Here is a 288,358-nt window from a genome sequence, read left to right on the forward strand (position 1 = left end):
GTACATCCCCAGCACGCTTCTAGATCCTCCCTACCATCCTTAGGGTGAATGAAAAGACCCTGCTGTCCCCCTCTTTCCCCCAAGGTTTTAGCAAATTAACATAGTAAATTTGTTTCCTTTTGTCTGGGCAATGCATCTCGTACTCCACAGGTCCAAACCACTGCAGCACTTCCTATGGGCCCTGACGCTTAGCTAGGAGTTTGGTCTCCAAGCTGGGACAGGAACACCTGACCCCCAAGGCTGAAACTCCCTGGGCCTAACTCCTTTATTGTACTGTTGGGTCAGGGACAGGTTACTTCTAGCAAAGCAGATTATGCGCTCCAACTGCTCTCTCATCTGGAGGACACATGGCACCATGTCGTTAGTGTGTGTAGGCTGGGCTTCCCAGGATTCCTTAAACAGATCAAGAATACCCTGGGGCTGTCCCCCGGAAAGGAGGTCAAAGGAGGAGAAGCAGGTGGAGTCCTCTGACACCTCCCACACTGCAAACAGCAGTGTCAGTCAGTCAGGGCACTGTACTCCAAGGTGAGAGTTTGGTCTGGGATTGGGATGCCTCTGTGAGATACCCAAAGTACAATCCATACTAAAGAGTAGCGGTGTCACCCCTCTTCTCTAACCTGGGGTACCCTTTACACTGCCCTGCTTCTGTAGGCTCCAGTCTGGACTGCTCACAAACAGTCTCCAGCATGTAAGTTACTCCCAACTGTGTCTGTGTGTGTGCTGCAGCTAGCCAGCCACACCGTGGCTCTTACTAGCCTCGGAGGATGACCCCAACACACCCCCAGTCCTAGATTTCCCCCTAGACAATATATGTCCTGTACTTCCTTCTTGTGGACAATACAAGCTGTGATAAAGTTCCTGCTCTACCTTGGTGGGTCTTGCGCTTCCACCTTTCCTAAGTGGGTTCCCCAGTCGGTGGTGTGAATAATCACATCATCCAGGTATGCCGCTGTATAACTGGTATGGGGCTGTAGGAGCTTGTCCATAAGACACTGGAAGGTGGCAGATGCCCCACGCAGTCCAAAAGGAAGAACAGTATATTGAAACAGACCCTCTGGTGTAGAGAATGCCGTCTTTTCTTTCGCATCTTTGGCAAGGGGAATCTGCCAGTATCCCTTTGTTAAATCAAGGGTGGTCAAAAATCAGGCATTGCCCAGGTGGTCAACTAACTCATCGATATGGGGTATGCATCGAATTTGGATATCTCATTCAGCCGGCAAAAGTCATTACAAAACCTAGTGGTGCCATTGGGTTTGGGCACCAACACTATCGGGCTTGACCACTGACTGTGGGACTCTTCGATGACTCCCAGCTCCAACATCCTTTTTACCTCTGCCTTGATCTCCTCCCTTTTCGCTGCTGGGACCCAATAGAGCCTTAAAGTTACCTTTGCCCCAGGGTCTGTGACAATGTGGTGATATGCTTCGGTGGTCTGGCCTGGTTTGGTTGAAAACACATCCTGGTATCGGCTGATCATCTCAGTTACCTCCTTCTTCTGGTTTGGTGTCAGATCAGTGGATATCCTGATCTGCTCCTGCATATTATTTCCCTGGATCGGAATCTCTTGGGCCACTACACACACCTCTCGTTGGTGCCAAGGCTTTAAGAGGTTAATGTGATAAATTTGTTCTTGTTTCCGGCGTCCTGGCTGCCACACCTTGTAGGTTACTTCCCCCACGGGTTCAACCACCTCATAGGGCCCCTGCCATTGGGCCAAAAGCTTGCTTTCTGCCGTGGGTACCAACACCATCACCCAATCCCCTGGTTGGAATGTCGGACTTTTGCCTGGGGATTGTAATGGGTTCGCTGGGCCTCCTGCGCCTTTTCCAAATGTTCCCATACAATAGGGGTGATCCGGGCTATCCATTCTTGCAGCTGCAACACATCGTCAATTATATTTGTCCCCTCATTGGCTCCTCTTCCCAGATTTCTTTTGCAATATCTAGTATGCCAAGGGGGTGGCGTCCATGTAATAATTCAAAGGGGGAAAACCCAGTTGAGGCCTGAGGTACCTCCCGGATTGCAAACATAAGGTAAGGTAGTAGGGTGTCCCAATCTTTCCCGTCTCGACTTACCACTTTCCTTATCATTGCCTTGAGCGTCCGGTTAAACCCTTCTACCAGCCCATCGGTCTGCGGATGATAGACTGAAGTTCTCAGGGTATGTATATGGAGCAGCGTACAGAGGTCCTTCATTAGCTTCGACATAAATGGGGTACCTTGGTCTGTTAATATTTCCTTTGGTAGCCCCACTCGGGCAAAGATCCCCACCAACTCTTTAGCTATCGTTTTAGAGGCCGTGTTCTGCGGGGGACGGCTTCTGGGTAGCGAGTAGCATAATCCAGAATGACAAGTATATATTGGTGGCCCCGGGCTGTCTTATCCAGGGGTCCCACTAGATCCATGGCTATTCGCTCGAAGAGGACCTCTATGATGGAAAGGGGTACTAAAGGTGCCCTCAAGTGGGGACGGGGACTGTGCAGCTGACACTCCGGGCAGGACGCACAGTACCTCCGCACTTCTTCATATACTCCGGGCCAGAAGAATTGTCGCAGGACCCATGCCAGGGTCTTCTCTACCCACAAATGCCCCCCAAAAAGATGACTATGGGCCAGACTTAATACAGCATTCTGGTGTTTTTGAGGTACTAGGATCTGCTGTACCTTCTGCCCCTGGACTGGTGCAACCCGGTATAAGAGATTCTTCTTTATTCTGAAGTAGGGTCCTGGTCCCTGGGTTTTCCCTTCCACGGGGACCCCATTTATTTCGGTCACCTCCTTCCTAATTTTGTCGTACCTTCGGTCTTCAGCCTGGTCCCGTCCAAAATTTCCTCTCCCGGGGCTAATCTGCCCGAGATCTAGGGGGCCAGTCTCTGTTGCCTCTACTGGTTCAGAGGCGTTAGGGTGTGGGTCAGACTCGGGTGCTTCTCCCTCCTGGGTGGCCTCCTTTTCAGCTGCTCGGGTCTGCCTACCTACGAGAGCGACCCTCTGGCTTTGGGCCAGTATTCGGGTTCCCAAGGCCTTAGCTGCCCTTCTTTCCCTTTTCATCTTTCTACGCTGTCTGGGAGTGGAGAACAAATCTGGGGATATTTCAGAGAAGGTTGGGGGTTGACAGTCTACTGTGGATGCCTCACTGCTTTCAGGGCTTCCCCCTTTCTCCAATTCCCCTACCAGGAGTAAGTCTCCAAACCCTGGGAGTCCCTCCCTATGAGCACTGGGTATGGGAGTTTAGGAACTACACCTGCTTCTACCTCAGTAGTGTTCCCCTGAATCTCGATTTTTTACTGGGATGGTGGGGTAATAACCAACTGTCCCATGGACGCATGTTATCCCCATATGCTTAGCCCACAGCAGCTGACTACGCTTCATGAGCTTCCCCGAGACAAGCGTGATAGCACTCCCCGAATCAACCAGTGCTGTGATCTCTACCCCATTTAGCTTCACTGGTCTAGTGTACATATGTGGGGTTAGTGAGACCCCCACAAGGTGGATTAAGGAGCATGGGTCTGCCCAGTTCCCCAGTTACACTGCATAGGCTCCTCGGCATTGGGACACTGTGCAGCTAGGTGTCCCCACTCCCCGCAGGCATAACATCTGTGTGGAGCCCTAGGCATTCCCCGGTCTCTTGGTTTGGGTAGTCTAACATCGCGATCCTCTTCCCCCTCAGTGCTCCGACTCTTTGTGGCTTCTGGTGAGCCTTCAGCCACTCTCTTTTTCCACCTGGGTTCTCCTGGTGGTCCAGTCACCCGAGCTCTAGGGCTTGGTGCTGATAGTTTAACCCGGGGTGCTTCTTCCTTAACTGGTCGAGTCAGCTCCCTCGCCGTCGTTCGCCTTTCTACCAGCGCGACAACCTCGTCGTAGGTGGAGGGTTCGTTCTGCCTTACCCAGGTGCGAAGGTCTGGCGGTAGTCCTCTCATGTACCGGTCGATGACCAGAACCTCTAGTATCTCCTTTGGACTCCGGGACTCAGTTCGTAACCACTTCCGTGTGAGATGGATGAGGTCATATAATTGGGACCATGAGGTTTTGTTTTCCTGGTACCTCCACTCATGATATCGCTGGGCCCGCACTGTGGTCATTACGCCAGATCTGGCCAGGATCTCTGCTTTCAGCTGGGGGTAGTCTGCTGCAGCCTCTTCAGGCAAATCATAGTAGGCCTTCTGGGCCTCCCCACACAGGAATGGAGCGAGGATGCCAGACCACTGTTCTCGGGGCCAAGCCTCCCACAGGGCTGTCCTCCCAAAGGCCAGGAGGTATGCCTCCACATCATCCTCCCGCGTCATTTTCTGCAGCCAATTGCTGACCCGCATGATCTGCGTCCCAGCGTTCATGGCCGCGGTTCAGCTCTGTAAGGGCCTTTACCTGGTTTACCAGTTCCCGCAACATAGCCCGATCTTGAGCAGCCTGGTCCGTCAGCAGGCGATTAGTCTCTTGCTGCAGCTGCACTGCCTCCTGTTGGACGGCTGCCTGGACACGAGTAGCCTCCTGCTGGGCAGCCATGGCTTGTATCAGTGCCCGCACTACCTCCTCCATTGTGGTGAAAAAAATAAAAATAGGCCCTCTTCCCTTTTTTTTTTTTTTCCTTCCAAACACCCGCCTTCTTCCACCGCGCTGTGGACACCAGATTCCACTGCCGACACCAGCTGTGACAAACTTCCTGCTCTACCTTGGTGGGTCTTGCGCTTATTGGCGGATTTGCTCGCCTTTGCGCTTCATGGCAGACCTCAGCTTGGCCGTTTTTCTGAACCCACAGTCCAGGTCGACTCCTCCTGTGTCTGACCAGGAGTAGGGAGGATTTGGGGGGAACCCGGGCCCGCCCTCTACTCCGGGTTCCAGCCCAGGGCCCTGTGGAATGCAGCTGTCTAGAGTGCCTCCTGGAACAGCTGTGCGACAGCTGCAACTCCCTGGGCTACTTCCCCATGGTCTCCTCCCAACACCTTCTTTATCCTCACCATAGGACCTTCCTCCTGGTGTCTGATAATGCTTGTACACCTCAGTCCTCCAACAGTCTGCGTTCTCACTCTCAGCTCCTAGTGCCTCTTGCTCCCAGCTCCTCACACGCACACCACAAACTGAAGTGAGCTCCTTTTTTTAAAACCCAGGTGCCCTGATTAGCCTGCCTTAATGGATTCTAGCAGCTTCTTGATTGGCTGCAGGTGTTCTAATCAGCCTGTCTTAATTGTCTCCAGAAGGTTCCTGATTGTTCTGGAACCTTCCCTGTTACCTTACCCAGAGAAAAGGGACCTACTGAGCCCGGGGCTAATATATCTGCCTTCTATTACTCTCCTATAGCCACCTGGCCTGACCCTGTCACAAAGCTTATACTAGTCTGTGTTTTATTAATAGAAATGGTATGCACGCATCTTGTTACCCCAAATGGAATGGACCAAACACTTCAATTTAAACACACTGGATTATATAAAACAGTAAAACAAGTTTATTAGCTACAAAGAGGGATTTTAAGCGAGTACAAGTAGTAAGGCATAAAACTCAGAAATGGTTACAAGAAAAATAAGGATAAAATGCAACTAGTGCCTAACTTAACAAACTATGTTAAATTCAAAGCAAAGTTTTTCTCACCACATGCTCTCAACGGTCTTACTGGCCAAACTTCTTAGGCCAAGACCCCTTCTTCGGGTCAATGGCTGCTTCCTTTGTCCCTTCTCATGCATTGAATTGATGGATAGAGGGAGATGGAGAAGGGAGTGCCTTGGGACGTCTGTCCATTCTTTTTATTGTCCTGTCCCCCCTTTGAGAAGCATTTCCAGCTGGGAGCAAGGCAAGAGGCAGTCTATGCGGAAAGGAACTCCATGCTGTTTTTTTGCTAAGATGTAGATATTTTGCCCCTTTCCTGCCAAAGAATGGTCCATCAGCCTTGTTTACACCCGTCTGAGGGGTCAGCTTGCTCTTTGTCTCTGAGGAACTGGTTTGGCCACTCCCCAGACTTCTCTTAAAACCATATTTTTAGTCATGTTCTCAGCTTATGTTTATAAGGTCACATATAACGCTGCTATGTACATTTTCCCATGACATTAATGGTCAGCAAATTATGAGGTTTTTAAATGACATTTCACAAGGCATACTTTGCACAAAGATTATTGGACTAGTGGGTAGCATGTGGACACAGCGGTACATTTTGGCACAGCCCCTTTCAACTCCAGGGTGTCTGGGCTGCTGGGAGGTTCCCTTGCCAAAATCCAAACCCTGAGAAGGCCTTCCCTCAGACTCCATGGTGCTGTTACTGACACATGCCCAAACAGACCAAGGGTCGTTGTTGAGTCTCCATCATTGACCATTTTAAAATAAAGACTGGCGGTTTTTCTAAAAGATCTGCTCCAGGAATTATTTAGGGAATGTTCTATGGCCTGTGTTATACAGGAGGTCAGACTGCATGGTCCCTTCTGGTCTTTGAATCTACTAAATCTTCCCAGGTCGCGAACCAGGAGGGCTGATTCCAGGTGGGAGCTGCAGATTGCCTATCCTGGCCAGTGATACTGGGGCGAGACTAGAAATATTTTCCAGTGCTCCTGGGAGGAGAATCCATTCCCTCAACCCTGAACCCTCAGAGGGGCAAAAAGGGAACCCACTTGGAAGATGCCTGGAATCTATTCCCCACTGACCAGTCATACATTTTTGCGATTCCCAGCAAGTTCTGAAACTCATGGAGCCAGTGACTGAGGTCAGTGGTTCTCACATGAGTACAGGCTTCAGGATCTGGCTATAAGTGTGGTGGTATATTTACAGGGAGCTCTGAATTTTTAGGGGCAATTAAGTAGTTGAGCTGAGAAATACATTACTGTCCTAGTCTGATTCCAAAGGACTAATTATACATAAAAACTTTATAAGCAAAATAATAAAACATGGGTGTGCCATCATCGTGTCTTCTGTTCATATCCAGGGAACTAGAAAAACTTGTCCTTCAACTTGTCATGCTTGGCCTTATTGTAGCTCCTCACGTGTGCCAGTATAAAAGCATAGCACGTGTGCTGACGTGTTCATTTAAATCAGTATTATTATTGCCTATGTTTTGAATTGTCAGTTGCTTGTATATTATTTATGTTTAGTTTTGTCAATTAAAACTTTATAATAAATATTGCCAAGGCACTTTGCATTTTGAATAGATGTAGATGTATGAACAAATTACCTTTCCCCGGTATAACTCAAAAGTCAGGAAAAAAGTGATTGGGTTTTCCCAGAATAGAAAATGAAATCATTCTATCATGTGTATATTAATCATCATCTAGGATTCAATTTGTTTATAAACAATACACATTGTTATCAGAATGTGGTGAAATCTGTCTGGTAAGGAAATCTTCCAGCTACTACAGGAAAAGGGTGGAATGCTCAGAAACTCCTTTGTATTGTACAGATCAGTCCAATTTGAAGGCAAGTGTCTGGGAAAGTTAATTTGCTGGAGAGAATAAATATGATAGAATCGGGTGGTGTCTGTTGAACCCATACAAATTTGTGTGTGGACTAGCGTGTAAACCCATTGTACAGGAACAGAACAGGGATATGGATATGAAGTTAAGAGAGAGCATGTGAGAAAAAGTGAGGAGGAAATCTGTAAAATCTTGTGGCTCACTAGATTTAACATGCATATTTCTTAATGCATTGTTTAATTTTAATATATGTGCAAATTCTTAAGTCATTAGAGCTATGCTAAAAAGTTTTATTTAGTGTGCAAAATGCTGACAACGAGTAGTTTTTTGTAAGACCTCTTCCTAATAACACACACAACCAGAATTGGGCACATAGTGTTTGCAGTGAAAGAGCAGTGGTATCATTTTTATGACTGTTGCATACCCAGTAAATCAGCTCAAGATAGTACATGTAGGAGACAGAGCATGAGTCAGTCAGACTTCTGTGCAAGTTGATTTTTGTCTCTTACCCCATCTCCCAGTCACTTGGGCTGAGTTCAACCTGGGGTACAAGAGTCTGCTCCTAGCTATGACCCCAGTGATGCTGGAACAGTTTTTATAGTGGGGGTTCTGATGGCAGAAACCATGTATTTGGGTTGTTATTACAACTTCAAGCCAGTACCCCTTGTTCCAGCACCTCTGTATGACCCCCATGGTATATTGAACAACTGCCGCTTCTCTTAGTGGGCTCTTCCCCATAGTACTTGAATAATGGGAGAATTGTTGATGGCTTATTTAACAGATTTTGCTCAGTGCAGGAGACACTATGCCACATGTAGGCATCAGTACGGTCAAAATAAAAGCCAGCCTGAAACTTCAACCAAAACTTGAAATGAACCTGTTTTATGGCTTAAAAATGCCAACTGTGTTTTTTTAATCCCACATCTGGAAGCAGTAATGCTGGAAATAGCATGAGAGTTCTTGTGTACTTGTTCGATTTTCTGCCCAGCTTTGCATACCCATAAAATTTCAATAAGTATTAGGGATGTGAAAAATCCATTATTTCTGGATTATTCTGGATACCAATTACAGTTCTTTTCTGTCACCGAATGAATACTAATTGGGAAAATCAATGACATCTATGTCAAGAACAGCACAAAGATTGACTGGTTCTAAGTAATAATGATTCCAACATACAATGTAACATAAACAGCAGCCTATAAGTGGTTATATATTGTCAACTACTCCTGGATGTCAGTGTAGCAAGTGATTGTAGTATTTTATTGGGGTAGTTTTACAACAGCCAGATTGCCAACTCCAAAGGTTCAAAGATCATGAGCCAAACCCCAAAAGTCATGACATTCTTTTAAAAAGATTATATTGTGTGTTTGGTCTGTCATTTCATTTTTGAACTCCCTCTGTCCATCCCCAGTGTGTGTGTGTGAGACAGTTAGTGTTGCAATCACTCCTAAAAGTAGTAAAAAGATTATGGCCTTGCTGCCAGAGTTCTTATCTCCACATCTGCCCATCCCCTAACCCCATCAATTCTTCCCCCCACCTCCTATCAATTCTTCCTTGCCCCCCAACTTCCTATTATTCTGCCCCACCCCTGCCTCACCTTGGCTCCTCCTGGGGTTCTTCAGCCTCTCTCCCAGGCCCAGCAGGACAGCACAGAGGAATCCCCTCTTCACCTTCCAGGCTGAGGGGACAGCTCCAGGGGCTCTTCACCTCCTTCTGCCCCATCCCAGGCCATGTGCTGAAGAGAGGGAAGGGGAGGAGCAGAGGAACTGTCCCCATTGCTCACAGGAGGGGAGAGGGGAAGGTGGGAGCAGAGACACCCTGAGCTGGTGGGCTCTTTAGCTCCCTCTAGGGTTGCCAAGCCTCCAGGATTGTCCTGGAGTCTCCAGAAATTAAAGATGAATCTTTAATGAAAGGTTATGTCATAGGATGAAACCTCCAGGAATATGTCCAACCAGAAATGGCAACCCTAGCTTCCTCCTCCCCCTGACCCTTCTGTGAGAATGACCACCCCACATGTTCACAGACAGAATGGGGTCTGTACTGCAGCAGGGAGCCAGGACGGTAGGAGAAGGCTCAGGAGAAAAGCAGCAAGGAATAGGAGTGCAGACCGTGGCTGCTGATTAGAGGGTCCCTGAGCTGGAACTCAGAGTACAGGGTGGGCCCTGGTTCCACTACCAGACTGGGGATGTGGCATAGGCCAGGCAGAGGACAGTGGACTGCCTGGGACAATTTGTCCTGGAAAGATTTTGATACCCCAGAAGGGGAAGCCATATAGTGACCTGGCCGGAGGGCTAAGTCACAAAGAGGAGACTGCAGTTCCTGGAGTGAGAGGGGTGCTGTAGGGTGAGAGGATGATGGGAAAGACATGGCCGGGGGTGGGGAGGCAAAGCATCTGGCAGAGCTAATCCCAGGATGGCCAGAAGAGGGTGCCACTAGCAGTGAGGGGACCCCGTGACACACAGCTACTTCATATCTTGGCCACGAGGGCCTAGAGAAGCTCCCATTTTCCACCAATTGCACTGTAGCATGGAATCAAATATTGCTCACAGCATTGCCATAGTGGCTCGCTGCTTCTGGTGAGCCACAACAAAGAATTAAAGCAGTAAAAACTCTCTCACTATGTTAAGCTCTCCATGTAACAAGCTGTACAGAAAACATTTGCAGTGCACCACAAGTAGGTTGGTCCTACTAGTCCTAGGAACAATGTTGCATATTCCTGAGTGCCATCAATGGCACCTTAACTATTTTCAGAGCTCTCTTTTATGGAGCACTCCTTTGGCAACAGATGTCTCATCTCCCAGTGGATCTCTCTGGGATGACTGGCCCTTTGAGCACTAGCTTCTGGCCAGCCTCCTCTTTGTGATCTTCACAGGAGAACTTGGAGATTATCCTTTCACCAGACCTCTATCTCAGGAGGAGGAGAGGATCTTCTTGTCACAGTTCAAGGTACCCACTCTAGGCTTCCAGTTCCACAGCTGTTTCCTCTCTTGGAGGGAGACCCTCATCTTTCCCCCTTCTGACAGAGAAATTTCCAGGCTGAACGGTTCCCTGTCTTTACTGTGTTATTCCTAGAAAAAGACAGTCTGCCTAGCCAGGCCTGCTTCACTTCTCTCCTCGCCTCAGAGACAGTACATAGTGTAATTGCCACAGGTATACATTACCACACAAGCTCTTTCTAAGGAAGCACATTTCATTCTTAAGGTAAAAGCATTACAGAAAAAACATATTAAAAACAATACAAGAACTTACATGCATGCTAATAAGCTTACCAGTGATCACTCCAACTGCAGCATGTGCTCTGGCAGGAACAGTCTTTCAGCTTTCACCCGGGGGTTTTCCTTTGGTTTCTAATTCATCACTTTTTCTCAGAACAAAAATCCAGTCTTATGAGCTAAACTGCTTCCAACCCTTCCCTAAGGTTTGGGGCCTCCGTGGACCAGAGGTCCCGTCTGTTTGCTGGATCAGGAAGAAGGCCCTGAGCCCATTTAAACTCAAGCTATGTAACCAAAAGTCCTTCCTTTGTCTGTTGTCCCTGAGGGCGGGGTGGGGGTTGGAATCTCAGGAGGAGTAACAACCTGAGTGAATATGCCTTAATATCTCCTGCTGTTTTTAGTTCCTGGAGGCCCCCCTTAAAATTACATACAATCCCTGGCCCATAAGGATACATACATCATTCATTTACTACAATGGACTCCAAAGATATTGAACTTAATTCAGTTGGGTTCATCCAGGATATTGCTGGAAATTGTCATAATTGTTACACTTCTCTCCCAGGCTGGCTGTCTCTGGGGTGAGCTGTCCTTTTAAGAATAAAGCCTGCAGGAACAGGTGCTCTGTTTTGGATGCTTTGATTGCAAGGCTGATGCTGCCATTTTAATGCATGGTGCTGGTTTTCCTTTGCTTTTCCTGAGACAGCCAATGTGATTACTAGGCACATTCCCACACAGCTCTGAAGCCCTGGACCAGCTTGGAGTGAGTACCACCTCCATACTACAAGTCACATTTCCTTGGCAAAGGCTTTATGGAAACCACTGGACTCAGAGGATCATGTGATGGATTCTTTGTGTTCCAAGCTCCTCATCCAGCTAGAGGATTGAAATGGCGAAGTGGCAGGGATGTGGCTCTGGGAGACAATCCCTTATCCCATTTTGTGCTTTGCTCCCTGCACACACTCTAAAGCCACAGGAGTCAGAGGCCACTCAGGGAGCACTTGTATGTGTTCCCTTTATATGCCTCTGAGTTTTTACTCCCTCTCTTGAAGGGCTGATATTGCCCTTTAAAGAATGGGTACCTCTACTGACCCTTTCTTGGTGTAGGTCCTTCCTGCTATCTTGCTAACTCTCGATCTCACGGGGAACTCCAGTGGAGCTCTTTGAGTTGAACATGCCCCTCTGTGATACTTTTTCAACCTCCTCATGACTTTGAGTGGATCTTGGGGGATACTTTCTTTCCTCTGATTAGCCCTTTATCCTGAGAGACGGAAAGGATGTTCTCTCATGCTGGGTTTCTCTGAGGGATAACCTACTATCCTAGACTCAGCACATCCTGGATTCAGGACAGGACATGGGATGAAAATGGCTTTACTGGTGCTGATGGATGATGATCTGCTGTGAATGGATAGAGGGCAGATATTCATTCTCATCCTCCTGGACCTCTGCAGCATTCAATGTTGTTGACTATGAGATACTGCTGTCCCACCTGGGAGAGAGGCAGAGGTCCAGGGGACTATGCCAGAATGGTTTAAGTCCTTCCTGGAAGGACACATTCAATGACTAGTGATGGGAAACTGTACCACTACTAGAGCCCTCATTTGTGGAGTTCCACAAGGATCAATTCTCTCTCCAGTCCTATTTAACTTCTACAAGCAGGTGAACTGGTCAGATGATTTACAGGGAGCAATATTCAGATGATACACAGATTTACCTGACCTTCACCATGTATGTCCACACCGCTACTACCACCATGACCCAGTGCTTGCATGAGATCAGCTCTTGGATGAAGAACAGCTGGGTGAAAGTGAGCCCAATGAAGACAGAGATACATCTGGTGCGTAGAGGAAAGTACTTTGAAGAGCTTGCAGCTGTTGCTTGAAGATACACCCTCACAATTGGTCAATTCACTCCAGAGTTTAGGAGTGCTCCTGGGTTCCTCACTGATGCTAAGCTCTCACATAGTAGCATGCAGAAGTAATGCTTTCTACCCTTTCCGTTTGGCTAGGAAACTCCATCCCAAACAAGGACCTTGCCTTGATTATTCACACCTTTTGGCTGGACTACGGCAATGCAATATACCTGGGCATGAAGCCACCAGCCTTTAGGAAACTCCAGCTAGTACAGCATGCAGTAGTGCTTCTCCACAGCAACACAGACTACTGCAAGAACTTCAGACCTGTCCTTCATTCTCTACACTGGCTTCCCTGAGAATATTGAGTCAAGGCAGTTTTTATCTTCAAGACACTCAAAGGCCTGGGCCCAAGGTATTTAAACAATCGCCTGAAGCTCCAGATAGAGACCATGGTCAACAGCACCGCTCCTCAGGCACAATGGAGCTTTCTACCATAAGAATAAAGCGTGTCTGTGCATGAGGCAGAGCTTTCTCAGAGGCTGTAGAAAGAACTCCCACAGGAAGTAAGGATTATTACAGACCTCCCCACCTTCTCCTCAAGTGTGAGGCACACTTTTTCAACCTTGCCTTCCCTATCAGACCCAGAACCGTGTGTACATTAAAGAACAAAACAAACCTAAAACCCAACCCTACCAAACCACAACACTATGCTACACATACAATTCTTCCCCTGGGATTAGAGAGAGAGAACAGCCCACTTGTGACAGTTGTTAGTCATGTTGCTTAATGCAGTACTTGAAGGTGTTTAGATACTAAAGTGAGGAGGGCAGTACAAAAACCAGTATAGGCTAGAACAGAGCTGCTGTGTAAGAAGGGAGAGTCCCACTTCACTGTGACTGCAGAGCTCCTCAGCAAGCTACAAAGCTCTGGAAAACAAAAGGTCAAGTTGATGCTACTCCCTTAGGCCTAGTGATTACTTTATCTTATGAATGAGTGACCTGCCCTCCTCCTCCCCCTCTTTGGTTCTCTCCTCTAAGGGCTTGTCTACACTTGAAACACTACAGTGGCATAGCTGCAGCACTTCAGTGTAGACTGTGACAAGAAGGGTTCTCCCATCAGTGTAGTTAAGCCACCTTCCTGGGAGACAGTAGCTAGGTCAACAGAGGACTTATTCTATCAACCTAGTGCTGTGTACACTGGGGATTAGGACGGTTTAACAATGTCACTCAGGGGTGTGGATTTTTCATATCACTGAGCGACGTTGCTGGGTCGACTTGACTTTTGAGTGTAGACCTGGCCTGAGTCCATCAGCTCTAGTACAGTGCCTCAGTGCACAGAATACTTTAATTACCAGAACTAGGCCAAGTCAAATGTTAACTATCAAAGTCAATTTATTTGCTTATATGATGTAGCAACAGTAACTGCCGTCAATGGATATTGACCCCTGCCATCTCCAGCTCTCTTTTACCAAGTCTGGCTACTTGAAAGAACATTGTCCCAATAATGACACAGAGGAGTAACCCTATGTCAAGGTTCCTTCCCCACTCTGAACTCTAGGATACAGATGTGGGGACCTGCATGAAAACCCCCTAAGCTTATTTTTACCAGCTTAGGTGAAAACTTCCCCAAGGTACAAACTATTTTACCTTTTGCCCTTGGACTTTATTGCTGCCACCACCAAGCGTCTAACAAATATATAACAGGGAAAGAGCCCGCTTGGAAACGTCTTTCTCCCCAAAATCCTCCCCAAACCCTACCCCCCCTTTCCTGGGGAAGGCTTGATAAAAATCCTCACCAATTTGCATAGGTGAACACAGACCCAAACCCTTGGATTTTAAGAACAAATGAAAAAGCAATCAGGTTCTTAAAAGAAGAATTTTAATTGAAGAAAAAAAGTAAAAGAATCACCTCTTTAAAATCAGGATGGTAAATACCTTACAGGGTAATCAGATTCAAAACATAGAGAATCCCTCTAGGCAAAACCTTAAGATACAAAAAGACACAAAAACAGGAATATCCATTCCATTCAGCACAACTTATTTTATCAGCCATTTAAAGAAAACAGAATCTAACGCATCTCTAGCTAGATTACTTACAAAGTTCTAAGACTCCATTCCTGTTCTGAACCCAGCAAAAGCCTCACCCAGACAGACATAGACCCTTTGATGTTCTCCCTCTTCCCAGCTTTTGAAAGTATCTTGTCTCCTCATTGGTCATTTTGGTCAGGTGCCAGCGAGGTTATCCTAGCTTCTTAACCCTTTACAGGTGAAAGGATTTTTCCTCTGGCCAGGAGGGATTTTAAAAGGTGTTTACCCTTCCCTTTATATTTATGACAGCGTGTTTGTGTAATTGTCTCCCCTGTGGTTGCTGGAGGGCTCTGGTCATCAATCTGTTTTCTAATACTGGAATGGGTAGGGCAAAAGCTGCACCAACCGCTCAGAGGCAAGCGTGAAAGGACCTTCAACTGATGGGCGCAATGAGCTCTAGCACTGATGGGTCCCAAAAAACAGTCCAACAACTACCTCCAAATACCTTCTCCCTTTGGCCCTCAAATACCCTTCCCCTTTGGCCCCTCTCCCTTTGGCTCCCTAAGAGCCAGAGGCACCTGCCGGGGGGGCGAGGTGGGGAGTCCTGGAGGTGCTTATCTGGGGCAGCTCCCAGGAAGCATCCGGCAGGTCCCTCTGGCTCCTAGGGGTGGGAGAGCGTAGCTGGGGGGGGAGCAGGGGGAGCGGCCGCTCCCCCACTGATCACATCAAAAGTAGCACCTTAGGCGCTGACTCCCTGGGTGCTCCGGGGCTGGAGCACCCACAGGGAAAATTTGGTGGGTGCAGAGCCCCCACCAGCAGCTCCCTGCCCGGCCCCAGCTCACCTCCGCTCCGCCTCTGCCTCCTCCCCTGAACACACCGCCTCGCTCTGCTTCTCCGTGCCCGCCCCCGCCCCCTGCTTCCCACGAATCAGCTGTTTCGTGGGCAGTCGAGGAGGACTGAGAAGCAGCCCGTGGCTTCACACTCAGGCCGAGGGTGGCGGTGGTGAGCTGGGGCGGGGAGCGGTTCCCCTGCACACACCCCCGGGTTACCTCCGCCTCCCTGGGCCTGAGCGGGAAGCCGCTGCTTGCTTCTCAGCCTGGCCCGGCTTCCCGCGCGAACAGCTGATTTGGGGGAAGCCCCGGGGTGGGGGTGGTGGGGCAGAGAAGCAGAGCAGGGCAGCACGTTCAGGAGAGGAGGCGGAGGCAGAGCGGAGGTGAGGTGAGCTGGGGCCGGGGCTGGGGTGGGGAGCTGCCGGTGGGTGCTCTGCATCCACCAAATTTTCCCCTTGGGTGCTCCAGGGCTGGACACCTGTGGAGTCGGCGCCTAAGGCGCCACTTTTGGCTGGTTAAATTTAGAAGCCCTTTTAGAACCAGTTGTCCCTCGTGGAACAACCGGTTCTAACAGGGCTTCTAAATTTAACAACCGGTTCTAACGAACCGGTGCAAACCAGCTCCAGCTCACCACTGCTCTCACCCATCTTTCTGCATTTTCTGTTTCTACTTTCCTTTCCCGAAATAAGCAAACAGAAAATAACAAACTGGTAACCTTCACTTTGACTGTTTTCAGCCACCACACTTAAAGTCTCACTTAAAATCTCTACACCACAATATGAAGTGCAAATCTCACTCAGATCAACAAGCTGTGCATTTCACCCTGCTCGCTGTGCCACTGTGATGGGGTGTGATGTTATTAATATGAACTGTGACCATATAGATGATTGTTGCAACCAAGGTCATATAGTGGCACCAAATCTTGTACAAAGGAGATCAGGTAAGGTGCCTATGAAAAGGTTATGATTTGCTGGTTATAATTATGCTGTCTGTATGTGTGTATCATTTTTGTATTTGAAGTTACGAATATTGGCTATGTACTTGTATCTTGGCATGTAGCCATTAAGTGGTGTGCCTCAGTTTCCCCGTCTACACAGCAGACCAGGTGTTTTATGGTTTCTCTGTTATGAGAAGCTTCAAGCCTGTTTACAGGTATTAGCTGAGAAGCAGCATTACCATAGGGCTTCTTAACACAGAGTATGCTCTTATTTGCCACTCCTAGCATGTCCAAAGTGTGGGCGAAGAGCTGTTCGGCGGCGGGGGAGGGGCAGGAACGTGGCATGCTCGGGGGAAGAGGCGGGGGAGGGAGGAGCTTGGCTGCCAGTGGAGCCTGCCCTGCTGCAGCAGGAGCTGGCAGAACCAAGCTTCTGCCCCCGCAGGAAAGAGCTTTGGGCAGGGGGCAGAGAAGAGCAGGCCGGGCAGGGCCCCTTTGAAGTGTGGGCCTGGCGCCATGGTGCCACTGGTACTGACTCCAGCTAGTTCCCCGCAGCTCCCCAGCCTTGCATCCCAGAACTATACAGAAGCCTGACCAGTGTAAGTTCACCACTCCCTCAGTGTGGAGTGGACACACACTAGCCTTTGTAAACTGAGCTGAGATTTTCCAAGCACTTCAACCAAACCAGAGTGTTTTAGGTAAAATATAAAACAGGTTTATTAACTATAGAAAAAGAGATTTTAACTGATTATAAGTCGCAAGCACAGAGATCAAAGTTGGTTACTAAAGAAATAAAAATAAATTCACAGTCTAAGTTCTACAAACAAAGCAGGATTTGAATCAAGCAGTGTCTCACCCTGACAGACAGAACAAACAGGTTACAGATCTCCAATATATGGGCTGGAACTTGACTTCCAGGCCTGGCCCACCCTTCCCCAGTTCAAAGTGTTTGTCCTCCAGACATTTCTTCCAGGTGCTGTGTTGGGGGGAAGAGAGGCCAAATAATGATGTCACTTCCCCTCTTTTATATTTTCTTCCAGCTTGTTGAAAAGATCTTTTGCTGTGATGTGGGGAACAGGCAGTCCCCACTGGTCAAGCAGTCTCTATTGTATACGTGCTCTCTCTGAGAAGTTTCTGGGATGGCTGTTGTTTTGAGAGTGGATTCCCTTTAATGGGCCATCAGCACCTCTGGCTGGTCCTTCGTTGCAGTTAGAAGGTTGGCTATGGGCGTCTCCCAACCTCAAAACATATTTCAGTAACACATACATAGCAAAACTTCATCACTTTACATACAATGATACAACATACAATCTAACAGGATATTAATGTTCAACAGATCAAGACTTCTAAAATTATACCTCATAAGGCAAACTTTGTATAAAACATCACATAATTATATGACAGTAGTGAATATGGGGATTCCAGGGTGCTACTCTGAGATACAGTGTGGTTACATATACCTAACACAAGCATTGCAAACCCCAGAAATTCACAGTCAAAGACTGTTTGGATGTCTTAACTATTGCATTTCCATATCTTATAGCAGTGGTTCTCAAATTGTGGGTTAGGACCCCAAAGTGGGTCACGACCCTTTTTTAATGGGGTTGCCAGGGCTGGCGTTAGACTTGCTGGGGCCCGGGGATGAAGTCAAAAGTCCAAGCCCCACTGCCCAGGACTGTAGCCAAAGCCTGACCGCTTCAGCCTGGGGCGGTGGGGCTCAGGTTACAGTCTCCACTTGCCCAGGGATGAAGCCCTCAAGCTTTGGGTTTGCCCCACCCCCGGGGGGCGGGGTTTGGGCTTCAGCTTTGGTCCCCCTTCCTGGGGTTGAGTAGTAATTTTTGTTGTCAGAAGGGGGTCGCAATGCAATGAAGTTTGAGCAACCCTGCCTTATAGCATGGAAACAGGACCATCAATCCTCCTAAACATTTCTTTTTAAAAACTACCCATTACACCACATCTATTAAAGAGTTGCTTCTTTGCCACTTTTCGCTTAGCTAGACAGTGTCTGAGACAAGATCATTCAGGACAAAAAAAGGTCTCACACAGCAGCATAATTTATTAAGGGACCCTTTTTAATTACTTTTAACTCAGACAGATTTACTTGTAAAATTTCAGAAAATCCATTCATAATTCAAAGAGTAAGTGGTGCAATGGGGAGGAAAATAAAGTGTTTTCTTCACGCACAATAAAATGGTTGAATCCTTGCTCTAAGTGCAAAACTCAAATCAGCTTTAACTATGGAGCCGTGATGGATGATAACTAACAAAATAGAAACGTTTCACTCAGATATACAGACATAAAGCATCTTTCTGTGTCCATCAACTCACTCTTTGATCCCCTTATAGCTCCTTGTCTTGATTCTGTCAGCTCCGTAACTTCCTGTTATTGAATGCTTCAAAAACTCACCAACTCCTCCTGAGTTCCTTTTTGTCCAATATTTCTACCTCCACTATTAATTGCTTTAACTCAGACATTTTTTGCAACCAAAGCCAGAAATCTTGAAGACATCCTGGACTTCTTTCCTCCCACAGCTTCTTCATCTGTAAATCTGCTTATCATGACCTCTGCAGTACTACCAGAATTCATCCTTACCTTGACCCTTGCTCTGTTGAAATACTTTGTCATTGCTTAATCGCTTGCTGATTAGTTTCCTGTTATTCCTTCTTTTATGGTTGTTCTAAATCCTTAGGGCCCGTTTGTGATCTCACTCATAGCAATTTAAATAGGAGTATCTCCATTGACATCACCAGTGTTACTCCGGAGAGGAGAATTCATGCCCTTTACTTCTTTTAAATTTGAAACTGTCCAGACTGCTGTAGCCAGATTTGCTCTAGCATGCAGGAACCTAGCTGTCCATTTCTAATGCACTTATCACCGTAGTGTCTGAGAGCCATATAACTCTCTTCTCACCCTTCTCTCCTCCATCAACTTGCCTTCCTATGAAGTCTCTGAATCAAATTTAACTTTGTCATCCTGATTTTTAAAACTCTCCACGGACTCTACTTCATCCTATATCTCTGACTTCATATCCCTCTGCTCACCTATACAGTCACTTTCTCCTTTGCCGTCTGTCTCCTCTTCCCCTAGAGATTTCTCAGTTTCAAATCTTACTTTAAAAAAAGTCCTGTTTGCTTTTGTGCTTGATGTACCCTGCACTACCCTCCCCATTGTTGGGTTCACCTGCTTTCCGTCATAGTGTGACAGGGCATTTAAACCCCCCACTAGTGACAAATTAGTTAAAGGGTTACTGTGGGCAAAGCTGGCCCCACTTCTCCACCCCTGTCAATCATGTCAGGGGTGGAGTAAGAGCTTAAAAGCCAGTTGTTCCAAACAGTTGTTGGGCAGTTCTGGGAGAAAGCAGACAGCAGCTCCTGAGAGGGGCTCCTGGAAAGCTTCAGAGAAACTGCCTTCGAGAAGCTCACCCACTGATCTCCCCTGTGCCTACAAGCAGAAAACAGACTCCGATATACTGGACAGGCAGCACAGGTTCAGCAAGCCTCAGGTGAGCAGTCGGTACCACTATCCTCTACCCCTTCCGAGAGCAGGGAATCTTGGATTGTACTGAAAGGACTTAGAGAGTGGGAGCCAGGAGCCCCATCCCCTTCAAACGCAGTCAGACTGTTTGCCTCAGTTTTACATCACAGAGACTCCTGTTTGTGCAGATTGGGGGGTGGGGGCTATGGGTTTTGCAGCACTCAGACAGCGGAAGGTGCTCGTCAGTAACCCAAGAACTATGACACACAGTAACTTGTATCTTTACTGCTTTTAAACATTTATCTTTTTAACTCTACTCCAACCCTTCTAATTTCCACTTTCTGCCACTGATAGCAGGGGTGAAAGTAACATTAAGCACTTACCGATATGGGGGCCCAGCTCTGGGACCCCGGAAGGGGCGGGGCCTCAGGTGGAAGAGGCGGGGCGGGGGGCTTCAGCCTCTCCCAGCCAGCCCATTCGCGCTGCCTGGCCTGCGCTGCCTGGGGTTCCGGCTGCTGCCACAATAGCAGCAGCGGCGGCCGGGAGCCCCGGGGCCTTTTAAATCGCTGGCCCTGGGGCAGCTGCCCCTTTTGCCCCACCCCCGCCCATCAATGGTGGCCCGCGGGGAGGCAATGACCTTAAAATGCTGCTGCAGCAGTGCTTTAACGTCGGCTGTGTACGGGCCAGTACCGGCAGCCACTTCTTACTGGTACGCCGTACCAGCCCATACCGGCCTACTTTCACCCCTGGCTGCTAGTCTCCTTACCGAGCTTCAGAAAAGTACTATGTCTCTGGAGCATTTTGTAACGCTCTGTATAAAGGAAGCTATATAAAAATAAATTGCATTGTATTATAACAGTGAAGTAGAGGCACTTTTAGAAATGTGCTTCTAAATTACAATAACAGAAGCTCTAAATAATTCCTTAAGATCACCTCCTTGATCTGGGGACTAGACATTAAATGTATTTTTTGAATAGGGGAGCTTAATCATAGCATCATAATGTATTCACTCCATGGCATGCAGCTGATATCGCAGTGTCTCTAGGAATGGTGAGAAACAAATTTGTAACTAGCATGGTGGTTGCTAAACTCTACTGTTGAATCAAACTAGTTGTCAGTACATGTCATTCACCCACTATCTGTATATAGGTTGTCTATTTAGATAGTAAGCTCTTAAAGCATGGGACCTTCACTTCCTATGTCTGTAAAATACCTGGATAAATGATGATAACCTACATCCTAAATGTAAAAATTGTAGAAGTTGGAGATGGGAAAAGAAATATCAGGTCATCAAGTTCTTCTCCTTGAAATGGAGAATGGAAATGCTGTTAGATGATAAAGGTGATCATAATTAATAGAAAAAATAATATAGATTAGCTCTTATACAGTCTTTTTCATCCTTACATCTTAAAATGCTGCAAAAAGTTTGTTAAATATTATTACTTTGTGTTCTGCTAGACTTCCTTTCCTCATTCCTTGCATGTACATTAATCATGAGGCAATACAGTGTCTCATTCTTACATGGTTTTTCACAACAAGAGGGAGCAGCCTCACTGAAGTGAAGCCTCAAAAAATTGGGTAGAAACTCATAAATGTTCCTCTCCACGGAAATCTTTAGTAAAAGGTGAAAGATTTATATGATCTGAAGAGAAACCAGAGTATGCATGTTAGGCAGCTCCACTAACCTGAGGAACTTTTGTTCTTCCTCCTCTCATGAAGCTGGGTGTCACTTGATCTGAGAGTGTGCTGCAGATTCTGACCAATCCCATGGCAGGTAGCATGCTGTGTTTGTTTGCATATGTTTCCTGATGTAGTGTATGAGATTCAGTTCAGTCTTTCACAGGGGAAGACTAGCTGCTAGGAAAGCGGAAATCTTTTTGAAGAAATGAACAGCTGAAATGAAAACCAATGATTTCATAAGAGTAAGTAAAACTAAAATAATCCCTTCCCCCTTGAGAACAAAAGTATAGTGTAACTAAATCAAAGACCTGGAATTATTTGAATATATACACCTCTACCCTGATATAACACGAATTCGGATATAACATGGTAAAGCTGTGCTCTGGGGGGCACGGCTGCGTGCTCTGGCAGAGCAGCGCATCAGCGTGTCTGGCTCTGACACGCTGCTCTGAGCGGCAGGTTCAGGGTGCTGGGCCGGGGCCGAGAGGTTGGATAAGGGGCAGAGGGTCTTGGGGGGCGGTCAGGGGACAGGGAGCAGGAGGGTTGGGTAGGGGGTGCGGTCCTGGGGGTGATTAGGGATGGGGGGTGGTCTCTGGAGGGGACGGTCAGGGGACAAAGAGCAGGGGGGCTTAGATAGGGGGTGGGGTCTTGAGAGGGGTGGTTATGTTATACCAATAAAATAAAAACCAGCAGGATCTTATTAAAGGGGAAAAGGCAAAATGCCACATTTATTGTGAATACAGAAAGAATCATAGTAAGCAGTTATAGCTATAACATTCCATTCAATTTCATATTTATTCACACATTCATTCATACACACACACACACACACACACACACACAGGTTCTGCAAGGTTGTTATCATAGTTACCAGCCTTAGAGTTGCTCATGCCAAGCCACTGGCCAGGTGGCCTGGACATGAGGAGGGAGCAGGGCCTTGTCAGATGCACATCTGATGCCCCTGGAAGTTGGTTTGCAGAATCAGACCCCAAAGTTCTCACTTTCTAGAGTCCATTTTTATAGGAATTTCTTCCTATGCCAGTTTATGGGAATTGCTTCATCATGCTGTTGCTGAATCAATCAGCAGATGGCACATTCCTGACGGCTCTGTGCTGCCAGATGTTATCTTGTTCTTTGGTTCTCCCATTCTTGAGGCTGTTGGGTGGATTCCAGTCTGCCCTCCGGGGGTCCTCTGGTTATTTCCACTTGACGCCTTCTTCAGCCGATGGACACTGGATTCTTAGGCTGGCACCTCCCTGATCATTCAGTTATTATCCACACCAAGCATCCATCCACATACATCCTCTATCTCTATTTTAATCACAATTGTTAACAAAGCGAGATGAATACAACAAAAGGGCGGGGAGTCTCTGGGTGCTGTTTCTGTTGGTACAGAGTATTGCTTTGAGTCTCTCTCTGTGTGAATAGCTGTTGTTACAAAGAATTGCTTTGAGAACAGACTCTGTCTTAGGATGTACTAACACAATTAGCAGCTTGCAAGTTTCTCACAGAGAGGGAGAGAAACAGTACCAAAAAATCAAGAGACCTCTTAATTAGTAATACCCTGGAATTTAAACTATGGGGAATCAAACTCATTTGTGATTTTAATACAGAACTTCTTTAATATGATCCAACAGTTAGGCGTGGGGTTCTGAGGGGTCAGTCAGGGGGCAGGAAGTGACTATTAATAACGGAAATGCTCGAGGCCAAAGCAAGTTCGATAGGTTTCACCTATAACGTGGTAAGATTTTTTGGCTCCCGAGGACTGCATTATATTGGGGTAGAGGTGTACTTCTTTTAAAAGCAATCTGTGAGTTGGATTCTGTATTATTTAGACTGTTTCTAGATGTGGATGCTTTTGCTTGAGTGTTCCAGAGACAATTTAATCTTAAGTGGCAGTTCACTTAGTTTATGTACACATATTTTCCCCAATCACTGCTGTATTAGTTTGTTCCTAAGAGGACTGGTGAATTCACTTTCATTGTTTCTTCAGGAATTCCACAGGTCGAAGCATACAATATATACTTCCAACATACGCTTCCCCGCACCAGTGGAATGCCACACCCTCTTTTTTGGCCTACTGAATTTAGAAGGCAATGAGCTAAAATTATAATACTCTGTATTATATTTTGGTAAGTTTACATTATTTATTAGGTTTTTGGAAATGTATCATGCCTATTACAGATATTTAATACAGATATTAAAATATTAATGAAACTGTCTATTATGTCTATGCAATTGTATACTACCTAGTCACTGGGTTTAATATTTATTATGGTAACATCCACAAAGTGCTTGGTACTGTCCACACCTAGCCTGTCTACTGTCAGACTAGAAATAAGACATTTTTTATCAGTGAGGATAACTAACCATTGGAACAACTTATCTAGCAGTGTGATGGATTCTCCATTGCTTTCTAGTCTTTAAGCAAGACTGGATCTCTTTCTAAAAGACATGCTCTAACTCAAACAGAGCATATGGGCTCAATGCAGAAATTACTGGGTTAGATTCTATGGTCTGTGTTATATAGGAGGGCAGACTAGATTATAATGTCCCTTCTGGCCTTAAAATCTACAGGAAGACATAATGTTTGCCTCAAAATTCCTACAACGGAGGAGGGCTCTGATTCTGCCTTGTGTTGCTCATGGACTGACAAGCTCCTGCACCTGTGCAGAGCTCCCCTGACTTCAGTGGGACTCTGTACTGCTAGACCAGGGATCGGCAACCTTTAGCCGACGGCCCACCAGGGTAAGCTCCCTGGCTGGCTGAGCTGGTTTGTTTACCTGCCGCATCCGCAGGTTCGGCCGATCGCAGCTCCCAATAGCCGCAGTTCGCCGCTCCAGGCCAATGGGGGCTGTGGGAAGTGGCAGTCAGCACATCCTTCAGCCCACGCTGCTTCCCGCAGCCCCCAGGGGGCTTACCCTGGTGGGCCGCATGCCAAAGGTTGCCGATCCCTGTGCTAGACCCTTATGCAGGAATGCAGAATTGGGGTATAAGAAGACAAGCAACAGAGGAAGGGGGGAAGCAAGAAAACATCTACTTAATATTTGTAGGTATTTTTAGGAGCAGAATTTCATTCCATTATTTATAGCAGCTGAATCTCAGTTTCCATCACAAGCCTGACTTTCACAGGCTTGAGAGAGAACTGCATCAAGTCCTCGCTGGCAGTAAGGAGAGTCATTGCCACACAAGGGGTAGCTCCTTAGCTCATGTAAATTGTCATAGCTCTGTTAACTTCCATGGAACTCTGACAATTTCCACCAGCTAAGGAGCTGCCCCTTGGAGTTTTAGCCCTGTGTCAGGGAGGAACACTGAGTGGTGATGTTACAGCATCCTCCTAAAGATCTTAAATGTAAATTGCACAGGCATATTTCATTAGTTTACCTAGCTAATGAGGTTCATTTGGAGGCTGGCCTCAAGTTCAGAGGCTGTGCTCCAACTCTGTGGCATGGCTTGTGTGTGGAAAAAACTTAGCTCAAGAAACGCCTATGAAAAGTGGTGTGGAATCCAAAACAAAGATTTTCAAAAATGGGTGCCTAAAGTTAGGCCCCATAATCATTATATAGGTACCTAAATAAGTGGCCTGATATTCAGGAGTGCTGCACACCTAGGAGCTTCCACTGGCTGTATAGAAAGGGAAAGAGAGAGACTATCCAGTTTCTTGCAAATGTTTAGCATTTAAAAATATTATTTTAAGCTTACATAGCACCTCTGTTCAATATACAGTACACACAGCACCACTGAAATGCAGGTACGCTGGGAAAAAGGGGACCAACCGACTGATGTACAGAACAATAGTGAAGGGGAAAGAAATGGGATCTTTAATTAGCATATCGAGCCTGTGCCCTTGCCTGAAAGGCCACACACAATAAGTTGCATAGTGCCTAGATTATTTACCTCAGAAGGAAAGACTGAGGTGACCCTGCTGGGTTATGAACATGTGGTTCCAAGGAAGATAACGATACCAAACTTAAACTTTAGAGACCATTAAGCCACCTCCTCCAGCTTAGTAGTAAATTGGCTCCTTTTCCAGAGTATAGGGGTCTCAGCCAAAGCTTACTGAAGTTAATGGGAGCCTTTCCACTGACTTCAGTGCGCTTGACATCAGGCCCTAGGACCACAGCTCATCAGGCAGACCAAATGTAAGTTATACAATAGGAGCACGGATCACTCAAACTATTTATAATGTACAAAATACTTCAACTCTTTTCAGAACATCCTGTGAGAACCCAATGTTGCAAATAATGGAAGCCACTTCGGAAAGGTCCATTCATCTGTGCCATGAAAATGGTGATTGGATGTCACATCTGCCAGAAAATCTCTGGGATGTTCCTCTCCATAACTTATCCCTTCCAGGTAAATATTAACTTTCTTCTGTAGATACTGATCTTGTTGTCAAAACATTTAAGCATCAGATGCTTGGAGTACCAACAGTGTGGTCAGCGCTTGTGCAATAGAAGAAAATACCATTTCTTTTCCAAGGAGCTAATAGTCTAAATAGATTGAGTGGGAGTAACTGAAGATGCTATCTGTTGGATCAGATGTAAACCAAGATCCTGATCACTTATGATTATTAATGATTGCATGACTCTTTTTACAAGAGTCACCAGGGTAGTCCTGCTGTGCTGGTGAATTAGTGGGAGTGATTACTCTCTGGGACAGATTTATTAGTCTGATTACGTAAGAACAGTTATACTGGGTCAGACCAAAGGTTCAACTAGCCCAGTATTGTGTCTTCTGACAGTGGCCAATGGCAGATGCTTCAAAAGGAATGAAAAGAACAGGTAATTATCAAGTGATCCATCCCCGGTTGTCCAGTCCTAACCTCTGGCAGTCAGAGGCGTAGGGACACCCAGAGAATGGGATTGCATCCCTGACAGTCTTGACTAATAGCCACTGATGGATATCCTCCATGAATTTATCTAATTCTTTTTTTTGAACCTAGTTATACTTTTCACAACATCCCCTGGCAATGAGTTCCACAGGTTGACTGTATGTTGTGTGAAGAAGTACTTCCTTTAGTTTGTTTTACACCTGCTGCCCATTCATTTCATTGGGTGACCCCTGGTTCTTGTATTATGTGAAGGAGTAAATAACACTTTCTTATTCACTTTCTTCATACCATTCACAATTTTATAAATCTCTATCATATCCCCTCTTAGTTGCCTCTTTTCCAAGCTGAATAGTCCCAGTTTTTTAACTCTCTCCTCATATGGAAGCTGTTCCAGACCCCTAATCATTTTTGTTGCCCTTCTCTGTATCTTTTCCAAGTCTAATCTCTTTTTTGAGATGGGGAGACCAGAACTGCACACAGTACTCAAGGTGTGGGTGTATGATGGATTTATACAGTAGCATTAGATATTTTAGGTCTTATTAGCTATCCCTTTTCTAATGGTTCCTAACATTCTGTTCACTTTTTTTACTGCTGCTGCACATTGAGCAGATGTTTTCAGAGAACTATCCACAGTGACTCCAAGATCTTTTTTGAGTGGGAACAATTAATTTAGAACCCATCATTTTGTATGTATAGTTGGGATTACGGTTCCCAGAATACATTACTTTGCATTTATCAACATTGAATTTCATCTGCCATTTTATTGCCCAGTCACCCAGTTTTATGAGATCCCTTTGATCTTTGCAGTCTGCTTTGGACTTAACTATCTTGAGTAGTTTGTATCATCTGCAACTTGCCACCTCATCCCTTTTTCCAGATAATTTATTAATTTGTTGAGCAGCACTTGTGTAACTACAGATCCCTCGGGGACACTGCTATTTATCTCTCTCCATTCTGAAAACGGACAATTTATTCCTACCACTACCCTTTGTTTTCTGTCTTTTAACCAGTTATTGATCCATGAGAGGACTTTCCCTTTTATCCTATGACTGCTTACTTTGCTTAAGAGTCTTTGGTAAGAGACCTTGTCAAAGGCTTTCTGATGATCAATTTACTGGTTTGGTGGATAGGGGGAATGCAGTGGACATAATATACCTGGACTTCAGCAAGACTTTTGACACAGTCCAACATGACATTCTGATAAGTAGGATGGAGAAATGTGGGCTCAGCGAAACTACCATTAAGTGGATACATAATTGATCAATAACTGCAATTGATCAATCAACTGCAATTGATCAATAACTGCAAACAATGAGTAACTATTAATGGAATGACGTCAGATTGGAAGGAGGTCTTGAGTGGAGTTCCACAGGATCAGGGATTGCAAACACTTTGGAGGATAGAGCTAAAATTCAGAGGGATCTTGATAAATTGGAGAACTGGGCTATAGACAACAAAATGAAATTTAACAAAGACAAATGTAAGGTGCTACATTTAGGAAAGAAAAACCAAAAGCACAAATACAGAATGGGGGATAGCTGGCTTGGCAGCAGCACTGCTGAGAATGATCTGTGTAGTTGTGGTGGATCACAACCTCAACATGAATCAACAGTGCGATGCTGTTGCAAAACATGCAAATGCAATTTTAGGTTGCTTTAACAGAGGTACAGCATGCAAATCATGAGAGGTGTTAGTACCGCTCTATTCAGCACAAGTTAGGCCTCAGCTGGAGTACTGTGTCCAATTTTGGTCACCAATGTATAGAAAGGATGTAGAGAAACTGGAAAGGATCCAGAGATGAGTGACAAAGATGATCAAAGGAATCAAGCCATATGGAATGCAAGCCATATGGGCAAAGGCTGAAGGAACTGGGTATGTTTAGTTTGGAATAGAGGAGATTAATGGGGGACATGATAACAGTCTTCAAATACTTGAAAGGCAGGCAAGGGGTTCAAACTACAGCATAGCAGATTCAGATTAAATGTCAGGAAAAACTTCCTAACTGTAAGAACAGTAGGACAATGGAACAGACTGCCTTGGGAGGTTGTGGAAGCTCCTTCACAGGAGGTTTTCAAAAGGAGGCTGGATAGCCATTTGTCTTGGACACAACAAATCCTGCATCTTGGCAGGGGGTTAGACTAGATGACCGTTGCAGTCCCTTCTAACCCTATGATTCCATGATTTTATGATTCTAAGTCCACATACCCTATATTCATTGGATCATCCTTGTCCACATGTTTATTGACCCCCTCAAAGAATTCTAGTAGATTGGTGAAGCATGATTTCCCTTTACTAAAACCATGTTGACTCTTCCCCAATATATTGTGTTCATCTACGTGTCTGATAATTCTTTACTTTATTATAGTTTCAACCAATTTGTCTTGTACTGAAGTTAGGCTTACTGGCCTGTAATTGCCAGGATTGCCTCTGTAGACTTTTTAAAAAATTGGTGTCACATTAGCTATCCTCCAGTTGTCTGAAGCTGATTTAAGTGATAGGTTATACACCACAGTTAGTAGTTCTGCAATTTCATATTTGAGTTCCTTCAGAACTCTTGGGCGAATACTACCTTGTCCTGGTGACTTATTACTCTTTAATTTATCAGTTTGTTCCAGTAATGATAAGCAGCTATTATATAACACTGTGACAGGTTTCAATCGGTCCACCGAGCCCCTAGGGGGCGATGGAGAGCTATGGTCCCACAGGCAGGCCTTAGTCACACCTTTTGGGCACTGGGGAATTAGCGGAAAAGGTGTGCCGGCATGAGTCTGCAGCGTGCCCCTCCGGCGGGGGGGGGGGGGGGGCGGCACGAGTCTGCAGCGCGCCCCTCCGGTGGGGGGTGGGGCACGAGTCTGCAGCACGCCCCTCGGGCAGGTTGGCCAGGGTAGGGGAACGCAGGCCCACCCAACTCCACTGCGTTCCAGCCCAGGGCCCTGACAGTGGCGGGAGGCGAAGGTCCCGCCGCGGGGTCAGCGGGGGGGGCCATCCGCGCCCGCTGACCAAACACACCCACCCCACGGTGCAGTTCTGCCCCTGGGCTACTTCCTACCCGGTCTCTCAAGCGGGCCTCTCCGGTCCCTCCAGCTCGTCCAGGTATTCAGCTGCTGGCAGCTCCAGCTCCCCCTCTGTGTCGGGCTCATGCTGCCCCGGGTTACAGCCTGGCCCCTCCAGGTCCTCCGGGTACTCAGCGGCTGGCAGTCCTGGTCGCCACAGGCTTCCTCCCGGTCAGGTTCCTCCTGGCCCAGGGCCTCCCCTGGGTCAGCAGCAGGGTCTGGAGGGAGCAGCCTGTGTCTGTCTCCCTCCCCGGTGCTCTCTTCACTGGGCAAAGGGCCCCGCCCTTTGTAATTCCTGTCCCACCCCTCCCCTTCCGGGGATTGGCATAAATTTGGTCTGGCCCTGCCCACTCAGGCTGAGAGGATGGCTCTTTACCCTGGCTCCCTACAAACACTTTTCAGTAGATTTCAAAGGAGATCAGTATAATCCCCATTTTACAGATGGGGAAACTGAGGCAGGTGAGGTGACTTGCCCAAGCTCACCCAGCAGGCCAGTGGCAGAGCTGGGAATAGAATTCAGCTTTCCTGAGTCCCAGTCCAGTGCTCTATCCATTAGGCCACACTGCTTCCCTTATTAGGATGTATTTTAAATGACTATATTGGTTTAGCCCACAGGCAATAGTTTGAAAAAATATGCAGGAAGGCAAAGAATGACTCAAGACAAGCTGCCTCTCAGCAAACACTGGAGGGCTGTTACGGAAGAATGCCAGAGCTATTAGCTTTGAAGATTTTGCCTCCTCTCCAGCTAATCTACAAAACTGGCTTGAGGCAAGACTGGAAAAGGCCTGTGAACACAGGAGCTCAAAAAAATTGTGGCAGGTTTAAAAAGAATGCTCTCTGTCTTTTGAGAAGAGGGACGTTGTTTGGGAGAACCAGACTGAGCCACACGATACCCTGATGGGGGTGTCTGAGACACACAATACCCTGCCAAGGTTACCCTTAGGGATAGAAAGCCATTAGGTAACATAGACATGCAGTAGTCTGTTTGTTTTCAAATCCTTTTTCTTTAAATCTTTTGTTCCTACTGTTAAAATAAACAATACATTGGTTTTAAGAAAGCTGTCTGATCACTGCATGGCACTGGTCACAGATGCTCAAAGTTCATCTGAGCAGGTGACAAACCCACTCAGACTTTCTGGGAAAGCAACGCTGATATACAGGGTCCTATATCCCAGACCTCAGTAAGACTGGAAGAATTGTGGAATTCCACCCCAGGAGAGGTAAATGCATAAGGCCAGACTCCTGAGGGGCTGCTCTCACAGAGACCATTAAGGGGACACAGGTTCAGTTAGCCTTGTAACCTTGACACATTCTCCCAGTATTGCCAATCCCCAGCATTTAAAAATCATAAATCAGGCCCCCAAATCATGAGATTTAAAAAATAATAAATTTGGGATATTTTTATTAGCCTTTTGGTTTTTGAGCTTTAAGGGTCACATTTTTCATGTTTTTCTCCATGACTGTGATGGCTAAAAACATTTTTTTTTTTTTTGTAAACAAAAGTTGAAATTCTCAAATAATCATGGAACTCCAGGAGCTGAGCCTCTAAGAAAAACACCAAATATCATGAGACTCATGATGAGAGTTGGCAACACAGTCCTTCTACATTTCATTTGGATATAGTATGCTTCACTGCCGCCATTAACTGCACTCAGCAACACTGCAGAACAGTTTAAGAGTTGCAACTTTTTACCAGAGAGGTGGTTAGGTGAAGAGATTTCAGTATATTTTGTATTGATGCTGGTTTGCCAGTGATAGTGTGAGAATGTTAAGGGGTGACTTGATTACAGTCTGTAAGTATCTACATGGGGAATAAATATTTAATAATGGGCTCTTCAGTCAAGCAGAAAAAGGTATAACACAATCCACTGGAAATAAGGCATACATTTTTAACTGTGAGAGTAATTCAGCATTGGAACAATTTACCCAAGGTGGTATTAGATTCTACATCACTGACAATTTTTAAATCAGGATGGGATGTTTTTCTAAAAGATCTGCTGTAGGAATTATTTTAGGGAAATTCTATGGCCTGTGTTAGAAAGGGGATCAGACTAGATAATCATAATGGTCCCTTCTGGCCTTGAAATCTATGAACTTGTACTGACAAAATATGACTACGTCCACACTAGGAGTTGCACTGATTTAACTATTTTGGTAATAGGGTTGGCCTTGACTAGCTACATCAAGACAAAAATGGCAGTGCCTTTTCTCCATTAGGATTTTACATTGAGATAGTGATCTCAAATTAACTATCTTGTGTAAAAACACATCTGTTTTGCAGTGAATACATATGCCTTTTGCCAATACACACTTATGTTTTGGGGGTAGGTTGGGAGTTGGAAGGTTAGGTGTGCATATGTAATATTATTTTCTATTGTGTAATACAAAGGAAAATGGTATTTGAGGTATTAACAAACAATTGAAACAAACTTAACCTTTGTTTTTATTCTACAGGGAGCCATGACACTATGACTTACTGTTTAGATAAAAACTCTGATATAAGTGTCAATGAATCAAAGCTGTTGCAGCTGATAGATAAATTTATGCCCTGCATCATACATCCTATTATTATGAAGTGGTCTATAACACAGGTAACCAATTATCTAATGTTCTCAAACTTGAATTAATTGTCTTGTCTGAAGTTTGTTACATAGTGTTGAATGTTTGTACTTTTTTCAATCCAATTAAGGAATACATTGGTGCCTAGATATGTGAATAACATTTTGGGGCAAATTCTAAATACCATAGGTAGAGATGTAAGATAAAAACATTCTGTAAATACCAAATTTCTGTTTATGGGGAAGATAATTTTGGTGGGAGAGCCTGATATTTTAGGGATAGAGGATTCATAAATAAAGATAATAGTTAAAGGGACACTGTTAACTAAAACCCCCCACATACTGCTTTCTAATCTGAATTAGTTAAGAACATAAGAATGACCATACTGTGTCAGAACAATGGCCCATCTAGCCCAGTATCCTGTATTCCAACAGTGGCCAATGCCAGGTGCTTCAGAGGGAGTGAACAGAACAGGCAGTCACCAAGTGATCCATCCCTGTAATCCAATCCTAGCTTCTGGCAATCAGAGCATACGGGGTTGCATCCCTGACCATCTTGCCTAATAGCCATTGATAGACCTATCCTCCAGGAATGTATCTAGTTCTTTTTAGAACCACATTATAGTTTGGCCTTCACAACATCCCCTAGCACTGAGGTCCACAGCTTCTGACAGTCTTGACTAATAGCCACTGATGGATATCCTCCATGAATTTATCTAATTCTTTTTTGAACCCAGTTATACTTTTTACAACATCCCCTGGCAATGAGTTCCACAGGTTGACTGTATGAAGAAGTACTTCCTTTTGTTTGTTTTAAACCTGCTGCCTATTAATTTCATCAGGTAACTCCTGGTTCTTGTGTTATGTGAAGGAGTAAATAACACTTCCTTATTCACTTTCTCCACACCAGTAATAATTTTATAGACTTATATCATATCCCCTCATAGTTGTCTCTTTTCCAAGCTGAACAGTCCCAGTCTTTTCAATCTCTCCTCATATGGAAGCTGTTCTACACTCCTAACCATTTTTGTTGCCCTTCTCTGTACCTTTTCTAATTTTAATATATCTTTTTTGAGATGGGGCAACCAGAATTGCATGCAGTATTCAAGGTGTGGGCATACAAGGGATTTATATAGTGGCATTATATTTTCTGTCTTATTAGCTATCCCTTTTCTAATGATTCCTAATATTCCGTTAGCTTTTTGACCGTGGCTGCACATTGAGCAGATATTTTCAGAGAACTATCCACAATATCTCCAAGATCTCTTTCTTGAGAGGGAACAGCTAATTTAGGCCCCATCATTTTGTATAATTGGGATAATGTTTTCCAATGTGCATTGCTTTGCATTGATCAACACGGAATTTCAGCTACCATTTTATTGCCCAGTCACCAAGTTTTGTGAGATCTCTTTGTAACTCTTTGCAATCCGCTCTGGACTTAACTATCTTGAATAATTTTGTACCATCTTCAAATTTTGCCACCTTCCTGTTTACCTGTTTTTCAAGCTCATTTATGAATATGTTGAATAGGACTGGTCCTAGCACAGACCCTTGGGGGACACCACTATTTACATTTCTCTGTTCTGAAAAATGACCCACCCTTTGTTTTCTGCCTTTTTACCATTTACTGATCCATGAGAAGACCTTCCTTCTTATCCCATGACTACTTAGTTAGATAGGTACAACTTTTATTATAGGTAAGGCCTCTATCTAGATCAAAATATATGTGTTTTTTTAGGACTTTCACCCCAGAAAGCCACATTCACCAACTGTCTTAGCAGAGTGATTAGGACAGGGCTATGGGAAAGAGTACACAAGGCCTCCGTTTGTAGGAATTCAGAAACTGATTCAGCCTTCTTAAAGACTTTAATATTATAAATAAATACATAAAATAAAAATCCAGTATCCATGGGATTATTATTTCTGTTGAGGGAACATGATCAGGGAGCTCCCTAAAGAAAATCTCTGTGAAGTCTTTGATCTGAGGAAAATGAATGCAGACATTTTAAGTTGCTGATCCTGCAACCTTTTCTCAAACAAGGAGTCCAGATGACTTCAATAGGAGTATTATTGAACTCAGAACTCAGTATGAATCAGAACTGCTCATGTGTAGGGGTTGAAGAGTTGGTTCCTAATCCTTTATTATGTAGACAATTTAAAGTCCTTTTTAAAAGATCTTAAACTAATCTGTGTTTAGTGTCCACTTCATAAGGAAATAAAAACCCTTAATGTCAGATATTTCTGTAACTTCAGAGCAAACAACCAGCACCACACACACAACTTTCAGCATCATTTTAAAGGTGAAAGACATAATAGATTTTGTAATCCTAAAAATATGATAAATAAGATCGGACAATTTTATAAGCTTCTTTAGATTTCCTAAAATAAAGGAACACATGTCCCTTGCAAAAATTTACGATTCTTTTGTTGTTTTTAACCATTCAGGTACTAAATGTGTCAGAACAACTGGATGCCGGGATTAGATATTTGGATTTTAGGATTGCTCACAAGCCTAATGACCCTTCTGTGAATTTGTACTTTGTGCACATGGTGTACACAACGGCTGTAGTAGAGGTACTGTTCTTAAATCTGGAACATTCAGAAAGGGGTGCTGCTAATTTTTTTTTAAAGAACCAACAACTACTTCTGAGTAAGAACTGCTTTGGGTGGGGAACACTGACCCTAAGATTTTCTCAACAGGTTATTCTTTCTTCAGTAACATGGGAACTTCAAAATAAGAAATTAAATACACTGCAGGGTTGATTGTTGGAGCTGAAATTCCTGTGAGTTGGAATTATCTTCCACCGTTCTCTGCAAACAAATGATTGCCATTTTCCAGGCTGTGTTTTGTGATGGTCCCAGTATCTCATCTTGAGCCAGCCCATCATTCTGTGATGTGGGCACAAAGTGACCACTTTGAGAAATAAGTGACAGAAAAATAAGATGGGATTTAAAGTGTAATATAGGTAAAATATTTTTCAGGAAAAATGTAGTTAATGAAAAGATAATGACTCAGTCTTTTGGTCTTAAAATGTCACATATTGATTGGTGTATTCCTTTATTGGCTCGCATAGGGCCTGGCCATGCTGTTAGTTGCATGTGACTTCAATGAGATGTAAGTGTCAGCAACTAATGGGAGGTCTGTCTTGTTATAGCAAGACTATGGGAGTTAGGGGACCTGGGTTCTATCCCTGATTTTACCACGGACTCACTCTTTGACCTTGAACTAGTCCAGAAAAATGGGGATTCTACTTTCCACCTTTGAGATCCTCGGATGAAAGACACTGAAGATGCAAAGCCACTATATACCTTATATACATTGGTGTATAAGGTGGAGAACCCCACAGGTGGCATAAATCAGCATAGCTCCACTGAAGAAAAATCCAAAGGATGGCTTTCCAGCCACTATGAAACTTCCTGCAGAATGTCCCATATTGTCATTCATGATAAAGCTATGCTGATTTGTACCAGCTGAGGGTCTGGCCTATCATAAAAATTAGTTTATGATTTATTTAATTCTCCCTTACCATCAGACAGGCTTTTCTAAGTTGATTTGACTTAATTTTTGTAGGATATTCTGTGGGAAATTTTGAAGTGGTTGCAGGCCCATCCTCAGGAGGTCGTTATCCTTGCCTACAGGAATTTTGTTGGATTGACCAAGGAACTTCATCATCATCTTATCTCCTGCATAAAAAAGATCTTTCATTCTAAACTGTGTCCAAAAGAGGTAAGTGCAGACATAATTTCTTTTAGAATGATACAGTAGTTGTTTGATTTGTTCCGAGTCCTTATATGGTTTACGTTATCATTATGTCCTTTAAAACTATGGAAACACGCACCTGTCCTATTATAAACAACATAAGTGGAGGTCAGTTATTAGAGAGTTATCACATAAGTGATGTCATAATGTGGAGTGGCCCTCTAAGGGAACTGACTCAGCTCCACCTGTGCTGTGTCATCCAATCCCAAGTAATGGGTTTGGACTTGGGCTTGTGATTGGGTCAGGTGACCAGGCATCACATGATGGTATCCCAGGAGCAGGGCTTCCTATAAGAATGAGCCTGCTCTGTCAGAGAGAGGAAGACCAGGGGAATATTCTAGAGAAGCCCAGAGTTTGAGTGGTCTTAACAGAGCTTCCCTGCCCAGAAAGGGCAAGCGGAGAGAGGGCTGTGGCTTTCAGCCCTGACACAAGGGTAACTGAAGAGAGAGACTGTGGGGAGGCTCCTGACCCATGGTCAGAGAGGACTGGGGAGGGCCTTTCCATATCATCCAGATGGAAAGACCTGGCTGGAGCTAACTGGCGGGAGAGTAGAAGCCTTAAGCAGAAGAGGCTTGGGGATACACTGGGCAGCAGGACCTGGGTTTGGGACAAAGAACTGTGGAGTCCAGCAAGGCACTGAAGAAACTACAGAGTTGGGGAAAGACTTATTTTGATTTAATTTGACATTTAAATGTGCTGTCTTAATAAACCAGAACCCAAGAAGGGGTGTTTATTTGACTTGCATGAGAGCTGGGGGGACAGTTACTGGAAAGCCGCAGAAGGGGAAACTGTGGCAAGAATTAGCTGAAGGTTTAGGGTGTTAGCCTAGGGGCTTGGGAGACCTGGGTTCAATTTCCTGCTGAGCTACAGATTTCTGGTGTGACCTTAGGCAAATCACTTAGGCCCAGAGCCACAAAAGTACTTAGGCACCTAACCCCCAGATTTAGGAGCTTAAGTCCCAGATTTAGGATCCACTGGGATCTACAAAACTCCCACTCAGGGCCAATCTAACCCTGTAGGTGCCTTAACTCAAGTCTCACTCCACACTGACATTTCCTCTGCAAAAATTCCCTTGGCACCTATGCTTCTGCCTGTGGGCATGGGGCTGCAATGCACATGCCAGGTGTCCAGATGCTTGTCTCCTGCCTAAGCCCCAAGATGATCCACAATCCAGGGCCCCATCTGGTAAGCATGCTCAGACCAGGGGTGCCATTTGAGGGTGGCAGAGGGGAGCGGGACTGGGAGCCCCCCGAATTTCGTACAGGAGATGTGGAAGTTCCTAGGTGGAGCTCTTAACTACAGCACAGCGTTAGTGTGAAATGTAAGTTCTGCAAAGGAGAGGTGCCCCTGAGGCAGGGAGTCAGTATTTTGTTTACAAACAGAGGCAGAGTGATTAAGATAAGAAAGGGCTGGTGATTAAATTAAGGTTTCAGAGTAACAGCCGTGTTAGTCTGTATTCGCAAAAAGAAAAGGAGTACTTGTGGCACCTTAGAGACTAACCAATTTATTTGAGCATAAGCTTTCGTGAGCTACAGCTCACTTCATCGGATGCCCACAGTATGAGGCGCAAGAATACCAAGATGAGAGCAGCCCTGACAGTTGAGAAGCGAGTGGCAATAGCCCTGTGGAAGCTTGCAATGCCAGACAGCTACCGGTCAGTCGGGAATCAATTTGGAGTGGGCAAATCTACTGTGGGGGCTGCTGTGATGCAAGTAGCCCACGCAATCAAAGATCTGCTAATATCAAGGGTAGTGACCCTGGCAAAAGTAGGACACATGCAGAAGCCCTGCCCCCTCAATGGCCCCACTCCTGTCCCTCCTCTTCCCCCAAGCCCCTGCCCCCCCCGCTCCTCCTCTTCCCCCCAAGACCCTGCTCCCTGGCTACGCCAGAAGCCATAGCCGGGCCATGGTAAGAGCCATTCAGGGAGCCTGGGCTGCTGTGAGGAGCCCCGGACCCTCCAGTTGTGCTGGGCTATGACATCCATCCCAACCTCCAGGGATTGTTTGCTGGAGTCTCAGAGAACTGGCCACCTTGGTTTTTTTCCCATCTATCAGAGTCCCCTTTTTTTTGCAGCATGTAGCAGAGAGAGGCTGGTCTGCTGGATAGGGAGTTAGCCCTGAGGGACCTGGGATCTACTCCCCCGCCCCCCATGGACTTCCTGTCTAACCTCAGGCCAGAGCCTTACGGACAGAATTTCAAAACCTTTTAGGGACCCAAAGATGCAGCTTGGCATCTAGTGGGGTTTACAAAGCCCCTAACCTTCTAGGCACTTTTGAAAATCCTACTAGATGACTAAATACCTTTGAAAATCTGGCCTTTGGTCTGTGTGCGCCTCATGGCCCCATCTGTACAATGGGGATAACAGCACTGCTCTACCTCACTGAGGGGCTGTGAGGAGAAATAGTTTAGTACCTTGTGAGGCGGATACTACAGTGACAGGACCACATAAGTACCACAGGTAGAGTGGGAACCTCTCTATATCACTGCTAGCCCTTCCCTTGGTTTTGGCCCCTTCTTTCACCTTCTTTTCATCTTTTCACCTCCCCCCCCAATCTCTCCCTTTTTCTGAATGTAACCTTGGCTAAGAGGGCTTGGCTGTACTTTTTCTGAGTCCCTTATGTTCCCTCTAAAACAACTCCCCCCCCCCCCCACCACCACCACCCGGATTCCTGTTTTACAGGCTAGACTTCCAGATACTTAATTTAATCAAAAAGAAAAGGAGTACTGAGGCGCAAGAGTTCTCAGGGCAGGGGAAAGCAAGTCACAAAGTTCCATGAAAGTGCCCTTACGCATGGGAAAATTTCGCAGCCACTAAGAATCGTCCCAGATCTGCAACACTATGCAGTCCCACCAGTCTGTGCTTGTTTCCCGAGCCCAGAATCGGTGTTCCACCGCATGAACCTGCCCCATTAGCACCATGATGCCCACATTGCCAGGGCCCATGCTTTGAGAGAAGTTTGTGTCCATGTCCTCATCACTCTCGTCACCGCGCTGAGGTTGCCTACTCGCCCGGTTTCGCTTTACCAGGTTCTGGTGCTGCATATACTGCTGGATAATGCGTGTGGTGTTTAATGTGCTCCTAATTGCCAAAGTGATCTGAGCGGGCTCCATGCTTGCCGTGGTATGGCGTCTGCACAGAAAAAAGGCGCAGAACGATTGTCTGCCGTTGCTCTGATGGAGGGAGGGGCGACTGACGACAAGGCTTACAGGGTTGGCTTACAGGGAATTAAGATCAACAAAGGGGGTGGCTTTGCGAGAAACAGAATGGCCCCCTCAAGGATAGAACTCAAAACTGGGTTTAGCAGGCCATTGATTTCACAGAGGGAGGGAGGAGCAAATGAATACAAAACAAATCTGGTCTATTTCTTGTTTTGATCCACTTCATCTATCTTTATACATCTTGCTGGCAGCAGACTGTGCAGTACGACCGCTAGCCATCGTCATCTCCTCAGCAGAAGACGGTGCAGTATGACTGATGGCCATCATCTTCTGCTGGCTGCAGATTAAAAGACAGTGCACTGCCGGTAGGACTGAATCGCCATGAAACGAAACTTAAAAGGGAAATGACTTGGCTGAATCACTCCCATGTTTGCCCAGGCGCCCTTGACCTCATTGAGGTCAGTTAAAAGAGCACCCTGGACTATGTTCGCGACGGCTACCAGTCATACTGCACTGTCTGCTGCCAAAAGGCAATAAACTGCTGCTGTGTAGCAATGCAGTACCGTGTCTGCCAGCACCCAGGAGACATATGGTGACGGTTAGCTGAGCGGGCTCCATGCTTGTCGTGGTATGGCGTCTGCACAGGTAACTCAGGAAAAAAGGCACGAAACAATTGTCTGCTCTTGCTTTCAAGGAGAGAGGGAGGGAAGGGGGGCCTGATGATATGTACCCAGAACCACTCGCGACAATGTTTTAGCCCCATCAGGCATTGGGATTTCTACCCAGAATTCAAATGGGCGGTGGAGACTGTGGGAACTGTGGGATAGCTACCCGCAGTGCAACGCCCCGGAAGTCAATGGTTGCCTCGGTACTGTGGACACACTCCGCCGACTACATGCACTTAGAGCATTTGTGTGGGGACACACACAATTGACTGTATAAAAACCTTTTCTACAAAACCGACTTATATAAATTCAACCTAATTTTATAGTGTAGACATACCCTTAGAAACACTATACCCTTAATTTCCCCAATATTAATTTCTCCCTACTGTTACTCGCACCTTCTTGTCAAGTGTCTGTAATGGGCCACTCTCATTACCACTTCAAAAGTTATGTTTCCTCCCTTGGTATCCTGCTGTTAATTGATTTATCTTATTAGACTGACCTCACACTTGGTAAAGCAACCCCCATCCTTTGATGTATTTATACCTGCTCCTGTATTTTCACTCCATGCATCTGATGAAGTGGGTTCTAACCAACGAAAGCTTATGCCCAAATAAATTTGTTTGTCTCTAAGGTGCCACAAGGACTCCTCGTTATTTTTATGAAGAGTGTATCATTTCTCTGTTACTTTCTGTAGGTTAGATAAATTTCTGGAGGACTCTTTTTTTGGTTTTCTCCTAGTTCAGTTCAATTTTTTGCAACATAGGCTGCATCTATACTAGCAAACTTTATAGCTGTAATTCTCCACCATTGCTACCACTAGCAGAACTGCATTTTGCTATGGCTAGAAGTTTGCAAATGTGGACAAGGCCATATAGTATATAAATACAGATTTTAAAATATACACTTTTCACTTTTCCTCTCCCCTCCCTTCATGCCTAAAATGGCCCCCTGTAAAATCTCTTGTACTGCAGTCCAGTAAAGGCTACCTAAAATGTTTGGTAATTAGGTGAACTTTGTAATTTTACCTGTGAATTATACTGGCACCTGATAGATTGATTCACACCTGGTTCCACTGATGTCATTCAGAACAATTCACTCCCCTAGCGTGCCTAGTCAGAGTGATGATGTTAAATGGACTTTTAAGGTAGTGCTGGGAACGTCTGTGGAGTGGTTTTTTTTAGTGTACTGTTAGTGCTAGTGCTCTCCTGACAACTCTGTGGCCTGAAAGCTCTCTGATAGAATTGATACATAAAGTGATCACTCTGCTTACAATGTGTATGATAAACACCCATTTTTTCATGGTCTATGTGTATATAAATCTCCTCACTGTATTTTCCACTTTATGCAGCCGATGAAGTGAGCTGTAGCTCACGAAAGCTTATGCTCAAATAGATTGGTTAGTCTCTAAGGTGCCACAAGTCCTCCTGTTCTTTTAGCAGCAATACAGGCTTCCTCACACTGCTCCACCAATGTATGTCAGCTGTGTTCCAGAGGGACAGTTAGGGGATGAGACAGTAGTCTGGTCTGTCTTTTTGATCCTGGACCTCTCTGCTGCAACTGCCAACAAGGCACTAATTAGTGCTAGTGTTTTTTGTGATGTGGGCTTCTCCACTAGGGAATGGACTGGGACCACCTACTGACTTCACACAACAGCCAGCAGATGGTAATGACTTTCTCTATTGAACTTAGGCTGGATTCGACCTGCTAACCTAGAGGTGAGAGAGGCTTGCCATCCTACTACCATTCCTTTGAACCCTCCAGCCCTCCCGAAAGGGCTTGATTTAATAATCAGAAATTGTTTAATGATTAAATTCTAAGAGTTAAAATTTTCAGGGTTTTTTTTAAACCAGCTACAAGGTACAAGAGCTTTGAGCAGTTAAACAATTAACATTTCAAAGAGGCACATGAACAGTGAGATTTCTCTGGGGCCATGAGGGCTACAGGATAATGATGACCCTGTTTACTATTTGAATTAAGTCTTTGAAGTTACTGTACGTAGTGGTAACCATTCAAGATTACCATTTCAAAGAGGTTTGTTCAGTAGAGTTAAAATAGAACAATTCTGGGGAAAATTAGATAATCCTGAATATTCAAGGTCTCAACTGAATAACTGAAGACCTGAGTGACATTGTTTTATTGTTTCCTCGAAGCACTCTTTGACATAAAGGTCTGGATTAACAGAACCAATATTAGAGGGGGTAATGGAATAGATTACTTGTGTTCAGAATGGTCAGCCAGAGTGGGATGAATTAAACTGCCCTCACCACAAAAGGAATTTTTGATACAAAAGAATAAAGGGACTAAGATCATGGTGGGGCTATCATACTGTGCTGTAGCTTTCAGTGCTAGATTCTTGCTTCTACCACTTATGCTGCTGAACCTGATATGTTGCCAGCCCTTAGTTCTGGTAAAATGGTATAAAACTCCTTTTAGTTCTATTGGAGGGGAAGATTTCAAAAATCTGGACTATGGTGCCAGGATTGGGATGAGTGACCAAGGTAATTATAGCAGGTGTGGCATTTGATCTCCACCTGGCTTTAAAATTACACATTTCTTTAGTCCCCCCATCCCCCCTCCAGCCCCCCAAAAAACAAAACCAAAAAAACCCACAACGGATTCTCTCCCCCTTCCCATTTCAGTGACGGAGCAACAGGGGAGGTATTCCCTTTCTTTGTGAAGAGCTGGAGAGAGAAGTATGGAGATGGGAAGGTGTTTTCCTTGCTCTGCCCACCTGCCCTACCACACTGAAGTTGCTTCAGGGAAGAGCAGGAATGGACTAAGTTGCAAACAGTGGCAGATCAGGGAGAGAGTAGAAGAATGACACTCTCTAAGCATTCAGGGCTCTTAGCATAGCAGTCTGACGTGCATGTGCAGTAGAGCCATGAAAACAGACACAGGCTAAATAGCCTTTGGGAATAAGAAATGAGGTAAACATTACTTAAAGAACATGGATGGTTCACATCTAGTCTATCAAGGAATCAGAGAGGGGGCCAATACATTGAAACTATCTCTAAGTAAATGTGACTTTTAGGTTTCAAATTACATCCCTTATTGCCTGAAGCATCTCACAAATCATCTTGTTCTTAAGGATAGGTGAACTGGTTCTGATTCATAGGCACTGGAGATTGAGATGATGGGGACTGAGAGAGAAGGGAAGAAGAGAGTCAGGCTGGTGACGGGGGTTGTCCCTTGACAGGTCCAGGTGGACTGTCTGGTGAAGGGGTGCTTCCTTCAGGGCTCTGGGAGGGGGATGTTTTCGTTGCTTGCCAACCCTTCTCCCCACTCTTGGAGTACTTCTAGCACCCTTGTCTAGAGCTGGTGTGTGTTTGTGGAAGGCATTAGGGGAACTGTAGGTGGTTTCCTGTTAGACAGGAAGAAGGAGAACTTGTAATGTGTGCCCTAACTAGAACTGCCCTAAAGACAGAGACTTCTCAAGTTATTATTACCATCACAGAGCTCTCTCAGACCGAAGCACCTTCTAATTCACCTGGTGCCTGCCCTCTATGTTGGCAGGTGTAGCAGCATTGTCAGAACTGAGCCTGCATCTATTTCATTTTAGAGCAAGTTCATGCCTTAGCATTTGAACTTTTAAAGAGTTGCCCAGGAGTTAGTCCTCCAGTTCCTGTTAACTTTAACAGCAGGACTGTCATTCCTTTCAGGTGGTTCCAACGTTACGGAACATGTGGACATGTGGTTACCAGGTTATCATCTCCTATGAGGATGTGACTGAAGTAATGAAGCACCATGAACTATGGCCTGCAATTCCATATTGGTGGGGAAACAAGACTACAGCTCAGGATCTTATCCAGTATCTGGAACAAATGAAACAGAATGGGCGCCCAGGTACCTACCACATCTCTCTTACAGGAACTAGGAACATACCCAGGAACAAGAAATGAGTAGAAACCCCAAACTACTTATTGCCAACCTATACATTTGGGCCTGATCCACAAAGGTACTTAAGTGCCTAAATTCCAGTTTTAGGCTTCATGGTGACCCACAAAACTCCTGCTGAACCTTGAAGGTGCCTTAATTTCAGCCTCTGGCCATGTGCCCTGCTGCCTCTCTCTAGGCATCTGGATGCTTATCTTGCATATGAGGCCCAATCTGGCAGGCGTGTTCTGAGGTTGCCTACCGGAGCAGGTCCCACTTAAAATCTTGCTGGTGGTGGGGCTTTATAACTTTTAGCCCAGTGGTCAGAACACTCACCTGGGATGTGGGAGATCCAGCTTTAATTTCCCCATTTCTGCCAGAGAGGGAGAAAGGGGACCCCTGTTCAAATCCTGTGTCTCAGCAGGGAGCTCTAATGACTGGGCTATGGGATATTCTGAAGAAGGGTGCCCTCAATCTCTCCTGTTGAAGCTGTTCCACTGTGGGTAAAGTGAGAGCGACGGGAGCAGGGGGATTGAACCCTGGGTCTCCCATGTGGGTGCCCTAACCACCAGGTCACAGAATCATTCTCACTCTTGCATTCGCTCTCTCTGGCCCAATGACTGTTCTAAACAGGGGATTTAGAGGGGGGTTCTGAACAGTCATTGGGCTAGACCAGAGAGAGTGAAAATGACTCTAGCCGGGTGCTTAGGATACTCATCTGGGAGACCCAGGATCAAGCTCCCCTGTTCTAATCACTCTTTTGTTATTCAGCAGCCCCACATCAGAATATCCCATAGCTCAGTGATTAGAGCCCTCTCCTGAAGTTTGGGATCTCCCTGTTCAAATTCTTTCACCCCCTCAGAGAGAAGGGGAATTGAATCTGGGACTCCCACATCTCAAGTGAGTACCCTAACCACTAGGCCAGAAGTTAAAAGGTGCCCCCTTCTCTTTGTGGAGAGAGGCAGATTCCTAACTCAGTCTCATCAGAAGCAACATAGACACCTAATCCCCCTGACTCCACGAGAGGGATTCCCATTCGTGGAAGGCTAGCAGAGATAGGCACTGAAATCCAGGCTGCAGGGAGGGACTGATATCTGTCAGAGCGAGGGGGCTTAGGATACACCCCTTTCATCAGCATCTCCTTTAGCTAGCTTAGATGGCTCCCTGCGTAGTGTGCTGGCTTTTTGGATCACATTGTAAGGTGCCTGTCTCTCCCCATGCATTGTATTGGGACGCTAGGTGCATAACTCAGGCTTTGTGGATCCCATTGCTATTTTCTAGGTGCCTAAAAGTTAGGTGTTGCTGGGCACAGCATCACAGTGCCTAAGTCCCTTATAGATCTGGGCCTTAATGTCCTACTTGTTACACTATATGCAGTAGCTGTTACCTTGCTTTAAATGTCCATGATACTGAATGGGTGTGATACTCCGTGGCTGGTTAGATCAGCGTGAAGTTCATTTTCCCTTATGATGATGTCTCCAAAAATGGATCAGCTCTCTGCTTCTTTTACATATCAGCTATTTGCTTAAAGTTGTGACATGAACCTTAATTCTGGGAAGGAAACTAAGGGTATGTCTATACTACCCACCAGATCGGCGGGCAGCGATCGATCCAGCAGGGGTCGATTTATCGCGTCTAGTCTAGATGTGATAAATCGACCCCTGAGCACTCTCCTGTCGACTCCTGTACTCCAGCGCCTTGAGAGGCGCAGGCAGAGTCGACGGGGGAGCGGCAGCAGTTGACTCACCACAGTGAAGACACCGCGGTGTGTAGGTCTAAGTACGTCGACTTCAGCTACGTTATTCACATAGCTGAAGTTGCGTAACTTAGATCGATTCCCCCAGCTAGTGTAGACCAGGCCTAAGGCGGGGAAAAAACTGAAACATGGGTGACTTGTATTAAAAGACAGGAGGGGTTTTCACTGACTTTTGAAACCCATTATAAAGTAAACTATCTTTTCTCAGACACAGCTCACATCTAAAACTAGCCCTGAGAAGTTGGTTTCACTTTGTAATTGTCCATGGCTACCCACATGTAAACATGATGGCGATCGGCTAACCACATCCCTGTTTCAGAGTAGCAGCTGTGTTAGTCTGTATCCGCAAAAAGAAAAGGAGTACTTGTGGCACCTTAGAGACTAACACATTTATTTGAGCATAAGCTTTCGTGAGCTACAGCTCACTTCATCGGATGCATCATCCAAAATGCACATCCCTGTGACATTGAAACTCCTCATCACTTTTCGCTGCAAACCCACAAGCCTCCACCAGCACCACTGACAGTAAAAAGTGAAACCTGTAAGCACTTGAACAGTTCTAACATTTTTCAAGAAGCAGGCAGCGATGCACTTGTGTGTGCAAGCCAGTGCATTACCACTAACAAAAAGAAAGAGGCCTTTCATGTTTGTAAGTGTAGCAGTGAGTAAATTAAGTGAATATATATTGAAGCTTAAACACTTCCTTTGATGTTAGTGAGAGTAGCATAAATGAGTGATTAACATACAGTGATGGAAGAATTGTGACAGCTTGACTTTATGCTTTGGCGTGTCACAGGAGTGCTGCGGCCTCAACAGAGATGTGTTTTATCTATCCAATTGATCTCTACACATTAAGATGTATCTAAAGCATTGGGGGGGGGGGTAAAGGGGAGAGAGAGCTATTGTATACCTGCCCCTCTTTCCCCCTCCCTACTGCCTTCCACATTCTTTCTTTTCTCATTTTTTGCATTCCACGTAATTAATGGGGTTTAAAAGCCTCAACCCCCCTTCTGCATCAATCTGCTTCTCCTCCCTGTTAGTGATGTACTACTTTCATGGAAATTGCCTCCAAATGGATACCTTTCCTTTAGAGTTGGGCATTATGCCATATATTATGGGGACAATTAACCATTAAAGAACAGTTACCACTTGTTATATGCCTCAACTTGTACACCCTCTGTACTGATACAGCTGTAAAAGGAGCCATGTCAGCCCTTCATTTTCTTCCTCGAATAGAGATGCAGGGATAGTGAGTGATGCCTGGGGGGAACAATGGGACATATTATGCAACTGATATTTACAGGGGACTCCTCAATGAAGCCATTGCTTGTTAGCCTATAGAAGTTGAGGCAACTCTTATGGGGAAACCAATGACTGGATCTTGCCACAGATATTGTGCAGTACTGTTCATAAAAAGAAATTGCCAAATCAAGGCACAGTATGGCCCTATATTGATATAGGGAACTCCAATTACTGTTAAGTGACCTAGGTTTCACCTTTATGAAAATTTTCCTTGATTGATGGAGACTAGCAAGCAGGGAACATTTTCTTACCGGATGAGTAAATTAAGTGACTATATATTGAAGCATGTGAGCCTGAGTTAGGTTAACTGGTTTTAATTGCTCCGTATCTGCATAGCGTAGCTTGCAACTCTAAGAGAAGGTGAGCTGTTGAGACAACTCCAGTTACTGGAAAGGTATCTAATTTTCTGGGGGAAGCTCCTCTGCTAATTATTCCAGAGAAAACACTAGATGTAGGGCTGAGTCAATGCTCAGTAATAACAGATACCAATTTAATGTTTCTTTTTTTTGTTTGTTTCAGACAGTTTCTTTGTTGCAGGGATTAACCTTACTGAAGACTTAGAGTACATTCTGGCACATCCATTTGGATCCTTGAAGAAAATGACCCTTTCTAGCTTTCCACACTTGAAACTCTGGATAAAGCAACAGTATCCAGGACCAAAGAGCAACTGTATCAACATCATTGCTGGAGACTTCATAGAAAATGATGATTTTGTGAATGATGTGATAGAACTTAACAAAAAAATCATCCCTCTATTACATTACCGTGGTAATGAGACTGAATTAAAGGATGTTTTGTAACTTTCAGCTTCATAACCTTGGTATTGAGTAGCTTTTAATCAGCTCTCACATGGAGGGCCTTTTTCCTGGTTCAGATACATCGTATGTGTATATAAATTGGGTTTCTTCCTCCCAGGGATGTTTTGAAGATTCATTAGTTGATGCTTTCTCACCAAAGTCAGATTTTAAAATACACAATGCTTATGGCAAGCAAAACTTCCTATAACTAGGGGAGGGAGAAGAGCAAGAAGGCCTCTCCTTAAGTTCTCTAGAACCCTTGCCACGTAGGTGTAATTTAGCTGGGAAGAGCATAAATATTGCAGTAACAAAACTTTTAGAAAATAAATTTGTTTACTGTTGATTTTTTCCTTTAAATATATTCTTAATGCAAATAATTTAGTTATTTCAATGAAAAATTTTTAGGTATGGATTTAAATATTTGTGTGTGTGTGTGTGTGTGTTTGCAACCTGAACATCTCGGTTTGTGCACCAGACAGTGCAACTGACTAGTTTGTTTTCATGGGCCAAGGTGAGTGAAATGTTAAAAGTACACAACATAATTAGCAAACAGAAAATTAGATTTTTAGAATACATTGTTTTGATAATCTAAGGCATTATTACTATGCCTATAAGTAAATTTATCAAAACTGACAAAAAGAAAAGCAATACTTGTAGCACCTTAGAGACTAACAAATTTATTTGAGCATAAGCTAGAGCTCACTTCATCAGATGTAGCTCACGAAAGCTTATGCTCAGATAAATTGGTTAGTCTCTAAGGTGCCACAAGTACTCCTTTTCTTTTTGAGAATACAGACTAACACGGCTGCTACTCCAAAAGTGACAGTGTTCTTAAAGAATCTTGGCATTATTCTGGAAAATGTCAAGTTGGTCATCAGGTGGGCATTTTGGCAGGAAATGGCAATACTGTACCCAAGAGGGTGCTGAATTGATCCTTTAGTGTCTGTCTTACAACCTGGTAAGTTTATTATCACACTGTTCATCAGCAGTCTCTATGCTAATACACTACTGTTTACTACATATTCCTCAGGCCTGATATTGCCCCCATTTTATAGTCATGCCAATTCTGACTTCAAGATAGCACAACTGGGCCCTCTGAGCAGATTTTTGCCCATTTAGCTTGAAATGTCTTCAATGAAGGGGCTGTTATGTAGCCCCCAGTAAAATACAAGCAAGATTTTTAAAAATGTTTTTCACACTTTAATTTAACTATAATACACTATGGACTAAAGTTTACTTTAATTTACACTGATATAAATCTAGATTATCTTCAGTAGAGTTCCAAGTTGGTAGGACCTGAAGTGACCATCTGGGACATCAAGTCAAGTCCCCTACTACTGTAGGCAACCCTTTCATAAATGTATCACACTCATTTTAAAACTAGTTGTTTCCCCCACTACCCCAGCGAAAGATTGTTCCAGAACCTCACTCCTTTGATGGTTAGAAATCTTCCAACTTAGATTATGCTTTAGATTAATATTTATATATCTGAAAACAGACTTCCCCCCTCTTACTTACCCAATATCTGCTTTAGTTGCTATTTTGTTATCTAGACTTACTTGTACATTGCAAGTCATGGGTTTTATGCCATGCACTGATTGTTAATACTATTTTTGTGTTTTAATTTTTGGATAAACTAGGTGCATTTTTATTGATCATGAAAGTGAGGACCAAGTATCATTGGCAAGAGCCAGGAACAGAGGAGGCAGGTTTGTATAAGCTTCACTGTGTAGCTCCATCAGTATACCTCACTCTTTAGATGCACAACACACTTTTTATGCCAGTGGTGGGTTCTTAAGATGAACAAACATCCACTAGGGCCAAGACTGATCTCAAATGTTATCTGACCCCAAATCATATTTGAGTTCCAGAAATAAATGGCAAGGAAATTGCTTCCTTGTGAAACTTCACACTGATTTATTGGTGGTGTTTTTGTCAATGGAAACCCAAACATTGTTTAGAAACAATTCTGCCAGTCTGTCATGGTATTTTCTATCCCTGTCCTTTCCCTGTTTACTGTTAATATATAGCAGTGATGTATTTTGTTGGATTTATAAAAGTGTATATAAAATTTGTGTCATTTGCATAAAATGCTGTATTACATGTATTTAGATATGTTTTTCTGCACAGTATTGCTATCTTTCCTAGTAAAACTTTTATTCACTTCTATGATACACAGATTTATTTGCCTCACAGTTCTCTCTAGTGTTGCTACATTTTCTGTTTCCTATTCATTCATAGTCTTTTTTCTCTTCTTTTTTGTAAATATTACATTCTTCTAAGTTTAAATTTGAGATATAATTTCCTTGTCTGCAGTACTGGAATCCTGTGGTTAGCTCATAATAGGCCTACAACATATTGTGCCATCAGTTCTGAAGCAGAAATCCCTATTGATTTTTACAGTCAGATGAGTTCTAGCAATAGCTCTGGCCCATGCTACAACATCATTCTTAAGCAGGAAAGATTTAACTTCACCCTTAACATTTTCTATAATAGTTAAAACACAGTATTCAAAGCTAGGTAGTAGTTCCTTATTTTATTTGGACATTTGTGTTGTACAAAAGTTTTCTTCTATTTCCCTGCTTAAAACTCTACATAGACATGCATTTTTTACCCTCATATAATTAACTAGATCCTTTGCACTAACCTTTTAGTAAGCAAACTGCTTAATGAACATAGCAATCTCTACCTTCTATTATTTATAAGATGCTTAAGCAATTGTGTGGTGGCCAGCAATCTCTCTTTTCCCTCTATAGTTTATAATTTCCAGTCATGAAATAAAAGTAGCCAGGACCAGCACTAACAAACAATATTTATTCTTAAACCTGTTACATAAAAACTAGCATACATGATTTAATAAACTTGGCAATGTGCTGAAACTGAATTTGGTTACCACACAGTGGTTCAGAAAATCTCCAGGGCCCGAGTTTAGAGCAGCTGTTGTGTTCATCACACACCGATGAAAGTTTCATAGTCTGAAATTAGTGCTTTCCTTGGTATGTGTTTGTCAATGGAAAGAGGCTGGAGGTCTGTAGTATTTCCATGAAGAGGCATTTAGGAAGCACTGACACTATTTTACATAGCTCCAACTTCAGCTCACTGTCAGGCTTCCAAAAAACTTATGCAATAGAGATTGTGTCAATCCTGCCCACCTATGAACACAGAGATTATTTTTTTCAAAAAGCCTTACTGCCAGCTGATTAGTTCTTTTTCCAAAGACTATTGCACAGAATAAATAACTTGTTATTGTGGGAAAAGTTTTTTGTATTTGCCCAAAGCAGAATTACTTATGATCACCTTCACATTGGCTGTGCCATCTTCAGGCATAACATCCACTTCCTGGACTGTTGCTTCTTTATACAGCCAACTGAAAAGAAAAACTCATCAGCACCTTACAGGCATTCAATAATGCACAAAACAAGGCCTTTATTTTACATCAAGTACAGGACATTTATATACATTTTAAATGCAAGTAATTCCAAACTTTGAAACAAATAAGCCTAACAAAGGGAAAAATCCTTATTTTTGCTCCCACAATAAGCTACTCCTGTTCTGAAAAGAGGTATAATACTTCACAAAATGTTTAAGATTTGTGGTCTTTTATTGGATTCAATGGTGGCTCTAGCTCCAAGAGGTTCTTTGTTTGAAAAAAATATTTTGTATGCATATACGCAGTAAATTACACAATGTAGAAGAATCACTTCTCATAAGTCCTCCTACAAAAGAACACTTAAAAAAAGCAGCATCTAGACTTCTTTGGGAGACTATATCATTTCATCGGAGATTGGTCAGACAAAACTTCAAAAGTTGTCTCCCCATTCTTATCACAGATTGAAACCAAAATTAATACAATTTGTCAACTTCTCAGAAAATAAAGTTTCACATTATATATCTATATCTATATCTCTATCTATCTCTCTATCTATCACACACACACCCCTGCCTTTCAAAAAGTCTGACTGTAGAAGTCGCAATTGTTTACCTTAGTTGAGGTCCAGCTAAGTTGACTTTAATTGTCAGAATATTTTTCCCAGTTGTTTTCAAAACTGTTCTCTCAATCTCCCCTTTCAGTTCTTCTAATCCATATCCAAGAAGAGCAGAAACAGCTACAGCATTTGTTTCAGGGCACTGATACCTGGAAGACAACAACTGTCAGGTAGAGATGTGTGCTTGCAAAGCAGGTGACTTAACTGAGATGCAGGAATTTAACAGCAGATGAGGGGTTGTACCTCTAAAAAGGCTGGATGTGTTCCAAACAGACTATTTGGCTGTACATTAGATTCTGGTGTCTGACTACACAGGCATCTTATCTGCAGATGATAATGAGCTCCGATCTTATTTTACTTCTAAAGACAAGGCTCTCCAGATCCTTATATAAGGAAAGGACTGAGGAACCAGTATCCTAGTAGTGTATACAAAAAGTGGCTGGAAGCTCCCTGCAGGACTGGAAAACTAGATTACCAGCAGGAGAGCGGGGTGGGGGGAGAGAAGACCTGGATATGTGCTGGAAATTATACACATTGTAAGGAGAGTGATCACTTTAGATAAGCTATTACCAGCAGGAGAGTGGGGTGGGGGGAGAAAACCTTCTGAAGTGATAAACACCCATTTTTTCATGGTCTGTGTGTATAAAAACATCCTCACTGCATTTTCCACTTTTATGCATCTGATGAAGTAAGCTGTAGCTCACGAAAGCTTATGCTCATATAAATTGGTTAGTCTCTAAGGTGCCACAAGTACTCCTTTTCTTTTTGCGAATACAGACTAACACGGCTGCTACTCTGAAACCTTTGCAAGTATGCGTGCGCAATGATACAAGTAAATACAGTACTTGTAAATGCTACAATACAACTAGAAAACATGAGTTAAAGTGCAATAACAGTTTTAGAACTGTACTTTTCCTCTTACCGTTCTATCAAATCCACTTTGTTATGAACTTCTACAACTGAATCCAGTAGATGGCTTGGAAGATTAAGATTCTTCAGAACAGACAAAACACTTGCTTTCTGGAGGACAGTTTCTGGATGACTAATGTCCCTCACATGAACTATTAAATCCTAGAAAATGTAAGTACACAATATGATTACTGGTGATAATGGCTGTTTTAAAATAATATTTGGCATTTCTGTTTCATGAGGGACATTCCTTTGTAGTGAAGAGTACATAGACAGGTTAACAAATTAAGCTGTATTTCTGGAACAGATTTCAAATCACGACCAAATGTTTACTCCAAAGTGAAAGGCTAGATGTGTAGCAGGTCTGTAGCTTGGTCCTTAGCTCCATAGAGGGGTGCAACTGCCTCATATGGCCTCAAAACAAACCCTCCCAACCAAGTTAGTTATTATTTTCTTAGGTTTCAGGGAGAAATTGGCTCATCTTTCCAAGCCAAGGTTGAGCAAAGACAAGGACTTGAAAAAAAACAGCAGAAAGAGCGGTAATAGCCCTGAAGAAATCCAACCCCACACACTGCTTGTGTAATTTTGGGGAGGTACAGAAAGAACAACTCAGACCCTTCAAAAAGCTTATAAGATGGGCAGTGATTTTTATCCTAGCCAACAGAAAGTGGGATATTAGGTAATACATGCTTTTTTGTAATGCTATAAAACACTCTAGAACTTTATTCTTCCCCATAGCCTTTAGTACACCTGCGTCAGTGATGGAGAACCTCTGGTACACAGTAAATCTGTTGGCACAAACTGTATACACACAGTTTAGGCCTTGGTGCACCTATGACCAGAGATTTGGGCAAGAAGCATATTGCAAGTGACACATTACAGGCATCCAAAATATAGCAACCTTTTATTTTTAGCACCTGACTCAAAATGGTTCAGCATCTCGGGCCTACATATTATTCTAAAAATTTCTAAAAACTGACATCCAAAAGTAACATCTTGCATAAACTGTAATAACTAGGCAGAAAAGGACAAATAAAGACAGTTGGAGTCTTAGCTTTCAAAATGTCATTTTTATGAGTTTTACATGTTAACTTGGTTTTTACATGTCTGTGGGTATGTATATGAACTGTATGGCTCTAATGCTGTTTGAAATTCATTTTAATAGCGAAGTCTTAGGAAAGTAGATTTAAATTAATTTCATGATTACTCATACCTCAGGCTATAATTTCATCACCTACTGGACTGTTATTTATGGTACTGAAATAAATTTAATTTTAAACAAATTTCTAAAAAAAGTTTCTCCCTACACCTTTCTTTCAAAAAAGGTATTCTCAAAGACCCATAAACCTCTATCTAGGTTTTTATACAATTATATTGGAACAGACATGGATACTTTGTATACATTTTATTTGTGAAATCTTGTCACACTTAAAAATACACAAAACATAAAAGTGGAATACTGGCTTAAAACAAGATATTATGCAATAGTGACGAAAGTATCCACCACCAACCAAATGTTGCAATAAAGCTAGTCAGATGTGCCACTATAAACAGCAAGCCAGTTAACTCCCACCCCTCTGCAAAGGTGAAGACTGTCCCAAAGACAATAGTCCAGACATTGATATGTTTTAGAATCAATTACTTACTGAGTAAGCCACATCATCTAATGTGGCTGAAAAGGACTCAATGAGATCATGAGGCAATTCAGAGAGAAACCCTATAGTGTCAACATAAATAACTGCCAGGTGTGAGGGTAGATAGCCAGCATGAGCTGTAATATCAAGAGTGGCAAACAGTCCATCTTGAGGCTGCAGTCCTTCATCTCCAGTCAATGCCTTGATCAAAGTGGTTTTCCCTAACAGAAATCAGAGCTGAATAAAACACAATTTAAACAGACTGCTTCAAGTAAAATTAACATACATGTCTCAAATGATTGAGTAATGGGATACAGGAACTTTTACCCCTAGATCACCAGTTTAAATCCAGCTCATGATGGTACTGATTGAAAATAATTACTATCTGCTGGCTGTCTACAGAAAGTTATAAAGTTAGAATGGCGTTTTAATGTAGTACCCATTTCGACCAGTGATAAGGATACACATTAAGAGGCATAATCTCCCCTTGTACAGTATGCAGAATGCCTACTGACAATAATAGGAATCAAGCAATTATCCAGGGCAAAACCTGGCTCTAGAAGTGCAGCAGATCTCACTAACAAACAGCAAGCTTTGTTTGCCTTTCTACCAAAATTCTCATTGACATGTATTCATCAGACAATCAGGGAACTAATTAAAATTTTGTAACACAAAGCCCATGCATGCTGAAATGAGATTTTAGCTAGTGCTTCTAATTAAATATTAGAAATGTAAGCTCTTCTGTGTTATAATTTCAGGAGTTTTTTCTTACCACAATTAGTGTAGCCCATTACTGAGATAACTGGAAACTCACGCCTTCTACGCTGAGTTCTGAGTACAGACCTCTTTCTTCTCAGCTTTTCCAGGGCATTCCTAATTTTAAATTCTTTTTCTTTCAAGAGACGATACTGCATTTCCATGAAAGTCTCACCTAAAGAATATAAACTAATAAGTGGCTGAACAACCAATAAGAGAGATGGAAATCAAGCTGTGTTATGAAACTACTTAAAACGGTGATAGAGAACTGACACTATAAATTCAAAGCAGTCTTAAGAATACATTAATTCAATTGCTTAACTAACACAGAACCAAGACAAAGTTACAATTGACTTTTAAAGACGAAGTTACAATTGTCATACCACAGCAACCATATAGGCTGCTCATTGTCCTTTCTGGCAACTAACACATCTTTAGGCATTTTAAAAATAATACTAATGTGGTCTGTGTATATGTATATGGTCATGTATGTCATCAGGATCGTTCACTGAGCCCACGGGTGGTCTCATACTCCTATTTTATAGCTTCTCTCTACCTGAGCTCTGATTGGCTCAATTCTCAAATCATGAGTATTTATGACTCCACCCACCTGGGCAACTTACTCTCCAGCTCATGGAAAAATACAGTAATTTATGTGTCCAAAATATTTAAGGTTGTTTTGTTAAATAAAAATACATTTTACAGGCTGTTTTGTATGTTTAATTAAATTCCTGTTACCAACCTAATGCAGCTTGACACAAGCCATGAGCAAACAGTTAAATTATCTAGTAAATAAGCGCTATATAATTTCACCATTTTTAAAATACTAAAAATATACAATAAGAATCTGAAAATATTAAGCTATATAATTGCTTAAATAAACTTATACAGTTATAGTCAGTGTACCCTACTAGGTAGCAAACAGATGTACCAAATCTAGTGTAAAGGCTCTATTTAGTTGTAAATCAACATGTTTGTATCAGCCAATGAGAACACAGCTTTCTTTAGAAAATAACTGAAGTACAAATGGACAAGCTGACTAAAATCAATAACTTAAATCAAGACTTTCCACTTGTTGATTTAAATAATTAAATTGATTTAAATAACCTTTTCTTAAATCAATCCACCCTGGTCACAACTACCATGACTTCCAAAAAGCAATTAAACCTGGTCGTAGATTATAGAGGATAATCCTACAGTTCACAAATATTTACACTTTACCTGAACCCATGATGTATCTTGATCCACCTCTTTGCTGATCTAACTGAGACATCTCATTTTTCAGATTTGTCCTGGCAATCGAAGAAGAGCAACATTTTTACCAAAGTAAATATAATGACTTTAATTAAAGGATCTTAAAATTACTCCACAAACATGGCTAAGTAGTAATAACCTAATATTACAGCTGGGAAAACTGGGACACAGAGAAGTTAAGCGACTAGCCCAAGGCCATATTAGGAATGGAATCCAAATTTCCTGGCTCCTCAACAGACAACACCGTTATCAAATAACTGCAGAAAAAATGACTGAGCCAAAATTTCAGGGAGCCAATCATACTGTCAGATGCACATACATAACTCCCACTGACTTCAGTCAGGTATAGGAATGGTAATTATACAAAATATACCATGTACTTAACTTGCCAGTATTTGATGTGGGATACACACAAATCAACCAGACTCTAATCTGGTATTCTCAACTCCTCTGCTGAGAGCTAAAATTCTAACCCTATATACTATAAATTTGTCATATATTTTCTAAGAAGAAAGTTGCTGCTGCTGTTCCTGGCAGGTTACTGGGATTGGGATGAACTAGCAATTCACAAGAGAAATTTATTTGGTAAGGATATCTTGTGAACATCTTTTTTTGGGGGGGGGGGGTGGCTAGTCAATGGTGAAAAGCTTAAAGCAATGCTATATTCTGATCTGTTCTGGACAGTTAATGGCATAAAATGCTATAAAGCATATTATACAAAAAAGAACCATTGACTCCTCCACCCCCAAGAACAGAACCACCATTTTAGTGATTGTGAAGAATATGCCTTTATGATATATCGAAATACTAACATCTGCTATTTGCACAATTGGAAGTACCTGAGAAGTGGGATTTCAGCCAACGCAATCTGAAGTTTTGCCTCCTTAGTCCGAGCATTGCAACGAAAAATATGAAGGACAACTGTATATCTGTCAAAAACCGTCAGTCCCCAAGCATCTTCCAGTTCTTTCTTTAAAAACATAAGATAAGATAACCTGAGGGTTTTTAAGGATGATGTATATAAGTCAATATGCATGCAGCAGGGTGAAGAAATTAAACTGTAGAGTGACGAGGTGGGTGAGGTATATCTTTTATTGGACCAACTTCTGTTGGTGAGAGAGAGAAGCTTGCGAGCTTACACAGAGCTCCTTTTCTGCTGGAAGCTGGTTCAACCCTGATTCAGTAAGGTGCTTAAGTATGAGTAGTCCCATTGAAGTTCATTGAACTGCTCATTCGCTTAAAGTTACACACATTCTTAAGTACCTTGTTGAATCGTGGCCACTATCATGTTAAATTATGTCCAAGATATAAGTTTGGTAAAACAAGCTTTTACAAAACCTAATATCAATAGAAAGATTTCCACAAATGAGAGAAGGATGAAAAACTGGTACACTTTTGAGAAAAATGTGTCTCTTATTTTTGTCAAAAAATGTGGAACTTAAAATCTTTTCACAAACTCTATCCATAATCATCTAAAAACTTTAAATAAAACCAACTAGTAAAGAATAACACAGATGATAATAATTGCAGAGATTGCAACCAAAACAGTGCAGGATGCTGCTTATGCATGAGAACTAGAAAGTGACACTGTCTATTTTCAGTGCTTTTCTAAAATTGCCTATCACTACAATGTCTAAGTGACAAGTACCAGTGGTTTCTATTTCCCTAAATGAAATACAAAAAATAAAAGCAGAGCATAAATAGTGAAGAGCATATTCATTTTTAATTTTTTCTAGTTTTAATCATCTAAGGAATCATTAGTAATGAAGTTAAGGTTTTTTAAAATGTATAAATTATAACCAGTGTCCCTTTAAAACATACTTAAAAAGTGTAAAAAAAAGTACATGAAAATTAAAATATATGCGTAGCTTGCATTTTTAACTAATTTCCTGTTAAATATTAATGCCTAGCATTTTAATATAGAGAATGTTTCATCCAAAAATCCTGAAGTGCTTTACCAAGAAGGCTAAGTTTCCCCCCATTTTACAGATGGAGATATTGAGGAACAAAAATGAAGTGACTTGTCCAAGATACCAATGAGCCAGCGGCAGAGCTGGGAGTAGAACCCAGATTAAAAGACCACCAGGATGTCAGTGTGCTGAATTCAGCCATGAAGAGGTATAATGCCCAATAAAGTCAATGGAACTAGCTTTGCTTACATCAGGCATAATTTGGCCAAATTGGCTTAAAAAAATGTCATGTGCAGCTTTTGAGTCAAAAGTTGGCCTTAACTTTTCAGAGCATCAGTACATTCCAAACAGCGCCTTTGGATGTAGAAGAGTGGTGGGCAACCTGTGGCCTGCATGTGGCCCAACAGGGTAATCCGCTGGTGGGTCGCCTGCAGCTCTCAGTGACTGGATTACCCTGATGGGATTGCCCACCACTAATGTAGAACATAAAAAAAAATACACTTAAATATTGTTTTTTAAATTACCTTTGTCAGTGGAGAGAGCCTTTCTATATTCAAGAAGACAGCCGTTATGTGTGGTAATCCTTTAATCTTTTCTAAATAAAGAGGATTGCATTGTGTAATTTTGTAATGGTTAATGCCAATCTAGAACAAAAAGGCTATTTTAATTATGTGTTAAAAAGTGAATGCAGTGTTCATGAAATAATAGACTGACAGCACACGAAAGTACACTCTTTGTTTACAGAACAGGCACAGCAGTACGTGCTTTCACATTGTGTGACTATGTGTTCCAAGTGTATTCTAAAAGGACTACCAAAAAGGATGAGGATAAAGTTCTGCTTCCAGGCCCATTCAGTCCATGGATTATGGGCTGCTGAGATTGCCAACAAACATGCTAGGATGCTTCTTGCTGACACATGGAGACTAGGAAGAGTACTAGGGCCCAGATCCACAAAAGGATTTAGGTGCCTAAGTGTAAAATTTATGTGGATATGAAATCCTCAGAATCACTGTTCAGCTGTCACCTAGGGGCCCAAACTCCCTCGCTGCCTACATTTTTGCTGTGGAAGTCCCCTATGTGCCTAAATTTCTGCCTCTAGGCATGCACATTGCTGCCTTAGGCAGTGCCTGGACATCTTTATCACACCTAAGCCCCAGTGCATTCCTCCAACCAGATGAAGATGGTGTTCCCCCTCCTACCTTGTTCATACAAAATGGCTGGGACGGGCTCTCTCTGATGCTTTAGCCAGTGGGCTAAAGGGTACTCACCCAGGATATGGGAGACCCTGGTTCAAGTCCTCCCTCTTCCTGAACAGATGTCTCCCACCTAACCACGGGGCTACGGGATAGTCTAACATTGGTCTCTCTCAATCTCTCCTAATGAGCAAGTCAATTTTGTAGAACTACTTAAATATGCATTGGTCCAGAGAGCATGAGAATGAGTCTATAGTCCAGTGGTTAGGGCATTCATGAGGTGTGAAACCCATGTTCACAGCCCTTAACTTCATCAGGTGGGGGTGGGAACTGAACTGGGGACTCCCACATCCCAGGTAAGTGCTCTACTCGCTGTGCTAAAGGTTATAAGGGAGATCCACTTGCACCAGCAATTTTGTGTGGCGTTAGGCATGTACAGCCACCATTCTTGCAAGAAACAGCTTAGGTGATGACTCCAAGAGAGGGTTCATGGCTGTGGATCCCAAGCAAAGATACGTGTCTCCACAGGTGCCAATTCCATCGGTGCTCCAGCCCTGGAGCACCCACGTAAAAAATTAGCATGTGCTTAGAACCCATCATGCGGGAGGCGCTGGGAGGGAGGGGGAAGAGTGGGGACAGGATGTTCTCAGGGCCAGGAAGAGGTGGGGGTGGGACCTTGGGGGAAGGAGTGGAGTGGGGGCGGGGTCTGTGGTGGGGGCTTAGAGGAAGGGATGGAGTGGGGGCAGGCTTGGGCAGAGGTCAAGCACTCCCCCAGACAGAGAGGAAGTCAGCGCTTATGCGTGTCGTCTCCTCCAGCCTAGATTGAGCTGCCTAACTCCCTGAGGGGCAGGGTTTAGGACGCATTCCTCTTGTTGGCATCTGCTATGGGCTAGTTTAAGCAGCTGCCCACCTAGACTTTTGTGGATCCCATTCTTAGGTGCCTCTCTCTCCCCATGCATTACACAGAAAGCCGAGGGTTTGTGGATTCTGCTGAGCAGCTGGGCCCCTAAAAGTTAGGCATTCCAATGCCTCAATCCCTTTGTGGATCTGGGCCTAAGAATATGAACTCACTTCACATAGTCTATTGAATAGTCATCAGGTTTTGATCACTACTGACCTGGGTCAAAGGCAGCTGTCACCTTTACTTAAGTCAGTCACTTAATTTTATTCAGAATCACCCTGTATATTGCATACCTTTACCTAAGGTATTTAGAATCATACTATATATCACACATTTAGGGCTTGTCTTCACTGCAGAGTTAGCTCAAGTTAAAACTTGAGTTTTGACCCATACCCAACTTCCATTCACACACAAAAATCTCTAGCTCAACCTAAGTGCTTTAGGCTTGAGCTAGCTGGACTGGCAGGCGGTGGGTTGGAAATCGAGTGCTACTGATACTCAAGCTAGCAATGCTGTGGGGATTCAACAGCTGGAGTTATAGCTCACCCAATCATTCTGTAGTGCAAACGTAGACTAGGTCGAGCAGAGTAACTCAAGTGTATTAACTCATGTTAACTGTTGCAATGAAAACAAGTCCTTACAGCAAGTATTGGTTATTTCCATCTTGCATGTTTTTAATTAACATCTCTGAAGTTTGTTTGTGAACCCGGCCATGAAGTAGACAAAACCTTAACTCTCCCCTGTGTCTGCAATAATCATTAATTAGCTTAAGAAGGGTAAAAATCTTTCACTTAGTATGATATACTGTATTAAGAAATCTTTTGTTTTCTTCTTACCTGTCAGAATCTGAAAATTTCCTTTGCCAAAAATAAACTTCTTGTCAGGAGTTTTTGTAGACATAATTATTTTATCTAAAACCGTCCAATTATGAAGAGTGTTTATTAGAGCAACAGCTTCAGCGATCTGTAATTCAGCTTTAGCATTGGAAAAAGAAAAAAGATTATAGTATACAGTCCTAACTCTGCACACATACTTCCAACATTTGCAATAAGAACATAAACAGTGAGGCCTGGTCTACACTTAAAAAAGTTTTGCCGGCATAGCTCTGTTGGTTAGGAATGTGAAAAAATTATAGCCCTCACCAACATAGATAGGACAGCAAAAGCCCTAGGTTAGATGTAGTTACATCAGCAAAAAAGTCATTTTCGTTTGAGGAACTGGTATTAACTATATTGGCAAAAAATCTGCACAAATTAACAAGGAAATTACATAGTTATTTGCATCAACATTGTACTTCAGTCCTAAAAGGGTTACTATCAAAATTTTTGTTTAAGCCTACTTACAGAAAGATGATGGGAAAACTGTGACAGCAAAACAATGTGTTAATAACTCCTTACTGTTTTGTAGAAATATTTAAAGAACTTCTAGAGTTGTGCACATTGTTCCTGACATCATCAGTGATGCTGGTTCATAGACAGAATAGCAATAGGCAGCGATACTGACTCCTGCTTTACTAGAAACACAGCAGAGCAGGGCCCCAGTCTTGCATTCTGAGTCACTTGGGTAGTCTCTTGAACTTGTACAGAGCCCCACTGAGTTTAAAGGGACCCCAGGCAGGTATAAAGGTTACCCAGGCAAATCAAATTGCAGAACTGGACCTAGGAAAATTGTTGGAGAAAGAAAATTTATCATCCATTCACTCTAAATGGAAAACAGTATATTTGATATTTTAAATTATATTTGCTGAAAAAAGTTTCTTCCTACTTAAAAAAGAGTCTTCTCTTTTGCCAAGATTACTGCAGATTGGTTAAGTGAGTTTTTCCTTGAGATAGCTGGGAATAATTTTGAAACATTCACCTAGTGAACAGGTTCTCCACTTGGGGGTCATAAATAGATTTCAATCGGTTCACAACCATCCTCTTTGCCTTTCTGGCTAGACAGGAGGAGAGTGCAAAACTTTTTTTTGTTTGTAACGTGAGACAATAGTACAGAAATGGTTGAGAACCACTGACCCAGTTTGTTTCATGTGTTGTAGTACATCTAGTAGTTTTGAAAACAGCACTTCCTAAAACAGTTTTCAACACAGGCTGTGGCCAGCAACATTGACAAACTAGAATGAAATTTAGACAAACTTCCTATGAATGAGATAAATTAAAATTAGGCTGAAGAACAGTCTCCCAAAGAAAGTGGTGGAAGTCTCATAATTTGTGCCTTAAAGTTATACTGGACAAAACAGTTGCCTCATCAAATTGGCTGCATTGGTTGAGGCACAAGTCTACTAAAGTGGCAGTGAAGGGATGATATCTGAAAATCACGAACAGTTGTTATGGACCATATTAGAAAGATTCCCATTAATAAGATTGGTAAAGAAGAGGACAAGGAATCAAATGCAAATGTAAAATACCCTAAACTATGTGATCTCCAGTGCTTTCCGTTACAGATTTCTGCAGGACAGGAGCATTTGGAGTGGTGTCACCCAAGGCAAAACTCCTTACCATCCCAGAGAGACTGACATGTCTATAACTAGCTGCAGTGGTGGAGAAATGAAACCAGAGACAACTCAGTATTCCTTACTAAGGCCCCCATCCTGGAAACATGCATTTGCTTAACTTTAAGCACATTAGCAGTCCCATAAGACTTCATTGAGGGGCTTATCTTCAGTGCCTTGTTAGCTTGAGGTATAATTTGGGAGTCAAGTTAGGGGCAACATTCATGCACGCACAAAAATCTATAGCATGAGTTAAGTGGTGCTTTAGACTTTAACTAACTGGCCTGTCAAAACGTTTGTCTTGAAGCTCAAGCGATGCCGATGCTTGAGCAGATTGCAGCATAGCCTAGCATGAGTTGGAGTGGTTATCTCAGTCAACTTGAGTGTAGATAACTAGAGCTAACACTGAAGTGAAGACAAGCCCTGAAAAAAGTTGATCATGTCCATAAGGGTTTGTAGAATCAAGATCTAAGTTTGCAACAAAACAGTGTCAATGTGGCATTCATTATTTAAAGGGGGAACATATGCTGATCTAGAACTGTTGGCCAATTAGACTTTGTATCTTGATAATGTGAAACAAATACATAGCAAACTTCTTAAAGAGATAAAATTGTTCTCTGGTTGTTTGCCAACCATTCCTGCTTGCCTCCCAATGTAAAGTTTATATTTAGAATGTAAGGCTAGAAGGGACCTTGAGAGGTCATCAAGCCTAGCCCCTTACCTCGAGGCAAGCCTAAGTAAACCTAGATCATTTCTGACAGGTGTTTGTCCAACCTGTTCTTAAAAACCTCCAGTGATGGAGATTCCACAGTCTCACTTGGGAAGCCCATGCCAGAGCTTAACTACCCTTATAGTTAGATTTTCCTAATATCTAACCTAAATCTCCCATGGTGCAGATTTAGGCCATTACTTCTTGTCCAACCGCCAGCAGAGACAAAGAACAATTGCTCATTGTTCTCCAACCGCCAGCAGAGACAAAGAACAATTGCTCATTGTTCTCTTTGTAACAACACTTAACATACTTGAAGATCTATTTAATTCATAAAGATCCTGAAGAAGCTTTAAGAGCAAAAAGGGCAACAACTGACAGGATAGGAGGGGGACAGACGCATTTTCGATTACACAGAGGCTAAGTCAGTAAGTCTACCGTGCTACAATCGGTCAGGTGTCAGTGTCTGAGTAGTTAGCTTGGGAAAGGCTCCCCTCTGCCTCCCCTGCAAAAAGAGACGTGTTTTGTATTTCAGGATAGCTATCTCGACGTCAAATCCTCACAAAGGCCAGGCACAGGCAGTTTTCACCTGGAGGAAACGACGCAAGGTACATCCCAGGTAGGGGGAGCAGGGTCCCATGTCAGCCAGCAACTACGTCAAGGTAAAAAAAAAAAAAAAAAAAAAAATCTGCCTGTGTCTTCCCTCCACTCGGATTTCGCCCTGAGGCAGACAAGCCACTGCCCCGCCCGGAACACGCCGCTGCAGGGAAAAGACAGACCCAGAGGATTCGGGGGCCGAGGCTGGTGCCCTGAGCACCGGGGCCCGGGGGAGGAGAGCCCCCCGCACCTCACCTGTGGTGAGTTGGGGCTTTTTCGCTCCCCACTTGACGGCCGGGTGCACCACGAGCAGCCGCTGGGCCCCGGGAGGCGGCCCTGGGGCCAGCAGCTCCTCCAGCTCCTCTTCCTCACCATCCTCCTCCTCCTCCTCCTCGCTGTGCGCCGCCCCCCGCCCGCGCCCCACGCTCCGGGGCGGCTTCCCCTGGCCCGGGGGCCCCAGCGCGGCGCGGAGGCACCAGCAGCCCCCGGTGCGGAGGAGCCGGGCGGGCGGCCGGGGCAGCAGCGGGCAGAGCCTCCCGGCCGCTGCGGCGCGGAGCCCCCGGGCGCACAGGGCGGCGGCCCCGCGCAGCAGGAGCCCGGGCCCCATCGCCCGCCCCGGTACCGCGGGAGGGGGGTGGGGGGGGGCCGAGGCCGGCGCCGTTAGAGCCTGCGCGAGGAGTACGTGCTCGTGCTCGTGCTCGCGCTCCGCGTCCCAACGAGGCTCCCCAGGAAACCGCCACCGCCGCCAGACCCGTTCCGCTGCGCGCCGCGCGGCCCGCCCCCTCCCTGCTGCCTTTGGGCGGGGTCCGTTTCCTGCGTGGGCGGGGTTTTGGCTGCCGGAGGCAGGCCTGCGGGAAGAGGAATTTATTAATTGTAGTGAGCGACTGGCACGGCTGCGTCACGCGGCCGCTCTCTGGTAGGCCGATTGGGCGGCGCACGCGCTCTCGGGGATCAATGGATCGGGGCCTCTCCACTGGTCGCCGCCGGGATTGAGGCGGGCTCGCGCAGTGTCTGGGTAGCGCGCGCGGGTGTCACGGGCTTGTGTCGCAGAGCGTCAGGGGGTGAGTCCTGTGCTTAATGCTCCCCGGGGGGGGGGTCCTGCCCATGTATTGCCTCGTCCCCCCTGGGCTGTGCTGCGCGGCGCCTCCCTCTTGTATGGCAATCCACTGCGCTATACGGCACTGCACCCCCCCCCCCCTTGCATGGGATTTCCCAGCGTTGCATCCCCTCTTGCATTACACCGGTGCTGCAGTGTGCTGCACTGAACCCCTTCTGCTCTGCAAACTCCCGCTACTTCCCCTCATACTGTACTATCCTGCACTACCGTGCACCCCTTCTACACTGCAACCCTTTACCGTAGCCGTCTTGCATTGCAAACCACCTGTGGTACAGGGAGCACTCTCTCCACTGCAGACTACTACTGCACCCTGTCATGCGTTTTGACCCCGGTTTTGTTATGCTGCATTGCACCCCTTTCACTGCACTGAGGTCCACCTTTACAGTCAGTTGTATTCCTTTCTTTGTATTATATCATTGCATCCCCCAAATGACTAATTGCTCATGTTATCTGCAATGCCCTAGGATCGCTTCTCATTCGGGGGGGAGTGGTACCTGCATATTTCCTGTGTTCTCTGTAATGGTGCAGTGATAAATATGAACCCACAGTATGCCCTCTAGTTACTTTTAAAACCCCACTTGCTCTGTGGGACTGTTCGTAGGCGCTAGATGCTTCTATCCCCACCTTACCCTCACAATCCATTATTCTTTTATTTTGAAGTCACTACCTTTAAAATGGCTTGCTTTTTTGGATTTCTTTTTTAACTTTATTATAGAAGATTTGTCTTGCTAACCTCTAGCCATTCTTTTTCTTGACAGGTTTCTCTTACAAGAACCAAGGAGGTGGAGTTTTGTTTCTGCTGCTCTTATTTAGGGTTACCATATGTCCTGTTTTCCCCAGACAAAGTCTGTTTTTTGAGCCTGCTTTCCCTGTCCCAGCGGGGTTTTCAAATAACAGCAAATGTCCCGGTTTTTGCAGAGTAGAGAAGCTGCAGTTCAGAAAGAGCCCCCGTTGATCAGCTTCCCAATTGGCCCCAGCCCTGTATCCACTGCTGATTGGGCCATTCCCCTGCATCCGCAGTTGAGTGATCCTTTCCCCTGCAAGTCACAGCTGCTGAATCCTGCCTACCCATGCCCCCTTGCCCCACTCAGCCCTGGGGAAGCGATCCCACAGGGAGGTGCTGACTGACTACTGTTGCTGTGTCCTGGGCTTGTGCCAGCTGCCCTGCCACTGTGACAGGGAGTGACACTGCCCCCCCCACCTCTCGTGAGTACCCCTGCTGCAGGTACGCCCCCTTCAGCTTCCCTTCCTTCCCATTGCCCCTGCCCCCTGCACTGTCTGCTTTTTGGGAACTTGAAATATGGTAACCCTACTCTTATTCCCATTCCTGGCGAAGTTTCCTGAAAGTGGTGTGGATCATGTTAACTTGCTTTTTACTCTGCTGAAATGATGTAACGGCAATGATAGCCAAGCCCAACACAGTCAGCAACCTCCCCAGCCAAAAGTAAGTCCTGACAATGAGGAGTTTCTAATATACATTTGTATTTTGGTGAATTGCCCTTGTTTAATGACTCCTGCAGTCAGTGGGTGGATCCATGATGCATGGCTTTAGGGGATTCTCGCTACTGATTATATGCTGTACTAACTCCTACTTTTGTTGCCTCATTGATTACATCCTCCCTTCCTTAAGCAGATCAAATTAGACTTTTAATTTTTCAAGTTCTTCTGTGACTTTTGGCCCTCATTGACTTAAAGAGGAGTCTTCCTGCCCTGAAAAATTTGCAGAATCTTGACCTAAATGATTTGTTCCCTTTATTGTTCCCTCATAAGGCAGGCTAAGAACGAATTTGAGAAGCAACTTGCTAAAGATGCACACAGTAACAGTAAGAATTTTTTAAAGTACATCAGAAGCAGGAAGCCTGTTAAACAGGGAGTGGAGCCACTATAAGACCAAGATGTTAAGGGAGTACTCAAGGAAGACAAGGTCATTGCAGAGAAGCTAAATAAATTCTGTGCCACAGTGTTTGCTGCAGAGGAGGTGGGAGAAATACCCACATCAAAGTTATGCTTTTTGAGTGACAGATCTGAAGTATTGTCCCACACTGATGTGTCAATAGAAGAGGTTTTAGAACAAATTGATAAATTAAACAGTAATAGATCACCAGGACCAGATGGTATTCACCAGAGAGTTCTGAAGGAATTCAAACATGAAATTGAAGAACTGTGTTGTTACTAACTGTAATATGTAACCTATTGCTGAAACAAGCCTCTGTGCCAGATGACTGGAAGGTAGCTAGTGTAATACTGATTTTTAAAAAGGGCTCCAGGTGCAATCCTGGCAATTACAGGCCTTTGGGTGTAACTTCAGCACTGGATGAAATAATTGGTAGGAACTATAGTGAGGAATAGAATTGTCAGAAACATAGATAAACACAATTTGTTGGGGGGAAGAGTCAGCATGGCTTTTGTAAAGGGAAGTCATGCATCACCAATCTGTTTGAATTCTTTGAGGGGTTAAAAAATGTGGACCTGGGTGATCTGGTGGATATAGTGTACTTGGATTTTCAGAAGGCCTTTGGCAGGGTCCTTTACCAAAGGCTCTTAAGGAAGCTAAGTAGCCATGGGGTAACAGGAGAGGTCCTTGTATGGATCAATAACTGATTAAAAGATAAGAAACAAAGGATAAGAATAAATGTTTAGTTTTCAGAATGGAGAAAGGGAAATAAGGATCTGCACTGGGACCTGTGCTGTTCAACATATTCCTTTTCCAGGTCATTAATGGACTGAACAGTGAAATGGCAAAGTCTGTAGATAATACAAAATTATTCAAGATAGTTAAGTTTGAAGAGCTAGGTTATGTCTACCCTACATAGTTAAGTCAACTTAAGTTACGTCGACAATCGTCTACTGCTGTAATTAAACTATTTTTGCACATCCACACAATGCTCCTTGTGATGGTGGAGTGTGTCCACAGTTGGTGCTCTTGCATTGACAGAGAGCAATGCACCATGAGTACCTATCCCACTTACCACTCGTCGCCATTTGCCCCTGGGTGCTCTGGCAAGGGATCACAGTGTCTTATGGGGGTGGGCTTACTGTCCCATGATGCAGTTTTCTCTGTCCCATCATTCCATGGGCTTCTGACTACGTTTTGTGCTGCTTTTCAACCACCCATGTAAACTGCATGCCCACCATCTGTCTCACACTGCTTTCCAGTCTTGTGATGAGCGTTAAGAACACAACACAGCTGATCCTGCGGTATTTCATGAACTGTGAATAAGATAATGACATCGTGGTGTCTGCCCTGCTGTGTGCCATGGAAAGAAACAATTCAAGATTGCTGTTTGCATTCATGGAGCCTCTGCACATGGTGAACCATCGGTACTGGGCTTGGGAAACACCCGACAAATGGTGGGATTGCATCGTGATGCAGGTATAGGGTGACAAGCAGTGGCTGCAGAACTTTCAGATGCACAAAGCTGCCTTCTTGGAACTGTGTGCGGAGCTTGCCCCTGTCCCTTGGCACAGGAACACTAAAATTAGAGCTGCCCACAGGGTGGAGAAGTGAGTGGTGATCGCTGTGTGGAAGCTGGCAACTCCAGTCTGCTACTGATCAGTCGCAAATCAATTTGGAGTTGGAAAGTCCACCATGGGGGTTGCAGTCATGCAAGTGTGCAGGGCCATTAATCGTCTCCTGTTACGAAGGACTGTGATTCTGGGAAATGTGTGGGAAATAGTGGATGGCTTTGCATCAATGGCATTCTCTAACCATGGTGGGGTGATAGATGGCACTCGTATCCCCATTTTGGCCTCGGACCACCTTGTGAAGGAGTACATGAACAGAAAGGCCTATTTTTCTATGGTATTGCAAAAGCTGGTGGACCACCTAGGTCATTTCACTGACATCAATGTGGGGGATCAGGGAAGGTGCATGTCACACGCATCTTCAGGAATGCTGGCCTATATAGAAAGCGGAAAGCAGGAACTTTCTTTCCAGACCAGAAGAGTCCAACTGGGGATGTGGAAATGCCAACTGTGATCCTGGGAGACCCAGCCTACCCCTTGTTCTCATGGCTCATGAAGCCTTACACTGGAAACCTTGACTGCAGCAAGGAGCACTTCAACAACATGCTCAGCAGGTGCAGAATAGCCGTTGAATGTGCCTTTGGCAGATTAAAGGGTTACTGGCGCTGCCTTTTTGGCAGTTTAGACCTCAGTGAGGAAAATATTCCCATGGTCATTGCTGCCTGCTGTGCTCTGCATAACATTTGTGACGCTAAAGGGGAAAAGTTTCCGCAGGGGTGGAGCGTTGAGATAGATCGGCTGGCAGCTGCTTTTGAGCAGCCAAGTACCAGGGCTGTTAGAGGGGTTCAATGCGGGGGCTGTTCAAATCAGGGAGACTTTGCAGGAGCATTTTGAGAAGGAGCCCCACTATTCTGTGTTTTTCTTTAATGCACTGAGCCAGGCACTGCTTTCTTTTACTGTAGTATAAGCCTTTTAATGATCGCCTTGTGTGCATTAATTATACTCTGCTAATGCACTGATTGCCACTGTGTATGAATTTCAGCAGCAACCACCTTGTGTTATAGGCAAATAAATATTCATTTTCTTTTTATACGTACATTTTTATTCATCAGCTATACAAATGTTTCTATTTTCTACAAGGGATGTGATACTGAAGAGCGCTTTTTGAAATGAAGCTCTCACAGCTGGGTGTATGTCCAGTTGTCATTGTGAAACATGTCCCAAGGGGTAGAATGCATGGGGTACTGCGATGACCTAGGAACATGCGAGGAATGTGTGTGTGGAGTTTAGGAAGGGAATGGAAGGAAGTTCTATATGGGCTGTTCTATATGGGCTGCAGGGGGAGGCGAGCACTGCAGGTGGGACCTCAGCATGTCTGTTTTGTCCTCCAGCAGCTGTATCATCCGCTCCTGCCCGTTTCCTCTCCTGGCTATCCATTTTCAGTTTTTCAGTCTCTCTCCATGCTCTCTGCTCGCTATAAGTAGCTTCAGATGATTGCAACATCTCCCTGAATGTTTTCCTTACTCCTCCTAGTTTGTCTCATCAGAGAGAGCTGCTCAGCCGGTGTGCAGGAGGAGATCCTCAAGGGAACATCTGCAGAAGCTAAAGAAATGATAGACAGAGGCACTATTGTGAGTGCACTCACAGCCTTGATTCATACAAGCTAGATATACCACTTTCTCACTTTCCCTTAGCAAGTACAGAGCACGGCAAGAGCCCTAATGATGAGTTCGGCCTGGGGTGGCGGGAAAGGGGCAAGATGGGAGAAAGGGTGGGGTTCACAGGGGTATCAATACAAGAGCCTAGGGCCACTATTATGGATACTGGCACCGTTTTATACAGTCGGGGTTGATAGCAGCTGACACCTCACTCTTGTGGGTAACCAAGGATGCAGCTCCTGCATGCATGCAACTGCAGACCGGGTTTGTATGCTGCTTGCTTATGTGCTGCTTTGATGCCTGCACAGGTAATTGATGATTGGTGCAGCAAGTTTCCTACTGTGGGGGAAAAAACAAGGAACCTTCAGCAGAGGATTGCAAAGTACCTCCAGGAAAGTTTCCTAGAGATTTCTATGGAGGATTCCCGGGAATGCCAGTGTGCATCAACAAACTTTTCCACAATGCACAGGGGAATGAAAAGCAGATGCAAACAGCGCTTGTGTTGGTTATTTCTATCCCCCTTCTACCCTGGGAAAAAAACAAAACAAAGGGCTACCTCATGTCTCCCTGCAGTATCAAAGCACAATGGATGCTTACCGGAGCTTCCCTCTTTTGTGTCATGCACACCAGAGCTGGAGTGCTGAGACTGGCTAGACCCCTCCAAAGTTAAAAAAGAGGTCCTGGCTCACCACCCCAATAGACATCCCATTTGCCTGTCCCATCTCCTCCTCCAACTCCACTTCATTCTTTGGGTTCAATCTGCTGGCTGCTGTCTCCAGCCCCCCTAAGTATGCATGGGGCTCTTGGCAGTGAAGGTGGGGTTGCCACCGAGGATGGCGTGCAGCTCTTTGTAAGGAAACGGCATGTCTTTGGCAACGCACCAGACCGACAATTGGCCTCCCTTGCCTTCTGGTACGCCTGCCTCAGTGCCTTGATCTTAGCACGGCACTGGTGAATGTCCCTTTCATGCCCCTTCTCCGTGCCACAAGCAATCTGCCCATAGGTATCAAAGTTCCTACAACTGGAGCAGAGCTGAAACTGCAAAGCCGCCTCTCCTCACAGACTCAGCAGATCCAATAACTCTGGTGTGCTCCAGGAGGGAGAGCCAGCATGGTCAGCTGGAAAGATGCTATGTGAGCTGTTTGGGCCGAACAAACAAGAAGAGGAATTAAAAAATTCCTGGGCCTTTAAAGAGAGAGGGGCGCATGCATATATACCTGGCTGCAGGGCAGCGGAGTTCAAATTGGTGACCAGAATGGCCACGATAGGCATTGTGGGACACACCCTGAAGGCCAGGTATGGTGACATAACACAGTGTCGACACTGACATTGCGTCGCTCTAACTTTGTTGCAAAAAGCTCTGTGCCTCACATCCTGGTGATTTTATTATGTTGGCATTGCAGTACAGTTAAATCAGCAGGAGGAGCATTGCAGTATAAACTCCTCCACTGTTTTGTTGACAAAAGCCGACTTTTGTCAACCAAACTGTGTTTTCACAGAGCTGGGTGACTGGGTAACAAAATGGCAGATGAAATCTAATGTTAGTAAGTGCAAAGTAATGCATGTTGGAAAAAGCAATCACAACTATACGTATAAAAGGAGAGGTTCTAAATTAGCTGTTACCATTAATGAAAGAGATTTTGGAGTTGTTATGCATAGTTCTCTGAAAACTTCGGCTCAGTGCATAGCAGTGGTCAAAAAGGCTATCAGAATGTTGGGAACTATTAGGAAAGGGGCAGAAAAAAGTCAATATCATAATGACACTATATAAAACGATGGTGCATCCACACCTTGAATACTGTGTCCAGTTCAGGTTGCCCCATCTCAAAAATGATATAGTGAAATTGGAGAAATTTCAGAGAAGGATAACTAAGATGATCAAGAATATGGAACAGCTTCCATATGAGGAAGGACTAAAAAGATTAGGGCTGTTCAGCTTGGAAAAGAGACAATCCAGGGTGGCTATAATCAACCTCTATGAAATCATGACTGGTGTGGAAAAAGTGAACAGAGAAGTGTTATTTACCCTTTCCCACAATACAAAAACAAAGGGTCACCCAATGAAATTAATAGACAGGGGGTTTAATACAAAGAAGAGGAAATACTTTTCCACACAGTGCACAGCTAACCTATGGAATTCATTGCTATAGAATGTTAAGATGGCCAAAAGTATAACTGGGTTCAAAAAAGAACTAGATAAGTTCATGGAGGATGGATCCATCAATGGCTTCATGCTCAGGATGGCCTAAATATGACTGCCAAAAGCTGGGAGGGGAAGACGGGAGGATCTTTCCAAAATTGCCCTGTTCTAGATACGCCACCTGAAGCTCTGGCACTGGCCACTGTTGGAGACAGTATATTGGGATACATAGGCACCAACTTCTGCTGGCGCTGGTGGGTGCTTGACTCCTCTTTACCCCTAGTCCCGCCCCAAATCCACCCCTGTCCCGCCCCCATTCCAACCCTTTCCCCAAAGTCCCTGCCCCAACTCTGCCCCTCCCTGCCCCTGTTCCAACCTCTTCCCCAAATCTCCGCCTCTTCCCCACCTCCTCCCCGAGCACACTGCGTTCCTGCTCCTTCCCCCTCCCTCCCGGAGCTTGTTACGCTGTGAAACAGCTGTTTTGTGGCAGCAAGTGCTGGGAGGAGAAGCGGGGACGCGGCGTGCTCGGGGGAGGAGGCGGAGGCAGAGGTGAGGTGGGGAGGGGAGCTTGGCTGCCAGTGGGTGCAGAGCACCCACCAATTTTTCCCCGTGGGTGCTCCAGCCCCGGAGCTCCCATGAAGTCGGTGCTTATGTTGGGATAGATTAACCACTGGTTTAACCCAGTATGGCAGTTCTTATGTTCTTTGTATTATAAGCAACACTATCACTGTGTAAGAGAAAATGCAGACTAGATTTATAGCAATATTTACAACCATTACAAACCTTAGTCAAGGAATATATAGATAATGGATAAATGAAACAAGATTAAAACAGGCAAAATTTAAATTCAGAAGAAAAACTTTTGTGCAGTTCTTATTTATATGTTTTTTGCATCTTCACTAAGCTGAACCTAAATTTTAATCAGTTACTTGCTGATCTCACCACCTCCAAAACACGTCTTCTCCAGGGTGCTCTCATCTCATTTGGGTTCCACAGGAGTTTGGAGATACACTCATCTCCACCTCTCCTTGTTAAGAATTTGCTTCGAGGTTTTGTTGCCTTCCAGTGCCTTTCCAGTAAATTCCTGGCTGAAGTAGAAACCTAGGTAGAAATGAATGATAGATGTTGTGGGCACTTTAAAAAGGTATGGCACATGTTATACTTTCATAGTATGTCATACCACAGTCTGCCCACAGTTACAGCTATGCAGCCTCATTGAAATCAACGGGGGTTGCACATGTGTATCTGAGAAGAGATAATCCATTTAGAAGTAATGAGCAAAAGACACAAAAACTAACAGCAAAATGTACCTATCTAATTGGGACCAGGACCAGATTGGAGAATCAAAAATTCAGATAATCAGGAGAATGGGCAAAGAGCTTTCAAGCCATTATTTTAAGATGCGGAGTTGCTTTTAAACCAGCTGGATCCCTCCCAGAAAAAGCATTAAAACATACCCCCCTTTTAATCTGTTTAACAGAATATACAAACCCTTAGTTCTTACAAACAATGTTCTGTTAATTTATTAACAGGAAAACCGACATGAGTTTTTAACAAGTTGTATTGATCATTTTTACACTCTTTAGTCATTAACCCCGAACATTATCGGGACCGTGTACAAAGTCTGTCTAATGTTACACAAGGCACCATCTCTGTTTAGCATGTTTACTCGTAACATGACAAACAGTACAATTTAAAAAAAATGCAAAAATTATCATTACAAAGCATTAAAACATAGCTACCTGCTTTATTTACTGCCTGCATGAACAGTTACTGCTAGTGAAGAGTACCAGTTTTTAAAAATGCAGAAATGATAAACTCAAGCCTTAAAACATAGCCCCCTTCTTTACAGTGTTTTTTAGGTGAGAGGTTCTCTTCTTCATTGTGTGATCACAAAGTCGCTTCATTAACCACAGTTCAGTGGGGTTGGTACCGGGCTGTTGCGTCAAGTACGGAAGGAAGAGGTTTCCTCCTGTTGCAGCATTGCAGTGAGAAATGTTTTCTGTCAATTCTTCCTTGGCAGAATCTTCAGCTTCATGATCACTGTCTGCATGATTTTGGCATCCTCCAGTAACTGATAGCCAGGGTCATTGGCTAGAAAATGATTGATGCTAATCTGCAACATCATCTTTGTCAACTTCTGTGCAGCCAGGAAGTCTGTGGAGGAGGTCAACAAATGCATTGGTCTCTTCTTCAGCTGCTAATGTTGCTGTTGCAGCTGCACGTTCACTGTCCTAAGTGTTAGCGATAACATCAGACCATAGATTTTTTCCATGATTTTTGTAAGCTTGACCTGGGGATGTCTTCCCAGGCTTCTGGAACCCCATATATAGCATTCTTGATACTGATTTTTTTCCAGTGCTGCAACATGTTGCCTTCGTTCTCAGATGCTTCATCAGACATCAGTGGTCGATTAAGAAGATGCCATTTATAGTGCCATATTAGACTCTTCAGCACGCCTTGCTCCATAGGCTGCACAAGAGATGTTCCGTTTGGAAGGAGAAAAAAACAGAAGATCGGGTCATCTTGGGAGGTAAGCCCTCTGTTGTCAGGGTGAGCGGGTGTGTTGTCCAGCAGTAAGATAGCTTTTGGTGGGATATTTTCTTCATTCAGATGAACCCACATGCTTGGTACACACGTTTTTAAAAAACAATCACGAAACAAAGCACTGTCCATCCGTGCTTTTCCCTGTGATTTGTAGATGACGGGCAAAGCATCCATGAGTGCACTTTTAAGCAGACAAGGATTCTTTGCTTTATCAATGACAGTTAATGGGAGCATGTATGTGCCACTAGCATTAGCACGGGCCAGGATTGCTAAACATTCTTTGCTTTGTTTGTAGCCAGGCACAGATCTTTACATTCTGGTATTAAGTGTTTTTGATGGCAATATCTTTCAATACAAGCCAGTCTCGTTACAGTTATAAACTTGTTCCGGTGACAAGTTGTGCTTGGCTAAGATACCTTGCAATTTTTTTTTATAGTCAGAAATAACTCCCAAATCGGCAGACAGCTTTTCCCCGGTGACTGGTAGTTGTCGATGTTGTGACGCTTTTTAAAGTGACTGATCCATCCCTGACTAGCAGAGAAACCTGCATCCCCTCCTAAAGCTTGATTAAGCTCTGAGCCTTCTCACATAGTAAAGGATCACTAATAGGTATGCCTTCTTCTCTCACCTTTGTAAACCACCAGTAAAGGGCTTCACCTAGATCAGCGTCCTTCGAGTTCTTCATGGTCTTCCAGGATGCAGAGTTCTTTATGCTGTACTTAAGAATTTGCTTGGCATTGTGTTTGATGTTTGATTCTGTGCTTTCTCCAGTGCTATACTCTTGGGCTATTTTTGTCAGCGACTCTCCTTTTTAATTTGATTAATCATCTCTATTTTAGCCTCCAATGACAGTAATACGTGTGTTTGCTTAGTAGTCGCAGTCCTTTTACAAGGCTAAAAAGTAGTGGTGTCATGGAGGTGACATCACTTTCCCATTTTCCTGTGTGTGTGCTAGATGTTCAGTTAATACGGAGAGATGGATACTGGGGGCTCGGTTAAACGGGCTTCCGTTATACATTAGAAGAAGGAAGCCTGCCAAACAGTTAGTGGGGCCGCTGGATGATCGAGGTGCTAAAGGAGCACTCAGGGAAGACCAGGCCATTGTGGAGAAGCTAAGTGAATTCTTTGCATCGGTCTTTGTTGCAGAGGATGACAGATTCCCACAACTGAGCCATTCATTTTAGGGGACAAATCTGAGGTATCAGATTGAGGTGTTGATAGAGGAAGTTTTGGAACAAATTCCTAAATTAAACAGTAATTAGTCACCAGGACCAGATGGTATTCACCCAAGAGTTCTGAAGGAACTCAAATATGAAATTACTTATCTGCTAACTGTGGTGGGTAACCTATCATGTAAATCAGTTTCTGTACTAATTGATTGGAGGATAATTAATGTGATGCCATTTTTAAAAAGGCTCCAGAGGTGATCCTGACAATTACAGGGGTCATCCAATGAAATTGCTAGGCAGCAGGTTTAAAGCAAACAAAAGGAAGTACTTCTTCACACAACACACAGTCAACCTGTAGAACTCATTGCTAGGGGTGGTTGTGCAGGCCAAAACTATAACTGTATTAAAAAAAGAATTAGATAAGTTTATGGAGAACAGGTCCATCAATGGCTGTTAGCTGAGATGGTCAGAGATGCGATGCCATGCTCTCAGTGTCCCTAAGTCTCTGACTGCATGATGCTGGGGTTGGGCAATGGGATGTATCGCTCAATAATTACTCTGTTCTGTTCATTCCCTTTGAAGCATCTGGCGCCAGCCACTGTTTTTTTTTTTTTTTTTTTTTTTTTTTGCGGAATGAAGAGACACCCATTTATTGTAACAAGGGGGCAGGACAGCCGCTGGTTGGAAGGCAGGATACTGGGCTAGATGGACCATTGGTCTGACCCAGTGTGGCCATTCTTATGTTCTATGTCAGGTTTCAGAGTAACAGCCGTGTTAGTCTGTATTCGCAGAAAGAAAAGGAGTACTTGTGGCACCTTAGAGACTAACCAATTTATTTGAGCATGAGCTTTCGTGAGCTACAGCTCACTTCATCGGATGAAGTGAGCTGTAGCTCACGAAAGCTCATGCTCAAATAAATTGGTTAGTCTCTAAGGTGCCACAAGTACTCCTTTTCTTTTTATGTTCTATGTGTCATTCTTCCTTGGTATCTCCAGGTATAATAGTTCTCAAGTTGCTCTGATACAGCTGTGGTGAGACAAGATAGAGGGACTTAATTCTGTTTATAAAATATGTTCAAAGAAAGTTAAAGATGTGCACATAAAATTAATGTAGGTAAATTTCATTTCAGTAATGTCTGCTCTGCTAAATGGCTCCATATGGTATAGTTTCCATCACTTTGGCTCACATACTGCGGACAGTTAAGCATATACATAACTTTTCTGCAAGACTGCTCAGAGATAGAGTTATGTATGTGCTTAAGAGTTTGTAGGATCTTGGCCTTAGCCTTAATTTGTAGTTTGGAAACTCTGTACCAAAATAAACAAAAACATTTGAAGAGAGAGAAACTTTGCAGTCCATCACAGAGAAAAACTATATAAAGATTAAAAAAGGTCAAATTTTTTTTTAAGGGATGCAAAATAAGAGAGCCAGAACAATTCAAGAAACTAAAAAGTAGGTTATGTGCTGCTCCCAACACAGACAAAGCTAGATAAGCACATCAATCAGGAAGAACCATAGCTTCATAAAACAATCCAAATGTTGGTTTAAAAAAACTTAAACTATGGTGGTTATTGATTGATATAGCTTTCTATCTTTATTGTGTGGGTGTACAGATCCCACATTGGACCAGGCAGAAAGAGGCTGCTGTGGCCTGCAGATATGTTGCTCTTTGCTGTGCCCTTGAAGACCATAACACTTGCCATAAATGTCAAGTTTTGAGTGGGGCATCCTATGGCTGAAGGGAATAAGTAGGATGGGTTCAAGATATAAAAGGGGAAAAAAACCAAAAAATCAGCTTTGAGAGATAGTTTAGGGAAGCTCTCTACTAGGGTTGAAAGGAACTGGATATCAGTCTGCCTGGAAGAGAGAGAAAGAGCAGTGAGGGAAAGGGGAAGCTTAGGCTACAGACTGCTTATCCACTTGGAGAGCAGTCAGAGTGGCCAAGTCTTTCTGAGGAAAAGGGAGAACTTGGAGACCAGCAGTATCTGAGACTGTATCCCTTATTAATGTGTGCAAACTGTTTGTTTGAAAATCTGGTGAATGGGAGAGACTTTCCAGGCCTCCTTGAAGGATAAAGAAAGGCAGGAAGCAGATTAGAGGAGCTTTGAACATAGGCTATCATCTTTCTGGAACTAGCACCAATCTGTACCTGGTGTGGGATGGTGAACACTTACTGATTCTATGGGTTGCTGTTTAAATGAGAGGCTGTTTTCCTACCTCATACTGAGGTGTATTCTTTCTGACTTCTGCTGTGGTCAGTTGGTACTTTCCTAATATGGCTCCTGTGTAAGACTCTCCTTGTGTGTTTTTTGGGTATGTTTTTAAAATTTATCATTTATATAATGTTTAGAGATCTGTAAGGTGCTTATTGCACATACAAGATCCTTGCCCCAAAGAATTTCTAATCTAAATAGAAACCCTACAGATAATAGAAAGGAGGAGAGAAGGAAAAGTATGCAACGTGTAATTTACTCTTGTCAAATTATTTTTTAAAAACCAGAGCAATATGCCCAAAGATATGTTACTGACTTTTTCTAGGTTGGTGGGGTTATGTTACAGCATGGTGCTTTCTGTGGCATCACAGTGCAGTGGGAACAGAGGCAACCCAATATTTCAAGTGACCTAAAAAGTTGGAGCTTCAGTATTTTTTGCATGGCGGCTCCTCATGGCCTAGTTAGTGGAAGGCCTATGGCCTTGTGACATAAACGCCACTGGCCAAATTCATCCCTTGTGTAACACTATTGAATTCAGAGATGATTTTCCCATATGAGCCTTATTTGTAGATCACCTCTCAGGCTTCCGTGAGGTGCCTGGGAAAGATCTGCATGATATAAAATTCTAGTTGAACTGAATACGAAACAGTTCTTAGAAGCAGTAATCTGCATGCTCAGACAAGACCTGGGCTGAGTTGTCCTGCAATGAGATCTTTACTTTTCCCATAATTTAAGAACTGTATTACTTCTGGATTTGATTATAGGAGCTGTGAAATATGCGGACCATGGAATGGTACAAATATATTGCTGTACATTAGATGGAAGAATTGGGGGGAAATAGTTAAAAATTATATTGAGCATTATAACAAGTATTTTAATTGTGACAGAATGGGTTGGGCAAGTAGTGAAGTGATTGGTACGCTCTGTGTTGGTGTATTAGTAAAACAGCACAAGTAAGAACGTGTTAGCCTAGCTATGTAATGTTACACCCAGCTTCAAAACTGAGGGAGAGAGAAATTAATTATGTAGAAGAACAAAACAAAGTACACTATCTTGAATCTTTTTAATTAGTTAGTGGGCTACAAAAGATTAATGTCTGGGAAGATCCATCTGGGATCAGGAAAAGAGTATGTGATGGAAGAACAAGCTAAATATATATTTAGGTTTTTAACGTCTCCAGTTTTGAACTAGAATGGTTTAAACAGCATTTGACTGAGCCACTTACTGTCTGCAGCTCAGAAAATAATAAATCAAAGAGAAACATTTGATAATTCCTGCATGTAGCAGCCTGACTTGGCTGCTACCTATAATCCGTCTCTCTCTACAGTCCAACTTTTTCTAAATTAGTAAAATTTTACCTAAGATCTTACTCAACCTGGATTATTGTTTTAGCACTCAATCCTTCAAACACATATGTACATTTTTAATTTTACTATGGTGAGAAGTCACATAAAACCAATGTAAGTACTCACTTAAGCCCGTGCATAAATTTTTGTAAGACATGGGTGTTATGCAGAATGATACTTAAACTATGTGACAGTCATTGAGGGCCTAATTCTGCTGATACTGAGCAGCCCAGTAGGTACAAAAAAGTAAATTTAAGTGTTTCAACAAAACCTGCCATTTATTATCACCAATAAAATACACTGGAGCCTCGAGTCTTCAGCTGTCTCTATGCAGTTGCAGGGGTCTGCTCTGCAGACTGCAGAGTTAGTTGAAGGAGCAGGGTGCAAATTTGTTCCACATAGGGGTTCTAAGGAAATTAACAAGTCAGTAAGCTTCACTGTTGTATTTTATTGCACTTAATACAGGAGTAACTGGATGAAAGTCTGTGGCCCATGTTATACAAGAAGTTAGACTAGATGATTTAATGGTCCCATCTGGCCTTAAAAATCCATGAATCTTTAAAATTTCAGATACTTTTGATGGGACTATTGTCACATATCATTGATAGTGACTGTGTCACTGATGTGATAATCTCCATGAATGTTGTTCCCCATTAAGTAGTCACTTTTCTGAGTTTACCTTTTTGTTGTGTAGATAGTTATGAAAAATAATTGAATTCCCTATTCTTTATGATTAAAAGTTAATTTCAAGTTAGGCATGATTGTAGAATGAAAAGAGGTTACTGTACCTATTACCTTTTCTCCCAACTTTCCTTGTCTGCTGGTAGGCAATGAGTTCATTTAAGACAGCTTAGAAATGGCCTTTGCTAAAGCATATTGTTCACTGTGGAAAATGCTGGGAAAAGATATAAATTCATTGCAGATTAATCAAACGGCTTCAAAACCCAGCATGCAGATTATGCAGAGGTATAATAGGCCATGCGTACACTTCATTTTCCTCCTAAATGTTGACACCTTAATATTTAACTTCCTGTGCTCTGAAAGCCACTTGGCCTGTTGTGGAGACATTGCAAATCTGTTATATGGGTGCAGATCAGTTTGTTCACAGGAGAAGTCCTATATACCCTTTGATATTTTCTGTTTATTATGGTCCAGAGAAAATGCTATCCATGATGAGACTGTGCCTGGGTCCACTGTACAGAGTGGCAGCTGTCTGAGGAATGGCAACTTGCAAACCCCAGTAAGTTCATGCTTTCATTATACAAATTAGTAGCCTTTTACACTGAATAAGAGAAAAGTGGGTGGGATATTGCATGGCATTGACAATGGGGATAAAGAGCCTCTCACCTCTCGTTCCCTGGCTAGTTTGATCCAAAATTCTGTTGGCATCAGGAGTCACAATCAAGTCACTTTGGGATTAGGTTTCAGAGTAACAGCCGTGTTAGTCTGTATTCGCAAAAAGAAAAGGAGTACTTGTGGCACTTTAGAGACTAACCAATTTATTTGAGCATAAGCTTTCGTGAGCTACAGCTCACTTCATCGGATGCATACTGTGGAAAGTACAGAAGATCTTTTTATACACACAAACCACGAAAAAATGGGTGTTTACCACTACAAAAGGTTTTCTCTCCCCCCCCCCACCCCACTCTCCTGCTGGTAATAGCTTATCTAAAGTGATCACTCTCCTTACTTTAGATAAGCTGTTACCAGCAGGAGAGTGGGTGGGGGGAGAGAAAACCTTTTGTAGTGGTAAACACCCATTTTTTCATGGTTTGTGTGTATAAAAAGATCTTCTGTACTTTCCACAGTATGCATCCGATGAAGTGAGCTGTAGCTCACGAAAGCTTATGCTCAAATAAATTGGTTAGTCTCTAAGGTGCCACAAGTACTCCTTTTCTTTTTGGGATTAGGGTTGCTAACTCTGGTTGGACATATTCCTGGAGGTTTCATCAGATGACATCATCTTTAATTGAAGATGAATCTTTAATTCCTCAAGAGTTCAGGACAATCCTGGAGGCTTGGAAACCCTCTCTGGGATATAAGCTTCCTTAAATACACAGTATGTGCAGCTGACATTAATGCCAATGCAGTGCTTATCTTGCAAGCAAATAGACTTGTTTGTTTGTTTACCAAATCCCCATTCAGAAATGACTATCATTGTTGCTACACTTGGCAGCTGCTCACCGGTTACACTCTCCTACTTAAGGATGTTCTTGCAAAAGGAAGCTTCACCTGGCATATCCTCTTCTTTATCCCTTCCCCATACTTGATAGTTCCTTGCCACTGGCAGTCAGACAGCATTTACAGATATCTTCTATCAAATCCTGGGGAAATGTTGTAATGGAAGTAACAGGCACATATTGCTAGAGGACAGAGCACTCTTCATCCAGGGAGCCTGCATTTGTCTGGCTGGCCATTAGTTGTCTTATGGTTACACATCTTCTCTTGAACGATTTTAGAGAGGAAAAAGGAAGGTCCAAGAACAGTGTGCACGCATACGAAGAAATTCTTCCAGGAGCAGAAGGCCAAGCCAGCCGCAGAATGGAGAAGTGGTTGAAGCAGTTACGTTGTTTGAAGTGGTCAGCATGGGCAAGAGGGCAATGCAGGTACTGTACCTTTAGTTCCTGGAATGAATTGACATTCTACCTGCTGGGAGGGGAAATGAGCACATAATGATTTCAGTTAGTTACATCTCAAGAATTTCTGGCTTAATTCTGAAATCTGTTGAGTCTTCGTGTAGTCGTCGTCATACTGTCAACTTGCAAAATAACACTTTGTCTGCAATTTTTTTTTTACTCCTATACTTACAAGTAACAAGGTTACTGTAACTGTGGAAGAAGTGAGTGAGACAACTTGGGCAGGGATTTCCAAACAAAAGGTGCCTAAAGCGAGGCTCCAAAATATTTAAGCACCTAGAAAGGCGTCTGATTTTTCAAAACCTAGTGGTTCCCATTGGCTTCAGTGGAAGCTATTAGGAGCTCAGGACTCTTGAAAACCAAGCTACTTAAGTGCCTGAATGTGGCTCTAAGAGACTAACTTTAGGCATCCCTTTTAGGAAATCCTGGCTATTATCTCCCCTGCCCTCCTAGTTTGACAGCATTTTGTAAGTAGTCAGTATACCCTGTTTCCCTGTATAGTCAGTAAGTTTCTTCTGTGCTGAAGAAATCCTTATGAAATCAAAGAAGTGCTTCCCCCACCCCCCCACTTAAAAATATTTTTAATTAATATATATTCTGGTCTGTAGGCCCCAGTCTTTCAAGGTGCTTTGTGCGGGTGAACCCCTGTTCCCATGAAGAGCCTCATTAACTTCAGTGGGGTTTCTTCAGGCACACAGATTAATCATCTTGCAGAATCAGGGCCTGGGGGTCACCACTCTTTAAATTTAGAGTTAGAGCTGGGCAAATAAATTATATTCCGTTCACTGGCCCTTAGAAAAAATTGGAAGAAATTTTTGGTTTGGATTTAACTAAATCTGAAAATTGTGAATTTTTTTGGTAAATCAAAAAAAAATAATCAATTTTGCATTGAAAGACATGTTTGCAGCTTTTTCCTAAAGGTCTAGATTCACAAAATGGGGTGGGAAGGTGGTGGTGCTGCTTTCCTTATAACTTTTAGCCCAATGTTTATGTCACCTACCTACGATGTAGGAGACCAGGGTTCAGTTTCCCCCTCTGTCTGATTTGGAGAATGGATTTGAACCTGGATCTCCCACCTCTCCGGTCAGGGCCCTACCCACAGAGCTGTAGGCTATTCTGGTGTGTAGAAGGGGGTCTCAGTCTCTTCTCTTGAAGCTGTTTCACTGAATGCAGTCGCTGGAATAGGGTTTGGACTTGAATCTTCCACATCCTAAGTGAGAGTCCTAACCACCAGGCTAAAGCATCATTCTCACTCTCCCTAGTCCAGTGACTGTTCATTGTCATTCATACCAGTGAGAATAATTTAACCATTGGAACAATTTAGCATGGGTGTTGGTGGATTCTCCATCACTGGCAATTTTAAAATCAAGATTGGATTTTTTTTTTTAAGGTAAGCTCTAGTTCAAAAGGAATTATAGTGGGGAAGTTCTATGGCCTGTGTTACACAGCAGGTCAGACTAGATGGTCACAATGGTCCCTTCTGGCTTGGAATATATGAATAATGAATGAAATTAAATGAAAGTAAAACTTTTTTTCCTCATCTCTTTCAGTTATAGTCATCTTAGGTGCTGCTGTAACAACAGCAGGTGACATACTTTAGATAGAAGTCTTTTTTTTTTTTTTTTTAAAGCTGATGGTTTTCTTTTCTTTCTAGTGTTTTTATAGTATACCCTGTCTCTAATGGTTGATACAATGTATGTAAACTTCTCAAATACATTTTTGTAACCATTTTTTGTATAATATGAGTCTGGTAAAATATTTATGATATTGATTAGTGATGGTGCCCGACTGCCTTTTTTATTTTCTTTCGTTTGTGAAACTCTAAGAAAGCATTTTGATATAAACATTGGGGTTTTTTTTGTTTTGAGAGCAGATGTTTTATTTTGTTCTCGCATAGCCTGAGTTTGTTCTAGCCCTGCATATAGGGGAGTGTGCAGTTCTGGGAATAGTGTTCTAACAGTTTACTTTGCTTCATAAGGAGTTGTGTGCACACATACTGTTGTGGCCATAACCAAATGGTGGACAACTTATTCTGGATATCTATTTTTTATAACTATTGGTGACAGAATAGTGTAAGACATACTATATTAAGAATTTCACAGGTTGGAGCATATCACACCTTGTTTAGCCTTTGATCACTGTTTTTTTTTCTTTTCTTTTCTTTTTTTTTCCTGTAATCTGTTTTAGTCTGTGGTAGATGACTGGGTTGAAGCTTATATCCAAGATCGAGATGTGGCACTTCTAGATCTGATCAACTTCTACATTCAGTGCTCAGGCTGTCAAGGTAATTCAGTATCATATAGGCATATCCATTTGCTGGACAGTTTCTTCTGGACAGAAATTACCTTTATAATAAGTCACTTATACAGAAGTGGATTGTTTGTTTTAATGGCTCTAGACATATCAAGATTAATGATGGAGGATGTCAATGGCCAAATTCTTCAGCCTTTGGGCACACAACTCCCCTTAACGTTACTGAGAGTTCTATGCATATGATGGCTTCAAGGTTCAACCTTCTTGTGTAACAAACACTCTGAAACATGCCCACACGTCTTTACAGAATCACTGACTTTTGAGAAGAATATTTTTCATGACTGTTCAAATTTGAAATCCTAATTTTTTGTTGATTTCAGAATGCTAGTTTGCACTGACCTAGTATTTTCATCTGAGGCTCTGAAGGTACTTTACAAGTACTAGCAAATTGAGTCTCACATTTCAGTTGTTTGAGGAACAATGTATCTCTCTCCCTTCTATCTACTTGCTACAGAGTGACTAGAAAAGGAGTACTTGTGGCACCTTAGAGACTAACAAATTTATTTGAGCATAAGCTTTCGTGAGCTACAGCTCACTTCATCGAATGCATTCAGAGTGACTGTGAGTCTAAGTAATAATTAATTATTTTCAAAGCAGGCATAGAGACACCAACTGCTATCTCATCTGAAATCTAGCACCTTCCGCAGCACAGTGTCCCCTTATACCATATTGAGGTGTTAGTTTGGCCGTGATTCCGAGGGAGTGGTGCCATCCATTGAAGCACCAATGTTACTTTCTGCAGCACCCACTTGTTCCTTAGTGATTTCCCTTTCAAGTACTGAATTGTGTACTCCATGCTTAGTTTCTGGTGATACAGCTACAGAATAAATGATTACTTAGTCTGTTTCCCAAATCCTCTGGATATACAGATTGGAATCTTGTAGACTTTATCTGCTTTAGCGAACAGAACAAAGCCTGTTCTGTTAAATGGCTTATTAGGCACCTCTATCATAAAATATTGCCAACGCAGGAATTTAAGGTATACAAGTGGATAAACAAATTGGTGTCAGTTTGATACCAAACTCAACGCTCCTTCTCTGAAGCTGAATGTTGGTGCACTGTTATCAGCTGCTAATAACCTATTTATTTGTCAACTTGCACTAATGCAAAAACAAGTAGAACAGTTTGGGTTACTTTTTTTGGCACCCATGGATTTAGGTCAAAGCCACTACTATAGTATGGACTTTATTATTTTTGAAATTTTAATATATGGTATGGCAAAATATTTCCATTTAATTCTCAAATATTTCAATTTCATCTGTCTAGGAATGGTGACAGCTGAGATGTTCCAAAGTTTGTGCAACAGTGATGTAATGCAAAAAATGACGGAGACATTTGATGAGGTAATTGCAACATGAAACTATGACTTCATATGGCTCATTTGAATAAGCAATCGCTATCAATATGAAAATTGGATAGTACTGTTCGTTGTCTAGTATCTCTCTCTCGCTCATTGAAGCCTGCATTCCCTCTTTCTTCCCCTGTAGGAAAGGTTTTATGCACATCTGGAATGCGAAGCAGTCAAGGTGCCTGAAACAGAGAGTATTCCTGTCTTCAATATTTTCATGATACTTCCCTGCATCCTTGCTAAGTCTTGCATCTAGCTCTTTTTCAATAAAATAAATAAATTGGGGGCATAATATTTTTCCTCTTAAGATCTTCTAATAATGATAAATACAGTCTAATGGCTGCAGGTAACATCATGCTTTGGGACCTTGTTGATAAGTGCCTTTAAAAATATATAGTGTGGATGGATGGGGAGCTGCTGTTGAAACTAGTTGTCAGTTGGCACGTAAACTTTTTTCCCTTCCCATTTTGTTGATTGTATGAATTTCCATTGCTGTCCTTTTGATGTGAGAGCAATAATAATGTGCATTACTAATGTCAGATCACGGTCCAGACAGGATATTTTATTCCCTGAAGTTTATTAGAAAAACTGTGTCTTTAAAGTGCCACCTCCACCCCTCAGTCTTGCCTGGCTAAGGAGGCCAGCCTCCACTGTCTTTTGCCAATTATCTCACAATCCTCTGAGTGCCTTTTTCCATGCTTGCCCTCTAAGTTAGTTTGCCACCCTCATCTTATTTGTATCCCTCCTTAAGCCCCTGCTCTGAGATACCAGTAAATTGAAAAGTCTGACTTTATCCAACTTGGATTTGAGACTTTTTACTGTCCTGGAGTGAATACTGTGCTTTACTTTATAGTGGCCCTGATTGGGCAAACACCTAGGCTATGCCTACAAGAGGAACACTTTACCAGTACAGGAATACCAGTGTTCTGTACTGTCAGAACACTCCTAGTTTGGTGCAGCTATACTAGCGCTTCGCACCAATATAGTAATCCCCAACCCCCCACGGGTGAAACAAGCTATACTAGTAAAAGCACAGCTTTGCATTATAGCAACATCTACGACAGAGGCTTCTGCTGGCACAGCTGTATTGGGGATCACACTGCTTCGTGCCCCTGACCGACATAGCTATGCCATGTGAAGTCTGTAGTGTACCCGCAGGGCTGTCCTTAGGATTTATGGGGCCCCACACAGTATTATTAAACTGGTGCCTCTATGCCTGATGGCAGCCCGGGCTCACAGCCCGAGGGGGTGGGGGGGAAATAAGGCAGCAAAGGATAGCAAGACGCCCGGCCCACCTCATGGTGGCGGAGAGTCACAGTTCCCTGAAAAGACCCCTATACCCTCTCCCTCACGCAGAATGAACATGCAGAGAAGGTACCTAATTAAAAGCACTAAATTTGGGAATAAAAAACGTCAGTCACAGGTTTTATGATATGCCCTGAAGTTTGTCAGACATTTATTTGCAAAAACTTTGTAGTAAGGGCGAGTCAGTTGTCTTGCTGAATACAACATTAAATGTTATGGAATATATGATGCAGCTCTTCTCTGTTTTACATTTTCTTAATCAGTATTTCTAAGCTGATTTTACATTTTAAATGTACTCATAAGTCTTCAGAAAGTAGTCATTCCAGATTACTACATATTTAACTCATTGAAACAAAGACATTATTTTAAATTAATCATGTCACAGAGGTTTAGTGTGTTCATAACAATGTTCATTGCTTTTAGAAAAAGGAAACACTAATTTACTTTGTGTGATCTCTGTAACAATAAACATGTTTATGAAATGTCACCAACTTTAAAAAATATGTTTCCAAAGATTTTAGGCATAACAAAAGGGGCTGAAGGGAGAAAGGGATGGACAGAAAGGACAGGAAGACTTTGGAAGCAAGTTTCTTTTACTATAGAAATTAAAATTAAAATGTGTATTTTAGCTACGGGTGGTCTTTTGAAGGATTTATTTAAAAAAGCTACATGTCTGAAGATCCAAGCATTTAAGACAAAAGAGATTGTGCATCTAAAAATCTATGCAAGGATTTTTTAGAGATGTGATTTTATAAGCTTCACTAACTCACTAATGAGATATTTTTAAAGCAAATTTTAAACTAAGGTCCTGTAGAGTAACATGTTCTGAGTAAATATTACAGTAATGCACAACTGTTTTTTTTTTCAGTAAATTCAGGGCATGGCTACACTGGAAACTTCAAAGCACTGTCGTGGGAGTGAGGTCCTGGTAATCCATCTCCATGAGGGGGGGCAGCTGGGAGCCTGTCCACACTAGCGCTTTAAAGTGCTCAGACTTGCTGTGCTTAGGGGGGTGACTTTTCACACCCCTGAGCCAGCAAGTTAGAGCGCTATAAAATGTAAGTGTAGACAAGCCCTCAGAAACTGGCAGTGTATACCTGGGGTTTGGCAAATGCCTGTTAAATGCCTTCATTACCATTTGCATGGCTCTTTAACAGTTTCAGTGTTGTGCTAATAGGTTTGGCAGGCTGGAAGTCTTTTTCAATTTTAAGGTTTCAGAGTAACAGCCGTGTTAGTCTGTATTCGTAAAAAGAAAAAAGAAAAGGAGTACTTGTGGCACCTTAGAGACTAACCAGTTTATTTGAGCATGAGCTTTCGTGAGCTACAGCTCACTTCATCGGATGCATAGCATATCGTGGAAACTGCAGAAGACATTATATACACACAGAGACCATGAAACAAAACTTCCTCCCACCCCACTGTCCTGCTGCTAACAGCTTATCTAAAGTGATCATCAAGTGATCATCAAGGAAGGCCATTTCCAGCACAAATCAAGGTTTTCTCACTCTTTCCCCCCCCCCCCCCCCACACACACACAGACACACATACAAACTCACTCTCCTGCTGGTAATAGCCCATCCCCCTCTGGAGTAAGAGTCACCAGGCTGCAGCAGCCAGCTGTGGGAACCTGCAGGAAGAGTCAGAACAGGGATAGGAAAGCCAGGAGGGTGGACACTAAGACCCAGTGATGCCCCATATTTTCAGGTGCCCTACGCAGCTGTGTATTCTGTGTATGCCTAAGGCCTTGTGTACCCTGGCGTTACACACATGTTCATCTTTACTACCTTGAGTAGTCCCGTTGAAATGGAGAAAAGATTTCAACTTGGTAACACTTCTGAGCAGGAGGACAAGATTAAGCAGTTTGTCAAATCACTGAAATGATGGGACTATTAATAGTAGTAAAGGTAAGCATGTGAGCAAGTGTTTGCAGGATTAGGGCCAAAATGCTCACTTTCTCTTGCCAGCAAAAGTGCTCAGGGGGCTGCCCAGCGACTTCAAAATATAATGGGATTGAAAACATTAAAACAAGTTTAAATCATTTCAGATCAACCATTTTCAGCGCAATTTGAAATGCACAATAATTAATGAGGGTTTTGTCTTGTCTAAAGGACGCTGGAATCCAGAGTGTGGTGAATTTTCAAAATATCATTTAGCTATTTTTTTAAGATGATAATCCCCAAAGAATGCCTAAATCCATGTGAAACTGGGATTGACTGATAAAGCTGTTAGGTTTTTGAAATACGGCTTGCCCTCACTTGCAAACGTGAGCATATTTGCCTACCCTTGAACTGGGACATTTCCTGGGGGTCAGCTGTTTCACAATAGCAAATAACTGAATGTTGCAGATTGATACATATTTAAATTTCTAAGGGAGAAGCAGATGCTGTCTCTCAGAATAAACAGTAAAGATTATAGTTTGCACACTTCAGTACCTGATGTTTAAATGAAACTTGGCACTGACTACTTGTTAGTACAAGAGTACCAGTTTTTAAATAAAAACTGCATTTGTCTTTTACTGAAGTACACATCGGTTTTAGCTAAAAACAAGCCAAATAAAAGGGGATTGTGTGCATGTGTGTGAGATGTATACAGTCTCAAGTTTAAATGACATAGAATCATAGAATATCAGGGTTGGAAGGGACCTCAGGAGGTCATCTAGTCCAACCCCCTGCTCAAAGCAGGACCAATCCCCACCATCTTAAAACACGATTCACAATTGGTACTTTTGTGTATGTAAAATCTTTCAGAATCACTTCTGCAGTTTCATCAAAAGCTTTTATAATTTTGTCTTTTGCATTCTAGGAAACAGGATTGCAATACAAGAAATTTATGGCCTATCCCTGGATTCTGACTGTTACTTGGCCAGTGGACATGGTAAATAGCTGCATTTCTTGAATATCCTTGAAGTAAAGATTTCAAATGCTGCATATATGTGAAAATTGTGCTTGCTTAATGGTGCAGTCCAGCGGTACAATGGTGAAAATCAAGTGCAGAGTTGTTGTCTGCGTGACTGCAGAATTGCTTTAAATAAACAAATGTTCTTGATGTATGATGGACCCCATTCAGCAAGAACCTGAGCACACAATGGCTTTACAGGAATTGAAAGTGCTCAGCACCTTGCAGGATTGAGCCCTGTGTGAGATGCAATAGGCATATGGTGTTCAAACATCTGTTTGAATGGAATGTGTCGATCTAGAACAGTATCCAACTGTGCTTTCTTCCATCACCCCGCTAGCCTACTTGGCTTTACTTATGTGTGTGTTCTCCTCATGCACACCCTTAAAAAAATTCTTGTTTTAGATAATATTTTGGAAGGGCCACTGTCAAGTGAAATTTGGCTCAAAGTTTAGGTTTCATTAAAATAATCTTTTACAAAATTGAAGACTAATAGAAATTTCTGCAACTTTAAAAAGAAAATGGCAATAGAATGTATAAAAACAAAAACTATTTCTCTTTGGTGTTTGATATCAGAAATAGCTTGCAGCATTGTGCTGTCTATGTTGTTGTAATGTGCCCATCGCCATAGTGATGTGTATACAGATAGCAGCAATTCCATCCCAAAGGACCAGGCCCTCCGTCACCTATGCCTCTTTCTTCGAATTAGTTTTCTTGTTATGTCTCCAGGAAAGATGCTGTGGTTGTTCAGTAAAGGCTTGCATGCACTGTATGCAGAGAGTCTTACATTGTTTTCTAACCGTGGCATGATTTGTGTTTCTCTGCTCTACGATGGTAGAGTTCCATAGTAGATTGCCACGCCCCTGAGAGTTTTACTCTCAATTAGCCATAGTGTCCCTCTTGACTGGAGCTATCTACTGGATTGTGGGAAGAAGTGAGTGTGACACGCTGTACCCCATGTGACGCTCTGTACCCCACATTCACCACTTTTATATGGTTATGATATATTGTGTACAAAGTATGCCCTAAGAGGTATAATTTGAAAACTTATAATCTGCTGAATATTCTTATCCTGTTGAAATGTGTGTAAAATTATGAGATTTTGCTGTATGATTGTTACTGAAATATGTTGTTCTGGGTAATGCCCAGAAACCATTTTCTCAGAGACAAAGATGCACTGGAATGGCAGCAAGCTGTTAAAAAGCTATGACCTACTTAACTGGCCATTCACCAGCTGGGGAGAAGGCATAAACAAGACACTTACATTTCATCCCAGTGATGGTACAAATCTCATATACACAGTCTATACCCCGACGGGGGGGAGGGGCAAATCCTCAAAGAGAAGAGGATAAAAAAATAAGAGGCAGTGACCTCCACGTCACCTCTTCCCCTCCATCTCTACTGGTGGTAGCTAGATCACTTGAAAGACAAAAGAAGCATCATTGAACTGTGGGAGTGGTTCTGGCCCCGAGGTTTTTTAGCCATTATAGACTGCTGTATGCTTTTGGTGAGAAAAATTCCTTTTTTTTGCTTTTAAACCTATTAGCCTTTGGTAAAGTTTAGGAATTTTCTTGTTTGTTTATCCGTTTATTTCTTTTGTAACCAATTCTGACTTCTAGGCCTTATCACTTATGATCGCTTAAAATCTCTCTTTCTCTAGTTAATACAATTGTTTTATTGTTTTATCTAAACCAGTGTGTTTTGGTTGAAGTGTTTTGAAACGTCTACTTAGGTCAACAAGATTGGTGCATAATCATTACCCAGTTTTGGAATGATGAAATATCTAAGAGCTTGTACTGCCCAGGAGGCTACTGAGCAGTACAAGACACACGTTTTGGGGGAGCAAGGCTGGGACTGGGCTTTCATGTATTCATCTGGGAGTGATTTTACATGTGAGTGGCTGTGTGTGAGCAGAGCCTGGAGGGGTTGCTGTTCACCAACAAAGCAGTGTAAAGGGCATCCCAGGCTGGAGAGCTAAATGGACACAGAAGTCCAGCAGTTCAGATTGCACCCTGGGGAATGTCACAGTGAGTTCTAAGACGGTCAGTCTGCAGCCCATTGATGGCTTTAAAGGTTAGCATCAGGACTTTCTAGAACATGAGTACCTCCATGTGGCACTGATGAGAATCTCACTTGACACCAAACTGAAATTGCATATTTCTTCACTGTTTCAGGTGGGAGAAATGCAGGTAGTAAACAAGCAGCACAAATGAAAAGTAAATGAGACTTTCAGTTTTTATAATTATTTTTTCCTTCTAATATAGGACAGTGGAGACTATCCACTCATCAAACCGGGACCCTACTGGAAGAAGTTCAAGGCCAATTTCTGTGAGTTCACTGCGGTGCTAATCCAGCAGTGTCAGTACAGCATCCTCTATGATGGTTACATGATGGACACAGTCATCTCACTGCTTACAGGGCTAGCAGACTCCAGTGTCAGAGCATTCAGGCACACCAGCACTTTAGCAGGTAAATACAATTCACGTTGCTGTTGCAGTTTTCATCAGAGACTGTAGGTTTTGGTGACTCGTGTGTTTACAAAACTGATCAAACGTAAAAAGGACTGTAAGCTTTCCGAGGCAGGAATGGTCTTCCTTTGTACATTAACAGTGCCTAGCACGTTATGGATGCTACCGTAGTATTAATAACCTCCTTCTGCATATATATGTTGTTAGAGGGCTTTCCCTTCACCCTTTGCCTTGGTTCTTGTCAGCAGACAGAAAGCAGAAGACCAGAAGTCCGAAGTGTAGGCAGTGTGATGTTTATTGGGGTTAGTTCCAAGCAAGCATGTCCATAGATCTACATGCCGGCAGAGTCTGTTTCCCAGTGTTCCGTTCCCAGCTCTGACACCGCAGAGCATTTACCCCACATCCCCCGTCCCAGCTCTGACACTGCAGAGCCTTGCCTGTGTCCCAGTCCGTATTCCCACCTCCTCCTCAGCCGGCCAAAATATACCTGCAATGCATGCCCACAGTCCCACCCCTTACAATTTGGTCTTTTAGTGTTATATACCTCACCCCCCAAAACCCTTTTGCCCCTCCCGACTGGTTGCTTAACCTTGCCTTAAAATAGGGGTTTAAACAATCTTAAAGTGTGTTCTCGAGTAACACTTTAACTGCTCTTATCTGTTCCCATTGTACTAACAAACCCATCTGACTAGGCAAAAGCAACATACACAATCTTTGTCCTTTGTTTACACATATTAGTATAAAATATAAAAGTATTAAAGGTCAAACACAAAATTCTATCCAAGGGATAGCTCAGTGGTTTGAGCGTTGGCCTGCTAAACCTAGGGTTGTGAGTTCAATCCTTGATGGGGCCATTTAGGGATCTGGGGCAAAAATTGGGGATTGGTCCTGCTTTGAGCAGGGGGTTGGACTAGATGACCTCCTGAGGTCCCTTCCAACCCTGATATTCTATGAAACAAGCCTATATACTAGCATGTGTGAAAGTAATTTGGAAGCATTGGACATGATAGGTATCCTGCTGGCTTTAAGAAAAGCACAGGTATTTAAAATATGTTCAAGAGTATCTCGGCACCCCAAAATTCTTGTTTGAAGAGGAAGCTTGGAATGTAGATTATCTGTAAAGTAGATCAGTTGCATTTTAATATTTAGCAAAATCTTTTGTAACAGCTGAGATAATTAACTTCAGAATTCTGCTATGTACTGGAAGTTATGCATAACTTAGTTTTCTGTCACTAATTTTCCTTCCATCCCCACTGAGTTAATATAATTAATATAAAAGGGAGGATCTTAAAACTTATGAGGCCTGTCCTAAGAAACTTGTCATTCAAGAGGTTTTTTATGATACCCCTACTAAAATGAATACCTTTGTAGCTTGCTTATCTTGCACAGCATGACAGTATCTAGGTGAGTTTATACTTTTAAAAAAGCCAACAATTGGTCACAGCACAGCCCCTTCCCTCCTGCTCCCTCCCCCCCCTTTTTTTTTTTGCCTTTGCCATCCGTGCCCACTGACAAATGGAAATCTAGCTGTTGGTCTGAATCAACAAAAGTAGACACACTTTATACGGTTTCATAAAGACCATCAGACTCTGGCTCATGTGGTCCTGAGCTCTTGCACTGATGTTACTACATTTCTTCACATCTGAGGAAGGCGCTTATCCTATAGCTCTAGATTGTTGTCCAAAATTAAGGAGGAAATCTGCAACATGCAACATCACCTGGACCAAAAGAAGTATTTCACCAGGAGTAGAATAAAATACCTCTGACAACCCTTTTGTTTCCAAGCCAAGTAGTAAATTTGAATGAAATATTACCCCAACATCTGTCTTTTTGCTGCTCCTACCTTGGATTGTGATCTTACAATTTAAGCAGGGTTGACGTTGACCAGTACACTTGTTTTAACATGTTGAATATACTTTATAATGTGTACCGCTGAGCTAAGGCTTACTTATTTGGTTTCTCTTCCTTTTCAGCGTTGAAGCTTCTGACAGCACTTGTAAGAGTAAATCTAAATCTTGATGTCAGCAAATGTAACGCTCAAAGGCTGTATCAAGTGGAGAAGAACAGGGTTTCTGTCAAGAGGACCAATCACAGACTGGACCAATTAGAGAGAAAAAGGAAAGAGGTGGGTCAGGTTTGTTATTTGGGATGGGTGAAGATGTAGTAATAGAGGTGGCTCTTTTCTGGCTGCTGACTTACACATGTTTTTCTCACGCTTGTGAAATACAGGGAGGTGATATTTGCTAAGCATCATCAGTGATAGATTGCAAAGCAGTTCTCACTTACCAGGTTCAGTGCTGTACTGACAAGCACTCCAGACATGTCGCACACAACTGATCTGTGTTTTACTACTTGCTGTAGCCATTATGCAGCAGTAGAGTGCGTAGTATTCTTTGAAGTCTCTGTTTTGATGATAGCCTCTCAAAATTGGGGATGTGACTAGCTGGTGAATTGGCATCTCTTCTGTGCGCATCTGGTAATTTTTTCATGTCTATTCATACACATGCATGCACACACAAAACTGGGCTCCCACAAACCATGAGCCAAATTGGTCTTTGCTCAGATTATACTCCTGAATTAGACCAACGATATTGGAATTTATCACTGTATGAAAAAAGGATTCTTAAAATGCCATGTGACCACAATTTAAACTATGGCTCATTTTTCTCCTGCTGCCCGGACTCCATTATTCCTTTCCTGTCACCCAGACAGCCTCTTGTGACTCTCCTACTGTCCATGCAGCATCCTGCACCATGGAAAATTGTCTTTTAGGTGCTGGCATAGTTTGTTGCTGCACAAATGTGAGAGAGAGTCCCTGCCCCGCTAAGCTCGCAACCAAGTACCTCCGATGTAATCTTTGAACTCCGTCATGGGTACAGTTGTTGTATTTGTAAGAAGAGGCAGCTTCTGTGGTGAAAGGTGGCTAGGTAGGACAGGAGAGACAGACTAGGGCAAGTGTTAGCTTCCTAATCCCAGTCTCTTGGGCAAATCAGAGGGAAGAGGTGTGGGGTGGGAAATTACTTGTCACCTTCATGGTACCTTCATTAAAGAGAAATGATAGATTATAACTAAATGATCTATTGTCTCTGAAGACGTCTACCGAGTTTTCAGGGCTTCGTCAAGGTGCCCACTGGACTACCTCATCCAAAAGTATTCTGGGGTTTTTCCAGCTTCTGACTTTTCTTCTACCATATGTCCAAGTGTATTACAAAGACAACTTAGACTTACACATGCAAACTAATTGTGTAATGGCATGTATCATTCCTTCTGTGTATTGCTAGAACAAGGTTCTTTTCCTCAACCAATATATTATATGAAGTGTCTTAGAACTAGGATTCATAGTTGAAATCCAATGACATTTCATTTTGATGTAGTTGCGCCAAATCAAATCCCTAATGTAGACAGGCTCATTTTTTTTGTACTGATGAATTGTGCAAACAGTAGGGTTTGCACCCAGTGTAACAACGTGAATGTGGTTACCTTGGTATGAATTTCCTGTCATATTCCCTACTTGGAACTTTCAATTTTTTTGGTATTTTCAGTATGAACAGAAACCGCTGGAAATAGAGAATATGATGAATGCTATTTTCAAAGGGACATTCTTACAGAGATATCGGTAAGAATATTTATCATTTATATGCTTTTGAAATAGCACCCACAGGCCTTAATCAAGACTGGACTCCATTGTGCTGCATATTGTACTAACACATAGGAGCCCACTGTCCCTTCCCTGATGAGTTGACAATCTAACTTCCCTCACTGAAAAAAAGAATAGGAAGGAATAAAAATAAGTCTGTACAGCATACATGCATCCCATAAGAAAATCTCACGCAAAGTGTCCCGGTTAAATCAAGATGAATATCCAAGGGACAGTAGAATTTTCTCTGAAAAAGCACATAATACTGAATTATTTGAAAGAACCCATTTAGGCTTAGAAAGTAACCCCTTCATTATGTACACTCATTCTCCACTCCTTTGCTTCTTCCTTCTGGCTACAGACTAATAAGTTTATGGTTGAAAGACCTTCCAAACCCTCAAAATAATTGCAACTTGTGTAGCTAACAGGGTTTTTTTCAAACACTACCAGATTCTTTGTAGGGGATTTGTAGATTAAAGACATGTTTAAAAGTTACTGAGTGGACACTTAAGATGCTACTCGGGATTGCATGTATATCTGCAACTCTTGATCTCCTGCTCGGAAAAGCAAATAATTAACCTGGTAACTTTTGGGTATTTATAAATGTGTTTATAACACAGTTTTGTAATTTTACAGTGATGTGATTCCTGAGATCCGGGCTATCTGCATTGAAGAAATTGGCAGCTGGATGAAAATGTATCCCGATACATTCTTAAATGATAGTTACTTGAAATATATTGGATGGATGCTGTATGATAAGGTGAGGATTTTCGCCTCCTCCTCCCTTTATCTCCCACAGAAGGAAAGTTGATTTTAAAAAAAATTGTTCTAAAAGTTAAAACAACTTAGAGTTATATATTCTTACATGGTCAAAAAGTCTCCCCTCCTCCAATACTATGTTTTGTTTTAAAACTCACCTTACACCACTAAGTAATAGAAAGCACTTACTTTTATCCATCCTATGCACAAAGCTGTGTGAAAGTATGCGGCACTGATCCATGGTGTGTGTATGTATAGCTTTGCTGGATGTATATGTATGTGACCTTGAGCAATGTTTCACTTTATTGGGTAAGTTGACTTTGAAACCTATCCTTGCTAAGTGGTGACATGGAATACATCCTCTGTATGTACAATTTTAGAGGTAGGGTAAACGTCTGTTTTAAGATTGACAGTTGTTACTTTGTTAAATTATATTATTTCATAGAGAGAGACAATAATACTCTTTATTTCTGAACTGGAAAACAAGTGGAGCTATAAGAACATTTGGAAAATATTATTTAAAATCTCTAAAGAGAGGTTTCAAAGAGGGATGGGCTATTACCAGCAGGAGAGTGAGTTTGTATGTGTGTCTGTGTGTGTGTGTGGGGGGGGGGAAGAGTGAGAAAACCTTGATTTGTGCTGGAAATGGCCTTCCTTGATGATCACTTGATGATCACTTTAGATAAGCTGTTAGCAGCAGGACAGTGGGGTGGGAGGAAGTTTTGTTTCATGGTCTCTGTGTGTATATGATGTCTTCTGCAGTTTCCACGATATGCTATGCATCCGATGAAGTGAGCTGTAGCTCACGAAAGCTCATGCTCAAATAAACTGGTTAGTCTCTAAGGTGCCACAAGTACTCCTTTTCTTTTTTCTTTTTACGAATACAGACTAACACGGCTGTTACTCTGAAAACTATTTTGTTATAGTTCAGTTTCTTTTAATTACCTCTTATATTCCTAAAATCTTCCAAATAATATTTTGCTTTCCCCTCACCCCCAAGGCTTTTGTCCTCTTCTGTTTAGCAGTTTTCCTGTTTTAGAGCAGAGGTGAACTTAGTATGTCTGTCTTTTTAGAAGTTAACCTGTAAACATATTTTTCTCAAATTTACCAGTGTGTGCTTAATAGCCTGGCAGAGGCAGTATTTGCTGTGAATGGTTAATTACTGAGTTTGGTACTTTACTTTTGTAGGGCATCTTTTAAAATAAATAAAATGAGTTTATATAGCTCCTGTATAAATGCCAGAATGTCTTTTCTTTTGCATCAGGATTATATATGATGACACATAGTTCTTTGAATAGAATATTAGTTAACTGCAAAGCCAGCAGAGGGTGCACAAATCACGTTGTTTGTGTTTCATGCTATAACTATATAAGCAGTGGTTAAACTTCTTTAAAAGGAAACTAACTTACCAATAACAGCCCCCTCTCCCACAAAGACTTTTAGGGCACATTTAAATAGCAGGATTCTTTTGGCAGCATGTACTGTACATACCCACGTAACCCCTCTTCCATGGGTATACACAGCAGAGTGAGTAAATGGTGAGACATGGATTAAGTCAGTAGAATAAAGACATGCTTGAAGGGTGTGGGTATGAAGCCGAGTACATTCCCTACACGTTTTCTACTAGCCCAAGCTTTGCCTTCCATTTACACTGCTTTTTTAGCAGAGTAGTATCCTGCTACTGCAGCCTTTCTCCTCCTCAGCAAAAGACTCTGGTAGTGGGGAAAGGTTATGTCAGCTCCTTGCTGCTGAAGCCCTGCTCCACAGAGAGGCTGGGGTCAGTGGGGAAAAGGCTCAACCGTTCCTCATTGCCTCCCCCCGCCAAGGCCTTTCCTCACCGGAGGGAAAGGCTTTGGCAGTGGGGAGCAGCTGAAGCCTTTCCCTGCTGCCTCCCCTCTGCTGGAGCCTTTCTTTGACATGTGTAGCAACACACTGCAGTGAGGACACTTTTCCCTGTGGTGTGTAGCTAGATGTGAGCTACAGGGCACTGAAGGTGGTATGTAGTGTAGATGTAGCCATAGAGTCTCGAGAAGTTTCTTAGATCAATCATAGCAACTTTTTAAGGTATGGCCGGTTGAGAGATCTTTCAGATTACAAACACAGAATTTCCATTTTTCCCTTAGAATATGTGACATTGCTGTCAGTGCAATACAATATGAAAATTCTAGAAATTTGGTGTCTTTGGCTAGAGCACAGAACCCCATCTGCTGTCTTTTACCGGAGACTGGAAACAGCTGCTTTTTTAAAAAAAGAAAAAATGTTTGTTAACTGGAAGCAATCACTCTAGCAAAAACTAAGTGAGATAAAATGAGAAGGCCTCTGGATTTCATCTCCATCCAGTTGACTGATTACAATACCAATCTTGCATTGCGGTACTGGCTTTAAAAAACATACTGCAAGCTATTCCTTCCCATTTTTGTGTGGGAGGGTGTACCCAGATCGTTGTCATTTGGGAATATAGTTCCAGAGACATTTGCCAAATAATTTTAGGGCCCAAATCTGAGTAACCACAAAATTGTTTTAAACTACAGGAAAATGTAGCCCAGATAACCTGTGGCATTCTAAGTATAGACTAAACTCAGTCAGTCACTGGGAGGCTTTAAAAAAAGGTTTAAACGCTTATTTGGTCTTCAAAGACTTATTTGCATGTTATGACTTATTTTACCCTTCTGATGCCATTTTGACATGACGTATATTTATAATGCAGACTTAATGCTGGCATAGAAGATATTTCCCACACCCAACTGGATGCCCCAAATCCGTTTCTCTTAGTGGTACTGAGTTCAAAATAAAAAAAATGAAAAGTCTGTCTGTGTCCCAGTAAGAATTGTGAAACAATGTCCCGAAGGTGTAATTTTCTGCTGGAACAACTTCAGTAGTTAATTATTTCTAGAAGACAGGAATAAATCTTGCTTTTTAATACTAAATACAAATAATGCAAAATCTGGCAACAGCATTCAGTAACAATAACTATACAGTTAACCCCCTTCCTAAATAACTGTCGTCCCATTTCTCAAACTTGGTCCCCTAGTTGTGCATTTTGACACTCAAAGTGGCATTTTGATACCTACAGTGAGTGTTTGGCTCCTACGTATTGATCTGAGCAATTAGATATGGAAGAAAAGAAAGGGGCAGGGAAAAAAATTCGTCTGGGAGGTGAGAGGGATGGAGGCTGAAAAATGGAGATGAGCAGAGGTGGGGTAGGCGAAAGGAGTAGAAAGGATGACTGATTTTCTAAGGAAAATAAAAGATGTACTACATACACACACGCTTGGGACATCCACATGTGTCAGCCTCGCTTTTGAGTTGTGTAGGGAGTTGTGTGATGCTTTTATTTCTAGAATGTAGCATTTTCATTAGAAAAAAAACATTACAAAAATCTAATCCCTCTTGGAACAAAATGTGCTTACGTTACAGAAGAAAAGATTCAAGAACAAAACCAGTCTTGTGAGCCTTGCAAACTAATTTGAGATCCTCTACTTTAAGGTGCTAGAGAAGTGCTAAGTAGGTAGATCCCCTTGTACTGAGGAGGAAGCTGAAGCACAGGGATGCAATGATTCTCTTGCTGCTTTGCATGGGAAATATGGCAGAAGTGGGAAAAGAGCTCAGATCTCCTCCTGACATCAAGTCCTGGGAGCTAACCACGAGATCATCCTTCTCCTGTCTAATTTCAAATTAGTTTGAGAAGTTGTCCATGACAGGACATCTGTGTGGTTTGACATTCCTTCTATGGAAACTTCTATGTCATGACATCCCCCCAGATGTCATGACAGTTCACATGTACATCCTGCAACAGTGTCTCTGTAAAACTGGCATCTTATTCAACAGATCTACTCTCTGGATGTATTCTCAGTCCTAGTCTCTGACTTCTCTGAACAAAAAAAGCGTTCACTATGTTTTAGTTTGGCAGTGCTGTGGGGAGAGTGAGCTGGGTTCTTTTCTCAGATCAGCAGTATTTTAAACTAAGTTCCTGTTGCAGAATCAGAGAGACAAGAATGGTGATTCTGGTGAGGGAAAAGAAAAGAAGGCTTTATCTGTAGCAAAAAGCTGCTGAGATCATTTGGGAAGAATTTTAACTAATGGAAAAAGCAGTGCGGGATGAGTAAACACTCACTCTAAGGAACAGGAAAATGGGGCAGGAAATGTGGCTTAAAACAAAGGAAAGAAATGTAAAAAAGATGATGAAAATAATGGTAGTGGAGGTAAATGGATTGTTCATTCTTAGTCCCTAGATGTAGTTTCCTTAACACATAAAATACATGTAGGGTTAAACTGAGAGATTTGAGGTGGGAAGGGAGATTAGGAAAGGCAAGTGATACGGTTTTAGGAATTAACTTTTCCTATGTTCCAATATTGTCTGACTGACAAATGCAAATGACAATGATTTTTCTCTGCTCCAGTCAATATCTGACCATCTGACACAACCAGCACAACTTAAATTTAGCACAGATGTAGTCTTTATTCAGGATTACAGCCCAGGAATGGAACAGTGTGGGGTGGGACTGGGATTGAGGTACAGTGGTTTTGCTGAGTGTGTTTATAAATTTGTACAGCTCTTGTCTGTGGTATGCCAGGTAGTAGTCAGTGGTAAGTAGCAAGTTTGGGCGCTCATCCTGCAAGAAGCTTCAACAGGTGCAGCAGTCCACCTGCGGAAATAGGGCCTTAAATTTTAAAGAGGTGAGCAAAGTTCAAGAAATGTGCCTGATGTATGTGAAGGTAGAGAAGGATAAATTAGACGACTTGAAAATCAGTGTCCATATTCTTTGGTGATCTTTCATTTTCTATTTCTAACTAAAAAGCATCTTACACAGACTCATTAGTCAACGCCTGCTGCTGCATGGCATCGTTTGTGTTCCGTCTTAAGCGTCTCTTAAGAAGAATGGGAAGTTTGCAGTAACGGATAGCCTCCTTGTAGGCGATCTGCACTGCTTGGGTTTCTTTTATTTTCCGGCCATGTTAGAGGGAGAAATGAAAAAAAAGAAATCTAGTATGAAGGAGATGATAGTGAATATAAGGCTGTAATTTATTGCAGGGGCTCTGCAGAAACCCTTTGCCATGAGAGTTCAGCAGAGCTCAGTGAGTTCTGCTTTAGAGCCCTAGAATGACTGTCTTTTAATATTCTTAAAGGTTTTGACCTTTTAAAGTTGCAGGATTACACTTGAGGCATTTCAAAGTCTAGGAAAAGGGCATTCTTTTTATAGAACCATTGTGAAGAGTAGTATTGACTTACAGAGAAACAAATGAGGTAAATCTTTATAAAACTCATAAATATTTTTGGTATAAACCAACTATATTTGTTAGCCAAACAAAGAAGGGAACCTGAGGACTTGTCTACACTGGAAAATTGTATCATGCTAGAACATATTTTAACCAACATGAGCTCAGACGTGTCTTAGCACTCAGGGTAGGTAAGGACTGTTGTATTTATCAACATTTCAGCAGGTTGTGGATAACCCTAGGAGGGAATAGAGGGGATTCTAGGATTAGTCACAGCCAGTCGATGTGATGTGTTAAACAGGACAGCTCTTGGCTACTCTGAGTGTTTTTATCTGAAGTAATTTATCAGTGTAGACTTGGCATGAGGGAGTCTAGATGGTGTAACATAAAACCTTTACTGGGTGCCCCAGCGTCAACGCGAACTCCGTCATACTGACTTAGACTAGTTTAGTATTGTGTAACATGCATACATTTTATCTCTGAGTTTGGCCCACTTAGTCTTGGGGCTGTAAGAGACTCTAAGTTGGTTTAACTCATATCTGAGGAAAGTGTTGCAAGAAAAACAAATAGCAGAAAGATATAAGTAGACCACCCCCAACTTTCACCTTCTGACACCCTGGGCATGGAATTATATGATCGTGGACTCCTTGCACTCCCATTGGTAATTGGTTATAATTTCTATGGGAGTGTAACATGAGCTTAGAGATCACCTCTCAGTTTGGCCCATTGTATGCTGTTAGGCATATGTGACATAACTATAGATCTGTCTGGTAATGGAGATTGAGGCAGTTTTTGCTTTGTCCATCGTAGGCGTTTATAGGGCTCCCATTCCCATAGGATGACCACCAAATCATCAGTAAATAACATCAGTGCCAAAGATTTGTCACTTAGCAGATTCTTCTTTGTCTAACAGCAACCTGAAGTGCGGTTGAAGTGTCTGCTGGGACTGCAAGGAATTTATAACAGAAAAGAGCTGGTATCCAAAATGGATCTCTTTACTAGCAGATTCAAGGTAAATGGAAATACCATTTTCTATTTTTAAAATCCGGTTTGGCTAGCTACACAGGATCTGATATTTTGAGCAGAGTTGGCTGTCAGTCCCTTAGACAGGCTAGGATTGTTGGGTGGGGGAGTTTGTGGGATGTTGCTCTTCATTCATGAGAACATTCTGGTTTTGCTTTGGCCAACGAACAAAGTGGGGTTGGCAGGCTCTGCAGACAGCCATGTCCAGTCTCTTGGCCAGGATTCTTTTGGCAAGGAGTATTTGGCATCCCAAAGTCCCCTGTGTTCCTTTATCCCCCTCAGAACTGGGTTTGTATGTTAGATGTTGGATTGGGTGATTCTGCATAGATTGCTATTGGAATGTATGATTCTGTGCTGATCCAGCATGACTCTGTGATCCTTGCAGAACGATTTCCTATCCCCAGTCTGAACAAGTCAAATGCTAGGCAGTAAATGGATAGCTTTTGAGCATCTGTTGGGTGAGCTGAGCAGAGGCCATTGTGTCCCTAGTACACTGCACTGATCAAGTTGCCACGTACAGGCTAGTTCAGGCAGTCAGCACTCTACTTTTTAATGTTACCTTGGTTGTGATTTCATCAGCTGTCACTAGCTAGCCTTGTCAGTACTTGGATAAGAAAACCCAAGGTGCTGCAGGAAGTGGTATTATGACTCCATAGGTGGCACTCTTCCTTCGGAGGACTGAACCAGTGCCCCAGCTAGTGCATACTCTTCTGCTAGGCCTGCAGGTACAGTCTTTTGGATGTCATGTAAAACCAAGGACTTGGCTCTTCGTAGTCACTAAAAATCCCATAGCACTTTCTGAAAGAGGAGGCTCATAATTCTCATGTTTTAGCCAAGTTTCAGTCTGAGTAAATAAACTCTGCCTATCTAAATTCAATCCATATTTTAAACACTTTTACAGCAGCCCTCTGTACTTCTGCCCCAATCTGTGTAGTATTGCTGTGCGTTGTTAAACAGCCATGTGATCCAAAATGTACTTACCTTTTTAGCAGGGTTATGGCTTCCAGAATTTTTTCACATTTGAGTAGAGAAATGATTTATGTAACATTGTAGGTTAGAATTTATCCTGATTTAGCATATTGTTACTAATTGTTCTTCATTTACAAATAAGTGGCCAATCATTCTTAATTTGTGAGCTGCAGTCAGTTTCTTGTGGAGACACACTTGCATCTACACAAATTTCGTATTGGTCAATTAACTCAAATAAAAACGTAACATAATGATGGAACAACTTGGTGGTAAGCAAATTGCCTTATGTCTCTTAGGAAATAGTCATTGCAATACAAATAAGCCTGTTTGTTACTAGTGGAGATGATCTAACTGTAGCAAAATAAATATTTGTCCAGAACAAAAAGTGTTACATCTTTTTATTGTCGTTTTACATCCATTAGGATCGAATTGTGTCCATGACTCTGGACAAGGACCATGAAGTAGCAGTTCAAGCCATGAAACTCTTGATGCTTATGTCACAGTAAATAATTTTTTTAATGTTCTATATTGTTTTAATGGCAACGAGACCCAGATGTAACCAGTTGAGGAATCCTCTTATTACTGATGATGTGCTCAGAAACAATTGTCCCCTGCAGGACGTGGGTTAAACAGGATAACTACAAGCTAAAAATCAGTTGTGAAGTGCGTGACTAAAGTTAGAATGGTACTTAAGAAGTATGGTTATCCATTATAACACATTCTGGAGAATCATGTTTATTTTATAAATGGTATTTTTTAAAATGTGGGACTAGTGAGATTTCTTTGTCCCTTTGTGTTTTGCACTTTTTAAAAATTTGTATAAAGACTCTGCATCCCATTGCAGATACTGGTCAGATTTTAAGATCCTGCAGGAGCCAAAGCCTCTGGTGATTCAAAGTATAAGCTGACTCCTGCATCTGGCCAGGGGGAGATGGCTTCCATACATGTACAACATTGCACAGTTGACCAGATGCATTGTGGGCTTTGCTTTTCCTCTGAAGCACAAGGTATTGGTCCCTGCTGGAGGAAGGATGTAGAACTTGATGGACCAATAATCTGACCTGGATATGGTAAATCTTACTCTTATTGAACCAGCGACATGGAACCCTGAGTGCTGACTGACTGACTGAATTGTGACTTGCTGAGGTCAGTCTTCAGAATGAGCAGTGCATGCAGAAGTTCGATAGGGATTGTCTGCACTGGGAAACTTACTGAAATAGCTATTCCAAAATAATTGTTTTGGTGTAAGGCCCTGTGTGTTATTGTCTTTCTGGAGTAGCTAGTTCAGTACATTTCCAAGTGTAAATGTGTCCTTATAAATCTGCTTTTCCTGTTTCTTCTCGTCTGCTCCCCCATTTGTTGTGTTTCTGATCACAGCAGTGTAAGTCTCACTGTAAAAGGAGTGCACTTTTTTCCCCTATAAAGTGAGCAAGGCTTTTTTGTATCTATATTCATTTAAGGTCAAAAGGGATTTTATTTGTTCATACTTAAAACCACTTCTGTATAGGCATATAAGTCCAATGATTAGGCAAATTTATATTAAACTGTACACCAGGCCCACTGTAAGTATTCCCCCCCCCCTTGCCCCCACTTGTCATTCTTGTGAAAGTAATTGTTTGAATCTGTGCAAGCAACAAAAGATGCAGGATGGTTTCTACCTATCTACAGACACTGGTACCTGCAAGCAGTTTTAGGGTATGCTGCATTTGGAGCTATGGGTTTGATTTGCAGCTTGTACAGACATACTTGCGCCAGCTCTGATTGAGCTAGCGTATTAAAAATAGTAGTGTGGCTGTGGTAGCACAGGCAGTGGGGAGCCCGGGGCATGGCTAGCCGCTCGAGTACATATGCTTGGGGTCCAGGCTGGTTTGTACTTGGGGCAGCTAGCCTCTGCTGCCCCTCGCCACTGCCCGTGCTTTCCTGCCTACGCTATTTTTAGCACGCTGACTCGATGAGAGCTAGCATGCGTGTGTCTGTGTGAGCTCGGAATCACACCCCTAGCTTCAAGGATAGACATACCCACGATTACATGAGGCCAGAGAGGTGAAATCTGCACAACTTGGATAGTAACTTTAATTTAGGACCTTTGTTTGCATTACAGTACCAGAATATCCTTTTGCACTGAAGTGCTGCTTTATAATCACAGGAAGTGATTATTATCTCCCTTGACACTCCGCCCATTTAGGTGGCATTACTCCAGGCTTACACCAGCCTATATATGGGAACAGAATGGGACCCATTGTATATGTTCATTGTTGACATAGCTTGCTTTTTTACAGGACGTATCATTGTTTAAATGACACTAATAGTAGGTAGGTTACCACTGCTAATATAAACACAACGACCACTTTGTATGACATTTGCTTCTCGATATTGCATTGTGCTTTGTTATAGCATCTATGTGCATAACATGTCCCTGTGCTAGGAAGAGTAGTGCACCATTGTTAAAATACAATGACTCTTTAAACCAGTTAAGGTTGCTCTTGTTCTATATCTGAACCAACAAGTGCTATATTGGCACTGCAGCTGTTTAGCTTCTCTGGCGTTATTGTTGGGTTCATGTTCTCACTAAACTCATGAATGCTAACTATAGTCAAAAAGTTTATTGATTGTCTGTGTTTTTAGGAAAGCCTTGTCTAAACAAAGTTTAAAATTAGATTTCCAGCACTGCGCAGTTCCTCCTAAGAAGTTTTCCAAACAACACTTGTCCGTTATAAAACATATTTCCTCGTAAATAAAATGAGTGCATGTTTTTGTTGATTAAGCCATGGCAGAGGTCCAGCAACCACATACTTGTTGTCTTTGTTTCTTCTCCATCTGTTGCAGAGCCAACAGCGCTCCTAGTCACTCTGAGCCCTGCTGATTTGGTTTAATTATTGGGAAGATGAAGATGGGAGTTGGGGACTGAAATGAATTATCCACAAAGCCAATCAAGAATCTTATCTCTTTTGCTTATAAAATTAGCACAGGACAGTCTAAATATTTTGGGTGAAGAATTGCGCTAAACTCTCTCTGATAAAGTTGCTTTAAGAGACTATATAAAGATGCCTTTCCAGCAGGGGAGACGTTTCAGAAGTGATTATTGTCATTCCAGGAGCAGAGAAGCACTCGCATGTGTGTCTACACTGCAAGTGAAGGTGTGATTTTAGCAAAGGTTGGCGTACCCCTGCTAGCCTGGGTAACAGTAGCAGTGTAGCTGTGGTGGCATGGGCTCAGCAAGGGCTAATAACCTGAGCCATACCTTTGCTGTGGACCCTGGGTACATACTTGGACACTAGCTTCTGCTGAAGCCCATGTCACCACATGTACACTATTCTTGTTATCCACGCTAGCTAGATTTAAGGTGGCATGAGTATGCCTACTCATGCTGCAGTCACACCTTCACTTGCAGTATAGACATAGACCCATGGTGTCGTACCTAAGATAGCACGGGAAGCATATCTTGGCTCATAGACAGTATCTGGTCTTAAGCACTGCAGCTTAATACATGCAGAAACGCAATAGGTGGGGTTGGGAATTGAGAAATTCCTCAAAATGAGTAATAACAAAAGGGTGACTGTAAATATTAGATTTGTTCAACCGATCTGCTTCCTGTACGTGTTCAGTCACAGTTGCTTGCTTACTTGGCAAAAAAATGTTCACCTCCTTTAGTCAGGCAGTTCCAACTTATCTGTGGGAGCTGGATTCTGCTCTAGTTTCGTCATCAGCAGAATTGTCAATTAAGTTCTAACTGGACATACTTCTGGTGAGGCCTAAAAAGTCTTTTCAGATACTAGTTTGAATTTTCAGTGCTGCCTGTAACCCCTTTCTGCATAACGTTTAAACTACATAAATTTAGTATAGAATTATTGAGTAAGTTAACATCAATCCTCACAATACCCTTTTTAGAGTATAATTTTAACTGGTCAGACACTAGTCTATGAGATGAGGTTTTTTACTGCTTCTTTTCTCTACTCTTATGCAGAACCCTCAAGCTGTGCACTTACCTGGCCTGGGTAAATGCACATTCTTATTATCCTCCTCCCTATTCCTTCATATGTATATATCCATTTTTGCATATTGTCTTAATTAAATGGTAAGCTCTCTGAGTGAGGGACTTCCTTTGCTGAGTGATACAGCACTTAGCATGATGGGAGCTTGATTGGACCTCTAGGTGCTATCGTAATATAAATGGTGCTACAAAATGCCATGGAATTGCCAGCATTAACGAGGACAGAGCAGTGATACCAAGTGCCTTACATTAGAAATAAGAAGGAAATAAAACGTGAGGAAAAATGTGAGCCACAAAGATTTGGTAGAAGGAAGAAGTGAGAAAACAGCAATTCTGAAAGATATTTGGGAACCCTAGTGGACGGCAAATAGACGTGAGGTTGCAATGCAAGATGTCAGTAAAAAGGGCTTTGGGGCACTCTGTTTCGAGGTATAGCGACAAAGGAACAGAATGCCATGCTCCCTCATTATAGTGCTTCAGTGAGAGTGAATTAATGTGCTCACTTCTGGACTCTTCACTGCCAGAAAGAGTAGAGAAAGTTCAGAAAAGAAGAACAAAAATGACTGTTGAGGAAATGACTGATTAGGAAAGGTTAGAAGGGGTGTACACAAGTCTACAAGTAGCTGGAGAATGTAAATAACAAGGGGGAAAATTATTTTGGCTCATACAAATCTGGTTATAATTAGAAATGATGAGACTAAGGCTATGTCTACAGTACAAAGTTAAGTCGACTTAAGTTACATTAAAAGAAAAGGAGGACTTGTAGCACCTTAGAGACTAACCAATTTATTTGAGCATAAGCTTTCGTGAGCTACAGCTCACTTCATCAGATGCATTCCTTTGCCTTCAGTCCTTTTGGTACAATGTCCATCTGTTTGCATTGGAAAGGAAGATGATGTCTGTCTGTATCTGTACGAGTTTTTTCATGAAGTTGATAGATTTCCACTCCATACGGCTAAATGCAGTGCCTTGCATAATGACAGGTTTCAGAGTAGCAGCCGTGTTAGTCTGTATTCGCAAAAAGAAAAGGAGTACTTGTGGCACCTTAGAGACTAACCAGTTTATTTGAGCATAAGCTTTCGTAAGCTACAGACTAACACAGCTGTTACTTTGATATCCAACCACCGCTGTAATTAAACTGCAGTTCCATGTCCCCACTACGCTCCTGGTGTTGGCGGAGCGCATCCACAGTAGCTGCTCTTGCATCGACACAGAGAGCAGTGCACTGTGGGTAGCTATCCCACTGTGCAACTGGCCGCAGGGTGATTTGGGAAGGGTTTGCAGTGCCACATGGGGCAGGCACAGCATCTCATGATGCTGGTTTCTCAATCTCAGCATTCCATGGGCATCCTACTAGGTTTCCAGCTGCTTTTCAACTGTCCTGGTAACCTGCGAGCCAGCCATCTGTGTCAGAAAGCATAGAGCCTTCACTGCTCTTTAGTATTGTGCTGTGCATTATGAACACAAAGCTATAAGAGGAGCTCAAGGCGGGGAGGAGAAGGCTATTCACCACCACCCTGACCTCAGCCTCCTCCTTGTAGAGTGGCAGGTCTGCAACTCTGCACCAGAGGCTAATATTTGCCTCCCTTGCCTCCTGCTATGCCTGCTGCAGCTCTTTGATTTTTACATGGCACTGCTGTGTGTGTCTATCACAGCCCTTCACCTCCATGCCCTGAGCAAGTTCCTGCTGCTGGAGTGGAGCTGTGACTGCAAAGCCTCCTCTCCCCACAGACCCAGGAGATCCAACAACTCTGGTGTACTCCAGGCAGGAGTGGGTTTGCTGCATGGAGCCGGCATGTTCAGCTAGGCAGTTGCTATGTGAGCTCTCCACGCCGAGAAAACTGGAAGAGACTGTGTACCTGGCTGCAGGGCAGTGGAGTTCAAAAGAGTGGCCAGGGTAGGCATTGAGGGACACCTCTTGGAGGCCACTTAGGGCAACGTAAGCAATACAGTGTCACTGCATCACTCTAACTATGTCGCCCTAAGCTCTGTGCCTCTCATTGAAGTGGTTTTATTATGTCAAAGTAGCAGGCGAGTTAAACTGGTGGGAGGAGCATTGCAGTGTGTACAACTTCATAGTTACGTCAACATAAGCTGCCTTGTGTCGACAAAACTGGGTAATGTAGACCCACCGCCCCCATCAGCTGTTTGGTGGGTGCACTGTGCTCCCCATCAGCTGATGAGCGGGGGCCGTGAACAGCTGTGGCTGGTGGGTGATGAGCACCCGTTGTTTTTTCCCTGAGGGCTCCAGCCCCGGAACACGCATGGAGTCAGCACCCATGACACCATTAATGTAGAGATATGAGAATGCTTTGAGATTTTTTGAAGGAAGAACCAAGCCTGTCTACACTGTAGTGTGGCCTAAGATCACAGAGAAAACTTAAGTTTGGCATCAGGAAAAGCTGCTTATCAGTGAGAACTATTAATACTTTGCATTCTTAGTGCCATCTAATTAAAATACCATACTGGCGTAAAAAATTAAGTAATTCTCACTACAGCCCTGTGAAATAGGTGAGTAGTGTTATCCTTATTTTACAGAGGAAAGCTGAGGCTGAGAAGTTAGGCATCTCTGGTTTCACACACAGTCTTTGGCAGGAGCCAGAAATTGGGTAGAGAGATCCTACGCTTGTGCTTTAAAAACATCCCTGCCCGTCCCGTTTCTCTGTTAGACTGTGAAACTGACTCTAACTGAAGTGGTAGAAGCCTCATTATTTAAGGCACTTCAAAATTAGAGCTGGCAAAACTCTAGTAAGTATACCATAGCAAATAATGCCACCTTGGCCAGGAACTGAACTAGATAATTCAGTAGGGCTTTTCCATATGTAACTCCTATGCTTGTCTCTGGAGAAGAAATTGAGATCTGATAGGTGAATGCATTATTTCTAAGATCAGGTAAGCCACCTGGGGTTAGCAAACCTGTGCATACCTATTAGATTATATCTGTTGTTTAAATGCTATTGTGAAAAACATTTTCATGTGACTTAAAGGAGATGGGGAGAGAAAGATATCTTGTATGCAAATAAGGAAATTATCTGTCTTCCTCTCTAAGTTAGTGGCCCTTAGACTGTTTCCTTTAGGGATATGTGAAACCAGAAGTTTATTTGATTTTTCTTAAAATTGCTAAAATTAGATGTAGAGGTTGTGCGTGTCTGTGTGGGTGTAAAACTTTCTTTCTACTATAAGTTAGTCCAATACATTCTGGATTCTTTCTAATGGATGATTTCTGAGGCTTACAGTTTGGTGGCAGATCCTGCACTAGTGAAAGGGGACAGAGGAGTAGCAGAGTACAATGCAAATTAATGGCTCCTCTGTGATTCTGTTGCGACTACATCATTCACAGGTGCCAACTTTTCCTTTTCCTTGGGGGTGCTCTACCCCGCTCTGCCCTGAGGCTCTGCTCCCACTCTGCCCCTTCCCCCAAGGTCCCGCCTTCGCTCTGCCTCTTCCTGCCTCTGCTCTGCTCTGCTCTGCTCCCCTCTCCTGAGGTGATGCCCTCATTCTGCCCCCTCCTCAAGGTCCCGCTCCCCGCTCCATCTCCTCCCCAAGGCCCCTGACCACCGCTCTCTGCTGTCTCCCAGGCCCCTTCCTGAGCCGCCAAACAGCTGTTTGGCGGTGCCACCACCCCCATCAGCTGTTTGGTGGGTGCACTGTGCTCCCCATCAGCTGATGAGTGGGGGCGGTGAACAGCTGTGGCTGGTGGGTGATGAGCACCCGCTGTTTTTCTCCCTGAGGGCTCCAGCCCCGGAACACGCATGGAGTCAGCACCCATGACACCATTAACGTAGAGATATGAGAATGCTTTGAGATTTTTTGAAGGAAGAACCAAGCCTGTCCCAAACAATGTAAAAGGGAAAGACCCCTCTCCTCCTTCATGATGGTGATGGCATAAGCTAATCACTCCTTCTGTTATCCCTTATCTCCTGCAGCCATCTTCCTGCCATCATGCACCTCTGCTAACCTCTGGCTTCAAAATGCCTGCCAGCCCTTGTCTCTTCCCCTTCTTGAGACCACTTAAAAAGAGAAAAGAGCTTTCTTTCCTCTCCAGTGTGTGCTCTGGAACTAAAACAAACCCATCCTTTTAGTGCTGAAGCCCTTGCCCTTTAGCACCTCTCTAATATTTGACACCTTCCCTTGTCCTGACAGATCATAGATCTTGGATGAAATCCTGGTCCTGTTTGAAGTCAATGGCAAAACTCCCACTGACTTAAGTGGGGCCAGGATTTCACCTCTTGTTTTGTGTATGCAGATGACACTTTACTGTCATGCCTGTATTGACACCAAGAGGGGAAACATGAAGAAAACAACCCCCCCCCCCCAATATCCTCAAAAATCAGTTTAATCTAATCTGGGACCACAAACCCTTAAATGCCTTAATCATGCTTATTGGATGGCGATGCTAAGGGGGAGCATTAAGGTTGTTCATATAACTCTGCATTTCCATTCTTGTTTGGATTTCTTAAGTGCGATGTTTTCTCTGAATTTTCTTAGCATGTAATGTTTGGGTGTGGGATAATTACAACATCCTTGTAAGGTGGGTTTTTTTTTGTTTGGTTGGGTTTTTTTACCCTTATGTTACGGATATTTTAATTCTGCTTAGATGTAGTGGTTTTTTTGTCTTGGAATATAAGTAAATTGCACATAACTGAGATGGTACAGGCAGCCCCTGTTCATTCTTCCCTCTCATGTTGAGAAGGCAGTGGGTCTTCTGCTTCCAAGGTCATCTCATGAAATGTAAAACAAAAGAGAAGACGTGAGATTTCCCAGCTAATGTTTGGCATCCAGAACAAATAGTCTCTTTGCTCTCTCCCTGGTGTACGTACCCCGTCTTCCTTCTTCCTTGCCTGTTCACACTGAAGCGAGATATATCATGGCATTGGTATGTGGAAAGCTGTGCTTATTTTTAGGCATCTAAATACTGGCAGGCACTTCTGGCTTAACCTTTATCTGTCACTTGGCATTTGAAGGGCTGTACATTTGCCCCAGTAGTATTGCACTACATAAAGTGTTCTTTGAATGTGTGATTATTGGCTTATGTGTACAAAAGAAGGCACCCCTTTTATTGAGGAAATACTTCTAAAATCGCCATTGTAGTAGGTGTAGCTAGGTATTGCCCTCTGTATAGGTAAGTAGTCTCTGAACTGGTCAGGTATCTTTCAAGTGGAAACCTTGACATCTTACAGTAAGCAACTGCTGAGCACTGTGTGAAAGACGAGAGAACAGATGCACATTCAGATCTTCTGTCTGCTTAATTAATGGATTTTTTAAAAAAGAATGTTATGCCCGTATGGCAGCTCATATCGGGTAGAGGTGGCTCATTTTTCCCTGCTGCACTCCTGTGCCACCAGAGAGCATTCTGTACAAGGAGCTGAGGTCACACCTTACCTAACACTTCCCTAATGAAGGGAAAACTGAGTACAGGGTAAAATACCTGGGGTGAAATTCTGGTCCCTTTGAAGAAAGTGACAAAACTGGATTTCACCCCATTTTTAGCCTTTCCCTCCCATGGCTAGAAATAGTTTGTATGAAATCTTATAACTTGTCCCCAGAGAGGCTTTTTATAACTATAGACATGTTGCCAAGCACTTCACCTATCAAACGGGTTTAGAAAAAGAAAGACTTGTTGCAGTGAATGTAATACCTGTCTCACTCTGTCACCTTGCAATATAGTGAAGAGAGAGAACTAATGTAAAGAACAAGAAATAGCCCCCTATCTCAAACACTGCACGTCCCTGGCCAAAGGTGTCCCAGACTACAACACCTTCACGTAGAACTGCCATTTCAGTTTGATCCCAGCTTTTAAAAAGAGGGTGAGAGAGAGTTGCAAATAGGTAGAGAATTTGCATTGGACAGCTTCCTAGAAAAGAAGTCCTTGTGGCACCTTAGAAACTAACGCCTGGTCTACACTACGAGTTTGTCTGATTTAGCAGCGTTAAATTGAATTATCCCTGCACCCGTCCACACAACAAAGCCATTTTTTTTTACATAAAGGGCTCTTAAAACCGATTTCTGTACTCCTCCCCAACGAGGGGATTAGCACTGAAATCGACATTGCCGTTTCGAATTAGGGTTAGTGTGGACTCAATTCTAAGGTATTGGCCTCCGGGAGCTATCCCACAGTGCACCATTGTGACCACTCTGGACAGCACTCTGAACTCGGATGCACTGGCCAGGTGTACAGGAAAAGTCCCGGGAACTTTTGAATCTCATTTCCTGTTTAGCCAGGCGAGCTCATCAGCACAGGTGACCATGCAGAGCTCATCAGCACAGGTGACCATGCAGTCCCAGAATCGAAAAAGAGCTCCAGCATGGACCGAATGGGAGGTACTGGATTTGATCACTGTATGGGGAGAGGAATCTGTGCTATCAGAACTATGTTCCAAAAGACAAAATGCCAAAACATTTCAAAAAATCTCCGAGGCCATGAGGGACAGAGGCTACAGCAGGGACGCAGTACAGTGCTGCGTGAAACTTAAGGAGCTCAGACAAGTGTACCAGAAAACCAAAGAATCAAACGGACGCTCCGGGGCAGAGCCCCAGACATATGCCGCTTCTCAGACATGCTGAGCTGCATGCAATTCTAGGGTGGGCTGCCACCATTACCCCACCCCTGTCTGTGGACTCCGATGATGGGGTCCTCTCCGCCATACCTGAGGATTTTGTGGACGGGGAAGATGAGGAGGAGGAGGACGAGCTTGAGGAGAGCACACAGCACACCGTTCTCCCTGACAGCCAGGATCTTTTTCTCACCCTGACTGAAATACCCTCCCAACCCACCAAGCTGGAGAAGGGACCTCTGGTGAGTGTAAGTTTTAAAATATAATACATGTTATAAAAGCAAGCGTTTTTTAATGATTAAGTAGCTCTGAGGACTTGGAATGCATTCGTGGTCAGTACAGCTACTGGAAAAGTCTGTTAATGTGTCTGGGGATGGAGCGGAAATCCTCCAGGGACATCTCCATGAAGCTCTCCTGAAGGTATTCTAAAAGCCTTTGCGGAAGGTTTCTGGGGAGAGCAGCCTTATTCCGTCCTCCATGGTAGGACACTTTACCACGCCATGCTAGTAGCAAGTAATCTGGTATCATTGCATGACAAAGCCTGGCAGTGTATGGTCCCGGTGTTTGCTGGCATTCAAGCAACATCCGTTCTTCTTCTCTCTGTGTTATCCTCAGGAGAGTGATATCATTCACGGTAACCTGGTTGAAATAGGGGAATTTAATTAAGGGGACATTCAAAAGTGGCCGTTCCTACTGGGCTGTTTGCCTGTGGCTAAAAAGAAATCCTCCCCGCAGTTAGCCACACGGGGGGTGGGGTGGGGGGGCATTGGCGCTGAGCTGTTTGCGTTTGGCTAGCAGGGATCTTCCCTGATACCAGCCACAAGGTGGGGTGAGGAGTAAAGCAATCATCCCAGAGAATTGGATGGGGGGTGGGGTTACTTTGGTTTCTGCTGCTGCACGTTAAGAGGAAAACCGCAACACTAAATGACCAACTCAATGTGCTTTGCTTGGTATGGGAGAGGAGGGCGCTGCTGTTATGAAGGTTGCAGAAGCTGAAAGACTATGGCTTACCATGGCTGCCTGCAAGCCGAATTCTGTTGCCCAGCACTGTGTGTGTGATCTCTAACACCAAAGCTGCAGGCACTCAATATAAGATGCAAAATGCGACCTTGTACCAAAATCACATGTGCTATGTAATGTGAATAGTGTTGTTCACCGTGAAAGAGTATAGCCATTGTTCTGTAAAATGTATCTTTTAAAATACTTCACTCCCTTTTTTTTCCTCCAGCAGCTGCAAATGTTTCAAGCCTCCCTCCTCCATCCCAAAGGCTATCTCAGATAAGGCAGCGAAAAAAACGCACACACGATGAAATGTTCTCTGAGCTCATGCAGTCGTCTGGCACTGACAGAGCTCAGCAGAATGTGTGGAGGGACACAATAGCAGAGTACAGGAAAGTGGCCGATGAACGTGAGGAGGGATGGCAGCAGGAAGATCAGAGAAGGCATGATGCAACGCTGGGGCTACTGCGGGATCAAACGGACATGCTCTGGCGTCTGGTGGAGGTTCATGAACGGCAGCAGGATCACAGACTGTCGCTGCAGCCCCTGTTTAACTGCCCTCCCTCCTCCCCAAGTTCCATAGCCTCCTCACCTAGACGCCCAAGAACGCCGGGGTGGGGGGGGGAGGCTCCGGGCACCCAACAACTCCACACCAGTGGACAGCCCAAGCAACAGAAAGCTGTCATTCAACAGGTTTTGAAGTGGCCTTTTCCTTCCCTCCTACCCTCCTCCCACACCCCACCCAGGCTACCTTGTGAGTTATCTCCCTATTTTTGTAATCAATTAATAAAGAATACATGTTTTTTAAACAATAGTGACTTTATTTCCTTTGCAAGCAAGCTGTGATCGAAGGGGGGAGGGCGGGTGGCTTACAGGGAATTTAGAGGCAACCAAGATGATTAGATGATTTAGTCGGGGATTGATCCTGCTTTGAGCAGGGGGTTGGACTAGATGACCTCCTGAGGTCCCTTCCAACCCCGATATTCTATGATTCTATGATTCAAGGGGGCGGGTTTTCATCAAGGAGAAACAAACAGAAGTGTCACACAGTACCCTGGCCAGTCATGAAACTGGTTTTCAAAGCTTCTCTGATGCGCAGTGCTTCCTGCTGTGCTCTTCTAACCACCCTGGTGTCTGGCTGCACGTATTCAGCGACCAGGCAATTTGCCTCAACCTCCCACCCCGCCATAAACGTCTCCCCCTTACTCTCACTGAGATTGTGGAGCACACAGCAAGCAGCAATAACAATGGGAATATTGGTTTCGCTGAGGTCTGAGCAAGTCAGTAAACTGCGCCAGCAACCCTTTAAATGTCCAAATGCGCACTCTAACAACATTCTGCACTTGCTCAGCCTACAGTTGAACAACTCCTTACTACTGTCCAGGGTGCCTGTGTATGATTTCATGAGCCAGGGCATTAAGGGGTAGGCTTGGTCCCCAGGGAAAACTATAGGCATTTCAACATCCCCAACAGTTATTTTCTGGTCTGGGAAGTAAATCCCTTCCTGCAGCTGTTTAAACTGACCAGAGTTCTTGAAGACACGAGCGTCATGAACCTTTCCTGGCCATCCCACATTGATGTTGGTAAAACATCCCTTGTAATTCACCAGTGCTTGCAGCACCATTGAAAAGTACCCCTTGCGGTTTATGTACTGGCTGCCCTGGTGGTCCGGTCCCAAGATAGGGATATGTGTTCTGAATATAGCCCCACCACAGTTAGGGAATCCCATTGCAGCAAAGCCATCTAGTATGACCTGCACATTTCCCAGAGTCACTGTGTTTGATAGCAGCAGCTCAATGATTGCATTGGCTACTTGCATCACAGCAACCCCCATGGTAGATTTGCCCACTCCAAATTGATTCCCGACTGACCGGTAGCTGTCTGGCGTTGCAAGCTTCCACAGGGCTGTTGCCACTCACTTGTGAACTGTGAGGGCTGCTCTCATTTTGGTATTTGGCACTTCAGGGCAGGGGAAAGCAAGTCACAAAGTTCCATGAAAGTACCCTTACGCATGCGAAAGTTTCGGAGCCACTGGGAATCATCCCAAACCTGCAACACTATGCGGTCCCACCACTCTGTGCTTGTTTCCCGGGCCCAGAATTGGCGTTCCATGGCATGAGCCTGCCCTAGTAACACCATGATCTCCAAATTGCCGGGGATCGCGGTTTTAGAGAAATCTGTGTTCATGTCCTCATCACCACACTGCCGTCGCCTCCTCGCCTGGTTTTTCAGGTGCTGGTTCTGCATATACTGCTGAATAATGTGCGAGGTGTTTACAGTGGTCATAACTGCTGCGGTGAGGTGAACGGACTCCATGCTTGCTGTGCTATGGCATCTGCTCGGGCAATCCAGGGAAAAGGGCGCAAAATGATTTTCTGCTGTTGCTTTCACGGAGGGAGAGAGGGTTGACTGATGACATTTACCCATAACCACCTGCGACAAATTTTTGGCTCCATCAGGGATTGGGAGCTCAGCCCAGAATTCCAATGGTCAGCGGGAACTGTGGGATAGCTATCCACAGTGCACCGCTCGGCATGTTGATGCTTGCCACGGTACTGTGGACGCACACCGCCGAATTAATGTGCTTAGTATGGACGCATGCACACTACTTTATACAATCGGTTCCCAAAAATCGACTTCTGTAAAATCGGAGTATTTTCATAGTGTAGACATGGCCTAACAAATAGCCTCTAAGGTGCCACAAGTACTCCTTGTTGTTTTTGCTGATACAGACTAACATGGCTACCACTCTGAAACCTAGAAAAGAAGTGTTTATAGAGGACTTATGCTGTATTGATATTACAGTGAATAAACATTATATTAAACAGTTGGCTTATTTCACTCAGTTCTCCATACTTTTACTGATACAAAGCTGGTTGGGCAACTCTTACTTCTGTAAATGCTATTTGGTATGGTGAGTTGACACCACTCAACATGATTATGGGATGCAAAAGTAAATAGAAGGTGAATACCACTCAACTACATCAGCCCTTGTAATTAAAATTTTAATCCAGGCTTCACAGGATACATAGCTGGATGCTCATATACTGTACAGAACTCCACACAGGAGCTGCTTGAATCATATTTGTATGTAGTAATTTTAAATGTTTCCAATCAAAATCACTGAGTAACTTATCCATAAATATATTTTTTCACTATTTCACCAGTCCTAAAGATGGCTGAATAATAATGTAATAGAGAACTGGAACCATAAACTCACTGAGCATTAAATCCCACCAAATGAGGGTAGATCCATCCCCATCATCGTATCCACTCATTATACTCCACACGTGAACGTAGCCATTATATGGACAACATACCCCCATATCTCAATGTCTGTACTTTGGCCGGTTAAACTTTTACCCCCAATCGGGGAGACTGCAGATTATGTATTCCTTACGCCACCTGTTCCTAAACCGAATTTCGCACCCTTTGATAATCTGTACCTTATTCCCTGATAACCAGAAACTTCTATGCCTAAACTCTGTACCGTTTTCTTTTTTACTTCAACATTATCTTAATAAAATTTATTTGCCATCCCCTCTGTGTCACCCCCCCCCCCACACACACGTGGCATGGCATTTATTTAGTGTATAATTACTATTAGACCAGTTCCAGTCAATATTTACTTGGCATATCATCATCATTTTCACTATAAAGACCTGTTTACTGTGCCAGTGATCATTATAAGCAAGTTTACTGAGTGCAAGCTAGCAGGAGAGAGAACTTTCATTAAAAATAGCAGGGAACTTTTCAGCAAAAATAAGCAAATAGTGCACAGGGAAATAAACCATAATGATCAACTTATGACTTTTGAGACCTTGTTGGCTCACAGAAGTGAAAAGCCAACAGACAGCATGCCCTCTGTTCGAGTACTCTGGGGCTTCCAACGCACTACTCTCCTACTGTTTTAAACCACAGCCAATGTTTGTAGATTAGTTTAAGAGCTGCTCTGTCTTCTTTATGTGTTATGATCTCCCACAAACCTTCACCCAGTGTTAGTTCAAGTAGTTGTCAGTGAGACGCCTCTGCTTAATATTTAACTGCTGGGGACTAGGATTTGAGGGTGCTAGAGGCTTTGTATTTTTAAATTTGGGACTTGTCAAAATGCTAAGAGGCAAGACAGTGCTGGTGACAAAAGAGCTGGTAGCCATTATAGAAGAGGAGCAATGTGCGACTAGGATGTCGGTTCTGGCAGCTGCAAAATTGAGAGCCTTGTTTTTAGAAGTTGTAGTAGGCCACATATATAGAGAGCTGTGCATTAAAAGATGTAACCTCTTGGGGCTGATAGCAATACTATTTAATAAATAAATAAAATAAAAACCCCTACAAGTATAATCTCTACCCCATCATAGTTAGCTCACCTTTCCCCTCCCATACTATCCCAGAAGTAGAAGGGTCTCATTGCTCTTTGTTCTGTTGACACTGTTATCCAATGGCATGCAAGCAGGAGTAGGAACCTCGAATTTCTAAATTATCATCTCAGCTTTGATCTTGACTCCATCTATAGCCTTGTACAAGTCACTCAACCTTCTCTGCTTCAGTTTTCTTCTCTGTAAAATGGAGATAATACTTTCTGACCTCACGGGGTGTGTGTTGGAGGATTGATTAATATTTACGTGGTGCTCTGAAGGTGTAAAGGGCTATGTAAATGAGAAATGTATACTTATTGCAAAAACTGTGACTTTTAGGTTTTTCAATAAATAGTTCTGGTCTTTGGCATGCTGGTCAGCTTCCTATTGAGCATGCTTCTGCTGTGATTTTTAAAATGGGTTTCTATATAGGCTCATTGGAATTGAATATCGGTTTTAACCTCTTGATTAAATAGCTTTAAACAATTTTATTTAGAAAAATACAGGATATTTGATCTGTATTATAATTTTCTGTGGCAAACAATCCAAGATTAAAAATACTGTGTTATGACTTTCCTTTTTTGTAACTAATTTTGGTTTTTTTTTGTTTTTTTTTTTGCCTTGAGAACCAAGCAGCCTTAACCATGCTTTTTTATGTGAATGTTTATGCCTGTACAAAGAGCCTAATTCTTCATTCCTTGTATGTTATGTAGACACTTCCATCTCTACAAGACGAGTACAAAAATGCTACTGCTCTGGTTAGGTAGCATATCAAGATTCAATTTGCAGAGGTGCAACTGACTATATGAACTGCAAGGCAGTAGAGAATCAGGTCCCAAGATTAGGTATAGAATCAGGTCCAAGATTAGGATACATATAATTCTTTCTAGTTAAATATGCATAATAACTTGTATTATATCTTTGCATAGAAACTGTGAGGATGCGTTATCATCTGAAGACTGTGAAACCTTATTCCAGTTTGTTTATACCACGCACAGACCTCTAGCAGTAGCAGCCGGGGAATTCCTTTACAAAAGGTATCTCTGCCTGGCTACTTTTTGCATATTCTCATTGTTTCAGAGTGAAAATGGGTTTGTTTAAGAGGGACATTAAACCTCTATCTTTCAATTGGTGGGTTGTCTCTGGCGGATACCAGATGTCCTTTCTTCTGCTGAATAAGTGGAGGGCTGCTATCTGGGGCTAACTGTTTGTTTCACTTCCCAGCCCCAGTATGTTAAACAAGCATGAGAAAGGTACAAGACTATAATAAAGTATAAAACAACTGACTAGTCCACTGGTATTGTATCATGCCAAGGACCATGCAGCCTTCTTTTCTACTTTTTCCCTGTTGCTTTGCTTCCTATGAGCCAGCTGATCACCTGGCATCTGTTGGATTTTTTTGTAGCTGTTTATGATTAATTGCAAAGGTGGCCTCTTCTCCCCTTGAAAGTTGCCTTATACATTGTAAAGTCTTTTGAATAATGAGAGAGCCCACAGATTAAAAAAATTCTCCCCATTTTCAATTAAGTTAATGAAATATACAATCTAACTTCCCAGGAGTAACTTTTGTAAATGGGCCTTTATGACAATGGATGTGGGAAATGAATGGAACTGCCATGCTACAAAGGGAATTAATAAATATTCTGTTTCTACAGCTTGATGAAATTCTGTATTTTGTTTAGCAAAAATTGGTGAAAATACTTTTGGCAAGGTTTTGGAGAGGCAATGTTAAAAAATGACCATGATTATTCATACTTCTTTGTCCCCTTCATCCGTTGCTGTTCATACCCACCCAGCAAAATTATATAAGGCCTAGGATTTGTGGATCCAGGCCCAAAATAAAGAAAAAAGAAAAATCCCTTCTCTGATGTGTCCCTCGTCATACCTCCTAGCCCTATGCTGCTTTGTTTTGTAGGTTCCCAACTCTCTGGGCTAATGTTGTCATAAATCAGTGATTTATCCCCAGAAAAATGCCACTCTTAGCTATTGGTGGTGCTGTCTTGATAAACTTGGGGCCTGTAGCATCAGCATCTCATTAATATTCCACTGGAATCCAAGCAAATAACTGACTGGGTCAGTGTGAAATGAGCTGCTGATCTTTATACTGTTATCAGTGCACAAGGATCTACATCACATAAACCACCACCACACATGGCACTAGTTGACAACTTTGTTGGCAGGTTTGGCAGAAAAAGAACAGGCTTAAATCTACACCAAGGTTAACCTGCCCTCATGCTGCTAGTGGCCTCTCCACTTCAGGTTTGAGAAACATAGGCAGGGAGTGTGGTAAACATTTCACTGCTGCATCCCATGCTTTACCTGTGTCTGTGGATAGACTTCCTTGACCACCTCTTCTTGGCACTGGCCAAGATGGCTGTCCATCAGTCCAGGAGGAGGAATCTCAATGGGAGAGACATCATAGAATACTCAAGGAGCTGACTGAGGAGATATCTGAGTCATTAATGATTATCTTTGAAAAGTCATGGAAAGCTGGGAGAAATTCCAGAGGACTGGAAAAGGGCAAATGTAGTGCCAATCTGTAAAAAGGGAAATAAGGACAACCTGGGGAATTACAGACCAGTCAACTTAACTTCAGTACCCAGAAAGATAATGGAGCAAATAATTAAGCAATCAGTTTGCAGATACCTAGAAGATAATAAGGTGATAAGTAACAGTCAGCGTGGATTTGTCAAGAACAAATCAAACAAACCTAATAGCTTTCTTTGACAGGGGTTACTTGAAACTGTGAGGGAAGCAGCAGATGGTATGTCTTGATATTAGTAAGGCTTTTGATACTGTCTTGCATGACTTCCTGATAAACTCAGGAAATACAACCTAGATAGCTACTATAACGTAGGTCAATGACTGGTTAGAAAACTGTTTCCAGAGAGTAGTTATCAGTGATTCACAGTCAAGCTGGAAGGGCATATCCAGTGGGGTCCCACAGGGATCAGTTCTGGGTCCAGTTCTATTCAATATCTTCATCAATGATTTAGATCAGTGGTTCTCAACCAGGAGTACATGTACCCCTTGGGGTATTCAAAGGTCTTCCAGGGGGTACATCAGCTCATCTAGATATTTGCCTAGTTTTACAATAGGCTACATAAAAAGCACTAACGAAGTCAGTACAAACTAAAATTTCATACAGACAATGACTTGTTTATACTGACCTATATACTGAAATGTAAGTACAATATTTATATTTCAATTGATTTATTTTATAATTATATGGTAAAAATAAGAAAGTAAGAAATTTTTCAGTAATAGTGATGTGACACTTTTGTATTTTTATGTCTGATTTTGTAAGCAAGTAATTTTTAAATGAGGTGAAACTTGGGGGGCAGGCAAGACAAATCAGACTCCTGAAAGGGGTACAGCAGTCTGGAAAGGTTGAGAGCCACTGATTTAAGTAGTGACATAGAGGGTACATTTATAAAGTTTGTGGACGATACCAAGTTGGGTGGGGTTGCAAGTGCTTTGGAGGATAGGATTAAAATTTAAAATGAGCTGGGCAAACTGGAGAAATGGTCTGAAGTAAACAGGATGAAATTCAATAAGGACAAATACAAAGTACTCCACTTAGGAAGGTACAATCAGTTGCACACATACAAAATGGGAAATGGCTGCCAAAGATGGAGTACTGCGGAAAGGAATCTGGAGATCATAGTGGATCACAAGCTAAACATGAATCACAGTGTAGCACTGTTGCAAAAAAAGCGAACATCATTCTGGGATGTATTAGCAGGGGTGTTATAAGCAAGACACAAGAAGTAATTCTTCCGCTCTGCTCCGCGCTGATTAGGCCTTAACTGGAGTATTGTGTCCAGTTCTGGGTTCCACATTCAGGAGAGATGTGGACAAATTGGAGAAAGTCCAGAGAAGAGCAACAAAAATGGTTTAGAAAACACGACCTATGATGGGAGATTGAAAAAATTGAGTTTATTTCATCTGGAGAAGAGAAGACTGAGATGGGACATGATAGTTTTCAAGTACATAAAGGATTATTATAAGAAGGAGGGAGAAAAATTGATCTCCTTGACCTCTGAGGATAGGACAAGAAGCAATGGGCTTGAATTGCAGCAAGGGTGGTTTAGGTTGGACATTAGGAAAAACTTCCTGTCAGGGTAGGTAAGTACTGGAATAAATTGCCTAGGGAGGTTGTGGAATATCCATCATTGGAGATTTTTAAGAGCAGGTTAGACAGACAACTGTCAGGGATGGTCTAGACAATACTTAGCCCTGCCATGAGTGCAGGGGACTGGACTAGATGACCTTGCGAAGTCGCTTCCAATCCTGCGATTCTATGATTCTTTGTTAGTTGGGGACCTTTTTCCATTCCCTTGCCCATGCACACATCGGGGCAGAGTTTATCTGAGTGGTTCTCCTGTCTCTTTAGACAGGAGAGCCACTGTTTGGTTCATTGTGCACTGTTTGGGATTCTCTGCTTGGTGTCTCCTTGGGTTTCCTTATTTTGACCCTATAACCCTCCTGTTCTTATTTGTCATTTTTTGTCCCCAGTGCTTAGGTCAGGTCTGCACTAGAAAGTTGTCGGTGTAGTGGTGTTGGTTGGTGGTGTGATGAATTTTCATTATTTTTGGGGGCTTGCGGGGGCAACATTTTTATACTGGCAAAGGTCCTTTTGCAGATTCAGTCTCACTGGCAAAAAAGTGCTTTTGCTGGTATAAGCTGTTTCTGTGCTCTGCTGGTATAGTTATGCTGGCAAACATTTCCTAGTGTAGAATCGGCCTTAATTAAATCCTAGTCCTATGGCTACTCCTTCAGCTGAGGGTCACCCATTCATTATTTCCATTGGATGGCTGCCTTTAAATAGGATTTAAATAGGCTAGTCCCTTTCGTGAGCAATAAGTTCACACTAAAATTTTTTTTGGAGTGGAGGGAGAAAGTGGAAATTGCAAAGAAATATGATATGCCTTGTACGTCAGGCAATGGAGGGAGAGCACTTCTTCCAATGTATGTTCCAAGTTGTATAAAACACGTATCGCAAGAGCATGATCCTATGCTTTCGCCAACATCATGTCTGTCTTATGAGAAGTTTGACCGGGTGCTGGGTACTGCACCCAGTTCAGATCCAACTGTGGTGCACAGTAACCTGGTCAGGTGCGATGGTGCCCAGCTGGCCCCAAAATCCAGCCTGAGGACTGAGGGAGCCACCAGTAGGCACTGAGTGAGGATGATGAAATCACTATGTTGCTGAAACTGGTCCAGGAGCGGGCTTTGGAAAAGGATCAGCAGAAAATTCTGGGTCCATGCTCAGAGGAGCTGTTTGATGTACCCCTCCAAGGAGCAGCCCACTGCCGAGCCTGCAGCAGACACGGAAGGGGCATAAGTCGCCCGAGCCTGGTAAGTTTTGGATCATGTTCCTGTGACTATGTTTTCTGCTCTGTAATCGCTCAATGGTCTATGGAGCCGTCTACTGTGAACTCTGTGTATGTGATTGGGGAAATCTGTTCATTTCCAAATCTAGTCCATTTCAGTTAGAGGCAACTCATGCGAGTTGATAGGTGACAAAAGCATTTCTCCCAAGAACGACTAGAGTTAGAATTTTTATCCAAAAATGTGCTGGGGGCAGGGAAGAGGCTGGTTGTGAAGTTCTGCATCTTTGCATGCAGCCATAACACAGCGCAAGCATGTGAAAACTAATGCAGTATCCTGTTGATTCTCTCATGAATTCTGACTCAATCCCGGGTGTGGATAGTTGCAGACGTTTCCTGAAGCAGGAGCTCCACGTAGGTAGTCACATTTTGGGGAAGAACTTATTTTCCAGGGCTCAGTAGCTGACTAGCCCACTCCATCAATAGATGTGTGTTCAGTCACTGTACGATTGAATACTATGGCTGAATACACTGCAGGTTTCCCACCAGCAGCTTGGGTTATGTCCTCCAAAGTGTGGAAAGCCTGAAATGGTAGAAAAAGCTTTTGTAGCAAGGCCACTGACCAACCCTTCCCCTCATGCCAAACCCAAGTAGTTATGCAATTTTGGTAAAACAAAAACATGGAATTTTTCATTTATCATTGTCTCTGCACTACTTTAGCTGGGATTAACCAGGCTTTGTCCAGGGAGATTCTGTGGACTGAGGCATCACTCTCACAATATGTTGCAGTTCATTTTTTAAATGTAACATTTTATGTCCTTGAAATTCCACAAGAATTATTTCTGCGCTCCTCCACTGAGCTATGTGAGACAGTAACCCTCTGTTTCTTGGCCTGTTGCAGACCCCTCGACCTCTGCCGGCTGCTGTACCTCCACAACTCGACCTTATTGCAGTAAGCTTGGCCCAGCGTACCTTCGCGGAAGTGGTTCCGTGATGAAGTCATGGTTGAAGTTCTTGAGAGGACCAACAAACAAGTCCAGTACCAGAAGCAGAGGGAAGTAAGACTGGAGAAGAGGCATACTGAGAGGCAGGAGGAAAGGCTGAGACTGGCCACACAGCTTGAGGACTGGGTTTCAGCATAGGAGCAGGTGCTTGTTAATGCAGTTCCTGGAACAGGAATGGTGGCTAAGGGAGGAGGAGGAGGACAGAGCTCAGCAGAAAACTGTTTGATCGGCTCATCTCAATCATGGTTGCAAGATTACCAGCTCCTGCGGCCTCTCCCACACCATGACCTGCAACATACCTTCAGGCCAGAAACAGTTTGGAAAACTCCATGTTGGGGTGGTCAATGCAATTGTGCCCCAGGAACAGCTGGGCAAGGCAACTAAACCCCATGCAGTCCTCCGTGTTTACCCCACTCTCCTGTGGTTACCTCCATCCCCCTCCCCTGGCACCAAGTGTACAGAAAATGGGGAAAGTAGGGAAAGGAGAACTGAGGGGCCAGGTGACATGCAGCAGTAGGGGTTTTTGTCATGGTTGCACTTCTTGCTACACTCTGTTTTTGTTTTGGAAAAGTTCTTTTGTAACTGGTGATTGGGTGTTGTAATAGCAGCTGGCCTGCCTGGCACTGGGTGATTGTTGTACTGTTTTTAACATGTTTACAAATAAAGCTTTTTATATCATCAAGAAAGGTTATTGTGGTCACTGCATCTCTTCATACAATCAGTTTTTGAAATAATAAAACTAAACACATGATCAGGAACAGTTAGGAAATAGTAAGCAAATGCTATTCCTCTCTACAGTTAGGTACAGCAATCCATACTTCAGTCATTTCCTTATGTGAATCCATGCTGTGAATCATCCCCCCATTTCATAAATCATGTTATTCATAAGTACATTGCAGGGCAATCAAGCCCTCACTCCTCCCCAACTGCTGAACACTCTCCTACACCCAAATCAGTGAGCCCCATCCCCACCCACCTCCCCCCAACCACATTCATAGAGGTACTGATTGCCTCAGAAACCTCTACCATCACTTTACCCGTGGTCGACTTTCCAACACCAATCTGGTTGGCAACGGACCTGAGCAGTCTGGGATACCCCGCTTACAGATGGCTATAGCAACCCACTTCTAGGTCTGCATGGGTGCCCTCGGATGAGTGTCTTTATGTTGGAAGGTCAGGGCAAGCCGCTCACAAAGCTCCAGGAATGTGCCTTTCTTCATATGAAACTTGTGGACCCACGGCTGGTTATCCCAGGTCTGCATGATGATGTGATCCCCTCAGTCTGTTCTTGTGGCCTTGCACCAGAAGTGCCGGTCTACACAGGGGACGTCAGCGGCTATTCTGAGCGTACTGAGCAGCGTCAGCCACTGTGAGTCTTCCATGTCTGGATAATCCTCCTCTGCCATCTTCTGCTCCATCTTAAGCTCTGTGAGGTTCCTTTGATGGGTTAAAAAATGCCACCGAAATGTCTACCAGCACCTCGGGGAAGCTGTGCCCGTTTTCTGACACAGGAGTGAAAGCGCAAGCAAAAGAGCCCATTGAAAAGGGGTCTCCTGGGTGTTGCTTTTCAGGCTGTGCTAGGGAATCTGTGATATGCTTGGTTTGACTTGGGTCTGTATGCTGCAGTGTGGATGCCAGAGCCCCAGGTTTGAGCAAGGGCTAGAAAATTTGTAACGTAGGGTTAAGAACCAGTGTGGATGCTCAAGCCCTGAGTTTTCTAACACAGGTCAGTTGACTCGAGTCCCACTAACCCTGGCCTTACGTTACAGTGTAGACATACCCTAAGAGCCTGGTTTGGTTTTCGAAGACTAGATGTACCATATTATGAAGTGTTGCTGGGCAGTAAGATTTTTATAGGAAGGATATTTCTCTTTTATGATTTTCTCTAAATTACAGTGGGCACCTTTACAGGATAAATAAATGCCTAACGCTTCGTGTACTCATTGCCACGGAATCTATATACGTTGCCCAGACAACTGGCAAGGCCCCAGTATCAGCTGCTGCAGGTAGTCCCTGCTTTCACAGAGAGAACTTGTAGCTAAAAATAATCTAGTGTCTCCCCTTCCAGCTGACAGTAGAATTTGATGTTTGCTGAATGGATGAATAGATTTTAAAAGAAAGAAGTAAAGCTGATTGAAATCCTGACAGAATCTGTGCTGCTTTGCTGAGTAATCTAAAGGTGCACAGCAGAATTGGACTGACTTCTTTTTTCCATTGGCAGGCTGCTTAGTTATCAGGGAACTGAAGAGAAAGTCCCACCTAAAAGAAGAGGGAAGTTTGGGGCTAATACCTGCTACATGAGAAAATTAATAACTTTTTTCTTGGAGAGTGAGGTAAGGAAAATGTAGATTGTGATAGACAGATGAGGGAGGAGCCCTTCCAAACCAGGGCAGCTGGCTGAGAATAGGTACTGAGGTGCTGCTGGAAGTTGGAGGGAGAAGTGGGGTGAGTGGGGAGGAGACTTCCTTTTGAAAGGTCTTTTTGGTTGCATGCTCAGAACTGTTGATCTTGGAACTTGATACTTTCTCAACTCTAGGATGAGCTTCAGTAAAGTAAAACTGTACATGTGCGTTCGGTTGTGCTACGCCTCTTATTCTACAGTTGTATCAATGCAGAGAGGTAGTGTGGGACTGGCTTTCTGAAAAAACTAGGACTGCTCAGCCAGGGCTAGCAACTGAAGTGGAACTCATTTCAAGCTCCTGAATGGGAGTGGGCATTTTAGGTGTTACCAACAGCAGTCAAATAGTGATATTCAGGACAGCTTTGGGGAGACTAGTCTTTTTAGGAAATCTTTTTTCTGTCCTTTAAGTAACTCTTTTTCTCTTATGCTGTTCCCCATGTATCAAACTGAAGAATTATTATTTAGTTTGGGTCTAGTAAAAAAATACACACATTGAAAAAAATACAGTTTTACAATGAGAGAAAGTGGGGGAAATAAGCTGTATTCACATTTCAGTAAACATTTGATCCTCTAGGCTTATGTTTTTAATCTCTAGCTACATAAACACGTCACGTACCTTGTAGACAGCCTGTGGGATTGGACAGGCAGTTTGCTGAAGGACTGGGAGTGTATGACCACTCTTTTATTGGAAGCTGCTGAAGAAGAAGGTAGGTGAGCTAAAACCTTAGTGTTGCCCAAATTGCTCTTGTTTTATTTACTAGAAGAAACTTCCTTCACCTTGAACTATAGCGGGGTCACTTGAAGAGCCTCTTGGTTGCATAGAGCCACGAAACAGTTTTGGCTCTGTGTCCTGCCATGACTCAGTGCCCTCAAATATTGATGCAGTATTCCTACGAAAACCTTGTGAAACACTATCCAACACTTATGCCCTGAATATTTATGCCTCTCAGTGACTCCTCCCTCCTATCTTCTTTCTCCCTCCTTTCTTGCTGCCTGCTGGGGGGCAGAGGGTGAAGAATGTTTCTTCTCTCTCTCGGCTACTCAGAGGGTGAAGAAGGGATTCCAAGGGTCGCAGTGTGTTTGTTCTGTACTATTTCCGCCTCAATAGTCAGGTGTGAACCTTGTGAAGGTTCAGGCAGCTTTGGGAGCACTGTGGTGAATGGCTCTCTACTTGTTGGAAGAGAGAATCTCCAGTCTGATCCCTGGATTGCAGAAGAGGCACATATAGGGCCCTGTGAAGCTATATGTGGTTCTAGAGTTACATTGAGCTAAAAGTTCATGAGAAGATGAGCCTCAGGTCTGGTGGAAGAGAATGAAATTTCATTGGAGTTAGGTCTGAATTTGGCCTGTTCTTTTCTGGGGAAAGTCATTTCTGCGACACTGAACCTGTTGCTTTATTTGGCAAATGCAGTGGGATCCACTTATAATAAACATAGTAAAATGTATTTTATTCTAAAGTAAATTAAAAATTCCAGATAGTTTCTGTGAATCACAGTGTATGTATTGTAGCTGTGGTTGTAGTGAATCACACAGAATAACTTCACTATAAGGTGAGAAGAAAAAAGACTTCGCTACATGAAGGTTCCTTTGTATTCAGAAATCTTAATTTACCTTTTACATTTCAAGGGGCATATTGGTTTTCATAGCTGAGTTAAGGAACCTAAATGCACTGATCTCATTGAAACAGAGTAGTGTGGAGCTGATGTTCACCACTGTAAAGGAAGAGGCTGAGTTGAATTTAATGCCATTTTCAGAAATCAGATATTTTAGAGGGTTTAGTTTTATGTAGAAAACGCCTTGAACACTGTTTATTGTGGCAGAATAAACTAGAGGCAGTTCTTTGCTGTGGGATCAAAGCATATAGATCTAGATTTTTAAAGGTATTTTTAGGTACCTAACTCCCAAAGGTGCCATAGAAGAAATAGAGCCATCCAACTTTTTTGCTTTTTTCATTCTGTATAGCAGAGAATAATTCAGTTCACAGTCAGGTTGGACTTAGCAAACTTTCAGCAGTTTTTCTCTCTCTCTCCCCCTCTCAAAGTTGTTTTGAGGAATGAGTAGACTTTCCTCATTAGCCATTCCTGCATCTTCACTTTTCTTTTGTGAGACACTGAAGAGACGATGATTTGCTTACAGCACTGAGTGATGCCCAGGAAAGTGCCCTCATTGAAATAATCTTAGCGACCGTTCGAGAAGCTGCTGAAGGTCACCCTCCTGTGGGCAGAGGAGCAGCCAAGAAGGTCAGTGGGTTTTATTCTGATATATTTATTATGTTGCAATCAAATTTGTCCTCCCTACGTGCTCTGCCAAAAGCCCTTTCCTAGCCACAGGTACATCAGCAGAAAGAGAGCAGCATTGTTTTTACAAGACAAGCGCAATGCCTTCTGACCATCAGACAAAACATCTTATCGGTGGATATTGAATGAGATGAGCTTTAGAGGAAGCTCAGCACCGTGGAAGCATGTTAATGACACACACTGATCATTTTATCCATCAGTAGATGTTGTTATAAAGCACCCTACATCCAAACAGCACTCTAGTTGTTCAACACTAGCTCAAGAATTTTATTAAAAAAAAGGGGGGGGGGGAATCCCATGGGGGAAAAAAATCTTTTCCTCAGCGAGGTGGTTTATGTTAGTTAAAGGTATATTAATACACAAAGTTAACCTTGGGGTAGGTGTAAAATTCCAATCAACTCCAAGAGTATTTTATAATTGAAGCAGAATGCTTTTGTCTGTAGATCCTGTCAGCAAAAGAGAAGAAAATACAATTGGAAGATTGTACCAAAATTACTGAGCACTTTATTGTGGTGCTTCCTCAGCTCTTGGCAAAGGTAACTAGCAGCTGTTCCATGAGCGCATGTTAAATATTTCATTAAAATTCCTGCAGCACACTCATATCCTGTTTTCCTCTGCAGTATTCAGCAGATGCTGAAAAAGTGGCGAACCTCCTGCAAATTCCCCAGTATTATGATTTAGATGTTTACAGTACTGGACGTCTGGAGAAGGTGAATAGGAATTGGGGCAGTTGGGTGTGCGTGAAATATAACAAATTTATGAGACAATTTACAGGAAGTAGTGAGACCTTGTTACAGCCAGGAGACTGTTGGGACATGAAGAAATACTTATACCCTGTTGAAACCCTTCATATTTGAACTGAGGCCACCAGGGAAATGCTTTAACATTTGTCTGTATGGATTTAGCAAGGTTGGCCTAAGGCCCTGGTGGATAATGATTTATGGCTTCGTGCAGGAGGCCCAGCTTTGGGAATAAACTAATTCTTCTTGCTTCTTGACCTCTTGTTGGGTGGAGAGGAGGGGGAGTTACAGCATGTATCCAAGTTGGCATCTCCCAGCAGCTTACTGCAGAATGAGATTGCATTCTCATTGGAGACTGTCTCCCTTATCAGCTGCTGAGGGAGGGTAGTAACTGCAAAGAGAAGAATGGGGATAGTATATCTGTATGTGGAAGAGGGGAATTCAGGAATGGAAGGATGAAATCCTTGAAATAGCAAAGCCCATACGTAAGTGGAGTGGATTGCTCAAATTAACCCCCTGTAAATATCCATAACAAGGCAAGGGAAAAATCACATCCATGTACTTCCACCACAGAAAATTAGCTGAGGGGGGGGCCATAAAGCAGTAGCAATATGGCAGAAATGTTTGTGTAACAAACAATACTGTCAGTGACCCACTCATGGGAATAAGCCTACCACAGAATGATGGGCGCTCTGAAACATGCTTCATCTTTGTTACTGCAGCAGGCAGCCTGGTGTCCAGAGGGCCCTTTCTTTGTCCTTTCCCCCCTCAGTCTCTTCTACTATTATTATTTAGAGTCGTGTATTGCTAGACTTGGGGCTGAAATAAATAATGAAGGTTTTAGGAAGATGTTAAGCTATACAAGTATACGTACATAATGATGGGGTCTAAATTAGCCGTTACCACTCAAGAAAGAGATCTTGGAGTCATTATGGATAGTTCTCTGAAAACATCTGCTCAGTGTGCAGCCACAGTCAACAAAGCTAATGGAATGTTAGGGGAATGAAAGGGATAGAAAATAAGACAGAAAATACCATAATTACACTATATAGATCCAGGACACACTCATATCTTTAATACTGTGTGCAGTTCTGGTCACCCCATCTCAAAAGAGATGTATTAGAATTGGAAAAAGTATAGAGAAAAGCAACAGAAATGATTAGGGGTATGGAACAGCTTCCATATGAGGAGAGATTAACAAGACTGGGACTGTCTAGCTTAGAAAAGATATGACGTGGGGAGGTGGGATATAATAATGGTCTATAAAATCTTGACTGGTGTGGAGAAAATGAATATGGAGTGTTGTTTACGCTTTCACATAACACAAGCACCGGGAGTTACTTCATGAAAGTACTAGGCCGCAGGTTTAAAACAAACATAAGGAAGTGCTTCTTCGTACAATACAGTCACCCTGTGGAACTTGTGGCCAGTGAATGTTGTGAAGGCCAAAAGTATAATTAGGTTAAAAAAAAAGACTTAGATGAGGTCAGGAAGGAATAGTCGATTGTTCACTGTTAGCCAAGATGGTCAGGGGCGCAACCCCATGCTCTGGGTGTCCCTAAACCTCTGACGGCCAGAAGCTGGACTGGATGACGGGATGGATTGCTGAATAATTGCTCTGTTCTGTTCATTCCCTCTGAAGCATCTGACACTGGCCACTGTTGGAAGACAGGACATTGGGCTAGATGGACCATTGGTCTGACTAAGGGCTTGTTGAACACTTGCATTTTATAGCGCTCTAACTTGCTGGCTCAGGGGTGTGAAAAATCACCCCCCTGAGCGCAGCAAATCTGAGTGCTTTAAAGCGCTAGTGTAGACAGGCTCCTAGCGCTCGGAGTTAATCCCCTCGTGGAGGTGGATTACCAGAAGCGCTGGGAGACCTCTCTCCCAGCGCTCTCGTGCGACCACACTCGCACTTCAAAGCGCTGCCGCGGGAGCGCAGCCATGCCCTCAGTATAACCATTCTTATGTGACAGTAAAAAAGGTCTGTTATGAGAACTACAGCAACAAACAAAATCTTGTCCTGTAATCCCTGCCTGTCCTCCCCCAACGGGCATTTATTTTGTTTTCAGTTGTGTAAAGTAAAAAGGCATAAACATAAATAGGCATAACTTTGACTTGACTGTATCATCATGATAACTTGCAGCACTTGGATGCTTTGCTGAGAGTGGTGAAAGATATTGTAGCTGAACACTCTGACATGGATGTCCTCGAGGCTTGCTCCAGGACGTATTATGTCTTCTGCAATGAAGAACTGGCCATCCACAGGAGGGCGGATCTTGCCAGAACTCAGCTGATAGACGAGTTGGTGGACAAACTTAATGAGCTGCTGGCTGACTCTTGGCACGAGGTGCGTGTGACTGGAAGTAGAAATACGTGAAACATTTCAGGATCAAAATGAAATAAATACAAGGGAGAGATGTTAAGACTGGTAATATACTGGTTTTTCTTTGCTTGGGGAGAGCAAAGCTTACAGAGGTAGTCTGAATACTCTGAAAGGGCTGTCTGTTTACATTTTAAAGGAGTGAAAATTGTATTCAGGCAGGAAGAAGGGGAAGAGAAGGGATGGTGTAGTTTTTATGGCACTAGGGAATGGGATTTCTGGGCATGCACTATCATGTGGATTCTTATGGCCAGAGCACCAATGGATATTCTAGCACTGAGCTGCAGAGGGTTAATGTTGCTATTTGAAAATGCCCGTCTAAGCACTAATGATCTGTTAGATATAGAGTATTTTAGAGGAGGTATAATTCTACATTTGTACATATTGGCAGTAATCAAAAAGATCTTTATAACTTTGCTGCTGTTTGAAGAGTTTTTTTTAAAGATAATTCTGTAGGTACTATTAGGTCACATTAAACTAGCTTTTGTGACTTGAAAGTAGCTTTTGCTTTTTGGAAGGAGGACTGCTGAATCTCTCTCCAAGTTTTTCAGTAGTTCTCAAAAGCAGAAACAGCCGGTGGAGATATGAATAGCTTGCTGGCTGATTTCAACAACAGGAGCCTGTAGCTGATGAACTGTGCCATCGCTAACAGGTGTCATGCCATAGTATGGGAGTTCAGACAAGTGGATTTTTATTGGGTGCTGGGATACTGTAAATGTGTCAGGCCAAAAAAATCACATTGGATTTATTTTGGTAGTTTAAATAGACCTCTATTCCAACGTGTGAGTATTTTTTAAATTAGAAATAAGCTTATAAGAGGTCAGCTGGGATTCTTGAACACTTGTGTAGTGTGGACCACAGCTAAATAAAGAGGTTGTCTCATGGAACCCTTCTCTTGTAATTCTTGATTGGAAGGAGTACCTCCTTTGCCATTTGCGATTCTGTTGTATCCTTGTGGAAACTACAGCAATTGCATATATGGGAAAGTAATATTAGGAAAGTATTTAATGTATTTTTAGCTGTCTTTGTGACTTGGCAGCTAAAAACAAGGAGAGCCAGCACCATGTGAGCAGCTAGCTCTCTGCAGACCACTAGCAGGTGCTTGATGGGTCAACAGTGACCACACACCACAATGTGAGAACGTCTGCATTAGACTGCTTTGTAGTTTTAATTACCAAGACACTAGAGGCAGCTGTGGGGTGTTCAGTTATGAGGATGTTATAATGCGAGAGTAGCAGCATGGTATTTCCCAGACATATAACTTTGTCCCAGCCCGTGTACATTATTCTTTATCTTAGAGAGGGGTCTAGGGAACATAGTTGAAGGGCAAATGATTCCTGAAACTGAGACGAAGTCTAATTCAAGTCCGTGGTTAGTAGAGGAGCTAGCAGCTGGCCCACAACACCTCTGTTCATTCTGTTCTCTTTCCTAACTCATGTGATTTAGGGAGAAGGTCTTTGCACAGATGAAGAAGGAATTTGCCGAATATATACCACTTTGAGAAGAATAGCAGCTTTTCATAAGTGAGATGTTTGTTTACATGATTACTGCCTTCCTCTCCTATACTGTTAGCACACTGTAACCTCACCGAGCTGCTATAAAAGCAGGAGTTGCTGTTGGTTGGCTGGCTAATCAAGCTTACATAAAAGAATCAAAATAGTCACGAAGTGTGATGTTTGTGCATAGAATGGTCAGGTGGAATTCCTTTTATCACAAGTACTTTTTCCTGTCAGTTTCTAGACTCTCCTAAATGTTGGCAGGCTCTCTGAGCAGAGAATTCTTTTTGAATTTACTAGCAGGGCTTGAGTGGCAGTGATTAAGTCAATCAGAGGTCTGCAAGTGGGCTGCTTATGTGATTGGGATGTCACTGTCTGCCTGTAGGCCCTTTCCTTTGGGCTGTTTCTGTATCCTCCCTCTTAGCTGGATACCATTTGAGCCACCTTAGTGTCGAGACTGGCATTCAGCGTGGAGGGTAAGAGCACTATGTTTGATAGCAGGCACAATATGTTAACTCTAATTTGTCTGGTCTCCAACTCTAAAAGAGCAAGTCTCTGAAGCCCTGCTCTCATGTAGTGCAGAGTGCTCTTGCTTGCTCACTAGTGGCCCAGTTCTGCAACCCTTACTCACCTTGAGTAGGGTCTTACCAATGACTTTATTGAGACTCCTCACCAAGTGAGTGTGGCAGAATTGGGCCATGGGTTAGGAGTAGCTTTCCCTTCATCTTGCATTGCTGAGATTCCCTGTTGCTCCAAATACTGTTTAAGGCATGAAGCCTGAGCTCTCTTTTGGGAAGTACAGTAGAACCTCAGAGTTACGAACACCTTGGGAATGGAGGTTGTTCATAACTCTGAAATGTTCGTAACTCTGAACAAAACGTTATGGTGGTTCTTTCAAAAGTTTACAACTGAACATTGATTTAATACAGCTTTGAAACTTTACTATGCAGAAGAAGAATGCTGCTTTCCCTTTATTTTTTTAGTAGTTTATGTTTAACACAGAACTGTACTGTATTTGCGTTTTGGTTTTTGTCTCTGCTGCTGCCCGATTGTGTACTTCCAGTTCCAAATGAGGTGTGTGGTTGACTGGTCAGTTCGTAACTCTGAGCTTCTACTGGATGAGTGTTTGGAGAGAGCATTCCTGGTTTGTGTAGGAAAAGTGTAGAAGTTCAGTTTCCTTCTGCATATTCCCATTCCTTTGGCTCACACAAGTTGCATTTTTTTGTAGCAGGAACAAGACTCAGTGATAACTACTGAAACAATAGGCTAAAGGCTATAATTAATATTAGGCCATACTAAACTGTATTTCCCTTTTCCTATCTATACTGGAAGATTTCAGGCATCTTTTCCTGGCAGGTTTCATTGTAGAGGAAACAAATCATGACCAGCTTTAACATTTGTCGTCAAACTGTAGGAAGATCCTTGTGCTTTACCTGCCAACATAGAGTCGGTATAGATGGAGGTAGTTTATTTCCAATTAATTCTGTGGATCATAGAGCACAAACGGATCCAGCACATGCAAAACTGGTTTAAATTTTGTGTGCAGTGTCTGTCAATTAGTTTTCACTGAAAGTCCTTGTTATTCATTAGGTGCTGGCAAAAAAGAGGATACATTTTACTTTTTAGACTTGTGGTGAGATTTTTCTTACTTCCCTTAATAAATTTAGGTATCACTGTGAAGGTAATCAGCTCTCTTCACCAAATAAAAGCATAATCTCTTTGGTAGCTGTGATTATTTAGGAACAGGTTGCATGTAGGGAGAAATGGGATTTTTAAAAACAGTAGCTTTTATCTCAGGGGTGGGCAAACTTTTTGGCCCGAGGGCCACATCGGGGTTCCGAAATTGTATGGAGGGCCAATTCCTCCCCAGACAGCCAGGCGTGGCCCGGCCCCTACCCCCTATCCAACCCCCCCTGCTTCTCGCCCCCTGACAGCCCCCCTGGGACCCCTGCCCCGTCCACCCCTCTCTGTCCCCTGACCGCCCCCAGACCCTCTGCCCCTGACTTCCCCCTGCCGCCCCATCCAACCCCTCCTCTCATTCCTGACTGCCCCCTGGGACTCCTGCCCCATCCAACCACTCCTTCTCCGTGACCACCCCCGGAATCCCTGCCCCTGACTGCCCCCTGCCACCCCATCCAACCCCCCCTCCTTCCTGACTGCCCCCATTCAACCCCCCTGTTCCCTGCCCTCTGACTGTCCCAACCCCTGTCCACAGCCCCGCCCCCTGACCACGACCCCAAACTCCCCTACCCCCATCCAACCCCTGCCCCGCTCCCTGCCCCCTTACCGCGCTGCCTGAAGCACTAGTGGCTGGCAGTGCTACAGCTGCGCCGCCCAGAGCACCAGGACAGGTAGCTGTGCTGCCCAGCTGGAGCCAGCCATGCCACTGTGCAGCACAGAGCACCGGGTCGGGCTGTGGCTCTGCAGCTGTGCTGCTCGGCAAGAGCTCGCAGCCTCGCTGCCCAGAACATTGCACCGGAGATGCAGTGAGCTGAAGCTGTGGGGGAGGGAGAACAGCAGTGAAGGGGCCGGGGGCTAGCCTCCTGGGCCAAGAGCTCAGGGGCCGGGCAGGATGGTCCCACAAGCCAGATATGGCCCGCGGGCCATAGTTTGCCCACCTCTGTTTTATCTCTTCTCTTTATGATTATTTTAGTGTGGTATTTCATTTCCTTTTTGACTGGCAGTGCTCACAATCTCACCAAATGGAATCTCTATGGGAAGACTTCAAAGCTGCTGGTTTTTGAGATGGAGTATGGGAGTTTACCTGTTCAGGTAAATTGATGGTACTGAGCACTAATAAAGCATTTAGCCTATCGAAGTACTTTACAAACATTAACTGAACTTCACACTAGAGCCCTGCATGGGACTATTTTTTAATCCTGTTCCTGTCCCACCCCACAATACCCCCTTTTGCCAACTCCCACATTTTTATTCTGCTCCCCCCCTCAAAAGCCTTAGATCCCACAAATTCTGCAAGAGAGAGAGACTCCTCCATGCTACTAAAATAAACCCCCAACAGCAACACAAAAGAAAATGGTCGGTTAATATATTGTGTACATATAAACAGAATTCAGACACAATTTTTACCACTAAAAGTATAAAACAAATCTTGCTTAAACCATGTAAAAACAATACTTTAACTCCTGTTATAATAGACACCAAATCTCTTTCTATCCCTTGCTTAAATTTAAGTATTGAAACCTTTCCTTAAAAAAAAAAAAAAAGAAAGAAAAACTTGCTTTACATTGCTGAAATTCCATATATAACAAACTGACAAGAGATTTAGTGCTTTCCCACAAATTACTGCAGTCTGTTTTTTTCCCCACCCAATCCCGCCCACAACAAAATACATTTTACCCGCTCCTGCTATTATGGCAGCAGGTCCTGTGGGACCCACGGGATCCCAGTCCCGCTTCAGGGCTCTACCTTACACAGTATCCTGTGAGGGAGATGGATGTTATTATTCCCATTCCACAGCTTGGGAAACTGAGACACAGAGAGCCATCTTCATCTCTGGTATAACCCTGTTGAAGACCGTGGAATTAGGACATGGATTAATTTAATGCAAAGATTGTCCAATGCTGTGCTGGGGTGTTATTGTCCGACTCTGGATTAGTTGTTTGCTTAGAATCAGAGACAGGGCTTCTCTTTCTCAATTGTGCAATGTCGCTCTAAACAAAGTACAGATAATTCAGGGATTTGCTTGTCACTCGCAGATTAAATTTCGTCAGAAGTGAAAATATTTCAGACCCATTACTTGCAAAATGAACTATAGTGAAGCCAATTTGCTTATTAACTATTGTTAAGGTTGCGAGTTTGTCAGGGAGGTCATGGATTCCGTGACTTTCCAGGATCTCTGCGACTTCTGCAGCGGCTGGTGCGGCTGGCCCAGGGGCCTCCTGAGCATCTGGGGCAGCCCCTTGGCCAGCCGCACTGGCCGCTGCTGGGGCAGTCTTGGGCTACCGCGCCCTCCACCCCAGCAGCAGCAGGAGTTTGGGTGTGAGAGGGGGCTCAGGGCTGGGGACTGGGGCATGGGAGAGGGTGAGGGCTCTGGGCGGCGCTTACCTCGGGGGGCTCCCCAGAAGCAGCAACGTCCCTCCTTGGCGGAAGCACGGCCAGGGGGCTCTGCGTGCTGCCGCTGCCTGCAGGCACCGCCCCTGAAGCTCCCATTGGCTGCAGTTCCCAGTCAATGGGAGCTGCGGAGCCAGTGCTCAGGGCGGAGGCAGTGTGCAGAGCTGCCTGGCCGTGTCTCCGCCTAGGAGCAGAGGGAGGGGGATGTTTCTGCTTCCGGGGAGGTGTGGAGCCAAGTAGGGAGTCTGCCAGCCCTGCCAACCTGTCCCTCGTCCCAGCACCAGTGGGGGTCCTGAGCTGCGCCCCCCCAGTACCCGCGGGGGTCTTGGGCTACTCCCCCCCCAGCACTCGTGGGGGATCCTGGGCTCCCACCCTCCCCCCAAGATTTAGTTAGGGTATATAGTACAAGTCATGGACAGGTCACAGGCCATGAATTTTTGTTTACTGCCCGTGACCTCCCCATGACTTTTACTAAAAATACCCGTGACTAAAACGTAGCCTTAACTATTGTCTAAACTACAAACCTCAAGTTGTCTGTTCAGCTTTAACGCTAATTCTGATAGCCTCCACTGGCCATGATTACCTAGTGCAAGTTTAGCAAAGCACTTAAGCATGTGCTTAGTCTGCATTGAAGTCAATGAGCCTTAATGCTTTACTGAATCAGGAACTTAATACAGAGACAAAGGTTCTGAGGAAGTCATGCTTAGTTGCATGTAAACCTACTGAATCTGCTTTTGGGATCTAAATGTCTCATGCTGCAGAAATACTTGTATAAGCAGCATACAGAATATGAGATGTTGATTCTTTGCTTTCACTACAAAGCCTTTCACATTATTAAAAGATATGTACTTTTATTTGCAGATGATCCTACCAGCTCTACAGTGCACATACTTTGCTCTCTTATGGCAGCTAGCTTCAGCTGTGGAGAGGTCATCTTCCAAGGTTGGCCAGTGCAAATAATTCTGAAACCAAGTGGTGCACTTGAAAGGTTCACATTCACTTGCTGTCCTTTGATGGCTGGAAGAGACACGCTTTCCCAAAATGATGCTGTGAACATTTTGTTGGAGAAACCAAATTAGGATTAGGCATTTCTCTCTCTTGAGTTTTAATATTGGAAAAGTGGAGACTTTTTAAAATCTCTGTAAGGGCATAATTAAATTAAACAAGTGCTTATCTGTGTTCAGTGCAAAGTTTTGTGCTTCTGAATCCTGGCATATGGTGGAGACAAGGATTGTTTCCTGAACAAAAAACAGTGAAAATACAATATTCAAAGAAAACCCTTGGAATTCAGTCTTTACATACCGCATATTTGTTTGTGTTTAGTGCACTATGGTATGCATGAAGAATGCCCAGGGAAAGTGTTAGGCAATCTCACCATCACTTTTCTGTTACAATTATTATTTGTGAATTGATACTACGCAGCATCAAAAGCATACTAAGCACTTCAATGGGGTATTTTAGTTTTAAATTACAAAAATGAGAACTCGCCTACATTTTGATCCAGGAGCAAATAAAAACAACGGTGTAGTTTCTCTAGAGATTTCTGGCTGCACTGAGTATTGCTGCTTTCTTCCATCTGTTCTCTTCCTCTTTTGTATCCCTGTACACAGAAGATACTGACATGGAACTGGCATCTTTTGTTTTTTGATGTTTCGGAAGTGATAGAAGGGTGCTGACCATTTAGGGACTGATTCAATAGATATACATGGTTTGGTGCTCCACTCCTGTCCTTGGCTACCTAGGTGTCAATGCCCATCATTTCTCTAATCTTTGTTTTTTCTTCCATAAATTTTTAGGAGACTCTTCTGGCATTGAACAGAGAGTTGAGATTTTTCTGCCAGATTTGTGCATGCTACCTCAGCCATAAAGATAAAGATTTAAGTGAAAAGGTCAGTGGCTCTGTAGGGGCTAGTTTGTTTAATGGTGTGTTTTGCTCACTCCTCCTTTAGCTCCTTTTCTTCATTTATTTTGCTTTTCAAAAGTCTTATTTTAAAATAAGTGGTGTCCTTGTTAACGAGAGCACTGAACTACCACAGCATCCTGCACACGCACAGGAATACATCTGCATGGAGCCAGGTGCAGGACTGGGGGCTAAGTCTGAGTTGCATTGTTAATTAAAACTGAACTGAAAATGTAAATAGGAAGATTTTTTTCCTCCTCAACAATAACTTGTCCTAAATGCTGCCACTAGTAAAATCCTTGGGCTGCATGTAGCCAGCTCTTCATTAATAAAATATATTGTAAGGATTTTCAAAATATTCTTAAATTTTACATGTAAAATAATGATAAGACTACTAAAATGCACAATGTAATATAACTTTCCTCCTCCCCCTACAACTTTCCCAGCGTCTGGGCTACAATGTAGGTCTCTGGCACTGAGGAGGAAAGAAACAGATGAAGTCTAGAGGTTTGAGCACAGGACTGGATGCTATGAACTCCGGAGTTCTAATTGCAGTTCTGCCATTGACTCCCTCAGTCTTTCCATCTCTAAAGCAGAGATAACAAAATTTACCTTGAAGCGGTGTTGTTGGGATGGATTAATATTTGTCAGGTGATTTGAAGACTAAATGTATTAACATAGTTATATAAACTGGAGTCACAGCGTGGTGTGTGCTGTGGTGTCACCCTGGATTGGGAGTTGGCAATCCGTGACTCAAGGAAACTTAAATGGGTGGTGGCAGAGAAGACAAAAGGTTGCTCTTTACGTTTCTGATGTGCTGTGAATGCTCCTTCTAACTTGGGTAGTTGCCAGGGCACTTTCAGCACATATTACTGAAGTAAATTGAATTTTCATATTTGCATTTGCACTTCTCCTTTTAACAATCACTGTTGGTGTGAGTGTATTTACTGCTCTCGTTTGTTTATAAATGCCTGAAAAAATGGGTTTAATGGCTGAGAACATAACTACAGAAATGGAAAATCAGAGACAAAGTGCTCAGTAATTCAGCTTCCCAGACTTCTAAGAAGAGTGACATTGGCATGTGGCAGCATGCAGCTTCTTTATACAAGGTAGAAAATCTTTAGGAGATCAGGGTGGGGATTAAACATGCAGCTCTCACAAGGGCATCTCCAGAAGGGCTGAGCTATGGTACTCCACCCCTGTGGGATCAGGCTCAAAGGCAGAGCTTTGGTCTTGTAGGAATAATAGTTGATAATGGAGATGAAAATTTATCATTGTTCTGGTGGCTTTCCCCCAAATTCCTAAATCCTTGTTTGGCATGTGTGTATGTTACAGGCCTTCATGATACTCTGTGATTTACTGATGATTTTGAGTCACCAATCTTCAGGTGACGATGAAGCTGTAGGAGTCCTTCAGTATCTTCCCAGCACATCCCTTCAGTCAAAAATGCTCTTGTTTATCCAGGATCATGTTTTCACGGAGGAGAAAGAAGAAATCAAAGGTCAGCCACTGTCCTCAGCAAGGAAGTAAACTAACATTTTCTGATGTCATTCATCTGCAGCATTTGACATTGCCAGGCTGAGGGGCTGCTAATTTTTTTTATTTCTTTACAAATAGAGCTGTAGCATATGAATACAAACAAAATGGATCACTCAGTGTACACAGATTTATGTCTGCTGTGGCTTTTCCAGAGGAGGTATTGCTAATTGATTTTTATATGGAAGGGGCTGAGGTACATAGTACAATGATGGGTAGCACTATCAAACCTTGAGATAGATTTCAATGGGTTAGAATTATTCTGTTAACCATGCTCCTGGAGGGATTTTAGTTGAGGAACTGTGGATCAGTTGATGTATAACAGTTCCAAGCCATCAAACTAAGGGATAATATATATTATTCGAGTGAGTTTGATTTTGCAGAACGTATTATGGTATTTGCTGTTCTTCTGTCATTTTCAAACAGATTTAGAATAGTAATGCAATAATTAGGTTTTGTTGTGAATGATTTTGAAAAGATGCTGCTAATTCTTTGTGGTACCAAGGATGCGGCTATACGATCTTGATAAATTGGAGAATTGATCTGAAATCAACAAGAGGAAATTCACTTAGGAAGGAAAAATCAAATGCACAACTACAAAATGGGTTATAACTGGCTAGGTTGTAGTACTGCTGAAAAGGATCTGGGGGTTATAGTGGATCAGGAATTGGGGCCTGCAACAGAGCCAGTCTCTGGGCACCCTAATGAATGCAGTGGGCCTGTCGTAGGCTGCCTTATTGGCTATACCACTTGATCAGTTGGACGGGTCAGCAGACCAGATCTTAATCAACAGTTCAGTGGCTGCTTCGACCATTTGCCCACAGCTGCAATAGCTCCTGCTCCTATCTTGATTTCAGTCCTGCTCCTGCTTTGTTCCTAGCCTTATTCCAGCCCTGCTTTTGCCTGGAACCCTGCCTTGGACCTAGCTTTGCCTCCCTCCAGGTAACCCGGTTCTAACCCCTCTAATCCGATTACATCTGACCTCTGACCCTAGGCAACGACAACTGTTCTAACCATTAGGCAAGACTCCTGGTCGGACCACTAGGCATGCCCATCCACGCCCTGGTCACTGATGATAGTGGATCACAAAAAGAATAAGAGTTGTGAAAAAGGCTAATATCATTCCAAGGTGTATTAACAGTCATGTTGTATGTAGGACATAGGAGGTAAACATCCCACTCTACTCGGCACTGGTGAGGCCTCAGCTGCGTCCAGCTTTGGGCACCACACTTTAAGAAACGTGGACAAACTGGAGAGAGTCCAGAGGAGAGCAACAAAAATGATGAAAGGTTTAGACAGCCTGACCTCTGAGGAAAGGTTGAAAATACAGGGTATGTTTAGTCTTGAGAAAAGAAGACTGAGGGGGGACCTGATAACAGTCTTCAGATATGTTAAGGGCTGTTAAAAAGAGGACTGTGATCAATTGTTCTCCATGAATGTAGGACGAGAAGTAATTAGCTTAATCTGCAGCAAGGTAGATTTAGGTTAGATAATAGGAAAATCTTCCTAACTATAAGGGTAGTTAAGGTCTGGAATTGGCTTCTAAGGGAGGTCGTGGAACCCCCTCATTGGAGTTTTTTAGGAACAGGTTGGACAAACACCTCTCAGGGATGGTCTAGGTTTACTTGTCTGCCTTAGTGCAGAGGGCTGGACTAGCTGACCTTTTGAGGTCCCTTCCAGCCCTACATTTCTATGATACTTATCCAGCAACTTGCTCTGAGGAATTGAACGTGAGAAGAAACATATTTTCAATTCCTCAGTCCTCCCAACAAAGGGTCCCAACTTCCCCATCCAAACTCACTGTCTTACTCTCTCCCCTACAATAAACTCAGCAAACTCCTTCATCCAGGAGTGATTCCTTGTCTTTTCTCTCCCATGAGCCCATCTGCCTGTGTTATCTGTCAGCTGCCCCTTGTCAGTTCTGACCCTGACAGTCATTTACTCCTGGTCAGCCTACCTGCCTCTCATTGGTTCCTAGGCCAGAGGCTGGGTTTGAGAGCCAGAAACAGGTCATGTGGGATTCCTAGGCCAGAGATCAGGGAAGCTTTCTGGCAGCGAGGAGGCAGAATTCACTCCAGGCAGGAGTCTAACTCTCCCAGGCTTTCCTTCTGCAGGTAACTCTCTCCAAGCACCTCCAGCAACAGGGCTGGCAAAAGCCGTAAAAGCAATTGGTTCCCAAATGTATTATTATTTGTACTGAAGTAATCCTGGGGCCCCCAGTTATGGACCAGGACCCCATTGTGCTAGGCACTATACATACACAGAACAAAATGACCTGCCCCAGAGAGTTTATATGCTAAGTAAATGTCGAATGTCAGTGTTGATAACTACTTGGAAACTTGCAACTGAATTCTTCTCTCACAGGCTGTGTGTACTAGTTTGTTTCTGTGGAGGTACTCATGAATTGAGTGCTGGGTGCTGGCATTGATTTCTTTTAAAGAAAATATGTTGATATGGTTCGCTGGTCTTTTTCTATCAGATGTGTTTGGTTTTTGTTCTGTGTTCCGTGTTTTGGTCCTGTCCTACAGCTATAGCCGGGATCTTACAAGGAGATTCTGACTGGTAGAAATGTGAAATCCCTACAAAGATCAGAATAGAAAGGATATACAAATGAGTAGCTTGCACTGTCATCAGCTGTGAGCTTTGAAATGGAAATAAACCTATATCCTTTGGTAAGGATAGTGTCTGTTATTTAGAGAGTTGACTGAACAGCTGAGTTTGTGTAATTTGGGTTGAAGTTGGCCTTAAAAATAAAATACATTAAATAAAATGTTAGAAAAAAGCCTTAGCATGTTTGTTTCCCTAGACTTGACAGAAGAGGAGGAGAGGGAAAAGGAGGGCTACAAATTGAATGATTTACACAGGAGGCGGAGTCTTCTTGCAGTCTATTGCAAGCTAATTGTGTTTACCGTGGTGGAGATGTCTGCGGCTGCTGAGATCTATAAGCACTATATGAAGGTAACACTTAGCTTTGAAAATGCATTTACGCCATGAAAGTGACTCTAGTACTTGTGGAAGGTGCTGGATTAGCAGCCTTGGAGGCCAGAGTCATCTGTTTATGCACAAAATGGTTGCAGAAATGAACAGTAGCAGTGCAGGCTTCTCCACACTGCTCTGCTAATGTACCTTAGAGTAGAATGAATGATTACTAAGAGACAGGGTAATTTAGTTCCCCGTTCATTAACTCTTTGGCTTCTGTAGAAGACTGCCAGAGAGGTGCCATTTGTGGTGGTGGCACTTGGTCACTAGGATCACTCTAAACTTGAGTGAAATGAGTGGTTTCAATAGCCATCTGCTGGCGATGACACTTGGTATCCACGTGGTCAGGGCTGGGTGTGAATCAGTAGTCTAGGTGTGAAAATCTCCATATTCTGTTTCCAACTCATTGATTCAGTCCTCCTGTCAGAATAATACTTAACTATTTTTCATCCATAGATCTCACAGTACTTTACAAAGGAGCATAAATAAAATTAGCCTTGTGAAAACATGTAAAAAAAGTTCCTTTTAGCAAGATATCTAGGACCTGGAATATTTTATGAATTGTTCAGTTTTTTTAGCAGTCTCTATTTTTCCTGTGTTTCATGAGCGTACCCCAGATATTGTGTATTCATAAAGCTGTAGTAAGGTAGTGATGTTTCTGTTATGTATTTTTTGCACTAATAGACCTACAATGATTTTGGAGATATAATTAAAGAAACCCTGAGCAGGACGAGGCATAACAACAAAATCCAGAGTGCCAAGACGTTGATTCTCTGCCTGCAGCAGGTAAGAGTAATGCAAAAGGAAAGGGACTCTGATGAAAGCCATCCCCACACTATAATTTTCTATGTACCTTGTCATAGTTATTCAAACTAATTTAAATAGATAGTGAAAAAGTCACTTTCTTGAATTCATGTAAGTGCTTTTCATTGTCAAAGCACCTTATGAGCCCTTTGGCCTAAGAGTAAAAACATATTTTTTTTTGCCAAATACCTGATCTTTTAGGATTGTTATTATTCATGGAACGTCTTGTGTTGCAAGATACAGATTAAGGGCCTCTGGCTACATAGTGGTGAGCAGCCTCAACTCCCACTGAAATTGGGGGTGGTTGGCATTTCTCCAGAGGTGTTCAGTGCCTTCTGGGATCAGGCCCCCATTGTTTCCATGTTTGACTAGAGAATTTAAATTAGATCTTTATTGAAGAAATTGGACACACCTGATGATGGCCCCTGCTCCTCTAGTTACACCAACTCTGCCATAGCAGTATTGAGCCTGATAATCTGTTTTACAAACTGCTCTAGCCTGGTTTCCTCATGGACATCTGTTCTCCCAGCATCCATGTCATACTCCTAAGTTGCAGAACAGACTCCTCCTAGATTGACTGATATATGAGCTCTGCTGACTTCACACACTTCGCCAGGAGCTTAGATCCATGACCCAACCCCTGAAATACGAGATAAAGTGAGGGTGAGCCGCATTTGGCCACATATATTCTGCCCACATAGTCAGAAAGTCTGTTACATATCACATAGACAACTGGCCCAGGTTGGTCTTTCATTGACCTTCAAAATTTTCAGGTCGCAGGGAACAAACTACCTACATGTTCTATTAGAGAAAAACTTGGCAATAAGGTCTGTGTCTCTCGGTTGGCTCAGTCCTGCCCTCAACTACGTGGGCAAGCGTTGCTGCTTCTCTTTCAAAACTAGCCGTTGTGTATCCATGCTCTGATTTTCTCTAACCCTCAGGGTGAGATTAAGCCCTCTGACTAGATCCACTGATCTCAGTGGGAGTTGAAGGCACTTATCACTTTGCAGGATTAGAGGCCTATGCAAGTAAGGCATCCTACCTGCTAAACAGAGTGGCACCCTTTGCAGATATTTTCCCAGGCAGTGCTCAAACCTCTCAGGTTTGTTCCAAGTGAGTGTGATTCTTCAGCAAATGAATTTGTTTTGTGCTTGTTCGTTTCCTTTGCAATGCTTCGCTCTACATGAGGTAAGTATTGTATGGCTGGTGTGTTCTCCTTGTGCTTTTGTTGCCTGGAAGTTTACATGTTGGTGTTTGTGGTTTTGCAGTTGTTTCAGCAACATACAGAAACCCATGGTAGTACCCACGGCATGGATTCCTCTTTCACAAACATTAAAGAACTTGCTCGTCGCTTTTCACTGACATTTGGCTGGGATCAGGTGAAATCCAGAGAATCAGTAGCCATGATACACAAGTATGTGCCACATAACCATATATTGTCCATGGCATTGTTTTTGTTTATTTTCTCTGTTAAGTTACTTTGTCCCTCTTATTTTTCCCCCTCTAATAGAGAAGGGATTGAATTTGCCTTTCAAGGAGCTGCTGGAGTGGAAGGGAAATGCCTGCCTCCAAATTTAAGCTTTCTGTTAATCATCAGTGAATTCTCCAATAAGCTACTAAAGCCTGACAAAAGATTAGTGTAAGTTACCTTTATTGCTTACTGCCAGACAAGTGATCTTAGGTGATGCATGTCATATGCAGCACTTACACACTCGTGCATAGATCGTTTTTGTACAGTGTGTCTTTGTATAATGGATGGCTTGATATTGTTGGAAGAATTGGGGTTGTGCATCTACATACCCAATCAGTTTTTAGCCATAATTACAACCAAATAAAAAAAAAGGTGTTTAAAAAAAAAAAAAGGCCATGGGGGAAAATGGTGTTAACATTATATATGAGGGAGGGAGGTATATTGGCTGGCAGGAGCAAATAGAACCCCTTTTTAAAGGGTGGTCTCAAGCGTTAAACAGTTTAAGTTCTGTCCTGGAGCAAAGAGAAGAGGTGGAGATAGAGCTAATACAGTGACAACGAAATGGAAGGAGCCAAAACCACAATCCATATGACTGGGGCAGACTAGCTTCTCTGCGGATTCTGTTACAAAATATGTCGCATGAAGCTCTTCACTGCAGGAACTATGTCTTTGTAGAGTCCCTGACAGAATGGGATTCTGGTTCTGATTGGCACCTCTGGGTGCTATTGTAATGTAAATATTAAAAAATAATAATATAACTCTGGGCCATTTATTCTTATGGCTCTGGATATTTTGTATCCTAGTACAGAGGAACATGATTGTGTCTGTTAGGCTTGGTATACGGTATCAACTTATGTTTGTATAACTACATCGTTCAGGGGTGTGGAAAATCCAATCAGAACACCCCTGAGCAACATAGTTGTACTGATCTAACCCCAGTGTGAACAGCGCTATGTTGACAAGAGGGCGTCCTTCTTTTTGGGGAGGTGGAGTACCTATACGGATGGGAGGAACTCTCCCGTCAACATAGGTAGCCTCTTCACTAAATGCTACAGCAGCGCTGCTGCAGCGTTTTAAGTGTAGACAAACCCATAGACCCTGCTTCCTCAGTGTCTGCTCTTCTCTGTCTCTGGTACTGCAGGAGCTCCTTCCTCCTTTCTGTCCCTTGATTCCTTCCATTCCATTCCTTCTCTTTTCTTCCTTAGTCAGTGGAACTCCAGCTTTGACTTCTGCAGCTGCAGTTTTTTATATATCTGACTTGTAAAATCAGTAAAAATAAAAGAAACCCCTCATACACACTTCCTAAGAAGCAAGTATCTTGTAAGACTTGGATGCTTATGATTAAATATGAGTAAATGTTGTGAATTTCTGGGCAATTTACAATAATGCCAATAGGTAAAGTTTCATGACAGAGAAGAAACCAGGCAGCAAGTAGGAAAAAAAGCATGCTGCCTGCATCCTGCCATGCCCCGTGTAACTTGCTCACTACTGGATTGTTAAGCTTACTGGTTATAGCATTAGCATGGGTTCAGTTGGAACTGATCTTTCATGGAGAGCTTCAAATGACTTGTATGCCAAGGATTAAGAGTGGTAAAATGTTTAACCTTATGCTACTCTTAATCCGTGACAGACAAAATGTATTCAGGATTCAGTTACACACAGAATGCATATTGAGAAATGAATAATATATAAAAATGCAACGTGCAGGGGGAAAATGTGCAGTGTGCAGATTCCCTTTTTTGTATTGTGACCTCTGATTATTTGATTTTGATCAGTCTATAATTATAGTAATTACCCTTTCTAATTTTGCATTTTTGCGAGCCGGGATCTCTTGTGTGTACCACTAGATTGTACCTTCCACAAACTTTTGTTTAACTCCATCATCACAATGTGGACTTGGTTTAAGCAATCGTTCTTTTCCATATGGTGATCTTTTTCCCCCAGGTGGATTTCTGTTAATTCACCCTTGCAAAACTCTATTTACCAATTTGTCTTAGGAGAGTAACTTTTTTTTTTTTAAAATGATAAAGGATAATGATTTTTTAATGATAAAGGATAATGATAAAGGATAATGATAATTTCATCAGCAGGATGGGCAGGATGGTAAATTTTCATGATGATTTTCCAAGGCTGTGTCTAATTTTTTTTCCAGTGGGTATATTCCAAGAAAGCAGGAATATCCCTACTGGTTTGCTCATCTTTTGACCACTCTTGTGAGGAACCAAGCAAGAAACACACCTAGAGTTTATCTTCAGCTGTCTTTGACTTGCCCACCTATTTTGGAAATAAATAAAAAACAATAAAGTTCTCAAGGAGGGGGAAATTGCAATTTTATCTACAACTCTACATTCAAGCTATGTTTGTAAAGTAACAGTTTCTTTTCTGGGAGGCTCAAAATGCCTTGCAAGGTCTGGAGATTATATTTCCTTTTAGAAATATTTAGGTTTAGTTGCACCATAAATTACAGGACGGAATGTTTTAAGTCAACATGAACTTTTGAAAATAAACATCTGGTTATTTTCATTTTTATTATTAATCAGGCACAGGACTGGTGAACAGACCTGCATAACATTTGTGAATGCACCTATAACACATGATAAAGAGAATAAGGACATTTGTTAGAAAGGAGTATGGCCAACATGTTCTAAGTATATGGAGTTTAGTGGTAAAATATTTTACTTGTCAGTTGGTGTTTGCCACAAAATATACATAGAAACAATTTATTAAATAAAAAACAGTGCTAAGGGCTTTAAAATAGGAGTGTTTCCACTGACATCAATGGGAGTTGAATTAGACCCTAAAATTTTAGTTACAATACACTCTTGTTTGAAACTAACATATTGCATAATCAGTGTGTTGAGTCTCCATGATGCATGACTCTAATCATCTGAGTCATCCTCCCAGGACTGTCTTTTTCTTGTTTTGATGAAAGCTCTGATATTTTCCAGGCTGCCTTCCGAATCAGAGTAGTAATAACAATATAAAATTATAATTAAAATAATTATTGATATAATTAATTATATTAAAATGTATAAAATGTTCACGGTGTGCGTGTTCTAACGTGGGATCTGGTTTAACAGTGCTGGCTGGATTGGAAGTGATGAGCTGTAGCTGGAAAGCATTGAGCCCGCCCGGCCCCCACCCCCGCTTTCTAATTCCGGAGTTCATTTTGTCTTGCTGTTAAATCAAAGGGAATGCCTCTCAGTTGGGTTTCCCTCTGCTCTGCAGTTGAGGACGCAGGACTAGACCTTTCAGTTGCTGGGGAGGGGTTATCTTACAAGAAAACAACCCAGTAAATTGCTTCCTGGCAGCAGCAACAAGCAGTTACTTTCCCTGTGCTAGAATGTAGGAAATTGTACTAAAAGATGGATGTGGCTCTGTAATTATTGGGAATCAAGAGTTGTTTGTAATGTTCTGAGCAATCTTTCAGCTTCGGAAGCACTCACACTGATTTGTTTTCTCGGAAGGGGGAGCCAGGCCCTCCCTCTTTCTGTTGCTTGATGGATCTGGTTCTGCCTCCCCAATTGCAGAGGAGAGGGAAAAAACCCAGATGTAGGAAGGGCTAGCCTAGATAGCTACAGAAGAAACTTTGATTTTTCTTATACTTCTCATTTTTCCCCAGGTACGGTTACCTACAGAGGTATATAACAGAGCCAGCATCTTGCAGAGGAGATGAATGGCACCCCTTGGTTTGGTACAGGAACTCTTTGCTGGCAAATGAAGATGAGGAGAATTCTGTTATCAGCAGTTTAAGAGAATGGTCAACCACAAGCAGATCTAAGACATCTTCTTTTAAAAGAAAATTGTCTAATGGTATGAAAGTTCCACCATCTTGTTAAATCTGATTGGTTGTGTCCTCAGTAAAAATGGATAACATATCACATTAAAATACTGCAGTGCGTGGGCTGTTGTAGACTTGCCATTCTAAACCCTATATTTTTCCCTTCAGATTTGTTGTTTTCATCATTCACTAGAGAGAGGCTTGGTCCAGTGGTCTGAGTATGGGAGCCAGAAACTCTCGAGTTCTGTTCTAGTCCGTGCTGTCATTCATGCCTTCAGTAGCCTTGAACCAGTCACTTAACATCCCTGCCTCAGTTTCTCCATGTCTAAATGAGGATAATATTACTTGACTCCACACAGTGGTATTGTGAGGATTAGATAAATTTTATGAAGCCCTATGAAATGAAAACAGTTATTTATAGAAGTGCTAAATATAGATTCTTACTGTTGCTATTTTTGGGATGTATTCTGTTAGAAGAAACAAAGGGAATCCTCTCCAGAAGATCCTTTAATTCCTCCCTTTCTGGCTTACAGCCATCCTCAGGGCTATGCTTTGCACATCATCCTTCATCTGAGGAGTTGATGGGACTCCCTTCAGAGTCCAGTATCTATGGCAGGGGTGGGCAAAATTTCTGGCCCAAGGGCCACATCTGGGTAGGGAAATTGCATGCAGAGCCATGAATGTAGGGTTGGGACGGGGTTGGGGTGCGGCAGGGGGCTCAGGGCAGGGGGTTGAGGTGCGGTAGGGGTTTGGGATGTGGCAGGGGGCTCCGGGTAGGGGCTTGGGGTGCAGGAGGGGTGCGGGGTGTGACAGGGGGTTGGGGTGTGGGCTCTGGCCCGGTGCTGCTCACCTGGAGTGGCTCTGGGTGGCACAGCGTGGAGTGGGGCCAGGGCAGGCTGCCTGCCTGCCCTGGCCCCACGCCGCTCCAGGAAGTGGCCGGCACCACGTCCCTGTGGCCCCGGGGAGGGAGGTAGGGGGGAGGAGGGGAAAGAGACAGAGGGCTCCACTCGCTGCCCTCCCCTGTGGGTACCTTCCCCAAAGCCCCAAAGCATTGGCTGTGGTTCCCTGTTCACAGCCAATGGGAGCTGCGGGGAGAGGTGCCTGCAGGCAAGGGCAGCGCACGGAGCTCTCTGCCCCACTCCCCACCCCAGAGGCCACAGGGACGTGGTGATGGCTGCTTCCGGGAGCGGCACGGGGCCCGCAGTGCCACTGGGGTGGCAATCCCGTAGGCCGGATCCAAAGCCCTGATGGGCCAGATCTGGCCCGTGGGCTGTAGTTTGCCCACCCCCGATCTCTGGGGACATGGGGGGGTTGCAGCAGCATATCACAAAGGTGGTCTGCCTTTCCAGAGAGGCTCCGTGCACAGTTATTATGTTGGATCATATTAAAGAAGTTCTGTATTAAAATCACAAATGAACTTGATTTCCCATAGTTTAAATTCCAGGGTATTACTAATTAAGAGGTCTCTTGGTTTTTGGTACTGTTTCTCTCCCTCTATGTGTGAAACTTGCAAGCTGCTAATTGTGTTAGTACATCCTAAGACAGAGTCTGTTCTCAAAGCAATTCTTTGTAACAACAACTACTCACACAGAGAGAGACTCAAAGCAATACTCTGTAACAATAGAAACAGCACCCAGAGACTCCCTGCCCTTTTGTTGTATTCATCTCGCTTTGTTAACAATTGTGATTAAAATAGAGATAGAGGATGTATGTGGATGGATGCTTGGTGTGGATAATAACTGAATGATCAGGGAGGTGCCAGCCTAAGAATCCAGTGTCCATCGGCTGAAGAAGGTGTCAAGTGGAAATAACCAGAGGACCCCCGGAGGGCAGACTGGAATCCACCCAACAGCCTCAAGAATGGGAGAACCAAAGAACAAGATAACATCTGGCAGCACGGAGCCGTCAGGAATGTGCCATCTGCTGATTGATTCAGCAACAGCATGATGAAGCAATTCCCATAGACTGGCATAAGAAGAAACTCCTATAAAAATGGACTCTAGAAAGTGAGAACTTTGGGTTCTGATTCTGCAAACCAACTTCCAGGAGCATCAGATGAGCATCTGACAAGGCCCTGCTCCCTCCTCATGTCCAGACCACCTGGCCAGTGGCTTGTCATGAGCAACTCTAAGGCTGGTAACTATGATAACTACCTTGCAGAACCTGTGTGTGTGTGTGTGTGTGTGTGTGTGTGTATGAATGAATGTATGAATAAATATGAGATTGAATGGAATGTTATGGCTATAACTAACTGCTTACTATGATTCTTTCTATGTTCACAATAAGTGTGGTATTTTGCCTTTTCCCCTTCAATAAGATCCTGCTGGTTTTTATTTTATTGGTATAACGTGCAGCACTGACAGTGCCCTCTGGTCTGGAGAGGAAGAGTCAGGGCCCAGAAATCTAAGCTGGAGGTCTCACATACGCTGTGCAAAATCAGCCACTGCCCAGGCCGTCATTTTTGGTTTTTTTGTATAGATTTTAGCTGGGTCATTCAACACAGAGGAATCTTAAAATGAATGCTTTGCTCAGAGTGTCTCCATGAATTTAGCTTCCACAATGACTGCACCCATTGTAACGAATGCTGCTTTTTCCTCTCTCTTGGGCTGTTTGAAGTATTCCTCTCTCAATGTCTCAGAGAGCGAGAATGAAGAATAGTGCTATTGATTGTCTGTTACAGGGTCCCTGCCTGAAACCAGCCACACTGAGACGACAAACAAGACTCCAGACTTCCTGTGCACTCCAGAACTCACTGCTGCAGCAGGGAAAAGCAGAAAGAGGTTGAAGTCTCAAGATACAAGTCTCCAAGAATGTCTGCCATTCTTTTGTCCAGTGGGACTGAGCAGAAGACGTTGGTGAGGGAAAAATGGTTCACAAGCCCCTAAAAGAGCTGGGATTTTTCAAATACGCAGACTGCAAAACTGTGTGCAATTAGTGCAGTGTCTTACAGTTCACACCTTGGGGCACTCCTTGTGTTCTCAGTGCTGCTACGGAGCAGTTGCCTGGGGCCATACCCTCCTCCTGATTCTGTCTTCCAACTTCTGTGTTCTCCTCTTGGACGTACAGGGAGTGAACAACCCTCTCCCCTAGCTGCCCAGACTCCCGTTGCTCCCTAGTCCTATAGGCAGCTGGGGAAGGAGGAGAAGGCTTCCTGCCTGACTTCTGTAGTTCCCAGTCCCATTGAAAAAGCTGCAGAGGGAAGAATGGGGCTTTCCAGCCCCGTCACCTCAGATTTGAATCACTCCCTAGCCCTTTGTGGGGCGCAAAAGGGGCTTCCCAGGTACCAGTTACTACCCAGCCCTGGGTTTGGGAATGAAGAAGGGTGTTTCTCCACCCCACCAGTCCCCAGCTCCTCTTTACTCCTAAGAGAGAAATTGGAGAAGGAGACATCGTCTTGGCCTCAGCAGCTGTGCTGCTGTGTTTCTGGTGAATTCCTTCCTGCAGGGCCTGAGGCCAACTGTGTGGGAGCTCCACACAGAACATGACATAATGGAGGAAGTGCCCAACACTATCCACAGAACAGGGCCTCTGGCTAGACTCCATGTGCCATCCAGTGCACCAAGAAACACGCAGACAAACAAAGCAATGTTTTCTCTGTAATATCTCAGGTACAGAAATCTGAGATGTCACTTGTCAGGGTTAAAAGGGAAAACACAAACTCCAGCCAGAAATGCAATTTTCAGGGTGACAGCGCCCACTCTCCTTAAATGGATTTACTGGACAGACTCATAGGTGGGTGGTGGGTTTTTTTTTTTGTTTGTTTGTTTTTTTTACACTTTTTGGTTGTTTGGTGCCAAGTTGCACGAATCAAAATTCGTTTTATCAGAATATAATGAAGCTCTTCCCCACTTTGGGCCAAAGACTTTGGGCTTCTTTATGCAAGAATCCTAAAAGCAACTCGTATCATGTGCATGCAGTCTTTAAAATCTGCCCTCCCTTTTAGCGCCGCAAGCAAAACACCTCCTAAGTAGAACCTCCGTCAAAGGGAAGTGTGTTTCCAGGCCAGGAACTAAACTGCTCGGCTTTTCGTTCCAGCGAAGATGTGATCAAGGCAGAAGACTTCTCAGCAGATGGTGGAGCAGAAGATGTAGGCGAAGATGTGGATGTTGTTGGCGCAGACCAGGTAATGGTAGTTTAGTTTTGGCTTATCCAGATTTGGACAGTTGTACTCGGGCTGCTGTGTGGAGGGGGAGAAAAGTGATAGTACATAACCCAAGAAGCCAGTTTGTCAAGCTCATGTCTTTGCTCCACCCGTGTACCCTACTCCCCTTTACAGCTGCTAGAAGCGGGAGGAAGAAAGACTTTTCATTTTTCCCCCAAGCCTAGCTTGACATGGGTTCTTTCTCTTGCTTGTCTATGGAGCCTCTCCTAGTAGCATCGAGGCCCTGTTACATACATTAACAGCTTTCAAAGATCTTTCAAGAGAAGGTACCCATTCCCCTCCTACATACTTGGAAGGCACTTGCTTATGAGCAGATGGCTCTTCCTGGTCTACAGCAGGGACACATTTTACCCTTTAGGGCAGCAGAGTAATGTCCAGCCAAGTCCCCTAAATATAAACATTGCCTTTCAGAAAATCCCATTTAATCCTATTTCTTTATCAAGCTGAATTGAGGCTATCAAGTTTCCCATGCTGCAGCTGCTAACTTCACTAACCCCTTGAAGCAGGTGAGCAAACTACCTTCCCTGCCTTTCTTTAAGGCAGTGGTCCCCAAATGTCTGAGGGTTGTGCCCCCCTTTACCCTGTCTGCGCCCCCCCCCCCCCCGCCCTCCAGGGCTGAGAGCTAGGCCGTAGCTCTGAGTGAGGGGATGTGGAAGGGGTAAGGAGGCCGGGAGCCAGGACTATGGCTGGAGGCAGGGCCGGAGCAGAGCTGAGGGTGGGGCAGGACTGGGTGTCGCTCCCTCCCCTCCCCCTGTGGGGGCTGGCCTGGGCCTGCCGGGCCCCCCTGAACATTCCTCTGCACCCCCATAGGGAGGTGTGGCCCACAGTTTGACGACTTCTGCTTTAAGGGTTAGTGAGGACAGCAGGTGTAGAAGGTGTGCATTTCCTTTAGGTTGTTCTCATTATAACCCTCTTCGCCTCCTTTTAGACGTTTTATTGGACAGCATTTTTTGAAGGTGGTGCAAGCAGAATTGATTTGTAAATGGCTTTTTTCCCTTGTGGGTCTTTCCAGCCTTCCCAGATATGTTCATTATGGGACTTTTTGACTTTCAGGTATGTGATGGGTTGTATCAATCCTGCACATGGCCAGGAGGTGCTGACCAATCACTGGAGACCTCACCTCCTTGCCTCTGTTATACAGGCTCCAAGTGGAGGGGACAGATAAAAGGAGGCAGCACAGGTCAGTTGGGGCTGGCGGAAGAGGAGGAAGGATGTGTGCTGCAGGCTGCTGCAGAGGAACTGTTGACTCACCCGGCTGTTGGGACCGTGGACCCGGCCTATGCTGCGGACGACTAGCCGGCCACAGAGACTGACAGGGATGCCGAGCCGCTGCCAGCTGAGGACATGCCTGAGAGGGACTTTATGGTAGGAAGTGACCCAGGGAATGTGTTAGGAGCCGTGGCTTGAATCCTTAATAGGGAGTTTACCTGCTTCATAGGGCCCTGGGTTGGAACCCGGTGGAGTAGAGTGGGCCTGGGTTCCCTTACCCCCGCACTTGCCACTAAGAGTGGCTACAAGGGACTACTGATTTGGACCGATTGTTCACCCTGCCTTGCCCAGAGGGTCAGAGCCTCCGACTGTCCTTAACAGTCGAGTCCTGTTACGAGGGCCAGACCATCATCAGTCGCTGCCCAGGAAGATGTGGGAAGTCATCTGGGAAGAGCTCAAGTCGATGCTGGTCGTTGGAGGCCATGGCGGAATCTTGCAATGAGTGGAGGAGCCCCATTGTTCTTGTTCCAAAACCTGATGGATCCATGAGGTTCTGCATAGACTTCCAGAAAGTCAGTACAATCTCACAATTCAACACCTACTCTCCGCCCTGGGTGGATGAACTGCTCGAGTGACTAGGGAATGCCAAGTTTATATCTATACTGGATCTAACAAAGGGGTATTGGCAAATTCCCCTGACCCCGACCTCCCAGGAGAAGACAGCCTTTGCCACGCCATTCGGCCTTTTCCCATTTACAACTATGTCATACACGGGGCTGTGTCTACCTTCTAATGGCTTATGGATTAGCTGTTGCAGCCACATGATCAATACACAGCAGCTTATATTGACAACATAGTGGTATACAGTGCTAACTGGGAAGATAATCTAAGTCACCTCACCACAGTACTGCAAGCACTTGGGGTAGCTGGGCTAACTGCAAAACCATCTAAATGCCACTAGGACAGAAGGAGGTGATGTACCTGGGATACGCAGTGAGGCATGGGTGGTTGCACCCACTCGTGGATAAGGTCCAGGCCATGAGAGACTGCCCAACCCCCTCGACCAAAAGGCAGGTGAGGCAGTTTCTTGAACTGGCCAGTTTCTATAGACGCTTTGTGCCCCAGTTTGCCACCCTAGCAGCGCCCCTTAGGGACCTGACAAAGAACTCCCAGCTAAGAGGGCATAGTGGTCCAGGGACTGTGAACATGCTTTCCAGACTCTGAAGGACTGATTGAGTCAAGAACCAGCCCTATTCCACCCAGACTTTTTGAACTGGTTTATACTCCAGACCGACACCTTAGAGGTGGGCCTCGGAACGGTGCTATCCCAGGAGCAGGATGGGGAAGGACACCCACTATTCTACCAAAGAAGGAAATTATTTCCCTGTGAAACGAGATATTCAACAGTAGAAGAAGAGGCACTGGCAGTGAAATGGGCTGTTGAAGCCTTACATTATCATCTGCTGGGGAACCCATTCCAACGCATGACAGATCATGCATCCTTTCGATGGACCACTCCTTGAAGGACACCAATGCCAGGATTAGAATTAGAAATGATACCTCTGTCTCCAGCCCTACAAGTTCGAGGGACTTTACCGCCTGGGGAGAGCCCATGCAAATGCTGATTTCTTTTCCCAAGTGGGCAGAGAGGAAGATGAGGGAGGACAGCCATTAGGTCCTGACTTGAGGGGGAGGATGTTTGACAGGGTGTATCAGGGTGTATGGGGGGGGTATCAGGGTGTATTGGGGGGGGGGAGGGATAGCTCAGTGGTTTGAGCTTTGGCCTGCTAAACCCAGGATTGTGAGTTCAATCCTTGAGGGGGCCATTTAGGGATCTGGGGCAAAAATTGGGGATTGGTCCTGCTTTGAGCAGGGGATGGACTAGATGACCTCCTGAGGTCCCTTCCAACCCTGATATTCTATGATTCTGTGATACTATGAACCCCACGCTGGGCCAACAGGTGCTGACCAATCACTGTGGGACCAGGAGACCACCCTTCTTCGCTCCTGTTGTGCATGGTCCAGGTGGAGTGGACAGGTTTAAGGAGGCAGCCCAGCTCAGTTGGGCTGGAGGAGGAGGAGGAGAAAGGATGTCTGCTGCAGGCTCCTGCAGAAGAACTGTTGACTCACCCGGCTGTTGGGACCGTGGACCAGGACTATGCCGCGGATGACCAGCCGACCACAGAGACACCAAGCTGCTGCCAGCTGAGGAAATGCCTGAGAGGGGCTTTATGGTAGGAAGTGACCCAGGGAATGTGTTAGGAGCCAAGGCTTGAAGCCTTAATAGGGAGTTTACTGGCTTTGTAGGGCGCTGGTCGGAACCTGGTAGAGTAGGGTGGGCCCAAGTTCCCCTATCCCCACCCCCCGCAGTTGCCACTAGGCATTGCTACCAGGGATTCCTGATTTAGACTGTTCACTCTGCCCTGCCCACAGGGTCAGAGTCCCAACTGTTATTGTTTGCCCTGGCCGGGAGCCCCAGGGGCTACAGACTGAGTGTTTGCTTTGCCCATCCCAGGGACTACGGACTGTTTGTTTTCTCTGCCCCGCCAGAGGTCCTGAGCCCCTGGATCGTGATTGTTGACTCAAAAGGAATCCCAACAACTGTGTGATGGGATATATCAACCCTGCACTGGGTAAACGAGGATGGCCCTGGTTGACACACCAAGCCCCCATGACAAGGTACTTCTACTCTGGAGTTCAACAGATTATTTGCTTTGGTATTTGAATGGTTTTTTATCTTCTTCACAGTTTTTGAGGTTTCTTTTCCAGTGAGAATAGTGGCAGGAATGTCCCTGAACCTGTGCTATTGGGATCATAAGTTCTATGTCTAGATAGTGGGTGTGGCCCCCCAAAATCCTGCAACTTTGTTTCATTTTCATCCAGTCATTTGGCAGATGCTGCATCTGCCCTCATAGTTCACATACTAGCCTCAAGCCTTTCACATTAGAGCAGTGCCTCCCTTCTTCTGTAGGGGATCAAGTATGGTGCTCTCCTGAGTCAGTCAGGGCAGAGTGGTGAAGTGAAATATCACTCCAAGTGAGCTCAGACCTTTAGTTCTGACAGCAGGCTTGCGTCCTATACAATGTTTTCTTAGAATGTTTTTGTTTACCTGGAGTTGAGGAGGAGCAGATGGAAGAAATGAAAGATTAAAAACATGTTGCCATTTTCTGTGCAAGCTGGACATCTGGTTAGCTGAAAAACTTGTTTTTCATCTTTGAGTGATGGTCCCTACATGTATTCCAAATGGGGGGGTGCGCATGTGTGCGAGGTGTCTGAGCTGGAAGGTTTTCTTAGCAGTGAAGGTATGACAGGTTGTGTAGGTCGACAGCTCTCCACCTCCCACTTATCATTGCATGGCCTGAGTCGGAACCTCACAGGAGCATCGGAACCTGTATAGAAGGGGAGCGAGGGCTACCAGCGCTGGAATTGTGGCCATGGCCCCTGTGCCTGCTGTGTTGGTGGGACCATATTCTCAACCCTCCTCCTCCCCCTCCCCCCTAAGCTGGTCTGAGCTGCTTGCCCAAGCCCCGCCCCACTTAGTGGAGCTGGCCTGAGCCACTCACCCAAGCCACACCCCCTCCCCACACAGAGCCAGGCCGAGCCCTCCTCCACCGCAGAGGGCTGACCCGAGCCCCACCGCTCACCCCCCGAGCCCCTTTTAGGAAAAACTGGGCATTTGTCCCATTTGCTTTTGCCAACTAATGATCACCGCACCTCCATGGTCACCAGATAGAGACTCATCATCTTCTGGGTTGGAGATTGGGTCATGCTCCTCTCTTCCAAGGAGTCACTCCCACCACTCTCCCAGGCACTCCTACCCTGCCATGGACCTAGGCACAGAGGTGCTATTGGATGCTTGGCCTAAAGGTCACTGGGGACCTATGCTGGACATCATGAGGGACATCTTTCAATGGTGGGGGACTCCGCTTATAGGCCTGTTTGCCACCTGCAACATCAGTTCTGCTTCCTGTAAGGTCACAGTGTGGGGTCCCTTACAGATGTGTTCCCGTTTCCATGGTCAAGACAGCTGTACTACACATCTCCTCCTAGCCCTCTGATTCCCAAATTTCTGATGAAGATCAGTGGAGACCAAGTGCAGGTCATTCTCATAGCCCTGGCATGGCCCAGGCCGCATTGGTTCACCACCCTCTTAGGCATGTCCTTGGAGGCATAGCTACGGCTTCCACAGCACCTGGACCTGATCTCTTGGGACCATGGTCAGCTGCTGCACCCAAATCTCAGCTTTCTTCATCTGATGGCCTGGAAGCTCCATGGCTGAATCCTGCTTGAAGCAGGTCTGCAAGGTCCTACTGGGAAGTAAGAAGCCCTCCGCCAGGGCTACCTACCTTGAAAAATGGAAGCGATTCTCCATCTGGTTTCTCAAAGGTTTGGAGAGGGTTTACCTCCAGGTGAGAGGTCCCTTGTCCATCTCCCCTGGGACCTGAACTTTGTCCTGTCAAAGCTTACAGTACTGCTTTGAACTGCTAGCAACGTGCTCATTGTTACACCTTTCCTGGAAAGTGGCCTTCCTGTTGGCTATCACTTCGGCCAGAAGAGTTTCAGAGATCTGGGCCCTCACATCGGAGTCCCCATAGATGTTCTTTTTTCAAGGACAAAGTCTATTTGTGACCACACCCATCATTCCTTCCAATAGTCATCTCACAATTCCATTGCAGTCAAGCAATCTTTCTGCTGGTTTTCTACCCTAAGCCACATGCAAAGAGAGAGGAACAGTGCCTCCACTTGTTGGATGTTTGGCCGGCCGTGACTTTCTACATACAAACCATTCTGCAGATCTACTCAGCTGTTCATCGCAATAGCGGAAAGAATTAAAAGGTTTCCTCATCTCTGCACAGAATCTCATTGTGGATTACTTCTTGTTTAAGGACATGTTATGAATTTGTGAACATCTTGCCCCCAGCTAATCTAATGGCTCATTCCACAAGGTCTCAAACTTCCCCCACTACTTCCCTAGCACAAGTCCTGATTCACGACATCTGCAAGGCAGCAATCTGGTCGTCAGTTCACACATTCACAGTGTACTGTGCCATCATCCAGCAGACTAAAGACGATGCCAGCTTCCGCCATGTAGTCTTGCAGTCAGCCTGTCCTTGAACTCAGAACCCACCTCCCATACAACTGCTTGTGTACATTGGAATGGACATGTGTGCGCACTCGAAGAAAAAATGGTTACTAACCTTTCCGTAACTGTTGTTCTTCGAAATAGTTGCACATGCTCATTGCAAAACCAATGCTCCGTCCCCTCTTTTGGGGGCGGTCGACAAGAAGAAACTGAAGGGGGGAGGGTTTGGCAGGGCCCTTTATACTAGCACTATGAGTGTGTGGCACCATAGTGCACTAGAGCTGACCCAACGGATACCACTTGGGGAAAAAATTCCAGCAGTTATGTTCAGGTTGTGCACACACCTACATTGGAATGGATATGTTCTTCAAGATGTGTTGCACAACAGTTACAGAAAGATTAGTAATAGTTTTTTTCCCCACTTGAAGTCACGTGCAAATAGGGAAGAACAGTGTCTTCACTTACTGGACATTAGACAAGCCCTAGCGTCTACATAGAAAGTACTAGACCGTTCTGTAAATCCACCCAACTGTTCATAGCAGTAGCTGACAGGATGAAGGGTGTCCCTATCTCTGCTCAGAGAATTTTGTCCTGGATCACATCATGCATTCGCACATGTTATGATCAGGTGGGTGTTCTGCCACCAGTTAACCTGAGTGCTCATTCCAAGAGGTTGCAAACATCATCAGTGGCATTCCTAGCACAGATCCCTATTCAGGACACTTGCAAAGCAGCAACTTGGTCTTTAGTGCACACGTTCTCGTCTCACTACGCCATCACTCAACACAGTCCAGGGCCGATGCCAAATTTGGTCAAGCTGTTTTGCAGTCAACATGTTCATGAGTTCCAGCCCCACCACCTATGTAACTTCTTGGGAGTTACCTACAGTGGAATGCACATGTGCAATCACTCTAAGAAGAAACAGTTACTAACCATCCGTAACTGTTGTTGTTTGAGATGTGTTGCACATCTCCATTCCATGACCTGCCCTCCTACTCCTTATATCAGAGTTGGCCGGAAAGAAGGAAATAAGGGTAGTGGGGTCAGCTGGGTGCTTTATACTGGTGCTATGAGTGCATGGCAGGAGAGGGCATTTGAGCTGCCCCCATGGGTGCCGCTAAGGGAAAAATTTCCAGCGACTGTGCTCGGGGCCTGCGTACATCTACAGTGGAATAGACAAGTGCAACACATCTTGAAGGATAACAGTTACAGAAGGTTAGTGACCATTTTTTTAAACTGTCAAGACCCATAAACCTTCTCCAGTGCTTCCCATGGCGCTCCATGTTGTCTTTGGGGGCCATCTTGCCCTATTTGCCCACAATTTGGGCAAGATCACCATGGACTGTTGGATACCGAAGATCATCCCAATGGATATGCCGCCATAGAATTTCTCTCTCTTTCCCACATCAGCCCTCCTCCTGGGCAGCCCCAGGGGACCCTTCCCAGCAATGCATTCTCCAGCAAGAAGCAGACGTCCTTCTCGTGAAGGGAGCCATAGAACAAATACCACCACCCTATCTGGGAAGAGGCTTCTGTTCTCCATACTTCCTCATCCCAAAGGGCAGACACACTGCCCCATTCTCGACCTTCGACTACTGAACATCTTTATCAGGAAATCCAAATTCTGCATGGTGATGCTGGCACTGATTATCCCCTCTTCTCCTCAGGGGGCCTTGTTCATGGCTCGACATGAAGGATGCCTACTTCCATATCGACACTCATCTGGTCCACTGGAAATTTCTCTGTTTCTGTGTAGGACACCACCACTACGAATTCCGGGTCATTTCTTTCTGCATAGCGGCGGCTCGCCGGGTCTTCACAAAGGTCCTCACTGTTGTCGTGGCACAGATACACTGCCTCTGCTACTTGTGTACCCCTATCAGGGTGACTGGCTCCTTGTTGTGCTATTGCAACAAGAACTCATCACTGCCATCCTAGCCCTTGGTGCTCTCCTGATGTTTTTAGGTATTTGCATCAACAAGGAGAAGTCAATGCTCATATCTACGCAGATGATTAACTTTGTTCGGGCGCAGCTTGACTCCATCCTGGCATGAGCGTTCCTTCTGGCAGACCACTTTGCAATGCTGACAGCCATAATTACAGACCTACGCCACAATCCATGTATCATAGTTCATTGTTGTCTCTCCCTCCTTTGGATATATGGCAGCCTGTACCTCCGTGACACCATGTGCACATCTGCACTTGTGTTGCTTCCAAATGTGGCTCCTCTTTATCTACAGTCCCAGCAGGGACTGCTTGGAGGCCAGACTCGTTGTTCCCCAGTGCTGGCCTCCCTCGCCTGGTAGACCAACCCTTCCAAGATCATGGTCGGTACCCACTTCACCCCTCCTACCCCAGAGGCCACCATCACCACAGATGCCTCCCTTGCGGGTTGGGGGCACACCTGGACCATCACACAGCCCAGCATGTCTGGATGCCTCAAGAGGTCAGGATGCATATAAACATGCTAGAACTGAGGGCAGTCCATTTGGTGTGTCAGGCATTTCTTCCTCTCCTCCGCTCCTGTCACATTCAATTCCTCTCTGACAACATTGCAGCAGTTGTGTACATCAAAAAGCAAGGCTGCACCAAGTCTCCCTCCCTCTGCTCTGAGTCCATCCACCTGTGGAACTGGTGCATCAGACCAGTGGATTGGGGGTACACCTGGAACCTGTGGAACTGGTGCATCAAACGCCACGTAACATTTCAACACTACCTCCCGTTCAATCAAAATTCCCTGGCTGACGTGCTCAGCAGGACTCTCTACCTCAGTAACGACTGGGAGCTACATGATGGCACATTCTAGCATCTCTTCCACCGATGGGCATCCCCTACTGGGATCTCTTCAGCACTCACGAGAACTGCAAGCAGCCCCTTTATTATTCCAGGGAAGCCTTAGGGAAAGACTTGCAGGGTGACGCTCTTTTCCTCCCCCAGTCAGATGACTGCTGCTACGCCTTCCCCCCTTCCCGCAAGTACTACACAAGGGCTAGCAGGACTGAGCTACCATAATACCCATATCCTCGTTCTGGCCCCATCAGTTTTCGTTTGCGGACCTCTCCACCCACAGACCACTCTGCCTTTGTACGCTCCCAGGTCTATTCACACAAAATCGGGACAATCTGCTATCCCAGTCTGGGCCCTTTTCACCTCACAGTCTGGTATTTGGATGGGGGTGCTCCACCAGTGGTGTGGCAAATACTTACTCAGAGCAGGAGAGTATCCACCAGGGTATGCTACCGAGCTAAATGGAAACACTTCACCTCATGGGCCACCTACCTCACCACCCACTGAGTGCAATATCCATCTCTCTTATCCTTTACTACCGTCTCAATCTCAAAACATCAGGCCTTGCCCTCAGCACTATACAGGTCCACCTGGCAGTGCTCAGTGTCTTTCTTCTCCCAGTAGATGGCGCTTCTGTGTTTACACACTCAACCACAGTTGGTTGCATGAAGGGTCTCCTCAATACTTTCCAGCCAGTATTCAAGCCCACGCTCCCGTGAGACCTTAATCTTGTTCTCTCCGCCCTCACAAAGCCTCCCTTTGAACTGCTGGCCACGTGCTCCATCTCTCCATGAAGGTGATGTTCTTGGTTACCATCATCTCAGCTCGACAGGTCAGTGCACTGGTGGCCATGATGGTTGACCCACCCTTACACAGTGTTCCACAAGGATAAAGTTTCCTTTTGCCTACATCCTAAATTTCTCCAAAGGTAGTGTTGGAGTTCCACCTCAATCAGTCCATCCACCTAACTGTTTTCTGTCCCAAACCATGCGTCTCCCATGCAGACAGAGTCCGCATTCCCTCAATGTCTGCTGTGCACTAACATTCTATCTGTGCAGGACTCACTTCTTCCGCACATTGCTGAAACTGTTTGTGGCCATTGCCGATCACTCCAAGAGCCAAGGCTTCTCTTTGCAACGAATCTCCAAATGGGTCTCCAGGTGCATCCGCAAATACTACACACAATCCAATGTGCAGCCACCAGACAGAGTCACTCTCTACAAGCAGCCACATCGGCCCGCCTCGTGGATGTTTCCTGGCAAGCCATCTGTTGCGCAGCAACATGGCACTGCAGCCACACAGTCACGTCCACTATGCCATTGACCAAGCAGCGGCTGCGGACGCAGCAGTAGGCCATGCCATACTACAGACGGCACTTCCTACCTCATTCTCGCACTCAGCTCCACACTGATCACTGCTTGCTACACACCCACTTTTGGAATACATGTAGGGCCCATCACTCAAAGAAGAAGTGGTTACTTATCTGTAACTGAAGGTTCTTTGAGAAATGTGGTCCCTATTTGTATTCCAATACCTGCTCTCCATCGCTTCTACTGCAGACTGGACTACTCAGCGGTAAGAGGGACACAGAGAGGTGTTGACCCACATTACCTATTATACCCTGGGCTCTGAGCACCGTGGGATGCACAACACATGTGGTTCAATGAACACTGCTAAGGAAACTTTCTGGCTCAGGCATGCGGCACACGTGCACATCCCCCACAATTGGAATACAAATAGGGACCACACATCTTGAAGTACCTCCTCTTCCTGGTACTGGCCTCCAAGTCAACTGGACAAAGATCTTTGGATACTTAATAGCTAAATAGCAAATGACACCCCAGCCAAATCTCCAGCTTTAGCCATGCAACTGGAAGCAGTTATTACCACTATGGTAAATCGCTCCAGTGTTACTTCTGACCTGACTGCTGTGAGGCTTCTGGTAATACGGGAGTTAGGAACTCTGACTGAACTTCACTGATTTCCTGTTTCTCCTTATTAGCTTGGGAATTTTTATAAGACATCCGGCTTGTTTAAATATAGTCACTAAATGCAGAGCCTGTAAGACAATAATTTTCATCAAAATTTTGGGTGGGGCAACATTCTGCTGGGCACTAACTCAGAGATGTGAGGCAACCAGTTCAGTTCCAAAACCCTTTATCTGCAAGTGGCAGAATGCGCAATTACTATAGAGGGAACACAACATGCCTACTCCTAGGGATTGTATCCTGCCTTCCTGTTCCAGAAGAACAAGATAACTAGTCATGGGGGCTGGAGGGGCATGCGTGAGATGGGGAGAGAGAGAGGGAAGAGATGCCAGGAGAACATTTATATGTGCAATGGAATTTGCTTTTTCCTCAGATTTGTACTAGAAAAACAACAATTGAAGAATATAGTGTAAATGTAGACTATAGACTTTTAAAGAGTAATGTTTTTTCCATTGAGTATTGAAAATTGTTTTGGTCACTGATGCTATCAGATTTTTCATCTGTTCATTGGAAAGGTGAACTGATCCCTAAAAGGCAGCTTGGGAGATCCAGTTGCTCCTGAACCTTCATCATCTTTCCCGTGCTTTCTAAATTGCGCTGTGTTTTTCTGACCAGCTTTGGTAATTTCAGATTTTTTTTTCCGTGTTTGATTCCTAACTGTAAAAATAAACAGTGTCAAAACCAAACTTGGTTCCTGTTTCTTTTTTGAAGTTACAATACTCTAAATGCAGCATGTTTGCAGTGGAGAATTAAGTAAACAGGGCCAAAAGCCCCCGCTCTCTCCTATTCAACTGCCAGAACCCACTGGCTTGCATCTCCTGTTTCTCCCTCCCTCAGAACACTTCTGTAATCAACACAAGCACCTTAAAATGGAAAATTTAAGGTCAGTAAGATAGAAATTTAAAACTCTGCCCAATGCTGAATGCACCTGAATCTGCCACTGGATTTCCAGGGTGCTGCCATGTTCAGCTGGAGCAGCTTAGAGCACATAAGGGCTTAGCCCTACATAGAGCCAAATAGCTTAGTTCAAGTATAGGGTGAGTTATACATTTAACTTCTGTCACACACTCTTCTTCCACACCTTACTGCTAGGGCAACAGGCCTTCATTTTTCTCTGATAGACAGTTCACATGTAGCTGTAGAACCCTTCAGGGTCCAAATCCCCATTGTTAGAAGAGGTGTGGGCTACGATTTGCTATGATAAGGCTCTTCCAGCCAAACCTATGAAGCAGTGAAACAGCTGCTCAGGCTGTGTAAGTTTAGGAGATAGCAGTTGCTATTCCAAGGTATGTATGAGGAGAAATACAGCCATGGAGATGAGCTAAGATCTGGGTGGTGGTTTTGTCTGTCCCCTTTGGGCACTGTTTCTAGAGCATATATTTAAGTTTACATAGCAGGTCAGGCTGCGGAACAGTCCATTAGCCATTTCTGCAACAAATCTGGAAAATGAGACATTAGCAACCCCAGCATCCTACTTTACCTTACAAGTGACAGATGTAACCAAAAAGAAAAATAAACGATTTTTTTTCCGGCCATGTGTTAACAAGTTGAGTTTTTGTAATTGATGCTTTAGCAAAGGTGAGACTACGCTATACACATAATTACATCTGGCAGGCATTTTGGTTTAGTCACCTCACTGATTGCATAGTCCATGCTGGACTTGCTTTCACAAACATGAAAATGGCAGCCCAAGACACAGATTTACCTTCCTAAGGAAAACACAAATGTGAGTACTATGAAGCAAGTATTTACATAACATCCTTTTGTGCTGGGGCAGTCTTCCATTCTGAGCTGGTGGATCAGGTTCAGTTACAGTTAGAAACATGAGCTCACCACAAATTATCTAGCTGATGAGGTAGATAATCCACGATAGCTAGAAATAGCATCCTGGCTAGGCCCACCCCGTACAAGACATGTCCAGACACATTAAATTGGTGAACTAAAAAGCATCTTTACTGAAAAGATGTGCATTGTGTGGACTCAGTATTTTCTTATCCCTTCTGTTCATTGTAGCCCTGCAAAGTTTCGACAGCTATAGGACAGTATGCTGACTTCTGTTCTGGTTCATATATCATTAGAATTAAGTTCCAACAGTAAAACCAAATTCTACCTTCAGTTTCAGCAGGCCCACATAAAAAGAGCCACAAGGCAGAGCAGGGTCTGTTGCTGCTGGGAGTCCAGGGAGTAAGGACTGCAGTAAAAACATAAGAATGGCCATACTGGGCCAGACCAGAAGTCCATCTAGCCCAGGTGGCCAATGCCAGGTGCCCCAGAGGGAATGAACAGAACAGGTAATCATCAAGTGATCCATCCCCTGTCGCCCATTCCCAGCTTCTGGCAAACAGAGGCTCGGGACCCTGGAGTGCTGAGAGAACTGTAAGTGCTCTGGACAGAACAGTGGCTGTTTCCTGGGACTGAGCAGCTGAGTGCCCTGAGATAAGGGCGAAGAAGGTCCTGGGGCCATGGGGAAGTGGCCCAGGGAAATAGAGCAGCATTGACCGAGGTTACAGAGGAGCAGCAGGAGGCAGCTATTTACAGCGTCCCTGGGTTGGGCCCTGGAGTAGTGGGCGGTCCTGGGTCCCGTCCCTCCCCCCACTTGCCACTGCGGAAGTGGCTGGACTGTTGGACAGATTCCACCAGAAGGGGAAAACACAGGTGGCGACCTACCTGGAGGGCTGAGTCGAGAAGCGGATGCTGCAGTTTTGGGAACTGAGAGAAGAGCCATAGGCAGGAGCAGAGACAAAGTTCCAGTGTGCAGACGGTGGATGTGGGCGTTGGCCCCGAGCTAATCCCCAGGAGAACCACAAGGAGGCACCAGTCTATCGATGAGGGCTGTACCCTGTGACAGTAGGAAGTAAGATGGAGATGTAGAATCACTTTGTCATGGTAGAATAATGTGTATGGTGGATCAGCCATAAGTGCTCCCAATTCCTGGCTGAAGTGATGGCTACAAGAAATGGGGTTTTGAATGCTAAGTGTTGCAGAGAACAACCACCAATGGATTCAAAGAGAGATTTCCTCAAGCCATTGAGAAGTAAGTTAAGCTCACAGGTGGAGTGGGCTCCCATACATGAGGAAAAAGGTTGGATGAGCCCTTGGTTAATCTTGCAGTGGTTTGATGCAGAAATACTGAAAACTCTTCAACTGGTAGGTGAAGGCTGTAATGGCAGCAAGGTGGACTTTAAGTTTAATGACAAATGCAGTTTTTAAAGTTCAACAGCCAGTCGAGAACATAAGAAAGGTGAGACTCAGAAGGAGATTATGATTTCTGGAAATTATTCCTCTTCTGCAGGTAAGTTTTTCTTGTGGTAGCTTTTCAACACCACATGATAGAACAGTCCCTGTTTTACACCCAAGAGCCATGGCTTGAAGGATGGTGAGAAGAGATGGGTGGGCTAAGGTGCCTGATTCTTGTGTCAGCAGGTCTACCACCAAAGGAAGGCAAAGACTGGCAAATCAGACTTTAAGGTCATCATGATCATCTAGTCTGATCTCCTGCATGTTGCAGAAATGAGATATGGGAACCATACCTGCCTTAGCCATGTTGGTGCTAGGAGGATGATTACTGCTTTCTCCTGTTCCAGTTTGTTAGGGACCCTGAATAGCAACAGTGTTGGAAGATAAATATTAGTAGAGCTCGAGGCCAGGATGGGGGAAGCTCTCTCTTAACGAGTTATGTCTGAGACTTTCCCTCAAACAAAACATCAGCGTTTCATGTTGGATAGCATCGTAAAGAGGTGTATCTTTTGGGGAGTTCCAGGTGAAACAGCTCCTGAAAGCTTAGCTCCCATTCATGATCCTCACTGAAACATCTGCTCAGGTGTTCTGGAGAGCTGGTATGTTGATTTGGAGGGTTATGCTGCAATTCCCAAGTTTTATTACCTCTCCACATAAAGATTGGGATCTTGCTTCTCCTTGCTGTCCATCATGCCCCTTATTGAGTGGTCCTTGATCTTGGGTAGGAAATGAAGGCATGTGTACAAACTTCCCTGACCTCAAGGAGATTGCTGTGAAGTGACAGCTACTGGCAAGTCCACTTCCCTTGTGCTCCTAAGTCATAAGCACATAAGAATGGCCATATTGTGTGTGACCAATGGTCCATCTAGCTCAATATCCTGTCTTCCAACAGTGGCCAGTACTAGATGCTTCAAAGAGAATGAACAGAAAAGGGCAATCATCAAGTGATCCATTCCTTGTCATCCAGTCCCAGCATCTGGCAGTCAAAGCCTAGGGACACCCAGAGCATGGGGTCATATCACTGACCATCTTGGGTGATAGCCATTGATGGACCTAGCATCAATGAATTTACATAATTCTTTTTTGAACCCAGCTATACTTTTGGCCTTCATAACATCCCCTGGCAACAAGTTCCCCAGTTTGGGCCTTGTGTGAAGAAGTTTGTTTTAAACCTTCTGCCTATTAATTTCATTGGGTAACCTCTGGGGTTTGAGGTATGCGAAGGGGTAAATAACACTTCTATATTTACTTTCTCCATACCATTCATGATTTTATAGATCTCTATCATATCCCACCTAGGTTCTCTCTTTTTCAAGATGAATAGTCAGTCTTTTTAATCTCTCCTCAGGTGGAAGCTGTGCCAGATCAATCATTTTGTTGCCCTTTCCTTTACCTTTTCCATTTGTAATAATCTTTTTTGATCTTGGGGGATCAGAACTGCACATGGGTATTAAAGGTATGGGCATACCATGGATCTATATAATATATTTTCTCTCATTTTCTATTCCCTTTCGTAGCATTCTGTTTGTTTTTTTGACTGCCATTGGAGAGTGAGCAGATGTTTTCAGAGAACTATCCACAATGACTTCAAGATCTTTGAGCAGTAACACTAATTTATACCCCACCATTGTGTATGTATAGTTGGGATAATGTTTTCCAATGTGCATTACTTTGCATTGATCAACATTGAGCCAAAAAAAAAAAAAAAAAAAAAAAAAAAGGGCAGATGAAATTCAATCACCCCATCTTGTGAGATTCCTTTGTACCTCTTCGCACTTCGGTTTGGACTTAACTATCCTGAGTAATTTTGTATCATCTGCAACTTTGCCATTTCACTGTTTACCCCTTTTTCCAGATCATTCATAAATAATTTTGAATAGCATTGGTCCAAATACAGATCCCAGGGGGACTCTATTTACCTCTCCCCATTCTGAAAAATGACCATTTATTCCTACCCTTTGTTTCCTATCGTTTAACCAGTTACTGATCCATGAGAGGACCTGTCCTCTTATCCCGTGACTGCTTACTTTGCTTAAGAGCCTTTGGTGAGGGACTTTGTCCAAGACTTTTTGGATGTCCAAGTACACTATAGCCACTGGATCACCCTTGTCCACGTGATTGATGACACTCTTCAAAGAATTCCTATGATTTCCCTTTACAAAAACCATGTTGACTCTTCCCCAACAAATCGTGTTAATCTATGTCTCTGATAATTTTGTTTACTACAGTTTCAATTGGTTTGCCTGGTACTGAAGTTAGGTTTACTATCCTGTAATTGTCAGAATCAGCTCTGAAGCCTTTTTAAAAAATTGGCATCATTAACTATCCTCCAATCAATTGGTACAGAAACTGATTTAGGTGATAGGTTACACACCATAGTTCATTTAGCAATTTCATATTTGAGTTCCCTCAAATGGGTGATCATCATCTGGTCCTTGTGACTAATTAGTTTAATTTATCAATTTGTTCCAAAACCACCTCAATCTGGGACAGTTCCTCAGATGTGTCACCTAAGAATGACACCTCAGTTGTGGGAATCTGCCTATCTTCTGCAGTGAAGACTGATGCAAAGAATTCATGGAGCTTCTCTGCAATGGCCTAGTCTTCCGTGAAGACACCTTTAGCACCTCAATCATCCAGTAGTCCCACAGATTGTTTGGCAGGCTTCCTGCTTCTGATGTACTCAAAATTTGTTTTTGCTGTTAGCTTTTGAATCTTTTGCTAATTGCTCTTCAAATTCTCTTTTGGCCTGCCTAAATGTACTTTTACACTTGAGTTGCCAGAGTTTACGCTTTTCAAATTGGAAGTCAAATCCTACTGAGAAAGAGAGAAAGGATGCCTTTAACCATTTTTTACTCTGTTGTTTAGCCAGGGTAGCATTTTTTGGTCTTACTAGTCTTTTTAATTTGGGGTATACATTTAATTTGAGCCTCTATTATGGGGTTTTTTAAACATTTCCATGCAGCTTGCAGGCATCTCACTCATGTGACTAGTCCTTTTAAATTTCCTTTTAACTAGCTTCCTTATTTTTGTGTAGTTCGCATTTCTGAAGTCTACTACTACTGTGGTGGGCTTCTTTGGTGTTTCCCTCCTCCCCTGACAGGGTTACTATGGTTGCTATTTGAGTGGTTCAGCTATATTCAAAGTTTCTAGACACCATTAATGACTGCTTCTAGGAGTAGTTAGTCCTGGAACCCATAAGGAGCAAGGCAATTCTTGATTTAGCCTATGCTCCACTTAGGCCTAAAGCAAGAATTGCCTTGCTCCTTATGGGATCCAGGACTGACTGTTTCTAGGAGCAGTCATTAATGGTGTCTAGAAACTTTATTTCTGCATCCCCTTCTGAGGTGATATGTACCCAGTCAATATGAGGATAGTTGAAATCCCTCATCTGTGCTGAAATTTCTATTTTTATAGACTCTTTAATCTCCTTGAGCATTTCACAGTCACTATCACCATCCTTGGCAGGTAGTTGGTAGTATATTCCTACTGAAAGTCCTGGAGGTGAGCTTCCAAACTGAGCCCGGAGCAGTCTGTATTCATGAGTGGTTGGGGTGGGGTGAACTGAGCTGGACGTGAGCATAGGACTCTCACAAATCTTGAGTGAGGTATTCTGTCAGCTGCAGCGAGAGACCTGCCAAGAAGCTTTGATAGTCAACTGACATGCAAAGATGAAGGCTTGGAAATGGTCCTTCGAGTCATGTGGCATTTGGTCAATAAAATAAGAGAACATGCTATAGTTCACGTAGTCATATTTTGCCATGGCTCAGTAGTTGTAGCCAAACAATTCCAGGCGCTTGAAATCCTTGCAATGAGGAGCTGATCTGGACTGATGTCTGTTTCTCTTAACAGCATTGACCACCACAGAATTTGGGCTGAGTTAGGAGCAAAGTGCATTCTTGGCCAGCATGTAGTACTTTGTATCAGCCCTCTTACCATGTAGGCAAGATGGTAGGTGGTGTTTGCCAGATGGCATGGGCTAGTGATAGGAGGACATTGTGACAGCTATTGTGACCACATACAGTATGTTGGGGGCAACATTGTATTAAGCTTATTAATCATGTATTACTGTGATTGTATACAACTGTGTGGGGTGGGGAAGGGTTGCCACAGTTCTGCCAAAGAACAGTCAGGGGTGATTAAGGTGAATCACTTAAGTTGTAAACACCTCCAGCGAGCTACCACCCTCTGGTGAGGCCTGCATATACTGGTTGAAAACTGGCTTTTCCTGGAACCAAAGACAGGGCTTTTGATGTCAAATGGAGGGAGGCTGGAATGGGAAGGTGATGGAATACTAGACAAACATCTGAGGAAGTGTCATTTCACATCCAATGGATGAGCTAGGGGTAGCAGTGGTCAAGTTGTTGCCAGCATCCATATTGGTACTGGATGCAGAGTTTGGGGGGGGGGGAGGTGGGGGGAAGAGAAGAGGGTGCAGCAGCACCAGGAGTGGGGTGGTTGCAGTGTCAGTGGAAGCAGGTATGTTGATACCAGCAGAAAATCCCTCTGTGCCTCTCAGTGGAGGGGATTCATGTTTTTCCAATATTCAGAGATTCTCATGATAGAAGAAAGTGGTCAGTACAGATGATCCAGAGCACTGTTCCTCAGTATGAGGTGAATCAAACAGTAGCAGGAATGATATTGATGGTTGGCCTGTATGCTCCTTATGCCCACGGCTCAGAGGTTGCTTGGTTGAGGACAGAAGTGATTTCTCTGTGCCCTTGTGCTTGGATGATCCATGGGACACAACAGTACTGATAGAGGTTGTTTATCCCAAGACTTCTTCATATGCACTCTGGAAGTTTCTCTTCCTCAGAACCGACATCTCTGTACCATAAGGTAGGAGCCTCAGCTGTATCCATACCAGGACGTGAATTCGCCGTGGGCCTCTAGAGCAAGTTTTCCCTTTCCTTCAGATTCCCTGTCAGGGGATTGAAGTTTTTTCTTTTTTGGAGAGACTTTCAAGCCAGCCTTTAGTCTTGGCTCACTGGAATCCAAGCAGAAGTTGCTAGAGTGGCCTGGGAGTTTGAGGCTAATGTATTGGGGGGACACACATGACACCCTGAAGGTCTCAAGCAGTTCTCTGTAAGGAGTAACTAATTTGTCTCCCTCCCCGTCCTGGATCTACTCTTGAAGCCAAAGCACACCTTCCATTCAACAGGACATAAGACTCTCCAAGGCAGCAGAGACTGCTGGAATGCTTGTCGCTGAGGCAGAAGGAACCGTGGAAGGTCTGGCAGAGTTTTGGACATAACGTATGTAGGAAAAAAAGGCAGCATATCTGCCTCACCCCATATACCCTTTGTCTGAGGATGTATAGCATGCAAGCATGGTGAACACTGCTGATGAAAAATCTCTAATCAAGAGCACAAGTCCTTATGGGTTCTCCACATTAGGTGTGCACACAGCCAGTAACTCAAAGAACCTCTCACTGGCAGTGAAAGAAGACCAGAACGACAGATTCTCTATGTAAAACAGGCCATTTAAAAAAAAAATAAAAAAAGCCACTGCTGAGAGGTCTAACATAGGAACCTCATACTACTGTACTTTGTCATTTTTCAGACTAGAGCTGCACTTTAAGCGCAGGAATATCAGCTCTGAGGAGAACTAGGCCATTAGAAGCACGCCTATGTTTACAAATGCTTTTACAAGTTGGCTTCTATAAGGGAGCCAGGTGGTGGGGAGCACAACAGCCTACAACCTTCATGTTTCAAAGTTGTAGCTGAGCTTGCACTGTGAAGTCAGCGTACTCATGGCAAAGCAAATCGTCATGACCCCCTGAATACCATGAAGGATGAAGCTTGAAATGAAGTCTGTAGGAGCCCTGCTGAGAAATTTGGCTTCAGGGTCAGACTTCGTTGGTGACTGCAAAGTGTTACAAGACTGCAGAACTTAGATTTGTGTGAACTTCCACTAGACAATAACTTGTAGATTGGGTTCTATTTATAATCCTGATTAAGTGATTAGAATGCTGCTTGCATTTTCTCTTATTACACTCTGGTACTGGAAATCAACACCAGAGCTCATGTTACAAAAAGGGTATTCTTTCATTATGTGACATTGAGAGATAACTTGGGTTACGAAGTATCTTCGATCATCACACAATATCCTGATCATTTTGTACAGCAACCTTCCTGCAGTTTCGAAACATATTGCCTTCCTCAAGTAGTGGAAAAACTCCTACGGTTTTTTTCAGATTTTAGTTCTGAATAAGTATGCCAAACTGATTCAAGCTTTAAAGAAGCGTGTACACACATGGATAACCTGTAATATTTTTTATAAGGCATCTTGAAATTAAAATACTAAGACATTTGCTGTCTGTAATGAGTGAGTACAAGTAGATTACATGTATGAAAATCTTTATTTGAAAATACAAACATGATCCTTTAAACATTTTAAACAGATTTACACCGCAAACAAAAATAACTTACATCTTTTTGTACATTTTACATGAAAATCTGTTTAGCAGTAAAGTATTGCTGAAAACGTTCCATACCTAAATTCTCACGTACGTTTCAAGGCACTACAACCTTATGATTTAATTGAGTAACAAATGTCAACTTGTCTAGTAAGCAATCTCTTGCCATAGGTAGGCAGGTGAGAAGACAATTTCAAGCTGCTGTGACACTATTTGTTTGAATATTTATGGAATGTGTCAATAGCTAACCACTGAAAAGGAGGAACAAACAAACACTGAATGCCCACAAATTAGTGCACATCACAGATCAAGTAACATTTATACAAGGTTTAAAAAAATTGGTTCCTTCTACATGGAGTAAAATACCCATTTTGGCGTCAAGTATGAACACTAAAACAGACTTCGGTATTCGAGAATGGACATCAATGAAAGGACTTGAAGTTTAAAAGGGCAAAGTTAAAGTTGGGGCAAATAAAATGAAGGGGTGGAAAGGAAAGAGGAGAAGCTACGTTGTGCACTAATGTATTCGGCTTGTCCAGTGAAACTACTCAAAAATACTGAGCCAAATCAGTCACTCACAGCTACTCTCATTCTTTTTACCAATGATACTGTTACTAGATTTTTGCCATGAGAGCACAAGCACTGCACAAGCAGTCTCCTTATTTTCCATCCTAGCACAGGGACTTCGGTTCACAGGTACAGAATGAAGGTGGTCAGTGCACTATGTATCAACTCTAGAGAGAATTATATAGTCATTTCTTAAAACCAATAGAGTACTTTACAGAAAAACTCAAATATGGTTACTCTTCCATTACGGAATTATGCAACATCTATAAATAAATATTTTAATCTATTTTACAAGCTATAAACTACTGAATAAATACAAAAAAGTTGTGTCATTCCATACAAATGCACTTCATTTTCTTTAAATGATAACCTAATTAATTTTGTAGCACAAAGAACTAAGTTTACTTTCTGTCAAGACAAATCCACTGAATTTTTATACATGTGTAGCAGACCTGCTGCAGACTGTCCTTTTCCTTCTGCAAGTGTTATCAGAATCACTCAAAGTCCTCTTCATAATCATAGTCATCCAAGTCTACATCAGCCAGATGGGATGGCATTTCAAAGAAAGGTCTTTTCTCCATCTGAAATTTTAGGACATTGGCCTTCTGATGGTCTACAGGATTCAGCTCTGCCTCATAACTAGGAAAGAGACAAGGAATAAAAAGAAGAATTAAAGAAGGGTCCAGAATCACAAGGAAGTGGGCAGGCATTAGTGTACTAGTGATGCACCTTCTTTAAGAGATTTACTTCCCACAAAAGTTAAGTAGCACATAAGTGTAAGTAAACTTAGGTTTGAATATAGCAACACTCAAGGAAGTTACCATGGCTGTTGTATTGGCTAATTTACTCTCTAGGTCAAACGTTATGAGATTTCGTATCCCTTTTCATAAAATTTACACCAGACATACTAGGAATTGAATCAGTTAAAAGGACTCGAGCTCATAAGATAGGTCAGAGCTAGAGACTGCCAAATGCCCCACATACATGTACTTGACAAGAAACAAATTCCCTTCTTTAGAAGGGTAGAAATTAGATTTGGAAACATATCGAAATGTGAAAGATAGTGAAGCTACAATGTTATTAAAAGTGCGCCTAATGAGGAAGAAGCCACAGCAACCCAGTGGTAGAAAGCAGGTGGTAAGTCAAACAAAGCAGATGCGAGAAAACAAAAGCAACTTTTTTCCATTAATGACAAATAGCTACTTGATAAATGCTAAATGTATCCAGATCAAGGGAATGATTTCCACTGATTTTGGCAGTATCCAGAAAGATCAGTTTCAGCACCATTGCTTTAACTGGGCATCCCACTCCAAAACTGAGAGAATTCTAAGAAGTTTTCTGAATGACCACCAGTTTCTAGCACCCAGGAAGCAGTGCATCTCATGGCCAGTTTAAAAATACCTCATTTATCATGCCTCAGTCATTTTCTGAGCCAGGGGTATCTTAGGTTCACAATTGTCATCCAAACTACCACTGAATGCCATCATTCTGCACAGATGCTGTCTTCCTACAGAAAGGAGCACTTTGAGCACTTACTGAGAACAGTTGCTCTGTCTGTTGCCTCCTCAACAAGGAACAGCAAGGACAAGCTGGTACACAGAGACACTAAAGAGATCCAATCCCCACTGAAGTTAGTGGGAATCTTTCCATTGCCTTCAATGGGCTTTGGATCACACCCTAAAGTGGCATTACGTGGCAAATCACAAGATCATTCTTCCAGCAACTGACAGATCAAAGATTACCCCTCAGCCTATACGGTTTTTATACCAGGAATCCACTTGACAACCCTAAAATAGAATGACATTAATATTACAGCTGGTCAGAAAAAGTTAGGTGTAATCATTTTCCCTCAGAGAATTCATCTTCATCTCAAATGAAATACTGTGAAATTGTATTGATTTCATCAAAATTTCATATAGAAGAGAAAATGAAAAAAGTTTTTCACACTGCCAGAACATCCCATTTTGACATTTTTTGGGACAAAACATTTCAATTTTTCCTTTCAATAACGACTTTGAATTTTAAATTTTGTATCACATTATAATGTCAAAATTGAAATGAAACATTTCAATCAATCTCAAATTAATTTTTATTTCAGAATTTTCTTTCACAAAGTTTAGAAATTCTAGGTTTCTACACTGGAATGAAAGAAAATTTCAAAATCTTCCATGAAACAAAATTTGTTCTCCACACAACTCTAAACATTATAAATGTTAGCAGAGATATTTCAAGGGCTAGATGGGATTTAGCCACACAGCTACGTAAATGTGCCTGTGCTGGAGTGGGAGAGGGTAAAGTTTCTACTTTAAACAAATAAAAAATAGAACACATGAGTCAATTTTCCCTGACAAGTGTGTAAAAGCCTTAAAAACTTAAGTGTAATTTCTCAGATCCACTGCTTCTCACTTATATTAATTGGCTCACGGCAAATGGTGCCGAGAAGACAGAATTCACTGATTAACACCCTTTCACATTATGTCCATCTGGTTACAGAACAGAGACTAGATCTGTGTGTAAAAATACTCATTTTAAATTGTTGCACAACTTTAGTTGGGTATCTGTGAGGGACTGTGCAATTACACAGTCCAGTAAGAAAGCTTTAATAGTACTGTTGCTATTAATTTCTTTGCAGCCTATTCCAGGCTGGGGCTGAAATCCACACTTGCTATTGGACTTACTACTGAACAGTACCTGTCACACAGACACTCTGAATAGGAGTACTGACCCAGATTTTCACAAGTTTTACAGGCACAACTTGGTGGACTGTCTGGTCAGCAGAGCTCAGTCCCTCCAAAGAAGCATCCTTTCTGTAAGTTTTTGCTCACAAAACGTATTTGTCTGCTAGCCAGAGTTTGGGAATGCCAATGTGAAAAAGAAGAGCTGAAAAAAAGATAGATGCCCGCCACCCCCACATTCCTTCCAACCATATACTTTGTTGATCAGATAAAGTACAAAAAGAGCTCAGTTACCCTTCTTCTTCCCTTTGAATACCAGGTTAGTCAGAATCAGCCATGTGGGAGATACAACTTTCTAAGTGGGATAAGACACAAAACACCTCCGTTTTCAGTGGAACAAAAAGTGGGATCTAGAGAAAGACCAAAATCTGCCATTTTGATTTAAAATACAAGGTAGAACTCCACTGGCAGAGCCCACAGCATAAAGGTAATTAAAGATGCCCTCCCCTGTTGGATAGGCCATGGCTCCACCTGTCCTCCCTGGAGTGAATTTCCAGTAGGCCAGGCTGTCACAGTACGGTATACCAACCAGAGAATCTGCTCACAGAAAAATCCCATCTTTAATGCTGTTACCATTGTTTGTACTAGCATCATGTTTCTTCAGTAGACCAGCAGGCGGGGCACACAAGTAGGTGACAGCATGGAAGCTGGCTAGGGAAGACAGAAGCAGAAGTCTCACAGCAAGTGAATTGCGCTACTGGTCAGAAATGGACTTGTGAGAAGTCTTAAAAGCTGGAAAATTGATTATTACAGCAGCCATTTATATAGAGTGAGCTAAGCAGAGGTGAGATCCCTACTTCAGAATTTTCTCTTGAATTTCTAGAAGAGAATAGAGTTTTGTTTATTTATAGGCTTTTCTATGGCTCTCATCACTCTAGTACATGTGCACCTGTCTCAGTGACAATCACTGCCCACACACTCACACTGTAAAGGATCAGTGCAATATGCTGGTGGCAGTGCTTTAAGTGTGGCCCTTCAACATTTTGTTTCGAGAGGCAGAACAGCTGGGTGACAGCAGTGCTGAAAGCTAGCAATATAGAAATGCTGATTCTAGTCACGGCCACTATAAAAAAAGTAAGAGATGGCACAATTAAGCAACACAACTGCATTAGTTTTTCAATATGTTTCCAAAAACGCACACACACGATCACAAGATCTCACATCCAAGTTGTTCTGTGCATCCCAGATATTAGAAATTTTAGAATGGGGGCAGCTAGATGCCACCATGGTTACTGTGGTCCCAGCTATGGCAATTTAAGGTAGAGGTGAGAGAATTAGAGACTGAATTTACTGCTAACGTAATATCTGAATGGGTCCACCATGTCTGTCAGGCTCTATCATGGAGTCCCTGGCTGTAAAGTTTCAGGTACCTTCGAAGAGAAGGTAAACAGTGACTGTGAATTCAGAAATAAGGATACCTAGTTAAGGTCTATAAAGGCTCAGTCTTAACCTTGATCACTAAAATCAATGTGGCAAAGTCCTGGATATTTATAAGCATGTAAGTGGAACCCCACAGCTTGGTGTGTTAAACAATGGAATGTCCACACTGTGTATGCACAGAATTCAAATATTTAGTACTTTGTTTCATTCTTTGTAATCAGAATAAATTTTCATACATCAGAATATTTGTCCCCATTTAAGATTCAGTTGATGGATATTGTAAATTAAGAAGCTGAGTTCTGGGGCACAAAATAATGCATTGGAAAACGTCTTCAGTATGAGACATCTTTTCATATTCAGATAATCCTAAAAAGCAGCCAAACAATCTCAATTTTCCCAAAATATTCATTACATGGCTGAGAACAAGCATGAGAAACTTCATCCTAAAGGTTAAATTTTTCACTTATAAGTGCCTGAAAACAAGGGTTTACAATGAAAGTGACTCTTCAGCCATGATTATGGGGTTCCTAACAGACACTATAATTTACAGTCTTCTACACCATTAATTCCTTCTTTTGGAGACTGAAATAGATTTTTCGAAAAAAGTAAACATCCAGAATGTACTCTTTGCATTTATGCCACTGTGCACACATGGCGCAGTAAGGAAAGAGGTGGCAAAAACTTTTTTCAGTCATAAGTGGTGGCAGCCCATAGACACTGTCCTATACTGCGAAGTTAACCAATTTCTATTCCATGCTAGAAGATATCTGCACTTTGGATGAGAGTAAATAAGATGTTCATCCTGCACTACCACTATTATTCCTGGTTTAAGACACCCATATACTCAAAAGGGTATTTAAACAAACACTCCTCAAGTTGCCCATATGCCAGCATTTATGCAGTACTTTGGTTATTTCTCAATTACTAAGGAGCCCAGCCCACACACCCACCATATCAGAAGCTTCAGACAGATTTATTTAAAGTTTTATAGGTAAAATATTTTTGTCTAGGTCCTTTATTTTTTCCTCTCACTTTCCAAACACCATTCAAATTAATAGGAATTCTCAATCTAAAAAAGAAAGGTTAAAATCTGTACTGGAATGCCCTGTTTCTAGATAGGACTGTACTGAATATCACCACTGATATTCCCAAAGGATTAATTGGAACAAACTTTATGCTGAATTTAAAAACAAATTTGGATTTTCAGAGAGTTGCATACATCAAGAAAGGCCAACATTACCACTTACAAAAGTAAACAGGAGATCAGGAGGCTAATTAGTTCCTTTATATACTGCAGTAACTTAAAGCCATATGCCAATTTCGTCATCTATTGTAAGAAAAGCTCTATTTTAAAATCAGTTTACTCATCACTATTTATAATCTTGCATTTCTCTTGGCCTCAACAAAGTCAAATGAAGTCTGCTTCATTTTCAGGTTCTTACACTACAGAGAAAAGGTTTATTTAACTGTTTCTTTGGAATATTAAAATTGTAAAAACATTTTTACTGGTCTTTGGTTTTATAAAACCTTGTTTTAACAGCATTTAAACTGTGAGCCAACTCTAAATTGACTACAAAACAACTTGTCTTGTCCTACTCCTTAAACACTAATATTTGTTTGCTTTGAGTCTTCTAGAAACTCACGTGCCAACTTCAACCTATTACTGTACACATGGATTTTAGTAGCTGTCCTAGTTTTGCTGCATTAGAGATATATTCATTTGGCACTTCCAAGCCAATGGTCTCTAAATTGATAATGTAGGATCTAGGCATAAAAGCCCAATTAAAAAAAAAAGATCAGTAAGTTATAAATATTGGTAGTTTCAATCGGGGGACCTGTTTAAATCAACATAAGAATGGCCACTCCAGCTCAGACCAATGGTCCACCTAGCCCAGTATCCTATCTTCCAACAGTGGCCAAGGGCAGATGCTTCACAGGGAATGAACAGAACAGGGCAATCATCAAGTGATCCCCTGTCGTCCAGTCCCAGCATCTGGCATTCAGGGGCTCAGGGAAGTCCAGACCATGTGCTTTAAATCATGACTTAAATCTAGGTTTCCTGCTTTCTGATTTAAGTCATCAATTTTAATTGTATTTTGCATTTATATATTAGTTTATTTTCTTAAGGAAAGACATTCTCTTTGGTTGGTAACCATTAAAATACACTGATTTGCAACTAAATATAGCCTTTACATTAAATTTGGTGCTTCTTTTTGCTAACCAGGAGGATACACTATATTTAAACACATTTAATTAAGAAATTAGAGAGGTTACCTTTTTTTACTAGATTAAAAAACTTAACTTGTGAATTCTGTCAAGCTCTATTTGGATGGAAATTCAAATTCAATTAAAAATGCATAAAACAGCATTTTAAAAAACTAGAACTACCTTAAATGTGCTGGACACAAGGAAAAAGGTATATCAAAACATTTTGCATTTAAAATGGAGTTATTAGACAAAGGAAGCATTATCTGTAGTTACTGAACTGATTTGTTTCTGGTCACCTTGTCCCTCAAGATTTTAGAACTAGAAGATCTCATATTTTCATATCAAATTTGTATTTATAGATTGGAAGAGAAAAAAAGCTCTCTTGTTTTTACAACTCCCAACTGGCTTCTTAACTTTGAATATGCTAGTCACTGACTTGAACTAGTTGAATAAATTGAAAAAAAAAAAATTCTCTGCACACTTGCTGGTTTAGCACTTCAACAAACTCTGGTTCCAGGGGCTCACCTAGTGATTTCAACTAGTTCAGTGGTTTGACTTTCTTTAAAGCTTGGCGGCAAATGCGTACTGCTTAATACTACTTTTTGTATTTAATGTAAATGATTTTAATAGTTATTTGTAACAGGTTTAGGCCTTAACATATTATCAATTTCAAAAAATTTTAAACAGGTTTATTTAAAAAAATAAACTTGTATTACATTTAAATAAAGAAATCCAGTATCTATTTTTTCTAAAAGATTGTATAAAAGGAAGAGTATTTTATCCATGCTGGCTCCGATCAGATAACAGAAATGCACTGCCTCACTTGAAAGATTAAAGTAAATTAGGAAGCCAGTACAGTAGATTCCGCTTAATAGCAACCTGAATATTAATAACTTCCTAATAATAATAATATTAATCGCAACATCCTAGTGATTTCAGTGTTAATGGGATTCAGGTATTGGCAATGCATGCTGCTTGTTGTTTGGAAGAAAGGCCCCAACTGCAGGCAGCTTTGCAAGTCTGCAGTCAGGGAAAAAGTTTTGGGCTATGCCTTCCCTAGATGCAGTCTTGCAGTTCTGCCTGTGGCTGGTGCCCACAAACTTGGGGCCACACCCAGGAGGTATGGGGCTACAGGCTGGGAAGGGAGGCTGTGGGCATGGTACCTCTCCCTGCACCTTCTCTAGTGGGGCTGCACACGGAATGCAGTGCTGGGACATGCTGAGCCCTAACCCCCAGAAAGCAAATGGAGAGGTACTGTGCATCTCTATGGGCCCCTACCACCTCTGCTACCTATAGAAAGCCCCTGCATCCAGGAAGCAGCCCCCTTCCCCATAGGCAGGTTTGCAGTCAGGGAAGGCACATCCTAGTGCTTCCTTCCCTGGCTGTAGTCTCAAAAACTTGCCTTTCACTTATTGGCAACTGCCTGATAATGACAACTTTTTTGCTGGCAACTGAGGCTGGTTGCTAATCAGAAGAATCTACTGTAACTTTAAAAACACCCACCTCAATGATTAAAGGGTCAGAAAATTAAATCTTAAGGCAATGAGTGGTGCAAGTTATATAGCAAGAAAACACTGAGAAGCAAGACTGTGTAGAAACACTGGTAAATTATGCCTACAGAAATATTTAGCAAACTTCGTAGGGAAGCATCAGTTAAACCATACTCTAATACCCTCTCAACTGGGGATGTTGATGCTTAGGAGGAGAGAACATTAATTAAACTCAACTCTGGATCTTATGCAAGGATGTGATATTTAGAAACATGCAGCCCTGCACCAGTGGGAACCTCTGGACCTTCTCAAAACAAGCATCCTTACCTTAACATTTCCTTACCCTAGCGTGGGGCAAGGCTAGTAGTCAGAGAAATCAGAATCCCTAAAATTGTTACAGAAGGAATGTCAGTGTTCTGCTGATGCAGGGTTTTTTTTCTGGTAAAAACAGAAGAACATAAAACCACTAATAGCTGAATCTGAAGGAACATCCGATTACTTTACTGTGGCGGCATGTTATAGATGCTAGATTGACAAGTATGAAACTAAGAAATATAACCAGTTTCAGTTTATCTCCATGGTGTTGGGATTTATTTTTCCTTCCATTTTCCAATAGGTATTTACACACACACAGTGTTTGCATTGACTCCTGAAAGCACACACTCAGGATACCAGAAACGTTTAAGCAGTAGTGGTCTTTCAGCCTGGGAATTTGCAGAAGGCTGGACACATCTTTTTAAGAGGCCTCTTGGACTCAAGCTACTAGAACCTCTTGCGCAAACAAGCTCTAGAACAGAGGCTCACACTCTTTCCGGTCCTTTTTAGAGACGATTTTGCAGGTGCCATAGCATTTCACTGAATGAGGCATAAAGGCACTTTTCATGCCCATCTGATGGGGGAAACCCAGGAACATCAACATCCTTTATTTTTCCAGACAGATCTTACATCTTGTTGAGGCCGACGGCAACTTTAAAAAAGGCAAAAATTTAAGTAGTGGTCTAAAGCTACAACAGCAAACACAGAACCTTAGTCCTAAATACTTACTATATAAAAGTATTTAGACTATTAAAAACTACGTTTGAAAGACTAGCATGGAGTAAGGTAGATGTTGGATTTTGTGATTGCTCTAGCAGTTGGATAGCGAGTAGCTGAGGCATGATTAGATGGGTGGGGTATTTATTAGAGAAGGAAGAAAAATAGAGTTGTGTACTAGTTTAAAGTTGTTTCTATCTTACAAGGTTCGAAGTGGACCCTTTTTTGTTTTTTTGAAGTTTTTTATTTGCACATTTTGTTTATTGAAAACCAGATTTTTCTGTAAATGAAAATTTTTGATGTTTAAATAAATTTTGTGAAACTGCTTTTTTAAAAATTGATTTTGATTTGGAAAAAAAGGACCTTTTTTGACAAAATCTTTGTAAAACTTCAACTAGTTTTAGCACTTATACCTCTGTCATCGGAATGTACTGCTTTAGATGCACGAGGATGCCCTCCTGGGCCCCTCAATACCCTCTAATCTACTGCTCAAAAAAGGTTCCTTGGCCACATAGCTAGGTATGGAACTCCTACAGTGGGACTCTGTTGAAGCAAGGTCATGATGGACATCAAAGGTGTTTAATATGCAGTACTCTAATTAATTTAGCTAACTCGTACTATTAACTTCCCCACATCGTTCTTACCCATCATTCCACTGGTCAGTAGCTGCCTCTTCAGCTACCAGGATATCATACTCTTCAGCAGCATATTTCTCCCAGTCAGAAATCTCTTGGCTTTCATTTTCACCATCCTGAACAGAATCAATTTTAACATTTTATTTATGCATTAAATTTATGCATAATGCCTGGTATTACATTTTGTATGTTTGTGTTTAACCAGACAAAGTTTACTTACCCTTAACATAGAAAACTGATCCTTCTGCTCATGGTCAAGGTATTTTTCAATGTTGAAAAAGGTATCAAAGAACACATTTGCTAACTTACACTTCTTTAAGTCATGGAGAGTAATTTTCTCTGGAAAAAGATTAAGAGATAAGGAGTAAAATATTAAAAAATAAAAACTAATTGAGCTGTGATTCAGCCCTTCTTTGAAAGTGCAAATGTGTTGAAAATTTAAAGAGGAAAAAGTCACCATTTTGCTCAAGAACTAAAAATCTGTAAGATTAAACTGAAACAGTGCTGATAAAGTTACAACTTTCAGTAGCCATTTTGATGGAGAGTGATTGATATGCTGTGGGTGCCTTATATAAAGAAATTATAACAGGTCCCAATCTGCCTTAATACTGGTTTAATGATAAACTTGAATATTTAAAGCTTCAAGTCAACATTTGATCACTGAAGCACAGGTGTCTGCTTGTGTGGGGTCACATGCAGGATTGAAGCCTATGTTTAGGGTGGTTAACTCCTTAGTTAAGATGACATTCTCTAAACCCTTATGGGTTTGAAGGGCTCCTGCTGTTTCAGAACCAGCTGGAAGCAACTTCTCAGCTGGTTTTGTGCTCTCGCTGCTGTCTTATTTATTTTCCCCACATGTACAAAAGCACAGTTCCTTTCCGGAGGCAAGTCTTCCTGGATGTGAGCGTAGCTTCTTCTGGGATTCATCTGCCCCCAGGATTTTCCCCTGGTCCCTCACCTATTTCTCCACAACAGCTTCTCCTGCTACAATCCCACCACCTGCCTCTTCCTCCTCCAGTCCAGTGAACAGCCTGCTCAGCTTCAGTGCAGCTCTCCTTTCTCACTACCCCTTCCTCAGCCCTCCAGCTTCACCATACACCAGCAAAGTGCAAGTGAGTCATTGAATTGTAACTCCCTTGCTGGACAATGGCTGTTGATGGTTGTTCAACACCTGACAGGGTACTGGTTAGTCCCTTGTCCTTGTCTGTGGGGATCTAATATCTGGGCAGTTCCCCAACTCACAGCATATTTTAGTGCTTCAGTCAGTTTCTTTTCAACCACCTTAGAGAAGTTTTGTAACCTTTCAATAGCCCTTAATTTGAGCAGGGAAGGTGGGTGGTGAGTGTGAGACTTCAAAATAATTGCTATGTTCAGTGAACAAAAATTATAGGCAAGTACAACAGATTCACACTCCTGGAGACTATTAAAATCCAAGCATGTCTAAGAACTGAGTGCATGAAATCTAGCAAGATCACTTTAAATGTCTTAGGAAAAAAAAATATGACTACGTATAGATAATACCATAAAAAGTGTCAATAAGAAAACGTTACTGAAATTTAGTTCCACAAGAAAAATTAATAGCTGTCTGAAAGATGAGAGAACTGAGCTACGCATCCTATGCCTTAAAAAAAAAAAAAACACAAGAGAGGGAGACCAGCCCAAAATTTATGCTACAATACTGAGTCCACACAATGATATTTTGTGAATACATTATATGTTTGGAAGTTCATGTGTCTACTCTGCAAATCTGTTGGATAGAAACCAATACAAGGCTGGTTGTTACTGAAATAGGTTACAGGAAGCCTAAAAGTTCAGCCCAAATAAGGATTATTATGTGATAAACATTTAGACATTTAGACATTACACGAGTCAAGCTGTCTAAAAGTAGTGTCAAATATAACAGATTGATGGACTCCAGAGCCTTATCCTGAGCTAGAAGCCAAAGCTTCCAACATGCAACATGTGGAGCAGATGAAAGTGGCTTGAAAACATGGTAATGAACAGAATAAGGGATATAGATTACTGTTGCACACTTCAGTACCTTAAGGAGTTTAGAAAAAGCAAACAAAATTACTTGGATTATGGAAAACTGTGGAATAGATCAGTTGCTACAGCCTGATGCTCACTTAATATTTAAGAGTTTTTGTCATCAGGAATAACATTTTCTATATTAAACTTGAGTTTCTCTAGGTTTCATCAGCTAAGGGTCAAATTTAGGAGGATTAAAATGCAGTAAACCCCTACTGAATTTTAACTGAATGGGAGCTGCTCAACTCTTTTGAAGATCAGGCCACTTTTTAGGTGCCTAAACATGGATTTAGGATACTAGCATTAGGCACCCACATTTGAGAAGTATTGTCCTTGTCTAGGACAAGTCATTCCACAGCTAATTGACAGACATTAAAGATAGATGAACTATTAAATATTATATTTCATCGCAGGAGCACAAGTGAAATGAGAATACTATAGCTGCAGTATGGAGCCTGTCAGTTAAAGTGAGACAGACAGCCCTGGGTCGCAGTCAGTGATGCAGGATTTCAGTTTTTGAGCACACTCAACCTAGCTATGAGAAGGAGCATATGGATTCATACAAATAAAAGACTAAAAAAATTTTAAAAATTGATTTTAATGTGCAAAGCAATTCACTCAGACATGTCATTTCAGAAGCACAAACATGTTCCACTGGAACGACCCCCGTTATACAACTATTAACCCACATCAGCAAAAAAAAATTAGACCAGAAAATACTGAACTAGTAACTAAGATTAGGCCTAACAACCTGATTCTTACTATAAAAGCAGACTGATACTCTAGGCTGATCAGTAAACAGCTACTTCTGCTTAACTAGGAATATTAAGCTTGATCAACTAGCAAAGGCAGATTCACAACACAGCCCAGTGATGACCCCATAGGCAAAGACCAAATTAATCTGAGGCAGCAGAAAAATAAATAAATAGTTATAGAATGGAAAGAAGCCCCTTACCATCACATTGTGGCTTTACAAGATCCAGCATCTGGCACAGACAGTCTTCAAAAGGTAGAGGTTCAATGGCCATGTTATCCAGTTTTTGACACTGTTCCTCATAAAAGTACTCCAGTTCATACATAGACAATGCACCATCCCCATCAAGATCCATACAGCGAAACCAGTATTCAATGCTGAAATAAGTGATAACACTGTTTACTGCATGAATGGCTCTTTGCAAACATCTAATTTAAAAAAAAAAACTTTTACAGACATTGGACAGCTCACAGATCCCACTGCATAGCTTTAAGCATACCTAGTAGGGATTTGCATTAAGTCAAGAATGGACTATCATGATACAGCAGACTTCTGCATAAACACTTCTCTCACCAGGTGCTGACTCAGGTACAATACAGGGTAAGCTATATTGTGCATTTTAAAAATACCTGTAAATTAAGTAGGTAGGAGGACCTAATTCCACCTCTGATATTTGGCCACAATTCCCAGTGAAGTCAATGGAAAGTGAAGTCAAATTCTGGCTTCCTACAAGAGTTCACATTGAAGAACTACCTTATATTTCATCAACACCTCATAGTTCTGCTCTGTCATAATGCAGCTCTTACTAAAGTCTTTCATAGCATATAGCAATGCAGAATTTGTTTCATTATTTGCGAGCCTATCCCTACTCAGTATTAGGGTGGAATAAAATATAACCCCGTAAAACAGCAGCACTACTTAGGGCAGGTCTACTCTATGGCAGGGATCAACGCTCTGAGATCGATCCACTGGCAGTCGATTTAGCAGGTCTAGTAAAGACCCGCTAAATCGACTGCAGATAGCAGATTGATAGCCAGTCAATCCCTGTACTCTACCCCCAACCAGAAGAGTAAGGTAAGTCTTTTCAGATAATTATTATCCCTCGCAGTGTAGGCCCTGGGGTAACTCCACCTAAGGTACGTCAACTCCAGCCACATTATTCACATAGCTGGAGTTGCGTAGCGTAGGTCGACTTATTGTGGTAATGTAAACATAGCCTCAGTTAACCATATTCATAGGCATTAAAAGAGTGCTTTGGGGAGGAATTAATGAAGAACCAATACTGAAGAGAGAACTCTGATGTAAAGAAATTTCCTTAGCCAGCTTCCTTTTACAAACCTACTTTTTCTATAGATTGGTGTTAGGTTAATAACTTCCTCCTTGCCAGTTTAGATTCACTTTGCTTGTGCAGTGACATCTGTCTCACACACTCGGCATTATAACCTCACTATAATGTCAGAAGGGAATGAACATGTTTAGGGGGAGGTTTAGGTTGGCTATTAGGAAAAACTTTTTCACGACGAGGGTGGTGAAACACTGGAATGCGTTACCTAGGGAGGTGGTGGAATTGCCTTCCTTAGATATTTTTAAGGTCAGGCTTGACAAAGCCCTGGCTGGGATGATTTAGTTGGGGATTGGTCCTGCTTTGAGCAGGGGGTTTGACTAGATGACCTCCTGAGGTCCCTTCCAATCCTGAGATTCTATGTTCAAGGAAGGCCTTGTTTAAAAGTAAGCACTTTGAAAATTACCAAGTCTAGTTAGAAAGAACAACTTTATATAAAGGATAGGTGGATTGTTTAAGTCTGATATATCTGAAAATGTTCCTCTAACACAAAACCCCTCTTTAAATGAATCAGACTCAACAGCTGAAATGAGGCCAAAGAAAATCAAATGAAACATACGGATTAAAAAACACTAATTAGGAGCCTTCTATTAAATTTCAAAGCGATTTACATTTGGTCAGGGAGGTATGTTCTGCCAGTTTATAGCTAGTGGCAGTGCCAATAAAGCCAGTTTCTAGTTATGCTCAAGTGTCAGTTAACTCTTACCTAGTTGGAGTCTTTTTGTCCTCTTCAGATATCAAAAACCAGACAAAATCAGCATAGCTAAGTTTTCCTTCTTTCTGTGCTTTTCTGCCCCTTAAAGACCAATGCAGGTATTGACATAAATGGAAAACAAGAATGCGTAAGTATTTTAAGACATTGAAATACTGCAACAAAACTGGGACTAGACTTCACCACTGGAAAAGGGTCATTTTCATTTTGTTCATGTTAATTTTAAAATTTCCTCAGGAGCTTACATCATAGCTGAAGTTAGGGAATGCAGCTCTGGCTCAGGATCAGCAACACTCCGTGTGCTGCCCCAGCCTTAACACATCCTGTATGAAAGAACAGGGGAAGTGGATGGCACAGAGTACGGCGAGGAGGAATCCTCAGCTGGCTCTTTAAATAAGCTGATTAGGCCTCAACAGGAGTATTGTGTCCAGTTCTGGGTACCACATTTCAGGAAAGATCTGGACTTTCAGTCCAGAGAAGAGCAACAAAAATGATTAAAGGTCTAGAAAATATGACCTGTGAGGGAAGACTGAAAAAACTGGGTTTGTTTAGACGAGAGAAGAGAAGGGGGGAAGACGACAGGATAACAGTTTTCAAGTACATAAAGTTACAAGGAGAAGGGAGAAAAAAATTTTCTTGTTAACCTCTGAGGATAGGACAAGAAGCAATGGGCTTAAATTGCAGCAAGGGCAGTTTAGGTTGGACATCAGAAAAAACTTCCTAACTGTCAGGGTAGGTAAGCACTGGAATAAATTGCTAGGGAAGGTGGTTTTGGAATATCCATCATTGGAGATTTTTTAAGAGCAGGTTAGACAAACACCTGTCAGGGATGGTCTACACCAGTGGTTCCCAAACTTGTTCCGCCGCTGGTGCAGGGAAAGCCCCTGGCGGACCGGGCTGGTTTGTTTACCTGCCGCGTCTGCAGGTTCAGCTGATCGTGGCTCCCATTGGCTGCGGTTCGCTGCCCCAGGCCAATGGGGGCTGCGGGAAGCGGCGCAGGCCGAGGGACGTACTGGCCGCCACTTCCCGCGGCCCCCATTGGCCTGGAGCAGCGAACCGCAGCCAATGGGACCTTCAGACACGGCAGGTAAACAAACCGGCCCGGCCTGGCAGGGGCTTTCCCTGCACAAGCGGCGGAACAAGTTTGGGAACCACTGGTCTAGACAATACTTAGCCCTGTCATGAGTGCAGGTGACTGGATTAGAAGACCTCTTCAGGTCCCTTCCAGTCCTATGATTATGGCTGCTTAGGCAGCAAGTGGGGCTGACAATCCGGTTCACTGTTATGGATATATAAAAATTTTAGAATTACATTTGAATTAAAAAAATACAAAAGTTGCACAGCATTTTGTAGCCTAATCCGAGAGTGCTTGGAAAGCAACAAAGAAAGAGTGACAATGTGTTTTGGCAAAACAATTGTTGCTTTTCCTTTGTTGCTTTCCAAGCACTTATATCTATATGGCTGTAAAGCAATTAAAAAAATTAATCGCGATTAATTGCGCTGTTAAACAATAATAGAATACCATTTATTTACATATTTTTGGATTTTTTTCTATATTTTCAAATACATTGATTTCAATTACAACACAGAATACATAGTGTACAGTGCTCACTTTTCTTATTACAAATATTTGCACTGTAAAAAACACAAGAAATAGTATTTTTCAATTAACCTAATACAAGTACTGTATTGCAATCTGTCATGAGAGTTGAACTTACAAATGTAGAATTATGTACAGAAATTAACTGCCTTCAAAAATAAAACCATGTAAAACTTTAGAGCCTGCAAGTCCATTCAGTCCTACTTCTTATTCAGCTAATCGCTAAGGCAAATATTTGTTTACATTTGCAGGAGATAATGCTGCCCACTTCTTGTTTACAATGTCACCTGAAAGTGAGAACAGGCACTCTCATGCTACTGTTGTAGCTGGCATTGCAAGATATTTATGAGCCAGACGTGCTTAAGATTCATATGCCCCTTCATCCTTCAACCACCATTCCAGAGGGCATGGTTCCATGCTGATAACGGGTTCAGCTCGATAAAACCCAAAGCAGTGAGGACCAATGCATGTTCATTTTCCTCATCTGAGTTAGATGCCACCAGCAGAAGTTTGATTTTCTTTTTTGAGGGTTTGGGTTCTGTAGTTTCCGCAGCAGAGTGTTGCTCTTTCACACCTCATCCCTCTCAGATTTTGGAAGGCACTTCAGATTCTTAAACCTTGGGTCGAGTGCTATAGCTATCTTTAGAAATCTCACATTGGTACCTTCTTTCCGTTTTATGAAATCTGCAGTGAAAGTGTTCTTAAAATGAACAACATGAGCCGGGTCATCATCCGAGACTGCTATAACATGAAATATATGGCACAATGAGGGTAAAACAGAGCAGGGGACATACAATTCTCCCCCAAGGAGTTCAGGCACAAATTTAATTAACGCATTTTTTTAAACGAACATTGTCAACATGGAATCATGTCCTCTGGAATGGTGGCCGAATTATGAAGGGGCATATGAATGTTTAGCATATCTGGCATGTAAATAACTTGCAATGCCAGCTACAAAAGTGGCATGCAAAGGCTGTTCTTATTTACAATGTCACCAGAAAGTGAGAAGAGGGCAGCATTATCTCCTATAAATGTAAACAATCTTGTTTGTCTTTGCGCTTGGCTGAACAAAAAGTAGGACTGAGTGGACTTGGAGGCTCTGAAGTTTTACATTGTTTTGTTTGAGTGCAGTTATGTAACCAAAAAAACCCTACATTTGTAAGTTGCACTTTCACGCAAAGACTGTACTACAGTACTTGTATGATGTGAACTGAAAAATACTATTTCTTTTGTTTATCATTTTTACAGTGCAAATATTTGTAATCAAAAAATGCCCTTTGATTTCAATTACAACACGATACAATATATATAAAATGTAGTAAAACATTCAAAATATTTAATAAATTTCAATTGATATTCTATTGTTTAACAGTGCGATTGAAACTGATTAATCGTAATTAATTTTTTTAATCACAATTTTTTTGAGTTAATCGTGTGAGTTAACTGTGATTGATCAACAGCGCACATACACACACACACACAAAAATATAAATATAAGATACTTTCTGAATTATTTTTGGTTTCACCTCCATTTCATTTCTGTTCTTATACTGCACTGATCATTACAGTTTCCAAGCAACTTCCTTTGTGTCCTATACCTTCCAAAAGAACTTCGATTTTTACAAAACTGACCAATTAAAAAAAATCAGATAAGCAGCCTTGGGTTAGCACATCGTGAAATTTCTCCTGTACAGAATTCCTGTTTTTAAGCATCTTTCTGATACCCTGCTGATGTTTAGATCTTTTTGGGAAGTCATGAAACATGCCCAAGCACACTTCTTCCTCTCTGGGGCTGCCTCCTGCCACTTTGGTTTCAGATTTTCTGCTACATTTACTGGTCAAGACCCCTTTGTTAGCCTCAGGAACAGCATGCATGTGAGATGCCAAAAAGCACTGCATGAGTGTGATGTCATTAGAGCTGACTAAGAATTGTTCGACTAAACTGTTTTTTGGTCAAAAAATGCCAATTCATCAAAACTGAATTTTTCACTCAACCTTTTTGGTTTTGACATACATTTTGTCGTGAAGGTTTCAAGAACAGGTCTAAGAAAGAGAAAGGCCACTCCAGAATAACCACTAGACTAGTGGCTACGACACTCATATGGGATGTAGGAGACGAAGATTCAAGTCCCTGCTCTGCCTGATTCATGCAAGTGCCCTAACCACCAGGCCATAGAGTCAGTCTCTCTCGCTCTCCTGTTGGAGCTGTTTCACTTTATGTAAATCAGTGGTTTCCAACTTGTGGACCCCTTGGGGTCTGCAGATGTCTAAATTTCCAAAATGGCCTGCACCTCCATTCGCAATTTTGTAGGGGTCCACATCACTGGTGTAAATAGTTACTTATTCACTAGGCCAGAGAGAGAGAGTGCATGAGAGAGGTAGAATCAGGCAGAGCAGGGACTTGAATCCTGGTCTTCCATATCCCAAGTGAGCATTGGGCTACTGGCTATTCTCAGGTGGTTCTCTTGCTTTTTTTTATTTATTTATTAAATTTGACAGGTCCAGTTTTCATTCTGATGCAGAACATGTTAAAACTCAGTTTTTCACAAAATGGAATTCTTGTTTTCTATCTCGCCCTAGTCATCATGGCTATTCCATGAGACAGGAAATACAAATGACCATCAAAAAAATACTGAAGCTCCTATACAGTGTTGTCGAATGCACAAAGTACTCACTTAAGATAAATAATTTTTCTCTAACTTTAGTTACATTAACCTTATGTGTTACTTATAACACTAGTAGAAAAGTTTCAGAGTAGCAGCCGTGTTAGTCTGTATCCACAAAAAGAAAAGGAGTACTTGTGGCACCTAGATACTAAAATTTATTTGAGCATAAGCTTTCGTGAGCTACAGCTCACTTCATCGGATGCATTCAGTGTGAGCTGTAGCTCACGAAAGCTTATGCTCAAATAAATTTGTTAGTCTCTAAGGTGCCATAAGTTCTCCTTTTCTTTTTACTAGTAGAAAAAGCTTTCAAATGAAAATTTGAGTTTCCAACTGGAGTCCCTTTAAAGTTTTAAATTGCAAATGGAAAGATAAAATAGCAGAGAAAGCCAGTGATTGCTTTTCACTTTCCTCCCAACCCAAATTAGATTTTACAAAGTAACGGTCAACATTGCTTTACCTTATTTACCATAAATCAAAGACCTTTGCACAGAGTACACTGTGCACCAGCAACACAAATTCATGTTGAAACAGTGGATTTAAAAAGATGGAGTGACAGCGCTGAACCCTTGAAATTAGCTTTCGATTTTCAGTGGAGCTCATCTGTTCTAGGAACTTCATTTTCAATTTTTCATAAACAAGCCTGACCATTAAATTGGATTACCTGTATTTAAAATCAACATATAAAAAGTTACCTTGTTACTGCTCCTGAAAATATCCTCTCTATCATCCTGTTTGATATAGCTGTGAAAGAGAAAAAAATATTAGAAGACATTTAAAGGTCATATTTTTGCTTTATATTGGGTTTAAGCTGATTATTGCCTATTAGATCAGTATTTAACAAGCATTGCCTTAACAAGTAAATCTTGCTTTCAAGGGTCTTTACATTTTAGAAGCCCTATAATTCATCAGAGAGCCAACATGGAATTAGGAATTTTAATGTACAAAGATAATACTTAACTATCGCTGACACACAATTTTGAGATGCATGTTTTTATTCTGTTACCAATTCTGGGGTTTTACTAAAGATGAAGTGTCTTTGGTTAAATGATTGACTCTTATTTGCGTAGTTTTATGGTGCTTTCTACCAGCACACTCTAAATGTAATTTCTCTACTAGAATACAAAAGATATTACTAAGAAATTAATAGGCTTTAAGAGCTGTATGTTTTACAAAAGATACTTCTACATTTCAAAGTTTAATATTGGAAAAGAGAACCAGAATTGCATCTGATTAACCTAACCATAGAAGCCTTTCATTTCAAAGTAAAAAAACCCCACCAATGCTTCCGTAAAAGGCTAATTAGTCAAACCTTGTCCTGTAGTATATATTTGTTTTTGCTATCACCAAACATTTCATAGATAAGGCTAGAAGGACCACTGATCATTGAAGTCCAACCTCCTGTATAACACAAGCCATAGGATTTTCTTTAATTAATTCCTGTTTGAACATATCTTTTAAAAAAAACCATTATGATGTTCTAAGGCAGTGGTTCTCAACCTGGGGTACAGAGAGGTCTTCCAGGGAGTACCTCAACTCATCTAGATATTTGCCTAGTTTTACAACAGGTTACATGAAAAGCACTAGCGAAGTCAGTACAAACTAAAATTTCACACAATGACTTGTTTCTACTGCTCTATATATTGTACGCTGAAATGCAAGTATAATATTTTTATTCCAATCGATTTTATAATGATATGGTAAACGTGAGAAAATTTTTTTTCAGTAATAGTGTGCTGTGACATTTTTGTATTTGTGTCTGATTTTGTAAGCAAGTAGTTTAAGTGAGGTGAAACTTGGGGTACACAAGACAAATCAGACTCCTGAAAGGGGTACAATAGTCTGGAGAAGTTGAGAACCATTGTTCTAAGGGACACCAGCAACATATTCACTACTTATTCCCAGAACTGTGTAACACTCAGCTCGTGTGCTTCGAGGGGGGAAAAAAGGCATGATACAGCTGAAAGCTGAGATCATAGAAATTAGAGAGGGAAGAGACCTGTTAGGCTATCATGTCAATACCCCTTCCACTTCAGTATTTTTCCTTGCAATGTGTATGAGTGCTTGGTCTAGTCTAGTTTTAGACTGACAGCAATGAGGAGACTGCCACTCCCTGTGGGAGACAACTGTGTAGTTGGAGACATACCTTGCTCTACCACCTGCTTTTTAAGTGTAGGGCCAAAATTTTCAAAATGCCCAAAAGTTAGGCTGCGAAGTCCATATTTAGGCACCTAAGTAGTCTATTTTCAAGAGTGCTGAGCACCCAGTGTCGCCTTTTGATTTCAACTGAACTTCATGGGAATGGCAGACATACAGCAGTACTTAAGATCAATCCCTTCAAGCTGCTTGCGCCCATATTTCCTACTGTTCATGTTTAACAGCTGTTACTTTTTCTTCTGGTTAAGAATGAGGAGGGGGGAGTCTATAATATGTGATCAAACTTGCTTTTGCCTTTGCTGGTCTGTTGGTTCAAATGATCATGACCAGCAGAAAAACAAACAAAAAAAGTGTTCTCCTTCCTGAATTAAATATTGACTAAAAAGTAGTTAGACTTGAGTAGAAGCAACCCTAGGGAAAAACATTTCCCTTCCATAGGGCAATCAGAATGATGTCCCAGATCTCTTTCACTATGGGGGAGAGCAGGTCACATCAGATTTTCTGTTTGTAAGTGAACTTTCCAATCATGAGAGGAATGATTCCTTAAGATGACAATAGACACAGCGTCAGACAAAGTACTTCCAGAGCAGCTGCAAGATGTAAAGAGATGTTTAAATTAAACTCTTGATCAAATGTGCAGGATTACAGAATCCAAAACCACTGCAGAATTTGTGAATGCAGAACAGCGTGTAGGCGCTAGATATTCTTAAAACTGTATATGAAGTGCAGTACAGCTTTTCAGTTAACTTTTACTTATGGTCTTAAAGCTAAACTGGTTAAAAGTCGTTCCATATGTCATACCATGATCATTATGCCGGGCTAAATCCTTTGGATCAATATAGAGGTCATGGTCTGTATCCAGCTCCCAAAATTTGCAATAGATGACATAGAAGTGCTCATAAGAGAAGTACTCTGTCAGCTGGTTAATATCAGCTTCTTCTTCCAATAATGCCACATTCTATTATCAGGAAAAAGAAAATCTCATTAAAGAACCTGCAAGATGCCTCTTGGTCACAGCAGCAACTGGAAGGATGAGTGAAAGTTCTCATATCATCAATGAGCATCACTGATCTCTAACAGTTTTTCAGTGGAATTATTTTATTTTCAAAGACCTCATGCACAATATAGCATGCTAAGAGAAGGTTTTAATAAACTGAGTTGAAAGCTAAGTTGCTAGAGAAAGATGCATAGTAAGGACAGCCAACTTTCTGCTAAGTGAGAGACAAATATAGCTCTGAACAACATAGTAATCTAAATTGAAACAGTCTTGTATTAATAATTGCTCCCTTGAGAATCAATGCACTTTAGTCTTCATTGAACTGGGAAGAAGCAAGAATACCATCTTTACTTTTGCCCTTTTAAGTATTTAACTTAATAAAGCTTTTAAATGAGCAGAAGTTATATTTACCTTGCAAAATTTTACATAAATACCTGCAAAAAGCTGCTTTTCCTGAGTTCATTACACGTGATTCTTCCAGACCAAGACCTATTTACTGTATAAAATATCCTTTGTATAACCTGCAAAAGAGAGAGAGACAAATTAAAAGTCTACTTTTAACTATCTGAACTAAACAATGTATTGTTCCAAGTTTTGGTTAAGTGTTTAAAAATACTTGTGTACAAATGCAAAGAAACAAAAATATGAAATAAGGTTCTGCAGTTTACTGCTGTATTCACTTCCCATTGTTTATTACTATTGCTCAATCTGCAGTATTTGATCATCATTATCCTCAGTCTACATCTTCCTCCTCTCTCCATCTGAGGCCTGGGTCCATTCCTCTTTTTTCCCTCTACCTTGTCTTAGTGAGCTCATCCTCCCATTGTTTCAGATACTATCTTTCCAGAAATGATTTCCAACTCTCTCTCTACTCAATCTACAGATATCACTTAGACATCCTTCAGCTGTCCCAATATCCTCAATTCAGTGCCATAAAGCCATACTTATTTCCTTCTGATTCCTGTCCAGCTGTCTACCTCTACTGACAACTCCAGCACCCTTCTATTCTCCCAGCATTCTTTTAACATTCATTCAATCTTGACAAATTCTGCTACTTCTGTATCACCAAAATCCATCCTTTACCTCACTATTCCCATTACTAAAAAACCTGGAAAAACCTTTAAAATGTCCATGCCCTGGCTTCTCTTGCCTCAACTACTGTAACTTTATCCCTGATCAACTTTCGCACCTCTGTCCCATTTATTCAAGAACCCCATTGCTGATATCCCCTTCCCCTCTAATTGCTCCCACCAACTCATTTCATATATCCCTCTCTGGGTTTCTGCATTTTACTCTATCCCATTCAAAACCTCCCCCACTACATCCACAACAGCCTCCTTCCTCATGCTTGCCAAGCAGCTTTTCCCTTCCAAATACAGCCTTCAGATCTAGTATATCCAAGATACTAGTTCTACCTGCAGCAAGGATTCTATTGATGTAAATTTAGGTCTCAGTTTTACAAATGTACGGGTTATCACTTATCTATTATGCCATCCATGTATCTAGTGCTTTAAACATAAGACAATATTTCAGCCCTCTGGGATCTTAAAAATCTAAATTAGAAATCACAAAACTTGTTTATGTATTTACACTGTAAATTTATGTTTGAAAAATGCATAACAGATATTTCCTGGTTCGAAGAGTTTACAATTTAAGCTAAGCAAGAGGCAGACAGGCTATGGAAGAATAGGTCAGGAAAAGAACGTGGTAAGAGAATTACTTGAGAAAAGATAAGAAGGAAAAGTTGGTTTGATACATGTACTTTATAGTATCATACACTTTATACTTTTAGCTTAAGAATGGTCTTAGAAGCCTAGTGTAAGAAGGTTCAGTCCAAAGAATGTGAGATTTTTATTTCAGACACACTATTAAAAACATTACCTATCTGGGACTTGAAGTCCCAAGTTATAAATCCATCTATATTACTAAAATAAAGGGATGTCAAAAAACCCTATGAAACAGTCCATCGTACTTCCATATCAAAATGAAATTGGCTTTGAGTCATAAGTAGAGGTCATTAAGTGAGTTACTGATATTGTAATCATGAAATTTTATATATAGTTAAAGCTTCAGCACACAGCAAGCTCTGCTGCTCTTACTTTGAATTGGAACAGCTGGTTTGATAAGCCTAGAAAGGGGAACGGCCTATCTTACTTCTGAAACTTAATTAGTTCAGTCTTAATTGTGTGTTTAGGGAAGCCCATTTTTGGCTTAAACTACAAAGCAATTTTTTTCTAGCAAAGTTCTGCCTTAGCTTTGCAGTTTAATCCATCTGGACATCATTACCTCATCTGTTACACATCTAACTGGTCTAAAAAAAAACCCCAAAATTGAATGTTTGCTAGAGACAACTGGACAAGTCTTAAAATTTGGGTCTCTAAAACAAACCAGAGCAGAGAATGAGTAAATATAGTTTGAGACTTGTTTCATTTACTATGCTCAAGATGACAGTTGCTGCTGTACATTGGCTTTTTTTTATTGTGGGAAGGAAAAATTGTGCAAAATAAACACAACACTTGAAATTCTAGAGATATGTTTAATTCCTATGGAAGTTGCCTATACAACCCTTGTGTCAGTACAAATACTATTTCTACAGATTAGCTTTATATTAGCCTAAAACGTGTGTACCAGACCTTACTCCTAGACAGAGCAATTGTTTTAAACCTCTGCCCAGCAGATGGGTCTGCCTCCCTCTGAGGTACTGCTCAGATGGCATCTTACCCAGAAGTGGAAGCGGAACAGTAATTAGATTTCAATATTTAATAGTAAATTGGTGTGAGAACCCACTAAGAACTCTAACCTACAGCTTTAATTTTGTGAAGACAACATCCTCCAGACACAGCTTCCACCCAGCAGTCGGATCACTAAAGCTTCAAGAAGTTTCTTAAACAACTCCCATTCAAAATACGCTTAAATACAATACTTAACAAAAGGGGAGATCAACAGATCTATTTGTTATCATTCAGATAATTACAGGGCTTAATTTCTTTAGAAGCCTGTAGTGGTCAGCAGATGCTCTTTCTTCTAAAAAGGGACAACAGTGTAGACCGTTTTCTTATGTCTTTGATTAGTGGACTGATGTTATGGTTCCCTTTTCAGAGAGAATGTTCATAGCAGTTTGGGCATCTTTTCTAGGACCTTGATATGAGGAGTTCTTTTAGGGGCAAAAGTAAGTAGTGGAAAATTCATTAGCTATCCCTACTGACCAACTGCTAAGATGAATTTGTCAAACGTTATTTCAACCCAGGCCTCCCTAAGTAAATATGTTTCTCAGCTAAAGAAAGGACTGGGGAATGAGAGGATTTAGCTGCTGCAGCCCTCAGAAGGAACAGCAGTTTTTCCACAATTCAGACAAACCATGCTCCAATACAGCTGCCGAAGAAAGATCATCACAGATGACATATTTTCTTCTTTCTCCCCTTGCTTCAGCCATATCTTTTGAGAAATAATTCATCTAGGAATTGCTATGGCCTCACTGGTGAGAGGCAAAAACTAGTATCAGCTCTTAGCATGAAAAACCCAGCAAAGCAGTTACAGTGTCATCAATTTATTGAGAGTCCCACAACTTTGCTACCTGTTGGAGCTCTTGTGATGACATGAAGAGCTCCTTGCCTCATGTGACTTGGGAGCAGGTGCCTGCACGAACTCCCCACTGCTCCATCCTCCAAGCTCTTCTTGCCCCTCACTCACCCTGGCAGTTCTTGTGGGGACCTGATTGTTTTGATCCACCCCTCCCTGCTGCAGGCTTCTGGAGGTGACTGACTGACCTGCATCCCCATCTTTTTTGGCAGGCTACCACGGGGGGTGGTTCTTTCGTCATGCTAGACTGCATAAGCTGGGTCAGAAGTAGAAAGCTCAACTCCCAGAGCAGGCTGTCCCTCTGAAGGTAACCCACTATGGACAAGGAACACCCACCCACCACAGCACTGAGAAAAGGCTTTTGCTAGGGACCTGCCTTGAGCCCCGTACTCCTATACATTAGGTGTCAACTGGAAAGGAATCCCTTCCTCCCGCACATCTCCCTCTGTCTTGTGAAGGGCAAAGCAGCACCCTCACGCCCCCACCCACTGCACCCTACTACTATGCAGATAAAACTGAGCCCTCTACCCACCATCCCCTGCTGCTCTGTGGGGCAGCACATTGTTTTCTCGAGGCATTTTGATATACCAGGTCTGCAATGGCTACACACTTCCTCTCTCAGCAGCTTGAAGCAGTACTGGCCCTTATTGCTCAGCCCCCAAAAGCATCTCCACTCTACCTTTCCGCAGGGCTTCTCCTGACCAGGAGTTAGAGGGTGGGAGTATGGTATTAAGATCTCAGCATATTCCCCTACATCCTCCAATCCTGACATAGTTTCCTGCAGGAGAGAACAGGAGCAGCAGCAGGCACACAAGGTAGCGGGGGCACCAACTGATTTTTGGAGGGCATGGGGGAGGAAGAGGATGATAGTAGCAGCTAACTTTTGAGCGAGAAGTAAAGTTTCATGAAGCTCCAAGTATAACCCTTCCTTGTTGGTGAGAAAGTCTCTAATGTCACTCACATGATGTCTCCCCTCCATGTTCCCAAGTAGTGGCATGGAATCATATTGGGGAGATGAGTGACTTTCACATTGATGAGAAATGTCACATGGAGCTGTGCAAACTTTGGCAGTTAAGGGAACCAGTGGCTGTCTTGGACTTGGAAGGCAAGAGCTAGGGAGTAGACCAACAAGCACCTGCTCCAAAATTGCATAAAGACAAGAGTAACTGCAAAAGGGGACAAAGTCTTCTTACTTTTGATAAATATGCAAGAGTTTGCACTACAGTGTTTCTAAAAAACACACTGCAAGTATGCAGAGGGGTTCAAAAATCAGAATAGACTAAACCTCACAACTTAATCTTCTTAAAGAATCTCTTGCTTTTTAGGCCAATCATGATTTTTGAACTCTTGGGGGCTGGCAATACTACTATTGGCGATGTCTATTGGAGTGGGGTGGATGAACCTGAAGACCTTCAACTCTGCACTAGAGTATGAAAGGTGCAGAAGCAAAGTTAATGTCTCAAAAGAAAGACTTCCAGATTAAATCTGTGCTACATCCAACTGTAGATTATGTATACTGAACTAATGGCCTTAATTTAGTTCCCAGAGGATGCTCGTTAAACTCAGTGACTGATGCTTGCTGACATTTTTTTAAAAAAACTGAATGCCCTTGGGAGGGATCTCAGACTCTGAAGATTGAAGGACCAAATGAGCACAGAGTCTGAAGCAACATAATCTCTAGAGTTTGTCAAATCCAGATCAGTAGTTGAGGGAAATTGATAGAACAGTTAACTGCTATTCATATAGCAGTTTGTGGACAGAAAGATGACTAGTCACAGAAGCTTAGAGCTGCAGATCTGGAACTTTTCATGTATACAAAATTCAATTAAAAGGAAAATCATTGAACTGGGAAGGTGCAAGTAGCTTTAAAAAAAGGCTTAAATTCTATCATGATCTCTTTACAATTCCATAATATTGTGGAGAACTTATGCATTATCTACTTGATAAAATCTGAACTTGAAATAATGCAGAAGTCATTTTAAACTTTTAGGCTTTTTTCATTACGAAGTCCAAACCAGGGTCAGTATTCTAACCTGCCATACATTGAAAACCACACCCAAATAAGCATCCAAGTAAACTAAGTAATTTGCTCTTCAGTAGAAATACATTAACATGTTCCACACAAACCATCTCCATTCAGTATTCCTCATTTCAACTGTTATTCAGTAAGCTCTTCTAACACGCTGAAATACAGAGAAACCTTACAACTATCGATTGCAATGACAAATGCTCTTCCTCCCATTACCGTGTCTCCTGAAGATTTGAATAGACTCAGTATCATGCACTAGAAGCCTGAAAAGTTGAGATCAACAGAATACTTGTCTCTGGAAATAAGCCCATGGTGAAAAGGATGGTTTTACATATTTCAATTGACCTATTAATTAACAGTTAAATTGTATAAACAAAGTAATTTTTCTAAATAAAGTACTTACTGTGGTAATGTAACGAGAATGAAATTCGGATGCTTCTTTTAAAAAGGATAGGCCAGGATGACTATTCACCACATCCTATAAAGAGAGGGGAGGAAATGAAGTGCCAACTGGTACCCATTCTCACCCTGGTAACAACTCATTAACGCAGAATACTACCATCAATTCCTTGAAAGAGCCATTCCAAATTTGATTGCTAAGCAAAGCAACCATTACTAAGTATAACAATTTGTAGACTGCTTCATGTAAACATCCCATGGTGATGTACGTTTTCAAAATAACGTGACTTTTAAAAGCCATTCAACATGAGCTTTCTTAATTGTAATAGGGAGATGTCGGAAACAATAGGCAGACGTGTGCAAATTATATGTTCCTTTCAGAAAAAAACCCAAAACTTATTTTCCTGGTGTAGATGGGGCTTGATACATGTAACTAGTAAGAAACAGCACTGCTGAAAAATTACAGATGGTTTTCCATTATAAAATGAAGACACTCTATAAAACCACGTGGAAGTACACTAAGTCCAACATGGAAGTTTGCTTCTGGTCATTCATTAGCAAAGCACTAAGACCTGTGACAGTCCAAAAAGAGATTCAACTGCCATTTTTCTTCTTTCCCCTCCCCAATAACTTCCCAGAAGCCCAAGAAGCACATCCTTAACACTACTATGTCAATCATGAGTTGTCATTCTTAAGGTTAAATAGGCTCTGACACATTAGTCAGTCGAAATCAAACATCAATTAAGAGCTATTGTAGTATGTGTAGGGTTTCTTCTTTTCAACTTTTTCCCTACATAAAAGTAGGCTATAAATATCTGTGACTGTAAAATGACTTGTAACAAGTTAAACTCATCAGTTGACCATACAAGTTGCATGCACTAAATATCAGTAATCTTTTTATTCATTCTCTTTACTAGAGTTACTCTATCAGTTAGGAAATTAAAGTTGTGCTGGCACATCTAGTCTTTTGTTTAGCTTTGGAAGATACAAAGAGGTCATGATTAAATTAAATCGCTATGTACTTGTAAAAATGGAATGAAGTCTTCTTGCACCAAGTAGTTGCATCCAGGGTTCATCAGAAGATGAACAAACTTTGCAGCATCATCGTGGCAGGTCTGTAGTATTCTGAAATGCAAATATAAAATGAATTTGCATCATAAACTTTTTCTATTCCATTCAGAGAGGAAAAATGCTCATATTTGTGTTAGGAAGTTCTACAGCAGGATTTATGAAAAATCTGCAGTCTCAGCATTTAATCTCAACTCATTGATGTGACATGTGAGCACCTAAAGAATGAGTTACCATAATATAAAGGAAGGCATGTGGTCACAGTTTCTTTTGCCTACTAGTGATTTTACACAGCTCTAAGCATTGCACTGGCCAATAATCCCATATTGCTTCCTCTCACACTAGACTTTAAGGCATAATTTACATTGTACTAGCTTTACTGTACCTGCTCCCAGAAGTGGAGTAGTCAAATGAGAGGACAGTTTGAAATCAAGACCATAGTTCTCCTTCCTAGCCTCATTGATCCCAAAGAAAGTAGTATCTGCCCACAACTGTTGACATATTCCTGCAAATTAGGACCACACTTCTCAAAACCTTACACAGTTGGGACCACTAGGAACTTGTCCTTAACCACACCACATTATAATCTTTACACAGCAAATATCAAGAATTTAAACTGTACACATTTTTTTAAATCCAACTCTGTGTTGGACTATTAGAAAGGGGTTTTGTTTGTTTGCAGGCTGGATCACATTCATAGCTTAAATATTACATTTAAATTAAGAAACACAGTACCTCAAAAAGCAACCTACTTACTTTCGCCACATTGCAACAAATTTATGAACTGAGACACATCCTGTTCGTTCTCCTCCAGCACAATAAAACAAGGGACCTTTCCAGTAAAGCGGGCATTCACAGGCCTGGAATTAAGGTGTAGAACAATGCAGACAGTCAGTTTATTGATTACTTATCTGAGCGTTACTCCCTCTCAAAACACTAGCGTAAAATGAAACCTTGCTAGTGTAGTTGTAAGGCTGCATTATGGGAGAGCAGGACAGACACTTGTTTCGTTGCACACACTTTTACGGAACTACAGTGAAAATAAGGCAATTCCTGGAAGATGTAGTTTATTGACAGGTAACCTTTAATTTGACCAACAGCTTTAGTCTCTACTGTACTGCACAACAAGGTAGATTTTCATGGTAAATAAAACAAATTAAGGGGAAAAGTCGTTTCCATTTATTCTTTTTTCCCCACAGTTGGGAACCATTTTTCCACTTGTACTTCTAAAGAAATGGGGGATTCACACATGAAGACAAGCATATGTTTACTGTAAGCAATCACAGTGTATATGTGTTCCAGTGTTAGCCCTAGACTACTATGGAAAGATATACGGAGTGATCAATACAGCTCCCCTGAAAACAAAATATTTATCATTTACATTCCTGCTTCAATACTATATGGAGAACCCACTAAGGTTAATGTAAAGACTCCCATTGACTTTAATGGGTTATGGATCAGGCTCCATATTAAGTAAAGACAATACCAGCCCAATTTAAGTTAACTTTTTGGAATTTTATTCATATCACACAACAGATAACATAGGAAAACCATTTGTTTCCTTTTTGTAGGTTAGTACACTGAAGTTAGACACCCAGTAAATCCTCACCTTTGCAACTTTGCCCATGTCTTCTAATCTTGCTCTCTCATTTGGAAACTGACAGAAAGTTCTCTCTATTTTGGCAATCACTGCATCTATATTCAGTTTTTCTTTTGGACATCCTCGGGGAAAATAAAATGTTGGAATGGTTTGGCTCAGTGATGGCGGCAAAGGTTCTTCTTTCTTTGTCTGAACCTAAATGGATAAATACATTTGACATACTGAGGTGTATCAAACTGTATGCCATACAATCCTCCTTAGAATGAGACGGAAAAGCCTTTATCTTGTTTTGTATTAACTACTGTAACATATTCCTACAGAAAATTATATATGACGGAATAAGCTCTTTAAGAGTGAAGAGTGAAAAATTCCTGAAAAATTGGCATCTAGAACATTTCAGCCTTTTCAAAATGAATTCAAGTTTGACATAAGGAAAGCTATTTGGCTAAGGTAAGAATAGCGTTTCCCCTCTATCCCACCTCAAGTCTTTATCCAGCTTTAGAACCAGAACTCTAGCCAAACCTTTTTCTGAAGTTTGGAAGTATTCATAATTGTTATTTTAACTTCCAGTATAGCTTGAGACCAGAACAGCCCAAAATATCACAAGCAAGGCTGTTTAGTATTTCAACTTGTCGCTTAAGTGCTAGAATCATGTGAGATCGTGCTTTCACAAAATTTCCACCTCAGTTTTGTAGACTCAAGAGGGTCAGGTAAGCATGCAATCTTTTGGGTGCTTGCAAGCTGCACACTTTTCTTCTCTAACTCAGTCATAACTGTGGAGAAAAAAGTTTCAGTTGAATCCTAAAAACAAGACAACTTTTCTTAAAATATTTTTTTAGGAAATATGTTCAGTATTTGTGTACTAATACTTCTGCACACACAAGCGCAAAGATATAGGGGTCTAGGTATGCTAGAGTAGTGTAATTAACAACTCAAAAATGACTGAAGTCCATAATAGGTAAATTTATTCAGGTAAGTGGTTACAATACAGCTGTTAGCTATGGTAAAAGGAGAATTTATCCTTTATTCAGTTAGTCCCATGAAGAAAGGTCAGTAGCTGAAAAACAAGTCAACAGGATATAAGGCAATAGAAAAATAAACTGAGCAAATAAAAGAATGTGTGTATTGGACAGCTCAATAATTTGGCAACTGAATACAAAAGCTTTCATCTCTACGTTACAGATTCAAAACCAGCCCAATTTAGCAGTGACAAAAAATTTCCCATGGTGGCCCATGATGAAATCAACGATCCCAATGAACCCAAAGTCCATCTCAATTTCCTCCAGTCACAACTGGTACCATCTGACAGATTCAGCAGCAACATTAAGGAATGAATGGCAAAGACATTACCACCACCACACCCCTCAAGATGGTCCTTTCACAGCTGGGCTGAGGCAACAGCAAAAAAAAACAGATGTCTGTACTGCTGCCATCCATGTTGAGAATGCCGTATGGATAAAGGATTTTGGTCCCCAAAAAGACTTCAATTTCACTGAGATATAATATGTAAAGAGGTTGAGTTAATCCCCTCGGATTTTTCTACAAATGAGCCAAACAATTCCAACTTTACACTTGTCCTGATATTGCAACTTCACTAAAAATCAATGCTAGCCTTTAAGTATGTCAGAATAAAAAACAGAAAAAGTTTACTTGAGTTTGTAGTACTTGTAGGCAAAAGTTTTATTTTTGTTTACTGGATTTGCACTTTTCAGTTACACCATAAAGGCTGTCTTGATGCGATACAAAAATGTAAAAGTCACATCAACAGAATCACCAAACAAAAACAAAAATACCCCAGATCTCAAACTAAAATGACAAACATTTTTCCATCTCCAAAGTGGTGTTCCTGTTAGCACCACCAAGAGTGCAATAAACAATTTCTTTATAATTTCCCCCTAAATTTCAAGGTAACCACCATCACATCAGTGCTTGGGTTGAGCCTCTGACATAACTAGTCACTGAAAGCCTGTGCTGTTGCCCAGGTGTAGTTCGTAAAAGCAAAATGGCTGAGAACTTGAAAACTGGACAGTTTCAGACAGTGAATCCCAGTGATTATTCAACCTGGTGATATTATAAACAAAAGGACATCTCAACCAGGTTGGAAGCTGTTTCCATCACTTCAAACTGACTCACACATTCTATACTTCAGAGCGACACCCATGGAATATTATATACATAGCACGTTTTAATCTATTGTGCCAGCCTGGGGAGTAGATCTTTAGCCCTTCCCTCTCTATGGGACTGACAGTAGTGTGCTCTCGGTGCTGTGTGTTGACTGACCATTTTTACAGAAAGACAAAAAAGGAAAAAAGGAAACAGGAAAAAAGTTAGAATTGTGATGCAGCTACTTCATTCCTTTCCCCCCAGTCTTTGTTATTTCCCTAGGTAGCAACTTTCAACAAGACTGGCAGGTAGTAAAGTTCTTCAGATCACAGCTGTCCATTCTTTCTTCAGGTGGAATGCCAGGAAGTTATAAATTACTGTAAACTCCTTTAGTTAAAAGTTTCAGAGCATTAGTTTAAAACAGTCAGTGTAAATTTAGTATAGAGACAAAACGAGGTGTTTTAAGTCCAAGGTTAAGAAAGTGTAAAGACTAAGTCGCAAGACTGGTTTCTTAGCAAAGAAGGAAAAAGGAATATGTAAAAAGACTTAGAGAATGGGAAGATGACCCAGTAAAACCAAGCAAGAGAAGAAAATAATCAAATTGAAAGTTCTGCAGAGGTTTGGAACAGTAGATATTTTTCAAAAATTGTTCCTTCAATTATATAAAAGTATACTGCACATCTGTTGTGCTACAGTGAGATAAATGGTAACCTTTTGGTTTACATGTAGACGTTTTTGGATTTTAAAGGCTCTCTGAAATTTAGAAAGTTAGCTTTGTACAACTAGCGATAAATCCTTTCACAGAACTGTTCTCTCTGGATGGACAAATTTAACACAGCAGGCATGCCCACTTCATCACAACAGAAGCTTCCTCTTCCCAAAACCACTCAACCATACCAGCATTTAATTTCTCCAAGTTAAATACTTATGTGGATAAACTTGACATTCTAGATTTGAGGTTATTTTGGTAACAGTAAAAACATCAGGTTTTGTTACACAAGTTAAAGTTATCATTAGTGTGCTATTTAAAAGACAAAGCACACTAAATATGTGCTTCAATTTTGATGGCGATAGTTTACACATAACTGGTCCCTATTGTGAATATTTATATCAGAGTGATTTTGAACAGGAAGCAGCAAGATGTCTAAACAAGTTCAATCTGCATAAGAATTGGCACATGAAGAGTTACAAAACCTGGAGAAAGACTAACCCAAACTGAAAACAAACACTTTATGAAATAGTAAGGGAAAAGGTTATGTTTAAATATGATTTTCAAGTTAGGATCCCTTTAATGAACAGGTTACAGAAGCTAATATTACCATGCATATTTGATTTTTTTATGCACTTGTTCAATTTTCTGAGAGCCTATATGGGATGCAGGCTTCTCTCTTTTTCTTTTCTTTTTTTATTTAAAGAAAATAAAGTAAATAACCTTCCTTTGCACTCTAGAGGAACCTTCTCTATTGCTTCAAGTTGGAAATGGAAAATAATGTAAGCCTTCGTACTCGTGAGTGATACCTGAAAATGGATTGAAAAAGAATGTATAGTGATAACATGAAGTGGAACTGAATAAAGTAAATCCTTTGGAAGCTTCCAGAATCACTGGTCTTATATTTCCCCACTTCCCCAACCAGGCAGCAACAATCATCTGCCTTGTTACTAAGTAGATTGTGGCCCTAAAAAGGAAAATCCACCAAATTATCTTGGCTATCTTTAAGGTCTGAATCCTTTAGCCCCTTTTCAGGGAGACAGCTGTAGTCCAAGAGCATGCTGAGGTCCTAAAGGCACTATGCACTGCTTGAAGAGTATTTATGGTTACTCTTTGCCCATCAAGCAAAATTGGTTGGTCTCATTTCCTTCTGGGAGAGTTGATTAAAGAGGGAGAAAAGGTGGTTTTGGAACAGGAAGGTGAATGTGTCTCACCTTTCAGTAAGTAGAAATAGTCATCTGAAGGGTGACCAACAAATACAACTCCTTCCCCAAAGTGGTCAGTTTTCCTGAGCTTAATCTCTAGATCTTTGAAGCAGAGAAATACCTTCAGAATGTTTTTTCTTATGCAACAGATATACAGTAGCCTTTTGGGGCTGAAGACTATGGCCACAGCAAGAGCTCAGCCCCAAACCATCCATGTCAAAGCAATTTTCAACACTATCATCGTTGGAAAGAAAGGTCAGGGATGGTTTCTAGGGCATACCAAAGAGGAAACAGAATGCTAGGACAGTAACTCCCCACTGACTCCTCAGCAGCAAGTACAAAGCATGCCCCTGGCACTGAACCAGACTACCCTGCAAGGTGAAGCAGCTGTATCAAAGCATTACACACTCTTATTTCCCTTGAATAATCCTGCCACAACTATTCCAAAGCCTCCTTTAGCATTAAGTAGGGGCACAGACCTAGGCTTCCTCATCTTCTAGAGGTACCGTGAGGGATGTTACAGAAAACAAAGAGCCTCCCCTCCCTGCCCCTTCAGTATCAAGGAAGTAGTATGCACTAAGGCCACCCTCACCTTTTATGCAACTGAATCTCTGATTGAAGATTTCTATGAGCTGTTTTTGGAAGTGGTCTCAAGTCTCTAGGATGGTACCAACTCGGATGTCTCTTTAATCATCTTAAGCAGAAAGAGTTCAAGTATTTACTTCCCATCCTTATGGGTGCAGGAAGTAAAGACAACAAAGGCTGCACACTACCCTGGGGAATTATTTCCATTCAGGTACTAAGGCTGTTGATCCGGAATCAATAATTTGGAACAGAATTATGTACAACATTTAAACCCAGATTTCTTGATGGGATCAGTTACACCTACAACACTGAACACAAGGTCAACAAGCTCATACCAAAAATTGAGTACAGAAAAACCAAATTTATGGTACATTAGTTACAGCCAATCAAAAGCTGTAGGTACAGGATTGGTTTTTGCTTTTCTAAAGAAAAAAGGAAATAACTACAAGTTTTGACCCTCAGTTCCACCTTTCAGATGAAGGTCAGAAGGAACTGAGGAACTACTAAAGTTGCGCTTCTTTGTATGTCCTCCCTGAATGAATGGGAAGATTCACCTGGATGGTCCCTATGATCACTGCTTTCTAGAGCATTCAGTAGGATTTCCTAGAGCATATGTACATCTTATCAAGGAGCCATACTGAAAATACTCAAAAGAAGGGCTATTTCTGTTCTAAATAAGACAACCTATTAAAAATGCACTTAGACAAAAACGGTAAGTTTAGAAAACCTGACCTGTGAGGAAAGATTTAAAAACTGGGCATGTTTAGTCTTGTGAAAAAAAGACTGAGGGGGAGCTGATAGTCTTCAAACATGTTAAGGGCAGTTGCAAAGAGGACTGTGATCAACTGTCCTCTATGTCCACTGAAAATAGGACAAGAAGTAATCAGCTAAATCTGCAGCAAGGGAGATTAAGGTTAGATATTAGGAAAACTATCCTTATAGAGAAAAAGTTTAAATATATTAACTATGTTAGATATTAGGAAAAACTTTAACGACAAGGATAGCTAGGTACTGGACTAGGTTTCAAAGGGAAGCACTTGACTAGGTTGCCATCCTTGGGGGATTTTAAGAACAGGTTAGACAAACACTTGTTACAGATGGTCTAGGTGTTTTGGTCTTGCCTCAGCACAGGGAGGATGGATTGACTAGAGGTCCTTCCAGTCCTATATTTCTATGACTCTCTAATTCCACACAGATGAATAAAAATCCCAAATTACTGTCTTAATTCTAACAATTTAATTAATGTGGAATATTTGTTCACACCTAAAAAATACTGCTAAGAGTCCTGCTAATGGAAAGCATAAATTTGTTTGGATTGAAAACCTCATATGACACGGTTTACTCTTGCCGCTGTGACTTTCAGTTGGAGGTTATCCTTCATTTTCTTGCTTGTGCTAAAAATCTGTTTATAAATTAAACTACCAAAAAAGACTTGTTCAGCCAAGTGAGAAAGTCCACCACACAACTTGCAAAACCACATACAGTTATGAAATATTTGGAGCTAAAAGGAGATTTAAAAAAAGTTACATTTCAATGAATGATTTGCATGTGTTGAAGTCTCACAGTATGATGTCAATTTGACATATTAACCTTTGCAATGAACATATGTAAAAGCCAGAATCAATAGTCTGATTGTACTGCCAAGTCTCCATTTAATTTATTTTTATATTAATAGCCTGAGTTGCAATTTGCAATTCAGAAAGCCAAATAATAAGTTTCCTCTAAAATATGATCAGCTAATGATTTACAATTTCATAATATTGCAAATAAGCTTCTGTAAGATTTACCTTGAAAAGAGAACGTAAGATCGTCCCTTTAATACACGTGGTCAATTTTCACCCTGGCATACAAAAAGCATAAAGGCTTTGGGTAAATTCACACTATAAAGTGTTTCTTTACTCTTACTTTGTAAAAGTGGTGAGAAGGTTATAATTTAAATTTATTTTTGCAGGAAGTGGCACAAAGGCATTTCTTCATTCCCTTTGCTAGTTTCAAGAATATTCCCTACTCTTTGATAACATCTGAGAGTATGTCAGCATCAGATGCATTACTCCTACAGCCCTTCAATAACAAGAGGCAGGAAATACATCACATCAAACAGGCTGAAAGGAAACATGCACATCCCCACCCACCCCAGAAATAATCTTCTGACCCTCTCTTGCCTGCTTAGTTTCTCTCTCCTCGTAATGGTAGACAAAAAATTCTATTCCAGCAGCAAATTTGGCTTTGAGCAAAACCGAGGAAGGAGATTAGAAGCCAGATGGGCCAGTTTCTAAATATGGGGGAACCAGCTGTTGCTTTCCCTGTTTCCTTAAGATGATTTTTTTAAGGGGATGCTTATCCCAATCACTCTCCCAAGTAGAGATCTCTGGATGTTACACAACTTGGACTGCCTTGGCTACGGTACACTTCTTTTGGTGAGACATGGATGCCTGCTCCTTCCCCTGCCTGCCTACTAGGTTACTGGGATGTGGAGTATTTGCAGCTGGTCAGAGGGGCCCATCCTATCCACCATTACCGCAAGACTTTAGAAATGAGATAACCCATTTCCTCTCCTTCCTGACCTAAAGTAACTTATTCTTGAAATCAAGAAAAGGGGAAAAGCCTCTTCTCCCCTATTTTTAAAAGGCTGTACACTTTTCAGGATGGCAACTCTGTGTGAGAACTACCACATTAAAGAAATAAATGCATGACCTCATTGAACTAATTGACTAAGTCTCAATTGTTTACAGAGTGAAGGTCAAGAGAAAGTGAGTTAAATACCATTAAGGGTTTGGGGGGGGGGGGCCGGAGGGGAATCAAGCACACTTACCTACTTAAAAATATATTTAGACAACATGCTGATCAAGATGCCACACTGACTAAACAATTCTTAGTATTTGCACTGTTTTGACATGATACGGTACTTAGAATAACTGAATGAATTTGTCCTCATATGGCAGTGCTTGTGTTTTATGGTATCAGCTTAGACACATGTAGCTTTGTTATTGTTTACGAGTAGAGATTTATAAGAAAAAAAAAGGGTATTTTCTAGTGTTAAATCAACAGCCCTGGTACATTCCATAGAAGGCAGATCTCAAGAACAAGATTCTACTCAGTATTAGGACTTCAGGTGATGGAAAACAGATTAACGTAAGATTAACATAAGATCCAGAATTTCTTACCACACACTGTAAAGTATGGGCAAAAGTTTAAGTTATCACCAGGGTGTATTTGATTTAAATCATGATTTAAATCACTAATCAGGAAGACTCGATTTAATCTGATTTCTACATAAAAGTGCATACTTGTTGGTTGTTACCAACCTGAAGATCCTGTATGTTCAGACGTGTTCCTTTCATCATCTTCAACGCAGCTTCCTCCTGAGAAGGAACACTTCTCATGATGTTGTTTCATTTGGGCAACAAGGCCTTGCATTTCTTTGTTGCACTGTTTGCATTTTGCATGCATGCCTGTCACCCACAGGTAGAGGAACTTCATTAAAATATTCCAAAACTGGGTGTCTCTTACAGCCTGTTGCCATTATAGGTTTTCCCTTCTAGTGAGAGAATGGTATGGTAGGTCTCAAATCAATGAAGACTACCCTCAGAAAGACCTCAAAGACTTCTGGAATATGCTGCTCAAAAACAGTTGCACTTTTGTTTCTACTGCCTGTCCCTCCCTTCTCACATTTATCTCCAGACTTCTTTTCCTTGTCCAGATCTATTGCGGCCCCAACAATCTTCTACTCAGTGAACTTTTTGAAGCTTTACACTTTTAGAGAGAGGTAAGGGATTGACTCTGTACACAAATTTGCAGAGGAACAATAGGCTTGAGGTCTCTTATTTCTCACCTCTATTTATTTAAAAACATTTTTGCTGTTAACAAGCATGTTATCTCTGGAGACAAATCCACCGTTTGAGAACTGCAAAACTAAGCATCTCTGATGGTACCTTCTAAATTGAGTACTGAGTCCCACTGGGTAGATAGAAAGATTAATCTAAATAATCTATACAGAATCCCTTGGAACCCCATAAGATTGGGTCCCTAATCCATGAATTATTGGAACTCATTTATAAAATTTTCTTAAACATTACATGACTATATTGTCTCATACTATAGAATTAGAATTTATAATCCCTATTCCATGAAGAGATATATTTAAGCTATAATGCATCTTAATTAAAACTATCTTTAGATAGGTTTCCCCCCCCAAAGCATTATCAAAAATCTGAATTAAAAAAAAATTGGATTTAAAAAAATAAAATTGATTTTTATCCACCCTGGTTGTCACTTCTAAGAAGCGGTGCATCATAGCACCTTATTCTGAAAAGATAGCCAAGTCAAAAACAGTAATTGAAGGTTTAAAAGTTTCAGAATGCAAGAGCTACTTTAACAGGGTAAAGATTTCTGGTCCTGCAGAAGTTTTCTTTTCCTTTTTTAAGATAGGTGATGTAACAACAGTAAGGGGGTTTGCAATCCATTTTACTTAAGACACTGCTTTTAAATTCATTTAGTTTTAGAGACTTATTTGTAGATCACAAACTTTATTCAAATGCTATGTGGATTTAAAAAAAGGATGAAAATAAATATTTGTTGGTGTCTATTACTCATCTACCTTTTGAACCCAAAACTTATTGCAACAACCCATTTTTAGGTCTTATGAGCAAGCCTAAACAAATAAAACTCAGCATTTAACTCCCTTCTCTCTCATTTGAGTGATGTATGTAATTTCAACAGATGCACTGAAGAACAGTCAAAAGTATGATCAAAGTTTACAACTATTTCTATTGCAGAAGACCCAAAAGCCTCAATCGGGGAAATTCAGAGGGGATGAAATTTCCATGGGGGGGGGGGGGGCGCGGAGATGAAAGTAAATTAGTTACTAGGCTCTCTAACCTCTTATCCCACATTTTTCAGTCAATAAGATAATTAACCCTCATCTTCAGTTCTGAATGAAGTTTCTGTTTGAATTTAATAGCTATTATAATGCAGAGTTTCTCAAAATGGCTATTTATGCTCTGCTTACAGTACTGAGACATCATATATGCTATTCAGTCCCTGAATATAAAATGCTGAGCCTGTATTATATTGTAATCCTTATGAAAGAAATTTCTCATTTAGCAAAATGTGGTACATTCTTACAGGATAGTAGTGGACTTACAGCTACAATAGAGTAGGGATACAAGAAGATGGAGCCCAACACTCCTTTATGAGCTGGTTTATTGTTCCCATCTATTTGATTTTCACACAATTACACTTTGTGCTTTCTCTAGCAAAGTTAAAGTCACATTAAAATTAACTTCTGGCTTTATGACACAGTGAGGCAGGAAACATTCTTGAAGAACTTCTGTGTCTAGTTTATTAGTACAGTGAAACTCAAGTTCCACCTACCTATAGATCAATTGTCAGAATACAAAGGGAAACTCCCTACCCCCCCAAAACACCATCAGTATATTTTTTTGAATGCAATAGCCACATCCACCTGCAGTTGTCACCTTCCCCTCCGTGTAGATGACACTAGCAGGGTGCATATGAAGATATTATTTTAAACTTCTGCTTTGCTTTATCGAAGGTGCTGAAAACAAGATCTGGATTCTTCCACATAAACTAGCATATACCTTGAGATGCTTACATGTAGAGAAATTTGACACCTTTTCTCTCTGCCACTCTCCAGTGACAACTTACTCCATCTTTCCCAGGAGGAGACTTCCACAGCTGTTACCATAGCATGTACTAGGATATTCTACCACCACATGATCCCTAAAATACCTTACCCTTAAACTAGATATGTTTAGCTAGATGGGGATGAATAGGAGTCAGCACACAGAAATTAAGAGACTGGAATGGGAGGATAAAAAAATATGGAATAGAGGACAGTTTTCCTAGAAAGGTAATTATGAGTTGCTGCACTGAGCAGCAGGAAAAACTTGGTTAACATAAAATTATCTATATCCACTTCTTCATTCAGTACAGGAGTTCACAAGATAGAATTTGACAAATAATCTTTCTGTGTCACTGTTAGAGCTAGTCAAACAAAATCCGAGACTGGCTTAATTGTTTCATATACAGAAAGCTCAGAAGCAGCATTATTAGCTGAAGCTAAACTGATGAGTGCTTCAACAGAACTCATAAGCAAGACTACCTAGCTGTCCTTCATTACTAGGACAATGTAGCATTACAGGGCTGAAGCCATGCCCCCCATCACCCTCAAAAACAGAATTGCTCTACTCAAGTAACAGGTAGGCTTCAGTTACCTACATAATGAGCAAAGGAACTGCCAAACTGAATTATATCAATACTTCATCTTTACTGTCTTGTTCCTGATCCAGTAGAGAGTAGTGTTCTGCAAAGTTAAGTGATCTTTCTTGGGGCTCTTCCCAGACAACAATCTTGGAAACAAGGAGGTCTTACTTCTGCAAGTTTATAGACTAGGGGATCTAGAATTTTCAGTGTGGATCACAAAGAGATAATTATGGGAACTAGCATCCTCCTGTTCTTGATCACATAAATCCCAACTACAGCAACTGCCTATGCAGAAAAGTTATTTTAAGGAATATATTTTAGCGGTCTCAAAGTGATTTAGCAAGCAGAATGAGGAGCCAGCAACATGACTAGTGAGCTATTTGCAGACCCCCGGCAGGATGCTTCCAATTCTGCCTGGGGTGATGTCAGAAGAAGTCCACTGATCAAGACTTTTGAATGGATCAGGAGCAAAAAGGAAGCAAGATACTCTAAAAGTTGATAAAAGGATCTGGATGGGACTTAAGCCATTATGAAAGTACACCCTCAAGGAACAAGTTTGTTACTAGCTAGGAAACACTTTTTGATGAAGGAAGACTCCACTCGTGTCAGGAATGGAAACACATGGCCACCCCAAACTTAAAAATAAAATCGGGGAGGAAGGGCTAAATTGAAGTTGCTTCAAACAATTCCAAGGTAGGAAGGTAAATTTACAACCAATATTATGTTCCGAACCAGTACAGAGAATGAGCCTTCTGCAGTATCTATTCTGTGACTTCAGGTAGAGATCAACATATCCTATTTTACATAAATCAAAGCCATGATTATACTATTCCTTACATATGTTTCATTCTTGCAGACAAACCAGAAGGACTTAAGCTTTGCATCCTGAGAGCTCAGGATCCACTTTATGGGGACACTTTCCCTCCACCACACATCCTTTAGAAACTCTTGAGAATTTAGTATTTTCCTTAATAAAGGGAGGTTTGGGGGTTTGGGTTTTTTTGATAATTTAACATTTACAATATTGCTTCTGCAGATAAACCCTCCTTCTCCGAAACATTCCAAAAAGAACCACCTTTTTTCCCCCCCATTGTCAAATAGTATGAAAGAGCTCTCATTCAGGCTCTGTTTAATCTTAGAAATTAGGTGGTCCTTCAGACTGGACTGGAGCTACCATAGTATGTTAACTGATTAGACACTGAAGTCGCCTAGTGGTTTAGGTGGGGCATTGAGACAATAAAGGCCAGTCTACCTTGGAAACTTTTGGCATTTACAGTACACATTCAAGTGCCTGGAATACTGTCCACATGAGTGCCTCACAAGAGTACAGAGTATCATTTCATCACTTGCACTAGCTCTAAGCAAGTCTTGTACACACTTTAGAGACATCAGTTCAATTGATCAATGTAGAAGGGAAGTGATGGCATCACAGGTACACTTGTTCAGCTGTCTTCCCAGTGCAGTCACAATGTTCCAACTCAATTCTGCAACCATCCTCGATGAATGTTCTGTGCATTCTGGTTTATGTGCCTGGTGGCAGCCAAGGGGTAAATTATCCATTAAGCCCCTTGCTTACATACAACATTGTATATTCATCTCAATTATAGCACAATTTTGTCACAAACATCCACAGCTGAGAGATCTCAGAATTCTTGTGTATTCTATCTGCAAGTTTTGGATCCACAATTTATTTCCATGTAAAACTCCTCTTATGGTCAGGATGCTACTGGCCCAAGGCAGATTAAAATTTACCTGGAAGCAGAGGCAATTATGCAATCCACAGTGATTGCAAGTACACCAACTGGAAGAGAGTGGAGTACGAAAGTGTTCCAGTGTCTGTGTGAAATGGTCAACTGCAGCAAAAGCGATGAAGTGACAAGACAAACAAACAAACAAAAATCAGCCTGAGAGTGAGATTCAAAAGAGATTTAGAGCAATGACTAGACTGGGGTTCTCAAACTGGGGGTCAGGACCCATCAAAGGGTCATGAGGCTATTACATGGGGGGTCGTGAGCGGTCAGCCTCCATCCCAAACCCCACTTTGCTTCCGGCATTTATAGTGGTGTTTAATAAATTAAAAACACTCTTTAATATATAGGGGGGGGTGGCACTCAGAGGCTTGGTATGTGAAAGGGGTCACGAGTACAAAAGTTTGAGAACCCCTGGACTAGACTTTCAGGGTGGGAAGTCTGACTCATCCCTTCAACAAGTTAAAGCACAATTCTCATCCACAAGATGTCTTAAGTTTGTCTGGGAACTTAACAGCAGAGGCCCACAGTAGAATGTTGCTGAGGGCAGTGTTCAGAATGACAGGGATGGGAACTAGGATTAAGAGCTCAATGACTCAGACTATTTGATCTTCCACCCTAGAGATGAAGAGCTCTCCATGTAGGATTTCACTGTGTGCTTGATCAGGGATGTACAGTAGAAGTCAAGTTTAGCAATTCACAGGGCCCAGTCATTGTTATTGTAAGGGTGGATATAGCAACCAGCAAAGTTGAATATTAGTAAGTTTGTCCCTCTTTTTCCATTAAGGGGGATAAAATAAGCAAGGTATGGAACATCTTCTGGTGGCTGATTAATACCCAAAACACTGAAAGCCTCATTTCCCAGATAAACCAACTGGTTCCCACCCATTATCCTTGGGACCAGAATTCCACCTCTCCTCTGAAGCCAGTTACGAGCTACCAAAATATTCCATGTTGGTCGAAATGGGCAACTTTGAGGGCAGAAGTTGACAGAAATTCCAGAATTCCATATGCTGCCATATTTCAAAGCCAAGTGTTCAAAACTAGTTGCCCAAACAGTATTACCAGAACAGAAGCCAGATCTATTTATTCCACTGAAGTACTTCAGTACCAAATCGACAATCTGGTAACTTCTAATTTATTAGCCAGTCCTTCTGCTGCTCCCTGTCAGAATCAAGCTTACTATCTAGTGTAAGTAACAGTTTTTACATGTTTCCTGCCACCAGACTGCAGAACAAGTAGTTCATCTATCTACTTTTCTAGAGCAATGGAGGATGCCAGGTAAAGCAGCCTTCCACAAGCTTCACTGAAATTGATATGACTCCTCCACCATTACAGGGTCGCAGAAATGGTCTACCTATTACTCTACTGCAAGATTATCTGCATGTCCTTGGATGACTGGAGACAAAATCTCATAACGCAATAGTTTACTGGATGACAAGCAGGTGTCACTTGGAAGAGTACCATCAAGTATTTTTTCATCCAATCAAGAAGGATCCAAGAAGCTTAATAGAGCCTACCAAGACAAAAAGCACACTGAATTGACCCAATCCAGATAGTCCAGCAGAGGGCATATTACAATCTATTGGAAATGGTGTCTCACTTGGGAGACTTAATAGGGTAGAACTTGGGGAATACCGCTATCTATTTTTACCAAATTTGATCTCTGCAGACTATAATCAACGAGTTCACACATTAAAACTGAAATTCCATTCAACTTCCTTAGATACATGCAAATTCAGAGCACTGAGCAAGAGTACTCTAAAAATATTTTCAGTGAATTTATACATGCACACATATGTAGTGGAATATTGGCACATTATTGTGTAACAAGCCAGCACACAGGAAAAAAAATAAAATAAAAAATGTGTACAACTGGCAAGTCAACTGATTTTCAGTAGATCAGCAACAAAGATCATAATCCCTCCCCACTCAGGTACATTAGATGTAATTTAAAAAGTAGTAAAAAGCACACCAACCGACAGCTCTTCAGCTACTGCTAAATGACATTTCACCACTGTAGAATGCATCCAGTACCATCCTCACTTATGACTGCATTTACATTCAACACTAGTCCCAACAGGTAAGAAACCCAGACCCTAAATGCTATACTTGCACCACTTGTAATTTCAGAAGTACAAAGACTCTGTTCTCCTTGTTCTTGTTCCTTTTGGTCCTTGATTTATTAAAACAGGCTTGGGCAAGTATGCAGCCTTATGGGAACTGAAGTACAACTACTGTTTCTGTGTTGTGTCAGTACTGCTGCTGCTGAGATACTGCTTTTAGTTGTTCTGCTGTGCTGCTGAAGTACTGCTTATGATTAACAGAACTTTAATTTAAAAAAAAATAAATAAAAGCTGATCATCAGACATTCTGTTCTATGATCATTTTTGGAGTTTCCAGAAAGTCACCAACAATCAATACTATGAAGATGTTGGTATCAACTTACAAATATAAAAAGTCCATATCAATCTGCATTGTCTCATTTTCTCTTTCCAAAGTGCTGATAGAGGACATTCTTAATGATATCAGAACATCTATTAAAGCCAGCTGTTGTGGGGTACCTAATTATAGGTTATGGCACTGACTAGTGAAATATTTTGCCTCCTCTGCCCGACATCTCTGCCTACTATCAGAAGGAAACTTCCCCTCTTGCTTTCACAAATTTTGTACAAAACATTACAGGCCAAAAAATGGTCTTGCATATGTCCTACTGAAGGCAACCACCACATTCTGCTCCTTATGAGGTGGCAGTGAAGCAGTGCCTTTTACTGTTTGTATATACTGTGTCCCCCCATAACAGACTGTGGTGGGGAAGAGTGTCCACTCTACAATTATGTACCATTTCTTTGCCAGACTAAACATTCAGAATCTTGTGATCCATCTCGGCTACCAGGGAGTAGTGGCCTGTTCAGTTGTCATTCTCTGATGGTTGTATGGATTGACATGTGGAAATATGGATTCCATCTACTGCCCCAGCTTTCTGGGGAATCCACCAGGGACATTTTGCATGTTGATAATACACCACTTCAGGACTGTGCTCTCACTCATGTCTCCAGCACTGCAGACCCTACAGTGGGCTTCCAAACCTAAACAGATTTTCCACTTAGTAATAATCAACAGGTTCTGTCAGTTTCCCTAGGAGAGAAAAAGGAGATATGTGCAGGGATGGTCTGTTCTCAGCCTGCAAGTCTTGGTCCAGAGAAGGAGCCTTGTGAGCTGATTCTGACTGTTGTGGGAAACGATAACTCCCTTCTCAGATGATCAGGGGCTAGAGAGATTTAGATCTTGAATATGTAGTTGAGATTAGTCTTCTATGCCTGTGGGGTCCCCAAGATACCCCAAAATTCCAGGGATGCAGGAAAATAAGATACCAACCGGTAGCCCAGGCAATGAGTATCAGTATCTAGAGTGAGTATATGAGCTCCTACCATAATAATGGAAGTCTGGCTTAGATGCTTTCTGTAGGGTAGGGGATTCAGCAAGTCCCGATAACTCCAATCTTGTAGGAGACAGCCCTCCACTGGCCACTGAAGTAAATGAGGTGGAAGTAGTCCTCATGAAAAGACGGTGCTGTTCCCACTGGAGTAGTGAGAATATACATGGGATACTCTTTAGTCAGTACTGATACAATAGACTATACTGGAACCAGTGCTGCAGACTGAGCCAATGGAAGTAGTCTTGTGGAATCAAGTGGAACCAATGAAAAGATAAGTTCTGTGGAAGCCAGATACAGCTGCAGTGCGGGAGTAGCTCAAATGGCATCTGTACCAAGGAAACGGGCATGAGAAAAGGAGGTGCTAATACAAGTTCTTGTTGGTGCTGGAGTCGTAGTTACACTGGTCATCCACTAGCAGATAGTATTGATACTATTGGCCCTCGGGTAGTCGGCACTGCTAAGGCCTGATCATGGGATCTCTACCAAGGAACCAAATGGCCAATATGATACCAGGTGAGATCTGAGGTAAGTCCAATTCATTCAAACAATACCAATATGGATGCTCAGGAACTTTTTTTTGAAGCTTTGAGGCACCTTATGTCTCAAATTTTTATGAGATCTAGAAGAAGTCACACTGAGATGATATGACCCTCTTTCTCCCTGGGGGTCTTGCACTCCCTCTTACCAGTCTCCCAAAGACTCTCTCAGGACAGATGATTAGAGGGCTATTTCCACAATCTGTGAGAACAAAGCTGCAGGAGAATCCTCAAAGATCTCTTGTACTTTTTAGCAACCAAAACCAGGCCTGAATGTGGGTGTAATAACTGCTCAGGGAGGAATCCCCCGAGATGAGATTCTCTAGCTTGCTGAATTCTTCTCCAGAATGATCAGCAAATGTCACACTGGTCAGGGATGTGACCTTCTGAGGCAGAACATACATCTTAGGTAACCACCATTCAACAGCATGACCATTTCACAAGATGGAGAATGTTTGAAACTTGGGGACCTAAGATCAGTCATATTGACCAGACTAGTACCCAGTACTCCCAGAAAGAAAAAACAACAAGCAAAACAAGTTCCCAAATGTGATTAAAATGGAAACCATCAAGAAACTAAAGTAAATCTATTAGTGCTAGCTATAAACTATTTACACTATATTTACAAGACAATGGTTAGTGTGGTAAGAGAAGTGATAAAATTCAACTCCTAGCTATGGGTGGTGAGAAGGAAATGGGGCCCTATCCTTTGTCCTCTGTTGCAGGTATGAAGACATGCAGGGCGCATGTGCCAGCTCAGTGGGCACAACCAATTAGAAAAGACTTGGCGTGTGCATGTTGAGCGCACACAAACAGTGGAATAGGTATATGGACAGTCATTCAAAGAACATTACTTTGGGACAGGAAGTGTTTTGAGATATTACCCTTGTTTGTCAGAATACCCTTCTGGGTCCTATAATATCTTATAAGTTGTCCCACATATCCCTGCTTTGGACAGTTATGAAAAGGAACTTGTGTCTCATAATGTATTGCTCTGGCAATATTTGGAAGGAATGTGGAGTGTAGACATGCTGAAGGCAGACTGTTTGGTGTGGATATACTGATCTGCTTCAGAAGTAAATAGTAATGCAACAGCTTTGCCATAGTGTCTGCAGCCCTCCACCACAGAGGAGCCTGACGTCCTGAAGATATGTTTAATTATAGCACTCCAGGCACTTTCCAGGCAAATGGGAAGGTAAGTTCTATTGTGTTAACTAGGTTTATAAATTTACTCTGAGTTCAACTATAAGGAGTGAGTTTAAGTTCATAAGATATCACAATAACCTATAACAAATGTTGCTGGGAAAAGCTGCATTAGTTCAAACAAAAAGGCCTACTGATATAACTCAAGGACTGTGTTAAGATCATGCCTGGTAAACAAGAACTGTGTGAAACTGAAAATCAGTTAACCAAAATTGGTATGTCAGATATTAGGCCTAATTGGTAGACAAAATGAGGGGATGGGCCACTCAGCCCATAATTCCCTTGTGGGGTCCTTAAAGAGACTTTGGAAGAAAAATTGACTACTAGAGGGGCTTCACCATCACAGCTGCCACCTGCACCATCTTCTGGGACCCCAGACCTACTTCATCCCAATCCTGAAAGATGTTCTGATCAGACTAGGCCAGAGGGAGCCAGATGACATTGCCACCTCCAGCTGAATTCCAACCACCACCTAGATAGGAGGCTGACTGTCTCTCCGCCTCGTCTTTTCCCCAATGTGTCCTTTCCTTCATTTCTTCTTTTTCCTATCCTTCTCCTTTTTCCTTCTGTCTAGTAAAAGTCTGGCTTAGCCCACCAAGATTGTATATTTTGCTGAAATGCTGTAAGCCTGTGACCAAAGAGGCAACTAAAAGCAATGCCAATACGAGTTGCCAGGTCTTGGAGTAGCTATGACCGGGTGCTGTGCTTATGGTTTTCCAGCAGTGAGGTTGCAAGTGAAAGTCAACATCAAAGACAGAAGCTGCATTTTCTATCTTTGCTATTCTTCTCTCCCCCTTTTGGGTGTGTGTTCTATCTTCTTAGGAAACTGAATCGGACTCAGCAGCTCCAGCCAATCTCAATGAACTTCTTTTCCACAGAAAGGATATTTATTCAAGACTGCCAAACAAGGTTTGTTTTTTCCCTCTAAAAACTCCAGCTAAAGGGAAAAAGAAAAGGAGTACTTGTGGCACCTTAGAGACTAACCAATTTATTTGAGCATGAGCTTTCGTGAGCTACAGCTCACTTCATCAGATGCATACTGTGGAAACTGCAGAAGACATTATATACACAGACCATGAAACAATACCTCCTCCCACCCCACTCTCCTGCTGGTAATAGCTTATCTAAAGTGATCATCAAGTTGGGCCATTTCCAGCACAAATCCAGGTTCTCTCACCCTCTGCCCCCCGCCCCCAAACTCACTCTCCTGCTGGTAATAGCCCATCCAAAGTGACCACTCTCTTCACAATGTGTATGATAATCAAGGTGTTAAAAGAAAGTATTAAATAAGCTTTCCTATACTTGTCAAACACTTTAACTGTTTTTCCTTTTTCTGTATCTTTAATAATATGTTAAAAGGACTTTAATGGCGTGTTTGCCATGGTACTAAGCAGGTGAGGTCTCTCTAATCAAACCCTAACCTTGTTTAAATGTTGGACAGTGTTTGGGTTATGTTAACACCTTTGACTCTTTGGGCCCCTATATTTAATCTAAATTAATAGAACAGGGCTCTCCCCAAAAAGTTTAGAATTTTAATAGCCAACGTAGAGGTTATGTAACAAAAGAGAATCAGTGGAGTTTCACTTTTTTTTTTTACTCTAATATCTGGTTTTGTTCAAATATGTTTAAGTGGGAGGATCAGGGTTTAATATAACTTGGGGAAATATGGTTAGATCAGAGGGGTCAAAGGAAAGCAGGGATATTGGAGCCATATTATAATAAGAAATAAGTCAATCTTTAGGCCCAGTGATTCAGGCATTCAGAAAGTCATCTGCAGAGCAGAGAGGATTGAAAGATGGACTCTCAACCCAGGTTAGGAGAGAGATTTTTTATTTTAATAGTCATCATTGTATTGGCTCCAAGAGCTTTCTGACAGTCCTCTTTAAAGAAATGAATAGTCTCACAGATAAAGCCATGGGAATCCAGTAGCACTGGGCCTTTTCTGAACAGGTATCTTATAATCTAAACAGAATTAGCTGACCTTTTGGTTTTAGGTATCTTAGATCTTTTAAGTGCAGTCTTAACAGCATGGGCTCCAAACAATGTTCTGATACAGAACAAGTGACTAACCAGCTATGATTAGCTACAGCGTACAGGATCTTTTCTTTTATTTTTTCTTACTACACTGTTATGTAACTAGATGTATAAAATAAGTTTGGTTTCTGCAAAAAATATAAATTTGATCTCAAATCTTTTCTGTGTAGCAGCCAGGTTTTGTTGAGGGAGGGGGAAGAGAGGGAAACAGGGCTACCAATCTAAACAGGATTATGTATGACTGATATGGTACTGACCCTGCATTGCCCCATGAATACTACTAACCCTTGTGGATACACTAATACCAGCTCTGAGAACAGATCCATTATGGAAAGCTGGTCTGCTAGAAGATCAGTGATCACCAAGGAGTTCCCCATGGTAACTGCAGCGTTAAGCATTATCTGCTACCTCAACTAAGTCATTCAGCTATTCAATGATTCATGTAGACTTGGGCTAAAGTTCTTATCTGTCACTGAAGGAAGCAGCAGCAAGGACCATAAAAAAGCTGTAGACTAGCACACCCCACACAGTTGTCTGAAGGCTACACTCCTTGCCCTCTCTTGGGTGTACCACCAGAACTTGAGAGTTACAAAGGATTTCAGTGGCAAAGCAAAAAGTGTCACCAATATTAGCTGCCACTGTCATTTTTAAGAGACAAAAATTGAGATGTCACTGGAGATCTGAGCTAAAAAAAGCTCTTCAGGAATAATTAGCTGCTTCCTTCAGATATAGGGAAAGCCAGTCTTCTGAGTTGCTCACTTTTAAAATTTTTTTTTTTTAAAGATTTGTGTGTGCTTATATCCCAAATAGCAAGCATAAGAGGCATTTATCATGACAAAGACTGTCATTGAATTAACCTTTATTTTTATCCTAAAGGGGAAAATGTTTTGTACAACTATGATCCCTTCCACTCCTGCTTATGCTTCAGTGGGACAATAGTAGCTGTGATATCACAGAATGATTATGCTTAAAAATAAATCACAGTACAGCAGGAGCTGTGTATATGAATTTGGGAGACCCAAAATTAAAGAAAAGGGTTAGTTTAGAATTCAGGCTGAATGCTAGGAGGACTCGGCATAAAAATGAATTTAGCTCTTCTAAAGAAGAAATGTGCAGCTCCAACTTTAAAGATGAACTATTTTATAAGATACTTGGGGTCCTAAACATAAAAAATATCTTTCTAGTTCAACCAACCCAGTAGGATATCTGGGTGCAAATTATAAAATTATATCTTTTAATTGTGTATTATATTTTTTGCTTCCAACTTCAAATACAGCACCACAGTGTGTAGGTGCTTGTAAGGTGGCTTACTTTTCAGTTCCAACAGAGACATCACCAACCATAGAGTGAAATATCCGAACTCAGCTATCAGCAGGCAACAAACCTTTCAATTCAGTTCACATATTTAAGTTTCCAGTACAGTTGATATATGTTCCACATGGTTCACTTCTGATTCCAAAGTTTCAGGGAAACTTATGAGCAATCGGGATACAGCTGCCTTTTAAAGTTTCATATTACCATTCACTACATACTGTAAGTGTTCTGCGTTGAGAGTATCGGAAATCTCCTGAGTAGCCCCTTTTGCATATAATCAATGCAAAATTCTGCTTACCCATGAAAAATAATTTTGATAACTGAGAAAGTCAGTATTTTCCAATAACATGGTAAAAGGTGGATTTTAGGCCTGGGCTATTTTTTTTCACATCAGTTTTGAAAGGCTGATCTGATTACTTTCAGGGCTTTTCTAGGGGAAAAAAATCCATCTCTGTATTATCACCCCTAATCCATGACATAACAAAACCAGATGCTGGAAAATAGCCTGTCCCCAGGCTCTTCAAGGCCACCCAGCTTTCCAGTGATTTCTACTGCAGTTCATTAGGAGACTTTCACAAAACAAAATTGTTTAGTTCCAGAAAGGATATATTGTACTTGGGAGTTGTTTACACGTGGAGCTCAGGGAAAAAAAGCCCACTGACTTGTCCCAGAAGCCATTATAGTTCCATCAATCAATTTGAATTACCTCACAACAAATGTTTTAGTTGTATATGTTCATACACAAACTAAGAACAAAACCTTGCTATACACTAATGTTATTTCTTTTTTGGGTATTCATTCAAGAGTTCAGTGTTAATTGCAGTAAGACAAACTCCAGATTTCCTCTAGCAGACTAACAAGTTAAACATTTAATCTGATCACAACTTTTAAAAAAATTAAAGGAAGTCTACAAAGAAAAAAGTGGGTTGCCCCTATTTTTGCTTCTTTATGATGTCTGAAAATTGAAAGATTTATATTCTGGTTTCTACATTAGAATTTGAAATATTGTCTCCACCTCTGAAAGGCACTATGACGACCAGAAAAGTAGGGAAATGACACTAAGAGTCAAGAGTAAAAGTTAGGCAACTGAGAGGGGAAGTATGCTCAGACAGCTTAAACTGTTCTCCCTCCCCTCTCCCCACCCTAAACAGCTTGCATAACTTCAACATGAGCTTCATGAAGCATACAACATCTCTACTTCTATTTGGAAAGTACCTATCACATAGTGGGCACTACTGGAGGTAATTAACATTTGAATTAGAATTGGGCAGGAAACTTGTTTGTGTCCTGCCAACATTTTTGAGACTTCACATTTTTTCCTATTCTACACTGGGACAGAGCAGAGATCTTCTGAAATAATTATTTTTTTGTGTGAAAAACCAGAGAGACCTCCCACTGCCCCCAGAATAGCCAATAGCCTGGTGGTTAGGGCACTTCTAAGAGATGTGGGGGCTCAGGTTCATGCTCTGCCCGATTCAGAACAGGGACTTGATTACTGGTGGCCCAACCACCACCAGGCTCTTGGCTATTTTGGGAGTGGTGGTCTCTCTCTTGAAATTCTATCTTGAGAAACTTTCCCAATAAAAGTTGTGTCAAAAAACCCATTTCCATGAAAAATTTCAAATTTTGGCAAATCAACGTTCTGAAAAAAGTTTCACTGAAAAATTCCCAGTCAGCTCTAATTTGGATAAAGGACATCTTTGTTAAAAATTCAGCATTCTTGCTCCTTCAGTTAAACTGTTAGTGCTCACAATAAGCATGTTCCGAGTCTCCCAATAGATCTGCTAGCAAAATCAGTGATGACCAATTTGACATTCCTGATACTTACATAAAAAACAAGCAGAAGACACTTAAACAAAAAAAACCACTTTCATTCATGTCTTCTCTATTCTCAAAGAAAAAAAGAGCACAAGCCATCCCCCTCCCCTCCATTCTACAGAGTACTTTGGTTTACAACTACATTACAAGCTGTAATTATGTACGTATGAAGTAACTGGAACTTGTAATGTACACTAACAAATATTTAACCCTAGGGTTAAAAGTGACTTGGCAACAAATGTTTGTTCCTTGTCCACACTAGATTTTCAAGTATGTTGGTTCACATGTTAAAACAATTACAAATTGCAGAGTGAACAAGCCCTAAGAGATTTGCAAGCACTTATTCTAAGTCTCTTGGTGATATTATATACCTATTACCTAGTACATACACTATGTTTAGTAGTTCCTTTCCACATAAAGCAAACAAAATTTTCATGACACAATGTAATCATCATTTTTGGTTGATAAAAGATATTTTCACACTAGAGGGCACCACAGAGGGCAATACTGATTGTTTACAAAAAGGTATTGTGACTAGAGTAAGTGATCCTCCAGCTTTGATATCTCTAAACATTTAACTAAATTACCAAAGATGCAAGATTAAATAGCACATATAGCATTTCTCACTTGTATTTTTCAGGCTCTCTCTCCAGTGCTCTAAGCCACCAAAATTAATTTTTCAGTAATACAAATCTTTTCACACTTACAGCAAATTTACATTAAATGCTTTAAAATAGCAGGGTCAGCACTACAAGTTTGCTTTAAAATAAGGAATGACCTTTTCAAATCAAGTTTAATTTAACCAAATCTGAAATACCACCATTCAATTTTTAAATCCAATATATTAAGCTAATAGGAAATCAAAGCATTTATAGGGTCATGGGGTTCTTTGCCCTCTCTTGAAGGTCACCTTAAAAAGACTAGTGCATTAGACTTGGAATTTAGAATTAAACTGTAGGTCATATTTACGTTCTGGTTACCTCCAAGTCCACGAAAACTAGGAAATTCTGAGTTTGGCAGCCAATTTTTTCCTAAATAAATAGGTACAAAAATGTCAGGCATGGTATACAAGATAGCTTGGAGACACCTCTTGCTCATAGATTGGAGGTGGGCGTAAGTTAAGAACAGGATGAATGCATTAGCTCTTGAAGCTTTAATACATCCAGAAATTATGACACTTGATATCTGAATGTAGGTTTTGATAATTTTTCATAACTAAACTAGCACACTTGCAAAAGTTTACAAAATAATGGAACACTTCTGCTCTATATAAGTATAATTTTAACTGATGAGCAATATTTGAAATGCATAATCACTCAAATAATAATGAACCCACTTCATAAAATGGTGGATTTAACTCACTGGTTGCAAAGTAGCAATTACTCAGATACTTGTGCAATACACAGTAATACCTTAAATTTTCTTTAGTATAGACGGAGCTGATCCATGGAGTTCAAAATGGTAATGTCTTATTGAGTTACATAATGTGTGGAACTCAACACAGAGCATGCTAAAGGGGCTACATTCATATTTGGGCAAAGCTGCAGCCTATCTTTTTGTACCTAGTTTTAGCAAGAAGTAAGTTAATATCCATGGGGAAAGTGCATGTAGATTATAATGGAACTATTCTTTCAACTCAAATGGTGCTAATTAAGTATACCAACCTTTCTATTTCACACACATCTGTAAACAAATCAGGCATATAAGTGTTATGCTAAATGAATTTTTTGTAGCTTTCAAAACAATGCACAATTCATGTAGCAAGACTAAGGCACAGTATCTACTTCCTTTCAAAACCACACAAACATGTTACATTTTGAAAAAAATAAAACTGGTATTCAAATATTCCTAGTTAGTGAAGAACTTTCATGTATTTCATGAGGTTTATGGAGATCAAAGTTGTGCCTTCACAGATAGGGGAAGCAGTTATATAGAGAAGAACATAAACAAACCTGAACCTGCTGGAAAGCTTTTAGTCTCTTCTTGAATCTAGAAGGTAAAACAAAATCACATCCTCGAGCTAGCAATGCCAACTCCTTTCTTAGATCAGGATCTTGCCGCAAGGAAATCTCTTTTATCCTCATGCTTTCAGATTTCATATAATATCTGTGTGCGCCAGTCCAGGCACTTGAGTCCAAGTAAATAGCAGAGCCTTTCTATTATCACACAGTGCCACTTAGAGCAGCAGCTGCGCTTTAGTTCTGTGACATTCTAAGAGAGCCAGCTCAACTTAGCCTGCGCCATACATTAAAGAGAACTTGGCTGGAATCACAAAAACAGATTGGAAAGTCACTTTAGGGGCTTGCCCTTTTGCTGCAAGCATTCCAAAGTCTAAATGGGATGGTATGGAAAGAAACAAACCTGTTTCGAGAATCATCTTTATATAAGCAGCTCCCAATTTAAAAAAGGCAAACTCCGGAGGAATGTAAAGATGCCAGTTTTGCAGTTTTTTCTTTGCCTCTTTCCGTCAGAAACCACTCACTCTCTAGCCTCAGTGAAGTATTTCATTGAGGGATAAGGCTTATTACACAGCAATTAAATTCTAAGTTGTTCAGCCCTTTAACAGCAAACTCTGCAACTTTAGAGAACATGAGGCAACCGCAAGATAAACTTCAAACAAACTTGCTGGGATAAGCTGTTGTAAAGCTCATGTTCACAGTTTCATAAGATGAAGCTTCTGTATTTGTCTCAACAATTATTCACATATTGCAGGATTTCAGTCATGTAAAATGTTAAAGCAGAAAATATTGAGCAATAAAGTAGGCAAACATTACCACAACTGAATCGCAGAGATGGCAGCTTATAGCAGGAAAGGGAAGATTTAGATATCACATATGAAACTGCTTTATCAGGATGAACTTTTCTTGCCCAAACAAAAGTACTTTAAGTACTGCAAAGAAACACATACCTTAAAATAAATATGAACATAATGTTTCAGTAGCAATGCTGCAGTTAGAGATAGCAGTTTTAGACTTCTAGTTTCAGTTTACTGTAGTTTAAAAAATATTTTTGGGATGGAGGCTTAGTTTCAGTTTACAAGATTTCCCTCCTCATTTCCCCCATTCCCCCAAGTTTACACTTTTTCATATGGTTTTGAAGTGAAAAAATACATACATTCTCCATCTCCCGTGTTCTAATGTTTCAGTCAGAATTTTTTTTAAAAAAATTCTGACTGAAATGGTATTGCTTTAAAATTTCAAATTGTCATAGGTTTACTCTAGCTGTCACTGGGAACACATTCATTTTTAGACACATTTGCTTTAAATGTCACCATAATAACTATTTGAGAATGGCATCCTGTTTACTACCTCCATTTAGCTTAACTAAAACTTTCAGCCCTCCCAGCATTGTCAGTACCCCTAAAAAAAGTGGACAGTGACTCTGTACCTGTGTATAAGAGAATGGGTATAGCCAAAACAAACATTGGGAAAGAAACCTAGAGGTTGTTTTTTTGGGGTGGGGATTTAGCATGCAGGAAAGGAAATTAGTCAGATGCCAGTGTAACAAGGCTTAGATTTAATTCACAAAACCAACAAAAATTGAAATGGGCTTTCTTTACAGGATCATCGATCACTGGAACATGTAACATACATGTCAAAGTCAATGTTTTCTGAGGAAAATTATGGTTCTAAAGGTATCAGTTATTTAAGAAAAGTATTATTACAAAGTTAACTTGTAGTTATGAAAAATGAAAGCCAGGAAATTAAAGTATAGTTGAAAAAGCCTCTAAACAATTTTATCTTTTAGAGTCAGGAAACGCATAATTACACAAACCACCTTAACTCTGATCCCGTCTATTATGTACCAACAAATGTACTCTCTTATATGGTGTTACTGGATACAAGAGACATGGCATTTAATGTGGTACCACGCTAAATGAGTCCAAATGTCCTCAATCTAGATTGAGATACATGTGTTGGCTTTTATTTTAATTTTAATTTATTTTATTATATTTTGTAGTTTAGACAGAATATAACTCCTAAACGATAATAGAGTATGGATTCATCTAACTGGATAAGGAAGAGACTCTGAAGATCGAGTGAGGACCTCGCATTTCTGTTTTACAGCAAGAAAACAAAGTTTCTATTAAAACAACAGTAGTACTTGATTTTGGCTTATCAAAAAAAGAACACGAGACAAATGGTGAATTAAGTTATCCTTGACAAATTACTTCACAAAATTCGAGTAATCACAAGGTGGTGAGAGCTAAAAGAACTGTGAGATTGTCCAAGAAACAAAACAATATGAACAAATGCCAATTTGTTAATAGTGGAGCACACCAAGTTTCCTTAGCAAAACCAGTGATTAATTTATTAAATATGATCAACAGTGAGGTGGAAAAAATCTGTGGATAACTAAATTTTGTGAGACACACAAACTTCAGACCTAAAAGAGCTAGCTGAATGAACAACATGATTGGAAGTTAATTGCATTTATCAAAACACGGTTACAGTGAAAGGAACAATCTGAACTATCCACACACATTGCTGGATTCCAATTAAGGTTTGTCACTCAGGAAAGATCTTGGGTGTCACTGTGAATAGATCAACAAAAACTTCTGCTTAATCTAGATCAGATCTCTAAAAGCAATGTTAATATGCATAAATAATTGGATGGAAAAATTTAATCTTTTAACTCCGAGTCTCTTGGCCTCGGTGATGTCTGGTATTGAGTTCCACAGGTTATTATAGTTGTATAAAGTATTTCATTTTTATCATTCATATTTGATATCTTTCAGGGTTAAAGTTTCCCCTTTTGTATTATGAGAGAGAAAATAGGAGTGTACACACTTTTCTACACTTGTTTGCAGGGAGAATTTCCTCTTTATTCAGCAATATTATAGGCCACACATGCTATTAAGGTCATATTTTAATGTGAAGTAGTGAAGGTCAAAACTAATTTGACACTGCAGGTTACATTCCTATAAACTCATACTGAAGTCCAGAAAATCATCAAAAGCACAAACAAGCTAGTTTGAAGTCTCACTTAAGGTTTGATTTAAAATAACGTAAAATAATGCTGATTTAAAATAATGTAAAAGGAAACAAACATTAAGTTTTAATCACATTGTCAAGTATCAACACACCACACACACCACCTCCCCCCCCCCCCCCCCCCAGCTTGAACTATTTTAGTCTGGACTCTCCTTTGCTTCCCAGCAAGGACTTTAAATACAGAAGGTTCTCCGGCAGCCAAATGAGAGGTTGTTTGCATTCCGGAAATATCTGTTTATATCTGGAAGCCTTGTATCAGCACTAGACTTGGATGGAGGGAGAATAGTTTTCCTCTCTTTATAAGAAAGTGTAGAGGAGACAAATATACACAGATACTAGAACAGACTCACCAAATTTGCAATAAAGCAGATTTCACACTATTGAACCAATTGAAATGCACTTACTGAAGCACTGAATCACAGCAGTGCAGTTCACAGGAGCTCTAAACACTGCATCTCTCAGAGAAGAGTCCCATCACTACCAGAAAAAATGCATTCCAGTCTTTAAGGCTTAGTATTGTTTCCTATTGATAAGGCCTTGTGTAGTCTGGACAATTTTTGTAGCAAGGTCCCTGGATTCCGTGGCAGCTTCAGATAATAGTTTTAAATAGGCAGTTTTAGTGAATTAAATATTAGAGTAATCAGTAGAATAGTTATATTTATTTTGATACTAAGGGCTTGTCTACACTGGCAATTAACAGTGCTGCAACTTTCTTGCTGAGGGGTGTGAAAACACCCCCTTGAGTGCAGCAAGTTGCAGCAGTGTATTGCACTGGGAGAGAGCTCTCTCTAGGTGCAGCGCTGTGACCACAGAAGGCACATTAAAGCACTGCCGCGGCAGCACTTTAGCATTGCCAGTGTAGACTAGCCCTTAGTTCAATTTTATGTTTTCCAAATTATGTTTTCAATACATGCACATTTTTGTACTGACTAATGTCCAACTTGTGTACAAATTAGAAGGCAAAACTGCAGGTTTTAGAAGTTGCCCAAGAGAGTTGGTGTGCATGAGATTGCAGGTAAACACATTAGGTGGATGTTTCTGCTAAAGAGATCAGTGGTGAAAGAGTTAATGTTGACACTGAAATTATCAAATGGAGGTTTCAGAGTTACACTGTTGAGAGGAATGAGAACTATAGTTTCAGGCTCTTTACAGCCTCAGGAAGACAATACTATGAACAGTGTAAACTGGTCCATTTTTCATGGTCCCCCCCCCACAATGTTAAGCATTGGGGGGGAAATTAAAAAACAAAAACAGCTTCTAGAACACAATTCCGGGTCAAATATCACCTTGTGGAGTGGAAGTAGGCTACCACAAGGACTTCCTTGTTATTTATGACCCTCAAATGTGCTCATCAGAAACATGAAAACTAGAAAAAGCCAAACTACTGTGAAATTGAGATTAGATACCCGATTCCAGGTCCCAGAAGTGGAATGCCCTAACTGAGATCAGACTGTAGTCCAGTGTGACAATCCACAGAGATTAATGCAAAACCGACCTCTTTACAAAAGCCTACCCATAAAAAAAAAAATCTATAATGGCCCACATTTGTAAGCTTGGGTGCTTACCTAAAAAAGGTGAGCACTTATAGCTGCCATTCCAAGGAGAGAGAGAAAGCTGAGGCTGATCACTTTCAAAACCAAGCCACTTATTTAGGCGCCCAACTTATCCAGTTTAAAGTTTTCTGCTACAGCCCTTAGTATTTTGTCTAAGTATACTTCTACTAGTTTGGAGGGAAAACCACACTGGTTTGGTTTAAGGACCTGGCCAGAGCACGAGAATGCTATTTGAGGTTTGCCAACAAAAAAAAGGATAGTTGTAGTCTAGGCTGGTGTTTAAATGAGTTTATGAAGTCCTGCAGACAGATTTAGAAATGTAACTGCTTCTAGGTATACATTTACCTTGAATCACCTTAACTTAAAGCTGAGAGAGTAATCTGGTACAAGGAGAGGTATTTTTAAAGTACATGAATGACAACCCTTTATCAGTAGCTACTTCCAACATAGCACCAGCTGTTCAGTGCTTCATCAGTCTGACATGAATTGAATTTTTAACTAATCCTTTCAAAAGTGCATTTGTATCTTGGAATTTCACTGGGTTTCCAAAAACAGAATGATTGCTGTATGAAAGTACAACCACCACTTTAATTCAAGCACCACATACTACCAGTATATGTAATTTGGTCCCTGAAATCACAAGATAGTAATTTTGTTTTAATTATAGCAGCAGAACTGTTTCCTGCATGTGTTTCTACCACATTTGTCCCCTCCCTAACAGTCCTAAAGCTCAAAGACAACAGAACAGGAAGGGTTGGAACGTGGACACCACAACTTTTAAGACCTCAAGAAGACTAAAAACCGGTTAATCGATAGATCACAAAGTAACTAAGGGCTTTTCTACACTGGCACTTTACAGCCCTGCAACCTTCTCGCTCATGGGTGTGAAAAGACACCCTCCTGAGCGCTGCAAGTTTCAGCGCTGTAAAATGCCAGCGCTGGGAGCTATTTGTGGTGGTGGTTTTTTCCTATGGCACTGGGAGTGCTCTTTCCCAGTGCTATGCCACGATTACACAGGCCATGTTAAAGCGCTGCCGCGGCAGCACTTTAACATTGCTAGGGAAGACATGCCTTAAGTGAGGGGTTTCTACTGCAGTCCCACAGGGATCTGCTCTCTGGGCTATGCTATTCAAAATATAAAATCACTGCTGATAAAATGTGTAGATGACAAAAGCTCGTGGTAAATAATGATGAGGGCAGGTCAGGGACAGACTATCTGGAACACCTGGTAAAGTGAACATTTGTTTTAAACACAGCCAAATGCACGGTCTAGGAAACGCCACTTACAGGATGGGGATGTAGCTTGGAAAGCAGTGACTGAAAAGGACTCAGGTGGTCACAGTAGACTACCAATCTAACATAAGCTTCAAGCGCAATGCTTTAGCTAAGTGGGTGAGAACACGAGCTTTGGATATACAGGCTGAGGAATATCGAGCAGGAGTAGGGAGATTAGTATTATATCTGAATGTAATATTAGTGAGATCATTATTGGAATAGTTGTCCACTTCTGGTGTCCACAAGTCTATGCTGTTAAAAACTGGAAAGAGGTAAGAAAAAAGCTTCAAGGAGGATCTGATATTTGGAAAATATGCCGTCACGGATACTAAGGGTGTGCTATGCCACAAGTCCTCCTTTTCTTTTTGCGAATACAGACTAACACGGCTGTTACTCTGAGACCTTTGAACAGCTTTTCTGGAAGTGTATCCTTGTTAGTTATAGGCCTTGACCTCCTGTTCAAGGAGGAGCCCTATGGTTGTTAGTCTGAGACTACATCCCTGCCTGCTGCACCTGTTTCTCACTGTGGCTTCTTCAGCAGATCCAAATAAGCCTGGACCCCCTCTGTTGGAGACTTACTCTTGTGGGAGCTATGCAACCAGCAGCTGTTTGCAGTACAAAAGACAGCCTTCAAAAAATAAACTGGCATTTATTAGTCATTATACAGAATACAGTATTTAGGGCTTTGGGTTAAAATGATCAAGCAAAACTAAACCTCTTCCATCTGGCTTGCCAGCATCTCCTTGTTTAGTTAGCGGGGTCTCACTTTCGCCGTCATCTGGAAAGCAGACTGCATGCTTGCAGCCAACTTCCCTCATCTTGCTCTCCCATATGAGACTGAATTACCATCAACTGTGAGAACAGGGTTCTTATCAGGTGTTTCCTAACACTTCAGAGTCCTTTGTTTCAAGTTTCAGTAATACTGTTTTCACATGTCCTGCCCCTGCCCAGGAAGGGTGGAGGTGTGGTCAGACATGTAATTTGCCTTTCCACATCCAAAAAGTCCCCTTGGTTGGCAGCTGTTACACTGAAAGACCAATGGTTGAACCATTACCTCATACCTCTAAGGTAGCTTCATTCACATTTTGACAGATCTTGATAGTCCATTCATACCAATTCCAGCATGTCTACGTGACCTAGTCATTTGATCTCTTATTCCCCTTGTTCCTGGAAAGAAATTAATCCTTTCATACCCAGTAGGTAACAATACAAAAGTGGCTGGGTAACTGAGTAACAGTTCTTAATAAAAATACAGAAATTTCTCACATTCTCCACACGTGCCTGTAAAGAAAAACTAAAGAAGCTCAATCTCTTTAGTTTAGGCAAGTGAAGGTAATACAAATCAAAAAACTAAAAGTACCTATATATTGGTAAGAGACTTGAATCCTAAAGGAAAAAGGCATAATGAGATTCTATGGATGAAAACTGAAGTTATGCAAATTCAGACTAGAAATAAAGTGCACATTTTTAATAGCAAGGGTAAATAACCACTGAAATAACTTACTTATATATGTGGTGGATTCTCAGTTATTTGAAGTCTTGATATGCAGACTTCCTAAATGATATGCTATAGCTCAAGCAGAAATTTTGGCTTAATGCAGCAATTACTGGGTAAGATTCTTTGGCCTTGTTATGCAGGAAGTCAGACCAGATGATTATAATGATCCCTTCTGGCCTAAAGAAAAGGAGGATTCTTTAAAAGAAGATTAAAAAAAGTTTGTTACAAAGGCAAGAAGCACATAGTGATTAATGTTACATGGACAAATGAGAAAAATCTAATACATCAAGCATCTTCAACATAGCTATTTAGCCTAATTAACCCTGAAAGCAAGTTGACTATGGAAAACAAACTCCAATAAGGAAAGGAAAGGAAAAAGTTTACTCACTAACCCCCTCAGTTTAACCTTCTTACCCCTCACAGCCACATCTAGAGTAGCAAACAAGTCACGTTTAAGAATATGTTAGCTAACAGTAACTATTCTGGTGTTAAACCCTAGCGCAGATGTGGTTTAACACTTTTGAAAACATGAAAAAAAAGACAGCCCTTGCATGGCCTCAACAGATTTTGCTTCTCAGAAGGTTTCTGAAGTTCAGTGACAGTAAGGGAAGGGGCAGCTACAACAAGCAGAAGTATCCACAATCCACTAGTAACTGCTCGTAAATGGCAGTCACAATGTAATTAAATTTAACATCCTTGTAGGGGGGAAAAATACCAAAGAAAGCCACCAAACTAGCATCTAAACATCAAAAAGAGGAACTGCACAAGAATGAGGAAACTAGCTAAATGGAAATAAAAAGGAACACTAACAAGAGTGAGATGCCTGCAAGCTGCACGGAAACTTAAACACACCATAACAGAGATTCAAAGTAAACGTATGCCCCAAATAAATAAATAAGGTTAAAAAAAGACCAAAACAATGCCACTATGGCTAAACAGAGTAACAGAGGTAGTTAGAGATAAAAAGACATCCTTTAAAAATTGGAAGTCAAATCCTGCTGAAGAAAACAAAAGCAGCACAAACTTTGGCAAGTCAAGGATAAAAGTATAATTAGGCAGGCCAAAACAGAACTGAAGAACAACTAGCAAAAGGCAGAAACTAAAAGCAAAAATATATATATGTAAGTACATCAGAAGCAGGAAGCCTGCCAAACAATACTTCTGAGGGCATTCTGAGCCAAAAAATTAAAAATTCTGCACCAAAAAAATTAAAACTGCACACAATATTTTAAAATTCTGCAAAATTCTGCAAATTTTATTTGTCAAATAAATGTGGAGGCTCCAGCATGGTACTAGGGAGCATAGGACACTGATGGCACAAAGGTGGGAGATAACTGCAGTTGTCGTCCCCGGGGACATGGACTTGGCCGTGAGGCTGCACGCAACCCTGACATAGTGCAAGAATTGGGCCCACCTCAGAAATACCCCATACCAGGTGCACCAAGTGTGGGAGACAGGATCCAAATATGGAAGCGCTTAGTGTGGGGGGGATCCAGGTATGGGTTGAGAGGGTTCTGTGTGGGGCAATCGGGCAGCTCAGTGGGGGATCTGGGTGTGGAGGGGACTGGATGCACAGGAACTTTTTGGGGGGTTCAAGATGCAATGGTTATAGGACTCTGTAGGGGGTTCCAGGTAAAGGTGGTTGGGGTTCAGCAGGGGGGTCTGGGTGTGTGCGGCTTGGGGGTCCAGATGCTGGGGGAGTGGGGCTCAGTGGCGTGGGTATCCATGTGAAACTGGTTGCGGCTCGGTGGGGTAGGAATCTGGTTGCGGTTGGCTCATCAGGGTGGTCCAGGTGCAGGAGGAGTGGGGCTCATCGGGGGTCTGGATACACAGGGGTTGGGCAGATGTGGAGCAGCTCTCTGTACAGGGATCCTTTCCCCTACAGGTGAGAAGCAATGGATGCAGGAAGTAAGGGGGGGGGGGGGGGTTTGCAGAACTTCCTACAGCCAGGGGAGAAATCTGAAGGTGGGTCTTACCTGGCCCTGGATACCATGCAGGGGAAGAGGATGTCCCATCCTCCCCAGCCCAGCCCAGCCCAGCCCAGCCGCTGAGCTCGACGCAAGGTAGGGACCACCAGTTGGGTCTTCCCCAGTGCCGCCTCCAGCCCTCAGTGATTTACGTCTCTGCTGCCTGCCCTGAGCACATGAAACACACTGCTGAGGAGGGTGGCATGACTGCTCTTGTGGCTTCCCTTTGCTTCCCCGTCAGAAAGTCATTTTTCTGCAAGAAAGCAAAGAAATATTCAGGGGACCTAAATTCTGTGCATGTGCAGTGGTGCAGAATTCCCCCAGGAGTAAAACAATCAGTGGGGCCAATGGACAATGAATGTACTAAGGGAGCACTCAAGGAAGACAAGGCCATTGCGGGGAAGCTACAGGAATTCTTCGCACCAATCTTCACTGCAGAGGATGGGAGGGAGATTCCCACATCTGTGCCATTCTTTTTAGGTGACAAACCTGAGGAACTGTTTCAGACTAAGGCGTCAATAGAGGTGGTTTTGCATCAAATGGATAAATTTAACCATAGACTCATAGAATCATAGAATATCAGAGTTGGAAGGGACCTCAGGAGGTCATCTAGTCCAACCCCCTGCTCAAAGCAGGACCGATCCCCAATTAAATCATCCCAGCCAGGGCTTTGTCAAGCCTGACCTTAAAAACTTTTAGGGAAGGAGATTCCACCACCTCCCTAGGTAACGCATTCCAGTGTTTCACCACCCTCGTCGTGAAAAAGGTTTTCCTAATAGCCAACCTAAACCTCCCCCACTGCAACTTGAGACCATTACTCCTTGTTCTGTCATCTGCTACCACTGAGGACAGTCTAGAGCCATCCTCTTTGGAACCCCCTTTCAGGAAGTTGAAAGCAGCTATCAAATCCCCCCTCATTCTTCTCCTCCGCAGACTAAACATCCCCAGTTCCCTCAGCCTCTCCTCATAACTCATGTGTTCCAGTCCCCTAATCATTTTTGTTGCCCTCCGCTGGACTCTTTCCAATTTTTCCACATCCTTCTTGTAGTGTGGGGCCCAAAACTGGACACAGTACTCCAGATGAGGCCTCACCAATGTCCAATAGAGGGGAACGATCACGTCCCTCGATCTGCTGGCAATGCCCCTAAAATGCCATTGGACTTCTTGGCACCAAGGGCACACTTGACTCATATCCAACTTCTCGTCCACTGTAACCCCTAGGTCCTTTTCTGCAGAACTGCTGCCGAGCCATCCGGTCCCTAGTCTGTAGCGGTGCATTGGATTCTTCCGTCCTAAGTGCAGGACTCTGCACTTGTCCTTGTTGAACCTCATCAGATTTCTTTTGGCCCAATCCTCCAATTTGTCTAGGTCCCTCTGTATCCTATCCCTACCCTCCAGCGTATCTACCACTCCTCCCAGTTTAGTGTCATCTGCAAACTTGCTGAGGGTGCAATCCACACCATCCTCCAGATCATTTATGAAGATATTGAACAAAACTGGCCCCGGGACCGACCCCTGGGGCACTCCGCTTGATACCGGCTGCCAACTAGACATGGAGCCATTGATCACTACCCGTTGAGCCCGACAATCTAGCCAGCTTTCTATCCACTTTATAGTCCATTCTTCCAGCCCATACTACTTTAACTTGCTGGCAAGAATACTGTGGGAGACTGTGTCAGAAGCTTTGCTAAAGTAAAGGAACAACACGTCCACTGCTTTCCCTTCATCCACAGAGCCAGTTATCTCGTCATAGAAGGCAATTAGATTAGTCAGGCATGACTTGCCCTTGGTGAATCCATGCTGACTGTTCCTGATCACTTTCCTCTCCTCTAAGTGCTTCAGAATTGATTCCTTGAGGACCTGCTCCATGATTTTTCCAGGGATTGAGGTGAGGCTGACTGGCCTGTAGTTCCCAGGATCCTCCTCCTTCCCTTTTTTAAAAGATGGGCACTACATTAGCCTTTTTCTAGTCATCTGGGACCTCCCCTGATCGCCATGAGTTTTGAAAGATAATGGCCAATCGCTCTGCAATCACATCCACCAACTCCTTTAGCACTCTCGGATGCAACGCATCTGGCCCCATGGACCATAAGAAGTCAGACCAGACAGCATTCACTCAAGAGTTCTGAAGAAACTCAAAATAGGAAATTGCAGAACTACTAACTTTGTTAGTCTCTAAGGTGCCACAAGTACTCCTGTTCTTTTTGCGGATACAGACTAAAAACCTAACTTTGATGTGTAACCCATCGCTTAAATCAGCCGGTGTACCAGATGACTGGAGAATATCTAATGTAATGCCAATTTTTTAAAAAGGCTAGAGGCTATCCTGGCAATTACAGCCAGTAAGCCTAACTTCAGTACCAGACATGTTGGTTGAAAATTATCAGACACACAGATGGACATATGTTGGGGACAAATCAACACTGCTTTTGTAAAGGGAAAGCGTGCCTCAGTCAATTTACTGCAATTCTTTGGGGGCATGGGGAGCGTCAATGAACACGTGGACAAGGGTGATCCAGGGGATATATTGTACTTGGACTTTCAGAAAGCCTTTGACAAGGTCCCTCACCAATGGCTCTTAAGCAAAGTACGTCGTCATGGGATAAGAGGGAAAGTCCTTTCATGGATCAGTAATTGATTAAAAGATAGGAAACAGAGTAGGAATAAATGGCCAGTTTTCACAGTGGAGAAGGTAAATAGCAGGGTCCCACAAGGATCTGTACTGTAACCTGTGCGGTAATATTCATATATGATCTGGAAAAAGGGGTAAACAGTAAAGTGGCAAAGTTTGCAGATGCTACAAAATTACTCAAAATAGTTAAGTCCAAAGCAGACTGTGAAGAGTCACAAAGGGATCTCACAAAACTGGGTGACTGAGCAACAAAATAGCAGATGAAATTCTATGTTGACAAATGCAAAGTAATGCACACTGGAAAACAATTCCAACGATACATACAAAATTACAAAATCGAAATTAGCACTCAAGAAAGATCTTAATCACTGTGGATAGTTCTCTGAAAATATCTGTTCAATGTACAGCAGCCGTCAAAAAAGCAAACAATGTTCTGAGCCATACGAGAGAGAGAGAGAGAGAATAAGATAAATCCATGGTACACCCACACCTTGAATATGGTTGCCTCATCTCAAAAAGATGCTGGAATTGGAAAATGTACAGAGAAAAGCAACAGAAACAAATTAAGGCTACATAGCAGCTTCCATATGAGGAGAGACTAAGACGACTGGGACTGTTCAGTTTGGAAAAGAGATGACTGGGGGGGGAGGGGGATTTGATAAAGGTCTATAAAATCTTGAATGGCATGGAGAAAGTGAATAAGGAAAGGTTATTTACCCCTTCATGTAATACAGGAATTAGAGGTCACCCAATGAAATTAATAGGCAGCAGGTTTAAAACGAGCAAAAGGAAGTACTTTGTCACACAATTCAGTCACCTGTGAAACTTGCTACCAGAGGCATGAAGGCCAAAAGTATAACTGGGTTCAAAAAAGAATTAGGTAAGTTCATGGAGGATAGGTCCATCTAAGTCTATTAGCCAAGATGGTCATGGTAATTGCCCGGTTTTGTTCACTTCCCTCTGAAGCATCTGGCACCAGCCACTATTGGAAGACAGGATAGTAGGCTAGATGGACCACTGGTCTGACCCAGTATGGCCATTCTTATGTAAAAACAAGCCCCTTTGATAGTCGGTTGGTTACTGTGCACTAAATCAGAACTGAAAATTTTATCCTTATCAGCTAAAGGATTGCAAGCTAGTCTTTTTTAAAAATGCAACAACACTTCCTGGTGAACTAACTTCTGTGAAGGGCTTTTTCAGTAATTTAACTATTACAGTATGCTCCCATTTATCTAAAACTCTATTATCCCAACTGCCACATTAACTGAATCACTTCTTTGTCCCACAGCATGAGATACTTGCTGCAGAGGTCATGTGTCTCATGCTGGGGGACAAGGCAAAGATTTGGACAATGCATATGTTTCGATAATAGAGCAGAGGCCCCCGGCCCGGACTGCGAGGAGAATGACAGGATCCGGGACGCAGGAGTGACCACTCTACTGCTGACTGGCTCCTATGGCACCACAGGAAGCCCTCTGCAGAAGTGAATGAGCAGGGCTGTGACTGCAGTTCTGTTGAAGACTCCCTGTGATGCCACAAGGCTGGTGACAACTGATCCCTGAAGGCATGAGGTGGGCGAGGAGGAGGCTGCAGTCGTGGTGGGGCAGAGACCACTGTGAGGAGGACAAGCCTCCATATGTGGATACCTCACTGCTGAATAGTTCTTGCCCTCTCTATTATCGAAACTCCCAATTACCCAAATAAAATGCGTGTTCCACATGGTATTTGGAGAATCGGAAGTATATTATATAGATAAAGGGGTGCATTACATAATTTTCATTTTCTAATTAAGCTAGAATCTTAAATTTGGTACCCATTCATTATGAACTGAAAAGTATAGGGGAAAAAAAAACTAATTTGACATTTTCCCCAGATCAATGAAGCTTTTACTTAGTTATATTAATTTCTTCCATGAGGCAGTCATTTGGAACATGAAGCCTCCAATTTAGAGAAATTAAGGTCACCTAAGGTTACCAATTCTATTTTATGGATTTCAGCTAAGAAGACTGTTTGAAGTGATAAGTGTGGCACAAACAGACATTACAGACATGTCCACCCAAAGGATTACAGCTTTATTATAACTTGGGCACATAGCGACTGCTATAATTAAGGCTGCCTTTGTGCTTGCATTCCGAAGGACCATTTTTGTTGCTTAAAATTGAAGCTGACCTATCATTGATGTTGGAACAAATCAATGATTTGCAGGAGTAGCACTTTTTTTGAAGATTTGAGTGGGACATTTTTACAGCTTAACAGCATCTAGCTTTTGAAGGGACAATTGTGGTATCCATTAGTTCAAAATTTAGCTTTAGCAATACTGGAGGAAGTTGAGGATACAATTTAAAACAAGAAATGATTAGCTCATGTCAAGTAAGGAGCTAACTACGTTTTTCTGATTCCAATTTAATATGTTAAGTGTTTTGGATTAGATTGATAGTTAAGGAACAGCCAGTCTTCATTTTGCTCTTTGATCTAGTTGTCCATTTAAATTCAGTGTTAGCATTTTCCAGTGACTACAAACTACAACAGTAGGGTAAACAGGAAGTGTCCAATCCTCTAAATTAGTTATGAGTTTAATTATTGGATCAGACAGATCTGGTGTAAACCTGTGAAACTTCATGAACTTAAATGAGTTGCATCTAACTTCCAAAATCCATATTTGTCCTACGCCTAAAGGATTCAAGTGAATTGTATTTTCTGGAGAAAGCTAATTATACTTCTGGAATTTTACTTGCTTTCATCAGTGAAGATTCCAAAAAGCAACACAGAGGAAGAGCACATCAATATTTAAACACTACTACTACTAAAATTAGTATTTAGAAAATTGAGAATTTTTTTAAAAAGTCATAAAAATTTAGCTGCTGGTTTGGAACATGGCTAATTGGAAGGTTTTTTGTTTTTTGTGTTTTTTTTTTTTTTAAAACATTAACATGAATGAAGAAACATGCCTAATCAAAATTAACTTTCTGGTTACCAAGACAATCAGGAGAAATGAAAAATTCTTTGTTCCAGAGTCATATGTGCAATGAGTGAACAAAGGAATACTGCATAAGAAAAACAGTAAAACAGAATAGCAAAGCTAGTGAATGAATAACTTCAGTGTCTCTTAGATCAAAAATTTATACTTGGTTCTTCAGTCAGACAAACAATGCTTCCTTTCTAAGTTGTTCTCTACAGTGACACTCTTAATGTATATAAGACACCAGTGGTATACCAACTTGCCTCAAGTGCAATTATTTCATTACTGAAGTTGAGGTATGATATGCTGTTCAGAGGAACATTGCTTAACTACATTTTTCCAGATCTAAAAAGAAGAGTTTATGGCAGCCCCTTCCTCCCATGGAGCCAGAGAAACATCTTTATATTGAATATATCAGTCCTGATAACCCTCTCACAGTACTTGAGGTGGAATGACACTATCATCAGGAAAAAAAAACAGCATCTTTTCAGGAAAGCATACCACAAAAGTGTATGTTTGATGTAATTATATCTATGGTCTCTGGAAGACTAAAGAGCCTGTTGTGCTTTTAAGTCAAAGCCCTGAATTGGTTGTCACTGCTATCCTTATTTAGTATTTGCATTCAGGGGAATGAAAGTACTGGGCTTCACCCAGTCCTGTACAGGAGCACAGGGTGGTTTCCTGTGCAGTATAGTGATGGCACAACTGGCACAGGACAAAGGACCATTCAGTCTTATGTTACCATTTACTGAACACAAAACGTTTAAATTTACAAATAAGTCAATACCACCATTGAGCCTGTACTACATAGCAACACTGTTATAGAGAGACATACAGAGGCAGACATGCTGTATCCCAGTCTATGCAGTTATGTTTTAGTGTTCATGTGTAATGATTTCGGGGTTCTGTCTGTACAGCTTGCCCCAACCAGATCTGTGACATCATACAATAGGGATTTATAGTTCAAATTCTACAGAACTGTCATTAAGTTTAAATCTCAACAAAATCTATGCAGCATAAGCAATGCCAAATTTCTTACCTGATAGTTTACTCTTAGTAGCTTCTCTCCTTATTCATCATCACTAATAGGTTAATGCCACCTACCTATGTAATTCAGAGATTATCCATTGTTGTTGCTGGAGGCTCCAGGATTTATGCCCTGCTCTTCAGATTAGCCCACAAAGAGTTCTCCCAAAACTGTAGAAATAATGCTAATAATGGGTAGCTGGAGTAAGACAACAACTTGACATAATGTATGAATTAACCTTAAGATAATTATATGTGAAAGTCTCCCTTTAGAAAAAAAATCAGTTTGTATTTTGTTAGTTTACCAAACTACTGGATGGGTGGAATGAGATGAGAAATGACGCTAACAGAAAAAACAAAAACAAAAAAAAGACTTTCCTCCCTATTCTGCTCCACACCGCCTCTCCTCATTCTCACTAATGGGAGGCAGTGACCAGAAAGCAGTGAATCACAGGAGGAGGACAACAATAAGCAGTATAGTAGAATAAGAAGCAGGAATAGAAGTTCCCCTATATAAAACAAGGAATTATGTGGGAACATTAGCATCTTCCTACAAAAGGCTGCTGCTGCAAAGAAATTGAATCTCACTTGCAAATCTTCCTCAGACAAGGTCATGTATTTAAGACTGCTGTAAGGCATTTGATTTGGTACTTCATAACATTTTGATAAAAAATAAAATGGTATAAAATTAATGTGGTCTACATTAAATGAGTTAAAAGGTGGCTAACTGATGATTTCACATTTACAAGTTACATTTTGAGATCTATCACTGTGTGGTGAATTCCAAGTGGGGTCCCGCACAGATCAGTTCATGGTCCTACACTATTTAATGACTTGAAAGAAAACAAAATCTTCAAACTTGTATCAGTGATGACATAAAAATCGGGGGAGTGGTAAACAAAGAGGACAGATTACTGATACAGAGCACTATGGATCAGTTGGTAAAGTGGGCACAAGCAAACAATATGCATGTATACAGCTAGGAACAAAGAATGAAGGCCACAGACATCCTTACAAGATGGGGGACTATATCCTGGGATGCAGTCACTCTGAAGATTTGGGGTTGTGGTGAACAATCAGAATACACCATCAGGGTTGGAAGAGACCTCAGGTCGTCATTTAGTCCAACCCCCCGCTTAAAGCAGGACCAATCCCCAATTTTTGCCCCAGATCCCTAAATGGCCCCCTCAAGGATTGAACTCACAAACCTGGGTTTAGCAGCCCAATGCTCAAACCACTGAGCTATCCCTCCCCACACTGTATCCAAAAGGATAATGTGAAAATCTTTAGTCTGACCACACCAATGAAAAATTTCCTATCTGAGTTCTGCATGAATACCAAAATGTATCAGAGGCTAATGGACAATCTATGCAGAACTACACTTCTGTTTTGATGCCCAGGTTGTTAATTACAGGTATTCCTGATTCAGATGAAGGAGTCCCTGCTTCAGGAAATCTGCTCTTTTCTGCTGGTGCAGTGTGAGCTCCTGGACTATCTTGCAAGTCCAAAGTGCATTTTACAGCAGTTGAGGACTAGGAGGACGACTTAAACTCTCCCTTCTTTTCTCTATCCTTTATGTAAACTGTCTGGAAAGGTAACAGATTCTTCTCTGCCAAGGATATTATTTGCATTGCCACAGAAAAGCTTTGACCCCTGGTTACTCCCTAGTTTTGGGAGAGATATAAACACGAATACCTTAATTATAAGAAAACTTCTAACAGAAGGTAGGAGGAAACGTCCCCTGTAAACACCATAGTTGCCCGCTACATGATTTTTTGCACCTGTTTCTGAAGCAGCTGGTACTAACCACGGTCAGACAGAATATTGGACTTGATGGATCACTAATCTGTTCCCATTTGGCCATGGTTTTAGGGGCTTTTTAGGCATGGGGAGGTTGGTTCAGACATCAGATATAGCTGCCCAAATTAACTAAAAGTATGTACTCAGATTCTGGAATTTGCTTCTCCTCTGCAATGCTTGCTTTCAAAGTAAGCAAGCAAGGATTAGAGTTAAAAAAAAATCAGGTTAACTTTCATGTTGTTTGTACTTGTCTTATTCAAATCACATCAAATGTCCCTCTGTGGGAAGGCACCTAATTTTGTGAGCTGTGTAGGGAACCCTGTACTTCTTCCCCTATGGAGTTGAGAACCCAGTTTGGTACCTTGAGAGGGGGGGGGGGGGAGGAGGAGGGAGAGGGGAGGGAGAGGCAGGGAGGTTTATGAATCCTTTCAGGGTTTCCTCCCCACCAGCCCAGGTCTGTTGCAGGATTTACCTCCTTGGGGTAGCCAGATAATCTGAGGATGAAAAGGACATTATCTTCCTAAAATGCTCAGAAGCTTCTGATTGGTCTTTTGTGTTGAGTCATGGCTCCTTGGGGCAAGAGGTGAGACCCAACATACAGTTCCAACTGAGACCCATGGTCTGGCAGCACAAGGGTTGTCTGGCTGTGAGCAGGTAGGGCATAATACACCCTCTGTAAAGTCTGTAAATGCTGCCTCACAGATTTAGCCTGGTGTTTGCAGGCCAGCTCTGCCATGCCCAAATGGGGGCAGAAGAATGCCTAAGAGACGCTGCAGCACTGAATGATTGAAGCCACCCTGTTACCAAAAACCCAAACCAAGGGAGTTGGGGGAAAAGAAACATGTGTTGCTACTGTACAAAAATGAATAAAAAAATAAAGTTATAAAATGAAGAAAATGAACCACCAGCTGCTGGAGGCAGAAAATCTGATGACCTGAGCTGAAGGGTGGGGACTTAGTTCAGGAGCATCCACCAACATTGGATCAACTCCAAATTCCAAAGATTGGGGCATTAACCCGTTAGTAATGAGTAAGAAAAGAAGCTATGCAACAGAAGTTGTCTGCAACATTAAAGTACATTTCTGAAACTGCTGTAGATGGTTAAAAACTGGAAAAGTTTTTGCCAAAAAAATCGCATTTTAGTTTTCTTCCTGTTTTACATTTACTAGAAACATAACATACTTATTTGGCACTGCTAAATCTGTATGAGCACAGATATAACTGGGGCAGACAGTAAAATAAAGTTTTTTCCCCACTCAAGAATAAATCTGGGGGGTTCCAAAAGCTTTCCTACAGCATAATGGATATACTGACCTGTTTCAAAGTTACAATAGGTGATCAAATTGTAGTTCAACACCAATTTCATCTAGTAAATGCTATTTTAAGAACTTATTTTTTAAACATACAAAAGCAAAAACAAAGGATTGCAACAAACATGCAATGATACAATCAATCATCAATCATCATCATCAGGTAAAAGGAATGTCTATGTAGGTTTTTATACTGCGCTCAGAGAGCCTTCCAGTAGTGCATTAAGCAAGACAGCTGTCACCTGTCGGATCTCATCCTCTCACCAGAGGGAGAAGCATATGTAGTGAAGCATTTTGTTTTGGTGAGTTTTTTTTTTTTTTAAACTTTAATATAATTTTGCTATGTGTTTATATTATAGAAGTCAAGGTCAAAAAAAATGTGCCTTGCACTTGGAGGTGAGGTTTGTGGGGGCCTTAGTTCTTGGGAGAATTCATTCCAGGTTCAGATCGTCCTCAGAGAAAGTTTTGTCTCCCACACAGACTAACTTTACCCTCATTGTTGAGTTCCACTGTGTCAGAGGAGTGAAGTTGCTGACCATGATCTTTTTACCAGAGATTAAGATGAACTTTTAAGTATCTTGGGCCCAGGTCATGGGGCGTACTGAAGATAAGGACTGAGACCTTCAACTTGATTCAAAATTCTGTGGAAAGCCATTGTAGAGAGCAGAGTATGGGTGTGATGTGCCTGTGCTGCTGAGGAGGCATACTGCAGTGTATATATTAGTTGGAGTTACCTAAATACTGAAGGTTTCATGCCCAGGTATACCACATTGCTGTAGTCCAGCTGAGAGGTGACAAAGACATGAATAACTGAGGCCAGGTCGTTGTCCAACAGGATGCGGCAGTCTCCTAGCCAACCAGAGATGGTAGTAAGTGTTACTGTTGCTATGTGAGAGCTCAGTGTCAGCAAGCAATCCAAGAGTAATCCTAGATCATGGACTGAATTGACTAATTGTGGATGTGAACCTTCAATCAACAGAGAATGCACTGTGGCTGAAAACTCTGCCCACCAGCACCATCTCTGTTTGGCTTAGGTTTAGCTTCATCCAGCTGCTGTTCATACATGAGCTGAACTCATCCAAAACACTAGGCCATCTTGGTGGCAGTGATTTGGGCATATATGGTGAAGGATAAATAGAGCTGTGTATCATCTACATATTACTGGTACTGGATTCCATATTGTCTGACCCAGTTCACCTAGTGGTTACATGCAGATGTTGAAAAGGACTGGAGAGAGAACTGTCCTTGTGGAACTCTACAAGTGAGGGGTCTAGTGGTGGAGATGCAGTTTCCCATCACTACTTACTGGGTGAATCCCTCCAGTAAACTCTCAAACCATTTTAGTGCATTACTCTGGACCCCACCATCTCTCTCTCAAGTGATACAGCAGTATATCAGTCATGTGTTAAATGCAGAAGAGAGGTACAGGAGGATGAGAACGGATGTCTGTTCTCTATCCACTGACAAATCATCCATTAGTGCCATTATAGCAGTTTCAGTTCCATGTCCTGGCCTAAATCCAGACTATTCCAGGTACAGAATGTTAGCTTCAGTTAGACAAGCTTGTCATTGGCCTTTTGTTAGTTTCGCTGTGAGCTTGCTCAGGAATAGGAGGTTTGAAACTTGGAATAGTTGGCTAGGTCTAAGTATCCACGGTGGGGTTCTTCAGCGTTGGTCAGACTATTGCGCGTTTGAAAAAGGATGGGAAGATTCCTTCTCTGAAAGATGCATTGGCTATTTCAGTGGCACCCAGTTATTCATGACTCCCAAGAGCCAGGAAGGGCATGGGGTAGATTCCCAAGTCTTGAGTCAGGACTCTTTTAGAATGCCCAAAACTTCATGAGTGAATGTACTCTACTCTGGGAATGCAGGGGAGGCTGTTGGTTCGTGGTTGCAGGCAGAGAGAATCCATGCTGTTTAAGACTACCTGCACACACATGATCATTTCAGTAAAGTTGGGCAATAGTTATTTGCAGTGCTTGGTAACTCGGCTTTGATACAAGTTACAGGCATTCAGGATTGATGAAGCAGTTTACTGCCCTGGATAACTCCTTGGGGCAGGATCTGGGCAGCCTCAATGGTGGTTCAGTAAGATGATTCTCTTGGACCACAATATAGGCTGGTGCTAGGGACATGCCTTTTGTTGCCTGAGAAAATCTCCCCAAGTTTGGTCAAGTTATAAGTGTCCTGTACACTGAGTGAGGCAGGGGGTCCTGTGGGAAATAGTGATCATATAAATCAATGCACACACACGAGGGCAAAATTAAAGTTGAATGTGCAACCTTAATTCTGGCTTTTCTTAACCTTTGAGTGCTTGACACTGCAACCTTAACATTCCTTTAATGTAGCTTTTGTATAGTTGCATTTAAGCTCAAGACTACATGTTTTAAATTTTTCTCCAAAAAGCAGTATTAATTAATATAACTTCCATCATCAACACTGAAAGACTACACAAGAAAAGTAAACTTTGTAAATTATCCCTTATTTAAAAGCTAGTTATTTATCTTTGAGCTGTATCATGATATTAAATTATCTAAGCAAGTCCTCAGGTTGGTTTTGGGTTCGGAGAGGTAAATAAAATAGTAAAGTAAAAACAAGTAAAATAATATATAAAGAGTTTATGCAATGAGGGCATTTTCTCTGTGTGAATATTTAAGAGCAAAAATAAAGTGAAACCCAGGTTAAAATTAGTTGGTGGACTTTACAAGTAAAGTAACTTTACATAACTTAAAACAAATCAAGTTCAATTCTGCACCTGCTTTCTCAGTTTTCAAAACCAGAATATCAATCTGGGCTACTAATATAAGTAGACACACAAAGCTGAGGATTATATAAATGCTTCAGTGGTCAGTTTTTTGACATATGGGACTGAAACATGGCCTGAACTGTTAAGAGTAAAAAGGAGTTGGACACCAGTCACATGAAGCATCGCCAAATGATTGAAAACATCAAATGGTAAAAATTCAAGTAGAATGAATAGATCCATTTTCTAACTAAACAGATCCTTCTCTCCGAAGTGGTGTAGTCAGCTGCTCTGAATGCCTACCAACTTCCCTGCAAAAGTCATCTTTGACATTGACCCAGTGAAAGCAAGATGAAAAAACCCAGACCTAAACATGATGGCTGAATGACACATCTGTTCCTCACAGGCATCCCACTCTAATGTGCCAGATTTGGTTCAGGACAGATCACCATGGAAGCACATACCACAATGAGTATCCTTTATGCTGTCCATGCAACAGCACACAAACTAACTCCTTCCAAGTCTTCTATCCTCTAACTTACTGGCTTTTAGCTGCTTGAATCATCAGTGGCTTTGACGTAGCACAAACACAGCTTATCTTCAAATACGACTGGCACTTTTACTGGCTAAAGAAGGGTGTACTCTATGTTCTACATTAGCGGAGGACTGTCTCAATTATCTTTCTTCCTGCCTCTCCCCTGATTGTGTGGGGAATATGGCCCAGGAGAAAAGATTTTCCTCCCTTCAGATAAGACCTGTTTTCTTAGGACCCAAAACCCTTTTATAGAGACTAACCTCAAAGAGAATTATAATTCAGGTCTCATTGTTATCTCCTGAAATCTGTTTGTAGGTATTCAGCACCACTGCATGCCCTGTATGTTATTTGTGATAATTCCAGAAATGGATATCAGAGTTCAGTGACTCAGCCCAAATGTACCGAAGGTTGTGATGGAAGAGGCCTCTGCCTGAAAGAAAATATATACTTCAGTAACCGCAAAGCGCATGCATACATTTCCCTTCTGCAGTTAAAAGAGCAGAGACTTTGAAAGAAGTTGGCTGTAGTGAAATTTTAGGCAGCTCTAGGAAATTCTGTTCATTCTTCCACTATTCCTGATTAGAAGTAGGACCCTTCTCTTATATCACCTTTTGGAACATAGTCCCAAATGTTACAATACTGTATCTCTTTTATGGTTTCTGTTTAGAACCTAAATTTGGATTACTGAAGCTACATTACAAGCTATTTTTACAATTAGGAACTTGTTTTTCATTTATGGAAGATTAGGATTCCAAATTTCACTTATATTTAAACTAGCTGTAGGTAAATGTGTTTGAACTCATCTTGGAAGCATGATTAAGTACACATACACAAACAGATGCATTCTATTTAACATTGCAATAGGTGGTTTGTGAATGCATCTGAAGGACAAAAGGGTAGATTCTGGAATCTATAAGAAAGTTAGCAGCAATAGGAGAACCTGCAATTATACCAAGGGTGTTATTTTAAGGGTTGATGTACCCAGCAAATGCACATTATTCTAACGCAACTTTTATTTCTTAAACATACTGTGTTTTATAGAAGAGAAACATTTAAGATGAAGGTTCACTTCAGCTGATAATAAAATTAGACCAGTGTTCATACAAGTTTTCTGTAGCTTAGAACCCAAATTTTGGGTGGGAACTGAGCTTATAAGGGTCATTTCTAAACAGTATTATAAAAGCCACTCCATCATCTAAATGAAGGTTAGATTTTCATTTATGACATCCCCTACTCCCCATTATGAATATTCAACATTTTCAGTTCTCTTTAACACCTGCTATACTTAATTGGGGAAGTAGATTGTTAGATGCATTGGGCTAGCTGCAGTACACAGTTTGCAGAGCATTCAGATTGCCAAGCAAACTGAGTAATAGTAACTTCAAAAGATTTTCCTTCCCCTCTTAAGTATTGTCTGAAGAATGGAGTAGAACAAACAACTGTAATCTGTAAGACTCCAATATCCTTCAAAGGGTTTCTAGTGACATAACCATGGAACCAAATCAAGTGTATTTTTTGCCAAAATTTTAGTTTTCCTCCCACTATACATTTGTTAGAAACAAAAATTCTCTCTCCAAACCATCATTTTTTTCTATTGTTGTCACCAAGGAGGCTTCAAACAAGAACTGTTGCAATTCCTTGCTGTCAAATAGTTATTACTTTTAGTATATTTATAAAATTATCCTTACATTACAGATAAATTCTGGTGCCTATTGCACTGAAATGTGAGAGGTTGTGACTTCAGTAGTTTTGCCTATGTTTGGTAATGGAAGACCAAGTCATTCATTTGCCATCTGCTCTGCTATAACGGAACTTTAAGCCTACAGATAATTAACGCCTAATAAGTTGTTTTCAGGCCTCAAACACGAGGCAACTATTGCCACTGCACTATTATAAATCAAGAAACTAGACAAATTCTGTAGCACATTTCTACTCCACACTGACTTCTGGGGCACCTTTATTTAAATTCAAAACTGCAGGTTACTGGACTAGATGTGAAAATGAATACAGTACTATAAAGCTAGTACAGCAGTCCCATAGATCAGATGTTGTATCCTTGTGTCAAGGCATGCCTTAACTTGTGGTCCTGTTGCAAGCACTCCTATGAGCCATTGCACAGACAATTCCTGGGGCACAGGTTTGCCCCAGCTAGATTCTCCCACTTCCGATCTGCCCCCCATGGCTCCTGGCTCTGATCTGCCTTCACCGTGTCTTCTCTGACCCATGCACAGCCTGCCCCAGTTACTGGCAGGAACCCCTACCGCACTAGTAGTGCTGTCCAGGGGGGTCTTTCATCACTGTTCTATGGACCTTTTAAAGTGTGAAGTGGTGTATTAGGCCACACATTTAAACAGGTTAAATTTTATGTTGCCATTTTCAGTTTATAACATGCTGCAGACTTTGCAGAGACAACACAAGTAAACCATATAAGCAGTTGAAGAAGAGGGGGAAACTGGAAATTGGGGCAACTTGATTAGGTTAGTGGTAGTTTCTGACTTGAAAGTGTCTGGAAAGCAATTTAGGATGACAGTTGGATGTTTTTGCTATAATATTCAGTAGTGTTGATATTTTAACTTTTAAACCAACAACATTTTATCAGCCCACGGAGATGAGGCAGCTCATGTGTCTCTGGGCTTGTCTACACAGTATGGCAATACATGCTCAAGGAGTGTGAATTCTAAAACCCATCAACATGTTGCGCACTAACTGGCCCTTGCAGTCCCGTTTCAAACGGCACTATGTTAACGGGCACTAAGAACTTTTAGCTCATGCCAGCAAGATCTACAAAGGCCAGTTAGTGTGCATCATGTTGATGTGCTTGAGAATTCACACCCCTTGAGTGCACATTACCACACTATTTCTGAGGGCTTGTTTAAACAATTTCAGACTGCAGGAAGACTCTGCATTGGTTTACACTCAGTTCTCATTTTTAGGATTTTGTCATAACAGTGAAGGCTAGATGCCATTTTTTTTTTTAAAAGATTAAAAATTTAGAACAGTTCTGCAGCAAATTCTGCAACACTGCCCAATACTTGAGGCCTTCACTATAAGTCAGGAGCTTTATGAAAGGAGAGCTTAGAAACATACCACCTACTGACAAAACTATTACTTTCTGTTAAAGTGCAATCAAGTCTGAGGTTCTGTACAAAATATGGTGCCTGGTAAGTTTATCACTATAGGGAGAAAGAAAATGTCTTCACATCTGTTTACCTAGTACTCTGCTCTATGGCAGAACCAAATTAAATTAAGGATAAGCAGCAATACATCTTTCCCTCAGACCTAGTCTTTTAGAAAGCTAGCCTTTTCTTTGATTAAAAGGTATATCACCACATGCTATTTTATGGATATGTCTGTATAATCAACACTACTTCATCTATATGGCTACTGAGTCTGAGATTTGGTTTCTAGAGTCAGTAAGCGTTCGTCCCTGGGCTTCCACACAAATAGTATTCCTGTACTCAGAGCTCCTGCCTGGACCTGGACAGATTCATGCAGAAAGATGGGCACAAAATCTGGATGACCAGGTCACAGGTTTTTTTGTTTCTTTTTAACTATAGCAAGCTGTAAATCCACCAATGATCCACCTAAATTCCCCACCCCTCCATCCTCAATCCTTAGCTTTTCCTTGTCAGTCAGGAAAGTGCTGGAAAACAGATACCAGACTTAGCCTTACTGTACTAGGAAGGAATAAAAAAACCAAACTGGCTCCAATACTACTCTGATATGCAATTTTTATGAATTCACGCATTTGTAATACAGTCATAGTATCTGCATAACAAAAGAGCATTAGTCCACATAACTAAGGTTCTTCACTTTCGTTCTATTTTATGATGCTTTCACAATAAAGATAATTTCTGGAGGATTTTTTCACTGAGAAATGTTAAGACCACTCTGCAGCTACTGGTTTTGGGGGGGGGGGGGGGGGAGATTGACTCATTCTGATTTCCTGGATAAGAAATTCTACAGCTAGCAGTCTTCCACTGAGAATTCAAATTGAAAGCACCTGTGCCCATCATAAATCGAACAAGTGGAAAGAAAAGCACATACTTAAAACCAGATTCCCACAGAGTCTGAGGCAATAAATCATTCAGCCTCTACAAAATACTGATAGAACTTCAAGTTATACATCTACTAAGCAGAAAAGTGATGACCCTCCAGAAGCAAAGGCAAAATATTAGTTAACCTTCCCAGAGCTTAAGGATAACAAGGGACTAAGGCCTAGATTTTTAAAGGGATTTAAATGTTTCTTCACTCAGCACTGCAATGATGAACTGACTTAGGAGTTTAAGCCTCATTTTCAAAGTGATTTAGACGCCTAAGGCAAAGAGACTTAGGTTTGCAATGCTGAACAAAAGCAACACCTAACTACGTTTAAAAATTTGGGCCTAGGCTTCTCACCAGGATGTTGTCCTTCTATTGGTAGATAGTACCACTCCCTTTGTAGAGTTAGGTGTGTATGGAAAATTTTTCAAACTCTAGTAAAGCACACTGCACTGTATTAGCACCAGGAAAAGTGACATGTGGCCCTTGGATAATCAGTGAACTTGAGCTTCCAACCAGAGATGTCAGTTTGTAAGGCTTTACTCCACATCTTTAGTCAAATGAAATCCATAATACCAATTTCAGACACTAGTATAGCTTGTAAATCCAACCAGTAGTAGATTTTATCAGACGCACACCCACATAAGAGTGGATACTAACTTATTAGGCTTGCCTACATTACCCGCTGGATCGACTGGCAGCGATTGATCCAGCGGGGGTCAATTTATTGCGTCTAGACTAGATGCGATAAATTGAGAGTCGAGTTCTCTCCCGTTGACTCCGGTAATCCATCAAAGCGAGAGGCGCAGGCGGCGTCGACGGGGGAGCATCAGCAGTCGACTCACCGCAGTAAAGACACCACGATGTGTAGATTTAAGTATGTCGACTTCAGCTACATTATTCGTGTAGTTGAAGTTGCGTAACTTAGATCGATCCCCCTCCCGCCACAGTGTAGACCAGATCTTAGATGCTAAGTTCATTAAAACAGCTACTCTACGACTAAAATCAACATATTTCTGCAATTTCTAATCCTCTAGGAGGAAATGATTTTCCTGCACATGTAGCATTCACTGTGGTACGTTTAGCACCTAGTAAGAGTTGTAACAGAGATATACAGCTCAGCTTGTACGATATTATATTTGTCAGAGTTTAGTGTCATAGAATCATAGACTATCAGGGTTGGAAGGGACCTCAGGAGGTCATCTAGTCCAACCCCCTGCTCAAAGCAGGACCGATCCCCAATTAAATCATCCCAGCCAGGGCTTTGTCAAACCTGACTTTAAAAAATTCTAGGGAAGGCGATTCCACCACCTCCTTAGGTAACGCATTCCAGTGTTTCACCATCCTCGTCGTGAAAAAGTTTTTCCTAATATCCAACCTAAATCTCCCCCACTGCAACTTGAGACCATTACTCCTTGTTCTGTCATCTGCTACCACTGAGAACAGTCTAGAGCCATCCTCTTTGGAATCCCCTTTCAGGTAGCTGAAAGCAGCTATCAAATCCCCCCCTCATTCTTCTCCTCCGCAGACTAAACATCCCCAGTTCCCTCAGCCTCTCCTCATAACTCATGTGTTCCAGTCCCCTAATCATTTGTTGCCCTCCACTGAACTCTCTCCAATTTTTCCACATCCTTCTTGTAGTGTGGGGCACAAAACTGGACACAGTACTCCAGATGAGGCCTCACCAATGTCGAATAGAGGGGAACGATCACGTCCCTCGGTCTGCTGGCAATGTCCCTACTTATACATCCCAAAATGCCATTGGCCTTCTTGGCAACAAGGGCACACTGTTGACTCATATCCAGCTTCTCGTCCACTGTAACCCCTAGGTCCTTTTCTGCAGAACTGCTGCCGAGCCTTTCGGTCCCTAGTCTGTAGCGGTGCATTGGATTCTTCCGTCCTAAGTGCAGGACTCTGCACTTGTCCTTGTTGAACCTCATCAGATTTCTTTTGGCCCAATCCTCCAATTTGTCTAGGTCCCTCTGTATCCTATCCCTACCCTCCAGCGTATCTACCTCTCCTCCCAGTTTAGTGTCATCTGCAAACTTGCTGAGGGTGCAATCCACACCATCCTCCAGATCATTTATGAAGATATTGAACAAACCCGGCCCCAGGACCGACCCCTGGGGCACTCCGCTTGATACCGGCTGCCAACTAGACATGGAGCCATTGATCACTACCCGTTGAGCCCGACAATCTAGCCAGCTTTCTATCCACCTTATAGTCCATTCTTCCAGCCCATGCTCCTTTAACTTGCTGGCAAGTGTCCTTTTACATTACTTTGTTACACTTCACAGTACTGAATAACTACCACCATTGTTGATTTTGAAGAACTGGAGATTCAAGAGGGAAACAAAATGCTTGAAAGTTTCTTGTTTTGAGTAATCTTCAATCAGCTATAAGATTATCAGTCTCTTGGTAAACAGAAAAGGAGTACTTGTGGCACCTTAGAGACTAACAAATTTATTTGGGCATAAGCTTTCGTGAGCTTCAGCTCACTTCATCAGATGCAATCGATGTAGCTCACGAAAGCTTATGCCCAAATAAATTTGTTAGTCTCTAAGGTGCCACAAGTACTCCTTTTCTTTTTACAGATACAGACTAACACGGCTGCTATTCTGAAACCAGTCTCTTGGTAGTTTAGACAAGTATTAGCGAACGTTAGCTATTTATGCCACTAACTCACTTTTTGATTGAATGCAGTGGTGAAACGAAAACAGCCTCATAACTCAACACCACACACCTTAGGTTCACCTATTACAAAAGGTATTCTAATTCAAGTCTCAAAGTAAAGGAACTTACTGTTCTTGTCCCTGCAGATCTACGTATTCCTCTAATATTAGATAGGTTTCTTGGGCTAGTTGAAGTTCCTAGGGGGAGAGCTGTGGAAAGATGAGGAGGACTGGAAGGAGTCACCAAAGGAGATATCAGGTTATCTAGCATACTTTGTTTAGATTTGGAGGTTTTATTCGTAAAAATGAGAGGTTCACTGTCCCCAGCATCTCCACTACCGATTTCAGTCTTCTCTTCATTCTTGATCCTTCTCAAACAATCCTTTAACATCGACTGGGTTGTAGGCTGACTGAGCCAGCACAGGAAGAGTTCATCCACTTTCATTTTTAGTACAGGTTGCAAAACTTTCCCAGCCGGCATCTTCTACCAGTTTACTTTTGTTCCAACAAAGGAACTCAAGTCAACCAGATTAAAAATGTTTCACTGCTTATTCCACTGTCTTTCACTCTGTTGCACAAAATCCAAGATGCCTGTTAAAAGAAAGATTTTATTGCTTAATATTATGGTTGCAACAACATGTCAAGACTTAACTAATTCCACATGGTACAAACTCAGATACAAGGCCTGATGACAAACATACAAATAAATGAGAATCAGATCATATTCCATCAACTATGGATTAGTAACAATCTATTAAAGGGCTTTTAAAACTAATTTGGGCTGTGAAGATTGTTCCTCTGAGTCCCCATCCTGTACAATCTTAGCATAAGAGATAAATTATCTGGTCTACACTACAGACCAATATCAGTATAACTACATTGCTCAGGGTGTGAAAAATCCACACCCCTAAGCAACTTAGTTATACCAACTTAACCTCCCACCACACAGACAGTGCTATGTGGACAGGAGAGCTTCTCCTGTCAACACAGTTACCGCTTCTGAGGGAGGTGGATTAACTACACCAATGGGAGAAGCTCTCCTGTCAGCCTAGGAGTGTTTTCACTAGAGCTTTTACTGCTGTAGACTGTACATGAAGACAAGCCCTAATACTTTTCAGACATTTACTTCCAACTTTGCCAAAAAACCCACCTTCCTTTCTGTGAGTGTAGATGTGCAAAGTTTCAAGGGCTTTTTTTTTTTTAAATGAAAATAGAAGTGGGTCTTAAATAAGGCTTTGAACCTGACTGATACTACAAAGCCATTACATGCAAGCAATGAAATTCCAAGCAAAAGAAGTTAGTATTAATGAAATGTTAAGATTGAAATACCAAGCGTTTGAGTCAGGAAATGCAGAGTTAAAGTTGAAAACTCAACCTTAATTCCACATCTTATGCCTTAAAATATGATCCCTTTGTCTCAGTTTTAATGATTTATCAGTATAATCCTAAATGAAATTTCTTATCAAATTTATACAGTTATGGTACAGTGCTGTCTTCAGACTATTTGATTTTTATGTCTCAGTCATAACAACACAAATCAGTGTTGAAAGTACAAGTTAATGTTATTAACCTTTACAATGTATGGAACGTTCAGTTTTTTTAAAAGCCAACACAAACCTATGATGGCTTTAAGTGTTGGGATGGCTGCAAGACGTTTCAGCTTTTAATTACTCTCACTTCTGAGGCAAAACGCCAGGTTGAGCATGCCCGAGTTCAGAATTTACGGAAAGAAGCAAAGGGCTAAAGCAAAATACTAAAAAAAAAATCTGCGTTCTATCCTAGTTCTGTAGTTGACCGATATCTCAGTCACCACATCTGCAAAAAAAACCTGTCAAAGGGAGTTAATGTTTGCAAAGCATTCTTATCCTTAGGCAGAAGGCTTTATGGATATGCAAAATAGTTGTAATTATTTTTATTAAAACCTCAGTTAAGGAAGAAATCTTTTGTTAGCACCATAATTTACATACATTTAAAATTAGGAAGTTTGAGCCTTTATCCAGTCTTCCAGCTAGCACGCGTCACAATAATGGACAAACTCAAACTCAGGAACCTTTAAACATCTATAACACCACTTACTCAGATTTTCTTTAGATATGTTTGTTTGCAGATCACGACACTAACTCAAATCAAGACAGAGTGAATCAGAATTAACTGCAAGTCAGATGTTCCACTATATATTTGCAGGCTGGAATTTTCTATTATCTAAGTGAATTAGGAGCACATGTAACATTGAAAGCCAACGTGATTTGTGCACCGTAAACCACGGAGGCGCTTTCAAAAAAAAAAGCCACCCACAATATGTTATATAGTCCATATTCTAGGGAATCAACAAATAAGGGCAGAGTAAAGATTCAGCTTTCCCTAAATTGCATACATTTGATTCCATAACATCCATGTTGATTTTGCAGTAATTTTCTGCAGGGAAAGCATGCCTGAGAGAGGCAGCCAAAACACACTATGCAATGATAATGGTTGTAATTAAGCACTCAAGACAAGGCAGGCAGAGCTACAGTTAAATGATGAACTTTATCTCTTCCCCTCGCCTCCCTTCCGTTGGTTACTATAGCTTTTCAGATATTGTGTTTACGAAATCAGAGTTATCCATGGTGTTGAACTCATACACCGTTTGTGGAATAGCAAGGATATGACACGGATGAAACTCATTGAGTGGCCCATCCCACCCAGCTCACTGCAGGACTGTTCACTTCTATGGTCTGTCTCCTGATAGACTCCATCCCATACGGAGAGAGAACCAGGGTGCCTTGGTGCAGGTCATGAGTCATGAAACTAAAAGACAACAGGTTTAAAGCTATCATAAGGCAGTACTTCACCCAATGCACAGTCAACCTCTTGAACTGGTCACCAGGGGATGTGACTAAAGCCAGAACTATAACTTGGCTCAAAGAAGAATTAGCTACATTCATGGAAGATAGATCCACCCATGGTTATTCGTAGGGTGACCAGACTGTTCCAATATTAGGGGCTTTGTTTTACCCCAGCCTGATTTTTCACATTTGAGATGTGGTCACTCTAGCCCTTAGCCAAGATCATCAGAGATGCAACCCCACCCTCCTTCTGGCCACACGAAACCTCGGACTCCCAGAAGCTGAGACGGGACGACTGGGGATGGAGCCCTTGATAATTACTCCACTTCTGAAGACAGGGCACTCCGGACTAGAGGGACCACTGAGCGCTCTGGCCCTTCCTAGGGCCTTAGCGGTCTCCGGCCCTGCTCAGCCTCTCCTCTGCCCCGCGCCCCCCGCCCCATCCCCGGGCGGCGGCCAGGCCCCTGCCGCACTCAGCTCCGTGTTTCCTTCACCTCCCTTCCCCTCAGCTCGGCGCCGGGCTGCGGGACGGACCCGCTGGGAAACGGGGCTGCAGCCACCCAGGGCCCGGACCGCCCCGCGCTCCCCGGCAATACCCCGGTCCCGCGGGGCGCGGCGCGGCGGCTTCACGTCTCACCTCCCGCCGCTGCCTTCAAACCCGCCGCCGCCGCGCCGCGCCTTCCGGCCCGCCCCGCCCGAGAGCGGGCCTTTTATACAGCCGCAGCTCTCACGAGAGTCTCCCCGCGAGAAGCTGCTCCCGGTTGCCGGGGTGACAGGGGGCACGTGGCTGGAAGAAAACACAGCCACGCCGGGAGGCTGCTGCTGCTGCTGCTGCGGCGTCCTGACGTTGCCGTGCGGGCGCCTCGCCTTCCCAGCAGCCTGTGCGGCGTCACGACACCACCCCACCCCCGTAGCTTCCCCTCCCGTCTACTTCTCCTTTCCCAGCAGCCTGTGCGGTGCGCTGGGCTCTCTGTGACCCCTCCCGTCCTTTCCCAGCCGCCTGTGTGGTGTAAAGCCCGCTGTCGGCCCCCATACACACCTCTCCCCTCCCCCCTCCCCCCTCCCCTGCAGGCTCCCACCATGGCTGCCTAGCACCCTCCTGTTACCCCCTGTGCCACTGCCATCAGCATCACCAGGGTTCCCTCTTGGGAGCCTCCTGAGCCCTGTGGGTGAAGGGGGCATCCCGGGGTTGGGGAAGCTCCCTCCTGGCCTCATAGTGCATCCCAACATAAGAGGCACAATGTAGGGGCCAGCTTGTCACTGAGGTCAAGTAAGTGCAACGCAAGGTGCTGCTGCATGTCAGTGCCATTTGCCACCATGTTCCTATGCCCCTCCTAGGCCCTCTCCCACCCCCACCCCAAACCCTCAAGAATGGCAACTCTCTTGGCAATCTGTGGCTCATGGTCCACAGAGTACTTGCTGGTATCCTGAAGAGAGCTGACTAATCACGTGATGCTGGCTCTTCTTGTTTCCAGCTGTTACGTTCCGTTAAAAGAGAGCTAAAAATACATTAAATATTTTCCGATTGCGTTTCTATGTAAGCAATTGCTGTAGTTGCCATAGGAATGCTATGGTGGGGTTGCAAATGGGAGGAAAGGTGGTTCATGTGATAGCAAATGGGAGGTGAGGTGAAGCCCGGCAATGGTGAATGTAAAGGTAGATGATAGACAATCTCTCTGTTAAGAACTTCTCACAGTTTGAGAACCACTCCCTGCCATATAGTTCACTTCACTGTTTATTTTTCTCTCCAGCCTCAAAACCTCTGTGTAGTTTCACACTTTGTATAAATTTCACAAATCAACTTCTGGGACTTTCTGGATAGGCTTGTGGGATTGAGGGGGGTTAAGAGGGACATGTGCTCATACCCTTGCACACACACAACTTTTCACTCACCTATTGGCGTCCGCTCACTACAGCTGCAGGCCCCCTGTACTTGTACCCAGATTCCCCCACCCTCTCTTCTGATATGGTTTCACCTCCTTTCATGTATATATCATCCATGTATCATAGTGAAGTGAAAGAAAGGATTTAGCTACATTTAATCTATTTGCTGATGGCTTCCTTTGGCATCTTCTGTGTAGTGGTGGAATGGCAGTCTTTGAAAGTCAGTGTTCCAGGACTGGGACAGCATTGGAGATGTTCTTTCCCTACTTTATCATCTACATGAAGCAGCAACAAAGAAGTTGGAATGGAATGCAGTGGTTCAGAAGGAAGGAATAGAGAGTGTCTACACTGCAATAAAACACCCATAGCTGGCCCATCTCAGCTGACTCAGGTTGCAGGGCTGTAAAATTGCAGTGAAGATATTGGGCTTGGGCTGGAGCCTGGGCTCTAGGATCCCACAGGTGGGGAGCATCCCAGAGCCGAGGCTCCAGCACAAGCTCAGATATCTACATCACAATTTTATAGGCCTGCAGCCTGACTTCTGCAAGCCTGAGTTAGCTGACACAGGCCAGCTCCAGGTGTTTTATTGCAGTGTAGACATACCCTGAGTTTGAGATTAGGTGAATCTAGGAGAAGTGAAAAAGTGGGCTTGCTCCTCCAACTGTGAAGAGTGAACGAAAGAGGCAATGGATAAGAGGAAGCTAAGATTGGATGAGCAAAGGAGAAGGTTCATATGAGTGCTGAGAGATAATCTGGTATAAATCCAAAGGCCAACAAATTCAGGAAAGCAATTCCTGTATTAAAAATACTATCCTTCTATCCAAAATAATGGTGCTATTGTCATTGTTTTTGAGTTTTTTGAACCATTCTCGTAAACACTTTCATATTTTTCACAGTTTTTAAAATTGGATTCAGAGATGTTAAGAAAGCCTGTAAATTGATGAAGGATAGGTTGCGCGGCCCCCACTTTCTCAAGTAAGATAGTATTCTGGTTCCTGCATATTGGTCGGTAAAGTTAGGAGAGTAGGATTTTATGAAGACTAAAATGTAATGAACTGCTTTATCCAAGATGTGAAGTGATTAAGGCATTGAGCATAAGATATGCAAAGCAGAATCTGAAGTAAGGATAACTCTGTGAATGTTCTGGAAGTAGTGAAGGACAGAATTCAATATGGAAGATGAGGGAAGACAAAAAAGTTTGTCACAGGTTACATGATTTCTGGCCCAAGGAGTACAGGTCTGAATTAAGCAGAGTGATAGAAGAGTCAGAGACATGGAACAAAGAGGACTCTTAAAAGATTTTGAATGTCTTTGAAGCATTCCTTAGTGATGATGTAGCCATCTGTTGATTGACAGAGTGACAACAGGTGGCAATAGAGGGATCAGAGAGCGAGTGGAGTGAGTTGTAAAGTTGGATGTCATCTGCATAGAAATGATGCCCGGTGTTGACGCTGGCAATGAGATCTCCCAAAGGGAGCAGATGGAGAAATCAGAGAAAAAAAATAAAACATCTGTGAAAAATACACAGGGTCAAAGTCTTGTCTATGCATGTTGGTGTAAATTCAAAGTAACTCCATTGACTTTAATAGAATTTATAAAGATTTACACTGTTTTCGGTGTATCAGACCCTCTATGTCTTCAGGGAAGCAGTTAGTACTTGGGGCAAGATCATCAGCGGGTACTGCAATTGGCAGTAATATTTTGGCAAGTTGGTCCAAGGAAACAACTTGCAGAAGCTGGATCAGATCTCCTTCAATAGGGTGTCTCTGTCCCTGGAACTTGCTTCTATAAATGTGAGCCCATACTTGTGCAATTTTAGAAAAAGCTGTCAAATGCACCCCTTTGTTAAGGTCTTCCAACTACGAGCTGACTTTTAGACTTCCCTATAGAAACTTGTGTTCTGGCTGGTATTCCCACATCTCAGCTGGTGTAATGTGTGGTCAACAGAGATGTGTTTGGTCCAATTTATGCAAAATGTACCCATTCATTTTAGTGATGGATGCTTAAAATGTACATTTGAATAATAAAAATTAGTGCATGCATTATGAGACAATATCCAGTGTCTGAAAGTTAAAGTAATGGAGTCATATTCAGTAGTTATGTAAAAGGTGGTGAAAGTTACATGTGAGGGTGAGTGAAGATCAGGAAATAGGTTTAGGTGGATGTAGGTGGTACAGTAAAATAACCTACATCAATGTAGGACTCAGTGGGTATGCGAAATTAGTATATTTTACGTGTTAAGAGGCAAAAAAGAAGGTTGTGGCATAAAAGCAGCTAATTGGAGGTGTAAGATAACTGGGGCCTAGACCAGGGGTTCTCAAACTATGGGTCGGGACCCCAAAGTGGGTCGCGACCCCATTTTAATGGGGTCACCAAAGCTGATGTTGGTCTGAAGCCCAAGCCCAAGCCCTACCACCCAGGGCTAAGGTTACTTCTCCCCTGTCTACGGCAGAAGCCCTTGGGCTTCAGCTTTGGCTCCTCTGCCTGGGGCGGGCGGGTTCAGTCTTCAGTCCCCCTCCTGGGGTAGTGTAGTAATTTTTATTGTCAGAAGGGGGTCACGGTGCAATGAAGTTTGAGAACCACTGGCCTAGACAATTCAGATCTTTGTGGGCTGCAGTTATTACCTAGATTTTCACCAGGAACTTGCAGTCCATACAGCATATGAAGCAGAAGAGGCTGACCTACCCTACTCGGTTGCCATCCAGCACTTACATTACTGAATGTTTATGCTTTTCCTATATGATTTATTTGTAGCTTCAAATTAGGGTGACAACCTTTTCAAAAGGCAAAAGAGGGACACAGGCAGAATACCCATCCTCCTCCATGGCTACATTCCTACTCCTCTTCCCGGAGGTCCCGCCCCGTCTCTTCCCCTGGCTCCCCACCCCCTGCTCCTCCTCTTCCCCTGAGGCCCCACCTCTTGGCCTGGCCAGAAGCCAGAGCCAGGCTATGGTAAGAGCTGCCCAGGAAGCCTGGGCCACTGTGGGGAACCCCAAACTGTCCACCTGCCCTGGGTGGGAGGCCTGAGAACAGCTTCTGGCCCATGTCTACACCCCACAGGATGTGCCGCCCAGGGCAGATGGAGGATCTGGGGCTCCGCACAGCAGCCCAGGCTCCCTGAGTGGCTCTTACCATGGCCTGCCAGGATGCAGGGCAAAGGCCCACCTAAGTGCCCCCCTCCACTGGGATAAGGCTGGCACCGCCCCTGAGCGTCAGTCAGACGCAGAGCGGCACCACAGGGAATCTGGGGCAAATGCTGTCCCAGGGTCATTCAGCCCAGGACCAGGACTTGAACTCTGTATTTTGGGACTGTCCTGCCCCATTCGGGACGGGTGGTCACCCTACTTCAAATATAATATTTTAGAAGGGCAATGTTGTGAAATCTTTGGCTCCAATACTAAATCTAACAATAAGAAGCTGCATTAAAACAAAATAAAGTGGCTAGCAATTCATTTTTGCTCATTAAAACCATAAAGAGTATAGTTTACCAATATTGCGTGGTAACATCATTTTCAGAGTATGTATATAGAACATCTGATATATGTAAAGTAGCTCCAAATACCACTTCCATCCTAAAATGCCTTCAGCTTTGTCTGTCACTTTCCAGAACTCCATCTACACTATAAAGTCAGTGTTCTCAATCACCAGTTAGAATTGATGAGTGCTGACTTTTTTTCTTTGTGCATGTATGTCAGCATAGTAAATATCTGTGGACAGCAAGGGAAGATTATTGCCATAAACACAGTGGGTCCTAAATGCCAATGGTAGGTAATGGGATGTTTCCAGTGGATATGGACTGATAAACTTCCAATGTATTGTATATGTATATTGCCCCCTTACTAACATTCAGTGGGGGTGTTTCAGTTGCTAGCTCCCAGTACTAAAAGGGCGAAGAGTCGATGGGAAATCAGGACCCTGAGACTGACAGCCCCCAGGAACAATGGGGAGAGGCCAATGCTCCAGGTCAGCCTGAATGACAGGGCGGGAAGGCTAATCAGGGAGTCAGGAGGCCAGGGAGGTCCCGTCCTCCATGTGAACTGGATTTGCCTGGGTCAGACAGAGTGGGGCTGAGCTAAGGAGAAAGCAGGGGCCCAAGCTGAGCTGGGGAGCAGAGCTGGGCCAGATCCAGAGAGAGCAGACCCTGTCCTGGGAGCAGAGCTGTAGCCCCAAAGCTAGAGGCACAGCCCAGAGAGAGCAGACTTGCCCTGGGAGCAGAGCTGCAGCAACCAGAGCCAGAGGGGCCAGAAAAGCAGCGCAGGAAGCAGGTCAGTGCTGGGAGCAGAGTCACAGAAGCAGCCTGCAGAGCAGACCTGTCCTGGGAGCAGAGCTGCAGCAACCAGAGCCAGAGGGGCCAGAGAAGCAGCCCAGGGAGCAGGAGGCAGAGCAGCAGCCGTGCTGAGGTAGAGTGGAGCTGGAGCTGGAGCAGTCCGGAGCCAGGTGTCGTGAGCATCTGGGGAGAGCGAGGGGGACCCTGGGCAGTGGGCCCAGCACAGGGAGACACCTCAGCCAAGAGGCTCTGCAGGCCAGACTTGGAGCGAGATTGGTTACCCTGACAGGGCGGGGGCGACACTGGGAAGAAGGGTCCTGCCACCTAGAGCCTGAGAGCGTGTGGCCACCACCAGAGCGAGTGTCCAACCCACAGCATCCCTGCAGCACAGCCAGGGCCTGAGAAGAAGGCCTGGGACTTACAAGGAACAGACTGTGAACTGCCCTGACGTTCCAGAGACACTGTTTGTGAAGTTCCCTGCCACAGAACGGGTTGATGTGTTTCCTTTAACTTTTCCCATTTTTGCTTATTCTTATTATAATTAATTGTTGATTAAATAACTTGCATTTGCTTTAACTTGTACGTAATGGTCAGTGGGTCAGAGAAGTGCCCAGTGCAGAGAGAGAACCCCGGAGTGGGGACACCCTAGCCCCTGTCCTAGGTGACCACAGCAGGGTTGGGGGTCGAGCCCCCCAGGAATCCTGGGCCCAACCTTGTTGGGGTTACGAAGACTCTGCCAGACAGGAGAGTGGAAGGGGAGTCCTCAAGGGCAGGGAGGCCACTGGGTAAAGGAAGTGGGAGCGAGGACTCAGATCCTTTTGCTAGCCCACTTCACCGGGGTAGTGCAGAAGCCAGGAAAGTTTCCCACAATAGTGGGACTATTCCCCCGCTTACATATAAGCCCTAAATCATGCAGTCTTGAGTACTTAGGCAAAACTCCCATTAACTTAAGTGGGAGTTTTGTCTCAGTAAATTCTAGGTATTTCATAGTTAGCCTATAGATTATAGTCGTACCACTTCCAAAACAGTTTTTCACACTTACTTTTCCACCTTTCTTTCCTGAATGTAGAGCTGCCATTTTGCCGTAGATTGCACGTATGGCGAGGTGAAATGCCTCCTTTTTAGATCCAGACGCAAATCCCTGTGACGAATATTTATGAATCCTTATACTGGAAGTTTAAAACTGCACATGTGTGGAGGAAAACTGTAACACCTTCTTAGGATGTAGTTTTAAAAGAGAAGAGCTACTTTTGTGTCAGGCTTCTAATATGGCTGTTGCTGACACAGACCACAATTTGGAGGTAGGTGTTCTCAATATCTCTAACAATTAGGCCACTTTTATTTAAGTGCCTACATTTGACAATTTTGGCCGTAGCTACTAATCTGGTTTGTGTTTCAAAACTTGCTGTTGCTTTTATGACTTAGTCATAAGACACAATCAAAGGATTGTGGAAAGGGATCTGCAGAAAGGGATCGGTGGGTCATAGTGGATCACAAGCTCAACATGAGTCAAGTGTAACACTGTTGCAAAAAAAAAAATCAAACATCATGCTGGGGTGTATTAGCAGGAGTGTTGAAGCAAGACACAAGAAGTAATTCATCCGCTGTACTCGGAACTGATGAGGCCTCAACTGGAATATTGTGCCCAGTTCTGGGGCGCCACATTTTAGGAAAGATGTGAACAGATTGGAGAAAGTCCAGAGAGGAGCAACGAAAATGGTTAAAAGTCTAGAAAACATGACCCATGAGGGAAGATTGGAAAAAAACCTGGTTTTGTTTAGTCTGGAGAAGAGAAGACTGAGAGGGGACATAACTGTTTTCAAGTACATAAGAGATTGATACAAAGAGGAGGGAGAAAAACTGTTCCCCTTAACCTTTGAGGATAGGACAAGAAGCAATGGTCTTAAATTGCAGCAAGGGTGGTTTAGATTGGACGTAAGGAAAACTCTCCTAACTCTCAGGGTGGTTAAGCACTGGAATAAATTGCCTAGGGAGGTTATGGAATCTCTACCTTTGGAGATTTTTAAGAGCAGGTTAGGTAAACACCTGCCAGGGATAGTCTAGATAATACTCCTGCCATGAGTGCAGGGGACTGGACTAGATGACCTCTCAAGGTCCCTTCCAGTCCTACGATTCTATGATAATGTAAAATGTAGAGATTCCTGTCTGACCAATGGGAGAAAATCCAACTTTCTACTATCCAAAAAAGAAGTGCTAGTGCTGAAAGCCATCAAGTACTGTAATCTTATGTGTGGATCTAGAGCACTGACTGCTGGGGTTTCATGCATCCTTTTGTATGCTAGGGTGAGGGGAAAGGCTAAGAAAATGTTTGGGACTCCCTTACACTACGGACCCACACCACCGAACCATGCCACTTCAGCCTTTCTTGCAGCTGCCTACCAAAAATAGACCTAGAATGGTGAGCTAGATATCATATGGCCTCCAAAAGTAGCATCATATGCAGAAAAAAAATTTCAACAATGCTGACTTAGTGTACACGTTCTGCCGCCAGCTACAAACTAGGGAAAGCATGAAATTCAGTTAAGGCTCAAAATTTGTGTTTATGCCTTCACTTTGTGACTAGATATTGCAGAAAACAGAGTCTGGATAATCACTTGCAGATCATCAATTCTTGCAGCACCAGGCAGGGTGTAGTGCTGGGTTTAATTATGAATTGCTTTGCTGCCTGTCAACTTGTGTCATGGATTTAGACATTACTTTAAAATATTTTTTGTCCACGAGTATGTTTTACTCCCTCTTTATCACATTGTGTGTTTATTGACTGAGGCATCATCACAGGCTGTCTCTTTACAATAGTGGTTGTTGCTGTATGGGAGTATTTACATTTCAGAAAGGGAAAAGAAAAAGTAATATAAAATGTAGTTACTGTAACAGCAGGTACACTATTCACCAAACAGGAAAAACAGTTGAGCAGTTGTTTGCCATTACAGTTTTGGATTAATTTAATTTTTATATCAATCTGGAGCAAGAAAATTGAGCAGTTGTACATTTTGCTGAATTAATATCTAGGGGATTGTTTCCCTTAGGGCCCTGGCTTGGACCATATTTACAGCAATCCAAGTGTGAAAGGCTGGTTCCCCATTAAGTCACCCAGATCTTCTGATCCTGGGTTTACAGAGTTCTAATGCTATATATAAAGGTTTTACCTAACAATGTATCCAGGCCATATGAAGCATATGGAAAACTGCTCAAAACACAATCTCGGGGGTCGTGTTTAGCAAGATGTGTGAGAGGACACTTATGGGACGTGGGAGTGGGAATCTATTCATTCCCCAGGCTGAGTGTCATTAAGCCAAATTCTCCTCTCACACTGATGCAAGCATTATACATGAGAGGAGAAGCTAACGTACTGCATTCAGCAGCAGCCAGCAGTGGCTAGGTCTGCCAACCACTTCATCTGCCCCCAAACACACATGAGCCATTCCAGGGCCAGGGCCCCAGCAGCTCCATGTACATGGCCAGGACCCAGCGGAGGAAGTTGGAGTTGGAGTTGTATTGCTGTGACTGAACATGCATTTCTTTGCACTTGATAAGAATAATATATTTATTATGTGAGCAGTGTAAGAATTATAATTTCTTTACTAATTTTCTTGAATTTCAGTGCTCGGGTTTTGCAAAGTATGTGACAGGCAAGTATATTTTTGTTAGTTAGCAGCTTTACCTGGTTCTGAAATAATTTCTTTTGTTTGTGGAGTCTACTGTAATGTATTATAAGTGTACCAAGTGACAACTGTGAAGTAAAACACCGTATTATCTTGGCTAGTGGTGTTCTCATTAACCCATACATTTAACAATAATTAACTAAATTAGTTGTTGAATTAAGATCTTGTGCAAAACACATATCTAACAATTCACATATATCCCTCCATTTTACTTTGATTTGTTTGTAATCTATTGAATAATATTTTAGAACTGCAGTTAGGGCTCCCTTCTGCTCTCATCAGTAGTAGAATTTCCAGTCATTACAATGGTGCCGGATCAGGTCCTTATGCACAGTGGGGCCTAATTCACTATTGCATTATTTCAGTTTTAGGTTGCTGCATCTTGGCTTCTCACAATATTTTAATCCAGCAATTAAAAGGTTAATTATTTTTAAATCTGTGAGATAATTAGAACAGTAATGCACACCATATTTACTGTTTTTTTTATTTTTGTAAGGAGCTCACTCATGTCTTTGTCATTAGAAAACACCAATTCAGTTGTAGTATCCATAAAAGCCTTCATGAATAAGTACTTTTGTTTCTATTCTTATTAGGGAAAAGCTAAAATTGCCAGAAGATTCTGGGCATAGAGAACCATATTCTTTTTCTCTCATTAACATCTTTTTAGTTTTAAATATTACTTTTAGAAAGGAGTAAAAGACCATACAACTCATAGAATCATAGAATATCAGGGTTGGAAGGGACCTCAGGAGGTCATCTAGTCCAACCCCCTGCTCAAAGCAGGACCGATCCCCAATTAAATCATCCCAGCCAGGGCTTTGTCAAGCCTGACCTTAAAAACTTCTAAGGAAGGAGATTCCACCACTTCCCTAGGTAACGCATTCCAGTGTTTCACCACCCTCGTCGTGAAAAAGTTTTTCCTAATATCCAACCTAAATCTCCCCCACTGCAACTTGAGACCATTACTCCTTGTTCTGTCATCTGCTACCACTGAGAACAATCTAGAGCCATCCTCTTTGGAACCCCCTTTCAAGTAGTTGAAAGCAGCTATCAAATCCCCCCTCATTCTTCTCCTCCGCAGACTAAACATCCCCAGTTCCCTCAGCTTCTCCTCATAACTCATGTGTTCCAGTCCCCTAATCATTTTTGTTGCCCTCCGCTGGACTCTTTCCAATTTTTCCACATCCTTCTTGTAGTGTGGGGCCCAAAACTGGACACAGTACTCCAGATGAGGCCTCACCAATGTCGAATAGAGGGGAACGATCACGTCCCTCGGTCTGCTGGCAATGCCCCTATTTATACATCCCAAAAAGCCATTGGCCTTCTTGGCAACAAGGGCACACTGTTGACTCATATCCAGCTTCTCGTCCACTGTAACCCCTAGGTCCTTTTCTGCAGAACTGCTGCCGAGCCATTCGGTCCCTAGTCTGTAGCGGTGCATTGGATTCTTCCGTCCTAAGTGCAGGACTCTGCACTTGTCCTTGTTGAACCTCATCAGATTTCTTTTGGCCCAATCCTCCAATTTCTCTAGGTCCCTCTGTATCCTATCCCTACCCTCCAGCGTATCTACCTCTCCTCCCAGTTTAGTGTCATCTGCAAACTTGCTGAGGGTGCAATCCACACCCTCTTTAGTGTATGTCTTACAGTATTGCCAACACTCACACATTTATCATGCGTCTCATAATATTTGATGTTTTTCTTAAAGGCCCAGCGCCTGGAGTCCTGTGATTATGAAAATATAACAACAACGAGTAAGTTTCTAGTCCACCAGGTTGCAGAGAAAAGTTTAAACATGAACCCTCAATGCTCAAAAAACAGAAGGCAAATAAAAAGAAACCCAAATTTATAACTTTTTAAAATCAAGATTTTTAAGTCAATCTCATAATTTTTGGGGGAGCCTAGTTCGTGATTTTTGAATGCTTGGGATTTGCAATTATATGTCAGTAAAATCGGTATTACAGATCTACCCACAAGTATTTCTGTACAGGACTTTGTCATGCATTCTTAATATTCTATTTTTTTACCACAGTAACTTAGTTAAAGAAACAAAGAATTGTATGTTTTTGTGATTTAAATGCATCAGAGTGGGCTGAAGCATAGGGTTAAGAGTTGGTTACATATTTCAGATATTGGAGCCAGACAGCAATTCAGTCTAATAATGTGCATGTCTATGATTTCCTGAAATTTGCTAGTACATGACCTCTTAAATGCATATATGTGACCCCACAACAAACTCTGTTATGTGGTGCCAAAATATGGCATTAACTTCAGCTGCTCTATTAAATTGCTACCCATGCTAGCTTATATCCAGAGTGAACACGACACAGCACATTAGCAACTAATTCATGGTGTGCCAGCTAATATGAGAGCCTGTACAACTTCTTTCCCTATGCTCATGAAACTCCCATTTACATTAATCAGAGTTAAGCATGCATAGAAAGAACCAAACATCCTTGAATTCCTTGTCACAGTATCTTGTACAGTTCAACAAAGTATTCTGTGATTCTCTTTGAAACAGGCATTTGGGACACATTAGCAGACTGGTACCTTGAGCTGAGCCATTCCCTTTAATAAAAGGAGTACTTGTGGCACCTTAGAGACCAACAAATTTATGTGAGCATAAGCTTTCGTGGGCTATAGCCCACTTGATCAGATGCATAGAATGGAACATATAGTAAGAAGATATATATATATACACATACAGAGAACATGAAAAGGTGGAAGTAGCCATACCAACTGTAAGAGGCTAATTAATTAAGGTGAGCTATTATCAGCAGGAGAAGAAAAAAAAAGCTTTTGTAGTGATAATCAAGATGGCCCGTTTAGACAGTTGACAAGAAGGTATGAGGATACTTAACATGGAGAAATAGATTCAATATGTGTAATGACCCCGCCACTCCCAGTCTCTATTCAAACCCAAGTTAATGGTATCTAGTTTGCATATTAATTCAAGCTCAGCAGTTTCTCATTGGAGTCTGTTTTTGAAGCTTTTCTGTTGCAAAATTGCCACCTCTAAGTCTGTTACTGAGTGACCAGAGAGGTTGAAGTGTTCTCCTACTGGTTTTTGAATGTTATGATTCCTGATGTCAGATTTGTGTCCATTTATTCTTTTGCGTAGAGACTGTCCGGTTTGGCCAATGTACACGGCAGAGGGGCATTGCTGGCACATGATGGCATATATCACATTGGTAGATGTGCAGGTGAACGAGGCTAATGTGATTAGGTTCTATAATGGTGTCACTTGAATAAATATGTGGACAGAGTTGGCATCGGGCTTTGTTGCTGTCATAAATATAAAGGGAAGGGTAAACACCTTTAAAATCCCTCCTGGCCAGAGGAAAAATCCTTTCACTTGTAAAGGGTTAAGAAGCTAGGATAACCTCGCTGGCACCTGACCAAAATGACCAATGAGGAGACAAGATACTTTCAAAAGCTGGGAGGAGGGAGAAAAACAAAGGGTCTGTGTCTGTCTGTGTAATGCTTTTGCCGGGGACAGAACAGGAATGGAGTTTTAGAACTTAGTAAGTAATCTAGCTAGATATGCGTTAGATTATGATTTCTTTAAATGGCTGAGAAATTAAGCTGTGCTGAATAGAACGGATATTCCTGTCTGTGTGTCTTTTTGTAACTTAAGGTTTTGCCTAGAGGGATTCTCTATGTTTTGAATCTAATTACCCTGTAAGGTATTTACCATCCTGATTTTACAGAGGTGATTCTTTTTTACTTTTTACTTCTATTAAAATCCTTCTTTTCAGAAACTGAATGCTTTTTCATTGTTCTTAAGATCCAAGGTTTGGGTCTGTGGTCACCTATGCAAATTGGTGAGGATTTTTACCAAACCTTCCCCAGGAAGTGGGGTGCAAGGGTTGGGAGGATTTTGGGGGGAAAGATGTTTCCAAACAACGCTTTCTTAATAAATAAACCCAGATAAACGTTTGGTGGTGGCAGTGGACGTCCAAGGACAAAGGGTAAAATAGTTTGTACCTTGGGGAAGTTTTAACCTAAGCTGGTAAAAGTAAGCTTAGGAGGTTTTCATGCAGGTCCCCACATCTGTACCCTAGAGTTCAGAGTGGGGAAGGAACCTTGACAGTTGCAAAGATAGGTTCCTGGGTTCATGTTTTTGGTGTGTGGTTGCTGGAGAGTATTTGCTTCAGGTTGTGGGGCTGTCTGTAAGCGAGGACTGGTCTGTCTCCCAAGATCTGTGAGAGTGAGTGATCATTTTTCAGGATAGGTTGTAGATCTTTGATGATCACTGGAGAGGTTTTAGTTGGGGGCTGAAGGTGACGGGTAGTGGCGTTCTGTTATTTTCTTTGTTGGGCTTGTCCTGTAGTAGGTGACTTCTGAGTACTCTTCTGGCTCTGTCAATCTGTTTTTTCACTTCAGCAGGTGGGTACTGTAGTTTTAAGAATGCTTGATAGAGATAATGTAGGTGTTCGTCTCTGTCTGAGGGGTTGGAGCAAATGCGGTTGTATCTTAGAGCTTGGCTGTAGACAATGGATCATGTGGTGTGTCCTGGATGGAATCTGGAGGCATCTGGTAAGTATAGCGGTCAGTAGGTTTCCGGTATAGGGTGGTGTTTATGTGACCATCGCTTATTAGCACAGTAGTGTCCAGGAAATGGACCGCTTGTGTGGATTGGTCTAGGCTGAGGTTGATGGTGGGATGGAAATTGTTGAAATCATGGTGGAATTCCTCAAGGGCTTCTTTTCCATAGGTTCAGATGATGAAGATGTCATCAATGTAGCGCAAGTAGAGTAGGGGCGTTACAGGACCGAGTATTATCTAGACCATCCCTGGCAGGTGTTTGTCTAACCTACTCTTTAAAATCTCCAGTGATGGAGATTCCACAACCTCCTTAGGCAATTTATTCCAGTGCTGTGTGTATATATATCTCATAATGTGTATATAGTAGAGGACACAGTTCATACTGTTTGTGTAATCTTAACTTTGGCATTTCCTGACTTTTAGATGCTCCCCATGTAACCTTCATGTTCTCTTAGGGCTCATTCTGGGAGGGCACTGAGCAATACTGCAAGGTGAGGAGCATGCTCAGCAGTTTGCAGGGTCAAGACTTTAAGTACTTTTTCTATGGAACTGTAAAATATTTCTAATTTCCTATTGTACTATACTGTAACTTCCACATATATACATTATTTATTTCTGTACATAGGATAGAATTTTCAAAAGCACTGATAAATACATGTCAACAATAAGATATGTGTAGGGAACTAAGGGACTAAAATAAGTGAATCGCCTCAGAATGAGGGACATTTGAAAAGTGTGACCGTGACCAGTTCCGTTGACATTAATGGGATTACTCACATGCATGACGCTAAACACATGCACAGTGTCTGTAGGATCAGGGCCTTAGTGTGCTGTTCTTCTGGCCTTAAAGTGCAGTTATAGGTCTTGATTCAGGATATCACTAAAGTATGTGTTTAAGTCCATCTGTATTCAAGATAGCATTGAAGCACATGCTTAAATCTCATTGAAGTCACATGCTTAAGCCCCATCCTGAATAAGGATGCTTTCCTTAATCAGGGCCATTGTCAAAAAACTAAACTTAACTAACTAACTAAAAAAAAAAAAAGATACTCTTACTCAGCAGATCAACTGTCTGTATGTACTTGGTTATATCTGCTCACTTTAGTTTCTAAAATAATACATTTTTACGTGCTATTCCTGCAGAGGTAACAAAGCTCTGGGAGATGGATTCTACTCTGGCTACCTCATTCATCAACAAAATTGGTAACTAACGTCCAATTGTAGAACTTGCATTACTAGTAACAATGGCATGTGATTTTCAATTCCTAGGATGATTTCCAGGGCTAGCAGTTTGGAGGGGGGAAACGGGGGAAGCTCATCTTCATCTCAGCGAAGCTGATGTAGTTATCAGTCAGGGTCCAGCTCTTATTCCAAAAGTAGAGTTAATATGATGGTGAAATCACAAACTATAGCTGTTTGTAGCATTTTCCATTTTCTAACAATATTGTTTTAATTCTGAAGGGCTACTTTAATTTTAAGGATGTCCAATATTATAAAGATTCTAAAGGATTATTATTCTGAAGGGCTATTTAAATTCTACACATTTTTGTTATATTTGTGAGTGCACAAGACTGGAGGTGGGATTTCAAATGGCAGTTAGGTATCCAACTCCCATTCAGGCTCAGTGGATGCCTAACTCCCTTAACTGTTTTTGAAAATACCACCCTAAAGCTGTATACAGCCTGTAAAGGTAAAAATCATATGTAAGGATTATTTATAAAAGTAAAGATACAAAATCAAGCACCCACAGCATAGTGTTAGAGCTCTCTCGTGCAGGAGACCTGAGTTGATAACTTGCCCTGGGCTGTTAATGGTGTGGAGGGAGGATGCCCAACTCCAGGATGTGATTATTGCCTCCCATCAGTCGGTTATAGAGTTGTACTGGTGGGCTCTGATGGAAATTCATCTCATCTGCCTCAGCTGGAAGGATAAAGACTGTGGTATAGGGCCTTGAACGTAAGAGACTGCAACCATGGAGAAAGGTTAGTCTTCTTCCCCTGTTGCACATTACATAGTAAAATCATTGTAACAAACTACCCAGTATTAAATTATTGAATACAGTGCCTTGATGTTTATATTTGTCTTAGTGCTTTTAACCAATTGTCAAAGGTGCCTAGAAGACCTTAAAAGCAAAACAGGGTTATCCCCAGATTTTCAATTGGGATATAGGGAACTTCCATATTATCTCTATATAAAACAGTCATATGGATGCAAAACCATTAGCTTTTGCTCCACTGGTAATATTTTGTCCAAGTACCATGCCTCAATAAGCTGCAGCCGGCCTTAGGTTGCTCTAAGTAATTATTCTGTGAATGTGTTAGTTTATAACACTCTTTGGCATGGTAATAAAATATCAAACTAAGTTACAAAATTGGATTACTTGAAATGTTCTAAAAAAATCCTTTCTATTGTTTACTTCTTAAAATGCCTCTTAAGGAAATGTTAAACACCATAGTTGACCAATATTTAATATTTCAGCTGTATATTACTAACAGATCTGTTTTTCCCCCAGTTTTAGTACTTGTTCATTTGAGCAGTCTCAAGTACCCACCTCCTTTTGCTCTCAACAGCTACTGCTCTTTACATGTTCTAACCTACATAAATTCTTAATTTTTGACTATACTTTTTGCAACGGAGACGTTATTGGTACGGTAATAAGAAAAGGCCCCAGTTCTACCATGTAATGTGCATTTTTGTACCTTATAAGAATATTGAATAGACTTCATTATTTTTTTCAATACAAGTCTGAATTCTGCCATTTGATTACCTGAACCAAAAGCGTTTCAATATGCCATCCATCACCCTGACCAGTGTAAAATGCTGAATATTCAGATTAAATTGGAACTTTTTTTTCTATGAATAAGGAATTTGATTCAATTCTATAATATACAGTGTCTCTAGGGAGAGGAAATTGAGCTGAAGGTCGCCGAAGGCAAGTGAGAAAATTGTATTATCCAAATACAAAATTCTTTTTCTTATCATCAAAACCTGCAATACAGCCACAGGGAATAAGGGGGTCAAGAGAGAATTCAATTAGAGATGAAAATGGAAAAGGTGCATTTTTCAACTTACCTTTCATTTTCCCAAGCAAGTGGCAGCAGTGAGCCATATGAGCGCTATGAAATATTTGTCACGTGGTTTAAACTTCTAAAAATATAAATCAGAAAACATTCTCAATCAGTTATAAAGAGACGGTAAAAGTCCATGTGAAAATAGAGCTTCTGAGTCTACATAATCTTTACCACATCAGCATTAGGTTGTTAGTCATCAACACAGGCAAGATAATTAGGAAAAGCCTGACAATTTGCTTGTATAAAGCTAAATAGTTAAGTAAGAACAAATTCTAATTTTATAATTTATTGCTCTTGAAGGATAGTTTACAATGCCAATATTAGCAGATGATCTTTCAAAGTCTAAGGGTATGTCTATACTTAAAACACTACAATGGCACAGCTGCAGCTGTGCTGCTGAAGCATTCAGCATAGGCACTACCTACGCTAACGAGAGGGGTTCTCCCAACTGGGTAAGTGATCCACCTCCCTGAGAGGCAGTTATCAATGCACAAATTCTTCTGTTGACATAACACTGTTTATACTGGGGGTTAGGTCAGTATAGTCATGTCTCTCAGGGGTATGGAGACGTTGCTATACTGATCTAAGTTCTTAGTGTAGACCAGGTCTTAGTGAGCTAACCTGACAAATAATTGTGTAAGTACTTTTGCATTGTGCAAAAAGAAGTTAATGATTTCCTCTTTATTCATTTTAATCAAGGCACAACAAATTTGTAAAACAAGACAGAGCCTTTCTGCAGAGGTCACCATTGAAAGTTTTCATTTACAAACAATGGCCCTGCTTCGGCAAGGTATTGCTTAACTTTAATTAAATGAGTAGTCTTATTGCTATTGGTGTACCTTAAATACCAATGTATCTTAAATACCTTGCTATACATTTGATTTCTATTAATATTTTATCCCTAAATATTTCTTCTTTCCAAAAGGAAATTCTTGTGGCATTCTCAGATACCACCCATGCTTGGCTTTTTATGGTGAGCTCTCTGTGTGTGTATGTACGTGCGCGCACACATGTGCACTAATGCATGTGCACAGGGTGCTCCTAGACTCATAGACTTTAAGGTCAGAAGGGACCATCATGATCATCTAGTCTGACCTCCTGCACCTTGCAGGCCACAGAAACTCACCCTCCCACTCTTCTAATAGACCGATAACCTCTGGCTGAATTACTGAAGTTTTCAAATCATGATTTAAAGACTTCAAGTAATAGAGAATCCACCATTTACTGTCAGGATCCCAACAAAGGCAGTCAAGGCCCAGGGGCAGAGCAGGGGCAAACCCGAGGCTGGGAGCAGCAGAGGAGTTCATAATTGATTTCCAGGCCAAGGTCAATATCAAGGGTCAGAGTCCGAATCAGATTTCAGGGTCCAAGTCAAGAGGCAAAGACCAGATCAAACTGAGGTCAAACCCAGGAATTCAGGAGCAGGAACAGTCATGATAACCGTAGGAGAGCCACATTGTTGACTAGACACTTCCTGGAATGCTCCATGGGTTTGTATAGGGTAGGGAGCCAATCAGGAGCCATGAGGCTGCTTCTGTTAAACCTTTGAGGCAGAACTTCCCATGGTCTATGTCCATAGACAAAAACTGGGTGGCAGCCTGGTAGCTCCGCAGGCCTGAGTTCTAGAGCTCTAGGGCCTTACATTTACTCTAGTTTAAACATGCCAGTGCCGCATGCTGCAGGGGAAGGCAAAAAACCCCCAGGGTCTCTGCCAGTCTGACCAGTGATGAGCTGCCAAAATCTTAACAATGGGTTCCCTCCTCACCCCATGAGGGGTCATTTCCCCCCCCACCCCGCCAGGACTCCTGCCCCATCCAACCCCCCTGCGTTCCTTGACACCCCCCCCCCAGGACCCCTGCCCCATCCACCCCCCTCCCCTGTCCCCTGACTGCCCCCAGAACCGGGCAGGAGGGTCTCGTGGGCCACCATAGTGAGTGCCCACCCCACCCCTCAGAGCCAGAGGCACCTGCCGGGGGGCAAGGTGGGGTGTCCCGGCGGTGCTTACCTAGGGCAGCTCTCAGGAAGCATCCAGCAGGTCCCTCTGGCTCCTAGGGGCGGGGGAGCGTAGCTGCGGGGGGAGCAGGGGGAACGGCCGCTCCCCCCCGATCACATCAAAAGTGGCGCCCCTTAGGCGCCGACTCCCTGGGTGCTCCGGGGCTGGAGCACCCACGGGGAAAATTGGTGGGTGCAGAGCACCCACCAGCAGCTCCCCACCCTGCGCCCGGCCCCAGCTCACCTCCGCTCTGCCTCCGCCTCCTCCCCTGAAGGCACCACTCTGCTTCTCCACCTACCCCCCCGGCTTTCTGTGAATCAGCTGTTCGGCGGGAAGCAAAGGAGGGCTGAGAAGCAAGCCGCGGCTTGCCGCTCAGGCCGAGGGTGGCGGAGGTGAGCTGCCCCCTGTGCCCTCCCCCTCCGGTTACCTGCTGCGGCGTGGGTGGCCCTCCTCGCGCCCTCCTCCCCAAGCTCACCTCCGCTCTGCCTCCCTGGGCCTGAGCGGGAAGCCGCCGCTTGCTTCTCAGCCTGCCCTGGCTTCCCACGCGAACAGCTGATTGGTGGGAAGGCGGGGGGGGGGCGGAGAAGCAGAGCGGGGCGGCGCATTCAGGGGAGGAGGTGGAGGTGGATCAGAGGTGAGCTGGGGCCGGGGGGGTAGGGGGGCGGCGGGGAGCTGCCGGTGGGTGCTCCAGGGCTGGAGCACCCGTGGAGTTGGTGTCTAAGGCGCCACTTTTGGCTGGTTAAATTTAGAAGCCCTCGCGGAACAACCGGTTCTAAAAGGGCTTCTAAATTTAACAACCGTGTTCATCTTATTTAGGGAACTTTTGAGGTGAAGGGGACTGCGATCAGATATCTGTTCAAAAATTGGACCTATATTAGACCTGTTTGAAAAATGGAATTTCTGTCTTGTGGGAAATCCAAAATTTCAAAATTTAGTTTCATCCTGAATTAGGATGAAAAGTCAAAATCTCAGAATTTTTTGTCAAGTGAAAAAGTCTGAAATACTTTGTTTTGACCTTATCAGTGTTTCCCTTTGATCTTATTGACAGTATATCAAAACACTGAAGTAGAAATGATTTTTTGACCTTATAGAAACAAAACATTTCAATAATTTCTGGTAAAAATTTGTGCGAAATGGATATGTTCCTGCAAAACATTTTGATTTAATCAAATCAGCATTTTCCAATGGAAAACTTCATTCAAAATTTTGTTCACCAGCTGTACTGAAAAGTAAAAACAAGATTTTTTTTAAAATTGGCATTGATCATGAACAGGATTTCAGTGGGATGTTACAGGGGAACAAGTGTCAATGTTAGTTTTCGCCCCTGATCCTGGAATCCCGATCCACATGGACAGATCCCTGTGCTTTTGCAGAGCCAAGAGCCAAAATCAATGGGATTTATATAGACAAATCTTTAGATTTTCCCACTGGGCACCTATCTGAATCTTTAGGCAATGAAATACTTTTGAAAATTTTGCCCAAAGTTACTTCAGTGGGACTTTGTTGAGTTGTAAGGGGCCATTTGTGGATCAGATTGTATGATTGGGGTCTTTTTAAAATCAAAGCTCCTGCTAAATGGAGCAGGAATCAGTATATTACGCCTTATATATAAGTTTGAATAAAATGTTTTTTAAAATGACAATGAGTTTTATATTCCAGATCTAATGAAATAATACTCATTTTTGTTTTCTACCTACCATAGGAGCAACATTTGATCCATGTTTATTGAATTTTTCAAAGCAAAGGAAAATGTTCTACATTACATGGATAGGATTATTCAGTCTGGTCTGGTCTACTGAACTTTCTTTTATTTGACAAAATGTAAAATTAATGTTTTTTGAAAGCGGGGGACTTCAATAACCTATGAAAATTAAAAAATAAAGAGAATTTTACTGAACAGAAATGAAACAGGTTGTTAGAAGAAAATCGGCCTCTGGTAAAGGGAGGGAAAGAAAAATGATAAAGGGAAGCAATACTGACAGAAACCTCAAACATTATCGAAACAAGTAGGTCAAAAGAGTTCCTCAAAATAATATACCTTTGCGTTCATATTATCAAAAGCACCATTAATTCTTTAGACAGCAAGACACCTGAGATCAAACAGATGCAAATGTACAGCTAAGCATTAAACAACTGCTTCTCTGATGGGAACAAACAAAATATATACAGTTCAGAAAAATAACACCAAGCGATTATTAAACCTAAAAGAAATACCGCCAAAATAATATCAAAATAAATGTATTTCACCTTCTAAAGCAAACTAAGCCACAGTGTTTGGAAACGAAATTCTATGGAGCAGAGCTTCTCCATAAATTTTATTATTAAATCCTAAGGCTTGAGGAAAGGAATCAATGTTCTCTCTAATTTTTGACAGGCCGTGTGTGCAAAAAATTGCTTCTGTGCAAATTTTTGACAGGCCGTGTGCGCAAGAAATTTCTTCTGTGCAAATTGTTGTGCGCACAGTGTTTCACCGTGTGCGTGGGGTTTAGGATCTGCGTGCACGCTCACACGCGCACAGTTTAGAGGGAACAGTGAAAGGAATAAAAAGAAATAAACAACCAAACTCTGTAGAGAAGGAACTTTAGTTTCTGCTCTGACTCAAAGACCAGAGTATGTTGTATAAAAGAATGTATGGAATGTATTGCTGGATAAACAAATCACAGAATAGAGTAGGCAACAGTGCAGTGCAGAAGTGGCAAAGCAGTGGAGGAGGTAGATGTTAACTACAGAGGTTCTGTAAAGGTGACAAAGTATTAACAGGATATCTTTTCACCTTTAGAGCTGTCTCAGTCAGTTTATGAACAGAGGGGACAAACTGTTGGTAACAAACAAGAAGTGGAAAATAGGTAAGGTGGATAGTAGCATAATAGGGCAATAGTGTAATATACAAAATGGTCTGCATGCTTTAAGAAAGGTTTGTTCTCGAAGGGCCTACACCTACAAGTTGCTGTGCACCTCCTGTAAGATGCTGAGCACCCTCAGCTCCCACAGAAGTCAATGGGAATTGAGAACAGACAGGTAGGATCTTCATTTTCAAGTCCTAAGTGACTAAATGAAAAGCTACAGGTAAATAAATATAGGGACAACACATATATATGCTAGTATAACCCAGATGAATAGTTTTCATGATAATGTACAGCTTAAAAATGTAGAATAATGGCTATCCTATAGGAAAGGGAAGGAAATCTGTATTCAAGGAAAGAGGCTGATGTACTTAATGAAAGACTTTTGAGAAGTCTTATTAAATGCCAAACAACTAGTGTTCATACAATGTTAAGATTGTGTGGTCAAGCACGCAAAGGTCACGAAATTCCAAAAGTTAAGGTAGGTCTGGCAATGTCAGTTCAGCTACGTTACACATCTGGTGTGTTTTATGGTGTATTCCAGTTTAAAAGAGTAATATACTAAGGCTTACGTTTAACTAGGGAAAGAAGAATAGATAATATTACATATGTGAAGCATTACCTAGTGAATATTGCTAGAGCAACCTTACAACAAGGTATGTCCTGACTATTGAGTGCTTGATTTTGCATAGTTAGGACTAAATGGCAGCCTGTCTAATAAGCTGGTGCAGGAGGCAAAGTGCTCCTTACAAATCTACACCAACTGTCCACATCATGGGTAGTGGAGATGATGTAGGCCAGAGGTGGCAAACTATGAGCTCCTGGCCCAGGAGGCTAGTTCCGGCCCCTCCCCTGCTGTTCCCCCGTCCCAGGAGCCTCAGCTCACTGAGACATCGGCGCAACGCTCTGGGTGGCCGGGGAGCACAGTTGCAGAGCCGCGGCCTGACCCGGAGCTCTGGGTGGCGCGACTGTAGCGCCGCCGGCCACCAGTGCGCCAGGAAGCGCGGTAAGGGGGCGGGGGTGGGCGGGGGGCTTGGATAGAGGACAGGGGAGTTTGGGGGTGTGGTCAGGTCGGGGGTGTGGATAGGGGTCGGGAAGGTCACTAGGTACTTTCTCCAAGGAGCTTGTGGGACTGGGAGGAAGAGTTCCTACCTCCCAGTCTGCTCCTGGAGCAGCTCCTTGCTCTGGGCTCATGGCAAATCACAACTGAACTTTTAACATTACATAAATACTCTTTTTATTTTTGTTTTAAAAATTTGCATTACTTCTCCTGGATATTTATAAAGGAAAAAATGGTGAGGGATGAATGGGGAGGAGGAGGCAGGGGAGGGGGAGGAAAAAAAATCTGCAGGTTATTGGCTCGTGCAGTTTACAAACTCTTATGGGCTTTGCCATCAGGACCAGTAAATTTTATTTCTCAGCAGGTTTTCTCCTCAATCAGCTTACAAGCTCTGCTGGTATTTGGACCAAGAAGTGCTGGCTTCAGGACTCACTTCATCCCCCATTGAAGACAATAGAAATCTTCTTATTGGTTTTAATGGGATTTGGCCCTTAAGTATCTGTGTGGTGATAAAGAGTTCAGCTAGGTTTAGGTCTGCACCTATACATGTCAGGAAATTTCCTGCTCCACATGTTCACTACACAATTTTTGAATAATGCAGT

General features: G+C 42.4%; 4 protein-coding genes and 1 non-coding gene across 7 annotated transcripts; 2 read left to right on the forward strand and 3 right to left on the reverse strand.

The window, feature by feature from the left end:
• Nucleotides 1-21,255: 21,255 nt before the first annotated feature.
• On the reverse strand, nt 21,256-21,371 carry LOC141981132 (U5 spliceosomal RNA). Its single transcript, XR_012637676.1, has one exon. It is a non-coding gene; the product is annotated as a U5 spliceosomal RNA (small nuclear RNA).
• Nucleotides 21,372-21,575: 204 nt separating this feature from the next.
• Nucleotides 21,576-47,558, forward strand: PLCXD1 (phosphatidylinositol specific phospholipase C X domain containing 1). The gene is made up of 8 exons (XM_074965986.1): nt 21,576-21,631; nt 23,383-23,521; nt 25,603-25,745; nt 31,731-31,867; nt 34,280-34,408; nt 35,406-35,561; nt 43,081-43,264; nt 46,872-47,558. Exons 3-8 carry the CDS (start codon nt 25,622-25,624, stop codon nt 47,150-47,152), a joined length of 1,011 nt encoding a protein of 336 aa, XP_074822087.1. The 5' UTR covers nt 21,576-21,631; nt 23,383-23,521; nt 25,603-25,621; the 3' UTR covers nt 47,153-47,558.
• A 2,147-nt stretch (nt 47,559-49,705) lies between these two features.
• Nucleotides 49,706-64,093, reverse strand: GTPBP6 (GTP binding protein 6 (putative)). Its single transcript, XM_074965971.1, has 10 exons — nt 63,742-64,093; nt 60,529-60,666; nt 58,123-58,193; nt 56,528-56,658; nt 55,656-55,726; nt 54,451-54,609; nt 53,691-53,899; nt 52,058-52,206; nt 51,132-51,284; nt 49,706-50,516 (listed from the first exon to the last, which is right to left on the reverse strand). The coding sequence occupies exons 1-10, from the start codon at nt 64,091-64,093 to the stop codon at nt 50,393-50,395; spliced, it is 1,557 nt and encodes a 518-aa protein (XP_074822072.1). The 3' UTR covers nt 49,706-50,392.
• Nucleotides 63,137-158,864, forward strand: LOC141995100 (cohesin subunit SA-2-like). Of its 2 annotated transcripts, XM_074965950.1 has the most exons (36): nt 63,137-63,317; nt 63,425-63,746; nt 65,362-65,385; nt 74,254-74,399; nt 80,297-80,381; nt 81,601-81,747; nt 83,965-84,061; nt 85,357-85,433; nt 85,578-85,616; nt 89,546-89,617; nt 91,903-92,107; nt 94,080-94,231; nt 95,649-95,722; nt 96,380-96,503; nt 102,633-102,731; nt 104,134-104,213; nt 120,537-120,644; nt 128,166-128,277; nt 128,941-129,052; nt 130,482-130,585; nt 131,086-131,178; nt 131,263-131,352; nt 133,529-133,732; nt 135,212-135,288; nt 137,946-138,033; nt 140,194-140,274; nt 141,129-141,221; nt 142,568-142,733; nt 145,575-145,726; nt 146,432-146,533; nt 147,820-147,965; nt 148,062-148,190; nt 151,645-151,835; nt 154,484-154,658; nt 155,839-155,926; nt 157,019-158,864. In XM_074965950.1, exons 4-36 carry the CDS (start codon nt 74,350-74,352, stop codon nt 157,259-157,261), a joined length of 3,855 nt encoding a protein of 1,284 aa, XP_074822051.1. In that variant the 5' UTR covers nt 63,137-63,317; nt 63,425-63,746; nt 65,362-65,385; nt 74,254-74,349; the 3' UTR covers nt 157,262-158,864. The 2 variants fall into 2 exon arrangements, with proteins under 2 accessions (XP_074822051.1, XP_074822059.1); XM_074965958.1 differs by lacking the exons at nt 63,137-63,317; nt 63,425-63,746; nt 65,362-65,385; nt 85,578-85,616 and adding an exon at nt 65,392-66,047 and having other exon boundaries at nt 74,226-74,399.
• A 17,814-nt stretch (nt 158,865-176,678) lies between these two features.
• Nucleotides 176,679-265,261, reverse strand: PPP2R3B (protein phosphatase 2 regulatory subunit B''beta). Of its 2 annotated transcripts, XM_074965997.1 has the most exons (14): nt 265,048-265,261; nt 261,716-262,176; nt 207,672-207,857; nt 206,819-206,922; nt 206,017-206,119; nt 204,999-205,073; nt 199,422-199,508; nt 198,792-198,948; nt 196,529-196,577; nt 191,565-191,654; nt 189,718-189,893; nt 186,955-187,073; nt 186,744-186,850; nt 176,679-177,893 (listed from the first exon to the last, which is right to left on the reverse strand). In XM_074965997.1, exons 2-14 carry the CDS (start codon nt 262,064-262,066, stop codon nt 177,749-177,751), a joined length of 1,749 nt encoding a protein of 582 aa, XP_074822098.1. In that variant the 5' UTR covers nt 262,067-262,176; nt 265,048-265,261; the 3' UTR covers nt 176,679-177,748. The 2 variants fall into 2 exon arrangements, with proteins under 2 accessions (XP_074822098.1, XP_074822108.1); XM_074966007.1 differs by lacking the exons at nt 261,716-262,176; nt 265,048-265,261 and adding an exon at nt 232,534-232,812 and having other exon boundaries at nt 176,680-177,893.
• Nucleotides 265,262-288,358: the final 23,097 nt, after the last annotated feature.

The sequence above is a fragment of the Natator depressus genome, chromosome 1 (assembly GCF_965152275.1).
Source record: "Natator depressus isolate rNatDep1 chromosome 1, rNatDep2.hap1, whole genome shotgun sequence".
NCBI classification, from domain to species: domain Eukaryota; kingdom Metazoa; phylum Chordata; order Testudines; family Cheloniidae; genus Natator; species Natator depressus.

What these genes read in the sequence shown, in the direction of transcription:
- LOC141995100 (XM_074965950.1), top strand. Translation starts at nt 74,350, where the DNA reads ATGTTCCGTTTGGAAGGAGAAAAAAACAGAAGATCGGGTCATCTTGGG. An exon ending in TGGAATGCGAAGCAGTCAAG is followed by an intron (nt 85,617 to 89,545) that starts GTGCCTGAAACA and finishes TTTGCATTCTAG; the next exon opens with GAAACAGGATTGCAATACAA. An exon ending in GGAAGCTGCTGAAGAAGAAG is followed by an intron (nt 129,053 to 130,481) that starts GTAGGTGAGCTA and finishes ATTTGCTTACAG; the next exon opens with CACTGAGTGATGCCCAGGAA.
- PLCXD1 (XM_074965986.1), top strand. Translation starts at nt 25,622, where the DNA reads ATGTTGCAAATAATGGAAGCCACTTCGGAAAGGTCCATTCATCTGTGC. An exon ending in CCATAACTTATCCCTTCCAG is followed by an intron (nt 25,746 to 31,730) that starts GTAAATATTAAC and finishes TTTATTCTACAG; the next exon opens with GGAGCCATGACACTATGACT. An exon ending in GAAACAGAATGGGCGCCCAG is followed by an intron (nt 43,265 to 46,871) that starts GTACCTACCACA and finishes TGTTTGTTTCAG; the next exon opens with ACAGTTTCTTTGTTGCAGGG.
- GTPBP6 (XM_074965971.1), bottom strand. Translation starts at nt 64,093, where the DNA reads ATGGGGCCCGGGCTCCTGCTGCGCGGGGCCGCCGCCCTGTGCGCCCGG. An exon ending in AAATTTTCAGATTCTGACAG is followed by an intron (nt 58,194 to 60,528) that starts GTAAGAAGAAAA and finishes CTCTTTATTTAG; the next exon opens with AAAAGATTAAAGGATTACCA. An exon ending in GCTGAAATCCCACTTCTCAG is followed by an intron (nt 55,727 to 56,527) that starts GTACTTCCAATT and finishes TTCGATTGCCAG; the next exon opens with GACAAATCTGAAAAATGAGA.
- PPP2R3B (XM_074965997.1), bottom strand. Translation starts at nt 262,066, where the DNA reads ATGCCGGCTGGGAAAGTTTTGCAACCTGTACTAAAAATGAAAGTGGAT. An exon ending in ACTTCATTCCATTTTTACAA is followed by an intron (nt 205,074 to 206,016) that starts GTACATAGCGAT and finishes CTCTCTTTATAG; the next exon opens with GATGTGGTGAATAGTCATCC. An exon ending in TGTAAAGCCACAATGTGATG is followed by an intron (nt 187,074 to 189,717) that starts GTAAGGGGCTTC and finishes ATCTTTTTCCAG; the next exon opens with AGAAAATTACTCTCCATGAC.